The sequence below is a fragment of the Musca domestica genome, unplaced genomic scaffold, assembly GCF_030504385.1.
Source record: "Musca domestica strain aabys unplaced genomic scaffold, Musca_domestica.polishedcontigs.V.1.1 29, whole genome shotgun sequence".
NCBI classification, from domain to species: domain Eukaryota; kingdom Metazoa; phylum Arthropoda; class Insecta; order Diptera; family Muscidae; genus Musca; species Musca domestica.
This window is the reverse complement of record NW_026712296.1, coordinates 726992-1015349: the sequence shown is the minus strand read 5'-3', so window position 1 is coordinate 1015349 and position 288358 is coordinate 726992. Positions and strand designations below refer to the sequence as shown.

The 288358-nt window shown below is 35.6% G+C and overlaps 22 protein-coding genes across 27 annotated transcripts; 14 read left to right on the top strand and 8 right to left on the bottom strand.

Moving 5' to 3' along the window:
* Positions 1-72864: 72864 nt before the first annotated feature.
* LOC101888593 (heat shock protein 27) lies at positions 72865-73547 on the top strand. The gene has a single exon (XM_005184568.4). It carries the CDS (start codon positions 73061-73063, stop codon positions 73523-73525), a length of 465 nt encoding a protein of 154 aa, XP_005184625.1. The 5' UTR covers positions 72865-73060; the 3' UTR covers positions 73526-73547.
* A 15138-nt stretch (positions 73548-88685) lies between these two features.
* LOC101889815 (fibrillin-1) lies at positions 88686-113626 on the top strand. 2 transcript variants are annotated; one of them, XM_059124425.1, is made up of 10 exons: positions 88687-88817; positions 89205-89340; positions 99076-99618; positions 99682-100152; positions 105440-106759; positions 107489-108535; positions 108629-109425; positions 112618-112720; positions 112790-113061; positions 113282-113626. In XM_059124425.1, the coding sequence occupies exons 2-10, from the start codon at positions 89295-89297 to the stop codon at positions 113390-113392; spliced, it is 4710 nt and encodes a 1569-aa protein (XP_058980408.1). In that variant the 5' UTR covers positions 88687-88817; positions 89205-89294; the 3' UTR covers positions 113393-113626. The 2 variants fall into 2 exon arrangements, with proteins under 2 accessions (XP_011292947.1, XP_058980408.1); XM_011294645.3 differs by having other exon boundaries at positions 88686-88817; positions 105440-108535.
* A 23622-nt stretch (positions 113627-137248) lies between these two features.
* Positions 137249-145685, top strand: LOC101888428 (aquaporin AQPcic). Its single transcript, XM_005184567.4, has 3 exons — positions 137249-137650; positions 142905-143451; positions 145382-145685. The coding sequence occupies exons 1-3, from the start codon at positions 137625-137627 to the stop codon at positions 145589-145591; spliced, it is 783 nt and encodes a 260-aa protein (XP_005184624.1). The 5' UTR covers positions 137249-137624; the 3' UTR covers positions 145592-145685.
* Positions 145686-159334: 13649 nt separating this feature from the next.
* On the top strand, positions 159335-172003 carry LOC101888256 (protein henna). The gene is made up of 6 exons (XM_005184566.4): positions 159335-159494; positions 167649-168082; positions 168145-168377; positions 170933-171195; positions 171255-171484; positions 171644-172003. Exons 1-6 carry the CDS (start codon positions 159462-159464, stop codon positions 171804-171806), a joined length of 1356 nt encoding a protein of 451 aa, XP_005184623.1. The 5' UTR covers positions 159335-159461; the 3' UTR covers positions 171807-172003.
* Positions 172004-177714: 5711 nt separating this feature from the next.
* Positions 177715-182122, top strand: LOC101888076 (uncharacterized). Its single transcript, XM_005184565.3, has 2 exons — positions 177715-177857; positions 181682-182122. The coding sequence occupies exons 1-2, from the start codon at positions 177849-177851 to the stop codon at positions 181991-181993; spliced, it is 321 nt and encodes a 106-aa protein (XP_005184622.1). The 5' UTR covers positions 177715-177848; the 3' UTR covers positions 181994-182122.
* A 9993-nt stretch (positions 182123-192115) lies between these two features.
* LOC101887906 (cuticle protein 16.5-like) lies at positions 192116-192731 on the bottom strand. Its single transcript, XM_005184564.4, has 2 exons — positions 192596-192731; positions 192116-192534 (listed from the first exon to the last, which is right to left on the bottom strand). The coding sequence occupies exons 1-2, from the start codon at positions 192605-192607 to the stop codon at positions 192166-192168; spliced, it is 381 nt and encodes a 126-aa protein (XP_005184621.1). The 5' UTR covers positions 192608-192731; the 3' UTR covers positions 192116-192165.
* Positions 192732-196053: 3322 nt separating this feature from the next.
* On the top strand, positions 196054-196569 carry LOC101887743 (larval cuticle protein F1-like). The gene is made up of 2 exons (XM_005184563.3): positions 196054-196065; positions 196127-196569. Exons 1-2 carry the CDS (start codon positions 196054-196056, stop codon positions 196517-196519), a joined length of 405 nt encoding a protein of 134 aa, XP_005184620.1. The 3' UTR covers positions 196520-196569.
* A 1801-nt stretch (positions 196570-198370) lies between these two features.
* LOC101887579 (cuticle protein-like) lies at positions 198371-204140 on the bottom strand. Of its 2 annotated transcripts, XM_059124431.1 has the most exons (3): positions 204129-204140; positions 203976-204062; positions 198371-198776 (listed from the first exon to the last, which is right to left on the bottom strand). In XM_059124431.1, the coding sequence occupies exons 1-3, from the start codon at positions 204138-204140 to the stop codon at positions 198450-198452; spliced, it is 426 nt and encodes a 141-aa protein (XP_058980414.1). In that variant the 3' UTR covers positions 198371-198449. The 2 variants fall into 2 exon arrangements, with proteins under 2 accessions (XP_058980414.1, XP_005184619.1); XM_005184562.4 differs by lacking the exons at positions 203976-204062; positions 204129-204140 and adding an exon at positions 198880-198891 and having other exon boundaries at positions 198371-198818.
* Positions 199625-200090, top strand: LOC101887403 (larval cuticle protein F1). The gene is made up of 2 exons (XM_020037113.2): positions 199625-199636; positions 199698-200090. The coding sequence occupies exons 1-2, from the start codon at positions 199625-199627 to the stop codon at positions 200088-200090; spliced, it is 405 nt and encodes a 134-aa protein (XP_019892672.2).
* A 4642-nt stretch (positions 204141-208782) lies between the features above and the next one.
* On the top strand, positions 208783-209318 carry LOC101901698 (cuticle protein-like). Its single transcript, XM_005184559.3, has 2 exons — positions 208783-208831; positions 208898-209318. Exons 1-2 carry the CDS (start codon positions 208820-208822, stop codon positions 209288-209290), a joined length of 405 nt encoding a protein of 134 aa, XP_005184616.1. The 5' UTR covers positions 208783-208819; the 3' UTR covers positions 209291-209318.
* Positions 209319-212581: 3263 nt separating this feature from the next.
* On the top strand, positions 212582-213061 carry LOC101901530 (cuticle protein 70, isoforms A and B-like). Its single transcript, XM_005184558.4, has 2 exons — positions 212582-212593; positions 212657-213061. Exons 1-2 carry the CDS (start codon positions 212582-212584, stop codon positions 213017-213019), a joined length of 375 nt encoding a protein of 124 aa, XP_005184615.1. The 3' UTR covers positions 213020-213061.
* Positions 213062-216327: 3266 nt separating this feature from the next.
* Positions 216328-216786, bottom strand: LOC101901092 (pupal cuticle protein C1B-like). The gene is made up of 2 exons (XM_059124459.1): positions 216775-216786; positions 216328-216711 (listed from the first exon to the last, which is right to left on the bottom strand). Exons 1-2 carry the CDS (start codon positions 216784-216786, stop codon positions 216349-216351), a joined length of 375 nt encoding a protein of 124 aa, XP_058980442.1. The 3' UTR covers positions 216328-216348.
* A 2744-nt stretch (positions 216787-219530) lies between these two features.
* Positions 219531-219998, bottom strand: LOC131803348 (cuticle protein 70, isoforms A and B-like). Its single transcript, XM_059124503.1, has 2 exons — positions 219987-219998; positions 219531-219920 (listed from the first exon to the last, which is right to left on the bottom strand). Exons 1-2 carry the CDS (start codon positions 219996-219998, stop codon positions 219531-219533), a joined length of 402 nt encoding a protein of 133 aa, XP_058980486.1.
* Positions 219999-223072: 3074 nt separating this feature from the next.
* Positions 223073-223864, top strand: LOC101889480 (larval cuticle protein F1-like). Its single transcript, XM_011294643.3, has 2 exons — positions 223073-223342; positions 223410-223864. Exons 1-2 carry the CDS (start codon positions 223331-223333, stop codon positions 223803-223805), a joined length of 408 nt encoding a protein of 135 aa, XP_011292945.1. The 5' UTR covers positions 223073-223330; the 3' UTR covers positions 223806-223864.
* A 5508-nt stretch (positions 223865-229372) lies between these two features.
* On the bottom strand, positions 229373-235268 carry LOC101889642 (cuticle protein 70, isoforms A and B). 2 transcript variants are annotated; one of them, XM_059124432.1, is made up of 3 exons: positions 235257-235268; positions 235110-235193; positions 229373-229690 (listed from the first exon to the last, which is right to left on the bottom strand). In XM_059124432.1, the coding sequence occupies exons 1-3, from the start codon at positions 235266-235268 to the stop codon at positions 229373-229375; spliced, it is 414 nt and encodes a 137-aa protein (XP_058980415.1). The 2 variants fall into 2 exon arrangements, with proteins under 2 accessions (XP_058980415.1, XP_019892670.2); XM_020037111.2 differs by lacking the exons at positions 235110-235193; positions 235257-235268 and adding an exon at positions 229798-229809 and having other exon boundaries at positions 229373-229732.
* Positions 235269-245904: 10636 nt separating this feature from the next.
* LOC101900912 (cuticle protein 16.5-like) lies at positions 245905-246439 on the bottom strand. The gene is made up of 2 exons (XM_005184554.3): positions 246428-246439; positions 245905-246355 (listed from the first exon to the last, which is right to left on the bottom strand). Exons 1-2 carry the CDS (start codon positions 246437-246439, stop codon positions 245966-245968), a joined length of 402 nt encoding a protein of 133 aa, XP_005184611.3. The 3' UTR covers positions 245905-245965.
* Positions 246440-250803: 4364 nt separating this feature from the next.
* LOC101900734 (cuticle protein 16.5-like) lies at positions 250804-251321 on the top strand. The gene is made up of 2 exons (XM_005184553.4): positions 250804-250877; positions 250950-251321. The coding sequence occupies exons 1-2, from the start codon at positions 250866-250868 to the stop codon at positions 251319-251321; spliced, it is 384 nt and encodes a 127-aa protein (XP_005184610.1). The 5' UTR covers positions 250804-250865.
* A 3733-nt stretch (positions 251322-255054) lies between these two features.
* LOC131803334 (cuticle protein 16.5-like) lies at positions 255055-255420 on the top strand. Its single transcript, XM_059124463.1, has one exon. It carries the CDS (start codon positions 255055-255057, stop codon positions 255418-255420), a length of 366 nt encoding a protein of 121 aa, XP_058980446.1.
* Positions 255421-258637: 3217 nt separating this feature from the next.
* On the bottom strand, positions 258638-259116 carry LOC101900557 (calphotin-like). Its single transcript, XM_005184552.3, has 2 exons — positions 259105-259116; positions 258638-259033 (listed from the first exon to the last, which is right to left on the bottom strand). The coding sequence occupies exons 1-2, from the start codon at positions 259114-259116 to the stop codon at positions 258644-258646; spliced, it is 402 nt and encodes a 133-aa protein (XP_005184609.1). The 3' UTR covers positions 258638-258643.
* A 6010-nt stretch (positions 259117-265126) lies between these two features.
* On the top strand, positions 265127-274605 carry LOC101900091 (cuticle protein-like). 2 transcript variants are annotated; one of them, XM_005184549.3, is made up of 2 exons: positions 265127-265225; positions 274279-274605. In XM_005184549.3, the coding sequence occupies exons 1-2, from the start codon at positions 265127-265129 to the stop codon at positions 274603-274605; spliced, it is 426 nt and encodes a 141-aa protein (XP_005184606.1). The 2 variants fall into 2 exon arrangements, with proteins under 2 accessions (XP_005184606.1, XP_058980444.1); XM_059124461.1 differs by lacking the exon at positions 274279-274605 and having other exon boundaries at positions 265127-265528.
* Positions 274606-279386: 4781 nt separating this feature from the next.
* Positions 279387-279854, bottom strand: LOC101900384 (pupal cuticle protein C1B-like). Of its 2 annotated transcripts, XM_059124462.1 has the most exons (2): positions 279666-279854; positions 279387-279605 (listed from the first exon to the last, which is right to left on the bottom strand). In XM_059124462.1, the coding sequence occupies exons 1-2, from the start codon at positions 279852-279854 to the stop codon at positions 279450-279452; spliced, it is 345 nt and encodes a 114-aa protein (XP_058980445.1). In that variant the 3' UTR covers positions 279387-279449. The 2 variants fall into 2 exon arrangements, with proteins under 2 accessions (XP_058980445.1, XP_005184608.1); XM_005184551.3 differs by having other exon boundaries at positions 279387-279854.
* A 7790-nt stretch (positions 279855-287644) lies between these two features.
* On the top strand, positions 287645-288097 carry LOC101899921 (cuticle protein 70, isoforms A and B-like). The gene is made up of 2 exons (XM_059124502.1): positions 287645-287656; positions 287688-288097. The coding sequence occupies exons 1-2, from the start codon at positions 287645-287647 to the stop codon at positions 288051-288053; spliced, it is 378 nt and encodes a 125-aa protein (XP_058980485.1). The 3' UTR covers positions 288054-288097.
* The last annotated feature ends 261 nt before the right edge of the window (positions 288098-288358 follow it).

Sequence of the window (288358 nt, the reverse complement as noted above, 5' to 3'; positions counted from 1 at the left end):
TCTAGACAGTTAATATTTTGACACTCTTATAATCACAGGCACTGCTAAAGTGCTTGTCCCCTCTGGTTCTCCGTATACGAAGCAATGGCTCTCCTCAGACTTCCTTCGAAACGAAACTTATGACGCTCACTGATTAGTTTTTCTGATTAATGTCTCTCAATGATCGCTAGTCGGATGTCGTCTTAGAGTGCCATCGGAGTCGCTCTCATATGGTTTGCTTTTTCTTTAGACCCGTGGGTTTTGAAACAGACTTTCCGGCATCAGCCTTGAGTTTCACTTTTTTTGCAGAGGGCCGCCCTTCGTCTGTCGATTGTGCACTCTTTACAGACGGCGTCTATAGGTGAGAGGAAGCTCTCGAGGACTATTGTTATTGAACTATATTTTTTGTTTTGCTACATTTAATTTGCTACCGATAATTTGTCTTAGGTTTCTCATTTGCCGTTGACCTAGATGCTGCCCCCGTAATTTTGGCAACTCAGTCCTCGGTGAGGTAGACTTCTACGGTTGACTGTGATGAGTGTTTACTTCTAGAGCAAGCAGTCCTATTTTCCAGAAGGAAAATTCTTTCCACAAGGAGTTTGCGCTTAGATAAGTGAGGGTAAATACTTTCAAACTTCCTTACGAGCCTTTGAATTTGATGCATGAGATTTTCTTCTTTGTGTGCAAGTTTGGATACAAACTAGCATTCTTGTAGAGTTTCGCATCTCTAACTTCTTTGGCGACCGTGCAATTGGTTGCATGGTTCGTCTTTCGACTTTTCATCTTAAACAGCAAATTAACAGCACTGGCCCGTTCCTTACGAAATTGATAATGGAGTTGAGGCTAGGGTCCGAATAGAAGCCTATTATTTTTCCTGATTTTGCAGTTGCTTCACAGGTCGCAATTATAGACCAATCGGTGCAGAATTTAGCATGAGGCTACAGTTTAGGGCTTGTCAGAAGCCTACCTGGCCATCTGATAATATTTAGCAGGTAAAATAGATCGTAACTTTTATGTAAAAAATACGAAAATTTCCACCCGCAAATATTTTTAATCCGGGCGAAATTACAAATGGACGAAAATGTCACTTCTGACTGTCACATTGATGATGATATCCAAGATATCTCATATACAGGATGAGCGAAAAAAGTGCAACAAATTCAGACGCCACAATTTTTACATTTTTTTTGAATTTTATTGAATGAAAGCAAAAAGTGTCGGAAATAGCATCAAATTTTAGACTAAGTTTAGATTTGTCCGAATTGCACGAATTATGGCGTTCAAACGCCCAATGAAACCGTCACGCTGCCCGAATGTTGCTCTGGGGTATTTTGGCCCATTCCCGGCGAAGCGCTTGCTTGAGGTGATCGACACTTTGGTATTTTTTAGTCCAACCTTGCTTTTCAAAATACTCCAGACACAATAGAACCTCATTTTGTAACCATTCTTGGGTGGCGTGTGCTGAGTTCGATGGTGCTGAGTCCTGTTGGAATGTCGAATGTCTGCGGCCAAAATGTTTGCACATACAAGGTTTTAATACATCCTCCAGAATATTTTCGCGATAATATTGGTCGGCGCTTGAGTCCTGGTGGCCAACCGAAGGTGAAAGAAAACCAAATTCGGCAGTTTACCACTTTCGGCCAAGCGAAGAAACTCTTTAGCTCTTTTGAGCCTATTTTCTTTTTGTTGCGGTGTAAGTTATTGCACTTTTTGGAATTACAATGGCTTTACCCGGACCTGTCGAACGAGTGGCTTTGGTCCCAGTTTTTGCATCTCAACCTGTATTCGTTTTCCTCTTAACCAGAAATCTGATATCAACATGTAATTTATCGGAATATATGATTCAATTGTTTGTTAGATTTGTTTTTGAATTTTGCACATACCAATATTTATACCGTACACCACATAGTGGTAAGGGTATTATGTCTTTGTGCATTTGTTTGTAACATTGAGAAGGAAGCTACTTTTGAAGATCTCCATAGAATCACTTTCTGAATTGATTTATGCATGTCAGTCCGTATGTCCATTTATTCTTGTGAACAAAATGCAGGTCGCATTTATTATCCGATTGAGATGAAATTTTCCAAACAACATTTGTTTGGCCCAAGGACGAACCCTATTGAAATGAGATAATCGGTAAAAAATTAGATATAGCTCCCATATATACCTTCGTTCGATTTGCTTTTTATTGTGCACCAAACGTGTAATATCAGCCCGAATAGTATGGAATTTTGCACATATAACCAAATTAGGCCTGAAAATAAGTATGCCAAATTTTATCGAAATCGGAATCGAAATCCTCCGTAGTCGTAACAACAATATTTGGAGAAATATATCAAATGCAGCTCAAAAATACCTTTGCTAAATTTTATCGAGATCGGTTCAGATTTGGATATAGCTCCCATATATAACTTCGTCCGATTTACTTTTATTGTACACCAAACGTCTAATATTTGCCCAAATGGGATGGAATTCGGATATAGCTCCCATATATATCTTTATCTGATTTCAAATTAATTTTGCACCAAATGGGCAATACAAGTCCGAATTTAAAAGAAACAAACGCTTCGGCATATTTAGTCCTTTGAACTTTAAATTACAATTATAATTATAGCGTGTATGATTAAATTCTCCCATTAAATCTTTTAATTATTATGTGGAGCTCTACAAAATTAGCAAAGTGGTGTAGGGTATCTATCTAGGGTATTTACTTGTTTTATCTGCATTAGATGAAGTGGAACATTTCGGTCAGCTATATCTGGCACCTCACTCATATTTCCACATTTTCCAAAAATTTGCACATATGTCATACAAAGTATAGGAAGTAGACGATATAGTGTACTTAGGTCAGATACGAATTGAATAATATTGGCCAACTGCTTCGAAACCTCCCCCATAAAGGGTCAACTGTGTGAATAATCATAACTCAAGGCTGGGGGTATACATCTGTCGGCAAAACCGACTGATACTATTTAACTTGTTTTTTTAATCAATTTTGGCTATATTTTATTTATCGAACTTGAAATAATTTTTCCAAGGTATAAGTTATGTACTTTGAAGCTTAACACTTGGGGAATAACAATTTCACACTGCAATGCTTCTAAACATTTTGCAAAATTTTAAAATGTCAGTTAAACTTAAGCACCCCATTCACAGATTGTGCTCGAATGCAAAACCCAAAATTGACAAATTTCAAGTGCACACCCCCACCCAAATCGTAATTAAAACATTCACTCCAACGAAATTGAAAAGCTTTATTTGCGAAGGACATGTTGTTTCGGTTTTTTTTTTTGTTCGTCCTCTCTTCATTTTGTTTTGTGTGGCCAGCGTTGCAAAGGATCAAGAGCATCAATAAATGAAAACATCAACAAATAACAAACCGACCGACCGAATGGCTGACTAACCTTGTACCATTTTCTGGTTCTGCTTTGGCTGTTTATGGAAAGTGTTTTTTTTTCTTCGTTTTGGTTTTCAATGTTGCAGGGCCAAAGGCTTGCCGCAGAAGAGGAATAAGAGTAAACGTGTAAACAAACATGAAAACAAACATACAAACAAAACCCACACTGGAGAAATGCGAATTAAATAGTAATTCAGCGAATAAGAAACAAGCCAAAGCGCATGAAAACGCAAATACATGAGATGATGTGTACCCAGGTCATGGTGTTTGCAGTAACATTTAATTAATCCAAATCGCCTTTGGCATGTGATGTAAACGCGGAAAATTGATGTCAAAAAAACCTGTTAAAATTGGTTTGATGAAAAAGTTATTGTGGTGTAAATTTGATTATATGAAAATTTAAATGATTGTGATTTTAAATGTTTTATAATTCCTAAAGGTTTGGGGCTTGGACCGTAAAAATACAAAATTGTAGCTTAGTCAAATCGAAGCATTTGGTTAGGAACTTCAAATTGTCCATAAATAAATATTTTAAAATATTTATAATATTTTATAAAATATTATGTTTCTGCTGAATAAGAATTTTAAATAAGAAATAACAGCTACTACGGCAGGACAAGACTTTGAAACCCCCTAAGAAAAGCTAATGACAAAATATGGACCGTAGTAACGCTCAACAAGAAGATAAAATGCAAATAGAACTAAAATAGAACAGTGCAGTATTTCGGCCGGAAGTACATTTAAATAAAACTACCATAATTGTGATGATAAGCGATCTATACCAGAATGAGGTCTATTGTGAAAATGTTCACAACTAATGTAATTAGTAAATACGTCTGAAACCCATGAAATGGCTCAAAATGGGATGCGTCAGTCACTACGCCTGGAATATCTGAATTTGGCCTTAAGATGAGGGACAAAAAGCTTGCATTAAATATTTTTGTAAATATTTCAGTATACAAAAAAGGTGCCTACTAAGAACGTGAAATTTCAAATTTCAATTCATTTGTGTGCAGATTGTGTCAATTGTAAGGAAGCAACATCAAAATAGGTATTAAAGACACCTTTTTAAATGTTCTAAAAATTTTTATAAAATTTTTATAACCAACAACACTATGTGTTGGGGGTATTATAAGTTTGATTGGGCCAAAAGTTATGTAACACCTCGAAATGGTTTCACACATAGGAAAGTATATATGGATCTTTCTATCTCGCCGAGCTGAGTCGATCTACCTATGTATGTCCGTGCGTACGTCAGTCCATCACGCTACAGGTCGTAATTATGGCCCGATCCTCACGAAATTTTGCATGGAGGTGGGGTTATGGTCATAATAGAAGCATAATTAGGGATAATCACACAATTGAAACCAATCGACACGAAATTTTGCATGAGAAGAGAGTTAAGGACGGGGAAGAAGCCTAGTTTTTTTGGTTGACCATGGATTATATTTAGCTGTAAAATGGACCACAACAACTAATAGCACGTAATATTGGGCAAATGGTCCTGGTCAAAAAACTAAAGGTAATATGGGGCATAATTTCAAAAGCGAAATCTTCCAAAATGGCTTTGGACATAGTGGGGCTTCATTTGATACTGTCAAAACGTGCCCAGTCGAAATAACGGTTTTAGATCCTAGGTGTCTTTGGACCAAATCCGTTTCAGGACATTTGGAGTCGATCTAGCGATGCCCGTCCACCCGTCTGGCTGGTGCGCACGATAACTCTCGAAGGGAGTATCCGATTTGATCCAAACTTGGTACATCGTAATATTATTGTCAAACTTAGATTGAGTTCAGAGATGGACCACTTCTTCTCCACAAAATGTTCAAAAAAAAAAAAAAAAAAAAAAATAGAAAGAGAAAGAGAAGAGATAATCCGATTTTGCTCTAACTTTGCATATTCCAATCTTTGCATCAGTGCGAAAATGGACAATATCGCTCGACTCCATTATGTACCTCCCCACAAACGGTCAAATCTGCAATAATATTAACTCTTATAAAATGTGATGTAAGAGTCCGATTGTATTTTTTTTAATCAAAGGTCTGATACCTCCCCCACAAAATATCAAAAAGGAATGAAAGAGAAGCGATAATACGATTTTGCTCCATCTTTGCATAATCCAATCTTTGCATCAGTGCTAGGTTATGTGCGAAAATGGACAATATCGGTCGACTCCATCATGTACCTGCCCACAAACGGTCAAATTTGAATAATATTAACTCTTATAAAATGTGATGCAAGAGTTCGATTTTATTTATTTTTTTTCAATCAAAGGTCTGATACCTCCCCCACAAAATGTCAAAATTTTTAATATCCATAAAGCTCACAAAACACGAAATTAGCATCCGATTCCATTCAGATTTCCCACATCTCAATATTTCCATTAACACAAAATCTTTTATAAAGATGGTATAGATCGAACCATTCCTTCTGATACCTGCCCCACAAAGTGTAAAAATTTTGAATAACCAAAAATATTTTTATTAACCCGAGGTCTGGAGTGATGATGGGATATATCAGTCCACTCCTTCTTGCACCTTCCGATAAAGGGTCAGAATTAGGATATGGAATATGGAATTTGTGATTTCCCATAAAATTGGATATAGATATTCGATTTTCTTTTAGTTTTATCTCTACCAATATTTTTATCTGTATTAGATGATATATGAAAATGGAATACTTCCTTCGACTATATTTGGAACCACACGATTTCCATATCATCTAAATATTATCACATATTACATACAAAATAAAGGAAGTAACCAATAGTAACCTGGCACCCCGCAATAGTTATATCATATTTATTTAGGTCCGATACTAAATAGATAATATTGGCCCACTCCTTCAGAACTTACTCCATAGAGGGTGAATAATTTGAACAATCATAAAATAAATCAAAATATATTTAAATAATCGAACATTGACTGAAGGTATACATCTGTCGGCTCAACCGAGTGATACTTTTTAACTTGTTTTATTTCCAGTTCCAAGTGAAATTTCAAAATTGCATGTAGCGATGCTGTAGTATATTTGGAAAATTTTTAGGAAAATCTGTTCAGCGAGTTTTGAGTCTATAAATTACAAACAAACAATCAAATGTACAAACATTTTCCAATTTAATTCATAGGTTAGTACACCACGTCTTAAGCGTATGGGTGATTTCATAATGTCCACGGTTCAATCGTTCCAACTGGATTGACACAACTCTTAATGCAGGGGATATGCAGTTGTCATTAATTTTGGATACTGGTAATGGCAAATTTTATATATCAATTCAGAAACAGGGTTTTTTTTTTACAGAAATTCCATTTGTCATTGAGTTAATTAAACTTTGCAGTATTGGAAAGTACATTACCATTATGATTATAAGAACTCACATTGTCTCTACTATAGAAACACACTACTAACCCTGCAACCTTTTCACAACAAAATTTCCTGCCTTTTTCTGTTTGGTTATTTCCATTAATTTAGGTGATATTTTCTCGTTTTCTATTTTCTTGTTCACATTTCAAACACTATATTACTTAAGACTTTTTGCATTTTTTTAATTGAATTAAAACAGAAAACTATACATAAGAGCAATTTAATGGTATTCAAAAAATGAGTAATGAAAAAAAAAACAAACAGCTACATAAGAATTAAGAGGTCAAGTAGTGTTCAGGAATTTAGAAGAGAAAATAGTTTAGTGAAATAATGAAGCAAGCAAGTGCATGCATTTAGCAGGCGATTTAATTGTTAATGGAATGACTTTATGTAAAGCGTCGATATAAAATATTATAAAAATAAACAAAAAAGTAACATAAGATGGTGAGGTTATTGTAATAACATTATAGCTGCCTGAATTGAAAATTTGACTTGTTTCAAAATATTTTACTATGGTCTCGAAATTTTTGAAATTTATTTGTCATAATTGTTTAATATTGGGTATATTTTTTTTTCAATTTAATAAATTTCGATTTGGGAACAATTATTGCTCAATTCAGTAAAATTAATCCAAGAATAAGAAATTCAAAAGCATATAATGTTATTACAATACCAACTTACATTTGTTTGTAGTGGTATCCATGATTAGCATAAGAATATTAACTTTTCCAAAGTTAACAATTATTATTAATATATACATATATGTTTTTTTTATAAATATAACACGACTGCATTTTCAAGCAGCGACCACGATTTTTTATATATATCTATATAGCAAATTAGCATAACATTGTTAAAACACATAACAAGGAAATATAAATCAAAGTATATAATTAATAAAGCATATTGTTAATTGATTTTATAATTAAAGCTGATACAATTTTTATATATAAAAAGAATATAACAAATAAAAGGTATAAAAAACAAATAGAAAATCTTGAATTGGATGTTCACAAAATGATTGGTTAATACATATGTATGCAGGATGTTGACAATATTTGATATTGAAAATTATTGTAGACAATATTTGCGGACAGTGAATTGCTGACGAAAACGAAACCACAAGAGTTCTAAAATACTTGAAACAATTATTTTGTGAACACCCGAAATTGTAAAACATGTAATGACCCAATATATATTACAATACTAAAAACTTGCTTTTGGGATGTCGAATAAAACAGAAGAAAAGTGAATTTCACTAATGTGAAGAAAATTAGTTTCAAAACATTTTTGGGGAGAGATTTATTGTAATTTTTATACCCTCCACCATATTATGGAGGGTATATTAATTTTGTCATTCCGTTTGTAACTCCTCGAAATATTCATGTCAGACCCAACAAAGTATATATATTCTTGATCAGCGTAAAATCCTAAGACGATTTAGCCATGTCCGTCTGTCTGTCTGTGTGTCTGTCTGTCTGTCTGTCTGTCTGTCCGTCCGTCTGTCTGTCTGTCTGTTGTAATCACGCTATCTTTCGAACAAATTGAGTTAGAAGGCTAAAATTTTGCACACATGTATTTTTTCCCAGTAGGCAGGTTAAGTTCGTAAATGGGCCATGTAGGTCCAAGTTATCATATAGCCCCCATATAACGGTACCTCCCGATATTCGGTATTTTGATGATTTTAGCGACATTATTCACCGGAATTATTTCAAATTTGGCATTTGAAGTTTGCAATGGATGCTACAGCCTAAGACAGAAAATTATCTGTGCAGGTCCACGTCTTCCTGTAGCCCCCATATAACGGTACCCCCCGATATTCGGTTTTTTGATAATTTTAGCGACATTGTTTACCGGAATCGTTTCAAATTTGGTATTTGAAGTTCGTAATGGATACTTCATCCAAAGTCAACGAATGAGCCATGTAGGTCCACGTCTTCATATAGCCCCCATATAACGGTACCCCCCGATATTCGGTTTTTTGATAATTTTAGCGACATTGTTTACCGGAATCGTTTCAAATTTGGTATTTGAAGTTCGTAATGGATACTTCATCCAAAGTCAACGAATGAGCCATGTAGGTCCACGTCTTCATATAGCCCCCATATAACGGTACCCCCCGATATTCGGTATTTTAATGATTTTAGCGACGTTATTTACAGGGATTGTTTCAAATTTCGTATGTGAAGTTCGTAATGGATACTTCAGCCCATGCCAGAAAATTGTCTGTGCAGGTTCACGTCTTCCTATAGCCCCCATATAACGGTACCCCCCATATTCGGTATTTTGACGATTTTAGCTACATTATAAACAGATTTTTCTTCAAGTTTCGCATTTAAATATTGTAATAATTTATGACAAAAGTTGCCTATGCAGGCCCACGTCGTCGTATAAGCATTCGGTATTTTTAAGATTTTAACAGAATTTTTAACGAGTTTTAGTTTTTGGAAATTGCCAAATTTGTACCAAATGGTGGAGGGTATTAAAAGTTCGGCCCGGCCGAACTTACAGCTTTTTTACTTGTTAATTTATGGGTTTTACCTGATGAGCCGATCATCCAATGCGAACAGCGTTGAATAGTAATGGTGTCTCTGTGCCTTTCCTATTCACTGCAACTTTCAGATCATAAGGCTCGACTGGAAACAGAAGCAAAATCAAATAATGTAATTTCATTCCTAAATTGAATTTTCAATGACGTTTTTCTTTTGCCCAATTTCGGAATTAGTGCTCCCTCCATATGCTCAGTTTTTCAAAGCCAATCGAAAATGAAAACAAGACAGTCCCCCCCAAGAGTCGACTTAAATTAGGTTCCTCTAAATTCATAACTTTTCGTCCACTGCCTTTGCGTATGCCATTCGAAATTCTCTATTGTTTTTATTTTTATTTATTTATTTATTTATTTTTTATTATTCATTTTATTTATTTTTCAAAATATACAACAATTAAAACAAGTTAAAAAGCAGTAAGTTCGGGCTGGCCGAACTTTGAATATCCTCCACCATTTCGAACGAATTTTGAAATTTTCAAAAAAAGAAAATTCGTTAAAAATTATGTTTAAATCTTAAAAATATTGAATATAACCGTTATATTGGGGCCTATACGACATGGATTCAAATTCGAAACTTGAAATAAACGGTGAATAATGTAGCTAAAATAATCAAAATACCGTATATAATTAAGTACCGTTATATCAGAGCTATACGAAGACCTGGACCTGCATAGACAATTTTCTGTCACAGACGGTAGTTCCAATTATGAACTCTAAATACGTAATTTGAAACTACTCCGGTGAATATTGTCGCTAATATTATAAAATTTTCTGAAAGAAGAAAATCAAGTAAAAAAGCAGCTAAGTTCGACCGGGCAAACTTTTTATACCCTCCACCATTTTGAAGGATTTAATTAATTTCAAAAAAGAAAAACCGTCGAAAAATACCACTTAAATGAAACCCGGTATATGGGAAATATACGTAGACGTGGTATGCAGATCCACGTCTTCCTATATCTCCCATAGGCTGTAGTATTGATTCCGAACTTCAAATACGAAATTTAAAATAGTTCCGGCGAATAATGTTACTAAAATCATTAAATTTGAAACAAAAAATAATGCTGCTAATATTATCAAAATACCGGAGGTATCATTGTATGCGGGCTATACGAAGGCGTGGACCTGCATAGAAAATTTTCTAATATAGCTTGTAGTAGCTTCACGAGCTTCATACTTTACATATGAAATTCCGATCTAAAAATGTAGCTAAAATGATCAAAAATACCGAATATCTCGCGTTACCGTTATTTGGGGCCATACGAAAAATCGTGGACCTATATAGACAATACTTTTCCAGGGGGTAAAGTATTCAAAGTGAACCCCTTGTGTGGATTTTGAGAAAATTCAAGTGAAAAATGTGGCTAAAATCATCAAAATACCGAATAGTGGGAGGTACCGTTATATGGGGGCCATACGATATCATGGACCTATGCAGACAAATCTCTTACAGGCAATAAAGTACCCACAATGAACTCCTTGTGTGGAATTTCAGATAATTTCATTGAAAAATATACCAAAAATCATCAAAATACCGAATATCGTGGGTACCGTTATATGGGGGCCATACGATATCATGGACCCATCTTCGAACTTGACCTGTCAGCACACACAGCGGCTTATTTACAAAATTTTAGCTTCCTCTCTTTATAAGTTCGTCTGTAGCGTGATTACAATAGACGGGCAGATGGACAGAGCTAAATCGTTTTAGAATTGTATGCTGATCAAGAATATGCAGGGTGACGCTGCACGAATGTTGCTCTTCGGTATTTTGGCCCATTCCCGGCGAAGCGCTTGCATGAGGTGATCGACATTTTGGTTTTTGTTTTGTGCCAACCTTGCTTTCCAAAATACTCCAGACACAAAAGTCCAACGGATTGGTATCCGAAGATTCTGGTGGTCATTGTGCGCTGGAAATGATGCGAATAACCTCATTTTGTAACCATTCTTGGGTGACGCGTGCTGAGTGCGATGGTGCCGAGTCCTGTTGGAATGTCCAAGGTCTGGGGCCAAAATGTTTGCGTGTTCAAGGCTTTTATTTTCGCGATAATATTCGGCATTTATTCGGATGCTGTTTTCTTTCGTCCACTTCCTTGACGTCGGGCTACGCTACCAGTATCACGGTAACGAGCGATGGTACGAGACACAAAAGATTTATTCACATTTAAATACTGGAGTGCTCTGACGATGGTCGCTTGTGGTTCTCCAGCCAATAACTTTTTTCCTGGAAAATTCTCTCCAAAATGCTTTTGTGCACTTGTAAACAATATAATGTCACTGGAATAATTTTAACAGCTGTCGGACGAGTGGCTTAGAAATGACAGCAGTCTGAAGTTGGTTGCAGTTTTTTCATCTCACCCTGTTTTATAGTGCACATTCCCGAATTGGACTAGATTTTTGCTCTTCAAAAAAAGGTGATATGAAAAATATTTCGACTTTTCCGTTTTTATAAAAATCTATCTATGTCTTGGTGCGAGAGAAAAGATATAAGCATAAATATTCGGAACTCGTCTAATTTAAAAATCATTTTTTCAATGAATTATGTACCCTTGACCGATTTTCTAAATTATTCGACATCCCGAAACAGACTGCTAGTTTTATTATTGCATAGAATTTTGTTGCCAACAACAGAATTAACGAAACGACCTGCCATTAAAAACCAAAAAAAAAAAGAAACCAAAACAAAAACAATTTTCTGATCAAATGAACAAAACATTGTTGTTGTACAATTGAATAGTGGAACTTTTAGGTTTTGTCAGTGTACCAATCAAGAAAATTCTGTGATATTTCAACAAATATATTTATTTTCAATAATTCATTATTAATTTTTTAATAACAAATCAAAGCTAAATATGACAGTAATTTTTTCATTTAGCGGACACACAATTCCCTAGAGAAAACTGCTAAAAGGGCAACTGAAGTAATTGTTCATCTTTGGGACGATATTGATTTCAAATCAATTGAAACCAAAACAAACGCAAAAACTATCTTGGACTACCAAACTCCAAATGAAAATGGGAGTAAATCTCTATTAGAAAATAACAATTTTATATTAACCAAAAAAAAAGAAGAAAAAAAAAACAGCAAACAATGATGATAAACTTAATCATATAATGACTATTAACTAAATAATCAAACTGGCACTTTTTATTAAATAACTAACAACAACAAAGCAAAAATTAATCATTCTTTATGTAAAACGAAAAAAATGCAAAGCATAGCATATGTATATCTATGATAAAAGAAATTAATAATAACATGCGTTGTAATTTCAAACTTTTTTTTAATTTTGAAATATTTTTTAAAAAAAATCTGAAAATCAAGAAAAAAATAATTAAAGACACAAAACCACTGAGCATTATATACTTTAAATAAATATTTGTCTTAACAATAAAGGAATAATAAACCGTTTTTAAACAATTTAAAAAAAAAACAATTGTTGTTTTGATTACGGCTGAGGTATTGGAATTATTTTAAGGTAAGACAAGTTAAAAAGCAGTAAGTTCGGCCGGGCCGAACCTTTAATACCCTCCACCATTTGCAACGAATTTGGAAATTTTCAAAAAATAAAATCCTTAAAAAATTCTGTTCAAATTTTATAAATACCGAATATAGCCGTTATATTGGGGTCTATACGATGTTGACATACATAGGCATTGTTTGTCATAAGCTATTACCATATTCAACTTTCAATTAAATTGAAATAAACGGTGAATAATGTAGCTAAAATCATCAAAATATCGTATATAAGGAGGTGCCGTTAAATTGGAGCTGTGCGAAGACCTGGACCAGCATAGACAATTTTCTGTCACAGGCATCCATTACGAACTTAAAATCCCACATCTCAAACAATTTCGGTGGGTCTTGTACCTAAAATCGTCAAAATACCGAATATAGGGAGGTACTAATATATGGGGCCTATACGAAGACCTGGACCCGCACAGACAATTTTCTGTCACATAATTAACTTCAAATACCAATTTTGAAACAATTCCGGTGAATAATGTCGCTAAAATCATCAAAATACCGAATATAGGGATGTACCCTTATATGGGGGCTATACGAAGACGTGGACCTGCACAGACAATTTTCTGTCTTAGGGTGTAGTATCCATTTTGAACTTCAAGTACGAAATTTTAAACAATTCCCGTGAATAATGTCGTTCAAATCATCAAAATACCGAATATCGGGAGGTACCGTTATATGGGGGCTTATACGAAGACATGGACTTGCACAGACAATTTTCTGTCTTATAGTGTAGAATCCATTTAAAACTTCAAATACCAAATTTTAAATTACTTCCGGGAAAAAGGTCGCTAAAATCATCAAAATACCGAATATAGGGAGGTACCGTTATATGGGGGCTATACGAAGACATGGACTTGCCCAGACAATTTTATATCTTAGGGTGTAGTATCCATTTGGAACTTCAAATACCAAATTTGAAACAATTCCGGTGAATAATGTCGCTAAAATCATCAAAATACCGAATATAGGGAGGTACCGTTATATGGTGGCTATATGAAAACGTGGACCTACATAGCCCATTTACGAACTTAACCTGTCTACTGGAAAAATAAACATGTGTGCAAAATGTTAGCCATCTATCTCAATTCATTCGAAAGATAGCGTGATTACAACAGACAGACGGTCAGACAGACGGACATCGCTAAATCGACTTAGAATTTTACGCTGATATAGAATATATAAACTTTGTTGGGTCTGACATAAGTATTTCGGGGAGTTACAAACCGAATGACAAAGTTAGTATACCCTCCATAGTATGGTGGAGGGTATAAAAACAGAAGGTGTTAAGTCAGAAAATTAAAGTAAATAAAAAAGCAGCTTCGGCCGGGCCGAACTTTTAATACCCTTCTATTAATACTCTATAACTTACACAACTTGTAAAAATCACCGTTTTAATTTTAAAAAATTCAAATGTCAGGTATTGCAGTTATGTGGGGCTGTACGAAAACGTGGACCTCTACAGCCAAATATCTGCCAGTGATGGTGGTGGCCTGTCACGAAATCCATCAAATTCCACATTTCAAATAATTCTGGTAAAACGTCTGATTAAACCATCAAAATGCCGAATGTAGGGAGCTTCCGTTATAAGGGCCCAAGGAAATTTTCTGTCATAGAAGGTAGTATCAAGTACAATCTTTAAATACCAAGTTTAAAACAATTCCGGGAAATATCTGGATGTACAGTTAAATGGAGATAAAACAAAGGCTTAGTCCTATATGGACAATGCTATGCAAAGAACTTTCTTACAGGCAGTTAACAGAAACTGCCAATTTACCGCAAATTCGGGTTAAAATTTTGACTAGAACAACCGAAAGGCCATAAATCTGCCAGTACAGTTAAATGGGAGCTACAACAAAACGTAGACCTATATAGCCCACTTGAAAAAAATACTTAATTTCGTTCGGAAGCTACAGTGATTTCCACAGACGGACGTACATGGCTAAATCAACATAGAATTTTATGCTGACCTCTATACTATGCTGGAGGTTAGAAAAAGGTAAGGGGTGCTATACCAAAATTTCATCCAATATATATACTTTTCTGCTAGAGGTGTTGTTATCTACTGCGAGTGTTAAATACCAAATTTGAAGTAATTCCGTGGAAATAATCGAATTTCCCGATATCGGCAGTTACCGCCATATGAAGGATATTGGAAAACGCAGAGGGATAATATTCTGCCATGGTAGGTAGAATCCATGATTACCTAATTATATTCTGATATAGAAGGTGGAACCAATTTCGATCTTTGAGTCCTTATTATAAACTCATCCATATGATTACAGGGAGTATATATCATTTGATACGGCCAAAATGTGACGCATCGAAATAACAACTTAGATGCTAGGTCTCTTTGGACCAAATCCGCTTCAGGACATTTGGAGTCGATCTAGGGGTGTCCGTCCGTCAGTCTGGCTGACTGCGCACGATAACTCACGAATGGAGTATTCGATTTGGTTCAAACTTGGTACATCGTAATATTGATGCCAAACTTAGATTGAGTTCGGAGAAGAGTTACATCGGTTCATTCCTTCTGGCACCTTCGCAAAAAAAGATCAAAATTTTCACAAAAAATTATTTACCTAGTAGAACAAGATTGCATCATTCATTTTTGCTCAAAAATACAAATATGTTTAGCATATTAGTAAATCCTAATATTTTTAGCAGTCCTCAGTCAGCTCGGGAAAATGGGCAACATCGGTCTACTCCTTCTGATACCTCCCCCACAGAGGGTCAACATTTTGAACAATTATAACTCTTATAAAATGTAAAATATTTTCTACCAACAGAAGATCTGGTGTGAAAAATGCAATATATCGGAACAATCCTTCTGGTACCTACTCCACAATAAGCCATAAAACGCGAAATGAGTATCCTATTATTTTCAAACTAGTCACATCCCAATATTTCTACCAACACAAAATCTGATATGAAGATGATACAGATCGGACCACTCCTTCTGGTGCATCCTCCCACAAGGGGTCAACATTTTGAATACCTATAACCCACACAAAATGCAAAATAAATGTCCGATTATTTTCAAACTTGGCACACCCTAATATTTCTACCAACACAAAAACATCGTACAGATCGGATGGTGTAGATCGGACCACTTCTTCTGATACCTTGCCCACAACTTGTAAACATTTTGAATTCCCATAACCCAAATTAAATAACAGTTCAATATTTCGAGGACCAATATTTCGAGGTATTACATACAGGGCGAGATAAAAAAAACTGTAACAAAGTCAAACGCCATAAGTTTACATTTTTTTTTAATTTTATTGAACGAAAGCAAACAATTTCGGAAATAGCATCAAATTTTAGAATAAGTTTAGATTTGTTCGAAATAGTCCCCTTTTGCACGAATTATGGCATTCACATGCTGCCCGAATGTTGCTCTGCGGTATTTTGGCCCATTCCCGGCGAAGCGATTGCTTGAGGTGATCGACACTTTGGTATTTTTTAGTGCCAACCATGCTTTCAAAAATACTCCAGACACAATAGTCCAACGGATTGGTATCCGGAGATTTTGGTGGCCATTGTGCGCTGGAAATAAAGCGAGGAACCTAATTTTGTAACCATTTTAGGGTGGCGCGTGCTGCGTGCGATGGTGCTAAGTCCTGTTGGAATGTCCAAGGTCTGCGGGAAAAAAGTTTGCGTGCCCAAGGCTTTAAGGCTTCTTTACTTTTCGAACCATTTCTGCTGATGTTGCTGTTTTCTTCCGTCCACTTCCTAGACGTCTGGCTACGCTACCAGTAACGACCGATGATACGAGACACAAATGATTTATTCACATTTAAATGCTGGAGTGCTCTAACTATAGCCACTTGTGGTTTTCCAGCCAAATATAAAAAAAGTCACGTTTGAATTCCATCACAAATAACTTGTTTTCTGGAAAATTTTCACCAAAATGCTATAGTACGCTTGTAAATAATATAATGAGCTGTCACTGGAATAATTTTAACAGCTGTCGGACGAGTGGCTTCGAAATGACAGCAGTCTGAAGTTGGTTGCAGTTTTTTCATCTCACCCAGTAATTGTTGGCCAAATCAAACTTATTATACCCTTAACACGTAAACATAAAAACACCGCCTCAAAAAGGATTTTTCATCGAAGATTTCAGCTCGAGCTAATAGCCCGGTATCCTTCTAAACGCTGAATTACACAAGTATCAAACTTTCCAGTCGGCCTTTGGAACAAACTTTGCAATTGCCATTATACCAAAAATATATGTATAAATGTCGAAATATACACTTTTATATCCACAGTGGCCTTTGGTATATAAACACACACACACACACATTTCCTTGGCTTTGTTCGAGATGTTACTTGAAGCGAAATTTTTGCATTAAAATTTATTAAACTCATTAGACTTTCAGCACGTTCCAAATTTATATTTACATTTTTAGTTGGCCCTCTGAAAAAAATGTGAAGGAAAACTGCAAAGGAAAACAATAACAACAACCATATGAGAGACAAGAACACAAACTCAATGTCGGTCGAATGATGTTGTGTAGGACAACAGTGAAATATATACATACATATGTAAATATGTATATGTGTTTAGCATATGTTTTGTGGTTTAGAGATGTAGAAATCGCAATTGCTAATAATCGGTTAGGTGTTATGATTTTTATTTTTATTTGGATATTGGATTAGAATGCATTGATACTTGGCTGGCTTATGAGGTGACAACCTTTCTTTTTTTATGTGGAGGGTATAAAAAGATGCAAATAGCATGGAGGGTGTATTAAGTTTGTCATTCCGTTTTTAACTCACCGAAATAATAATTTTAGATTTAACTAGAAAAAAAAAAACAGTAAGTTCGTCCGGGCCGAACTTTGAATACCCTCCACCATTTGGAACGAATTTTGGAAATTCTCAAAAAAATAAAATCCATTAAAAAATCTCTTAAAATCTTAAAAATACAGAATATAGCCATTATATTGGGGATCTATACGAAGACGTGGTCCTGCATGGGCAACTTTTGTCATAAGGCATTACAATATTCAAATACGAATGTTGAAAAAATCAGGTGAATTATGTAGATAAAACTATCAAAATACAAAATATCGGGAGTTACTGTTATATACGAAGACCAGGACATGCATAGTCAATTTTCTGTCACAGGCTTAGGAACTTCAAATAAGAAATTTGAAGAAAAGGTGAAAAATGTTTCTAAATTTATCCAAATATTAAATATAGGGAGGTACCGTTATATCGGGGCTATACGAAGACCTGGAACTGCATAGTAGTTTTGCTGTCACAGGTTGTAGTACCTAATAGGAACTTCAAATACGAAATTTCAAAGAATTTCTGTGAATATTGTACCTTAAATCGTAGAAATACTGAATATAGGGAGGTACTGATATGTGGACCTATATGAAGTCCTATACTTGAAAAGACATTTTCCTGTTAAAGTCTGAAGTAGAATAATGTCGTCAAAATCCTAAAAATACCGTATATTGGGAGGCACCGTTATATGGGGGGTATACGAAGATGTGGGCCTCCATACGCAATTTTTTGTCCTAGGCTGTAGTACCTTAAACTTCAATACGAAATTTGAACCAACTCCGGTGAATAATGTCCCTAAAATCCACAAAATATTGAATATCGGGGGGGGGGAGGGGGGGGGGGGCACCTTTGTGTATAGACATCTCTCCAGGGGGAACTACTAAGATGGATTTTTAGATGGGGGCTATACGATATCGTGAACCGATATAGTCCATCTTTGAACTTCACCTGTCTGCAGAAAAAAGACTGATCTGTGCAAAATGTCGTACCCATACAACGGAACCCCCCGGTGGTTTTAGCCACATTTTTCGACAGAATTATCTGAACAAGGCTAACAAGGAGTTCTTCATGAGTACTTTACCCCTGGAAGAGATTTGTCTATAAAGGTCACCGATATCGTTTATACCCTATATAAAGGTACTTCCAGATATTAGGTATTTTGATGATTGTAGACACATTTTTCAATGGAATTGTCGGAAAACCACACATGGAGTTCCTTCGGAGTATTTTATCCCTGGAAGAGAATAGTCTATATGGGTAAACGATATGGCATATCCCCCATTTTTATATTTTGATGATTTTAAAGGCAACCTATGACGGAAAATTTTCAATGCGGTATTTTTCAATAGAATTTTTTTTTCAAATATTAGAAGTTCCTTCCCAATGGTGGAGTAAATTAAAAGTTCGGCCCGGACGAACTTAGGACTTTTTAATTGTTTTTTTTTCGGTTTATGGGCTAAATACTAAAATAGATTTGCGAAAATTTATTTGGAAATGTAGATGTTGTTTATAATATTTGAATACCGAATCGAGTACTCGCTTCTGCTACTCTTCTGTCGTATCTAATAAAATCACAATTGACGTTGCAAATCTGCTGTTTTTTTGTTATTTTCACAATAATGACCGCCAAAAAATACTTGACATCATAAAAGACACTCACTCACATGAATACTGGCAGCTAGAATGTGGTGTCTGATGTCCTTTAACTTTTGTATAAAAAGGCACCTATGTATATGACACATGAAAGAGAAAAAGGCTACACAGACAAACACGCACACACATACATTCACTTACATACTAAGATATACTACAGCCATATATGCTGTTCAATGGCAATACTTACGAAAGGACTTTGAGAAAATATGGGGAGATTGTTTTTCACACGTCAAAATGACTACACATTTGGTTACATATTGATATGTTTACATACAGCAGCAAGAAGTTTAAACTAAAGCAAATTAAAAAGAGCTGTAGTCGTTTGGTTTAAATACTACTGCTTCAAAGGAAACAAGTTAAAAAGTATCAGTCGGTTTTGCCGATGGATGTATACCCTCAGCCAATGTTCGATTATTTAAATATATTTTGACTTCTGTTACGATTATTCAAATTGTTGGCCATCTATGGATTAGGTTACGAAGGAATGGGCCAATATTGTTTATTTCGTGTCGGACCTAAATAAATATGATATAAATAATGCGACGTGCCAGGTTTGGACTATACTGGTTACTTCCTTTACTTTATATGAGATATGTGATACATTTTTTTAAATTTGCGTGAGGTACCAGATATAGTCGACCGAATAACTTCCTACTAAAGGCCTGCACAAGACGAATTGTATGAATTATGCTTTTTTCGACACACTGACTTTGTCTACTCAATCATGCGCTATGTATTTGATAGGCAATGACAACCAACAACATCCCCCATTTTAATTCATGTGTGCCATTGTCTAAGGTTCGATCGTGGCATGGCTGACTCGAATATTTGCATGGTGTTCTCCATAAATGCAGGGTGTCAACGATGACATCGAACCTTGTCATCGTCAAATTGTGTGTCATTTGTGTACGTGTGCTTATATTGAGAGAGTGTGTGTTAAAGGGCTGCAAATGTGACAATTTTCTCTATTTATGCCATAGAGAGAAAACGCTCGTCATGTTGTGCCCTGTTTGATCAAACGCATAACAGTACGTGACATCCAACCAAATGCTCGATGTCTCGTCATGTCGGTTACACTCAAACCCATTGTCATAACATGTAATGACCAATAAAAGGGAATGTTGAATAGTGTGTCATACAAAAATGTTCTATCAAAAAAACAACAACAATTATGAAACAATTGCCAACGAAAAAGACACAAAGGTGATGAAGGCAAAGCGCAATCGCTACCTGGTTTTCCGATATGTGAAAAAATAATTTTTTTGTAATAAAGAATTTCTTGGCGTATACTAAAATATTAAAGGCACTTCTAATTGGTCCACACAAAATTTTCACATTTCGTGGTTATTGACAAAACAATCTAAAATGTTAATCCTTATTACAAAACAATAATCCCCTGAAAACATTTTCTTATTTTGATTATAATTTCATAAATGTTTGCCTCCTGTATTGAGGTGTAAATGAGAATGAGTGCTACTGTAATTCACGTAACAACACTATATACTTCCATCGTTCAATTCGGTGCATATTCTGTTATTGCATGAGAGTCAAATCTCTGCCCACAAACTTTAATTTTAAAAGAACACTTTATGTAGATAGGAAATAGGCAAACAATATTTACCTCTTTTTTATGACCAACATTTTATGATAATCACCAATAAATTGGAATTGTTCAGTATATATTTCATTTTTTTATTCATTTGTTGATGTCTATGCACATTTTGGTATTGAACTCAATTTTATATTAACGTGGTGTTTGTTACTTCAAAATTACAGCACACACAAAAACACGTCCTCAACGTCGAAAATAACACACACACACACTCTCTCAATATAAGCACACGTACACAAATGACACACAATTTGACGATGACAAGGTTCGATGTCATCGTTGACACCCTGCATTTATGGAGAACACCATGCAAATATTCGAGTCAGCCATGCCACGATCGAACCTTAGACAATGGCACACATGAATTAAAATGGGGGATGTTGTTGGTTGTCATTGCCTATCAAATACATAGCGCATGATTGAGTAGACAAAGTCAGTGTGTCGAAAAAAGCATAATTCATACAATTCGTCTTGTGCAGGCCTTTAGTGTGTGTGTGTGTTATTTTCGACGTTGAGGACGTGTTTTTGTGTGTGCTGTAATTTTGAAGTAACAAACACCACGTTAATATAAAATTGAGTTCAATACCAAAATGTGCATAGACATCAACAAATGAATAAAAAAATGAAATATATACTGAACAATTCCAATTTATTGGTGATTATCATAAAATGTTGGTCATAAAAAAGAGGTAAATATTGTTTGCCTATTTCCTATCTACATAAAGTGTTCTTTTAAAATTAAAGTTTGTGGGCAGAGATTTGACTCTCATGCAATAACAGAATATGCACCGAATTGAACGATGGAAGTATATAGTGTTGTTACGTGAATTACAGTAGCACTCATTCTCATTTACACCTCAATACAGGAGGCAAACATTTATGAAATTATAATCAAAATAAGAAAATGTTTTCAGGGGATTATTGTTTTGTAATAAGGATTAACATTTTAGATTGTTTTGTCAATAACCACGAAATGTGAAAATTTTGTGTGGACCAATTAGAAGTGCCTTTAATATTTTAGTATACGCCAAGAAATTCTTTATTACAAAAAAATTATTTTTTCACATATCGGAAAACCAGGTAGCGATTGCGCTTTGCCTTCATCACCTTTGTGTCTTTTTCGTTGGCAATTGTTTCATAATTGTTGTTGTTTTTTTGATAGAACATTTTTGTATGACACACTATTCAACATTCCCTTTTATTGGTCATTACATGTTATGACAATGGGTTTGAGTGTAACCGACATGACGAGACATCGAGCATTTGGTTGGATGTCACGTACTGTTATGCGTTTGATCAAACAGGGCACAACATGACGAGCGTTTTCTCTCTATGGCATAAATAGAGAAAATTGTCACATTTGCAGCCCTTTACTTCCTACTTCATCTAATACAGATACAAATATTGGTATGGGCAAAATTACAAGAAAATCGACCATTTATATCCAATTTTATGCGAAATTAAAAATTCCACATTCATCTCAGGTTTCTAGTTGAGAAAACTATTTAGATATAGAAAGTTGTAAAGAATCACTGACTTCTTTCGCAAGTTCTGATAGATAGGGTTATTGAAAATTGTGACCCTCTGTGGGTGAGGTACCAGAAGGGATTCGCAGATATATATCATCTTACAGATCTTGCGTTGGCAAAAATATTTGGATGTGTGAAATTTGAAGAGAGTTGGATGCTTATTTCGATTCCTTTGAGCGTTGTGTTTTTCTCATCTTGATCCCTATGTGGGGGAGGTACTAGAAGACATGATCCGACCTCTACCATATTTATTACACATCTTGTGTTGATGGAAATATTGAGATTTACCGAGTCTGAATAAAATCTGATGTTAATTTCGCGTTTAATGAGCTTCATGGATATTCAACATTTTTACCATTTGTGGGGGAGGTACCAAAAGGAGTGGACCGACATTTTTCTTCTTCATGCCAGACCATGGTTTAATAAAAATATTGTGATGTGTTTAATTTGAAGGCAATTGGACACTCATATCACATTTTATAAGAGTTATTATTATTCAAAATGTTGACCCTTTAGGGGGGAAGTACTTGACGGAGTGGAACGATATTGTCCATTTTCGCACCTGACCTAGCACTGACACAAATATTAGGATTTGCAAAGTTGAAGCAAAATCAGATCATCCTTCCTCTTTCCGTGCAGTAAAATATTTGAAGGAGTTAAAAATAAGAGTGGACTGATATTGCCCATCTCCGAACTCGATATAAGTTTGATAATAATATTATCAAACGTGCGCACCAGCCAATTAGACAAACTGACGGACGGATGGACATTATCCAAATGTCCTGAAACGGATTTGGTCCAAAGGGACCTAGGGTCTAAAATCATCATTTCATCGAAAGCAAATACCCTCTGTAGTCATATTTCTGAGGGATTTAAAAAATCAAAAAAAAAAAACCTACCACCATTTCGAAGGAACTTGAAAATTTTCAAAAAAAAAAAAAAGCAGCTACGTTCGGCCGGGCCAGACTTTTTATACCCTCCACCATTTGGATTTGGTCCAAAGGGACCTAGGGTCTAAAATCATCATTTCAATGAGGCACGTTTTGGCCGTACCTACCACCATTTCGAAGGAACTTGAAAATTTTCAAAAAAAAAAAAAGCAGCTACGTTTGGCCGGGCCAGACTTTTCATACCCTCAACCATTTGGAAGCCACTTGAAAAATTTCCAAACAATTCTGTCGAAGAAAACCGCTCGAATGAAAACCGCTATATGGAGGCTATACGAAGACGTGGTCCTGCATAAGTAATTTGTGTCATAGGCTGTAGTAACGGTGTCGAACTTTAAATACGAAATTTGAAATAATTCCGGTGAACAATGTCGCAAGAATCATGAAAATGCCGAATATCTGGGAGTACCGTTATATGGGCGCTATACTAAAACGTGGACCTATTTACACAATTCTCTTCTAAAGGGGTAAAGTACTCAGAAGGTGTGGATTTTAAGACAATTCCATTTATAACTTGGCTCAAATCACAAAAATACCGTTATATGGGAGCTATACGATATCGGGGACCGATATAGGTAATTCTCTTCCAGGGGATACTCACAAGGAACTCTTTGTATGAATTTTCAAACAATTCCTTTGAAAATGTGGCTAAAATCATCAAAATACGGAATTTTTGGGGGATATACGATATCGTGGACCTACATAGACAATTTTCTGTTAGACGGTAAAGTACTCACATAGAACACTTTGTGTAGAATTTCAGACAATTCCATTAAAAAATGAGGTCAAAATCATCAAAATACTGAATATCGGGGATACCGTTGTATGGGGGCTATACGATATCGTGGACCTATATAGCCCATATTCGAACGTGACCTGCCTGCAGACAAAAGACTGATTTTTGCAAAAATTTAAGCTTTCTATCGTTTTGACTCTAGCATGATTACAACAGACGGGCGGGCGGACAGGGCTAAATCGTCTTAGTATTATACCCTGATCCAGAATATATACACTTTGTTAGGTCTAAAATTATTATTTTGATGAGTTACAAACGGAATGACGAACCTAATATGCCCTCCATACTATGTATCCATTTTATAACCTCATCTTCCAATACCAAAGGATTAACTAATGTGGCTTCTGTACACAAAATATTTTAAATCGGGATGTACTCGTTTCCCAGAGTCAGTATTGGAAAATAACAGCCACCGCGTTTGGAAATTGTGACATCTATTTGGGTACAACTTCCCATTTCGGCAGACATTTTTATACCCATGGTGGAAAAAAAAATTCTCCACCCATTGTGTCATGAAGGATCTACATGCTATATATTTTTTTTTTTTTTTTGAGATATTTACAAAGTAGCTAACAAACTATGAATACCTTCCATCACCTTGTAAGTGATATTAGAACAACAACACTTCATGAAGACGAATGCCAAAGCAAAAATATTTTCATAGCAAATATGTTATATGTAAACAAAGAAAAAGTAATATAAATGTTCTTTTCACAGTTATTAGATATTCTTAGGTGACGGGGTCAAATATTGTGTCCTAATTGACCTTCTTGGTTACTGTAAACAACAACCTGACGACATATTTTTGATTATTTTGACGTAATCGAAACATGTATTAATTATTTAGTAGTAGTAATGTGTACAAGGCAATATTGTATCTTAATCAAGTGGAGAATAGCGCAAGCTAATGCTATTTACGGAACACATTGTGTGAATAAACGCTGACACACACATTGCCATAAACAGCCTTCATGTGGCAGTGGGTCACCGCAAGAAAGTCCTTGTGTGGTATTTTTTTTTTTTACGAAAATACTTATTTCAGCCAAATTAATGTGGTACAATATTTTGGTTGCAACCAAATTAAGTTGAGGTCGAGCAAACTTTATGTATTTCAATATTTTAATACATGAACATAATAATGCATAACATGGGAAAGGATAAGTAGAAAAATGCGATGGATTAATATCCCTATTTTGTAATTTCATTAATTAATTTTATCGGTGACTGAGGATAAAAATAACGAGAGGTAATCAAAGCCAAGGGAAAGTGAGAGGCAATGAATAAATGGGTCATACCAAAATATAATGGAACATTTAATAAGGGGAAAAAGACAGAATTTGAGACACTAAATTTTAGTACAACCAGGATCGATACTATAAAAATATATGCGAAGACAACAATTCATGGCGGAGTTAAGATTTACTGAATCCCAAGTAAACAAGCTGCAACATTTTTTATTCTGTTAATACCGGCATGGAAATTTGAAATAAAGATAAAGTAAGTTTCGTAGAAACAGGTAAAAAAATATAAACTACGTCCGGGCCGAACTTTTAATACCCTCTTCCATTGGATAAATAAAACAATCTTCTATATCTATAAAAGAGGAAAATGTTTGTATGTTTGTTTGTAATTTATGGACTCGAAAACCGCTGAATAGATTTTCCTGAAAATTTCCATATATACTGCAACATCGCCTGAAAGTAACATAGGCTATATACATTTTTGAATTTCCCCTTGGAACTGGAGATATAGCATCAGAATCGGAGGTACCTCCCAAAAATTTAGATTTTATATGCACATATCTATTGATTGGTTGAAGATACAGTCTCCAAATTTGGAATACGTAACGTAATTACAAATTACAAAAACAAAAATAAGTTTGCCAAATTATATTGTAATCGGTTCAGATTTGGATATAGCTCCCATATATATTTTCAACCGATTTCGTTCATTTGATACCTCAAACACAATATGAATGTTCGATTCCAATGAAATTTGGAATGTGTGACGGGATTTAATCCGAAAATAAATTTGTCAAATTATATTGAAATCGGTTCAGATTTGGATATAGCTCCCATATATATTTTCGGCCGATTTCAAGCATTTGATGCACCAAACACGCTATGTATCCCCAATTTCAATGAAATTTGAAACGTGTGATAGATTTTATCTAAAAAATGATTTCCCAAATCATATTGAAATCGGTTCAGATTTGGATATAGCTCCCATATACATTTTCGGCCGATTTTATGTATTTGGTGGACCAAACACGACATGTACTTCCAATTGTAATGAAATTTAAAATAAGTAACGGAATTGGGAGCCAAAATGAATTTGTCAAATTAAATTGAAATCGGTTCAGATTTGGATATAGCTCTCATATATATTTTCGACCGATTTCATGTATTTGATGCACCAAACACGCTATGTATCTTTAATTTCAATGAAATTTGGAATATGCAGCGGAAATTAAAACAAATATACATTTGTCAAATTATGTTAAAATCGGTTCAGATTTGGATATAGCTCTCATATATATTTTCGACCGATTTCATGTATTTTATGTACCATACACGATATGTATGTTCGATTCCAAAGAAATTTGGAATATGTAACGGGATTTTGATTAGACAATAAATTAGTCAAATTATTTTAAAATCGGTTCAGATTTGGATATAGCTCCCATATATATTTTCCGCCGATTTCACATATTTGATGCACAAAACACGATACGTATTTCCGATTCCAACGAAATTCGGCATGAGTGACTATATTCAAATACGCTCAGATGTGATTATAGCTCCCATATATAAGTTAACGGCTCACCCTAATAAACATCAAACTAAATATGCAAACCAACTAGTAAACATTCCCATCATTATGCTGCGCAAGCAGTCCGACAAATCAACAGGAATATGACACCAGGGCAGTCATCCGCCACAAACACGCGCACTAATACCAGCGCACCGCAAGTGATGACTCAGCGTAATAACGAGCACGACCAGGCTGCAGTATAATATTAGTTTTAAGTTGAAGTAATTCATAATGGTAAATCCAACAAGAGAGGTGCATAGCACCGCAACATAAATGTTAGTAACAAAATAAAGAAACACCATAGCAGTGTGAAATAAACTTTAACTTCTAACATTAACTGGCGCCCAACAACTACAAGGATCAATACATCCTAGAACCCAACAACCACAAGGATTAAAACATCCCAACAGCCGGTACGAGAACCGTTCCTGAGTAGGAGTACGAAAAGGATGTTACGTAAGAACTAGCGGACTACCGGGATATAAGGAAAATGATCAAATTATTATTAGTAAGTTATTATAAATTTAACAAAAGTAAAAAAGAAGAAATGTTAAAATAAAATTAAACAAAATAAGGAATAACACAGAAAGTGAAAGTGTGAAATCTAATTTACAAAAATCATATTTGTGCTAGAATACGTTTAACAAAAATAACAAAGTAAGAAGAAAGAAATGTTAGAGTAAGGTAAAACAAAAAATAAAGTGTGACATCTAAATTTACAAAAAAAATCATATTTGTGCGAAATTAACAAATGTAAGAAATATGAAATGTTAGATTAAGTTAAACAAAAAAATAGAGTGTGGCATCCAAATTTAAAGAGTCATATCCGTGCTGAAATAAGTTTAAAGAAATTTTGATAATAGATTTGTGACGAGAACTAGGATTTGGTGTTTCTTTTTCTCCTTTTTTTCGAGCGGCCAATGCCGGAAGATTTAAACAACTTAATAACAAGGGTCGAAGCTATGAGTGTTTCAGGACAGACATCTTCGCCTTCTGGGGCAGCTCCCGTAAGGTTTAATCCCTTTACGGAAAGTCAGACTAATGAGGTGAAACGAATAATAAGTGAGACGGTGGCAAACCTTCTCAAACAGGGGGAGGATGTTACCGCCACTAAAGATGTCGACATAGAAGGATCTGGGGATATCTCAGAAGGAGAGAGAATACCAGACATAGTGAAGACGTTAAGGGAATTCTCGGGCAAGCCAGGAGAATTTAGTTCGTGGAGGAAAGCTGTTGATAGGATCATGAACATTTATGAGTCACAAAGGGGAACAACCAAATACTTCACAATTCTACACACTGTTAGGCATAAAATTGTTGGTGAGGCCGACACGGCTTTGGAGTCTTATCGGACCCCATTAAATTGGAAAGCGATAAGAAAGTGTTTAGTGCTTCATTTTTCAGATAAGAGAGATATTTCGACCTTAGAGTATCAAATGACCGTCCTATCTCAGGGTGGGCAAACCATAACAGATTTTTACCAGAAGGTTTACCACCATTTGTCTTTGATTCTGGACAAGATTGATTGTCTGGATATAGGGAACGAGGCTTTGGATGTATTGACCCAAACATATAGGGACAAGGCTTTGGACACCTTTATTCGAGGACTTAATGGTAATCTTCCAAGCTTAATGAGTGTTACAAACCCGACAAGTTTGCCTCAGGCTCTAAATGCCTGTTTAAAATTAGGTAATCTAGGTGTGCGTATTCAACACGCTACCGAGAAAGGATCTAGACCAAACAGGATCCCCCAAACTAACCCTCCTAGACATTTTTACCCACAGCTGACGATTGGTGATAGGAATTTTCAAGGTGACCAAAGGTACAGAGGCCCTACTCAATATCGTTATCGGAATTTCCGAAGTGGAGAACAACAATACGGAGGGCCGGCGAACTTTTCGAATCGACCTCCAGTAGTGAATAATTTTGGACACCCCCAATACGGAGGATACAGACCCCCACTTCCTCCTAAACCTGCTGTACCAATGGACGTGGATCAATCAATACAGACTAGGCAGGTAAACTATCAGAATAGGCCACAGTTGAGTAATGCTTTTAACAATGTTCAGCCTAACTTTAAGAGAAATAATTCAGGAAATATTCATCAGCCGCAAAAGCAGCAGAGAATGTTTAATGTTGAGGCCCAAATACGTGAGGATGCAGAGCCGGATGAAATGAATGGTTCTGATGAACAGGAATATGAGGTTTCCTATGACGAAGCGTACGAGGAGGATCTAGACGATCAGTTGGCAATTGTAGATGACGTTAATTTTTTAGACTAGCTTCAACGTTGCCATACCTCCCTTTCAGAATGAAAAATGGCAACGAACTTAAATTTCTTATAGACACCGGTTCGAACAAAAATTATATTAATGGCAAATTTATTAGAAACCCTCTAAAGAACCAGAAACCTTTTCATGTTAAGTCCGTAGGCGGCATAGTTAGTATAGAGACCCATAGTTTTATTGACATTTTTAATTGCGGGATCGGAAAGTTAGAATTTTACATCCTTCCTGGTCTAGAGACCTTTGATGGGATAATAGGGAATGATACCCTGAAATCTTTGAATGCAGTGATTTACACTTGGAGATCCTATCTCACAATTCTGGATGGAAAGAAATTTCCTTTGAAAGAGCTGCAAATTGATGAGATTAATAACATGAATCTACGTTTAAATCATCTAAATCCCGAAGATGAAAAAGAAGTCAGGAATATTTTGGATGACCATCCAAACCTTTTTGCAGATCCCAATAAAAAACTCACTTATTCAACAATCGTACAAGCTGAAATTAATACGAGTAGTGATAGTCCAGTTTATTCAAAATCCTATCCGTATCCAATGGCACTGAAATCCGAAATTGACAAACAGATAGAAGAACTATTAAGGGACGGGATAATTCGCCCTTCCAGGTCCGCATATAATGCTCCAGTTTGGATAGTACCAAAAAAACCAGATGCTTCAGGTGTGAAAAAATACCGCATGGTTATTGACTATAGGAAACTTAATGAGATAACTAGACCTGACAGATACCCCATACCTGAAATTACAGAAATCTTGGCTAACTTAGGCGAACAGAAATACTTTTCCACCATAGATTTAAAGAGCGGATTCCATCAGATTCCACTTAGGGAATCCGATATTGAGAAAACAGCTTTTTCCGTCAAGAATGGAAAGTTCGAGTTCACAAGACTACCATTTGGACTACGTAACGCGTCTGCAATATTCCAAAGAGCTCTAGATGATATTCTTAGAGAGCATATAGGGAAACGGTGCTACGTCTACATTGATGACATTTTGATATTTGGTAGGACTAAAAAGGAACACATTGAAAATTTGAGGATAATATTCCGCACTTTGGAAGACTCTAATCTGAAAGTTCATTTGGACAAGAGTGAATTCTTAAAGGAAGAAATTGACTTCTTAGGGTTCAATGTAAAGGAAGGAGGTTTTTCTGCAAACCCAGACAGACTTAAGGCCATAGTTAATTTCCCTCAACCCAGAACAGTTCATGATTTGCGATCGTTCCTGGGTTTGACCGGACATTATCGGAGATTCATAAGGGGCTATGCTCAAATAGCCAAACCATTAACTTCCATGATGAGAGGCGATATAGGGAAAACCCCGAGAAACCAGTCAAAAAAAATCAGTGTCAATTTGAATTCCGAACAGATTGAAAGTTTCAAACAGCTCAAGAACTGTTTGGTATCGGAGGAAGTCGTTTTGAACTATCCCGACTTTGATAAGCCCTTTGAACTCACTACTGACGCCTCGAAATACGCTTTAGGAGCAGTTTTATCTCAAGGCAATAGACCTATCACATACCTTTCTAGAACTCTCAGTAGGGCAGAAGAGGAATATGCGACAAATGAGAAAGAAATGCTGGCGATAATTTGGGCTTTAAAGGAATTGAATTGTTACTTGTATGGAGCAAGAAGCATAAAGATATTTACCGACCATCAACCTTTGACATTTGCGCTAAGCAACAAGAACACAAATGTGAAGATGAAGAAGTGGAAGGCACAGTTAGAAGAATATAATTACGAGTTAATTTATAAACCAGGTAGCACGAATATAGTCGCGGACACGCTATCGAGACCACCAGTGACAGATGTTAACTCCCTAACGCCCACGGTTCACAGTGCCGAGGACTCATCGGAAGACCTAATTCCTTCCGCTGAGGTGCCAATAAATACCTTCAAAAATCAGATCATTATTGAGGAATCATCAGCTTCCTCATATGAATTTAACATTGTATTTCCCTCCTACCATAGACATATCATTAAAGAAACCAGTCTAGCGGAATCAGATCTGAAAGTCATATTAAAGAGATACCTAAATCCTACAGTAGTCAACGGCATCGAGACCTCAGAGCCAGTTATGCTTATGATTCAAGCACTGTACCCTCATCACTTCAGAAACATTAAAGTACGATTCGCTCGAACAATGGTTGAAGATGTTACTGATGAGGAGAGACAAAAACAAATCATTATTGAGACTCACAACAGAGCACATAGGAATAATGCCGAGAATAGGAGACAAATTTTAGAGAGCTATTACTTCCCTTCCATGACTAGGAAAATAAAGAATGTGATCAATATCTGTAAAGTATGTAAAGAAAATAAGTATGAGCGACATCCGAACGCTCCCAAACTTAATAAGACACCTATGCCAACTTATCCTGGGCATACAATCCACATAGATATCTTCTCTACAGACAAGTTTCGAGTTTTAACCGCAATAGACAAATTTACAAAATTCGCAGTAACCAGAATGATAAATGGCAAAGGCATTGAAGACATTAGGAAACCATTGAGAGAAATAATTTTCTACTTTGGGGTCCCGAAGTCAATTGTATTTGATAACGAGCGATCTTTCAATTCTCAGACCATTCGGTTTATGTTGGAAGACGAACTTGGCATGGAAATTTTTACGACACCGCCTTATAAGAGCGAGGTTAATGGGCAAATAGAGAGATTCCATTCGACCTTATCGGAAATTATGCGTTGCAGTAAGTGTGAGCGACCCGATTACTCTTTTGAGGAGCTATTGCAAGATAGCGTTAACAAGTACAATCACACAATACATTCGTCAATTGGAAAGAAACCCGTAGATCTATTTTTTGGACGACCGACGACCTTTGGACCAGAGGACTACGAAAGGACTCGCCTTAACAACTACGAAAGACTCTTGAGGAAACAGGAAAATGATTTGGCAAATCATAATCGTGTTAGGGAAGAACCAAAAGAATATCAAGAAGGTCAGAAAATATTTGTCAAACAGAACAAGAGATTAGGAACCAAATTATCTAAACGTTTCAAAGAAGAAGTTGTAAAGGAGAATAGGCACTCAACTGTCCTGACTCAATCAGGGAGAATAGTCCATAAGAGTCATATCAGAAACTGACTTACTTATTTACCGGGTTTCCAGTTCTTAATTACAGGTTGCCTAGGGGTCACAGAAATATTGGACTACTCTCAATCAGAAGTGGTTCTTATAGAGAGTGGAATAGGAAAAATACAAACAGGGACATTCAAAATTTTGCATGTTATTAACATCAAGGAATATCATGACACTCTAGAGAGGATCAAGGACGACTTGGCCAAAGGAATTCCAGACAACCACCCACTACTCCCCTTCCTACATAATGACATCACTACCCTATCTCACCTTATAAATCGGCTAATGCCTGAAGAGAGATCTAAAAGATCTCTTGATGAGATTGGAACGGCGTGGAAATGGCTGGCAGGTAGTCCAGACCATGATGACCTTATGCTTTTGAAAAACAAAATCAATGAGTTAACAGACAACAGCAATAACCAGTTAATAATCAACAGAGATCTAATAGAAAGAATGCAGGAGATAACGAATGCGACAAATAGTATTTCAAAAATTTTAAAGACTAGTGAGGACTTCCGTAATACCCTCATATTGCAGGCAAAGTACAAAGTTGAAATTTTAAAGGAGGAAATAACGAATATTAATTCGGCCATTCATTTAACAAAATCCAACATTGTAAACACATTTATTTTATCGGAAATAGAAATTAGAAAAATAGAAGAAATATTTAATCAAGATGAAATCCCGTTTCAAAACATTGAACAAGCTTTAAATTTCGCACGAATAAAAATTGTAAACAATAGTACTAATATAATTTACATTATAAGCATTCCCAAAACTGTAAAAGAAATTTGTAATGTCATAACCATAAGACCTGTAAAAAATCAAAATACTGTTTTAAATCTTGATTATAAGAAAATTGTAAAATGTGAAAGAGCAACATTTGGAATTAAAAGTCCTTGTCAAAAAATAAATGGTATTGAATTATGTCTAGAATCTAATGTAGCCAATATAACAAACAATACATGTATTCCTAAATTAGTAACTAATAGCCCACATAATTGTTCAATAGTAAATGCAGATCACATTAATAATTTAGAGGAAATAGAACCTGGATTAATTTTGATAAATAACATAAAAGAAAATATTGTCATAAATGGAAACGAAAAAAATGTAACAGGAACTTATTTAATAAGATTTAGTAATTCTACAATTAGGATAGGCAACAAAAATTTCACCGTCGAAGAAGCTGCTTACTCCAAACCGTTGCCTGCGCTACTAAAACACTCAGCTAGAAACAACTACACCGAAGAAATACTATCTCTACAACTACTAAAAACGTTGCACGTGAAAAGTAATAAAAGAATCGAGCGTCTAAATACTGAATTCAAGACCAGTTTATGTTTTAACATCAGTCTCATATTAGCATTGGTCATCCTCCTGATGGCAGTAAAAATGAGGCAAAGGCGCAAAACTAGTATGAAAATTATAAAAATGACCCCACATGAAGGAATGTCTAGACCTCAAATAGAAATGACTGTGTCAGAAAGCCAATTGGCAGCCGGCACAACAGAATCTGTTATCAAAACAAAACAACTAGCAAACCACAATATTAACTTGAATCAACGCGGCAGTCTTTATAATCTGCCATATTTCTAAACACATCAATCGAGACGCTTGATAATTCGAGAGGGAGGAGTTAACGGCTCACCCTAATAAACATCAAACTAAATATGCAAACCAACTAGTAAACATTCCCATCATTATGCTGCGCAAGCAGTCCGACAAATCAACAGGAATATGACACCAGGGCAGTCATCCGCCACAAACACGCGCACTAATACCAGCGCACCGCAAGTGATGACTCAGCGTAATAACGAGCACGACCAGGCTGCAGTATAATATTAGTTTTAAGTTGAAGTAATTCATAATGGTAAATCCAACAAGAGAGGTGCATAGCACCGCAACATAAATGTTAGTAACAAAATAAAGAAACACCATAGCAGTGTGAAATAAACTTTAACTTCTAACATTAACTTATATACTCACCCGATTTCACATATTTGATGCACCCAAAGCGAGAGGGACAAAATCTGGCACCAGCAAAAATTGCCAAATTATATTGAAATCAGTTGAGGTTTGGATATAGCTAACATATATATTTCGGACGATTTCATACATATTATGCACCAAACACGATATATATGACCGATTCCAATGAAATTCAGAATGTGTGGCGGAATTTGGTTATAATAATAAATGTGATAAATTAATTGGAAATTAGTTAAGATTTGGATATATATATATATATATATATATATATATATATATATATATATATATATATATATATATATATATATATATATATATATATATATATATATATATATATATATATATATATATATATATATATATATATATATATATATATATATATATATATATATTCAAATGTCAATTTGAATTCCGAACAGATTGAAAGTTTCAAACAGCTCAAGAACTGTTTGGTATCGGAGGAAGTCGTTTTGAACTATCCCGACTTTGATAAGCCCTTTGAACTCACTACTGACGCCTCGAAATACGCTTTAGGAGCAGTTTTATCTCAAGGCAATAGACCTATCACATACCTTTCTAGAACTCTCAGTAGGGCAGAAGAGGAATATGCGACAAATGAGAAAGAAATGCTGGCGATAATTTGGGCTTTAAAGGAATTGAATTGTTACTTGTATGGAGCAAGAAGCATAAAGATATTTACCGACCATCAACCTTTGACATTTGCGCTAAGCAACAAGAACACAAATGTGAAGATGAAGAAGTGGAAGGCACAGTTAGAAGAATATAATTACGAGTTAATTTATAAACCAGGTAGCACGAATATAGTCGCGGACACGCTATCGAGACCACCAGTGACAGATGTTAACTCCCTAACGCCCACGGTTCACAGTGCCGAGGACTCATCGGAAGACCTAATTCCTTCCGCTGAGGTGCCAATAAATACCTTCAAAAATCAGATCATTATTGAGGAATCATCAGCTTCCTCATATGAATTTAACATTGTATTTCCCTCCTACCATAGACATATCATTAAAGAAACCAGTCTAGCGGAATCAGATCTGAAAGTCATATTAAAGAGATACCTAAATCCTACAGTAGTCAACGGCATCGAGACCTCAGAGCCAGTTATGCTTATGATTCAAGCACTGTACCCTCATCACTTCAGAAACATTAAAGTACGATTCGCTCGAACAATGGTTGAAGATGTTACTGATGAGGAGAGACAAAAACAAATCATTATTGAGACTCACAACAGAGCACATAGGAATAATGCCGAGAATAGGAGACAAATTTTAGAGAGCTATTACTTCCCTTCCATGACTAGGAAAATAAAGAATGTGATCAATATCTGTAAAGTATGTAAAGAAAATAAGTATGAGCGACATCCGAACGCTCCCAAACTTAATAAGACACCTATGCCAACTTATCCTGGGCATACAATCCACATAGATATCTTCTCTACAGACAAGTTTCGAGTTTTAACCGCAATAGACAAATTTACAAAATTCGCAGTAACCAGAATGATAAATGGCAAAGGCATTGAAGACATTAGGAAACCATTGAGAGAAATAATTTTCTACTTTGGGGTCCCGAAGTCAATTGTATTTGATAACGAGCGATCTTTCAATTCTCAGACCATTCGGTTTATGTTGGAAGACGAACTTGGCATGGAAATTTTTACGGCACCGCCTTATAAGAGCGAGGTTAATGGGCAAATAGAGAGATTCCATTCGACCTTATCGGAAATTATGCGTTGCAGTAAGTGTGAGCGACCCGATTACTCTTTTGAGGAGCTATTGCAAGATAGCGTTAACAAGTACAATCACACAATACATTCGTCAATTGGAAAGAAACCCGTAGATCTATTTTTTGGACGACCGACGACCTTTGGACCAGAGGACTACGAAAGGACTCGCCTTAACAACTACGAAAGACTCTTGAGGAAACAGGAAAATGATTTGGCAAATCATAATCGTGTTAGGGAAGAACCAAAAGAATATCAAGAAGGTCAGAAAATATTTGTCAAACAGAACAAGAGATTAGGAACCAAATTATCTAAACGTTTCAAAGAAGAAGTTGTAAAGGAGAATAGGCACTCAACTGTCCTGACTCAATCAGGGAGAATAGTCCATAAGAGTCATATCAGAAACTGACTTACTTATTTACCGGGTTTCCAGTTCTTAATTACAGGTTGCCTAGGGGTCACAGAAATATTGGACTACTCTCAATCAGAAGTGGTTCTTATAGAGAGTGGAATAGGAAAAATACAAACAGGGACATTCAAAATTTTGCATGTTATTAACATCAAGGAATATCATGACACTCTAGAGAGGATCAAGGACGACTTGGCCAAAGGAATTCCAGACAACCACCCACTACTCCCCTTCCTACATAATGACATCACTACCCTATCTCACCTTATAAATCGGCTAATGCCTGAAGAGAGATCTAAAAGATCTCTTGATGAGATTGGAACGGCGTGGAAATGGCTGGCAGGTAGTCCAGACCATGATGACCTTATGCTTTTGAAAAACAAAATCAATGAGTTAACAGACAACAGCAATAACCAGTTAATAATCAACAGAGATCTAATAGAAAGAATGCAGGAGATAACGAATGCGACAAATAGTATTTCAAAAATTTTAAAGACTAGTGAGGACTTCCGTAATACCCTCATATTGCAGGCAAAGTACAAAGTTGAAATTTTAAAGGAGGAAATAACGAATATTAATTCGGCCATTCATTTAACAAAATCCAACATTGTAAACACATTTATTTTATCGGAAATAGAAATTAGAAAAATAGAAGAAATATTTAATCAAGATGAAATCCCGTTTCAAAACATTGAACAAGCTTTAAATTTCGCACGAATAAAAATTGTAAACAATAGTACTAATATAATTTACATTATAAGCATTCCCAAAACTGTAAAAGAAATTTGTAATGTCATAACCATAAGACCTGTAAAAAATCAAAATACTGTTTTAAATCTTGATTATAAGAAAATTGTAAAATGTGAAAGAGCAACATTTGGAATTAAAAGTCCTTGTCAAAAAATAAATGGTATTGAATTATGTCTAGAATCTAATGTAGCCAATATAACAAACAATACATGTATTCCTAAATTAGTAACTAATAGCCCACATAATTGTTCAATAGTAAATGCAGATCACATTAATAATTTAGAGGAAATAGAACCTGGATTAATTTTGATAAATAACATAAAAGAAAATATTGTCATAAATGGAAACGAAAAAAATGTAACAGGAACTTATTTAATAAGATTTAGTAATTCTACAATTAGGATAGGCAACAAAAATTTCACCGTCGAAGAAGCTGCTTACTCCAAACCGTTGCCTGCGCTACTAAAACACTCAGCTAGAAACAACTACACCGAAGAAATACTATCTCTACAACTACTAAAAACGTTGCACGTGAAAAGTAATAAAAGAATCGAGCGTCTAAATACTGAATTCAAGACCAGTTTATGTTTTAACATCAGTCTCATATTAGCATTGGTCATCCTCCTGATGGCAGTAAAAATGAGGCAAAGGCGCAAAACTAGTATGAAAATTATAAAAATGACCCCACATGAAGGAATGTCTAGACCTCAAATAGAAATGACTGTGTCAGAAAGCCAATTGGCAGCCGGCACAACAGAATCTGTTATCAAAACAAAACAACTAGCAAACCACAATATTAACTTGAATCAACGCGGCAGTCTTTATAATCTGCCATATTTCTAAACACATCAATCGAGACGCTTGATAATTCGAGAGGGAGGAGTTAACGGCTCACCCTAATAAACATCAAACTAAATATGCAAACCAACTAGTAAACATTCCCATCATTATGCTGCGCAAGCAGTCCGACAAATCAACAGGAATATGACACCAGGGCAGTCATCCGCCACAAACACGCGCACTAATACCAGCGCACCGCAAGTGATGACTCAGCGTAATAACGAGCACGACCAGGCTGCAGTATAATATTAGTTTTAAGTTGAAGTAATTCATAATGGTAAATCCAACAAGAGAGGTGCATAGCACCGCAACATAAATGTTAGTAACAAAATAAAGAAACACCATAGCAGTGTGAAATAAACTTTAACTTCTAACATTAACTTATATACTCACCCGATTTCACATATTTGATGCACCCAAAGCGAGAGGGACAAAATCTGGCACCAGCAAAAATTGCCAAATTATATTGAAATCAGTTGAGGTTTGGATATAGCTAACATATATATTTCGGACGATTTCATACATATTATGCACCAAACACGATATATATGACCGATTCCAATGAAATTCAGAATGTGTGGCGGAATTTGGTTATAATAATAAATGTGATAAATTAATTGGAAATTAGTTAAGATTTGGATATATATATATATATATATATATATATATATATATATATATATATATATATATATATATATATATATATATATATATATATATATATATATATATATATATATATATATATATATATATATATATATATATATATATATATATATATATATATATACACTCGGCCGATTTCACATATTTGACGCACCAATTTCAATGAAATATGAAAGGTGTGGCGGAGTTTGGTGTAAAAGTAATTTTTTTAAAATTATATTTAAATCGGATCAGATTGGGATATGATTTTAATAAGAACCATTGACCCACAACGCCTTAGGCTAACACTAAAAAACAACACAACAATTTATTAGAAATACGCTTATTACGGCGAAGTATGTTGCTATCTCGAATTCACTAATTGCAATAGAAAAACCACTCTACTTAAAAAAATTGCAGTTTCCTGCACGCTTGGTATTTGCTATGAAATAAATAAATCCAAAGGACAAACCCTTCGTGTATGCATGTCATGTTACTGCTTTTGTAATGATTTTGTTTATTAACGCATTAAATTAGTGCAATATTTTTTTTTAATTTTTAAAAATTTTTTCTTTATCCAACATATATTCGTAAATAAAATTTTGAATGCATATAAAATCAAAAGGGGTAGCGAAGCGCACCGGGTTCAGCTAGTTTTATATAAAAGTGTCTGATTTTAAATAAATATGTTTGGATAATGCTGTTGAACTTTTCAGATAACCATAAAGTGGGTGAGGCCGTTTTATCGGGGCCGTACCAAAACGGAAACCTCCATAGACAATTTTATACTTGAGTGTCTTCTTAAATAACAAATTTGAAACAATTTCGTGGGAAAAAATGTGACTAGGATTATCAAAATATCCAATACCGGTGGGTATCGTTATATGTGTGCTATGGGAAAACGTGGACCTATACATACAATGTTCCGCCACATGAGGTAGAACCCATTACGAACTATAAATACCAATTTTTTGAACAAATCCGTGGAAAATTGTGGCAAAATCGGAAGGTACCGTTATATGGGGGCTATACGAAAACGTAGCCCTATATATAGAAAATTTCGTTGGAAAATATGGCTAAAATCGTCAAAATACCGAATATCGGCGGGTACCGTTATATAGCGGCTATACCCACCATCCTAGACACATTACAAATTGTTCTGCCAAATTTTGAAGCTCTACGTCTAATAATGTGGGCTGTATCGTGGTTTCAACCGATAGACAGACGGAAATCGTAAAATCGACTTAGAATTTTATGCTGATGAAGAATATACATTTTGTCAAACTTATATTGAGTTCGGATGTGGACAAAATCTGGTATCTCTCCCACAAAAGGTCAACATTTTCATTGAAAATAATTTACATCATAGAACAAAAAATGCATCATCCAGCTTTGTTCAAACTTTGTAAATTCTAATATTTGTATTGGTGCTAGGTCGGGTACGAGAATGGACAACATTGGTCGACTTCATCAAATACATCCCCCACAAAGGTTCAACATTTTGAATTATTATAATTTTTATAAAATTTGAAATAAACGTCCGATTGTCTTCAAATTTCCGACATCCCAATACCTATACCAAGACAAGATCTAGTGTGATGACGAAATATGTCGGACCACTCCTTTAATTTTGAATAATTATATCTCTCATAAAATGCAAACTAAGCATCCGATTCATTGCAACCATCACACATTTTTTAACTAATACAAGATCCGATGTGAAGATGGTAGATATCGCCCCACTCCTTCCTCCACAAAGGTTTAACATTTTGGCTACTTATAACCCTTATAACAAGTATATCTCAATATTTGACTAAACTTGAGATTTGATATGAATATGAAATTTTTCGGCCCTCTCCTTTTGAGCCTCACACACATGGGGTTAGAATTTTAAAAAGGTTAAGTGTCATGATATTAAGAACCAGTAAGTTCCCGGGCCGAATATTGAATGCCCTCCATCATTTGGAACGCATTTGGAAATTTTCAAAAAAAAAAAAAAAAAAAAAAAAACATCCGTTAGAAATTCTGTTAAAATCTTTAAAATACCGAATATATATAGTTATATTGGGGCTATACAAAGACATGGACCTGCATAGGCGAATTTTGTCATAAGTCATTTCAATATTCAAATACGAAACTTCAAAAAAATCGGTGAATATTGTACCTAAAATCGTCAAAATACCACATATGGGGAGGTACCGATATATGGGGGCTATACGAATACGAAGACCAGGACACGCATAGACAATTTTCTGTTAAAGACTATAGTTCACATTACGAACTCTAAATACCAAATTTGAAACAACTCCGGTGAATAATGTCTCTAAAATCATCAAAATACCGAATATTGGGAGATACCGTTATATGGAGTCTATACGAAGAAGTGGGCCTGCGTACGCAATTTATTGTCATAGGCTGTAGTACCCATTTCGAATTGTAAATACGAAATTTAGAACAACTCAGGGGAATAATGTTCCTCAATCGTCAAAAAATCGAAAATCGGGGGTACGGTTATATGGGGGCTATATGATATTGTGCACCGATATAGCTTCGGTCTTCGAACTTGACCTGCCTGCAGACAAAAGACTGATCTGTGCAAAATATTAGCTTTCTATCTTGTTTCGTTTTGACTCTATCGTGATTACAGCGGACGGACGTACAGGGCTATATATATATTTTCTTATGTCTTAAATTCTTATTTTGATGAGTTACAAACGAAATGACGAGGGTATATGAGGAGCATATAAAAATAATATTAGATGATTCTTCTAACTACCTCCGTCTGCATAAGTTCTAGTTTGAATATGGGATACATCGGCCCATTATTTCAGGTACCGCCTCACAATGGGTATAATAGTATTATTTCTATAAGTATATGGCCACTCTTTGCCAGAACTCCCATATAATGGCCTTGCCCGATATTTTTTGAGAGTATAAAAATTCCCTATAAAATCATGTATGCGAAATAAATCTATTTAGAGTATCGTAATTCTATCGATAAATTATTAAGTTTTTGCTGAAAACTGACATTTTTGAATGTAAAAGCTGTCATTACCAGTTTTGTTCTAAAAATAACTTCAAAAATGCTGAATCAAAGGTTAACGTGCGACACACAAGAATGAAATATTAATGTTTGGTCATGGTTTGAAGCTAATCACCGTTGAACTTTTCATAATTCGCTTAATAATTCTAAAAATAAAAGGACAGTTTTCTATTGTCAATACCGTATGAGGTCCTTTGCAAAATTTATTATTAGGGTGTGTTGAAAAAATTGTATATATTCTAAAACAAAATTTTTTATTCAGGATGTTATCATTATAAGATCATAACATCAAGTTATATGAAGCAAATACTTCTAGCCTCAGCTTAGATCATGAGCAATGGAATAAGCAAAATAATCGTTTCAGTGCGAAATTGTAACTTTTTTTGTTGACACCCCAATATACGCACACGTAGCGTTTGTAGTTTGTGTGTGACAGCATGTGCTTGCTGGCACGTAAAGGTATGTTTGGTTGTAGCCGTTGTTGCCGCAGTATAAATGTTCTATTATTAAGTCTGGAATTTCGTAGCCATTCGATAGAAATAACTAAAATGCCACTCATTCTGTCTGGCGTCAAACAATGTGAAAACGTCTTTCTTCTTTCTTCTATCCATTCCGGAAGGGGCGAAAACTGTGTCTGCGTATTTTTGTGAGATTTGGCGAAAATAAAAGGATTATAAATTGAGTTATATAGAGACTTATTTTTTGTCAAAGAATAAATTTGTTTCGCTAACAGTTTTATAAAGTTAGGATATACGAAACTATCCTCTAAAGTATGAGGACAGTGTGTTAAATGTCCCACTTGTATACCCTCCACCATACATAGTATGGAGGGTATATTAAGTTACTCATTCCGTTTGTAACTCATCGAAATAATAATTTGAGACTTAAGACCTATAGAGACCTATATATATTCTTGATCAGCGTAAACTTTTAAGAAGATTTAGCCATGTTTGTCTGTCTGCCACGCTAGAGTCAAAGCGTATTAAGATAGGAAGCTAAAATTTTGAACAGATAAGACTTTTGTCTGCAGGTAGATCAAGTTCGAAGATGGGCGATATGGACATCGTACAGCCCCCCTATAACGGTACACCCCAATATTCGGTATTTTGATAATTGTAGCCAAATTTTCCAATGAAATTTTCTGAAAATACACAACAGGAGTTCTTTCTCAGCACGTTACTCCCTGTCTATATAGGTCCACGATATCGTATATCCTTCACATAACGATACCCCCTATATTCGGTATTTTGATGATTTTAGCTACATTTTACAATGGAATTGTCTAAAAATGCTTTCTTCTAAGCACTTTACCCTCTGGAGAAGAAATGTCTGTATAGGTCCACGATTCGTGTATCCCACATACAACGGTTCATATTAGGTACTACAGCCTGTGACCGAAAATTGTCTATGCAGGTCCAGGTCTTCGTATAGCACCGACATAACGCTACCTCCCCATATTCTGTATTTTGATTATTCAATGGGGTTTTTTTCAAGTTTCGTATTTGAATATTGTAATGGCTTATGATAAAAGTTGCCTACGCAGGTCCATGTCTTCGTATAGACCCAAATATAACGGCTATATTCGGTATTTTTAAGATTAAAACAGATTTTTTAACGGATTTTATTATTTTTTTTTTTTTGAAAAATTACAAATTCGTCCCAAATTGTGGAGGATATTCACAGTTTAGTCCGGCAGAGTTATTGGGAAATATTTCTCCATATTATGGACACTAAACATCAGAAGAGTGCATATACAGGGTGAGATGTAAAAACTGTAACCAACTTCAGACTGCTGTCATTTCGAAACCACTCGTCCGACAGCTGTTAAAATTATTCCAGTGACAGGTCATTATATTGTTCACAAGCGTACAAAAGCATTTTGGTGATAATATCCCGGAAAAAAAGTTATTCGTGATGGAATTCAAGAGTGATAGTGTGATTTCTTTATATTTGGCTGCAAAAACAACAAGTAGCTACCGTTAGAGCACTCAAGCATTTAAATGTGAATAAATCTTTTGTGTCTCGTCCCATCGCTCGTTACCGTGATACTGGTAGCGTAGCCCGATGTCAAGAAAGTGGACGGAAGAAAACAGCAACATCAGCAGAAATGGTTCGAAAAGTAACGAAGCGACTTGATCGAGATCCGCGTCACAGTGGCCGAAAAATGGGTTGTGAGCTGAACATATCGCAATATTCCATTCGGCAAATATTGAAAAATGAGCTCGGTGTAAAGCAATTGAAATTCTAAAATGTGCATCAACTTACACCGCAACCGAAAGAAAATAGACTCAAAAAGTTAAAGAGTTGCTTTGCTTGGGCGAAAGTGTTGAACTGCCGAATTTGGTTTTCTCCGATGAGAAAACATTCGTTGTCCGGCAGCTTGTAAACAAACAAAATGATCGAGTTTACTTGCCAAGAGGTCAGCTGAAAATGTGCACTTTCGGTTGGCCACCAGAACTCAAGCGCTGGCCATGGTGATGGTGTGGGCCGCCATAACAACCGATGGTCGCTCTCCGCCCGTATTAAACGACCGTGGCATCAGAATAAATATTCTGGAGGGTGTATTAATGCCTTGGGCATGCGAACATTTTGGCAGCCGACTTTGGACATTCCAACAGGACTCAGCACGCACCATCCAAGAATGGTTACAAAATGATGTTCCTCGCTTCATTTCCATCGCACAATGACCACCAAAATCTCCGGATACCAATCCGTTGGACTATTGTGTGTGGAGTATTTTGGAAAGCAAGGTTGGCACTAAAAAACTACCAAAGTGTCGATCACCTCAAGCAAGCGCTTCACCGGGAATGGGCCAAAATTAAGCAGAGCAACATTCGAGTAGCGTGTGACGGTTTCATTGGCCGTTTGAAGGTCATAATTCGTGCCAAAGGTGACCAATTCGAACAAATCTAAACTTATTCTAAAATTTGATGCTATTTCCGACATTTATGGCATTTGACTTTGTCGCAGTTTTTTTCATAACACTCTTCGGGCTGCAGACAAAAAAAATATTTAAGCAAAACCCAAAAATTACGAAATCTAAAACAATTATACAACAATTATGTCTGTCTACTTGTTCGTATGGCCCCATATAACGCTAGCTCTCTTTATTCTGGATTTTGATGATTTTAGCGATATTATTCGCCGGAATTGTTTAAAATTTCGTATTTGAAGATCTTAATGTAGCCCATGACAAGAAATTACTAATGCAAGTTCACGTCTTTGTATAGGCCCCGTGTAAATTTAAGCTGTATTTTTGGATTTTTATGTAATTTTTTTACGTTCCTTTCAAATGGTGGAGTGTATAAAAAGTTCCGTCCGGCCGAACTTAGCTGTTTTTACTTGTTCGATCTGGCACTCGTTCGGTTTCGAGATTCGTTTGCTCGAGCAGTCCAACTCAACTCGTTCACTTCATATGAAACATGCTTCTCCTGTCAGGTTCAGTAAAAAACTATTACCACAATCTGAATATCACAACCCCAATAGCCAGCTATGATCAGGCTGTTTATCAGTCTACTGACCAGCTAGAAATCCTTGATCAACACCATACCCGCGAAATAATATTTTTTTGGGGCATTTTGCTTGAAAATCTCCTTTTTGTCGGTTGGCCAACATATTCCTATATATTTCTCTCGAATCGAATATAGATGATACACAAACAATGCTACGTACATTATGTTGATAATCGATCAAGTTTCCACTAAAATAAGTCCTGTAAATCGATCAGATTATAAGCCTTCCAAAAATACCAGAACAATTATTCTATAGATATGATATTTTGTATGGGATGTTATATTTGTGAGCAAAATATCTCCTTCATATATATAGTGGAAATGGATTGAGATTTAGTTGGAATTCCCATATATTCATTCAATTAAAACCGCTTGACAGACATAATACACATTCAATCGTACTTCCTAGAAATTTATCACGGGTAGCCCTCCATTTTAAATGTAGTTGGTATATATGAGAACTTCTGTCATTATTTTATTCACAATTGTTTATTAGGAATCTCGCTTTCTTTTTACTGGAATCGTTATTGTCGGCTTAACTAATAAGCCTTTAAAAATTAAATGATCCAACGTGTTGGTATCACCCAAATATTTTGTATTTTTTTTTGCCGAATACACACGTATATCTAAAAACGTAATTACGTTTATATATCTGTACATAACACAAATATGTGCATGAAGATGTGGATTGACTATTTGGAAATATTATTTTAGCAGTCAGAATGTCTGCATTGCAGTAATTGTGAGTTGCAACGACCTTTTGTGTGAGTACATTAAAGGATAACGAACGAAAAGACAAAGGATGAATTGAACTGCCTTTTAAATGGGATACAATATGGAATTATGTATGGGCAAGACAATCAAGAGTAACTAACAATATTAAAATCAATGTGTTGTGGCGACAGGTGTGCTAAAATCATATCGACCACTAATCGCAAACGACAAAAAAATCATTAAATATTGCCTACTTTAAGGGTTGAGCAAATGTTTAAAGAAATCATAAAGTAATAGTTATATGGTTACCACTGCAAAGTGATTAAGTCTAAATATTATTTAATCTAATGCTTTAAACATATTATGACCAACTTAAAAAAAATTTTCCAGAAACAAGAAGTACGATCGGTAGGAGAACGATTGGAACCGTTATATGGGGGCCCTACTAAAAAGGGATCCTATATAGACAATTTTATACTACAACGATTTGAATTTATTAAGAGTCTTAAATACACAATTTTACATAATTTCGTGGGTATATGTGACTAGGATAGCTAGGGCCAATATGGGAAATGTATTGATGCTGGTAATAGAACCCATTATGAAGTACTAATACCAATTTTCACACAAATCTCTCAGAAAATGTGGCTTTAATCGTCAAAATACCAAATATCCGATGAAAGCGTTATATGTGCGCTATAGGAAAAAGGTGGACCAAGATATTCAATGCTCTGCCACCTGAGCTATAAGCCATTACGAACGACAAATACCAATTTTTAGACAAATCCATGAAAATCAACATACCGAATATCGGGAGGTACCGTTATATAGGGGCTATACGATAACGTGCACCTATATATAAGTTAGATCCTTACGTGATAAGGTATCAAAAAAAATTTGGATCAACGTGATCCTTACGCGACACTTTTTCAAAAAGGGCTCGCGATTTAATGTTATCCTGTAAGTTGCAATTATCGAAATTGCACTTACCGCTGTCTTTTATTACGCGTCACTTTATCAAAAAGGATCGCGGACTACTTTTGATCCTGTAAGTTGCAATTATCGAAATTGAACTTACTGCAGCTTTTATTATTAAAACCACGATCTTTCTATTTATTAAAATCAACTTTATTGGTTGGCTGCTGATCAAAGAGTGTCTTAAAAACTACATTACAATATTCGAGTAAGAATTAAATTTTAAAATTAATTTGCCTATTTAACAAAATTATTTTCCATGAAATCATGCCACTCTGTTGTTTAAAATTTAGTTGCTGTTACCAAAAACAATTCTTATTAATTTCGTCTACACGCGTAAAGCATTGCATGGGTTGACGAAGTCAACTACCGGAAATGCATTTTTGGGTTCATTAAAATTAATCGGAATTTGATGTTGGGAAAATATTTGGAGCAGACAAACGTCTGCAATGCAGATTCATGAGAATTGATTGCTTTGGAATAATTATTAATAAAAGAAACTATACTTTATTGGATTAACAACTTATTGTGTGTTAACTCCTCCCCCTTTAAAAACGATTGTCCCCAATCGTTAGAAATAAGGTAAGTCATCGACCTTTTGTGGTCCTGGTACCTGCACTGTGTTTCGAGTGACTGGGACCTGTATTAATTCTTGGCTAGGGGTAACTGTATGAACGAATATTTTTTGTTTTTTCTTTGTTAAAAACCCAATTATCAATAAAAATATAGCAAAAATCGAAAATAAAGAAAAAAAGGTAAATTTAGTAACAACTGATTCCGACTTGAGTTCATGGATGAATTTAGTATTATTAATATGCAAATAGTTTAACATTTCCAAAGATAAAAGATTTATGAATTCATCTTCGTCGGGTGTTTGCTGTATTGCTGGTGGACTAATTATTGAAAACGGAGCTTCTAAATTTTCGTAAAATTTGTCATTAATACGCAGCGTGACATTTTGGAATTCTATTAAAAATGTTCCATTTAAAGATTTATTATTTACTGTCCCACTAAAATCATTAAGAAATATAATACCCGGCGAAATAGTTTCTATCTGAGGAATATGATACCCGTGAGTAATTTGACAAGATGAATTCATTCCGTTTAGTAACGGTGGGATACAAGGTATGATTGTGTAAAGTTAAAAAGGTGTGTGTTGCTTTGTGAAGAAGTGTAGTGAAATGTTAATGTTCTGTAAAAGGAAATATATAAAAATGAAGTCAGTTTTTGATGTTGCTTTTATGTACTATTTTTCCTGATTCTGTAAGTATTGTTGTAGTGTTATTTTCTTTTACTATTTCTTTTCTAAATCTTGGAGACAATTTAGTCCCTAAACGCTTATGGATTTTTACATAAATTTCATCACCTGGGTCAAATTGTTTGATTGGTTCTCGTTTTTTATTATGGTTTTTAAGGTCAGTTATCTGTTTGTCTCGTAATCTTTGAATATTATCTTGTCTCGCTTTGTCATACATTTCGGGGTCTATGCTAACTCGTCGTCCGAAAAATACTTCGAGTGGTCTTTGTCCTGTTGTGCTATGTATTGTGTAATTGTATTCATAAATTGCTCTATCTAAAAGTTCTATAAAGGTAGGATATGTCCGTTCAGTTCGAAGGCAACGCATAATTTCAGCTAAGGTGGAGTGAAATCGTTCAACCTGACCGTTCACAACACTCGTATATGGTGGAGCTTTGTAGATTTCTATATTCAATTGGTCTTGTAACATAAAAATTATTGAAGCTGAATTAAAAGATTTCTCATTATCAAAAATTATAATTTTTGGAACACCGAATAAAAATATTAATTCTCGTAAAGGTTCTTTTACATGTTCAATAGCTCTTGACATAATAATTTTGCCCTGTGCGTATTTTGAGAATTTATCCAACGCTGTGAGGACAAGTTTATTTTCCGTTTTAAAAATATCAATATGGAGGATTTCTCCAGGATATGAGGGTATTGGTGTTTCCCTTAGTTCAGGTTTCGGAGGATGCCTGTCATATTTGTTTTCTTTGCAGGTAGTACATTGCTTGACGATTCTGTTAATTTTACTGTTCATACTGGGAAAATAATATTTTTCGAGAATCTGTATTTTATTTTCTCTGGCATTTCTGTGAGCTCTTTTGCGTGTGCTGATAATTATTTCATCCTGTTGGGTATTGTCTTTAATATCTTCTACTTGGAGGCTAGTAAATCTAATACGATATTTTGCAAAGTGTTGTGGAAAAATTTCTTGAATTTTTCCCATTAATGTTTCGGGTGCTTTGATGCCATTTATTACAGAGGGATTTAAGTATTTTTTCAAAATTTGGATTAGCTGTTCAGGGGTATTATCGGTTTCTGGAAGTGTATGCCTGTAGATGGTTGGGAATACAATATCAAATTTATAGGAGTTTGTTGCGTTAGGGTCAAAGATTATTTGGTTTTTAAAAACGTTTATTGGAGCTTCGACACTATAAATAAGATTATGTGAGGAACTATCGTCACTATGCGTCATTTCCGACATAGAATTAACTTGCGACACTTCAGGCACTCTGGAAAGGGCATCTGCCACTACATTACTCTTTCCTGGTTTATAAAAGAGTTCATAGTCATATTCTTCCAATATGGCTTTCCATCGCTTCATTTTGCTATTGTTGTTTTTATTACTTAGAGCATAGGTGAGTGGCTGGTGGTCTGTGTATATTTTCACTTTGGCCGCTCCATATAGAAAATTTCTAAGACTGTTAAGGGCCCATATAATAGCAAGCATCTCCTTTTCATTCGCAGCGTAATGTTCTTCTGCTTTATTCAGAGTTCTTGATATAAATGTAATGGGCTTGTCTCCTTGAGACAAAACTGCTCCGAGAGCATAGTCTGAGGCATCAGTTGTTAGCTCGAAGGGCTTCTCATAATTTGGATAGTATAACAAAATATCTCTTGATATTAAGCAATTTTTTATCTTTGTAAAAGCTTCTACCGCCTCTGCATTAAACTCTATAGAAATTTTAGACGATTGTCTTTTCGATATTCGACCCTCTTCACCTCTCAAAAGTGACGTCAGCGGTTTTGCCAATTTTGCATAATCTTTTATAAAACGGCGATAATATCCGGCAAGGCCTAGGAAGGATCGAAGTTCTTTAATAGTTCTGGGTTGTGGAAAGTTTGCAATAGCTTCCACTTTTTTGGGGTTGGTTTTTATACCTGCTTCGGATATTATAAATCCGAGAAATTCTACCTCTTGTTTAAAGAAATGACATTTGTCCAATTGGACTTTCATATTAGCTTCTTCTAAAGTTTTGAAGACATTATGAATATCCCGAATATGGTCATCTTCAGATTTGCTGTATATAACTATATCATCGATATATACGTAGCATATTCTCCCTATATGTTCGCGGAGAATGTCATCGAGAGCTCGTTGAAATATCGACGGCGCATTTTTTAAACCAAATGGTAAGCGAGTGAACTCGTATTTACCATTATTTATAGAAAATGCAGTTTTTTCTACATCAGAGCTTTTTAATGGAATTTGGTGGAATCCGCTTTTTAAGTCTAAGACAGAAAAGAATTTGCTATTTCCTAATTTTCCTAAAACATCGGATATCTCAGGAATTGGATATCTATCTGAAATTGTAACGGAATTTAGTTTTCTGTAGTCTATGACCATTCTATATTGTTTATTTCCCTGGGAATCAGGTTTTTTATCAACTATCCATACAGGTGAATTGTATGGTGATCTTGATGGTTGTATGATTCCATCGCTTAAAAGTTTTTCTACTTGCATTTCGACTTCTCGTTTTAATGAAGCCGGGTAAGGGTAGAATTTGGTATACACTGGAGAATCATTTGATGTACGGATCTCTCCAACTACTTTGGTTGTGTAAGTTAATTTTTCGTCTGGCTCTGCGAAGAGGTTAGAGAATTTATCTATTAAACAATTCATGACTTTCATTTGCCTGGGGTTCATATGGTCATCTCGTAATTTTATAGTATTTACACTTTGACTGGCATGTTGCTTAAGTTGAACCTTGGTATGCTTGCGAACGATCATGTAATTTTTACTTGTGTAAATAACTGCGTCTAAGGCTTTTAGACTGTCATTACCTAGAATGCCATGGAAGGATTTTAGACTAGGCATTAGATAGAATTTAAGTTTGTCGTCTAGTTTGAAAAGGTTTATGTACGTGTGTGATGTGATTTTTACATCACCTGCAACAGATTTTGCAAAGAATGGAATTTCATTTGGAATTATTTTTTTTACTAAGTCCGGTTGGATGTAGTTTTTACTAGATCCCGTGTCAATCAAGATTCTTAAGATTTTCCCGCTCTTCGTCCGACACTCAAAATATGGAAGCGAAGAGCTTGTCATTCTAAAAAATGAATGTCATCAAGTTCGGAATCTGCTTCATAGTTTGGTATATTATTTTCTAGATAAGAGTCATTGAAATAGTTTTCCGGATCTTGGTCGTAATTTTGTGGTGTATGTTCTTCAGAATAATCTTCGTAATTAATGTTGTCGGGCTCGAATGTATCTCCTGTATCTGTATTTATATGGAATGTTCGTTGGGCTTTCGGTGGACTAACGTTTTGTTTTGACGGTGGATTGGGTGGTCTTTTACCTAAGAATTGGTTTTGATTTGGTCTATTTGCGTAATTGATTTGTTGGGATCGAATACTGCGATCAACATCCATTGGCTCCGCTGGCTTTGGTGCCGTTGGGCGTGGTGGAGGCTGTCTTGGGTGGCCGAAACTTGGAATACCCATATTATAATTATTGTTCATTTTAGGAATATTTTGTGGGTTAGGTATGTAGGCTATGTTTGGATTGAACTGATGTTTGTTCCTTTGAAAATTATATCTTTGAGACGGAGTTGTTTGATAATAGGTTTTTTTAATTGGTTGAATATTTTGATTTTGGGCATGGTTAGTACGGAATTTTTGGTTTTCTAATTTGAGACATAAATGAAGAGCCTGGGGTAAATCCGCTGGTTCTCTCATTCCTAGTAATCTTGGTAGGTCGCCATTTAATCCTCTTATAAACGTATCGAGGGCTTTGCTCCTATAAGTTTGTGTTAGTAGACATAGAGCCTCATTTCCAGCTTCTAAACCTCCTAGTTTGTTCAGTATCAAGGATAGGTGTGAATAAACTGCCTGATAAAATTCCTGTACTGTGGAGTTCCCTTGAATTAGACCTGTCATCTGGTATTCTAATGTGGATACATCTCGTTTGTCGGCGTAGTGTAGAGTAAGGCACTTGGAAATTGCTGGCCAATCTAACGGAGTGTTGTATGACTCCAATGCTATGTCCGCATTACCTACAATTTTATTTCTAATTATGTTCAAAATACCGTAGTACTTTGGAGTACCTTTCAGGTTTTCATATATTTTTAAAATTCTTTCCACGCTGTTTCTCCAAGAGTTAAACTCTCCTGGTTTCCCTGAAAATTCCCTCAGACATTTGACAACATCGGGGATCTTATCTAGGTCACTTATACTGCCTACGTGTTCCGCGTCAATGGTTTGATCGACGGCGTTTGTCTGAATTGCGTTCGGATTTAATGTAGCTTGTAGTACGTGAGGTAACTAACTATTGACTATTTCTAATATAATATTCCTAAGGTCTGTTAAGTTTATCTGTCCTGGTTCAGGTCTGTTAGATTGGTTTGGGGGATGGGAAGGATTTGGTGTAGGTGCGTTTAGAATTGGTGGACGGACTAGGTTGTTAGGATTTGCCATTTTATTTTAAAAATAATTCTATTCAGATGCAATTTAAGAATTATTTATTTTTAAATTTAACTTTTGTATTTTTTACAACGTTTAAACGAATTAAGTTTCTTTTTAACAAGGGTATTGAAATTGTATTTGTATTTAAGTATAAAGTGCTTCTTTTTTTTTAATATAGTTTACAAATATATTGTACGTTTAATGCGGTTATTTTATGTCTATTTATAATTTATTATAAATATAAAAATAACTTACAATAGTAATAGCAGGTTTAAAGATGTCATGTTGGTAGGTTCTTCTATTGTAACGATGTTATTGGTCATCTATTGTGGGGCTCAAAACTTTGTTGATCCTTTTCGTAGCTGCAAGATTTCTTCTTAGATTGGGATGTTTGTGTTGTGGGGTCACAAATAGCACTTTTTAAGTTCTTAGTTTTATAGAACAGTTTTTAATGTATTTTGGAAAATTTTTTTTTTTAATTTTTTTCAACCAATTTTGTAATTTTATTTTGATGTTTTCACCAATTTGCAAATTTCAATTTTTTCCAATTTCCAATTTTTTTTCAACACTCTTCGTATATTTATTTTGGAAATATTTTCATTTTTTTCAAACACTTTGTATTTTGGTTTTTGGTCATTCACAGATTGTGATTTTTTGAGTTCACAAATAAGTTAATTTAGATTTTTTTGTAAATGATTTTTATGGGATTCGTAGTTAACTAAATGTTAATAACTTCACTCATTTTTTTTTACTTTTTAGTATACGTTTTTCCTTTAACAACTTAATAATTACACTTGGTGTTTTGACATTTTATTTGAGTTATCCTTAAAATAAAAACGTATTTTTGTTTTGAATCGGCTTTTTTTAGCTTTAGTAAAACTTTTGTTTTTTTTTTTTTTTTTTTTTAAACACGTTTCGTCTGTCTTCAACAGAATTTTAAAAATTTCACTTGTTGTTTTTTTTTTTTACATATCAATGTATGTTGTCCTTTTAAAAATGTTCTTATTTATTTGTTTATTATTTATCGCGGGTGAAGTGGCTAGCGTGCAACGCGTCCTTTTCCCAATTTGTACTAAGGGGCCGTTTCTTCACTCTTTACGCGACACTGATTCGCTCGGGCGCCAGTGATAAGGTATCAAAAAAAATTTGGATCAACGTGATCCTTACGCGACACTTTTTCAAAAAGGGCTCGCGATTTAATGTTATCCTGTAAGTTGCAATTATCGAAATTGCACTTACCGCTGTCTTTTATTACGCGTCACTTTATCAAAAAGGATCGCGGACTACTTTTGATCCTGTAAGTTGCAATTATCGAAATTGAACTTACTGCAGCTTTTATTATTAAAACCACGATTTTTCTATTTATTAAAATCAACTTTATTGGTTGGCTGCTGATCAAAGAGTGTCTTAAAAACTACATTACAATATTCGAGTAAGAATTAAATTTTAAAATTAATTTGCCTATTTAACAAAATTATTTTCCATGAAATCATGCCACTCTGTTGTTTAAAATTTAGTTGCTGTTACCAAAAACAATTCTTATTAATTTCGTCTACACGCGTAAAGCATTGCATGGGTTGACGAAGTCAACTACCGGAAATGCATTTTTGGGTTCATTAAAATTAATCGGAATTTGATGTTGGGAAAATATTTGGAGCAGACAAACGTCTGCAATGCAGATTCATGAGAATTGATTGCTTTGGAATAATTATTAATAAAAGAAACTATACTTTATTGGATTAACAACTTATTGTGTGTTAACTTATACAATGTTCCTCCATTTGAGGTAAACCTATTACGAACTACACATACCTTTTTTATACCCTCAGCCATATGGCAAGAGAGGGTATATTTTATTTAACGCGACCAAAACGTGCCTCCTCGAAATAACGGTTTTAGACCCTAGGTCTCTTTGCACCAAATCCATATCAGGACATTTGGAGTCGAGCTAGCTATGTCCGTCTGTCTGTTTGGCTGGCTGATGAGCACGTTAACTCTTGAAGGAGATGGGCAACACCGGTTCACTCCTTCTGGTACCTCCCCAACAAAATGTCAAATTTTCAAAGAATTATTTTATTGCACAGAAAGGGAAATGATGATCCGATTTTGGTCCAACTTTGCAAATATTAATATATGCATCAGTGCTAGGTAAGGTGCGAAAATAGACAATATAGTTTCAATCCATCAAGTACCTCCTCCACAAGTGGTCAAAATTTGGAATAATTGTAACTCTTATAAAATGTGGTGTAAGAATCCAATTGCTTTCAAATTTCACAATTCCCAATATTTTTATTACCCCAAGGTCTGATGTTAAGATGGAATATATCGGACCACTCCTTCTGGTAACTCCCCCACAAAGGGTCAAAAATTTTGAATATTCGTGAAGCTCTTAAAACGCGAAATTAACATCCGATTCCAATCAGACTTGGTACATCTCAATATTTGTATCAACACAGGTTCTGTTGTAAATATGGTAGATATCGGACCATTCCTTCTGCCACCTCCCCCATAAAGGGTCAAAGTTTTGAATAACCAAAACTATCATAAAATTCGAAATAAGCATTCGGTTCTCTTTATATTTCATACATTCCATTATTTATACTAACGCAAGATCTGCTCTGAAGATGCGAAATTTCGATCCACTCCTTCTGGTACCTTCACACAAAGGGTCAAAATTTTGAGTATCCATGAAGCTCCTAAGACGCAAAATTAACATCCATTTTCATTAAGTACATCTCAATATTTCTATCAACATAGGATCTGTAGACGGTGGATATCGGACCATTCGTTCAAGGGTCAAAGTTTTGAATAACCACAATTATCATAAAATCCAAAATAAGCATAGGGTTCTTTTTATATTTCACACATCCTATTATTTCTACTAACACAAGATCTGTTGTGAAGATGGGATATATCGGACCACTCCTTTTGGTACCTCCCCCACAAAGGTTCAAAATTTTGAATATCCATGAAGCTCATCTCGAAATCAACATCTGTTTCTATTCCAGATTTGGTATATCTCAATATTTCCATCAACACAAGATCTGGTATGAAGATAGATGGTAGAGATCGAACCATTTTTTTGGTACATGTCCATGATTTTGAAAAACAAAACGTTCAAATAAAGCGAAATAATCATCCAACTCTGTTCGAATTTCACACATGCAAACATTTTTGCTAACACAACAGATGCTAAATATCTGCGAACCCCTTCTAGTACCTCACCCACAAAGGGTCACAATTTTCAATATTTTTATCTGTCATAAATTGCGAATCAACTCAGCGATGCTTTACAACTTTCTATATCTAAATATATGTCTCTCAACCAGAATCCTGAGATGAATATGGAATCTATGATTTCCCATAAATTGGATATACATTTTCGATGTTCTCATTTTTTTGCCATTTCAATATTTTTGTCTGTATTAGACGAAGTATGAAAATGGGATACACCGGCCTAATATATCTGGTAACTTACGCTCATTTTAACACTTTCTAAAAATTAACACATATTTCATATAAAGTGAAGGAAGTAACCAATATATTCCAAATCTGGCACGCCGCAATATTTATATCATATATGTTTAGGTCCGATACGAAATAGACTATATTGGCAAATTCTTTCAAAATCCGCTCCATAGAGGGTCAAGAGTTTGAATAATCATAACAAAAGTCTTTTTTTAATGATGGAACATTGGCTGAGGATATACATCTGTCGGCACAAACGACCGATACTTTTTTACTTGTCCATTTAGACTTGGTACATCTGAATATTTCTATCAGCACGGCATTTGTTGTAGAGATAGTAGATATCGGCTCAAACCCCTCAAAGAAAACGAAATAAGCATCCAACTATCTTAAAATTTCACACACACGCAAATATTTTTGCTAACACAAGATCTGTTGTGAAGATGATATATATCTGCAAACCCCTTCTGGTACCTTACCCAAAAAGGGTCACAATTAAATATTTCTCTCAACCAGAAACCTGAAATGAAAATGGAGGTTATGATTTCGCATAAAAGTGGATATTAATGATCGATTTTCATGTAACTTTGTCCATACCAATATTTTTATCTGTATTAGCTGAAGTACGAAAATTGAATACTTCGGTCGGCTCTATGAGATATTTGGTACAAAATCAAAATCTATCTAATTCTATCGTGCATTTTACGAACTATAGCTATCTCTGAACCGGGTTTCTCCAAATTTGACGTATTAGCTTCTAGACTGAATTCGGTCTTATGTACGAAAATTCATGCCATTTGGACTGATATTGGCCATTTGATGCACAATTAACACGAAATCGCATGAAGATATATATGGGAGGCATATCCAAATCGGAACAGATTTTAATAAAATTAAAATCAACTATTTTTGGGCTTAATCTGATATCTGGTACCAAATATCATTCTCCATCCAAATCTCCAAATTTGTTGTATTTGCTTTAAGGCTAATCTCGGTCACATGTGCCAAAATTCGGGCCATTTGGGCTGATATTGGCCATTTGGTGGTCAATTAACCTGAAATCGGATGAAGATATATATGGGAGCTATATCCAAATCTGAACCGATTTCGATAAAATTTAAAACAGCTATTTCTGTGCTCCATCTAATACCTGGTACCAAATATCACGGTTGTGGTGTGCATAGTAGGAATGTGAGGGACTTAAAGATCAAATCGGATGAAAGATATATATGGGAGCTATATCCAAATCTGAACCGATTTTCTCCAAATTTGATATACTTGCTTCTAGGCCGAACTCGGTTGGGTGTGCCAAAATTCAGGTAATTTGGACTGATAGTGGACATTTGGTGCACATTTAACCCGAAATCGGATGAAGATATATATGGGAGCTATATCTAAATTTGATCCGATTCTCACCAATTTCAATAGGGTTCGTCCTTGGGCCAAAAACATATTGTTTGGAAAATTTCATCTCAATAGGATATTAAATGCGACCTGCATTTTGTTCACAAGAATACATGGACAGACGGACGGGCGGACGGACGGACGGACGGACAGACGGACTGACATGCATAAATCGACTCAGAAAGTGATTCTATGAAGGTTCTCAAAAGTAACTATGGGTCTATCTCGTTTCCTTCTCCATGTTACAAACAAATGCACAACGACATAATACCCTTACCACTATGTGGTGTAGGGTATAAAGATGTTACCAATATAGTCCAACCCTGGCACGACGACTTCATAACAGAAGTCAAAATATTTTTAAATAATCGAATATTGGCTGAGGGTATACATATGTCGGCATAACCGACCGATACTTTTTTACTTGTTATACCCTCCACCATTCTATGGAGGGTATATTAATTTTGTCATTCCGTTTGTAACTCCTCGAAATACTCATGTATATATATTCTTGATCAGCGTAAAATTCTAAGACAATTTAGCGACATCCGTCTGTCTGTCTGCCCGTCTGTCTGTCTGTTATAATCACGCTATCTTTCGAACAAATTGAGATAGAAGGCTAAAATTTTGCATACATGTATATTTTGCCAGTAGGCAGGTTAAGTTCGTAAATGGGCCATGTGGGTCCAAGTTATCATATAGCCCCCATATAACGGTACCTCCCGATATTCGGTATTTTGATGATTTTAGCGACATTATTTAACGCAATCGTTCCAAATGTGGTATTTGAAGTTCGTAATGGATACTACAGCCTAAGACAGAAAATAATCTGTGTAGGTCTACGTCTTCGTTTAGCCCCTATATAACGGTACCCCCCCCCCGATATTCGGTATTTTGATGGTTCCAAATGTGGTATTTGAAGTTCGTAATAGATACTGCAGCATAAAACAGAAAATGGGCCATGTAGGTTCACGTCTTCGTCCGTACCCCCCGATATTCGGTATTTTGATGATTTTAGCGACATTATTTATCGGAATCGTTTCAAAGTTGGCATTTGAAGTTCGTACTAGATGCTGCAGCATAAAACAGAAAATGAGCCATGTAGGTCCACGTCTTCCTATAGCCCCCATATACCGTACCCCCCGATATTCGGTATTTTGATGATTTTAGCGACATTATTTACCTGGATTGTTTCAAATTTCGCATGTGAAGTTCGTAATGGATACTTCAGCCCATGCCAGAAAATTGTCTGTGCAGGTCCACGTCTTCGTATAGCCCCCATATAACGGTACCAACTATATTCGGTGTTTTGATGATTTTAGCTACATTATAAACAGATTTTTCTTCAAGTTTCGCATTAAAATATTGTAATAACTTATGACAAAAGTTGCCTATGCAGGTCCACGTCGTCGTATAGGCATTTGGCATTTTTAAGATTTTAACAGAATTTTTAACGGATTTTATTATTATTGTTTTTTTTTTTTGGAAATTGTCAAATTTGTACCAAATGGTGGAGGGTATTAAAAGTTAGGCCCGGCCGTACTTACAGCTTTTTTACTTGTTTTTCTTTACATTTTGCAAGAAACAGTGTATTCCTAAGATGAACGCATCTTTTCTTTATTCTCAATTCCACAAACATTTAATATTTTTTGACAATCGGCAATCAAGTATAAAATCAGTAGCAGAGAAGAGAAAATTCAAACCAAAAAGAAATAGAAAGGAAATACCCACGGAAAGAAGAAGCAAAAAATTATAATAATTTATTTACGATGAGGCATTTTGACTTCTTGGCAATGCGCCCATTAGCTTCACTGCCGAATAGTGTGATATGCTGCCGCACCATAGTGTCGTTCAAGCAACTTACCCATGCGGAGCATCTCACAACGAGATCAATAGTTTTGGGGAGGGGAACGGAATTAGATTCTCTTCGCCCAACACTTTGCCTTTGCACTAATTTTTTATCGCCGTCTTCTTTGGATTTAGTCTTATTTTTTGTGCGGCTACCATCTATTTATTTATTGGCATAATGAGTAATTTGTGGCGAGTTTTTCCAATAAAAAAACCCACTCAACTATGTGTTTTCAATTTAATTTAAAAAATGAAAATTTTTTTGTCAAATGCCATCATTTTTCGTCAAATGCATAAATTGCCAGGTTTGCAGCCAAAGCTTTCAATCTGACAGGTAGGAATGCACTTGAAATTGGTCTACGATGGCGCCGTTGTGATTTCCCAATGAATTTGTCATGTCAACGAAGCAATGTTTGTCACACGCTTAAGAATGGGATTTATGTATATCTGTATGATTTTCGATTTTAATATCACTTTTGGAAAGCAACTAAGAATATGTTTATGACAAATAAAGATATGTCACTAGGCAAAGATAATGTAATATAAAAGACGACTGCTTGAAACATTTCTTTAATCAGTATTTGTATTGGAACATTTTTGAATTTTTCGATACAATCGGAAATTGTATGGCAAGACATTTTTAAGCCTTTTTTTATTTTGCAAAAAGATTCCAAAATGACAAGTTAATCTGATTTGTTTGAAAATTTGGGGCCGAATTCTTGAAAATTTCGAAAATCTTGAAGTACTGCTATAATGAATACATAATGACATTTTTGTGAAAAATTAATTTTGTTAGGTTTGAAATTTCGAAATGCCGAAAATCAGAAGGTATGAACCCCATGAAAGTGTCTATCCCTTCACCCAATACCAAATATAGTACCAACTAGTTCATTTCGTACATGTCAAACACAGATACCATCAGTAATCAGAATATCACATTTCAGTGTTTCATCTCTACCTTTTCACTGAAATACTCATAATACTCATTTCCAAAACTACCTCCATATCTTTATTACAGACACCAATAATGATATTTCAAGATTTCAGCTCTATTCCATCACCCTATAAACAATTAAGTACCACTAACTGTGAATTTCTTAAACTAACTCCAAATCTCAACGTCTGATACCAATAGTAACATAAATGTCAAATTTCAGAATTTTATCTCTATCCCTACAACCAAGTCCAAATTTAGTACAATTTCTCCATTCCAGATACCAACAAAGGCTTCAATATCAAATTTGAGGATTCCAGCTTTATCCCTTCATCCAATACCAAATTTGTTACTTTCCGTACAAATATATGATATAAAAAAAATCAAAATTCCAGCTTCATCCATTCACATCAAACGAAACTGTTCCACATTATGTACCATTTAGTAAAGTTTGCACACTTAGTAAACATTTCCGAGACCACCCTCATATACTAAACCTACTTTCTAATTTTCAGATCAAATTTCGAGATTCTAGCTCGTTTTTCCAATACAATGAATTCAATTTTAAGTAACAGGGACGTACCCTACGTACGACGCTCCTAGTCCCAATGTAAATCCTTCTGGTACATCCCAACACAAAACGTCGAAATTTTCAAAAAAAAAAAAAAAAAATAATAATAATAATAATAATAATAATAATAATAATAATAATAATAATAATAATAATAATAATAATAATAATAATAATAATAATAATAATAATAATAATAATAATAATAATAATAATAATAATAATAATAATAAATAAATAAAATCTGCACAGAAAGTGTAAAGATATTCCGATTTTGCTCCAATTTTGGAATCCTAATATTTGCATTAGTGCAACGTCAGGCTCGAAAATTGACAATATCGGTTCACTCCATCAAGTACCTTCCCCACAAAGGGTCAACCTTTTGAATGAATATAACTCTTATAAAATGTAATGTAAGTATCCGATTGTCTTCAAATTAAATATTTTTATGAAGCCAAGGTCTGGTGTGAAGATGGAATATATTGGTCAACTCCTTCTGGTACCTCCCCAATAAAGGGTCAACATTTTGAATATCCATGAATCTTATAAAACCATTTAAACTTGACACATCCCAATATTTCCATAAACACAAGACCTGACAGAAATATGGTAGAGACCGGGCCATTGCTTCTGGTTCCTCCCCAACAAGGGGTCAAAGTTTTGAATAATCAAAACAATCATAAAGCCTGAAATAAGGCTCCAGCCATCTTAAAATTACACACATCACAATATTTCTTTTAACCCAAGGTCTGATGTTAAATTGGAATATGTTGGTTTACTCCTTCTGGTACCTCCCCCCTAAAGGGGTCAACATTTTGAATATCCATGAAGCTCATAAAACGCGAAATAAACATTCCGTTTCATTCAGACTTACATCTTAATATTTCCATCAACACAAGATCTGTTATAAAGATGGTACAGATCGGACCATTTCTTCTGGTACCTCCACCGCATAGGGTTTAAGATTTTTGAAAAACAAAACGCTCTCTTCAAATTTCACACATTTTGGCTAACACAAGATCTGTTGTAAAGATGATATATATCTGTGAACCCCTTCTGGTACCTCACCCATAAAGGGGCACAATTTCCAATGCTTTTATCTGTCGTAACTTGCGAAACAAGTCAGCGATTCTTTACAACTAGCTATATCTAAATATTTCTCTCAACCAGATACCTTAGATGAATGTGGAATGTATGATTTCGCATAAAATTGGATATAAATGTTCGATTTTCTTGTAATTTTGCCCATACCAATATTTTTATCTCTATTAGATGAAGTATGAAAATAAAATGCTTCGGCCGGCTATATCTGGTACCTCACGCACATTTTGTCATTTTCTAAAAATTATCACATATCTGATATAAAGTGAAAAAATAACCAATATAGTCCAAACCTGGCACGTCGCAATATTTAAATCATATTGATACAAAATGTCACACTCCTTCGGAACCTTCTCCAAAGAGGGCCAACAATTTTAATAACCATAACAGAAGTCGAAATATATTTAAATAATCAAACATTGGCTTGGATATATATTTGTCGGCAAAACCGAATAATACTATTTAACTAGTTTGTATATTTTTCATGAAATGGTGTTGAAATTGGTTTCTGTGCTCGTGCCTCAATTTGGTTTTGATTTTTATAAAAGTTTTCCAATTACCACACATATATGAAACATTTTTATACCCTACAACACTATGTGTTGGGGGTATTATAAGTTTGATTGGGCCAGAATTTATGTAACACCACGAAATATTGGTTTCCCACATAGGAAAGTATATATGGATCTTCCTAGCTCGCCGAGCTGAGTCGATCTAGCTATGTATGTCCGTCAGTCCATCTGTCTGTCTGTCCATGTTAATTTGTAATCACGCTACAGGTCGCAATTATGGTCCGATCCTTACGAAATTTTGCACGAAGGTGGTGTTAGCAATTATAGACCAATCGACGCGGAATTTCGCATGCAGCTAGAGTTTAGGGCAGGGAAGAAGCCTACCAATTTGGGTGGTCATCGGATAATATTTAGCGGGTAAAATAGACCATATATTTTGTGTTGAAAAAATTCAAAAGTTTTCATTAAACCACAAATATTTTAAATCCCGGCGAAATCACGAAGCTATGACAAGGTTACTTCTGATCTTTACATTGATGTTAACATCCAACAAATCGGATATATAGCAAAATATGTGCGATATATATGTCTATCAAAGAAGGTATGCTTGAAAGATCTTTTATATGTCGAGAACGGCTGAACTGATTTCGACAGTTCTCATTAATTCAGAATGGCCTCTTGGCAGGAAAGAAAAAACATCTAAAAAATCGCATAAAAATATCTCTCTAAAGATGAAAATATTGATTTTGTAAAATTTTCTCATATTTTTTCAATTTTGTCATATTTTTGGCATATTTTCATTTTGATTTAAACATTTGGTAATATTTCTACAGCTAACAAAACTAAGTAGTTAGGATATCAGGATATCATATACAGATCGCATTTATGGCCCGATCCTTACGAAATTCTGCATGGGGATAAGATGAGGGTCAGAATAGAAGCCTACTCTTTTTGGAGATGATCGCCATATATTTAGGGGTTGAAATGGACCAAAAAACTGCAAAATTGTCAGCAGGTCGTAATTATCGCCTGATCCTCACGCACATGTGAATGGGGGTTACCGGACATTGCAAAAGCCAAGCAGTTTTGGATGGCCATCCAAAAATATTCAATGTGTGAAATAGTTTGCCAAGTTTTGTAGACAAAATACGAAAATGTCCATTCCAGTGACTTTTTGGAGAATTCACAAATACAGGAAAGACACACTTCTGACTATGTCGTTAACGCTGATTTCGTTGAAGAATATAGTCAAATGTCTGTATCTCATATAGATGCGTTTCAGTCAAAAACCAATAATAAATGTTAATATTTTTCCACTTCTGAGAGATTATAGGTCTTTGGGAAATATTGGTTCCAGATCTAGAAAGACCATTTACGTGCAACATCTTCCAATAAATTGGAAATGAGCAAATTTGATTAAGTTGCTATTATTCGCAAATTAGAGAACCAAGCCTGATGGTTTTCTTTTATTATTTGTCACAATATCTTGTGGAATTCTTTCGAGTATCTCGCCTATATAAACTGTATCGTTTATTATAGTGTTGTAGGGTATTCAACGATCGGCCCCGCTCGACTGTAGCCTTTGCTTACTTGTTGTTAATTATATGATCTTCACATTAAGAACAATAAAATCAAAATATAGTTACACAATGTGGTTTAAGTCATCAATGTACTTGAAAGAGAAAGCTCTGGGATTTGTCCCATTTTCAAACACACTGGCAATGCTTGAATTTTTGTGATTGCAGAATGTGATTGCAGTACATGCGAAAATAAGAGGGATTTTTGTACAGATATTTTCCGGAATATTGGCATATCTAAACAAATTTTCACAGAAATCGTTTTTACCAATTAATATGTTCTACTGCAATTAATTCTAAACGCACGCCAGTCAAATATATTTGACATTAACACAGCACTTCTATGTAGTAACGATTGTAGGAAATACGGAAGAAGCTACCACTGCTTCAATGAAATGTTGTCAATCAATATTATCGATCATTAGCAGCCAAACCCAGCGCGCATTGAACGATTCTAAAACGCGTTCAAGACGATTTACGATTGCTGTGCAACAGCTATTCAGTCGAGCGATGAGACAAATCCAAATCACTTGGATGTTAACCGACAGAGAGCCAGCAGTGGGTGGATGGATGGATGTTGGTGGAAAACAGAGGCATTGTTTACGGTACGGTAACGAAAATTAATTTGTTTACTTTCTTCCCCCAAACGAGGGGTGCATAAGTAGATGTACAAATTTCTATACACATGTATATCTATTTGTAATTATTGTATTACAAAATCTTGTTTTTCTTCCATCCGCTGACTTGTAATTTATGTAGTTTACAATTAAAATATTTTTTTTTTCACAACCCACATTTGTAGACAAATCTAATTCTGTTATCGAATTTCTATGACCAAGACAACAACAATTTCCGTATTTGCAATCATTGTTGTTGCAATTATAGGTTAGTAATACATATATAAATTGCCCTCAATGATTATTTTATATAAGAAATACAATTGTCTTCCAATAATAATGACAATTTAAATATTAAATGACCTTTTTGAGAATGAATACTTGATTTTCTTATGTCTGTCTAAAAATTGTTTAGAATGCTTTTTTTCACGAATAATTGGAAAGATGATTAGGTTAATCAGTTGGGCGGTAAACGATAACAAGTGAAAAACATTAGATTATGCCGGGCCCACTTTTAATACTCTCCACCTTATTGCAAAGGAAACATTACACAAATTTTCAGACAAATCCGTGAATCGGAAGGTACCGTTATGTGGAGACTATTGCAAAACGTGAACCGATATATCTCATTTTCAAAAACCAACCATCCTAGACAGTACAAATACAAATTGTTGTGCTAAATTTTGACGCTCTACTGTTGAAATGACGATACAGCCCACATTATTTGACCTAGAGATTCAAAATTTTGCAGAAAAAATTGTATTGTGTCTAGGATGGTTTTGAAAATGAGATATATCGGTCCACGCTTTGGTATAGCCTCCATATAACGGTACCTCCCGATGTTCGGTATGTTGATGATTTTCGCTACATATTTGTCTAAAAATTGATATTTATAGTTCTCAATGGGTTCTAGCTACGGTGGCGGAACATTGTATGTATTGGTTCACGTTCTTGTTTAGCCCCCATATAACGGTACCTCCCGATAAACGGTACTTTGAACATTTTCGCTACATTTTTTCACTGATTTGTCTAAAAACTGACATTTTCTGGGTTATAATGGGTACTAGCTCCGGTGGCGAAATATTTTATGTACAGATCGACGTTTTCGTATAGCTCCTATATAACGGCATTTTCATAATTTTTGCGTGTGATAAGGATGTCCGTTCTAAAATGGTGTGAGAAGTACAAAAATGTAATAAAAAATAAATTCTGAAAATTGGAATGAGAGTCACTGAAGGAGTGTATAATGGATGTACCGAAGGGTTTTTGGAGATTCGCAACAAAAGTGTACCAAAAGTACTAAAGTGTGCTACAGTAGGTACCATTTTGTATCATGTGAACGGTTAGAAATAAAAACTTGAAATTTGCAATGGTAATCAAGGTTGAGGAGTAGGATCGATGTAAGGAGGTAGTTTTGGAAGGGTCCACTCATATATACGAAAAGTACTAAAAGGTACTAAATTGGGTACAATTTGAATTTGGAGGAATGAATGGAGCTTGAATCTTAAAATATACATTACTGGCGCAGGGTAGGAATGGAATATGAAGCTATTTTTGGAATTTATACTTATGTGCATGAAAAGTACTAAATTGTACGAAAATTGGTACAATTTCGTTTTGGGTGAACCAGCAGAGCTGAAATGCTGAAATTTGGAAATAAGTTTTCTATTGTAGGACTGAAGTATGTAGGAAGTTTAGGAAATTTCAATTTAGGCGAACTGATAGGGGAGGAATCCTGAAATTTGGGATTGGGATTATTGTGGGAATGTAGGAAGATATCGAAATTCGTGTGTACAAAATTTGCTATTGGGTGAACAAATACTGCTTGAAATCTGAAATTTGTTGTAAGGGTCGCTTTTCATGTTTAGCCTGAACATATTGAGGCGGTTTGGAAATTATGTACTATAATTGTAAGAAAAGTACTGAATGGTACTCTATTTGTTATTGGGTAAAGGAATAGAGATAAAATTCTGAAATTTGATATTTGGATTACTGATGGTATCTGTATTTGAGATTTGGTGGTGTTTTGGAAGTGCGTCTAATATTTGTACAAAAAGTACAAAAATTAGTAAAAAAAAGTTGTTCGAAAATTTGGTATTGCGTAAAGGGATAGAGCTGGAATACTGAAATTTGGTATTAAGGTCTCTGGTATTGAGGTATGGTGTTGGTTTAAAAAAAATAGTTCCAACTGTGGTATTGAGTGAAGGAATAAAGATAAAATACTGGCATCTCATATTAAGGTCACTCTTGGTATCTGGATGGAGAGATGTAGATTGTGTTTGGATATGCGAACTATATGTTACTAAATTTGTATTGCGTGAAGGGTTAGAGCTTTTATTCTGAAATTTATTATTGAAATCATTGTTGGTTTCTATGATTTATATATGGAGACGTCGAAATAGTTTTGGACAGAAAAATTGAATGGGTTAATATCCTCCTCGGCAAACTTTAAAATGAAAGATTTTAAAGGCTTTTTGGTGTAAAAAGTACACATTTTCCTATTACTCACCCCGAAAGAAGAAAAAACTTGAATAATAAATAAAACCTTGAATATTTGAAATCTAAGTGCTATGTATTAAGTTTTGTTTAAAAAATTTTACCATTCGCCACTTGAACACTGATTCTTGTGGAGTCATTGTAGTTCAATGTGAGTTATTTCCTAATTGTGGAAAATACTCGTAGTTTATATTCACTTCATGACGTCCCTCGAATGTGTTCTTCAGTTGTGGGCTCGGTAATTCAATTTTTCTACTATAAATTAAGACGCGTGGTTTTGTACGTATTTATGTTCTCTTGGTTATAGAATCTATTGAAATTCTTTCTATTTCTTTGGTATAAAAGGTGCATTGTCGACATATCTAGTCGAGAGTGGGAGACCAACAAGTGTCGTCACAACATCATAAGTGGGCTGGTCAGGCACAATGTTTGTTCAGCGTCATACGTTACGTTGACAATGAATGTAAACATGATGTCTTACATGTGTATATGCGTATGTATTTTTAAGCTGCTGGCTTTGTTTGCCGACTATTGCCAATATGTGTGACACAACGTCGGCATCGTTTATTTTGTAAACGACAAATATACATTTCAGCCGGAAAAACACTATTTTGTACCACATAATGGACTATTTCAATATTTTGTACTGATTTTTTTTTCAATAATAAATATAAATATTTTGACTTTTCATTTTTTTTACAAACATTATATAGATATACCATTTTGCATTTTAGCTGATCTCATGCTTCTGTTTTATTCACATCAAATGCATGGCTAAAATTGAATTGAGCCAAACAATAGATGGGACAAAATCAAAATCTGATTCAGTAAAGATACCGACAAATGATAAAAACAAAGGACATAACCAAGTTCGATATCCGATAATAGCTAGGCTCTTAAACGAAGGTTATTGACTATTATATTCGAAATACTTGTTGACGATTTATTCGGCGTGTATATATTTTATTGATTATTTTTATGAGCGATGTTAGAATTTATTGGAATTTTAACAATACTTTATATGACTTAATTTATTTAAAAAGTAAAATCTTTAATTCTACTCAGCCCCACAATCTGGGTTAGTGATATTAATGTTTGCTTCAAACGTCTACCATTTGTTTTAAGACAAATATACCAAAGCAATTGGTATGATTCATGGACGGAACATCAAAGAAACACTCTACTGATGTCAGCTAATGATGAGGCGTTTAGAAAAAGGCCCCAGCATGTTTCTGCGTTGAACATAATTAGTTGAGCTTTTATGGTGAATAAATGTCATATTTTATTTCTAATATTTATATGCATAACGTATTCAAAGAAAGAAACATTTGGGTGAATAACTGAAGTATTGATTCATCTGTGACCAGACCAAAATCTTGAAAGAGCTTAAATTACTCTCAGAAATTACTGCTTCGTATAAAGCATATGTCATAAATTTGAATATTTGCTTGTCAAATACCACCAGTAATGCTATTCTGGTAGTAGTTAACGACAATAATCCACAACAAAAATTTTTCAATTGCATATAATTAACTGTTTGAGCAAAATTTTTTCGTTTCGAAGTTACTGATGTTGTCGCTTAAGACAAACCAGTAAAGAAAGTCTTAAAGTCAGGCGGCCCTACACCACTTAGAGAGCGTAGAGCTCCGCATAACAATTGTATTTTATTTTTATGAGAGAATTCAATCATATACCCTATGATTATAATTATAATTATAATTTAAAGTTCAAAGGTCTAAATATGCCCATTGCATTGTATTGCCCATTTGGTTCACAATTAATTTGAAATCGGATGAAGATATATATAGGAGCTATATCCAAATCGGAACCGATCTCGATAAAATTTGGCAAAGATATTTCTGATATTTCCCTGAATATCGTTCTTACGGAGTGCATATTACGGCTGTGGGTAACAAACATAACAAATCGGATCAACAGTATATATGGGAGCTATAGCTATATCTGAACCGATTTCGATCAATTTTGGCATACTTATTTTCAGGCCTTATTTGGGCAGATATTACACGTTTGGTGCACAATAAAAGGTAAATCGGACGAAGTTATATACGGGAGCTATATCCAAATCTGAACCGATCTCGATAAAATTTAGCAAATGTATTTCTGAGCCGTATTTGATATATTTACCCAAATATTGTTGTTACAGGATGCATATTACGGCTGCGGAGGACAAAAATAACAATTCGATGAACAATATATATGGGAACTATGGCTATATCTGAACCGATTTCGATCAATTTTGGCATATTTATTTTCAGGCCTTATTTGGATGTATGTGCAAAATTCTACATTATTCGGGCAGATATTACACGTTTGGTACACAATAAAAGACAAATCGGACGAAGATATGTATGTGAGCTATATCTACATTTAGATCGATTATCTCCAATTTCAATAGGGTTCGTCCTTGGGCCAAATTTCATCTCAATCGGACAATACATGCGACCTTCATTTTGTGCACAAGAATACATGGACAGACGGACTGACATGCATTATGTCTTTGTGCATTTGTTTGTAGCATGGAGAAGGAAGCGAGAAAAATCCATAGTCTTCATAAAATCACTTTCTGAGTCGACATGCATTATGTCAGTCTGTCCGCCTGTTCATGTATTTTTGTGAACAACATTTATTTTTTATCCGATTGAAATGAAATTTTCCAAACAATACTGACCCAAGGACGAACTCTGTTGTAATTGGTGAGAATCGGTTCGAATTTAGATATAGCACACATATATATCTTCAACCGATTTCAGGTTAATTGTGCACAAAATGACCAATATCAGTCCAAATGAGCTGAATTTTGACACATCAGACCAAATTCATTCAAGAAGCAAGTACATAAATTTGGTGAAAACCTAATCAGATATAGCTAAAGCTCCCATATATATGGTTCATTCGATTTTAGGTTTTAAGTTCTTCACATGCATAATATTCACTCCGCAAGAATGATATTTGGTACCATACATCAGATACTGCTCGAAAATACCTCTGTAAAGTTTTATCGAGATCGGTTCAGATTAGGATATAGCTCCCATATATATCTTAATCCGATATCAGGTTTAATGTGCAACTAATGGCTAATATCAGCCCAAATGGACTGATTTTGGCAATTCATACTAGAAACCAGTACTTCAAATTTGATGTACATCGGTTCAGATATAACTTTAGCTCCCGTGTATATGTTTTATCCGATTTGTTGTTTAATCCGACTACAAGAATGGTCTTTGGTACCAGATATCAGATACAGATCTGAAATGGGTATATCAAATGTTGTCAAGATCGGTTCAGATTTGGATATAGCTCCCATATACATATCTTCAACCGATTTTGGGTTAATTATGCACTGATACATGTACGACTGATACTTTCTAATCAGTATTTTTATACCCTCAGCTATATGGCCAAAACGTGCGTAACCGAAATAACGGTTTTAGACACTTTGACCAAATCCATTCCAATACATTTGGAGTCGATTTAGAGATGTCCGTCCGACTGTCTGTCTACCTGGCTGGTGCGCGCTATAACTCTCGAAGGGAGCATCCAATTTGATTCAAATTCGCAATATTATTGTTATACTTAGATCTAGTACGGCGATGGGCACAAAAGGTCAACATTTTTACAGAAAATAATTTTCCGTTTACAACATGAACGGATCATTGAATTTTGTTCAAATTTTGCAAATCTCAATATCTGCATCAGTCCTAGGTCAGGTGCGAAAATAGAAAATATCGGTCCACTCCTTCAAGTACATCTGCCACAAAGGGTAAACATTTTGAATAATTGTCTTATGAAATGTGAAATAAGAGTCCACTTGACTTCAAATTTTACACATCCCAGTATTTCTACTAAAACAGTCTCATCTGGTGTGAAGATGGGATTTATTCTTCTGGTACTTCACCCACAAAGGTAAAAAAAAAATTATACTCATGAAGCTCATAAAACGCAAATTAACATCCGATTCCTTGGCACATTTCAATATTTCTATCAACACAAGAACTGTCATAAAGATGGAAGGTATTGGACCATTCCTTCTCTTCAAAGGTTAAAATTCCCCCACAAAAGGTTAAAATTTAGAATATTCATGAAGCTCATAAAACGCGGAATTAATATTCAATACCATGTAGACTTGTCACATTTTAATATTTCTATTAACACAAGATTTGTTATAAATATGGTAGAGATCGGATGATTTCTTCCGGTAGCTCCCCCACATAATGTTCAAGATTTTTAAAAACAAAACGTTCAAAGAAAGCGAAATAAGCATTAGACTCTCTTCAGATTTCACACATACAAACATTTTTGCTAACGCGAGATCTGTTGTGAAGATGATATATATCTGCGAACCCACAAAGGGTCACAGTTTCCAATACTTATATCTGTCATAACTTGCGAAACAAGTCAGCGATTCTTTACAACTTGCTATATCTAAATATTTCTCTCAACCAGAAACCTGAGATGAATATGAAATTTATGATTTCGCATAAAATTGGATATAAAGGTTCAATTTTATTGTAATGCAATACATCCCAATATTTTTTCCTGCATTAGATGAAGTATGAAGTCTATTTATTATGATATATCTCTTATAAGTGAGGGATGTAGTAATATTTATTTGAGTCCGATACGAAATGGACAATATTGTCCTTCCTTCGAAACCTAATCCATAGAGGGTCAAACATTTGGATAATCATAACAGAAGTCAAAATATATTTAAACAATCGAACATTGGCTGAGGGTATACATTTGCTGGCAAAACTGACTGATACTTATTAACTTGTTTTTTTTTTTTTTTTTTTTTTTTGTAATTTTGAACTGAATTTTTATTTAAGTCTGTTACAGTTTTTACCTCACCCTATAGACTCCAAATATTCTAAAACGTATATGCTATGTTCAAGTTGAAAATTTGACAAATGTTTGACAGTTTTAAATGAAGAATATTCCCTTTAGCTATTAAAAGTTTTAATTTATTTTATGAATTGTCTATTGTCTTTTTCCGCAACATTATACCTTATTTCCGTTGTGAAGAAATAACGACGCAGAAAAGCAAAACAACGAAATTTAATTGAAAACAGAGCAAGTTTCATTTTAGCTGACACTAAGTTGTTTGAAGTGGTTGTAGGTTTGCTCTCGTTGTGACCAAGTTTAGTCAAAATTCTCATGTGGTCAATCAACTAATCTTTGTTTTGATTATTTGTTGTTACCTCCGCGGTAGTGGTGGTGAGCGCTGTCGGTTTACAAGATTTCCTGTGTGGAAGAAAGTCAAATTTGTTATTGTATTTATATTGCAATACAACAACAACAACATTTTTAATAGAATGCCAAGCAAACAAATAATAATAGCATTCTTTATATAGAACAACTGACGCTTGTCAATTGACCATACTGAGCAAGCGAAAAGAACCCACAATCATCGTCAGCCAGAAGTCAAGTCGCTACGTAACGTAAAGCGTTTAACGTAAATCATTTGATTTGTTGGGGTCGCATTTCGCTGCGAGAGCAAGAGATGGCAAAGCCAGTATCTGGGCTTAGATAAAAACTTAAAACACTTTTGGGTTTGGGCGCTGCGCTTTGTTGTGCCCCGCTGCCAATGGCAAATACCTAGGTTCTATAAAAAGCCATTCGACAGCTGGATGCCAGTTTATTTGCAAAAAATCGCGAAACTAGTCAACATATCGGGAGATCACTCAGGCGTGAAATCGTTTCGAAAACGAGTATTGCAGAATTGCGAAGTACAATAACAAAAAAGCACATCAAAGGATTTAATTTAAAAAAACAAACAGTCATACTAATCTGAGGACTTACACTTGTGGATAATGGCCTTGGTACCTTCCAACAACACACTGAGCGAATGGGATTATTGGGATCAGCGTCGTCGTTTGTGGCGCGATTGGGATCTCATCGATTGGGATGTACCCTATTATAGACGTCTAAATCGTGTCGGTTCAGCCCCCGATCTAAGTCGGGTGGTGGTGGGCAAGGATGGTTTTGAGGCCAACATCGATGTGGGACCCTTTAAACCCTACGAGATCACAGTCAAAACGGCCGGAGATACAGTCATAGTGGAGGCCAAACATGAAAAACGCCGAGATGGTGATAGTTTTGTGGGTCGCCATATAGTCAAGCGGTTCATATTGCCACGGGGCTATTATCCCAATGATGTGAGAGCCGAACTTAGTTCCGATGGCATACTCATAGTCAGATGTCCACCATGTTCGACGGCAGAGCGCAGTGTATATGTGCGACAAATGGGTCTGCCCTATTTGAGTTTAAAGCATTAAGTCCAGTTAAAAAGCAACAACACAACAACAAAACTACCAAAAACCATTTTACTGCGAACAAAAAAAAAACAATAAACGAACGAAAAAAAATGAAAAATACAAAAAAAAGACAAATTTACCGTGAAATCATTTCTGATTGCCATTTTGCTTGTTAATTGTGGAAATTTGTCAATTACTTATTTTTAATAACTTTTGTCACTTTTTACCAAATAAGTGTTTAGTTAGTGTTTAAACTTATTTTTTGGCTAAAATCGTGGAAATTATTGTGATTATTAGCCATGACTAACTCAAAGTACACTCCTGTCTTATATTTTATTAACTAAGAATATTCGAATAAAAAAGGATTATAAACTTTAAAATAAGTCTTTTATTGCTGTGAAAAAATATTTGATGAAACCTCTGAGGACCTTGGAAAAATATTTGAAAATTAATGTTTTTATTTGTGTTGGACTCTAAAGATGTCTGTGATAATAGTCCGATGTAGAAGAAAACATAAAATAACCGTGCTGTAATATACCATTTACTTAGTAAATGTCCTGGAGACCTATTTGTATATCCTCCACCATGGAATGGAGGGTATATTAAATTCGCAATTCCGTTCGTAACACCTACAAAAATTCGTCGGACACTCTCTAACGTATAAATACTCGAGATCAGTAGAATTCTAAGTCGATTTAACGATTGGGAAATATTGACCGGACCCTCCCGATAACTTATAAAATGGGGAAATCTTATATAACGGCTGTACTAAAAAATGGTCCTATACATATTCTACATTATATGATTGAAAATGTCACACTTTAGCGAAATTAAATCGAGGACATGGCTAAAACGTAAAATATACTTTAAATAGGAGTTATCCTTACCTGAGGGTTATTCCAAAAAGTGGACCGATATGACCCATTTCTGTTTCAATGATTCCGATATATAGTTCGAACTATAGCGGTCAAATCTAAATAAAAGCCATAACTACGTTTGGGCAAAGTATTCGAAACTTCTTTGGAGTTTAAATCTACAAATGAGTACTATTACACTTTGAATTTTCACAACCTATATTGGCTATTGTACAATTATAAGAAAAATTGCAGCGAAATGGCCGATTACAAAAAGAAAACAAAAACAAGTAAAAAAGCTGTAAGTTCGGCCGAACCGAACTTTGAATACCCTCCACCATTTAGAACGAATTTAGCAATTCTCAAAAACAATAAAATACTGTTCCGTTAAAAATTCTGCTAAAATCTTAAAAATACCGAATACAGTTGTTATATTAGGATGGAAATGGACCTGCATACGTAACATTTGTCATATAATGGCTTATGATATATAATATTCAAATGCGAAAATTAAAAAAAATATCGTTGAATAGCTACATTAAAATCATCAAAATACAGAAAATATGGAGGTATCGTTATATTGGGGCTATACGAAGACGTGGATCGGCACAGACAATCTCCTATCATAGGCTGTAGTATCCATTGCGAACATCAAATACCAAATTTGAAAGAATTCTGGTGAACAATGTCGCTAAAATCAACAAAGTATCGAATATTGGGATGTTCCGCTATATGGGGGCTATACGAAGACGTGGACCAGCACAGACAAACTAATACCAAATTTGAAACAATTCCTATGAATAATGTCGCTTGACGTGAACTTACACAGAAAATTTTCTCTCTTTGACTGTAGTATCCATTACGAGCTTCTAATACCAATTTGAAACAATTCCGGTTAATAATACCGCTAAAACCATCAAAATACCGAATATCGGGAGGTACAGTTGTGATTTCCACAGACGGGAAGACGAATAGACGAACAGACGTTCGTACATCTCTAAATCGACATAGAATTTTATGCTGATCAAGAATATATATACTTTGTGGGGTCTAAAATGTATATTTCGAGGTGTTACAAACGGAATGACTAATTTAATATACCCTCTATACCATGGTGGAGGGTATTAAAAAAAAAAAAACAAGTAAAAAAAGCAGTAAGTTCTGCCAGGCCGAACATTGAATACCCTCCACCATTTGGAACGGAATTTGAAATTTCAAAAAAAAAATAAATAAATAAATAGTAATAAATAAATCAAAACTAGAATCCGTTAAGAATTATTTTAAAATCATCAAAACACATAATTTAGGGATGTACCGATATTTAGGGCCTTACGATGATATAGACCTGCATTTTCTGTCATAGACCCATTAGGAACCCATTTCCGGGAGGTACCGTTTGATGGGGGCTATACGAAGACGCAGACCTGCATAAACAATTTTCAGCCGTATGTTTTAGTACCCATTACCAACTTCAAATACGAAATATGAAACAATTCCAATGAATAATGTGCTAACATTACCCAAATACCGAATATTGGAAGGTACCGTTATATGGGGGCTATACGAAGACTGAAGTACCCATTAGGAACTTCAAATACAAAATTTGAAACAATTCCAGTGAATTTGAAACATTTCTAGTGAATATCTATCTACACGAATCCTATACAAAGACGTGGACCTGCATAGTTAATTTTTTGTCACAGGCTGTAGTACCCATAGCGGACTATCATTACGAAATTTTAAACGATTCAGTTGAATATTGTTGCAAAAATCTTCAAAATACCGAATAAAGGGAGGTACAGTTATATGGGGGCTATAACTAAACGTGGGCCAATACAGGTTGAGATGAAAAAACTGTAACCAACTTCAGACTGCTGTTATTTCTAAGCCACTCGTCCGACAGCTGTTAAAATTATTCCAATAAGAGCTCATTATATTGTTTACAAGCCTATAAAAGCATTTTGGTGAGAATTTTCCAGGAAAAAAGTTAATCGTGATGGAATTCAAACGTGTGTGATTTTATTATATTTGGCTGGAAAATTGAACCGATTTTCATGAAATACTTGTTTCTAGAATGAATTCAGTCGGAATTGTCAAGATTAAGTTAATTTAGGTTGATATTAAAGATTTGCTGCACAATAAATCTGATATCGGATAAGGACATATATATGGGGGCTATATCTAAATCTGATCCGGTCGCGTTTAATTTTGATAGAGGTATTTCTGGGCTGTATCTGATGAATAGTAGCTAATACCATTCTTGTGGAGTGCATATTACGAATTTGAGGGACTTAAGTACTAAATCTGATGAATTATATATATGATGGCTTTAGCTATATCTGAAACGATTTTAACCAAAATTTGATGTTAAAATTAAGTCAATCGGCCTGATGTTGGCCATTTGGTGCACAATTAATCCAAAATCGCTTGAGGATGTATATGCGAGTTGTATCTAAATCTGAACCGATTCTCACCAATTTCAATAGGGTTCGTCCTTTTACCCAGCAAATGAGTTGTGGAAAATTTCATCTCAAACGGATAATAAATGCGAACTTCATTTTGTTCACATGGGCAGATGGACGGGCAGACGGACTGACATGCATAAATCAACTCAGAAAGTGATTCCATTAAGATCCTCAAAAGTCTATCTCGATTGCTTCTTCATGTTAAAAACAAATGCACAAAGACATAAGGTAAGGTAGTGGTAAGGCTACCACTATGTGCGGTGAGGGTATAAAAATGGTAGTTAAATCTACGCTTACTCATATCCATTTGCCACTGTATGGATTTTCGCAGTAGTAATGAGGCAACGTAAATCGTGTTAACAACTAAATAAAAATAGATAACAGCAAATAAATATTGTATGAAAATATTTTGCATATTACCATTTACGATACATCAAACAAACAGCACGCGAACGCCTCCATGTGAAAGTAAAGATGATAAACTGGGCGAAAAGTTAAGTTAAAACTGTTGTTGTTTCACAACAATGTTAATAAACATTATTATTAAATTCCTAACATTTACTATGTGTATATTATTGTCATAATTTGTATATGTGAGTGTTTTCCTAAAAAGGGTAAGAAATGTTTAATTTAGTCTTTTTTTGCGAGGGTTTCAGTTGGTGAGAGACGATATCGCCATAATTTTCATTACTAATTTCGCCTGATAGCTTGAGCAGTTAATTTCACGACTATGTTCTATTTGCGTATAATTAACAAAACAGATAGTTAAATAATAACAGCAGGCCCTCGGATAGCTGGTGTAATTAAAACCAGATAATCGGATTACATGACTTAACTCATGCTCACTTCCATGCCACCGACCGTCATGTTCTGACATAATTGATTTCGATTCGCCAGACAAATAGGTGTGTTCTTTGATTGTTTTTGTTGTGTTATAGAATTTTCGTGACAATTGCGTCACTTTCATTCAGCCATTCATTCGTTCATTGCGGGAAAACAAAATAGTTAACAAATTGTGGGAGTCGGAAAAAGCGCAACAGTCTTTAGTTGTTATCTAATCGGAAAATGCTGATTATTTGGAAAACAAATTGAGTCACACACAAACATTCGACATGAATGTGTTTTTCTTTTTTCAAAGTGGAATGTGGTTTTATTACACATGGGTGTATGAATTTGTATTCTACTCCTGCAGAAGGTTTATTGAATTGACTTTTTTACCGACCGCCAATTATATATTTTCGCTAAATGTTCACAAAATCGATGCACAGTGATTTTCCTGGTCAAAATTCTGTAGCGTCATTTGGTCACAGCAAAACTATATTTGTTGTTAAAAAATGGGACTGGAAAACAGTTAAGTCAGCTTTGGGCATATTTAGCTTTTTCCAACAATATTAGCAAATAATGGTTGTTATACCCTACAACACTTTGTGTTGGGGGTATTATAAGTTTGATTGGGCCAAAAATTATGTAACACCACGAAATATTGATTTCCCACATAGGAAAGTATAAATGGATCTTCTTATATCGCCGAGCTGAGTCGATCTAGCTATGTATGTCCGTCAGTCCGTCCGTCCGTCTGTCCATGTTAATTTGTAATCACTCTACAGGTCGCAATTATGGCCCGATCTTCACGAAATTTAGAATGTAGGTGGGGTTAAGGTCAGAATAGAACCCTATTTCTTTTGAAGATGATCGTATAATATTTATGGGTTGAAATGGACCAAAAACTGAAAAATTTCCTGATTTTGCAGTCGCTCTACAGGTTACAGTTATAGACAAATCGAAGCGAAAGTCAGCATGGGGCTAGAGCTTTGGGCTGGGCAGAAGCCTTCCAATTTTGGTGGTCATCGGGTTATATTTAGTGGGTGAAATAGACAATAACATTTCTGTGAAATAAAAGACAAATTTTATATTAAACCGAGAATATTTTTAATCCCGTCGAAATCACAAATAGGCGAACAGGTCAATTCTGACCGTTACGTAAGTAAATATATCGGATATATATAGCGAAATATATACAATGTATATATACAAGGGAAGGGGATGTTAGCTAGAATGCTTATATCTCCAGAATGGCTGGAGCGATTTTGACAAATTTTGTAAATTTAGAATGCCCTTTTGGCATAAAAATATAAAATCTACAAAAAATCGCATAAAAAGATGCCAATAATGATGTTAATATAGATTTTGTGGTATTTTGTGACATTTTTTATTTTTTCATATTTTTTATCGCATGCGATTTTTTCAATTTGACTTATAATATTGAAGTTTACAGATTGCAATTATCGTTCGATCCTCACGTAATTTTTGACAAAGGTAGGGTTAGGCTCAGAAGAGCTAAGTATATTTTTTTTTCAAAGATTTCCGCAATATATTTAGGGGTTGAAATGGACCAGCAAATTAAAATGTTCCTGATTTTGCATCCGTTATAAAGTTCACAAATAGAAACCAAAGGACACGAAATCTAGCATGAAGTTAGAATTTAAGACAAATACCAACATTACTTACATGCGATATAGAATGGACCATTACTTTTGTGTGAAAAATACCAACATTACTTACAGGCGATATCCGAAATACACAAAAGGCTAACTTCTGGCTTTTTTATGCTGATTTCGTTGACAAATATAGCCAAATATCGTAGACAAAACAATCATATAGATGAGTCTAAATTTGGAGACACAGAGGGGCCTCTTGCTTTTGGAGATGATCGCAAAATATAAGGGGGTTCAAATGAACCAAAAACAGAAAAAAATTCCTGAAGCCAATCGACACGCCTGGAAAGATAATTAAGCACAGGGAAGAATTCTGGCATTTTGGATGACCATTGGGTTAAATTTAGCCGTAAAATGGACCACAAAAATTAACAGCACGACGGAGTGCATAAATATTGGGAAAATGTCCCTGGTCAAAATGCTAAGTGTAATATCGGACAGTGCTCCGTGACATAATTTCAAAAGCGAAATCTTCCAAAATGGATTTGGACATGAGGGGGCTTCACACATATTGTAGTGTTGTAGGATATCACATAGTCGGCCCCGCACGACTATAGCCTTTGCCTGCTTGTTTTTTGATATGTCGAGTATATATATATTTTGTATAACAAGAAATTGAAAGAAAACACTCGTAATAGTCAATATGAAAATAAAATATCATTCAAATATGTATATGTCCAATGAGGGCTGGTCAAAGCAAAATATGGCACCAATATTATTGTTAATTACCGATCGCTATCTTGTGGGCGTGTAAGAATCGATAAACTAATGCACCTCCAATCGTATTTTCATAACTTATCTCGTAGATTGCACATATTTGGTGATTGTGAAAATTATTTTGCAGGTTGATAAATAATATCATTGAAAAGAAGAAAACGAATAGTATATGACCTAACAAATTTGTCAAATGCTTTGCACGACTTATGTAAACGGGGAGAATATTATTAATAAATTAAAGGCTTGTGTCTGTATTCGAAATAAATGCGAAAAACACTATTCCACATAAGTTGTTCAAATATTTGATTTTCTTGAATTAAATCAAAATATTTGAAAAAAACACATTTTGATCAGAGATTGAAGGTTAAATAAGAGTTTTCAGTTTTATGGACTGTGTGTAAAAATATTACATTTTAAGTCTTGCACTGCTGAACGCAATTAAGTTTGTCCGGGTCGAACTTTGAATGCCCTCCACCATTTCGGACAAATTTGGAAATTTTCAAAAAAAAAAATAAATAAATAAATAAATAACCAGTAAAGAAAGTCCTAAAGTCGGGCGGGCCGATTTTATGATACCCTACACCACTTTGCTAATTTAGTTGAGCTCCACTTAATTTTTTTTATGGGAGAATTCAATCATACACGCTATGATTATAATTATAATTTAAAATTCAAAGGACTAAATATGCCGAAGCATTTGTATCTTTTAAATTCGGACTTGTATTGCCCATTTGGTGCGAAATTAATTCTAAATCATATAAAGATATATATGGGAGCTAAATCCAAATCTGAACCGATCTCGATAAAATTTGGCAAAGATATTTCTGAGCTGTATTTTATATATTTCCCTGAATATCGTTGTTACGGAGTGCATATTACGGCTGTGTGTAACAAATACAACAAATCGGATGAACAATATATATGGGAGTTATAGCTATATCTGAACCGATCTTCACCAAATTTTGCATACTACCTTCTAGACTCAATTCGGTCGTAAGTGCCAAATTCCCTCCCATTTGGGCAAATATTAGACGTTTGGTGCACAATAAAAGGTAAATCGGACGAAGTTATATATGGAAACTATATCCAAATCTGAACCGATCTCGATAAAATTTAGCAAATGTATTTCTGAGCTGCATTTGATATATTTCCCCAAATATTGTTGTTACAGAGTGCATATTACGGCTGCGGAGGACAAAAATAACAAATCGGATGAACAATATATATGGGAGCTATAGCTATATCTGAACCGATTTCCATCAAATTTGGCATGCTTATTTTTAGGCCTAATTTGGATGCATGTGCAAAATTCCATACGATTCGGGCTGATATTACACGTTTGGTGCACAATAAAAGGCAAATCGGACGAATCGGATATATGGGAGCTATATCAAAATTTTTACCGATTATCTCCAATTTTAATAGGGTTCGTCCTTGGGCCAAACAAATGTTGTTTGGAAAATTTCATCTCAATCGGATAATAAATGCGACCTGCGCTTTGTTCACAAAAATACATGGACAGACGGACGGACGGACGGACAGACTGACATGCATAAATCAACTCAGAAAGTGATTCTATGCAGATCATCAAGAGGAACTATGGGTCTATCTCGTTTCCTTTTGCCTGTTACAAACAAATGCACAAAGACATAATACCCTGACCACCTTGTGGTGCAGGGTATAAGTAGGATCCGTTAAAAATTCTATTAAAATCATCCAAATACCGTATATATTTAGGGGCCATACGAAGACCTGGACCTGCATAGACAATTTTCTGGCATAGGTAGTAGTACCCATTACCAACTTCAAATAAGAAATTTGAAAGAATCCCGATGAATTATATCGCCAAAATCGTCAGCCAAAACTATAAAAACACAGATTATAGAGGTTTACCGTTATATGAGGGCTTTACGATGACTTGGACTTGCTTCGATAGTTTTCTATCATAGGCTGTGGTACCTATTAGGAACTTCCGATGCGAAATTTGAAACAATCCTGGTATATAATGTCGCTAAAATCATAGTGAATAATGAATGCAAAATACCGAATATAGGGAGGTACCGATATATGGGTTCTATACAAAGTCGTGGTCCTACATAGTCAAGTTTCTTTCACAGGCTGTAGTACCCATTAAGAACTATCACTACGAAATTTTAAACGATTCCGGTGAACAATGTCTCTAAAATCATCAAAATACCAAATATAGAGAGGTCCCGATTTATGGGGGCTATACGAAAACCGAAGACAATTGTCTGTCGTAGACTGAAGTACCCATTACGAAATTTGAAAAGATTTCGGTGAATAATGTTGCTGAAGTCATTAAAATACCGAATAACGGGAGGTACAGTTATATAGGGGATATATGATATCGTGGACCTATCTAGACAATTCTTTTCCAGGAGGGAATGTACTCACAAGGAACTCCGTTGGTGGATTGTAAGATAATTCCATTGAAATCATAAAAATAGCGAATATAGGGAGAAATATAATATGGATGCTATACGATATCGTGAACCTATCAAGACAATTTCCTTCTAGGGGATAAAGTACTCATAGGAAACTCATTGTATACATTTTTAGACAATCCCATTAAAAAATATGGCTAAAATCATCAAAATACCGAATATCGGGGGGTTCCGTTATATGGGGGCTATACAATATGGTGGAATGATGTAGCCCATCTTTGAACTTGACCTGCCGGCAGACAAAGGACTGGTCTGTGCCAAATGTTAGCTTACTATCCTAATTTGCTTCGACTCTAGAGTGATTACAACTGATGGACAAACGGACGGACAGGGCTAGATCGCCTTAGAATTTTACGCTGATGAAGAATACATGAAGTGTATGTGTATGTTGGGTCTAAAATCATAATTTCTTAATATGCCCTCCATACTATGTTTTGTGGAGGATATAAAAATTATATATTTAGCTCTATTCCTACACACCTCACCGAATTTAGTACTTTTCGTACACTATATAGCTCGCAATTCCAATAATTGTCGCAAATGTCATAAGTTCAGCTCTATCTCTATACTTACATCAAATTTACTAGCTTTTAGTACTTTTCGTACACGTTGTAGTACGGTTTTTCACATTCCTTATAATGTACAATTCCATTTTTTTTTCGTACCCTCTATATATAATTTAGTACCATTTAGTACTTTTCGTAAACGTTTCAGTACGTATTTCCAAATCCGCCTCCACATCTAGACGCTCCGCATTTCACATTACAGTTCTATTGTTGCACTATGTGACAAATTATGTTCCATTTAGTACATTTCTGAACACCGCCGCACAAAAAATGAACCCAATCCAAAATTTCAGATTTCACCCAAAACCAAATTTAGTACTTTTCGCATACTTGTTGTTCACTTTTCCAAGAACCCTTTCATTGTTACAAACCTTTCCACCAGAAGTTACCCCAATACCAAATTTCCAGCTCCATCCGCTCCGTTCATCAAAAAGATTACACCAAATTTGGTACCATTTCGTTCAGAGCTTACACTTACAATACATTTCCAAACACACCTCCTTATATTAACTCTTCTTCTTTCAAGTTAATACTTATACCAAATGTGAAGCCAAATGGTACGACATTTAGTACGAAAGTACTAAAAACTTAGTACAAAAAACAAAACTCTTGATAAATTTTCAAAATTCTGTCTCTTTCAAAATTTTATCTCATGTTGACCAATACAATGGAATTTGTTTCTTTATGAGGAACTCTATACTGATTTTAACTGGCTGGCGGAGAGGCACATAAACTTAATTTAATCGTCATAAAATTTTACTCTCATCAAGAATACATAACTTATGGGGTCCCCAACGAATATTTTGAGTTGTAAAAAGTAAAAAAGCAGTAAGTTCGGCCGGGACGAACTTTGAATACCCTCAACCATTTGGAACAAATTGGGAAATTTTCAAAAAAATAAATGAAATCCGTTAAAAATTCTGTTAAAATCTAAAAAATACCAAATGTATCCGTTAAATTTGGTTCTATAGGAAGACGTGAACCTGCATAGGCAACTTTTGTCATAAGCCATTAAAATATTCAAATACGATATTTAAAAAAAAAAAAAAAACTGGTGAATAATGTAGCTAAAATCATCAAAATACCGAATATAGGAGGTACCGCTACATCGGGGCTATACGAAGACCCGGACCTGCAGAGACAATTTTCTGTCATAGTCTTGAGTACTTATTAGGAACTTGAAATACGAAATTTCAAACAATTTCAGTAAATATTGAAAAAAAATCGTCGAAATAACGAATGTTTTGGCATAGACTGTAGTCTCCATTGCGAACCCTTAATACCAAATTTAAACCAACACATTTGGTGAATGATTGCGCTAAAATCATCAAAATATCGAATATCTGGGTGGGTGGGTGGTGCGTCGTATGTGGGCTGTACGATATCGTGGACCCATATAGACATTTCTCTTCCGGGGGGTAAAGTGCTTGAAAAAAAAAACTTCTAGTATGGATTTTTAGACAATTCTATTGAAAAATGCAGCTCAAATGATCATAATACCGAATTTAGGGAAATACTGTAGAGGATAAAGAACTCAAAAGGATCACCTTTTATGGATTTCAGACAATTTCATAAAAAAATTGGCTACAATCATCAAAACACGGAATATCGGAGGATACCGCTGTATTGGGGTTATACGATATCGTGGACCGATGTAGCCAATCTTCGAATTTGACCTGCCTGCAGATAAAAGTCTGATCTGTGTAAAATTTTAGCTTCCTATCCTTATTCGTTTTGACTCTAGCGTGATTACAACAGACGGACAGGGCTAAATCGTCTTAGAATTCAACATAAAGTTTAATACTTTTGAAAGGTTAAAGTTATAAGGTAACAAAATTTGGGAAAAATTAAGAAAATATTACCCTGTCTTTTGATAATTTTACTCAGCAGATTTGGATGAAATACCCATTTTCTGTCGTAGCTTATATGCTAATTTTTATATATTTGCTATTTTCCCATTCCTAAACTTTCTGCCCAGTATATGAATGTACTATAAAGAAATTATTATGGCAAAGGAACAATAACCGAGGATGTTTCAATCTCAAAAAGTCTTTATGTATTGACATTTTGCTGAGATAATTATTGATGAACCTATTAAAACACCCAAACATATATTTGTATTTTCTCATATTTCATTGTTCAGAGATATATGAGTGGTACTAATTGTTCAGCTTGCGGTAGTGATTCATAGCCATGGGGACAACGAAAAGATGGAAAACACTTTCAATTACTCATCACAAACAAAAAGCAAACAAAACTGAAAATTGTGTCTCCCAAACGACGAGGAAAATGTTTGAAGATCATAAAAATCGTCAGCAGTATCATCATCATCATCATGATTATGGTGTGGATATTCGTTGTAACGCTAGCCACACTCAGTACAGATGTTGTTCTTGTGTGCTTGTTGTTGTCACCTAAACTCTGTTGCCGTGACATGATGCCACACTTTAATTTCGATCATCTCTCGACAACAAAGAACAACATTTGTGGAAAATTGAAAACGAAAACGTACACTTGTGGAGGCGTTTCAAGTGAAACGGACAAGAAAATCATCATCATCACCGCCGCATCCAAATGGACCAGCTATGAAACACTTCCTTTATGTTATTTTCTGTGTGTGTTGTTTTTGTGTGTTTTCCATTGGCTCTTTAGGTGTATGCGTGTATGTGTGTGCGTGATTTTTATTTTCTTAGCTGTTTTTCTTTTTATTTTCTTGTTTCAATTTGATTTGCTTTTAGTAGTGTCAAACTTTTCTTTTATAAATAGACATTGTCGCATGGTTATAAACAACAATCGTCGATGTTTCAGATACACGCACGAAAAATAATCAACTAACTCATAAAATTGAAGAAAGGGAAATGAGAAATAAAAACATAACACACCGCCGATTCGATTCGAGCAAACAAAAAAAAAACTTTTTTTTGAGATTTCACCCCTTTATAATGGCTGAACTTTATTTTCTTGAGTATTTAATACAAAAGCCGAATAACGCAGGCAGTGCTTAAAAGGGAGGCAATGATATTGGAGTGATGAAAACTTACAGTTTTAAAAATTGGGACAGATTCCATAATGAGTGTTATAAAAAAAAATAAAATTTTTGGGAATAAGCCAAAAAAAAGACGTTGCAAAAGAATTAACAAAAAAAATTATTAAATATATCTAAAAATCTCATTATACCCTACAGCACATAGTGGAAAGGGTTTTATGTCTTAGTGAATTTGTTTGTAACATGAAGAAGAAAGCGAGATAGAGCCATAGTTACTTTTAGGGATCTTCATAGAATCACTTTCTGAATCGATTTATCCAGTCTGTCAGTCCGTCTGATCCGTTCGCCTGTCCGTGTATTTTTGTGAACAAAATGTCAGACGCATTTATGATCCGATTCCTATTAAAATTGGTGAGAATCAGTTCAAATGACCTGAATTTTGGCACATCCGACCGAACTTTTTCTAGAAGCAAGTACATGAAATTTGGTGAAAATCGGTTAAGATGTAGCTATAGCTCACACATATATATTTCAACCGATTTGGTGTTAAAGTCCCTCACATACGTAATATGCACTCCACAACAATGATATTTGATACCGAGCATCACATACTGCTCGAAAATACCTCTGCCAAATTTTATTGAGATTGGATCAGATTAGGATATAGTACTCATATATATCTTTATCAGATATCAAATTTATTGTACACCAAACGACCAATATCAGTCCAAATGACCTGAATTTTGTCACATCCGACCGAACTTAGTCTAGTAGCAAGTACATCAAATTTGGTAAAAATCCGTTCGGATATCGCTATAGCTCCCATATATATATGTATTTCATGCGATCGTGAAAGTCCCTCACATGCGCAAAATGCACACAATAAGAGTATTTAATACCAGTCATCAGACACATCTCGAAAATACCTCTGCCAAACTTTTTTTTCAGACTGCTGTCATTTCTAAGCTACTCGTCCGACAGCTGTTAAAATTATTTCAGTGACAGCTCATTATATTGTTTACAAGCGTACAAAAGCATTTTGGTGAGAATTTTCCAGAAAATAAATTGTTCGTGATGGAATTCAAGCGTGATAGTCTGATTTCCTTATATTTGGCTGTAAAACCACAAGTGGCTATCGTTAGAGCACTCCAGAATTTAAATGTAAATAAAAAAAGCCATTGAAATTCTAAAAAGTGCAAGAAATTACACCGCAACAGACAAAAATAGACTCAAAATAGCTAAAGAGTTTCTTCGATCTGCCGAATTTGGTTTTCTCCGACGAGAATACATTTGTTGTCCAGCAGTTTTTAAACAAACAAAATGATTGTGTTTACTTTCCAAAGAGGTCAGCTTAAAATGTGGACCTTCGGTTGGCCACCAGAACTCAAGCGCCGGCCTTGGTGATAGTGTGGGTCGCCATAACAGCCGATGGTCGCTCTCCGCTCGTATTAATCGACCGTGGAGGGTGTATTAAAGCCATGGGCACGCAAACATTTTGGCCGCAGACCTTGGACATTCCAACAGGACTCAGCACCATCACACTCAGCACGCGCAACCCAAGAATAGTTACAAAATGAGGCTCCTTGCTTCATTTCCAGTGCACAATGGCCACCGGATACCAATCAGTTAGGCTATTGTGTCTGAAGTATTTTGGAAAGCAAGGTTGACACTAAAAAATATCAAAGTGTAGATCACCTAAAGCAAGCGCTTCGCCGCAGAGCAACATTCGGACAGCGTATGACGGTTTCATTGGCCGTTTGAAGGTAATTATTTATGCCAAAGGTGACCAGTTCGAACAAATCTAAAATTTGATGCCATTTCCGACATTTTTGATTTCATTCAATAAAATTATAAAAGGGTAAAAACAAGTAAAAATGTATTGGTCGGTTTTGCCGACAGATGTATACCTTCAGCCCTCTTCACCCTCTATGGAGTGGGTTTTGAAAGAATGGGTCAATATTGTTCATTTCGTATCGGACCTAAATAAATTTGATATAAATATTATAATAGTGGAATTCGGTCGGATGTGCCAAAAATCAGGTTTGGACTGATATTGGACATTTGGTGCAGAATTAACCCGAAATCGGTTGAAGATATATGTATGGAACTGTGTCTAAATTTGAACCGATTTTTACCAATTTCAATCGGGTTCGTCCAAATACTGTTTGGATAATTTCATCATTTTCATTTCAAATTTCATGGATTTCAACATCTCTTCTCTACTCATATTCATATTTTGGTGTAGTCTCCTTGACCTTAATTTCAAACCTGCAAACCGAACCGATCTTGTGCTAAACTTTGCAATATTGAATATAAAGCTAAATAAAATTAACATTTAATAAATATTGAACTGCAAAGTCAACATTTTTGAAAATTTTGCTCTACTGACCTAAAGTAATAACTTTAATAATGGGCTATTACACCCAAATACAATAGGACCGATACAGAATGTCACGCTATATATTTTTTTATTTCAAAAAATGATTTACAACATTTTTTGTCACACCAAAACATTTACCCTTTATTGAAACAAAAAATAAATACTGTTCATTATTTTGTCACATAAGTTTTTCTCCAGTTTTCATCTTCGATGAATGATTTCCATTTTATTCCACATTTTCGAATGTGTGAAAATGTTCTGTGTGTGTGCCCACCGACCGACTGTGTGGGCCGTATTTGCTCAAAGGGATCCTTAGCATGCTGGGTCTTGGCGAAATGTTCCCCAGTCTTTTTTCTACTTTCGTCCCGTGCGGTTGTGTACTAAGGTAAAAATACTAGCCGAAGCAAAAAATAAACGTCGAGTATGCTGATCTCGAAATCTATGCTCTATATTGGGGCTCGGCGGAGACATGTGACAGTGAAAGATTAAAAGAGTGATGATGCACAGATATATTTAGATTGTCTCCATTAAAGTTGAACGAAAATAGATACCAAAAAGTTGAAAAAGTGATATTCTCAAATGAAAAAAAAGATAAAGGAAAATGTGATTGTCTAAAATTGAGAAAAAGTGATAAATGAAGTAAAATTATTATGTGAAGTCAAATCATATTATCATAGAATTTGTTAGAGAAAATAAAAATTAAATCGAAAAATATCTATCCAAGTAAAAATATATGATATTAAGTGTTAATATCGCTTTTACTTTCTTCTAGCCAAACGGAAATGTTGAAATATTTGTAAAAGTAAATGCAAATAAAGGAGTAAAGAAATCTGTGCGATAACAAATCGAGGTTGCCTTTAAAATGGCACGACTTTTAATATTTTTAGCGGCTGCAGCTCTATTTGGAGGTTAGTATCTGTCGGCAGATTCCAATCATAATATCTCTCTGGAGGATATAAGTGATAAACAAGTAAAAAACATTAAGTTCGGCCGGGCCAAACTTTTAATACCCTCCACCTTAGGGTAAAAGAAACATTAGAAGAAATGTGACAAAAACCATAAAATTACCGAATATCGGGAGGTACCGTTATATGGGGGCTATACCAAAACGTGGACCTATAATTACAATGTTTCGCTACACGAATTAGGACCCATTATGACCCACAAATACCAATTTTTAGACAAATCAATGAAAAAATGTGGCAAAAACCATAAAAATACCGAATATCGGGATGTACCGTTATTTGGGGGCTATATAAAATCATGGACCCATGCATGCAATGTTTCGCCACCGGAGCTGGAACCCATTATGACCCACAAATACCAATTTTTAGACAAATCCGTGAAAAAATGTGGCAAAAAAACTAAAATACCGAATATCGGGAGGTACCTTTATATGGGGGCTATACAACAACGTGGACCTATACATGCAATGTTTTGCCACACGCTCAGGGACCCGTTATGACCTAAAAATACCAATTTCCAGACAAATCCGTGAAAAAATGTGGCATAAATCATCAAAATACCGAATATCGGGAGGTACCGTTATATGGGGACTATACCAGAACGTGGACCGATATTTCTCATTTTCAATACCAACCATCCTAGACACAATGCAAATAGCTCTGCTAAATTTTGGCGCTCTACGTCAAATAATGTGGGCTGTATCGTGATTTCAACAGACAGACGGACAGACAGACAGACGGACATCGTTAAATCGACTTAGAATTTTATGCTGATTATGAATATATATACTTTATGGGGTCTAAGACGAATATTTAAGGATGTTACAAACGGAATGACAAAGTTAATATACCCTCCTTTCCAAGGTGGAGGGTATAAAAATATGTGGAATAAGTAGTATATAAAACGCCAGTAGATGAAAACAGATATAGCAAATTATATTTTAGTTTAAATACTTATTAGAATGCTGTTGTGTTTTAATATTTTTTTATAACCTCCACCATAGTATGGTGAAAAAATATAAAATTTTAGACCCCGCAAAGTATACATATTCTTGATCAGTACGAAATTTCAAAATAAAAAAAATCATGGAATCTTTTAATCCATAAAAAAGACTACTGATGATATAAACATTCTTATGTCTTTGTACATTTGTTTGTAACAGGGAGGTGGAAGCGAGATAGACCCATAGTTACTTTTTGGGAACTACATAGAATCACATTTTGAATCGATCTACGCATGTCAGTTCAGTCCAGGAGTGAATAAAATGTGGATAAAATCGTTTCAGATATAACTATAGCTCTCATATATATGTTTCATCCGATTTGAGGTTTTAAGTCTCTCATATTCGTAATATGCGTTCGACAACGATGATATTTGTTACCAAATGTCAGATATATCCTAGAAATACCTCTGACAAATAGCTCCCATATATATCTTCAATCAATTTCGGGTTAATTGTGTACCAAATGGCCAATATCAGTCCAAATGACCTTAATTTGGCACATCCGACCGAATTTAGTCTAGAAGGAAGTGCATACAATTTGTTGGAAATCAGTTACGATTTGGATGCAGCTCTCATATATTTGTTTCATCCGATTTTGGTGTTTAAGTCCCTCACATTCGTAATATACATTCGACAACAAGAGCTCGGAAATACCTTTGCCAAATTTTATCGAGATCGGCTAAGACTTGGATATAGCTCACATATATATCCTTCCGATTTCAGGTTTATTGTGCAAATAATTGCTAATATCAGCCCAAATGGCGGGAATTCCGGCGTATGTTTCCATTTTGTGGAACTCGGCTCTTATATATATATTTCTTTTATAATACTTCTCGAAGTGATATTATGCACTCTATAGAAATGCTATATGCTGTAAAAGTAAAAAAATGTCTCCGTCAGATTTAGTGAAAATCGATTCAGAATTGCATATGCATCCCATATATTATTTCTCTCTGAAACCAAATTATAACTGCTCTAAAGCCAAATGTTGATAGATGGTATGATCTACTTCAAATAAATTCATTTGTTACGGGAACTCTACTAAATATGCATAGTGGTGTAGGGCATCATATAGTCGGCCACGGCCGACTTTTGACATTTCCTTACTTGTTTTTTTATAATTCTGAGTTGTCATGTTAACAGACGGCCGCACTTTTGAGTTGAAGGTAATTCGTTACAAGTTCTGTTTAGTAGATTTATTCTTGTTGTAATATGCGCTTTTAAACCGCTGTTTGTATATCCTTAGTTTTATGACGACATGAAATGCTCTCAATTTTTCATTTTCAAATGAACACATCACTCATTAAAAGCAAAGGGAGTCATTAATGTCAAGGCAGTATTGGCCAATTGTCCGGATGTCACCCGTCAAAAAGCTCCATATCTCTCATAACTCTCATGAAAACGTCAAAATTTCTGTCAGTGTAAGACCCTTTAAAATTAATAATATAATGAATTTTATAGCAAAATAACACAAAAATAAAACAAACGCCATAATTTTGCCATTTTTTTCATTTAATGTTATAGGAAAATGTCGGAAATAGCATCAAATTTTTGAATAAGTTTAGATTTGTTCGAATTGGTCACATTTGGCACGAATTATGGCCTTCAAACGGCCAATGAAACCGTCACACGCTGCCCGAATGTTGCTCTGTGGTATTTTGGCCCATTCCCGGCGAAGCGCTTGCTTGAGGTGATCGACACTTTGGTATTTTTTAGTGTCAACCTTGCTTTCCAAAATACTCCAGACACAATAGTCCAACGGATTGGTATTCGTAGATTTTGGTGGCCATTGTGCGTTGGAAATGAAGCGAGGAACCTCATTTTGTAACCATTCTTGGGCGATTCAGAGTTGGATATAGTTCCTAAAGTGGGACTACTTTAAAGCCATGATACGCATTAAACTAAGGTTCATAGTTGGACTGATCTACTTCACATAAATGCCCAATATAAACTTATTTGTTACGGGAGCTCTACTAAATGTGCATAGTGGTGTAGGGTATGATACATTCGGGCCCGCACGACAGTATACTTAAAAACGAAAAAAAAAGAAAAAACTTTCATATCATTCTTTTAGAACCTGAAATTTTAATTAAAAAAAAATGTTATCAAAGTGAACAAATTATGTATGTTGAGTACTAAATAGCTTAACACGAATTGTTGAAACGTAAAGCGTAAAATTCTAATTCGTTTTAACAGTGCCCTTTTGTATATATGTGCAAACTAAGATAGATCCCATATTATGTGACGTAGAACGAAATTTGGCAAATTACGATGGTTGTTATATCGGTCCAAGTTTTACCATAAACCCCAAATATCGGTGCCTTGAGATATTCAGATTATTCTAGTTACCTTCTTTCAATGAAATTGTTTTCAACTTTGTTTGTAATGGGTTCTACTTCGCGTGGCATGATATTGCCTATATATACAAGTTTACCTATAGCCCTCAGTATTTGGACGATTTTAGCCGCATTTTACGTGAGGTTTCTTTATAATTTGGTATTTGAAGTTCGTAATCAGAACATTGCCCACATTGATCTGCGGTTTCCAGAAGCTCCCACATAACGGTACCGCCCGATATTCGGCATTTTTATGATTTTAGTCACTTTTTCTATGAAATTGTTTCAAATTCGATTATATGGAATATAAAATATGTATAATGTATTTATAAATGTTTTTTCTATTCCATGCTCAATGATATTAAAGCTCGCCCCGCCGAACTTGAAATTTGTTATTTTAGAAAAAAATTGTTCTTTATTTATTAGGTCTATTTGATTAGAAAACGTAGGAATAATAAGTATAAAAGCTGTTTTTTAATTTGAATACCCTCCACAATTTTGAATGAACTTAAACAATTAAAAAAATCCGTCGCAAAACACAGTTTAATTAAAAAGGTGTATATGCTGTAATTCCCATTACGATCTTCCATTGCTGAATTTGAAACGAAAAATAATATTAGGAGTTATATGGGGGATAAACGAAAACGTGGACCGATACAGGCAAGATACGCATGTGTATCTCAATTCGTTCAAAAGATAGTGTGATTAAAACAGAAGAACAAACAAACAGACGGACGTCTCTAAGGTTCAGCTCCGACACACTAAACCTTTGTGTACTCTGCTTCTGTGCTTGCTACTGTCATTTAAGTAAGATTTGATATATAATTCCCTACACCACTATGCGTATTTAGTTGAGCTTCCGTAACAAAAACAAGTAAAAAAGATGTAAGTTCGGCCGAGCCGAACTTTTAATACCCTCCAGCATTTGGAACGAATAAGGAAATTTTCAAAAGAATAAAATCCATTGAAAATTCTGTTAAAATCTTAAAAATACCGAATATCGGGGGGTGTAGATATATGAGGGATATATGATATTGTGAGCCTATATAGACAATTCTATTTCAGAGTTAAATTACTTACAAAGAACTCCATGTGTAGAATTTCAGAAAATTCCATTGAAAATGTTGGCTAAAATCGTAAAAATACCGACGATTGCAAGGTTCCGTTATATGGGGGCTATACGATATCGTGGATCTATATGAACAATTCTCTTCTGGGGGATAACGTACTCACACATAACTCCTTGTGTGAATTTTCAGACAATTCCGTTAAAAAATGTGGCTAAAATCATCAAAATACCGAATATGGGGGGTACCGTTATATAGGACTGTACGATGTCGTGAACCTATATAGATAATTCTCTTTCAGGGGATAAAGTACTCACAAGAAGCTCCTTGTGTGGATTTTCAGACAATTCCATTCACAAATTTGGCTAAAATCATCAAAATGCCGCATATCGGGGGTACCGTTATATGGGGGCTATACGATATCACGGACCAATACAGTCCATCTTCGAACTTGACCTGCCTGCAGACAAAATACAGATCTGTTCAAAATTTTAGCTTCCCATCCTAATTCGTTTTGACTGTAGCGTGATTACAACAGACGGACGGACAGGGCTAAATCGTCTTAGAATTTTACGCTGATCAAGAATATATATATTTTGTTGGGTCTAAATATGGTGAAGAAAATCATACCAACTATGAACCTTATTTAAATACGTATCATGGTTTTAGATTGTCATCGATTGTCAACAAATTTGACGGATGCTTTTGTACCTCTAGTACCAAATAACATTGGTGTATAGTGCATGATACGACTTCGATAAGAATTATATAAAAACAAGTAAAAAAGCAGTAAGTTCGGCCGGGCTGAACTTTGAATACCCTCCACCATTTGGAACGAATTAGAAAATTTTCAAAAAATAAAATCCATTAAAAATTCTGTTAAAATATCTAATGCCGATATATGGGGGGATATACGATATTGAGGACCCACATAGACAATTACCTTTCAGGGGTTAAAGTGCTCACAAAGAACTCCTTTTGTGGATTTTCAGACAATACCATAGGAAAATATGGCTAAAATCATCAAAATACCGAATATCGGAGGTACCGTTATATTGGGGGATATACGATATGTTAACCTATATAGAGAATTCTCTGTCAGGGGGTAAAGTGCTCACAAAGAACCTCTTGTGTACAATTTCAGACAATTCAGTTGAAAAATGTAACTAAAATCATCAAAATACCGAATATCGGAGGGGGCTATACCGAATATATTATATGGGGGCTATACGATATCGTGGACCTATATAGATAATTTTTTTTCAAAGGATAAAGTACTCATAAGAAACTTCTTGTGTGGGTTTTTAGACCTTTCCATAAGAAAATGTGGCTAAAATCATCAAAAATACCGAATATCGGGGGGTACCGTTATATGGGGGATATACGATATCGTGGACTTATATAGATAATTCTCTTCCCAGGTATGAAGTACCCACAAGGTACTCCTTGTGTGGATTTTCAGACAATTCTGTGGAAAAATGTGGCTAAAATCATCAAAATACCGAAAATCGGAGGGTATCGTTATATGGGGGCTATACGATATCGTGGACCTACATAGATAATTCTCTTCGGAGGTATAAAGTACCCACTAGGGACTCCATGTTTGGAATTTCCGACAATTCCATTGAAAAATGTGGCTAAACATAATCAAAATCGGGGTGTATACGGGACGGACAGGGCTAAATCGTCTTAGAATTTTACGCTGATCAAGAATATATATACTTTGTTGGGTCTAAAATGATTATTTCGATAAGTTACAAATGGAATGACGAACTTCATATATCATACATACTATGTATGGTGGAGGGTATAAAAATACATATCTATTGGAGCCATAGGTATACCGGACCGAGTTTCACCAAATGAAAAAATTCGGTTGAATAGACAATTTGGGTTGACAGTACATATATGGAGGACAATATCCGTAAAATCGGTCGAAGGTATATACAAATCTGGACGGTTCTCGATAAAATTTGGCAGAGGTATTTTCGAGCTTCATCTGATGACCGGTGTCAATATCCTTGTTGTGAAATGCATATTACGCATGTGAGGGACTTTAACACCAAATCGGATGAAACATATATATGCTAGAGCTATAGCTACATCTGAACCGATTTCACCAACATTTGAATTTTTTGCTTCTAGATTGAATTCGGTCAGATGTGCCAAAATTCAGGTCATTTTGACTGATATTCTCCATTTGGTGCACAAATAACCCGAAATCGGTTGAAGATATGTATGGGAGCTATATCTAAATGTGATCGGATCTCGATCAAATTTGACAGAGGTATTTTCGAGCTGCATCTGATGTTCGGCATCAAATATTATTGTTGTGAAATGAAATGCATAACAACAAATCGGATGAAACATCTATATGGGAGCTATGGCTATATCTGAATCGATTTTCCAAACCAAACCAACTTTTATGTACTTGCTTCTAGACTGAATTCGGTCGGATGTGCAACAATTCACTCCATTTGGGCTGATATTAGCCATTTGGGGCACAATAAACCTGAAATCGGATAAAGGTATATATGGGAGCTATATCTAAGTGTGCACAGATTCTCACCAATTTCAATAGGGTTCGTCCTTGAGCCAAACAAATATTGTTTACCAAAAAATTAAACATTTAAGAAAAGTGAGGGCCCCGGGCCACACCCTTTTCTATGCCCTTGTTGGAAAGATTTGAGCGGTTGAAAGTTATAATGTACCACCTCAATAACATTTGTATACCCTACAACACTATGTGTTGGGGGTATTATAAGTTTGATTGGACCAAAAATTATGTAACACCTCGAAATATTGAAAATGGAGGTTGGGTAAGGGTCAGAATAGAACCCTATTTTTTTGGAGATGATCGCATAATATTTAGTGGTTGGAATGGACCAAAAACTGAAAAATTTAATGATTTTGCAGTTGCTCTACAGGTCACAATTATAGACCAATCGACGCCGAATTTAGCACGGGGCGGGGCAGAAGCCTGCTCTCTTGGCCTAAAAGAATAAAATATAAGAAATTCGCATAAAGATACCAATAATGGTGTTAGTATAGATTTTGTAGTATTTTGTGACATTTTTATACCCTCCACCATACTATGGAGGGTATATTAACTTTGTCATTCCGTTTGTAACTCCTCGAAATACTTATGTCAGACACAACAAAGTATATATATTCTTGATCAGCGTAAAATTCTAAGTCGATTTAGCGATGTCCGTCTGTCTGTCTGTTGTAATCACGCTATCTTTCGAACGAATTGAGATATAAGGCTAAAATTTTGCACACAGGTTTATTTTTACAGTTGGCAGGTTAAGTTCGTAAATGGGCCATGTAGGTCCACGTCTTCGTATAGCCCCCATATAACGGTACCTGCCGATATTCGGTATTTCGATGATTTTAGCGACATTATTCGCCGGAAAAGTTTCAAATTTAGTATTTGAGGTTCGAAATAGATACTACAGCCTAAGACAGAAAATTGTCTGTGCAGGTCCACGTCTTCGTATAGCCCCCATATAACTCTACCTCCCGATATTTGGTGTTTTGATGATTTTAGCGACATTATTAATCGGAATTGTTCAAAATTTGGTATTTGAAGTTCGCAATGGATACTACAGCCTAAGACTGAAAATTGTCTGTTCGGGTCCACGTCTTCGTATAGCCCCCATATAACGGTACCTCCCTATATTCGGTATTTTGGTGATTTTAGCGTCTTTATTCACCAAAATTTTTTTTAAATTACGCATTTAGAGTTCGTAATGGAAACTCCAGTCTGTGACAGAAAATTGTCTATGCAGGTCCAGGTCTTCGTATAGGCCCCATATACCAGTACCTCCCTATATTCGGTATTTTGACGAGTTTAGTTACAATACTCACCGAAGTTGTTTGAAATGTCGTATTTGAAGTTCGTAATGGATGCTACTGAATATGACAAAAAATTGTCTACGCAGGTTTAGGTCTTCGCACAGCTCCGATATAACGGTACCTCCCTATATTCTATACTTTGATGATTTTAGCTACATTATTCGCGTTTATTTCAAGTTCCGAATTTGAATTTGGTATTGACCCATGACAAATAATGCCTGAGTGGGTCCACGTCGTATAGGCACCAATATAACGACAATATTCGGTATTTTTAAAATTTTACCAAAATGTTTTCTGGATTTTATTTCCAAATTCGTTCCAAATGGTGGAGGGTATTCAAAGTTCGGCCCGGCCAAACTTACTGCTTATTAACTTGTTTTAAATGTTTTCATATTTTTTATCGCATGCGATTTTTTCAATTTGATTTTTAATATTGAAGTGTATATTTTGTAATATTTTTTCACCTTACAACACAGGTTGGGAGTTATTATATGCAGATTTCAATTATCGTCCGATCCTCACGAACACTTTCACATTTTTAGACCCAGAAGTGCTAGACCTATTGTTTTCAAAGATATTCATAATATATTTAGGGGTTGAAATGGACCAACAAATAAAAATGTTCCTGGTTTTTCAGCCGTTAAAAAGGTCACGAATAGAAACCTAAGGACACGAAATCTCGCATAAAATTAGAGTTTAGGACATCGGGAGGAATGGACCACTACTTTTTTGTTTAAAAAAATACCAACATTACTTACAGGCGATATCCGAAATACACAAAAGGCCAACTTCTGGCTTTTTGATGCTGATTTCGTTGACGAATATAGCCAAATATCTTAGACAAGCAAATCATATAGATGAGTCTAAATTTGAAGATACAGAGGGGCTTCTTACTTTTGGAGATGATCGCAAAATATTTAGGGGTTCAAATGAACCAAAACCAGAAAAAAATTTCCTGATCACACAATTGAAGCCAATCGACACGCCTGAGAAGAGAATAAAGGACAGGGGAGAATTGCATTATATGGCTAGCAGCTTTTGAATATTTAAACTTTAAAAATAGCATTCATGTTTTGATAACAATATCATTTTGATACAAACGAAATACTTATTTAATTTTTTGTCAAAAATATTTGCGTTTATCCATCCACCAACCGCTTAACACATATTGATGGAAGTCTTCTGAAAACAATAACAAAAAGTGTGTCGAAACATCAGCATTGGATATGTCTGGTATGGATTTTTTATTGGCCATAAATAACATATGACATTCACATAGGATCAAAAAGATACCAAAAGTGAGGGGGTGGAGAGGAAAAAACAAAATCTAAACTATTTTTATTAAAATCGAAAAACACACACACATATTTCGAAACAGCAAGAAACTAATTTTGTTTTCTTTCACTTTTTCAGTTGGCGCTGCAGTTCACGAAGACTGCGAAGTTCCACCACCCACTAAATTTGCCACAATTCAAATCAAAAGCGAAGAAGATGTCATTCGGGCGTTTTACACCTGTGAAGGTGGCTACGAACTACAGGGACCCAATGAGCTGGTGTGTGACATAGATACGGATGAGTGGAACACTGATCCGCCACAATGTGTTCAAGTAGCAGTCTCGAATGAGGTAGAAGATAGTGAAACGGAGACGGCACAACAAAAACAACAGCAAAAACAAGCCATACCAGAAGATCGCATGGTGTCTCCAGCTTTGGCCTCAACACTTGACATGAGTTGTGTCCAAGCCAAAGTAAAGGCACCTGAAATTCGTCATGGCATTGTACAGAAATACGAACGTCGTCGCAAGGGAGATCGGGTGTTTTTGGCTGCCCTGTATGCCTGTAATGATAATTTCGATTTTGAAGATCCCGACATGACTACTCTGTACTGTAGCAATCGTGCTTGGGTGGGTGATTTACCCACTTGTATACCATTGTCCGAATACGATGATGAAGAGGGTAGGTTATGATAGATATGGTGGGGGAAAGAATTAAAATATTTTAATTTTTAATTTTATTTAGGACTCTATGAATATGAAGAGGGCGACGAAGAAGATGACGAAGATGTTGCCGAAGAGGAAGACGATGATGAGGAACAACGTCACCACAATTATGTACCACCACCTCCCCCACCTACACGTCCAACTGATCCCCCAACATCTTACAATGAAAATGTTGAACATTTAAGCAATGAAATTACTCCTTTAAATACCCAAAATCCAGCAGAAGAAGATCATCAGCAGCACCACAACGAAGAGGAAGAAGAAGAGAGAACGCATGTTGTCGAACAAGAAGTTACCAATTCCGTTACAGCAGAAGCAACACAGGATCCTTATGAGCCACGGGTTTTAGATGAAAATTGTGGCAGCGATAATGGTGGCTGTGACCAAAAGTGTCAACGTGTCCTGTTTCCCGGAGAGAATGAACCACGAATTCAGTGTGCCTGTGCCGAGGGTTTCAGTTTGGATCCATACGATTATTCGACATGCCATGGTGAGTTGAAGGAAGAAATGAACAATTATAAAAACAATCCAAAGATAATTTTTATATCCTCAGTCATAAGGCTACAGAAGGTATATATCGTTTGATACGGCCAAAACGTGCCTCAACGAAATAATGGTCTTAGGCCCTAGGTCTCTTTAGACCAAATCCGTTTCAGGATATTTGGAGTCGACCTAGAGGTGTCTATCCGTCTGATGTCTGACTGGAATAATTATAACTTCTATAAAATGAGAGATAAGAATCCAACTGTCTTCAAATTTCACAAATTCCAACATTTCTATTAAACAAGTAAAAAAGCTGTAATTTCGGCCGGGCCGAACTTTGAATACCCTCCACCACTTGGAACGAATTCGGCAGTTTTCAAAAAAATGAAATCCCTTAAAAATTCTGGAAAATCTTAAAAATACCGACGTAGACCTGAATAGATAACTTTTGTCACAAGACATTACAAAATTCAAAAGCTATTGCAATATTAAAAAAATCGGATGAATGAATTTTGAATTGGAGGTACAAGACAAGACAAGACGTCTAATATATTATGTCAAACAGATGCAATTATGCTTTAACGACCCTCATGAGAAGAAAATAATAACCTTTTGCCCACCCTATCATCCTCTAGATATTAACGAATGTGAACTGCAAAATGGTGGTTGTGAAGAAATTTGTGAAAATTTGCCTGGATCTTTTAAATGTTCCTGCAAACAGGGTCTTCAAATTGATACTCGTAACGGCAAAACCTGTATTGGTAGGTTTCTGTTTTCTGTGATTTTCACATTTTTCCCACTTGCAGCACCAGCTTATCAATGATTTTTCTTTCTTTGCTCTCTTGTCGGACCTTGTGCAACATTAACACCATGCAACACCACAAACTGTCTTCATTATCACCAATGTCATCGTCATCGTCATCATCATCATTACCGCCACTACCATCGCGAACATTAATTGTTTCGGACTACGGTTTAAAATCCTGTCGTCACATCATCACCCCAACCACCATCATCCTCTCCATCAATTAGACATTGACGAATGCAATTTGCGTAATGGTCACGGTCCCTGCCAGGACACTTGCCACAATCTTTGGCCGGGTTATCGCTGCTCATGCGACAATTTGCCCGGCACTCACTTGTCATCGGATAATCACAGCTGTGTCGATGCCGGTGAATGTGAAATCGGTAATGGCGGTTGTTCACACATCTGCTTGTCTTCGCTAGGCCGGATATTCTGTCTTTGCCCGCCAGGATATCGTCTGACCGGAAATGACAAAACATGCGAAGGTTTGTAAAATGCAATTTAATTCAATAGCAGATGGCTGGGAGAGGGGGAAGAAATAATTGCAATAAATGCCTTTGGAAGTTCTTAAGCAGTTAAATAGACAAATAGCGGGAATTTCCCGGAATTAATTAAATAATGTTGCCATTAGCGGTGAGGGGGATTTTATTATACCCTACAACACTATGTGTTGGGGGTGTTATAAGTTTGATTGGGCCAAAAATTATGTAACACCTCGAAATATTGATTTCCCACATAGGAAAGTATATATGGATCTTCCTATCTCGCCGAGCTGAGTCGATCTAGCTATGTATGTCCGTCTGTCCGTCTGTCCATGTTAATTTCTAACCACTCTACAGGTCGCAATTATGGCCCGATCTTCACGAAATTTAGAATGGAGGTGGGGTTAAGGTCAGAATAGAACCCTATTTCTTTTGGAGATGATCGCATAATGTTTAGGGGTCGAAATGGACCAAAAACTGAAAAATTTCTTGATTTTGCAGTTGCTCTACAGGTCGCAATTATGGACCAATCAAAGCGGAAATTAGCATGGGGCTAGAGGTTCGGGCTGGGCAGAACCTTCCAATTTTTATGGTCATCGGGTAATATTTAGTGGGTGAAAAAGACTATAAATTTGTGTTAAATAAAAGTCAAATTTCCATTAAACCGCGAATATTTTTAGTGCCGGCGAAATCATAAATAGACGAACAGGTCAATTCTGACCGTTACGTAGATGCCGATAGTAAATATATCGGATATATATAGCGAAATATATACAATGTGTATATACAAAGGAAAGGAAAGGAATGTTAGATGGAATGCTTATATCTCAAGAATGGCTGGACCGATTTTGACAAATTTTGCCAATTCAGTACGCGCTCTTGACATAAAAGTAAAAATCTAAAAAAAATCGCATAAAAATTAGTCAAAAATGATGTTAATATAGATTTTGTAGTATTTTGTGACATATTTTAATTTTTTCATATTTTTTATCGCATGCGATTTTTTCAATTTGACTTATAATATTAAGGTATACATTTTGTAATATTTTTCCACTTTACAACACAGATTTGGGATATTATATACAGATTGCAATTATCGTCCGATCCTCACAAAAAGGGTAGGGTTAGGCTCAGAAGGGCTAGGCCTATTGTTTTCAAAGATGGCCGCAATATATTTAGGGGTTAAAATGGACCAACAACTAAAATGTTCCTGATTTTGCAGCCGTTATAAAGGTCACAAATAGAAACTAATGGACGCGAAATCTCGCATGAAGTTAGAGTTTAGGACAGCGAGTAGAATGAACCACTACTTTTGTCTGAAAAATACCAACATTACTTACAGGCGATAGCCGAAATACACAAAATGCGAACTTCTGCCTTTTTTTGGCTGATTTCGTTGACGAATATAGCCAAATATCCTAGACAAGCAAATCATATAGATGAGTATAAATTTAGAAATACAGAGGGACCTCTTGCTTTTGGAGATGATCGCACAATATTCAAAATTTCCTGATCACACAATTAAAGCCAATCGACACTCTTGAGTAGAAAGTTAGGGACAGGGAAGAAGTCTAGCATTATGTATGGCCATTGGATTATATTTAACTGTAAAATGGACCACTACAACTAACACCACGACGAAGTTCGTAAATATTGCTTAAATGTCCCTGGTCAAAATGCTAGTAATATCTGGGCAGTGCTCCGTGACATAATTTCAAAAGCAAAATCTTCCAAAATGGATTTGGGCATAAGGGGGCTTCTAACATATTGTAGTGTTATAGGGTATCACATGGTCGGCCCCGCACGACTATAGCCTTTGCTTACTTGTTTGAAGTTGTACTTCTGAGAGAATATTGAATGTGAAACATTTATATAAATAAAAGAGTAGTGAATTAACTGACCTGCTGAGAATCAACGTCCAGACGATAAGGCTGAAGCTAAAATGTTAAAATTTTGGGCGAGGGTAATTCTTGGTGAAGGGCTATGTTGTGTGTTCTGAAAATTCGACGAAAAGGGTATGAAAAGTACTAAAAATGTAACAGAATGGACTAGAAATCTAAAATGTGGAATGAGAGTCACTGATGGAGTACAGGATATATGTACCAAAGGGTTTTTGGAAATACAAACTTTAAGGTTACGAAAAGTCCTAAAATGGTACTAAACTTCTAAAATGTAACTATTTTGTATTATGCGAACGGATAGAGTTTACAACTTGAAATTTGGTATGAGAATCAATTTTGGAAGGTAAGTTTGATGTGGATTGGACGAAGCTGGTTTAGGGTGAACTTGTGAAGATGGAATTTTCAAAATTTGTATTGGAGCCTCTGTTGGTGGTAGATTTGTAATAAAGAGGTGGTTTTGGAAATTTTTTCTTCAAGTGCACGAATATTACTATATTTGTGTACAATTTGGTATTGGGTAAACAATAAGTGCTTGTAGTTGGCAATTTTTAAAAAGGATTGCTGTTCATGAGTAACCTTGACATATGGAAGTGGTTTTGTAAATGTGTACTATAATTGTACGAAAATTTCTGATTGGTACTATACTTGGTATTGGCTGAAGGGTTAGGGGAAAAGTTCTGACATTTGATATTTAGATTACTAATGGTATCTGTGTTTGAGATTTGGCGGTGGTTTGGAAATGCGTTCTACATTTGTACGAAAAGTACTAAATGGTACTAAATTTAATAGTGGGTGAAGGGATGAGGCTGGAATTCTAAAATTTAATGTTAAGGTCTCTGTTGGTATCTGGAATTGAGTCAACTCTAGTGGGATTCGACGAAGATACAGGGTGAGATAAAAAAACTGCAACAAAGTCTAACGCCATAATTTTTACTTTTTTTTAATTTTATTGAATGAAAGCAAAAAATGTCGGAAATATCATCAAATTTCAGAATAAGTTTAGATTTGTTCGAATTTGTCACCTTTGGTACGAATTCTTCAAACGGCCATGACCATCAGCTGACCTCTTTGGCAAGTAAACACGATCATTTGGTTGTTTACAAGCTACTGGACAACGAATGTTTTCTCATCGGAGATAACCAAATTCGACAGTTCATCACTTTCGACCAAGCGGATCAACTCTTTAGGTCTTTCTAGTCTATTTTCTTTCGATGCGATGTAAGTTCTTGCACTTTTTGGAATTTCTATGGCTTTACCTCGAGCTCATTTTCCAATATTAGCCGAATGGAATACTACGATATGTTCAGCTCACGAGCCATTTTTCGGCTACTGCGGCGTGGGTTTCGATCAAATCGTTTCTTTACTTTTCGAACCATTTCTGTTTTCTTCCATGTTGCTGTTTTCTTCCTGCCGATGTTGCTGAGCTGTCACTGGAATAATTTTAACAGCTGTCGAACGAGTGGCTTAGAAATGACAGCAGTCTGAAGTTGGTTGCAAGTTTTTCATCTCACCCTGTATAGCTGTTATATGTTAGTTTTAACCTAAGTCTAATTTAAATTATTCTAAGGCCAATATGAGCATTTATTTGCTACAGGTTACCCTACTAAATATTCATATCGGTGTTGGGTATCATAAAGTCGGCACCGATCAACTTGTGCTTCCTTTCTGCTTCGAAGTTATAGATTGAAATGGGATCCGTGACTGAAGGCATCCTGAGATCATGAGTCGAATGATCACCCATAGCACAGACAGGCAGACGAAGGGACAGATATGTATTAATCGACTCAGAATGTGCTTTTATGCAGATCATCAAAAGGAACTATGGGTCTATCCCGTTTCTTTTTCCACATTTCAAATGGATATAGAAAGACATATTACCGTGAGCACAGTGTGATGTAGGGTATAAAAATCTGCCATATTCAAAAAGTCTTTTTTGATCCTCCACCATACATTATATGGAGCGAATATTCGAATATTCATAACTCATAGAAATATAAAAATTATTCCTGTCCGCCTGTTGTATATCTCTCTAACTCTTCGTGGATATGAAAATATTGATCGACATTAATCATACACATTGAAATTGTTGGATTCCCGTTCTTTCAGATATCAACGAATGTGAGTTACCCGAGGTAGCCCAAGAATGCCCTCATGGTTGTGAAAATACAGATGGCTCATACCGTTGTTTGACCCAAGAGGTAACCCAGGAAAAGGAAGATATAGCTCCAAATACCGATGATGTTGAAGATCCTCCCAAAAATGAGGTGTCTAGCGAATCGCCACCAGTGGTGCAACAATGTGAACCTGGTTTTCGGTTGGAACATGACCAGTGTGTGGATATTGACGAATGTGCTGAGGGAATCAGTGGTTGTCAGATATGCATCAACACGGAGGGTAGCTATGAGTGCACCTGTCCATCGGGCTATGATTTGGCGGAAGATGAAAAGACTTGCGTCGATATTGATGAGTGTGCCATTGTCTCGGAAGATGAAGAATATGCAGCTGCTTATAGGGTTTGTTCCCATGGCTGTCACAACACTGATGGATCTTTTGTGTGCTTCTGTCCGCCGCTGTATCATTTGAGTGAAGATGGAAGAACCTGTGACGTCGACACCTGTGCTGATTTAGAAAATCCCGCTCTAAACAAATCACGCTGTTCCTATGAGTGTACGGATTTAGCAACTGGTGGCTTCCAGTGCCACTGTCCTGAGGGTTATGCTTTGGCTGATACCTACAATTGTGTACAAAGTCAAACCGCCTGTGAGCTGAACAGTGGTGTTTGTGCTCCTGGTTCCTGCCAAGAAGCAGAAAATGAATTTGGTTTCCAATGTATTTGTCCAGTGGGCTATCGTGAGGAGAACAATCGTTGTGTGGATGTTGATGAGTGTGCGGATGGCAGCCATGAGTGTTCCCATCAATGCGTAAACACTGAGGGAAATTATATCTGCAAGTGCCCCCAGGGATATATTTTGCCCTACGCCACTGCCCACAGCTGTGAAGATGTTAATGAATGCGAACATCAACCTGAAATATGTGGAGAGCTGAAATGTCAGAATTTCCCCGGTTCCTTTACCTGTCTTTGCGAGGATGGTTCTGAACCAAATGCTGAGGGCATTTGCGCCTCAATGGTTGCAAATGTTGATCCTTGTGCTGAGAGTCGATGCTCGCATGAGTGTGTCGCCGAGGGTGATACCTATCGTTGTGGTTGCCCTGCTGGCTGGGATTTGGATGAGTCCCAGCTGACTTGTATCCAATCGGAGGCATGTGATGCGAATAAAAATGGTTGCGATCACATTTGCAATGCCGATGGTTCCTGTTCGTGCCAGGATGGTTTCGCGTTGGGCGCCAATGGTAAAACCTGCTTGGACATCGATGAGTGTCAAGTGAACAATGGTGGTTGCCACCATTTGTGTATCAACGTTGAAGGTGGGTTCACATGTTCATGTCACAAGGGCTTCGAGTTCCTTGATGGTCCCTTGAGGGATTATTGCTTCGACATCGATGAGTGTGCTTTGGGCCTGCACAACTGTGCCCTCGACATGACCTGTGAAAATCTTAATGGCTCATTCACCTGTCTCTGTCCCAAGGGTTATGCCTTGGGCATGTCCATCATCCATCCATTAGCATCCAATGAAGTCATGGCGGAGAACTCATTTGATCATTTGTCCCATTCATCATCTACATCATCGCCATTAGATTCATTAGCTTCCCAGACATGCTTAGACATCGATGAGTGTTCCATTGCCAATGGAGGTTGTAGTCATTTTTGCATGAATCTTCCTGGCTATTATGAGTGTTCATGTCCTCCGGGTCACTTGCTATCGTCGGCTGACAATAAGACCTGTACGCTGGTCGATTTGTGTTTGCGAGAGAATGGGGGTTGTTCCCATGCCTGCCACACCCGCAATGGGCGGGTGGAATGTTCCTGTCCCGAGGGCTTTCATTTGGAGGTGAATGGCCGCACCTGTCTGGACAACGACGAATGTTTCCTTTCGAATGGCGGTTGCGAACACATTTGTGAAAATAACATCGGCAGCTATTCATGTTCATGTCGCCAAGGTTTCACCCTCTCATCCAATGGTCATGCTTGCTTGGACATCGATGAGTGCATCGATGGTGTAGCGAATTGTAGTTTCATTTGTATAAATCTTTTAGGTTCCTATGCCTGTTCGTGTGAGGCCGGCTTCCAGTTGGCCGATGATGAAAAGACCTGCCTGGACATTGATGAGTGTGCCTTGGGTAAACATGACTGCTCGCACGACTGCATCAATGTTGATGGAGGCTACAAATGCTCCTGTCCCCAGGGCTATTACTTGGGTGAGAAGCAATCGGTGTGCGTAGACTTGAACGAGTGCAATGCCGACGATCATGGTTGCAGCCACGATTGCTACAACACGATGGGTTCTTATTTGTGTGCTTGTCCGGATGGTTTCGTTTTGAGCAGCGACGAGAAGACCTGCATCAATTCCATGTGCTTTGAAAACAACGGCGGATGTTCGCACCAATGTGATCCGGATCAGGGCTGTTCCTGTCCACCGGGTATGATTTTGGGTTTGGATGGTAAGACGTGTGAAGATGTCGATGAATGTACGGCCGACAATGGCGGTTGTGCCTTCAAGTGTGTCAACCTGCCGGGTTCGTATGAATGTGTGTGCCCCGATGGTTCCAAGCCAGCCAACCCCTTCGATGCCTGTCCCATCACCTGTCCAGCCGGCTTCACCTTTAGCCGTGACGATCCCAGCAAGTGTGAGGATATCGATGAGTGCAGCCTGCCGGGGGTGTGTCAATATCAGTGCCGCAATACCAACGGCTCCTACGAGTGCTTGTGTCCCAAGGGATATCGCTTGGAAAATGGACGTGACTGCCAAGACATTGATGAATGTGCCGAGAACAATGGAGGCTGCTTGGGTGGCGAATGCATCAACCACAATGGTGGCCATGAGTGTCGCTGTCCATTGGGCCATCGTTTGGCTGCAGATCGCAAGACATGTGAAGTGGTACAGGAATTGCGTGACCAATGTCATCCACTGACAGCTCCCGCCAATGGTGCCATACACTGCACCAAATATCGCCACAAGAAGAGACGTTTCTACAGCACCCGCTGCAAGGTTTGGTGTAATCCTGGTTTCGAGTTGCAAGGACCCACACATCGTCACTGCAATGCCACCGGCCAATGGGATCAACATGACAATTTGTGTTTGCGTAAGTACCAAATGACAATCCGAACCACTCTGTCCCCCGCCGGGATTTGATTGCTCCATTATTTCACTTGATTTCCTTGTCATTCAATTCCAGCCAAAACATGTCCTCCCCTGGCAACACCTCTAAGCGGTGTCATTACACCGCCAGCCTGTCTATTTGGCCAAATCAGTGTGGGTGAGCAGTGCCTCCTGAAATGTAATGCTGGCCATGTGCCAGTTGGAGCATCAGTGGCTGTCTGCACATCGCAGCTGCAATGGTCGTATAATGGCACATTTGACTGTTGGCCAATGCAAACGGAGCCACGTCTGGGTGTCTCAAATGGTTTCACACCTTTGGCGCTGCCAAATGCACCACCACCTCTACCACCCACCTTTACCACGGCGACGACCACAACACTGCACAACACACAGTCAACCTTCGGTGGACGTCCTTTGCCTGGTTTCGATTTTAAGGTAACACCTTTCGGCGGTGGCAGCACTGTTGGTAGCGGTGGGGTTGGTTTACAACGACCCTACATTAAGTGTCCTCGCAATACCACCGTCTATCTGGCACCCTCGGAACGTACGACTCATGTTATTCTACAGAAACCCATAACCAATTTGGATTATCGTTACATCGAATCATCGCCCGCATGGACTAGGGATTTGCAAGCCCATCTGGGACCGGGTACCTATGTGGTAGTGTTCCGTGGTCATGATCCTATTAGCGGCAAGAAAGCACGCTGTAAGACGGTGATTCATGTCAAACATGCCGATGGACCTGTTGTCGAATATTGTACACCATCGTTTGAAGTCTCTCTGGGCGAGAATCAAGTCTTCCGTTCCGTGGTGTGGGAAGAACCAAGATTCAGCAGCAAATATGGGCCCATCAAGAAGTTGTATAAATCCAGGGTAAGTTTAGTATTTGCGTTGTCGATAGGACTGACATTCTTAATTTGTTTACATTTTTTAAAACACTACCAAATGTCCGGTAATGTTTGTTTATTTGGGTAGAACGATGGTAATGTTTTCGAGGAGGCAAAGCAGGGAATACCTGGGTTTTGGAAAGAGCCACCAATCCCCATAAGTTTCCTTGCTTTTTGTCTGGGATATTCTCCCAAGAAGTTATTTTAAAAAAACTCCTATGACAACAAACATTTTTACCCAAGTGACGAAAATTTTTTTGGAAAATCTCCTAAATGTTACAACCGCACTTATAAACACTAATAAACATACGTTGCATCTATAAAAACAACAATAATGGAATTAAACCTAACTATTTTGCAAAAAAAAACTTCTAAATTATTTTAGTTTACCACATAATACATTCCAAGTTAGTTTGTCAACGTTTAGGTCGTTCTATTAAAATATCGTTGATCATGATGTTGGTGGTTCCTGTATGTAAATCTTCCAAATCTGGCATAGTTGCATCATAGAGCTTAAAACCTTTTTTATATAAAAATACGAAATAACGAATATTTTATTTACAATATTTAACTACTGAGTTTCCTAAATTTACGACATTTTCGACCCATTTATGATAAGTTGGATCAAAATTTTCAAAATTTTTGGCAGCCCATCTATGCATTGCACAACGAACTCACATTCAATATTTCTGTCCAAAACTATTTAAACGTCTCCATATGCAAACCCTAGAAACGAACAGTGATCTCAATATCATTCCGAATTTCAGTTATATCATCCAAAATAAAAATTTAGTAACATTTAGTACGCACATCCGCAATAATCTAAATTTTTCAATGCTAGACAAAAACAGTGATCCAAAATTAGCACCATTTAGTACTTTTCGAATAATTACAGTACGCATTTTCAAAACCACCAACGGATGGATTTCAACACCCGACACCAAAAGAGAACTCAATATCAAATTCTGGATTCCAGCTCTATAACTTCATCCAATTCAGTACCGAATTTAGTACCACATTGTACTTTTCGAACTATCACTTCCAAAATCACCTCCATTTCTTAACCACTGACTCCAACAGAATTTCAGTACTATAGCTTCACCAAATACCATATTTTGTAGTATTTTGTACTTTTCGTACAATTAAAGTCCACATTTCAAAAACCACCTCAATTTCTTTACCACTGACTGCAAAAGTGACATCTATATCAAATTTCAGGATTTTAGCAATATTCCTTCATCAAATACCAAATTTAGTACTATTTAGTACTTTACATGCAATTATAGTACACATTTCCAAAACCACTGCCATGTCTCAATTCCAGAGACCAACAGACACTTCAATATCAAATTTGAGTATTTCAGCCCTATACCTTCACCCAATACCAAATTTAGTACCATTTAGTACTTTTCGTACAAAGATAGCAAGCATTTCCAAATCACCATCAAATCTCAAACACAGATACCACCCATCAGTAATTTAAATGTAAAATTTCAGAATTTCATCTCCATCCCTTTACCCAATACCAAATATAGTACCATTTAGTACTTTTCGTACAATTAGAGTATAATTTTCAGAAATCTCCACCATGTGTCAAGGCAACACATGAACATCGACTCTAATTCCAAATTTAAGATTTCAAGCACAATCTGTTCACCCAACAGCAAATTCTGCCAAATAGAGTACTATTTAGTACACATAAGTACAAATATCCATGACAACCTGCATCATACAATCCAATCGAAATCTTATTTCTCAATTTCAGGGTTCCAGCCCTATCGGTTCACCAAAATCCAAATTATACCATTTAGTGCGCATAAATAGGAATTATACCAAATTACATACACATAAATACACATAAATAGGAATTTCCAAAGCTTCCTACAGACCCCAATCCTATACTGACACAGAAATCCCCATTCCAAATTTCATGGATTCCACCTCAAATGGTTCGCCTAAATTCAAACTGTGCCAAGTTTAGTGCCATGTAGTACATATAAGTACGAATTTCCAAAACGTCCTATACAATATCGTATAGCCCCCATATAACGGTACCCCCCGATATTCGGTATTTTGATTATTTTAGTCACATATTTCAATGAACTTGTCTGAAATGTTCCACAAGGATTTCTTTGTGAGTAATTTACCACCTGAAAGTGAATTGTCTATATAGGTCCAGGATATCGTATATACCCCATACTACCGAATATCGGGGGGTAATATTCGGTATTTTGATGATTTTAGCCATATATTTTCTACAGAATTGTCTGAAAACCCACAACAGGAGTTACTTCTGAATACTACACCCCCTGGAGGGGCTTTGTCTCTATGGGTTCACGATATGGTATATATCTCCCCCATATAGCGGTATCTATCGATATTCGGTATTTTAATGATTTTAGCCACATTTTTAAATATAATTGTCTAAAAATCCACACAAGAAGTTCCTTCGGAGTACTTTACCTCCTGAAAGAGAATCGTCTATATAGATCCAAGGTATGGTATATCCCCCCATTAGACGGTACCTCCCTATATTCGGTATGTTGATGGTTATAGCCAAAATTTTCTATAGAATTGTCGGAAAATCCACACAAGGAGTTCCTTTTGAGTAGTTCCTTCTTTATGGGTCCACGATATCGTATATCCCCCATATAATGGTACCTCCAGATGATTTTATCGATATTTTTGACAGGAATTTTTTCAAATTTTGTAGTTAAAGTTTGAAGCTTGTATGATGTTGTATATGCAGGTCCACGTCTTCGTATAGCCCACATATAACGGTACCTCCCTTTATTCCGTATTTGATGGTATTAACAACATTATTCACCGGAATTGTTTCAAATTTAATAATACTAACCATTATTTAACGAAACTGTTTTAAATTTTGTATAACCCCATTTAACGGTTTTCATTTATGCGGGACTTTTCGACGGATTTTTTTTTTTTTTTTGAAAATTTTCAAGATCCTTCAAAATGGTGGAGGGTATTAAAAGTTTGGCCCGTCCGAACTTAGCTTACTTTTTACTTGTTTTCTTTCGTTTTATACTTTCAATAAATCGCAACTGCGATTTAACCGTAGAAAAGTTTTACTCAATTAGGGTATGACTTACTCAATTGCATTAATACCTTTCTTCATTTACCAAAATTTTTATTTTTATTTTTTTATATATATTTTTAGCTTCCCGGCGAGCTATTTGGTGTGGGCGTTCACAGTGTCTACTATGAGGCGACCAATGAAGATGGACTCACAGCCAAATGTGAATTTAAGATTCGTGTGAACTGTAAGTATTAATGACACTATTATGAATTTTCAATATTTTTTCGAAACTCAATATCCATTACTATTCCAGCTGCTGGTGTTTCATCGCAAAGTCACTTGACCTCGAATTCCATTGAATATGGCGGTCATCGGAACAAAGTCCCCAAATTACCCAATTTCCATAGTGTTCCACGTCCCAGTCCCATATTTACATCACCAGTCCTGCAACCACCACCACCACCACCACCACACCTAACGGCTGGTCCCAGACCCAATGCTATGAAGGCGCCACTGTTGGCCGGTCACGAGTCATTTATCATTTGTCCCGGCCGTGATCCCGTCAAAGTGACCAGCTCTCAATCTGTAAGTTATTATTGGCCTCAATGGCTTATACGCATCCATTACAAGCAAACGCATGAGCAACGCTATCCTCATTGAGATGTTTCAATCAAGCATTCCGTCATTAAGTGGATTGATTATGGGAGACTTATTTGCCAGTATCTTTTTTCTCGCTTCAGCCGCTTTTCCGCTCCATAAGCGTTAACCGAAAATTATTCCCCATCATAACTTTTTTGAATTCCAGGTTGAGCTACCACCAAATTGCATTTTGAAAAATGTTCGCATCAATCCCTTCCGTCAGTTTATGTCACAACGTGTCATGCCAAGGCTTTGGGCATCCCATGGTCTGTTTTAAGTGAATGTGTTCAACTACATATATACATAAATATGTCCTCACACTCACACACGTGCAGTTTTAATATTTAAGATTTTTACGATTCTTTTACATTCATTTTGTTGTTTTGTAATTTCCATGTAAGAATATTTGCATTTTGTAAATTTTAGATTTTAATAAAGGAATTAACTTTTGTAATATTTAATTAAATAAAGCAAGCTTTTATATTGGATATATAATTGAACGATAATAAAATTGGCAATTCCAGATTTCTTAGAAATTATAATTTTGTAGTTTCTGCTCTTTTATAAATAATATAATGATATAATAAAATTGGCAATTCGAGACTTCTTAAAAATTATAATTTTGTAGTTTCTGCTCTCTTTATACCAGGGGTAGGCAGAGAAACTCAAAAATTTTTTTGTGATTGTATGTGTTTTGAAACAGGGATAGGCATAGAATTTCAAAATTACTTTGTGATTGTATGTGTTCTCTATACACAGTAAGAAATACTTTGTTGCTTTTTTATTTATATACCGGTTTTAGTATTTTTTGAAGAGTTTTAGAGACGTGGATTTGTAGAGAATATTTGTTGAAGAGCCTTCGAGTCGTGGATTTTTAAAAATAAATGTTTTTTGAAGAGTCTTCAAGACCTTGATTTTTAAAAGAATATTTTTTGAAGAGCCTACAAGACGAGGATTTTTAAAGAATATTTTTTAAAGACCCTACATAACACAGATTTTGAAAGAATATTTCTGGAAGAGAATTTTTTTTTTTTTTGAATTTAGAAGAAACTTCGAAAATTTCTCATTCGCAGAAATTCATATTTTGATAAAAAAAAAAACTCGCTGTTGTATTTAAAAAATTTTATGAACTATAATTTATCTTGACCAGGGGTCATTGACCTTTTCTCTCTCTCCCTCTTCCTCTCCCTCTCCTTCTTTCTCTCCATCTCCCTCTTTCTCTCTCTCTCTCTCTGATTCTTTTCCCAGGTGACCCCAGGTCAAGAGGTCATTGACCCCATGTCAAGGACGCCTGAGGTCATCGCCCCATTACAAGGGGTCATTGGTCCCTTCTATACGCAAAAATTCAGGAATTTCTATGAGATACCAAGGTTTACCTTTTCTCGTGGTCAAATTCCTCGGTTTCTTATACTTCCTTTAAAGGCATCCGTTTTGAAAATTGTAGCTTTTTTAAGATAATATTTTTTAATGTGAATAAGTAAAGGGTAATAGAGGAAGAGGGAGAGAGGGAGTGGGAGAGCCAGAGAAAAGACCCCGGTCAAGAGAGAAAGAGAGGAGAGGGAGATAGAAAAAGAGGGTGGGAAAGAGAGAAAAGGAGAGATAAAAAGGGAGGGGAGAGAGATAGGAAGAGGGATAGAGGTAGAGAGAGGAAGACCGTGATCGAGGGATGGAGAGAGAGAGGGAGAGAGATGAAGAGGGAAGAGGGAGGGATAGAGAGGTAGAGCGAGAGAAAATACCCCAGGTCAAGAGAGAGGAGAGGGAGTGGGAGAGAAAAGAAAAGAGGGAGAGATAAAAGAAATGAGAGAGAGAAAGGGAGAGGTAAAAAGGGAAGGAGAGAGAGATAGGAAGAGGGATGGAGGTAGAGAGTGGAAGACCGCGATCGAGGGATTGAGAGAGAGAGAGGAAGTGAGAGAGAAAGAGACGTAGAGTGAGGAAGAGGAAGGGAGAGAAAGAGAGAGGAAGAGAGAGAGGAAGAGAGAGGAAGAGAAAAGGTCAATGACCCCAGGTAAAGGGGTGTTTCGGGTTAATTGTTAACCAAATAGTCAATATCATTCCAAGTAACCTAAATTTGGAATATCCGACCAAATTTTGCCTAGAAGCTAGTACATTAAATTTGGTCAAAATCGGTTCAGATGTAGCTATAGCTCCCATACATATGATTCATCTGATTTGGTGTTTAAGTTCCTCACATTCGCAATATGCACTCCACAACAAAGATATTTGGTACCAGATATGCCTGTGCCAGAAACACCTGTGCCAAATTTTCGCAAGATCGGTTGAGATTTGCATATAGGTCCCATCCGACTTCGGGTTAATTCTGCACCAAATAGACAATATCAGTCCAGATGACCTGAATTTTGGCACATCCGACCGAACTTAGTCTAGAAGCAAGTACATAACATTTTGTGAAAATCGATTTAGATATAGCATTGCACAACAATGATATTTGGTGCCAAATATCTTATAACGCTTATAAATATTTTTGCCAATTTTTATCGAAAGGGCTTAGATTTGGATACAGTTTTCATATATATCCTTAATCCGATTTCAGGTTTATTGTGCAAATAATGGCTAATATTTTGTGCAACTCGGCTCCTATATATATTTTTTAATATAATCCTCTTCTAAGTGAAATCATGCACTCTATAGCAAACTATAACTGCTCTAAAGTCAAACGTTGATATGTGGTATAATCTACTTGAAATAAATTATTTTGTTACGGGAGCTCTAGTAAATATGCACAATGGTGTAGGGTATCATATAGTCGATCCCGCCCGACTTTTGACTTTTTCTTTTTTTTTTTTTTGCTTCCAGCGGCTGATAATAAATTAACACATGTTACGAACACAAATCGTATCTTAAACAAAATATGATATAAGGTGAGTATAGTTTTGGGCGCATTCTTAAATATCCCTTAAGGTATGAAGCCAATTCAATCATATGGTGTTTATTTTAGAAAACTCACCTTTCGCCGGTATAAGTCACCTCAAGAGAGCAAATATAAACATTTTAAAATACAGTGTAATCCATTTAAATGTTACGAATCCACTACACATATTTAGTAGAGCTCCCGTAATAAAAGGATTTATTTGAAGTAGATCATACCCCCAATTAACATTTTGCTTTAGAGCAGTTATAGTTTGGTTTCAGAGGGAACTAATGTATGGGAGGCATATCCAATTCTGAATCGATCTTCACTAAATTTGACGGAGACATTTCAATATTTTATACCAAATAACATTGCTATAGCGTGCATGAGAGATTATATTAAAAATATATATATCGGATGTCCTCAAAATGGAAACGTATGTCTCAAAATTAATTTGGGCTGGTATTAGCCATTATTTGCACAATGAAACTGAAATCGGATTAAGCATATTTAGGACCTATATTCAAAGCCTTAGTCGATCTCGATAAAATTTGGTAAAGGTATTTCCGAACTCTATAAGATATCTGGTACAAAATATGCATATTATGGGGTGCATATTACGAATGTGTGGGACTTAAACATCAAATCGGATGAAACATATTATGGGAGCTATAGCTATATCTGAAGCGATTTTCACTAAATTTGATGTACTAGTTTCAAATATCCAAATCAAAACTGATCTTGACACAAATTGGCAGATGTATTTCTGGGCTGTATCTGATATCTTATGCCAAACATTATTCTTGTGGGGTGCATATTACGAATGCGAGGAACTTAAACACCAAATCGGATGTAACATATATATAGCTATATCTGAACCGATTTTCCCTAAATTTGATGTTCTTGCTCCTAGACTGAATTCGGTTGGATGTGCTAGAATTCAAGTAATTTGGACTTGTATTGGGTATTTGACAGCTATATCTAAATCTGATCGGATTATCACAAATTTCAATAGGGTTCGTCCTTGGACCAAACAAATACTGTTTGGGCAATTTCATCTCAATCGGATAATAAATGTGACCTGCATTTTGTTTACAAGAATACATAGACGGACGGACTGACATGTATAAATCGACTCAGAAGGTGATTCTATGAAGATCCTTAAAAGAAACTATGGGTCTATCTCGCTTCTTTCTCCATGTTACAAACAAATGTACAAAGACAGAATACCCTGTGGTGTAGGGTATAACAAAATATTCGAATAACTGACAGCATTTTACAGATTTTTGACATTGTCTGCTTATTTCTCTTTGCCCTCTATTTTCTCCCAAAAAGTGTATTATTTCAACAATCAGTATGTTATGTATGCATATTTCCGAAACATCAGTTTTTATGCCCTACAACACTATGTGTTGGGGGTATTATAAGTTTGATAGGGCCAAAAAATTATGTAACACCACGAAATATTGGTTTCCAACATAGGAAAGTATATATGGATCTTCATATCTCGCCGAGCTGAGTCGATCTAGCTATGTATGTCCGTCTGTCCATATTAATTTGTAATCACTATACAGATCGCAATTATGGCCCAATCTTCACGAAATGTAGAATGGAGGAGGGCTAGGATCAGAATAGAACTCTATTTCTTTTGAAGATTATCGCATAATATTTAGGGCTTGAATGGACCAAATATTGAAAAATTTTCGGATTTTGCAGCTGCTCTATAGGTCGCAATTATAGACCTATCAAAGCGGAAGTTAGCATGGGGCTAGAGCTTAGGGCTGGGCAGAAACCTTCCAATTTTGATGTTCATCGGGTAATATTTAGTGGGTGAAATAGGCCACAATATTTGTGTTAAATAAAAGTCAAATTTGCCATTAAACCGCGAATATTTTTAATCCCGGCGAAATCACAAATAGACGAAGAGGACAATTCTGACCGTTACGTAGATGACCGTTACGTAGATGCCGATAGTAAATATATCGGTTACATATAGCGAAATATATTCTATGTGTATATACAAAGGAAGGGAATGTTAGTTAGAATGCTTATATCTCAAGAATGGCTGGAGCGATTTTGACAAATTTTGTCAATTCAGAATGCTCTCCTGACATAAAGGAATAAAATCGCATAAAAGGGTATCACTAATGATGTTAATATAGATTTTGTAGTATTTTGTGATATTTTTTTATTTTTTCATATTTTTTATTGCATGCGATTTTTGCAATTTGACTTACAATATTTTGTAATATTATTTCACCTTACAACACAGGTTGGGGATATTATATAAGTACTGCAAATATCGTCCGATCCTCACGAAAATGTTCACAAGGGTAGGGTTGGGCTCAGAAGGGATAGGCCTATTGTAAACTAAAAATGTTCCTGATTTTGCAGCCGTTATAAAGGTCACAAATAGAAACCAAAGGAAATCTTGCATAAAGTTAGAGTTTAGGACAGCGGGTACAATAGTCCACTAATTTTGTGCGAAAAAAATACCATTTTTCCACTTTACCGAAACGCTGAAAATAACTTACAGGCGAAATCCAAAATACACAAAAGGCGAACTTCTGGCTTTTTTATGCCGATTTCGTTGACGAATATAGCCAAATATAGTAGACAAGCAAATCATATGGGTGAGTCTAAATTTGGAGTTACGGAGGGGCTTTTTGCTTTTGGAGATGATTGCAAAATATTTAGCGGTTCAAATTAACCAAAAACAGAAATGTTTTCCGATCACACAATCTCTTCACACATGTGAAGAGAGTTAAGGACAGGGAAGAATTCTAGCATTTTGGAAGACCATCGGATTGTATTTAGCTGTAAAATGGACTAGAACAACTCACATCCCGACGGAGTGCATAAATATTGGGCAAATGTCCCTGGTCAAAATCCTAATTTCAAAAGCGAAATCTTCCAATTTTGATTTGGACATAAGGGGGCTTCTAACATATTGTAGTGTTGTAGGGTATAACATAGTCGGCCCCGCACGACTATAGCCTTGGCTTACTTGTTGTAGATGATCTTGGCTCTCTAAATTCTCAAATGTCAAATTTTTAAATATATTATCATTTTCACAATGGAGACTATAATAAAAAAAACGTTTATTGCGACCACACACATATTCATGTGCCGTAAACACATTCACATTTCAATAGTCAATATTTTAATGGCCGACTTCCCATTGTTATGGGCGAACTTAATATTACCAAGATCACGTTTTTGTTCAATACGTCAATGTCCAATAATATTTGCATTTGTCAGGTTACACTTTCAATCGTTTATTAATCTAAAACAGCTGAAAAAATAGTTTGTGGTTAAACTGTTGTTGTTAATTTATATTAATAAACTCCATAAATTATACATACTAATGATGGTATCAGACAGGAAATAAATCGATAAGACATTTTCATTGCAGGGGAAATAATTGAAGAATAAATAGTGCTGAAACAAGAAAGAGAAAATTCGAAATGGACATTATACTGCATACGATTTATTAGAACAAGCTAAATATACAGCTAAATTTAGCCGGACCGATCATTTAATACCATTCACCATTTGGAAGGGATTTGAAAAATTTCAAAACAGAATGACCTGTGTAGCCAATAATCTGCCAGAGGAGACGGTACCGATTGCCAAATACTAATTTCGAGATTAGACCGTTAAAAAATATGAAAATTGGAAAAATACTGAATAAAGGAAGGTATAGGCAATTTTCTGTAGGAACCTTGAAAGAATTCCGTCGTAAAATGTGACATCAATTATCAAAATACCGAATATGGTTAATTACAGTAATATGGCTATACGAAAATGTGGACCTGTTTAGACAGAGAAGATAGAACATGTTTCCAACACCCCACATCAACTTTAAAATAATTCCGGGAAATACTGTCATTAAAATCATCAAAAAGCCGAATATAGTGAGGTGACTTTGTATTGGGATGATGTTTTTGCCATAGGAGCTAGTAACCATTACGAACTTCAAATACCAAATTTGAAACAATTTATCAAAATACGGAATATCTGAAGGTACCGTACCAAGTCTCGGACCTATTTGAACAGTTCTCTCATGCAAAATCCGTGTCGATTGATTTTAAATTGTGACCTGTAGACCGACTGCAAAATCAGGACATTTTTAATATTTTTTGGTCTATTTGAACCCCTAAATGTACATCTTCAAAAACAATTGGCTTTAATTCCAACCCTGACCATACACCCATGCAACGTTGAGTGCGGATCGAACGATAATTTCGATCTGTATATTATATCCTCAACATATAGTGTTGCGGGGTGTAAAAAAAACTTAGAAAATGTGCAATACAAAATAGTTATCAGATTAAAAAAATCGCATGCGATGAAAATATGACAAAAATAAATTAAAAAAAACCAGACACTGTAATGGTCAGAGGGTGACCCTTTAATGTTTTTGTGATTTGGCCGGTATAAAAATATTTGCGTTTTAGTGGAAATTTTCGTATTTTTTTGACAAAAAAAGTTATGGTTTATTTTACTCGCTAAATATTATCAGATGACCGTCCAGCTCTAAACTATAACTCCATGCAAAATTCCGCTTCGATTAGCCTATAATTGTGGCCTCTAGAGCAACAACAAAATCAGGAAAACTTTATTTTTTTGATCCTTTTCAGTCCCTTAATATTTTTCGATCATATCCAAAAACAATAGGCTTCTATTCTGATTCTTCTCAATTTCGTGAGGATCAGGCCATAATTGCGACCTGTTGCATGGACAGACCGACACTCAGACTCAGAGCAGCGCTTTCCTGTGTACAGGACCAATATTTCGAGGTGTTACCTAATTTTTGGCCCAATCAAACTTACAATATCCCCAACACAGAGTATTGTAGGGTATAAAAATGTCATCAATTTTTGGTTTGCAAATTTAGCAAAAAATTTTCAAAATTTTCCAGTCTGAACTCATGAAAATTCCAAGTGTATTTAATAGTACTTGGTGTGTAGATCAAGGAAGGAAGGAACTTGAAAAATTCCGTCGAAAAATACCGCTCAAATGAAAACCTTCATATGGGGGTTATATGAAGACGTGGTGCTGGATATGTAATTTTTTGTCATAGGTTGTAGTAACGATTCCGAACTTCAATTTCGAAATTCGAAAAAATTCGAGTGAGTAGTGTTGCCAATATCATAAAAAAATCGAATAAAGGGAGGTACCGTTGTATGGGGGCTATACTAAGACGTGGAAGAGCATACACAATATCCGTCATGGGTTATGGACACTACCCATTACGAAATTCAAATACTAAATTTGACTCAATTCCGGGGAAAAACTTTGCGAAAATCCTGGAAATACCGAATATTCTCGGGGTAACGTTATATGGGTGCTACACTAAAACGAAGACCTATGCAGACAATTTTCTTCCAGGAGGTAAAGTACTCAGGAGGAACTCCTTGTGTAGAACTTCAGACAATGCTATTGAAAAATGTTTTAGTCACATTTTCATCAAAATACAGAATGTCAGGAGTTACAGTTATATGGAGGATATACGATATCGTGGACCTATATAGACAATTATCTTTCAGGGGGTAAAGTACTCAGAGAGAACTTCTTGTGTGGATTTTAAGCCTATTCCATTGAAAAATGGGGGGCTCCGTTATATGGGGGCTATTTAATATATGTTGGACCGATATAGCTAATCTTCGAACATGACCTGCCTCCACTATGTATGGTGGAGGGTATAAAAAATGAGTGAAATTGATTCACTTCTTGCCACAGTCGCCATTTTATGCTTTTGTCATAAGTTTCATTTTCATTTCGTCAAATATTGGTATTTTGGATTATTATATTGTAGAAGTGCTACTATCAAAAATTTTCCACAAAAATCCTCCTGATTTTAGTTATTGCGATTGTTAAATATGATAAATTTTCCAATAAATTTTGTATTTTAGTCTCTTTAAGAGTAGAAATTAGAAATTTCGGAATATCCTCCATATCAGGGTAAGTCTTAAGTTCACGTTCCCAACCTATTTGGAATGGTGGCAACTTCTTAGTCGAGCTGTTGGTATTAGGTTTTCGATTCGCAGATTAATTTTTAAAATTATACCCCTTTATAAGTACAACATTATTTTGGAGGTCTTTATACTATACTTGTATTATTAATCAGGGTTAAGCCTATTATGAAACAACAAAATATCTAGGGTGCATTTACTAGAATACTATTCAAAATATATAGACAAATTTGAGAACAATTACAAACGTTGTTAACCTTTACTTTGTGAAAAATAATATAAATTTTGTGAAATATAACAAATGAAACGTGTTTTTACAAGTAGGGAAGCCCCATCAAAAATAAGATCCAACTCATATGTTAGTTTACGATTGCTAAATAAATTATATGTTAAGAACTTAATCGATTACTTCACAATAGGTGCCTCCATTTAGTAACGATTACCATTAATTATCGCAAAATAAAAATCTCAAATCATAAACAATGACCAATGTTTTGGTTATTTTTATGATTTGATAATCAAATTTTGTGTCATGATTGTTGTTATTGTTATAAAGTTTTCAATTATTGAGATTAGTTTGAACACACACACATGGAATGTGATTATCGGTTGCATATGATAATCAATTGAGTTAAAGGTTAGTAAGTTTATAAATAATGATTGCGAAGCCAATTATCATGGAGGTTGGGTTTTTCGGAAAAAACTAACAACGATTGAAGTGGAACGACCATTTCACTATAATTTATAATTTTTTGAAATTTAAATATCAGATATTTACGCATTGTTACACTGTGCTACAAAATTACATTTTTTCAATAATAACAAGAAAATTCAGCAGATTATGAGAATAGAGCTGAAGAGAGAGGGAGAGAAGTGTAACGAGATTTAGAAATCACAAAGTGACCAAAATAGAGGTATATGACGTCTTCGGCAATCTAAAAAAGTTTTATATGAAATAACTGACTGAGAATCAACGCCCAGATGAAACGACTGAATCTTCAAATTTTGCACGAGGTTCAGTCTAAATGCGTAGGTGTGTGATAAGACTGGGTTTTTGGAAATTCATACTGAAAGGTTACGAAAAGTACTAAAAATTAAAAACTTTTAATTGAACAAACGAAGGAGTCGGGATTCTAAAATTTAGAATGAGATTCACTGATAGAGTCCAATATAGATGTACTCGTAGCAAAGGGTTTTTTGAAATTTAAACTTAAAGGTTACGAAAAGTTCTAAAATTTGTTATTATCTGAACAGATAGAGCTAAAAATTTGAATTTTAGTATTAGAATCCAATTTGGAAAGTAAGTTTGATATATGAAGGTGGTGGGTTGGAAATGTGTACTAAGTGTCCGAATTGACCTAAATGGTACTAAATTTGGAACAGTTTGTTTTAGGGTAAACGGATGAAGTTGGAATTTTGAATTTTTGTACTGGGGTTCCTGTTGGTGGTAGGTTTGCAATAAAGAGGTATGTTTGGAAATGTGTACGACAAGTGCACGAGAAGTACTGTATTTGATACAATTTGCTATTGGGTGAACAAAAACTGCTTGAAATCTGAATTTAGATATTTAGATAACTGACATATGGAGGGTCTTGCAAGTGTGTACTAAAATTATACGAAAAGTACAACATATTATTAAATTCGGTATTAGTATCCAGAATTTAATTATAGACAACTTGAAATAGTTTTGTATAGAAAAAAAATTATGTGCAATGCTCTTATAAATATCCTCCTCGGTAAACTTCAAAATAAAAGATTTTGAAGACTTTTTGGTGTAAAATGTAAACATTTTTCTATTATTCTTTCCGAAAAAGGAAAATAACTTTGGATATTTGTTCGAAATGTGGCCAAAAACTCTTTTAAAACGATATCATACCAAGACAAAACATTTTACACATTTTAATACCCTTCACGTAAGTATGGAGGGTATATTAAATTTGTCATTCCGTTTGTAAGACCTCGAAATGTATATGTTGGACCCCCTAAATTATATATATTCTTGATCAGCATAAAATTCTATGTTTTCCTCTAGCTTCCGAAGGAAATAAAATAGGTTAATAAAATACTACTTAAATGTATATTATGATAAGTGGCCATGTTGGCCCACGCCTTCGTATGGCCCCCATATAATGGTATCTACCTTTTTTCGGTGATTTATTCATCTACATCTGCATAAGTATTTGAAGCATTTGAAGTTCATAATGGATACTAAAGCCTGTGATAGAAAATTGTCTGTGCTGGTCCACGTCTTCGTATAGCCCCTATATAACGGTACCTCCCCATCTTACAGCTTTTTTTACTTACAGTTTTTTAATTTGTTTGTCATAAAATTCTTCTATGCCAGAAGGCATCATAAGTCTAAATCCTACCTACATTTTAAGGTTAGGGCCGAACTTTATCTTAATTTTTAATATTTGTTCGGATTTCAAGGAGATTCCCTCAAATTAAAAAAGAAAACAAATAATTGATAAATAAACCAGTAAAGAAAGTCCTAAAGTCGGGCGGGGCCGATTTTGTGATACCCTACACCACTTTGCTAATTTAGTTGAGCTCCAATTAATAATTAAAAGTTTTTATGGGAGAATTCAATCATACACGCTATGATAATTATAATTTAAAATTCAAAGGACTAAATATGCCGAAGCATTTGTATCTTTTAAATTCGGACTTGTATTGCCCATTTGGTGCGAAATTGATTTGAAATCGGATAAAAATATATATGGGAACTATATCCAAATCTGAACCGATCTCGATAAAATTTGGCAAAGATATTTCTGAGCTGTATTTGATATATTTCCCTGAATATCGTTGTTTTACGGAGTGCATATTACGGCTGTGGGTAACAAATAAAATAAATCGGATGAACAATATATATGGGAGCTATAACTCTATCTGAACCGATCTTCACCAAATTTGGCATACTACCTTCTAGACTGTGCCAAATTCCATCCCATTTGGACAAATATTAGACGTTTGGTGCACAATAAATGGTAAATCGGACGAAGTTATATATGGGAGCTATATCCAAATCTGAACCGATCTCGATAAAATTTAGCAAAGGTATTTCTGAGCTGCATTTTATATATTTCCCTAAATATTGTTGTTACAGAGTGCATATTACGGCTGCGGAGGACAAAAATAACAAATCGGATGAACAATATATATGGAAACTATAGCTATATCTGAACCGATTTCGATAAAATTTGGCATACTTATTTTCAGGCCTAATGTGGTTGTATGTGCAAAATTCCATACTATTCGGGCTGATATTACACGTTTGGTGCACAATAAAAGGCAAATCGGACGAAGATATATATGGGAGCTATATCTAAATTTTTACCGATTATCTCCAATTTCAATAGGCGTCCTTGGGCCAAACAAATGTTGTTTGCAAAATTTCATCTCAATCGGATAATAAATGCGACCTGCATTTTGTTCACAAGAATACATGGACAGACGGACGGACGGACGGACAGACGGACTGACATGCATAAATCAACTCAGAAAGTGATTCTATGCAGATCATCAAAAGGAACTATGGGTCTATCTCGTTTCCTTTTGCCTGTTACAAACAAATGCACAAAGACATAATACCCTGACCACCTTGTGGTGTAGGGTATAAAAAGATTAAGTAAGGAAAGCTCAAAAGTCGGGCGGGGCCGACTATATGATACCCTACACCACTATGCATATTTAGTAGAGCTCTCGTAAAGAGGTTTATACAGGGCATTTCAGAGCTCTATGAGATATTTGGTACAAAATCAAAATCTATCTAATTCTATCGTGCATTTTACGAACTATAGCTATCTCTGAATCGGGTTTCTCCAAATTTGACGTATTAGCTTCTAGACTGAATTCGGACTTATGTACGAAAATTCAGGTGATTTGGGCGATATTGACCATTTAGTGCACATTTAACCCGAAATCTGAACCGATTTCGATAAAATTTAAAACAGCTATCCCTGTGCTCCATCTAATACCTGGTACCAAATATCACGGTTGTAGAGTGAATATTACGAATGTATGGGACTAAAACTCTAAATCGGATGAAACATATATATGATTGCTATATCCATATCTGAACCGATTTTCACTAAATTTGATACACTTGCTTCTAGGCTGAATTTGGTCCGATGTACTAAAATTCAGTCCATTTGGACTTATATTGGCCATTTGGTGCACAATTAACCCGAAATCGGATGAAGATATATATATGGGAGCTATATCCAAATCTGAACCGATTTCGATAAAATTACAAACAGCTATTTCTGGGCTGTATCTTATATCTGGTACCAAATATCATTCTTGTGGAGTGCATATAACGAATGTGAGAGGCTTAAACACCAAATCGGATGAAAGATATATATGGGAGCTATAGCTATATCTGAACCGATTTTCTCCAAATTTGATATACTTGCTTCTAGGCCGAACTCGGTTGGGTGTGCCAAAATTCAGGTAATTTGGACTGATAGTGGACATTTGGTGCACATTTAACCCGAAATCGGATGAAGATATATATGGGAGCTATAGCTGTTTCTGAACCGATTTTCTCCAAATTTGTTGTATTTGCTTTAAGGCTAATCTCGGTCACATGTGCCAAAATTCGGGCCATTTGGGCTGATATTGGCCATTTGGTGGTCAATTAACCCGAAATCGGATGAAGATATATATGGGAGCTATATCCAAATCTGAACCGATTTCGATAAAATTTAAAACAGCTATTCCTGTGCTCCATCTAATACCTGGTACCAAATATCACGGTTGTGGAGTGAATATTACGAAGGTAAGGGACTAAAACACTAAATCGGATGAAAGATATATATGGGAGCTATAGCTATATCTGAACCGATTTTCTCCAAATTTGATATACTTGCTTCTAGGCCGAACTCGGTTGGGTGTGCCAAAATTCAGGTGATTTGGACTGATAGTGGATATTTGGTGCACATTTAACCCGAAATCGGATGAAGATATATATGGGAGCTATATCTAAATTTGATCCGATTCTTACCAATTTCAATAGGGTTCGTCCTTGGGCCAAAAAAATATTGTTTGGAAAATTTCATCTCAATCGGATAATAAATGCGACCTGCATTTTGTTCACAAGAATACATGGACAGACGGACGGACGGACGGACGGACGGACAGACGGACTGACATGCATAAATCGACTCAGAAAGTGATTCTATGAAGGTTCTCAAAAGTAACTATGGGTCTATCTCGTTTCCTTCTCCATGTTACAAACAATGCACAAAGACATAATACCCTTACCACTATGTGGTGTAGGGTATAAAAATGAAATAACAGTGGTTTATAGCATACAACTAGCATCCGATTTGGATGAGTCGCATTGCTATTACATTGTGGAACAAAATCCATGGTAGAATTAAAGAACAAAACAAAATATAATAAAATGTGTCCATCGCACTTGCATCTGAATCGGATGCCTTTGTATTGTTTTGTAAAGTTTTTTTTTTGTGTGTTGTTGTTATTCATTTTTGATGCTTCTTTCTATTTAAATGCAAAATTTTATTCTGTGAAGTGTTTTTGAAAGTGCAAGTTGTGAATATTGAAAAAAAGTTAATAAAATAAAATAAATTAATAAAATAAGAATATAGTAAGTGTTGTGTGTTAAATAAGTTAAATAAAATGTTAGGATTCAGTAGGAGAAATTTAAGACGATCAAAGAAAGTGGAAGCAGACAATTTAAAAAGAAATGCACAATTGAGGACGGACTGTTGGGAAACAATGATATTGTACTAAATGAGCAGATTCCATGCATGCCAAAATTGTAGAAGATTTTGGAAAATATGTAAGAATATTAAAAAATCTCCGTTAGAATCCATTACTAATTTAATTTTTTTCAGGTTAGTATCATAAAAATTATAATTGCACCAGATGGCCTTATTAAAAACTTCGGCAAGATTAATGACATTTGTATAATATTATCTTACAACTATGATGGTACCCGAAATAAAAAGGCGTTTAAGGAATTTAAACTTTTATGAAAAAATGTTCTATATTTTCTATCCTTATTTCAGAAGCTGTCCGATGTGAAGGATTCAATAAACAGGATTACTCCAAAAAATTAGAAATTGTTTCAAATTAAGGCCAGACACTTCCGAACAATGTCCTACAATAAAAAAAAAACAGGAAAAATTTATTTTCTTTCTTTAGTTTAAGCTTTGTTTCCTCCCACGTCTTTTTAATAACTTTTATGAATTTCTTTTTTATGCATTATTTCTAATTATAATAAGAATATTTTATTGTTGAAAAACTGTTCTATAATACGAATATTTTAATAAAAAAACAGCTGAAATTTAAGTTCCACAATCTAAAATGTTGATGGAATTGGACCCATCCAACCTTCGCTTACAATGTTGATAGATTTCGGACCCATCCAACATTCGCTTACATTGTCGGTCGATTTCGGACCCATCCAACATTCGCTTACATTGTCGGTAGATTTCGGACTCGTCTGACGGCCTAGGCCATCGCTGTGTAAATGTAAGTAGAAATTGTATACAGGCTTTGGATGGGTCGCACCTACATTGTCATTGGTCTCAGATGGAAGATGTATGTGCTAAAAAATCCGCTGGGGTTCCACACTTCAGAGTGCAGTTGTTTTTTGTTCTTGTTCTGCATACTCTCTCTCTCAAGTAAAGAGCTAACGCCAACTCAAAATCTTAGTACATTTATCTATTATTATTATTTTTATGTTCTTATTCAAAGATATCGAGAGGAAATTATTATTAGAGAACAATAAATGCCGACAAAATGTTCAAATAAATTGCTTGCAAAGATAAATGTCTGGAAATAAGTTAATTTCCATTCAACTAATTAATATCTAGAAATGTGTTTGGAATTAATTGGGTTTTGGGATATTTTAAATTACGCCGTGCGAAAGGAGTATAATTAAAACAACGCAATGGGCCATATTTATTTGTCTGCATTAAGAAAGGAAATAAAATTTAATAAAAGTTAAAAACACTTGCTTAAATTTAAAAAAGAGAAAATAATTATTAAAAAATATGAAAATATCGTCATTTGTTCATAAATGTAATGTAATTCTAATTTTGTATAGTAAGGCGTTTCAAAGTGTTGTAAATATAATGAAACTAACTAACTTACTATAACTCTGAAAAAAAAAAAAAACTTAAGAAAATGCCATAACTACCGAAGAGAAACCTTACATTCTTCCGAGACTCATTGGATCTGTATTTCAATCCATGTTAAGTTAAGTTAAGATTTTGTATGCACATACCTATTGATCGGTTAGAGATACAGTCTTAAAATTTGGAATAAATAAATTTGTCAAATTATATGGAAACCGATACAAATTTGGATACAGCTTCCATATATATTTTTGGCCAATTTCGAGTATTTGATGCACCAAGCACCCTATGGGTTTTTGTTCTATGAAACATGAAAAATATTTTCTTTATAAAATTTTACATTTGACATGAACTTTTTCATTCCATGTTCCAATATCTTGAGAGATTTGTTTATTCCAGTCAATTTGATTTTAGACCTATATATGCGGTACCATACATTGATGATGTTGTAGGGTATTGGATGATTGGCCCCGCCCGTCTAATTCATTGCTTACTTGTTATACCCTAAACCACATAGTGGTTAGGGTATTATGTCTTTGTGTATTTGTTTGTAACATGGAGAAGGAAGCGAGATAGACTCATAGTTACTTTTGAGGATCTGCATAGAATCACTTTCTGAGTTGATTTATGCATGTCAGTCCGTCCGTCCGTCTGTCCATGTATTCTTGTGAACAAAATGCAGGTCGCATTTATTATCCGATTGAGATGAAATTTTCAAAACAACATTTGTTTGGCCCAAGGACGAACCCTATTGAAATTGGAGATAATCGGTAAAAATTTAGATATAGCTCCCATATATATCTTCGTACGAATTGCCTTTGCGAAATAGTATGGAATTTTGCACGTACGATCAGATTGGACCTGAAAATAAGTATGACAAATTTGATCGATCTCGGTTCAGATATAGCTATAGCTCCCAAATATATTGTTCATCCGATTCGTTATTTTACATTTGCTAAATGTTATCGAGATCGGTTCACAGTTTGATATAGCTCCCATATATATATCTTCGTACGAATTGCCTTTTATTGTTCACCAAACGTGTAATATCAGCCCGAATAGTATGGCATTTTGCACTTACGATCAGATTGGACCTGAAAATAAGTATGTCAAATTTAATCGAAATCGGTTCAGATATAGCTATAGCTCCCATATAGATTGTTTATCCCATTTGTTATATTTGTCCTCCGCAGCCGTAATATGCACTCTATAACAACAATATTTGGGAAAATATATCAAATACAGCTCAGAAATACATTTGCTAAATTTTATCTTTTTGGCACTTACGATCGAATTGAGTATAGAAGCTAGTATATCAAATTTGGTGAAGATCGATTCAGATATAGCTATAGCTCCCATATATACTGTTCATCCGATTTGTCATATTTTTTACCCACAGCCGTAATATGCACTCCGTAACATCGATATTTAGGGAAATATATCAAATATAGCTCAGAAATATCTTTGCTAAATTTTATCGAGATCGCTTCCGATTTGGATATAGCTCCCATATATATTTTTATCCGATTTCAAATTAATTGTGCACCAAATGGGCAATACAAGTCCGAATTTAAAAGATACAAATGCTTCACCATATTTAGTCCTTTGAACTTTAAATAATAATTATAATCATAGCGTGAATGAATAAATTCTCCCATAAAAACTTTTAATTGTTATGCGCAGCTCTACTAAATTAGCGAAGTGGTGTAGGGTATCATAAAGTCGGCCCCGCCCAACTTTAAGACTTTCTTTACTGGTTTTTCTTTATTTTTGTGTTTCAGCTCGAAAAGCTTCAACAAATATTTGGAATAGAACAGAAGCAAAATATAATTAAAGCTGTGTAAATAAGTGTATAAATAAGATGTTAAGTATACGCATCAACTTGCTCAAATACGTCGTACAGTTGATTTCTTAAACAAAGGCAGTCTATTAAAACAAAAACAAATAAGAAACCAACAAAATGCAAAAATGAAATAAATCCATAATTTTCTAAAAAAAATAATATAATTATTTAAGCTCGATAAAGCTACTGGAAGGAATCAGTCGGTTTGCCTATACCAGCATATACCCAGCATAGGTCAAGGCGATTTTCACTAACAAACTAAATTATTTCGTGTCTAAAAATATTTGTTTATCTCCAAATAGGCAAGTCTTAAAACTTCCAAACATTCTGAATTCTGAAATTAATTTTCTGATTTATTTCCCATTACTCTTTACAAATCTTACTCTCTTAGAAAACATCGAACTAGTCAAGTAAGAGTAGTTCAAGCAAATCACGAATTTATTTCCATTCGATTCACACAATGTATGCACAAGTTCAATGATCAAAATATGAATTGCTATATTAGTACGAATGTATATCTGTAGATACATATGTACATACTTGTATGTGTACCTTGTCGGGCAATCCATAATTATTTTATTGTTTATCATAATAAATTTACAGTACTGTGGTTAAAATTGTTTTCCATATCATTTCTTATCGATTTTATTATTAAATGAATAGATGTGATTTCAAATAAACTGCGATTGAAATGTGATTTTAATGAAAATCAGACATATTCTGCGACATACATACAAATTGCATTACAAAATGTGACTCACAATAGTGTTTAACTAATCCATTAAAAAAATATTAGACTTTAGAACATGGTGTCATTGTCTGCAAATCTAATCTATCAACTAATCTTCCAATTATGAAACACATGGTTAAACCAGCAAAGGAAAGGGAAAAAGTCGGTTGGGAGAGACTATGTGATATCCTACACTACTACGACGATTATCGTTTTTGAATGCGTATTACGAATTTAATTTAAACTCCGCAACTTTGATATCAGATGAAACCAATTTATGGGAACTATATATTAATCTGAACAGATTTTCCTTAAATTGGTCGGAGGTATTTTTATGTTCCATGAGACCACTCCAACCAAATAATATTTAAAAAAATTAAATTCGAGTATAATTTACATTCGAATCTGAACTGAATTCGAAAAATGCTGCAAATGAATTTTCAGGCATTCTTATAGGGTAAAACATACCATTTATAAACCCCATATGTCAAATCGGATGTTTTATGAGGGCCAAACAAATGAACTGTGTAGGATTGGTTTCAATTGGACCATAAAATATATGGACATGAACTATAAGTCCTTGTCGTTTCCTTTTCCAAGATACAAACAAATGCACAACTGTCATAGTACCCAGGTAGTACCCATTATGAACTCCAGATTATTAAAAATTAAAACAATTCCGCGAGAAGCTGTGAATAGGGAGAAAATGTGTAATAAGAAATACAAAAATATGAAAATTTGTTTAATTAATTTAATTCAAAATTTTTAAATATTAGGCTAAAATCATAAAAATGCCAAATATTGTGAGAATAAGTTATATGCGGGCAAAAATCTTCTAAATCAACAAAATTTCGAACATCGATCCATAACTATGACCTCTATATGCAGTTCTTTGCAAGGAAGTATTTGTACCCTCCACAATTCTATGGAGGGAATATTAGCTTTGTCATTTCTTTTGTAACTCCTCGTAATATTCATAATAGACCCTACAAAATATAAATATTCTGGATCAGTGTAAAATTCTAAGACGATCTAGCGATGTTCGTCTGCCTGTCTGTAGGTTTTAATCACGCTATCTTTCGAACGAATTGAGATAGAAAGCTAAAATTTTGCATAAATGCATAGTTTAGTAATAGGCAGGTCAAGTTCGTAAATGGGCCGTTTTCATGTAGCCCTCATCTAATGGTACCTTCCGATATTCGGTATTTTCATGATTTTAGCGACATTATTTACCAGAATTATATCAAATTTCATATTTAAAGTTCGTAGTTTGTACTACAGCCTATGACAAAAATTGTCGTATGCAGGTCCACGTCTTCGTGTATCCCCCATATGACGATACCTCCCGATATTCGGTATTTTAATAATTTTAGCGACATTATTCACTGGAACTGTTTAAAATTTCATATTTAAAGTCCGCAATGGGTACTACAGCCTATGACAAAAAAATTCGTATGTAGGTTCACGTTTTCGGAATTTTATTTGAAATTTTCAAGTTCCTTCTAAATGATGGAGGGCCCGGATTTAGCTGCTTTTTTAATTGTTCTATTTTTGGAAAGAATTTTAGGAAAATGTTTATTTTTTACCCTTCACCTAATGGCCAATTTAGTACCACTTAGTACTTTTCGAACAATTATAGAACGCATTTCAAAAACACCACACAAATCTTAAACACAGATACTGATACAGATATCAAATTTCAGAATTTGATCTCTATTCCTTTACCCAATACCAAAATTAGTACCATTTAGTACTTTTCATTCAGTTATTGTAAACATTTCTGAAATCACCTCTATATGTCCGAATTTTAGATTCCAAGCACTATCTGTTCACCCAATACCAAAGTTACCAAAGTCACCAGTGGTACATATTTTCCAAAACCACCTCTTTATTAGAAACTCACCACCAACAGTGACCTAAATATCAAACTTAAAAATTCTATCTTCATCTGTCCACCCTAAAGCAAAGAGTACAGTTCTCCCACTTAGTACACATTTTCAAAACTACCTTCATTTATCAAACATACTTTCCAACCTTGATTGTCATACCAAGTTTTTAGCATCTATCCTGCACTCCATCAGGGATTCCCTTTCCAGATTTCAGAGTTTCACCTCAATCCGTTTGTCCAATGCAAAGTACTACATTTTTAGTACTCTTAGTAAGAATTTCCAAAAACCCAACCTTATCACACGCCTAAGTTCAGTCGTTGCCTCTGGCGGATGATTCTCGGTCAGTCAGTCAGTGATTTATGTCACTACTCTTTTGTATAAATATAGATTTTGGGGTCCATATGAATATTCCGAGGATTTACAAAAATAATGATACATTTAGTATTCCTCCTATAGTATTTTGGGGGTATAAAAACCTACAGGAAACTATTTTCTTGATACTCGCCTTTATAAATTTAAGTGTAGCAATCTAAGGGTTTACCAAAAAATTGTTTACGCTCTCCCCCCTTATCAATGTGATTAGCATTCGAATAGCGTATTGGGGAAACAATTTTTTTGAAACACTGTGCCATCTTCGTTCGCTTTGCATAAAATTAAGATTCTTGAAACGAACAAAAGTATGCCAACTTTTGCACCAATTGAATTTCATTGAAGACGAAAATAGAATCAACAAAAAATGTCAAATAAAATACAACAGCTGCCAAGAAAAGACATTTGGTCGAAGGCGGTACATTGATTCCCCCAAAACAGCAACACATGTACGCACATCTCATCGTAAATACCACCTGTAATGTAAACAAGGCAATTAAAGAGGCGTTACTTGCAATTGAGTCGACTGATATTTACCCCTATACAATAACATTCAAAATTCCATAGTACTTCGTCTCTCAATCTGTCGTAAGTTCGCTTGAGCTAAAAAGGCTTGTGGTAGAAACTAAGATTATGCACAAAGCAGTCGTTTGTTGTTTATAATGAGAAAATAAAGTGTAGTAGGGTATTAAAACTTTTCATTTTCTCTTTCTACAAAATGCCTGATTATTTGGTTAGGTGTGAGACACTTTTTACGTATACCCTAGAAGTGAGATAGACCCACAGTAACTTTTTATCTTCATAGAATCACTTTCCGATTTATGCATGTCAGTAAGTCTGTCCGTATGTCCATCCCTGTATTTTTGTGAACAAAATGCAGGTCGCATTTATTATCAATATTTGTTTGGTCAAAGGACGAACCATATTGAAATTGGTGAGAATCGGTTCAAATATAGATATGGCTACCATACCGTTATCCAATTTAAGGTTCATTTTCCCCAAATGGCTAATATCAGCCCAAATGAACTGAATTGTCCACTTCCGACCGTATTCAGCCTAGAAACAAGTACTTCAGATTTGAAAAATCAGAAAATCAGCTCAAATATAGCTCCTAAATATATTTTTCATCCGATTTGGATGCGTCACATACGTAATATTCACCACCCAACAATGATATTTGGTACCAGATATACCAGATATCGATACAGCTCGAAAATACCTCTGCCAAATTTTGTCAAGATCGGTTCAGATTTGGATCTAGCTCCCATAAATATCTTCAACCGATTTGATGTTTATTGTGCACCAAATGTTCAATATCCTTCTAATAACATGAATTTTGGTACATCCGACCGAATTCAGCCTAGAAGCAAGTGCATCGGTTTGGTGAAAATTTGTTCAGATATAGCTTTAGCTCTCATATGTATGTTTCATCCGATTTGGTCTTTAAGTCCCTCATATTGGTAATACGCATTCGACAATGATATTTGATGCTGGATATATTATAGAGCTCGGATATATCTTTATCAAATTTTATCAAGATCGGCTAAGATTTGAATATAGCTCCCATAAATATACTTAATCCGATTTCCGATTTTATGCAAATAGTGGCTGATATCAGCCCAAATGGTGTGAATTTCGGGACGTACGTTTCCATTTGGTGGAACTCTGATCCGACATATTTTTTAATCTGTTATTTGAAAGAAAAGATCTCCGTCAAATTTAGTGAAAATCGATTTAGAATTAGATATGCCTTCCATATATTAGTTCCCTTGGAAATCAAATTAAAACAGCACTAAAGCCAAAGGTTGATAGGTGGTAGGATCTACTTCAAAATAAATTCTTTTGTTAAGGGAGCTCTACATAATATGCATTTCCGTCACAGCACATTGTCGTGCTCGCCCGACTTTTGACTTTTCCTTACTCGTTTTTGATATCATAAATTGAAGCTCTACAAAATATGCATAGCTGTGTAGGGTATCACATAGTCGGCCCCGCCCGATTTTTGACTTTTCCTTACTGGTTTAATTTACGACAGACTTCTTCAAAAGCATCCCCATTTTATGTAATGTGATATATAAAATCATCTTCGCAAACGATTTTTATGAAAGTTCAATGGTTTGGAACAGTCGTCTTATTATTTTTCTTTAGTTGAAGGCCCTGTCGTATTTTCAACTGCTACGATTTCGTATTCATAGGAGTTACAGGTTTTGGTATATAGTTGATACAACTGTAACCAAAAGTATTAAAGATTTTAAAACCATGTATATTTGCAGAGACAAACTCATAATTCTAAGGCATACTGGTAATGCAGAAGATATAGATGGTGGAGAAAAATAACTAAAGTGGCGCCCAAATGTTTGGTGGAAAGTACAATTGATACCAAAATAGTACTCCTTAAATGTTTTGAATATGTACTTAAGAATAATATTAGATTATGTCATTTAGAAGCACTTAAGTGTTATTGATCATACGTGCACTTTGTTCTAACAGGGTACAAATGGCAGTAAACATAGTTTCGTTGATACCCTTCATGTGACCCATATTTTTGCCTAGTCATGTGCTATTGATATCTTGACAACACTATGCGAATGATGATCTATGTCATTTGCTTATGTTTGTTTATTTTATGGTTGTCATCTGTCAAGTACATGACTCCAAATTTCAATTGGTACTTTTAAGTGCACTTTCTGCATAACTGCATTTCGTTTGACTTGTGACACGCTTCCACAAAGTGATCGATGTTATGCGCACTGTGATTGTTTGGCCCCACCAATTACGTGGGAATCGAAATATTTTGGCTCACTCCAAATGATAGCCTAATCTGGCGCCAATGCTTGTCACCCTATCGTTCTGCTGCGTTGGGAGTGTAATGACATAACAACAATAACAACAGCAGTGGCTGCCGCAGCAGCGACGTCAGGTTTATGACTTTGCTCAAGTACGTACATGCCCCCTTTCGAACGACCACAAAAACAACAAAAAGCACCAAACAAATGAAATAAAAAGTATTCCGTTTTTGTCACACACCAAAGTCGTAAAAACTGCCAAAAATGTGACAAACCATTTTAGTTGGAATTAAACTTGCAAAGATTTTACGTGTGGTGCGGAAAATGTTCACGCAAACGAAATTCAATTAAATAACCGTTACAATTAGTACTCTCGCTCTCTCGATACTCTCCGTTCAAAGGTGTTGTAAAACGATTGATAAGAAACAAATAATTGCTTTAAACAGAAAACAATTGTGCATTAACCAAAAAAAAAGACAACCATAAAATGTATTTTTTTTTTAATTTTTTAAGTGTTTTCAATAAATTTATTATGCAAAGCAAGAAAACAAACTAAATAACAACAAATACCTGCAAAAACTTAATAAACACTAAAGCTCTACACTCAATATCACATCAAAATTGTTCGTTCGTTGTTTCGTTCTTTTGCCGATTGCCGTTGAACAATTCTAGAGACACTCTTGGCCGCTGTTGGTTAAACATCGTTCGGATACAAACGGAAAACTTAAATATTATTCGTCGTGCACTTGAATCCGTAGATATTCGTTCGTTTTATCATCTGTTGGATTAAAACACATCTGACGGGCGCAACAATACATTATTCGAAACGGGCATTTCGTGCGGCACAAAACATGTGTAAAAAATAATTAATTTCTGGCACAACAAAATTAAAGGATAATTAAAAATAAGATAAAAAAAAACACATCGCCAAACATGAAGTTCGCAATTTGTGCTAAAAGGTGAGAATATATGAGCACCAAATTGTTGAAAATGAAATTAAGCGGATATTGAAATCAATAGATATACATGCAATCCTGAAACATGCAATGAAGAAAAATGTGAAATTATGTGAAAAAAATAACAAAATAAAATTATAATACATGGATTGAAAAAGTGAAAATAGTATTAAGTACTCGGAGAAAAAAAATACAAATGGGGGAAAAACCTATTTGTGGACCTCCTTAAAAATAGAATACCAGTGGTCAAATAAACATGTAAAAAAGTATCGGTCGGTTTTGCCGACAGATGTGTACCCTCAGCCAATGTTCGATTATTTTGACTTCTGTTATGATTATTCAAGTGTTTAACCCCTAATGCAGTAGGTTCAGAAGGAATGGGCCAATATTAGCCATTTCGTATCGGACCTAAATAAATATGATATAAATACTGCGACGTGCTAGGTTGGACTGTGTTGTGTTGATGGAAATATTGGGATGTACCGAGTCTTGAATGGAATCGGATGCCAATTCATGAGCTACATGTATATTCAAAATCTTCACAAAGGATCTTTTGTTAGTGGAAATAATGGGATATGTGAATTATAAAGAGAACCTGATGTTTTTTCGGATTTTGTAAACGTTTTGTTTATTCAAAATCTTGACCCTTTTTGGGGGAAGTACCAGAAGGAAATATAGATTGAAATATTCAGATGTATTCAAAATTTCGACCTTTTTTGGGGAGGTGCCAGAAGGAGTGGACCGATATATTCCATCTTAACACCAGACCTTGAAATTTGAAGACAATAGGACTCTGACATCAAATTTTATAAGGGTTGTAATTATTCCAAATTTCGACCCTTTGTGGGGGAGGCACTTGATGGAGTGGATCGATATTGTCCATTTTCACACCAAATCTAGTACTAATACAAATATAAGGATTCGCAAAGTTGGTTTATCGTTTCTCTTTCTGAGCAAAAAAAAATTTTTTTTATTTTATTTTTTTTTTTTTTTTGAAAATTTTGACCATTTGTGGGGGAAGTACCAGAAGGAGTGGACCGATATATTCCAACTTATAAAAAATGGGATGTCTGAAATTTGATTTTATAAAAGTTGTAATTATTCCAAATTTTGACCCTTTGTGATGGAGGTACTTGGTGGAGTGGACCGATATTGTCCATGTTCGCACCTAATCTAGCACTGATGCAAATATTAGGATTCGCAAAGTTGGTGCAAAATTGGCTTATTATTTCTCTTTTTTTTTTTTTGAAAATTTCGAGGTACCAAAAGTAGTGGACCGTAGTGGGGGAGGTACCAGAAGTAGTGGACCGATATTGCCCATCCCCGAACTCGATCTAAGTTTTGCAAAAATATTACGATATACCAAGTTTGGATGAAATCGGATACTCCAGACATCGCTAGATCGACTCCAAATGTTCTGAAACGGATTTGGTCCAAAGAGACCTAGGGTCTAAAACCGTTATTTCGTCTAGGCACGTTGTGACCGTATCAAATGATATATACCCGCTGTAGCCATATGACTGATGGTATAAAAATAGTCAGAGGTCAAAAATAAAATACAGTGGGGTGAAATCATAAAAAACGGGGATTAATTGAACGTCTCTTTAAAAATTAGTGGTGAGGTTAGTTGCCTCACTTTCAACTTTGACTGATGATCCTATTTAAGACAATGAGAGGGAGATTTAAGGGAGGGATTTTTTTTATACCCTCCACCATAGTATGGAGGGTATATTAAGTTTGTCATTCCGTTTGTAACACCACGAAATATACATTTTAGACCCCACAAAGTATATTTATTCATGATCAGAATAAAAAAATTTAGCAATGTCCGTCCGTCTGTCCGTCTGTGGAAATCACTCTAGCTTCCGAACGAAATGAAGTAGGTTGATAACATTTTACTCAAATGTGTATTATGTCTGCAGGACTTTTGGTGTTGAAAATGGGCCATGTAGGTCCACGTCTTCGTATAGCCCCCAATAACAGAACCTCCCGATATGCTGTATTTTGATGATTTAAACGAAATTATTTACCAGAATTGTTTAAAAATTGGTATTTAAAATTCGTAATAGATACTACAGCCTTAGACAGAAAATGGGCCATGTAGGTCCACGTCTTCGTATATCCCCCATATAACGGTACCTCCCGATATTGGGTATTTTGATGATTTTAGCGACATTATTTACCGGAACAATTTCAAATTTGGTATTTGAATTTCGTAATAAATACTACAGCTTAAGACAGAAAATTGTCTGTGCAGGTCCACGTCTCGTATAGCCCCCATATAAGGGAATTCCCGATATTCGGTATTTTGATGATTTTAGCGACATTATTTACCGGAATTATTAAAAATTTTGTATTTGAAGTTCGTAATGGATACTACAGCCTATGCCAGAAAATTGTTTGTGCAGGTCCACGTTTTATAACCCCGATGGTACCTCCCTATATTCGGTATTTTGATGATTTTAGCTACATTATAAACAGATTTACTTCAAGTTTCACATTTGAATATTATAATAGCTTGTGACAAAAGTTGCCTATGCAGGTCCACGTCGTCGTATAGACCCTAATATACGGCTACATTCGGTATTTTTAAAATTTTAACTAAATTTTTAATGGATTTTATTTATTTATTTATTTATTTATTTTTATTTATTTATTTTTTTTGAAAATTGCCGAATTTTGTACCAAATGGTGGAGGGTATTGTTAAATATTGTTAAGGTCTTTTTTGGTCTCTTTCAGAAAGGAATTCTTAATTACCAGTCAATTTTATATATATTTTTTTATTATTTCTTTCTCATAAAAATATGTAGTCTTTTTGTCATCAGATTTAAGAAGTGTTTTCAAATAATAAATTATTGACTTAACCCAATTTTGTTATTTGTTGCTGATATGAAAATTAAAGAAAAACAAGTAAGCAAAGGCTATAGTTGTGCGGGCCGACCATGTGATACCCTACAACACGACAATATGGTAGAAGCCCCTTACGTCCAAATCCATTTTGGAAGATTTCGCTTTTGGAATTATGCCATAGAGCACTGCCCAGATATTACCCTTAGCTTTTTGACCAGGGACATTTACCCAATATTTACGCATTCCGTCGTGCTGTTAGTTATGGTGGTCCATTTTGCAGCTAAATATTTTACCCGCTAAATATTGTCCGAGGGCCGGACAAATTGGTAGTCCCAAACTCTAACTCCATATAAATTTTCGCGTCGACCGTTTCATAATTGTGGCCTATAGAGCAACTGCAATATCAAGAAAAGCTTCTGTTTTTGGTACATTTGAACCCCTAAATATTTTGCAATCATCTCAAAGAACAATACGGTTCTATTCTGACCCTAACCCCACCTCCATTTTTAATTTCGTGTGGATTTGAGACCTGTAACGTGATTAACGTGATGATAGATCGACTTAGCTCGGCGAGATAGGATGTTCTATACATAGGTTTCTATGTGGGGCACCAATATTTCGAGGTGTTACATAATGTTTGGCTCAATCAAACTTATAATACTCCCAACACATAGTGTTGTAGGGTATAAATGAAGGGGAGAATCGAAATGCTTTCTTTGAATTTTTCTCTTATTTTGAGGATCTAACTCCATTGGGCCCTACCGAGACCTACGTTATGGATGGTTTTATATTAGTAATTTTTGTGGTTTTTATACGAATATAAGAACAACAAATAACAACTGAGAAACAAAACTTTGAAAAAAACGCTGTCTGAAACCCTCAAAATACCTAAAATTAGGAAGTATAGGGTCAATATAAAAATGGACTTACCTTCAAAAAATTTTGCAGAGAGATTCTCAAAATACCTACAATTTGGAAATGTTGGCCAATAAATAATAGTGGATTTACCTTCACAAAATTTAAAAGGGAGAGATTTTGTCAGCATAGATCTCAAAATGTCAAGTTACTCATGATTGGGTTTGAAATTGTGGCCAATGCCAAGCTACACATGATTTGGTTTAAAATTGTGATCAACACATTCCAAATACCGAAAATGAGGAAGTATCGCTATATGGGGACCTTACCGAAACGTGGACCGATATGTGGACAGGGGTTAATATAAATATCTAAGCAAAATTTCAAAGCGATAAAATGCTACATCGAATAGAATCACATTCTGAGTCGATTGATGCATGTCAGTCCGTCTGTCCATGTATTTATGTGAACAAAATGGATCATATTACAAATTGGTGAAAATGGTGGATGTGCAAAATTTAAAAATTTCAGGCATATAACCAATTTTTTGGGAAAAATCATAATTTTAATCTCTTTGCGAGAGGTACGATGAGTTATTACAAATCGTGAACATTTGTGGGAAAGATACCAGAAAGGGTATGCCTATATCTATCATTTTGATACCAGAACTTGTGCTAGTAAAAATATTGGGATATGTGAAATTTGAAAAGAATCTGATGTTTATTTCCCATTTTATGAGAGATATAATTATTCAAAATTTTGACTCGTTTCGGGGAAGTATCTTTACATCTGGTTTTGTTGATAGACATTTTGGGATGTGCCAAAATTTAAAAATAATCGGATGTTAATTTCGCGTTTTATGAGCTTTATGGTTACACAAAATTTTAACCCCTTTTTTGTGGAGGTACCGGAAGGCATTGCCCGATATATTCTGTCTTCAGACCAGATCTTTAGTTAGTAAAAATAATGGCATGTATAAAATTTAAAGACAATCGGACTTTTATTTCACATTTTATAAGAGCTATAATTATTCGAAATTATTGCCTCTTTGGGGGAGGTACTTGATGGAGTATGCCGATATTGTCTGTTTTCGCGCCTGACCTAGCCCTGAGAAAAAGTTTGCACAAAATCGGATCATTAGATTTTTCTTTCTATGATGTAAATAATTTTCTTTGAAAATTCTATTTTTTTTTTTTTGGGGAGGTTCGAAAAGGCGTGCTATCCATATCCAAGGTAGATCTAAGTTTAAAGATAATATTTAGTTGTACCAAGTTTGTGCCAAATCGGATACAGATGGATGAACATCTTTAAATCGACTCCAAATATCCTGAAACGTTATTTTGTTAAGGCACGTTTTGGCCGTATCAAATGACATATACCCTCTGCAGCATTATGGCTGAGGGTATAAAAACAATTAAAAGCTACTTTGGTATAGTTTAATATATTTGAATATTGGCACCTATTGTATTTAAATAACAATCTGAAAATATCTTTATACTTATAAACTTTTCACTTTTTAATAATTACCGTCTCCTCCTAATTTCCTTTCAGTCCCAAAGAACGCAAACGCCATGTGGACAATTTGTGTTGGTTTGTGTGCGAGGTGCTCGGTACAGCAATGCTGATGTTTCTCGGCTGTATGGGTTGCATTGAATCGGACATTTTTCCCAGCAACAATCTGACGAGATCCCTCAACTTTGGTCTGGTCGTTCTCATTATCATTCAATGTTTTGGTTGCTGTTCGGGAGCACATCTGAATCCTGCCGTCAGCTTGGCTGCCTATATTTACGATCTAATATCGCTGCCAATGGCTTGTGCCTATGTAATAGCACAAATTGTGGGAGCTTACTGTGGCTATGGCCTTTTGAAATTATTTTTACCCGAAAATCTGGTATTTGTACCGGGCAATGACACAGGCCTGTGTATGACATCCGTTCACAAGGATATCGACAATTGGCAGGCATTGGGTATTGAGTTTTGTATAACTACGACGCTGATATTTGTTTGCTGTGGTGTCTGGGATCCGCGAAACAAGAGTCATCAAGATTCAGTGGCCATACGTTTCGGTTTGGCAGTGGCATGTCTGTCGATAACAGCGGTAAGTAGTCAGTTGTTATCAGTTGTCTCGAGCCGTTGAGACATTAATGTCAAGAGCAATGTTATTGAAACTATCAATTGATATCTTGATAGTCATTCATTATCGTGTATTAAAATGTAACACGGGAGAAATTTATAGCATACTTTTAGGATCGTGAATTTATTTAATTTGGTTTTTGCGGTGACACCTATTACTATGCTTGCATTTTCTAATATCATGGCAATGAGGAGTTAAATTGATTGTTGAAATGTTTTAAAATCTAAAATTCCCATAAGTAAAAAAAAATAATCGCAGTCTCATATTCAAACGAACAAATATTAGATTAGTTTTGCAATTTTTATACCCTACACCATATAGTGGTAAGGGTATTTTGTGCATTTGTTTGTAACATATAGAAGGAAGCGATTTAAACCCATAGTTCCTTTTGATGATCTGTATAGAATCACATTCTGAGTCGATTTATGCATGTCCGACCGTCTGTCCATTCGTCCGTCCGTGAGACTGTTCCCGCATTTTTGTGAATAAAATGCAGGTCGCATTTATTATCCGATTTAGATGAAATTTTCCAAACAATTTTCTTTTGGCCCAAAAACGAACCCAAATTGGTGAGAATCGGTTAAAATTTAGATATAGCTCTCATATATATCTTAAACAGATTTAGGGTTAATTGTGGACCAAATGGCCAATATCATTTCAAATGACCTGCATTTTGGCACATCCGACCGAATTCAGTCTAGAAACAAGTTCATCAAATTTTGTGAAAATCGGTTCAGATATAACTTTAATCCCCATATATATTTTTTAACCGTTTTGGGGTTTTAAGTCCCTCATGCACCATGCACTCCATAAGAACGATATTTGGTACCAGATACCTTATAGAGCTTTGCCAAATTTTCGATATAACTCCCATACATATCTTCGACCGACTTCACGATTATTGTGCACCAGATGGTTAATATCAGTCCAAATGAAGTGAATTTTGGCACATCCGACCGAATTAAGTACATCAAATATGGTGAAAATTGTTTCATATATAGCTATAGCTCTCATTTATATGTTTCATCCGATTTGGTGGCATCCCACAATAATGACATTTGGTACCAAATATCAAATATAACCCAGGAATACTTTTGGCAAATTGTATCAAGATCGGTTCAAATTTTAATATAGCTCCCATATATATCCTCAACTGATTTCGGGTTAATTGTGCATCAAACGGCCAATATCAGTCCAAATGACCTAAATTTTGTCTAGAAGTAAATGCATCAAGTTTGGCGAAAATCGGTTCAGATATAGCTATAGCTCCCATATATTTGTTTCATTCGACATCAATGATATTTGGCACCATATATCTTATACATCTCGGAAATAGATTTGCCAAATTTTATTGAGATCGCCTAAGATTTGGATATACAGCTCTCATTTATGTCCTTAATCCGATTTCAGGTGTATTGTGTAAATAATGGCTAATATCAGCCCAAATGGAGTCTATTTCGGGACTTACGTATTCATTTGGTGGAACTTAATCCTTCTCCTTCTCGAAGTGGTATAATGCACTCTATAGCAATGTTATTTGGTATAAAAGATAGAAATATCTACGAAATTTAGTGAAAATCGATTTAGAATTGGATATGCCTCCCATATATTAGTTCTCTCTTCAAATAAATTCCTTTGTTACGGGAGTTCTACAAAAATCGCATAGGGTATCATATAGTCGGCCTCACCCGACTTTTGACTTTTTCTTACTGGCTTTTGATATCACAAAGGAAAGATCGATTATCGTAGCAAAAAGTTTTACATTCTTGCAGTTCTGAAACAGACTGATGTATGTTTATATCCGAAGAAAAGGAAATTTCTAAGTAGACCATAAAAAAATTTACTTTGATTTCAAATTCTTTTAACTATGGAATTTTTTCTTTATATCCTTTAGGGCCCCATCACCGGCGCCAGCATGAATCCTGCCCGTTCATTGGCTCCCGCATTATGGCACAACGATTTTCGTAATCACTGGGTATACTGGGTTGGACCTCTGGCTGCAGCATTTGTTGCTGCCAATGTCTACAAACTTGTGTTCCGGCGTGAGGTCGAGGAAGAATGTGAAAAAACTCCAGCGAAAATGAATGAGGTTCAATGCTCTTGAACGATGTTGCTAGCCCATCTTATAATAAACGAATGCACGTTTTGAATTTTAATACGGATGTATTTCTTAAGTATTATTGTAAAAAGAAATCAATCTTATAATTGTAAGAAAAAAATCTCATAATTTTTATATCTCCTTTATTAATCTATATTATTGTATTATTCCATTAAATAATGAAAAAAAAAGAAAAAACAGAAGGAAAATGTAAATAACCATGGAAACATGTGGAAAATATATACAAAGTAAAATTATCTACGTAATGCTAGACAATATATATATATATATATATATATTACCAAGCTAAGTTGAGTATACATTAAATATGTATTCGTTATAGAATAAGATAAATATTAAATAAAAAAACAAAAATGATAAATTTAAAAATAACTTGGCTTAAAGTGGATTATTTTTATTGCGAAAAGGTTGCAGATATAGTCACAAGGTTGGCACGAGAATATATTGCCAAGGTTCATAAATTTCATAGATAAGACATCTTGATATGTCGTAATTTTTGTGGGATTTAAGATGAAGATGTCACAAAGAGAGATGCTAAATTAAAAATTCTGCGTGGTAATCTGGCTAGACTTGTGGTAGAAGGTGTAAAGTCATTAAATAATACCAGCGCCGACAGTTTAAACATTTCATACTGATATCTTTGGGTTAAAGTAATTAAGAATTTGTTTTTTTTTTTGTTTGTTTGTGTGTGTGTGTGTGTATGTCGGTCACTTTATTACCCTTGGTGGTATGGGCAAAAGTGCTGAATAGAAGTAAAGGTTTTACATTTCATATTTGTTTTGTTGAAGATTCAATCAGTTGATTATGTCTGGAGTATTCCCCCATTGGCTTAACTTGGTATTACTCTCTACAGAGCGGTAGCAATATCATGATATCATCCCAGTGATGGGAATGGTCAAAAGCAAACTCTGTAAGTGGCGAGTATTCTCAATTAACTATAACAAGTAAAAAAGCTATAAGTTCGGCCGGGCCGAACTTTGAATACCCTCCATCATTTGGAAAGAATTTGGAAATTAAAAAAAAATAAAATCCGTTAAAAATTCTGTTAAAATCTTAAAAATACCGAATATAGCCGTTGTATTGGGGTCTGTACGAGCATGTCTTCGAACTTGACCTGCCTACGGATGAAAGACTGATCTGTGCAAAATGTTAGCTTCCTATCTTTATTCGTTTTGACTCTAGCGTGATTACAACACACGGATAGACGGACGGACAAGGCTAAGTCGTCTTAGAATTTTACGCTGATCAAGAATAAATATATACTTTGTTATGTCTAAAATTATTATTTTGACGAGTTACAGACGGAATAACGAACTTAATATACCCTTTATGTATAGGGTACAAAAACAAGTTAAAAAGTATCAGTCGGTTTAGCCGACAGATGTATGCCCTCAACCAATGTTCGCCAATATTGTTATTGATATATGTAAATATTGCGACCTGACAGGTATAGCCACAATAGTTACTTCCTATGCGAGATATGTGATATTTTTTAGAACATGTTAAAATGTGAGTGAGGTACCGGATATAGTCGACTGAAGTATTCCATATTGAAACTTCATCTAACACAGATATAAATATTGGTATTGGCAAAATTACAAGAAAATCGAACATTTATATCCAAAATTTTTTGAAATCCCTTTTGTGGGGAGATACCAGAAGGGGTTGCAGATATATAATCTTCACAACAGATCATGTGTTAGCAAAAATATTTGTATGTGTGAGATTTCAAGAGATTTGGATGCTTATTTCGCTTTCTTTGAGCGTTTTGTTTTTCAAAATCTTGAGCCCTATAAGGGGGAGGTACCTGAAGAAATGATCCGATCTCTAACATTTTTATAACAAATCTTGTGTTTATGAAAATATTGAGATGTAACAAGTCTGATTCGAATCGCATATTAATTTCGCGTTTTATGAGCTTCATGGATATTTAAAATGTTGACCCTTTGTGGGGGAGGTACCAGAAAGAGTGGACCAATATATTCCATCTTCACACCAGACCATGGCTTAAAGAAATAATGTGATGTGTACAATTTAAAGACAATCGGACTCTTACATCACATTTAATAAATAATTATTCAAAATTTGACCGAGATACTTGATGGAGTGCAAAAATATTGTCCATTTTCGCCCCTGGCCTAGCACCGATGTATAGTATAATCAAAGTTGAAGCAAAATCTTTCTGTGCAGTAAATTATTTTCTTTGGAAATGTTTACCTTTTCTGGGGGAGGACCAAGAAGGCTTGGCCCGATACTGCTCATTTCCGAACTCGATCTAAATTTGATAATAATATTACAATGTTACAAGTTTAGACCAAATCGGATACTCCCTTCGAGAGTTATCATACGGACCAGCTAACCTGAAATAATGGAAATCGTCGTTAGGTCCAGATTCATTTTAGTCAATTTTTTTAAAAATGATGCCATACAGTCCTGCACGAATGTTTGGGGTTTTAACCTACATCTGCGCGCTATATCGTGGTGATAGGTATTCAAAACAATTTAGCACAAAAGTTTTGGTCCATTTTGCACGCCATATATAATCCAATGGTCGTCCGAAATGCTTTACTTCTGTCCTGTCCTAAACCCTAACGTCATGCAAAATTCCATGTCGATTGATTTTTAATTATGACCTGTAGAGGAAATTTTAGTTTTTTGGTTCATCTGAACCCCTAGACAAAAATTTTCAAAAACAATAGGCCTTAACCCAATTGACCCTAACCTTTACATTGTACCTATTTTCCTATATATTCGATATCTTGGCTATCAGCCTCACTGCAACATTCTGAAATGACATTTTAATGCGTTTGTGATTTCGCAAGGATTAAAAATATTCGTGGTTTAGTGGACATTTTTACATAAAAGTTATGGTTTACCCGCTAAATATTTGGCAAATAATAGGTTTTTGCCGAGCCCTAAACTCTAGACCCTTGCTAAATTCCGAGTCAACTGGTTTATAATAGCGACTTGTAGATCAACAGCAAAATCAGGAAATTTTTATGTTTTTGGTCCATTTCAACCTTTAAATATTTTGCCAACATCTCAATAGAAGCAATACGCTTCTATTCTGACCCTAACCCCACCTCCATGCTAAACTTCATGAGGATCGGACAAAAATTGTTACCTTTAAATTTTGCTTAAAGAACTCCAAACTCTTCACCTATAAATATCCGTTCGGCCAGACCATAACCCTGAAATTACCGCATAGTGTTATTAATAAATTTGTTTGTTGTCATTAAAAACATGCATGTGTTTTGTTGTCTCTGTTCGACAAGTTGATGTTGACCCATGCCAACTGGTAACCGGTTTTCTTTTTTGCAACTCTAGTTACACGAAATTCATATTTTGTGCAGCCAATGAACCCATTAAACTGAGAACGTGCAATTAGTTCAAATTACCAACGATAAGTAATGTCAATCTAATGTATAACGTATAAAGAATTAATTAATGCACATTAAACTAGATAAAATTTATCAGTCGCTTTCCTCAATATACAAATATTTTTTTTTTTTTTTTTTTTTGGAATTCATATGGAATTTACAATATTTGAAATGTAGTCATAGTGCAGTAGCTTTTGCCACAATTATATGTTTCATTTTTAATTTTTTTATGATTTCTTAATTTTTAAAAAAAAATCGATATTCTGTTATTTGAACTGACTTTAAAATGATTAGATAAATTAAATTAAAATATCGGAAATGACCTATATCTTAAAACAAGTAAGCAAAGGCTACAGTCGAGCGGGGCCGACCGTTGAATACCCTACAACACTATAATAAATGATACAGTTTATATAGGCCAGATACTCGAAAGAATTCCACAAGATATTGTGACAAATAATAAAAGAAAACCATCAGGTTTCGTTCTGGATGGCCATCCAAAACTATTTGGCTTTTGCAATGTCCGGTAACCTCCATTCAAATGTGCCTGAGGATCGGGCGATAATTACGACTTGCTGACAATTTTGCAGTTTTCTCTTTTCTCCAAAAAGAGTAGGCTTCTATTCTGACCCTCATCTTATCCCCATGCAAAATTTCGTTAGGATCAGGCCATAAATGTGATCTGTATATGATATTCTGATATCCTAACTACTTAGTTTTGTTAGCTGTAGAAATATTACCAAATGTTTAATTCAAAATGAAAATATGCCAAAAATATGACAAAATTGAAAAAATATGAGAAAATGTTACAAAATCAATATTTTCATCTTTAGAGAGATATTTTTATGCAATTTTTAGACGTTTTTTCTTTCCTGCCAAGAGGCCATTCTGAATTAATGAGAACTGTCGAAATCAGTTCAGCCGTTCTCGACATATAAGAGATCTTTCAAGCATATCTTCTTTGATAGGCATATATATCGCACATATTTTGCTATATATCCGATTTGTTGGATGTTAACATCAATGTAAAGGTCAGAAGTAACCTTGTGATGGCTTTGTGATTTCGCCGGGATTTAAAATATTCGCGGTTTAATGAAAAATGTTGAATTTTTTCAACACAAAAGATATGGTCTATTGTACCCGCTAAATATTATCCGATGACCACCCAAATTGGTAGGCTTCCGTCCCGCCCTAAACTCTAGCTACATGCGAAATTCGATTGGTCGATTGGTCTATAATTACGACCTGTAGAGCAACTGCAAAATCAGGAATTTTTTCAGTTTTTGGTCCATTTCAACCCCTAAATATTAAGCGATCATCTCCAAAAGAAATAGGGTTCTATTCTGACCTTAACCCCACCTACATTCTAAATTTCGTGAAGATCGGGCCATAATTGCGACCTGTAGAGTGATTACAAATTAACATGGACAGACGGACAGACGGACGGACGGACATACATAGCTAGATCGACTCAGCTCGGCGAGCTAGGAAGATCCATATATACTTTCCTATATGGAAAACCAATATTTCGAGGTGTTACATAAATTCTGGCCCAATCAAACTTATAATACCCCCAACACATAGTGTTGTAGGGTATAATGACAAAAATACTTAAGTTCGATTGCAACCTTCATAAATTTAATACTTATTTCACATGCAGGATTTTTAAAAATATTCTTCCTAACGGGGGAAGTAGTACAAAGAGTGAGCCAATGCAACTTATTTTTGTCGAAAACTTGGAATGGACAAATCAGAAACTAGTTTTTGTGAGAGTTATGACTTTTTATACCCTCCACCATTCTATGGAGGGTATATTAACTTTGTGATTCCGTTTGTAACTCTTCAAATATTCATAATAGACCCTACAAGATATAAATATTCTGGATCAGCGTAAAATTCTAAGACGATCTAGCGATGTCTCCGTCTGTCTGTCTGTTGTAATCACGCTAACTTTCGAACGAATTGAGGTAGAAGGCTAAAATTTTGCATACATGCATAGTTTACCAGTAGGCAGGTTAGTTCGGGCCATGTAGGTCCACGTATTCATATAGTTCCCATGTCACGGTACCTCCAGATATTCGATATTTATTTTGAATTTAGCGACATTATTTACCGGAATTAATGACAATTTCGTATTTGATGTTCGTAATGGGTACGACAGCCTATAACAAAAATTTTTGTATGCAGGTCCAACTCTTCGTATAGCCTCCATATAACGCTACCTCCCGATATTCGGTATTTTGATGATTTCAGCAACATTATTCACCGGAATCGTTTCAAATTTCATACTGGAAGATACCAATGGGTACTACAGCCTATGGCAAAAATTTGTATATGCAGGTTCAGATCTTCGTATAGCCCCCATATAACGATACCTCCCGATATTCGGTATTTTCATAAATTTAGCGACATTATTTACCGGAATTATTTCGAATTTCGTATTCGAAGTTCGTAACGGGTACTACAGCCTATGACAACAATTTTAATATGCAGGTCCACGTCTTCGTATAGCCCCCATATAACGGTACCTCCCGATAGTCGGTATTTTGACGATTTAAGCAACATCGTTTCAAATTTCGTCATGCAGTTCCACGTCTTCGTATATTCCCGACATAACGGTTTTCATCTAAGTGGTAGTTTTCCGATTTTTTTGAAATTTTTTAATTTCCTTCGAAATGGTGGATGGTATATAACGTTAGGCCCATTCATGGTGTTAGTAGGATTCGATCGCCTTAGTAACGAATTTTCCAAAATTGTACCACAAAATTTGAATCCACATATCCAGTTCTACATTAGCTTGAAAATTGACAGAAAAATTTGTCACTATTCAAAATTGTTAACTTTGTACGGATTGAAGGAGAAACTGTTGATAATAAGATGTTCAAGTTCTTTTGGACCAGAAGAAGTAGAGCGATATATCTTGCTCATCTTCGAACTTGATGTAAGTGTGATAAAAATATTGCTACACATATTTGCAGGCAATGCGAGGAAGATGATGAAACGTTGGAGCATTTTCCCTCTCTAGCGTTTGCAAATATTAAATACAAATTCTTAAGGAACGTCTCCATACCAGATTCCAATCCGATCATGGTAAGTGAAATAAAATAGTCAAGGAATTTTGTTAAGGCAACTTTTTTATACCCTCCACCATGCATAGTATGGAGGATAAATGTATTGAGTTCGTCATTCCGTTTGTAACTCATCGAAATAATAATTTTAGACCCAACAAAGTATATATATTCTTAATCAACGTAAAATTCTAAGACGAGTTAGCCATGTCCATGTCCATGTCTTTGTAATCACACTAGAGTCAAAACGAATAAAGATATCCAGCTGTAATTTTGCGCAAGTCAGTTTTTTGTATGTAGGCAGGCCAAGATCGAAGATGGGCTATATCGGTCCACGATATTGTATAGCCCCCATATTACGGCATCCGCAGATATTCGGTATTTTGATGATTGTAGCCAAATGTCAACGAAATTGTCTGATAATCCAAAAAAGGGGTTCCTTCTGTGTACTTTACCCCCTGGGAGAGTATTGTCTATATAGGTCCACGATATGGAATATTTCCATGTAACGGTACCTCCCATATTAGGTATTTTGATGATTTTAGCTACATTTTTCAATAGAATTGTCTAAAAATCCATACTAGAAGTTCTATCTAAGCACTTTATCCCCTGGAAGGGAAATGTCTATATAGGTCTACGATAGTCTCCATCTAACGGTACTTCCCAATATTCGGTATTTTGATGATTTTAGCGATTCACTGGAGTTGTTTCAAATTTCGTATTTAGATTTCGTAGTCGGAATTACAGTCTATCAAAGACCTAAAATGGTAAAGACTAGACAAAATGCATTCTGTGCAAATGGTTTGTGTCTATACTATCTAGATAACAGCTCATCACAGGACAATGTTAATATAAAAACCACAATTAAAGAAACTGATAACAAATACAAATTTGAAAAATCCAAAATTTTGGTTTCAAAATTCTATTCCATGGACCTTTCCGAAAATTTGCACATTGCCTTAGCGGTTTAAATAAGTTAACATTGGTAACGATGTTGTTATGATATCGTAACAACAGAGGTATTTTCACAGGGTTACCATATCTTGACTCTGCCTTGTCCTATCTTGTATAGCCCCCATATAATAGTACCTCCCTATATTGATGATTTTAACTTCATTATTCACCTTTTTTTTAAGTTTCATATTTGAATATTGTAATGGCTATGCAGGTCCACGTCCTTATATAAGGCTACATTTTTTTAAGATTTAAACAGAATTTTTAACGGATTTTATTTTTTTTTTTTTTTTTTCAAAATTGCCAATTTCATTCCAAATAGTGGAGGGTATTCAAATTTCGGTCCGGAACTTACATCTTTTTTACCTGTTTTTTTTTTTTTTTTTTTTCAAAAATTGCCCAATATTGTCGGCTATCTTAAGTGAATCTCAAACAACTTCAAATACCGGATATTTGTCCAGAGTCTACCATTTATGGGTCATTAATAACTAAATCCATCCCGAACATTAGATGATGAAATATTTTCCAGTTGTTTCACTATCTGCGGTTCTGTTGTTAGTAAATCTCTAGAAAATTGCATCATGTCTGGCGGTGTCAATGCACTTTCACTTCATTCTAATAAAATCGAAATTGAATTTATTTAAAACAGTGTGCAGTGTCTGCTGAGGATCTTCTCACTTTCGTCACTGCATGTGATCTATCATCATTATCGCGAGTAATTATATGTTCATTGAACAACGACGTTGCGGTCAGGGAATTTGATGAAGTGAATACTAAATTATTTGTAAAATCAATTCTCTCTCTCTGCAAAGACATATTACCTGATAAGGAAATAATAAGCTAGAATTAACAAAGGACTCTCCATAACGTCGCATGTATAGAATGCTTATATAAATTTGACATTAACGGATTGCATATTTGAAATTTTCTTTTTGAGCCTATCAAATTTTTCTAAATTTGTAAATTTGTAAATTTGTATTTAAAAATAAACCAAGTTATTATTTTTTTTTTTTTTTTTTGAAAATACATCAATATATCGCCAAGATTACAAATTTGTTTAACCACGCAATAAATTGTTGGGTTTATTTTTATTTTTTTCTAAAATTATATTGCCAAAAATTATATTCTAATAACAATTAGTAATCCTAAATTCCTCTGTTGGCGTACTCGTTTTATTAATTCCCTTTTCTCTTCAATAAATTAAAAAATGACACTGAAATTGTAATCCAATTTGATAATCGCTGATCTCTTGTTATTTATGCAAACGAGGAGGATAATACAATTTAATGTTATTTGTTGTTGAATAATAATATTACGTTTTTTTATAACCAATTACGCATTATTTTATATATTTTTTGGTTTTCAGTGTGCTGGCGAATATAACTATGGGGTTTCCAAAATTGGGAAAATTTTAAATTTCGACCTTTAGAAGATGCGGAAACATTTGCTTTTGATTGCAATACTATGTTATGGTTATGGTCGACCACTATTATTTGAAAAACGTTGTTAGTGTCTGTTTCATAGGTACAAATGTTTGGCTATGTAAATAAAATCAACCATAATCATTGGAAAAGCAACTAATGCATCTAGAAACAAGTGAAATAGCAGTAAGTTTGGTTGGGCCGAACTTTGAATACCCTCCACCATTTGGAACGGATTTGGAAATTTAAAAAAAAAATAAAATCCTTTAAAATTTTTTTCAAAATCTTAAAAATACCGAATATCGCCATTATATTGGAGCCTATAAGAAGACATGGACTTGCATAGGCAACTTTTGTCATAAGCCATTACAATATTCAAATACAAAACTTAAAAAAAAAATCGGGAGAATAATAATAATAAAATCGTCCAAATACCGAATATAAGGAGGTACAAATGTATCGGGACTATACGAAGACCTCGACCTGCATACGCATTTTTTGTCAAAGGCTGTAGTACCCATTACGAATTGTAAATACAAAATTTTAAACAACTCCGGTGAATAATGTCACTAAAATCGTCAAAATATCGAATATCGGGGGGTACAATTGTATGTGGGCTATACGATATCGTGGACTTAAAAAGATATTTCTTTTCCAGGGAATAAAGTGCTTAAAAAAACTTCTAGTATGGATTTTTAGACAATTCCATTGAAAAGATTAGCTAAAATAAACAAAATACCTAATATAGAGAGGTACCGTTATACGATTTCGTGGACCTATATAGATAACACTCTTTCAGGGGGCAAATTACAAATGATCAACAAAACATATAATTATATGGACCCTACTACCAATTCAAAAAAGGATTTCATAAATTTTTCTGAATTGTATGTGTTTTTTTTAACATTTCCTGTGGCTCTTAAAAATTCACCCTTTAGTATGATTTTAGTCACATTTTCAATAGTATATATAAGCACCATTCGATATTCGCAGATTTTATCCATATTATTTAATTTACGATATTTATACCCTACACCACGTAGTGATAAGGGTATTATATATTTGTGCATTTGTTCGTAACATGGAGAAAGAAGCGAGATAGGCCAATAGTTACTTTTCAGGATCTTCATAGAATCACTTTCTGAGTACATTTATGAATGTCAGTCTATCTGTGTAGGTGTTAAGTCAAGAATGATATATGGTACCAGATACCAGATGCAGCCCAGATATACATCTGTTAAATTGTATCAAGATCGGTTCAGATTTGAATATAGCTCCCGTAAATATCTTAAACCGATTTCGGGTTAATTGTTCACCAAATGGATAATATCAGTCCAAATGACCAGAATTTTGGCACATCTGACCGAATTCAGTCTGATGCAAGCACATCAAATTTGGAGAAAATCGGTTTATATACAGGGTGAGATGAAAAATCTGCAACCAATTTTAGACTGTTGTCATTACTAGGCCACTCGTCCGACAGCTGTTAAAATTCTTCCAGTGACAGCACATTATATTCTTTACAAGCGTACAATAGCATTTTGAGATTGAGAAAAAAAATGAGAAAAAAGTTATTCGGGATGGAATTCGAGCGTGATAGTGTGATTTCTTTATATTTGGCTGGAAAACCACAAGTGGCTATCGTTAGAGCACTCCAGCATTTAAATGTGAATAAATCTTTTGTGTCTCAAGGAAGTGGACGGAGGAAAACAGCAAAATCAGCAGAAATGGTTCGAAAAGTAAAGAAGCGACATGATCGAAAGTCGCGTCGAAGTGGCCGAAAAATGGCTCGTGAGCTGAACATATCGCAATATTCCATATGACAAATATTGAAAAAGAGAACGGGGTAAATTCTATTGAAATTCCATAAAGTGCATGAACTTACACCGCAGCAGAAAGAAAATAAACTCAAAAGAGCTAAATAGTTGCTTCGCTTGGCCGAAAGTGGTGATCTGCCGAATTTGGTTTTCTCCGATGAGACAGCACCTTCGATTGGCCACCAGGACTCAAGCGCCGGCCATGGTGATGGTCGCTCTCCGCTCGTATTAATCGACCGTGGCATCAGAATAAATGCAGAATATTATCGCGAAAATATTCTGAAGTGTGTATTAAAGCCTTGGACACGCAAACGTTTTGGCCGCAGACCTTGGACGTTCCAACAGGACTCACCAGCATCGCACTCAGAACGCGCCACCCAAGAATGGTTATAACATGAGGTTCCTTGCTTCATTTCCACCGCACAATGGCCACCAAAATCTCCGGATACCAATCCGTTGGACTATTGTGTCTGGAGTATTTTGGAAAGCAATGTTGGCACTAAAAAATACCAAAGAGTCGATAACCTCAAGCAAGCGCTTCACCGGGAATAGGCCAAAAAGCGCAGAGTAACATTCGGGCAGCGTGTGACGGTTTCATTGGACGTTTGAAGGCCATAATTCGTGCCAAAGGTGACCAATTTGAACAAATCTAAACTTATACTAAAGTTTGATGCTATTTCCGACATTTTTTGCTTTAATTCAATAAAATTAAAAAAAAAAATCTAAAAATTATTGCATTTGACTTTGTTGCAGTTTTTTATCTTGTCCTGTATATATGGGAGCTATAGCTATATCTGAACCGATTTTCTCGAAAGTTGATGTACTTGTTCTATACTACTTAAAATCCAAATATGTCAATTACGACCAAATTTATACTCGTAGTAAGTTTGTTGGATGAAAGTGAAAGTTGGTGAAAGAATACCTTAGGCAAAGTTTGTCGAATTCGTTTCAGATTTGGATGCATCTCCTATATGTATTTACCTCCAATTTTATGAAAATCCCGGTGATTTGATGTAAATTATGCACCAACCATGTGACGTTTGTGCAATTAGATTGAATTTCCGATTATATGATCAAATTCCAACTAGAATAAGGTCTGACAATTTTGGACCGAATCGATTTAAATATAGCTATAGCTTCCATACAAGTATATGTTTTGTCCGATTTTATAATTATTGTCAAATTAGTGTAAATCTCTTCAGATGTAGATATGGCTCCCATGCGAAAAAGCTAAAAAAAATGCATTAACTTTGTAAACAATGTGGTCGTTCTTGTTTTATAACAAGCAAAAAAGTAGTGATTTCGAACTTTGAATACCCTCCACCATTTGGAACGAATTTGGAAATTTTGATAAAAAAAAATAACATTCGCCAAACTTCCAGGGGATGAAGTACTCAAAAGGAAATCCTTATGTGGGTTTTCAGACAATTTTATTGAAAAATTTTGGCCTCAAAATGCCGAATATCGGATATAAATAAATTCTCTTGTGGGGGCTATACGATATCGTGGACCTAAATTAACAATTCTCTTTTAGAGGATAAATTACTCAGAAAGAACTCATTGTGTGAATTTTCAGATAATTCCATTGGAATTATGTGGCTAAAATCATTAAAATACCGAATACCGGGCGGTACCTTTGTATGGAGCCCATCTTCGAATTTTACCTGCTTGCAGACAAAAGACTGATCTCTGCAAAATTTTAGATTCATATCTTTATTCGTTTTGACTCTAGCGTGATTACAACAGACGGAGAGACGAACAGGCCTATATAGTCATAGAATTTTATGCTGATCGAGAATATATATACTATGTTATGTCTAAAATAATTATTTCGATGAGTTACAAACGGAATGAAGAACTTAATATACCCTCCATACAATGTATGATGGAGGGTATAAAAATGCTTGTCTAAGCTCTCCAATTATATTCAACAAATAATACTTATACCCTCCACAACAGTAGCTCAAAATATTCGAAATTAGTTGTGGGGTTTCCCGCAATAGAGTATGTAGCCCCAACTCACCGGGAACCCTAAATGTCAAAAAAGACCAAGGAAAATTACCGAATAATAGTTGGTATCTTATATTATTAATTTTTGTTGTCTTGTTTCTGAGAAAAAATTTCAACCAAATAATTTTTCTCAGAAACAAGAAAACAAAACTGAATAATTTGAGATACCAACTATTATTTGGTAATTTTCCTTGTTTCTGGGAAAATTTCCAAACGAATGAGCTGTTATTTGACATTGAGAGTTCCCAGAGAGCAGAGACTATTATGGAAAACCTCACTGATACGTTCTGATTTATGATTTTCAGAGGTTGTCATGGGCCATAAGGTTATATAATATAAAACAGGCGGCAATATAAACAAATTATTCTATATCTAATATTATTTCGATATCAATAATTTATTATGCCACCAGGTTTTTAAAATCATTAATTTTATTTTTAAACCCATCATCGTGTGTTGAACATTTGATTTAATTTTGTTTTTTTTTTTTTTCTAAGACGAGACTTTTTTTTCTTAATTTTTATGGAGCAGTAAAATTAATTAAATATACAGCAGGCTAAATATTAATAATCATAGCTCGAAAGTAAGCGACAGAACAGGAGGGGCATGGTGACACCGCTAGCTGGACAGAAACGGTAGCAAGACCACGGCAGTGGCTGAGGCAGCATTAACTAACAACAGGTCGCTGTTTGGAAACGAAAACATATTGAGAGATAACCTCTTGGTGTAACTATTCACTGCTGGCGTTGGCTGCTGCGAGTGGATCGATCCATCGAACGTTGAGTGGCGGACGACGGGCCAAACGTTATTATCAATTCTGGTTCAGAACGATCTGTTGATGGGGATGTGAGTATGTGTGAATGCATGTGAGCTGTTTTTTTTCTTCATCTTTCATTCAATATAATCGTACTTTAGAAAGACCAATACTAATTTAAATTTAATTACGTCCAATCTGTCAGAATTCAGTGCAGGCCATGTTTGTTTGTTTTTTTTTTTTTTTATTTTGGTTTTTTCTTTTGAGATTTCTTTGCGTTTTGAATCCCGATCGCCGTGAGTCTATTTAAACATGTGATGGTCTTCAAGTGGGCTTTAGTTATTATTTAACCATTGATCGTTAAAGAGTTCCTTTTGAAACGGGAGTGAAAAACAAGTGAAATAAATCTTCGAAAATCTATACAGTGATTGAGAATTGTTGAGCAGCCAAAATGATGATGCAACGTCAACAATCGTTTGAAAAGGTTGGTGTTAACAAATGATGGCTTTAAAAAGATTCATGGAAAATTTAAAAAGAAAAGTGTTTTGTTTGAAAAAAAAAAAGAAAAATAAATGGCAAATATATATCTTATTCGCATATATAAATATTCGAAGCTAGACTCAAGGCGCCGCATGTCTTCTGAAATAATTCCATTAAATTGCAAATGAAACAAACAAAGTTATAAAAATATAACAATTTGGAACCAGTCCGTTGCTAGATATAAAAAGTTTAAAAATAGCAAGTCCATTTTAAAGAAATTTGAAAATTAGCATCTGCTTAACCGGGCAGAATAATACGAAGATTTCCGGATTTTAATCGAATAATTAATGTATTTTGGTGAAATTTCGAAATAATATTTATGGCATAAGAATTTAATAGCCTACAAGTGGAATTTTTCACACAAATATGAGATAGTGTTTAAGTAATAAATCATGAGTTAGTGGTTAAGTAATGTGGTTTCGTGTTTGGAATTTAATTCTATTTTTTTTAATTTTCTTCAACTGAAATTTATTTTATAAGTTTTATTTTAAATTCCGTATTTTATACCCTATACTATGCTTAAGGACTACTTTCACAATAAAATTTTCATTTTGGTAAAATGGAAACAACGACATAATCAAATAAGGATTTGGAAACTATTTTGGGGACTAAAAGTTTGGAAATAATTCAACATTTAATGTTGACTTAATGTTAACTTTGCCAGTTCGTTGTACGAAGGCACTAAAAAGTTCGAATATTCCAATTGAGACTCTTTTAATTTTTATGCCCTATGATTTATGGCTATACTGTGTACCCTATGATTCTTTGGATACAATCTTTTTCAGGACATTTATATTCGATCTAGTGGATCTGGCTGGTGTTCTCAATAATTCTGCCAGCGGTGGTAAATTTTGTCCAAACTTAGCAAATTACAAAAAACAGCTTCTGAAATATTGGACACTGTTTGTGAACATTTCAAAGGAAATGCCACTGTGCGATAAATACTGTGAAAATCCATTAGATTATGAAGTATCCTTATCCCTTAACCCAATGCCAAATTTTGTAACATTTTTGCGCATGTTCAAAACAATCTACATCTTTCAGACCTAAACACCAGCTGTGATCCAAATTTAGAACTTTTCGTACAGTTTTTCAATACCACTTCCATGTCTCAATACCTGATACCAAAAGAGACCCCAAATTTTCAGATTCCAGTTCTATACATTCACTCAATACCAAATAGTACTTTGGTGTAATATCGTAATTGAAGATTCCAGCCAACCCCTTCATTCAATACAAAATTTGGTACCATTTAGTGCTTTCCGAACAGCCATTGTACCCTAGAAGTTTTGTACTTTACCAAATAGTACTTTTGCTATAATATCGAATTTGAGGATTCCAGTCCCCACTCCCCGTTCATTCAATACGACATTTAGTACTTTCCGAACAACTATTGTACGCATTTCCAAACACAATTCCAAATCTTACTCCCAGATGCCAACGGAGACCTCCACATCAAATTTCAGGGTTTCAGCTTTGTTTCTCCATCTAATACCAAATATAGGTCCCATTAGTACTTTTCGAACAATTATAGTACATAATTCCAAACGCACCTCCGTATCTCAATTCCAGATACTAATATAGATCTCAATATCAAATATAAGGATTCCAGCCCTATCCCTTCACCCAATACGAATTTTAGAATCATTTAGTACTTTTCGTACAAATATAGGGCCCATTTTCAAACCCCTGCCAAATCTCCTATTATAGATTTTTATCGTGCCCAAATTTCAGATTTCAAGCATTATCTGTTCACCCAGTACCAAATTGTACCAAATATAGTAGAATTTAGTAATTTTTGCACTTTATTGAGCATTTTCATAATTACCTCTTTATCACAAACCTATCGACAACAGGGACCACAATGCAAACTTTAAAAATTCCAGCCTTACTCGTTCACACTAAAACATACTGTCTCAAATTTAGTACAATTTAGTACACATTTCCAAAACCACCTTCTTATATCAAAATTACTTTCCAACCGTGATTCCAAACTACAAGTTTTAGCTCTATCTTCTCACATAATACCAAATGGCATCATTTTAGAATTTTAGTACTTTTAGTAAACATAAAGTTCAAATTTCCAAAAAAAACCTTTTAGTACATCTATCCTGCACTCCGTAAGTAACTCTCATTCAAAATTTCAGAATTCTAGCTCATTCCGTTTGTGCAATAAAAATATTTAATTTTTATTAAATCTCAGTACGTACCGTATCCTTTTAGTACCACTTTCCAAATACCCAGTCTTATCCTACACACCACGTCTGACCCTCATGCAATATTTCAAGATTCTAGCTACCGCTGTTATGTTTGGGCGTTGATTTTCAGTCAGTCACTACTACTCTTCTCTATTCTGGGTGAGGGGTGATCCGATTAATATCATCTTAACACCAGATGGTTCGTTGGAAGAAACATTAGGATGTGTGAAATTTGAAGAGAATCGGATGATCATTTTGATGTGTACTTATTTTATGAACGTCGTTATTCAAAATTTTGACTCTTGTAGAACAGGCATGAAAAGGAGTTGTCCGATATATTCACCATATTCACATCCCAACTTTTATTGACAGGAATATTGGAATGTGCCGAGTTTGAAAGATATTGGATGCTCATTTCCACGTGATGTGGGGGAGGTACCAAAACAAGTGTCCATTTTCATCCGTTGTTCATACCAGATCTTGTGTTGGTAGAAATATAAGGATATGCTAAATTTGACGAAATTCGGACTATTTTTTTACATCTTATAAAAGTTCAATTTATTCAAAATGTTTGCCCTTTGTGGGACAGGTACTTGATGGAGTAGGCCGATATTATCTATTTTTCAGACCTCAATTAGGGCTGATAAAAATATTAGGCTCCCAAAGATTGCAGAAAATTGGATGATGCTCTCTTGATGTATAAGATAAATTATTTTTTGTGAAAATGTGACCATTTGTGTGGGAGGTACCAGAAGTAGTGGACCGGTATTTCTCATCTCCGAACTCGATTTAAGTTTGATAATAATATTACGATGTACCAATGTTTGGACCAAATCGAATACTCCCTTCGAGAGTTATTGCACCAGCCAACACGCCAGATATACCGACGGACAGATAGAATCGATTTTGGTCCAAATAAGTTAAATTCACCTCCTTTTCGTTCTTTCTTTTTTTTCGAAATTCATCAAAATAGTTGTATTCATGTTTGAATATAATGGAATTTGATTTTCTTGTATCTGCCAATGCTGCACTTCGTATCTGTCGCAGTAGCACATGGTATAGCTATAAGATTAGAGTAACCTGATATGTTTACATATTTAATATGTAAATTGAACATGTTTATGAGCATTAAAATGTAATATACGATCATTAAAAATCCATAAATTGTCCAACATCCGTAGACGACTGCAAGTATCACGTTCGTTATAATTGTTGATGTCTCGCCCATGTTTCCAAGATCAAGTGTCACGTGCCAGATTTGTCTGTTTCATTGTTTGTGATGCCAATGAATTTCAATAGAAAATGTCTGGGCCCAATTAAAATGAAACGATTAACTTTAATGTCTTTGTTTAATAGTTTACATTACAATGAACTTCGATAATAATGTTAAAACAAGACACTTAATAATTTACCCCCTCTGTTTAGAAAACACAAACATTAGTGGCTAGCTGGTCCACTTAAAGTGGAAAAGTTGTAAGCCATTCAAATCACAGACCCTGACTAAGATCTATAACAGTGAAAACTATCTAACAGTGACTTTTAAGACCCCTCCTTGTTTTTAGGGTTAATATATATTTCTTTCCATATGTAAATTCATGCATTTACTAATGAAAACAATTACTTGTTTTTTAATATAGAAAACATCTGAAAACAATTGTAACTGTCAGCAAATCTTTGTTTCTTTTATTGACATCTATCAACAATAATATTTGTTGACGTTTAAATTTTGCTGATTTAACATAACAATGGCTTTGCGACTTAAATAAATTTAAATTTAAATACGTCTCTTTTTTTAATGAATATCGTGATGAGGAATTAATCTCAAATTGTAGTTGTCTAATAAGGGTTGATAAGAAATTAAATAGAAATTTGAAAAATGAAATATTCCATTGAAAGATTTAAAACATATAGTTGGAAATCCTCAAGGGGGCAGGGGGAAATCTATGTAATAAATAATCTACTCAGTATAGCTTTCGGAATAAAAGTTTGAAGATTTTTTTCACATACCTTCAAAAAAATAGAATCACAATTTTATTATGAGCACTTTATTAACTTACAAAGTGGTTTGGCCTGAATTTGTTGGCCCAAATGAATTTTCTCAGATAGCCAAAAACGCCAAAAGAATCCATTATTTTTATATAGCACTAACGCAGAAGAATCGGTTTCCACCGCCTTTTCTGATAATATGCATCGTAATTTTTATTTCAAATTCTAGTTGTTAGAGTACCTCTATGGCCGGACAAATGCTAGCCCAATGATTTTAATTTAACTTTTGTGACTTCCAGTTGATAGCAAATTAGAAAATTTGTCAATAGTAAGCAATGGGAGTAAAACAAAAAATAGTTTCTGGAAGAGTCATAAGTCCTTATAGTTTCCCATATTTTTTTTTGTTCTGGAATATTAACCCTTATTAAAAAACACCTTTAAAAAATTAATAATTAATAAAAACCAAATTAATAAGTAAATAAATACACAATCAATTAATAAATTATCCAAATAAAGAAATATTGTTTTAACAAATAAATGTAAAAACGGCTCGTACGTTAGCCTCCACCACAAAAAAGCTTTAATTATTTCAAAATCGATGGGAGTTGGTTAAAAAATTTGAATTGAAATTGTGTGTGGGGTATTCAAATAAAAACAGGAGGTAACTTTGTAAGGCCTTTGCTAAAATATGGATCGACGTATAACATTTGTATACCCTTCATTTATGAAATCAAGAAACATCCCATACTATCTGATGTAGAGCTTTGAAATTTTTGTCTAAGATGATTGGTATTGAAAACTAGTTACAAAGTTTCAAATGCTATTGCAACAGATATATACCTTCGGCATTCGAATTTGTCAAATATATATGCAAAAGTTGGTAACATTCTATTTTTCTTCCTTTGTAAAACATAAATATATTTCATATATTTAATAGTTCAATGAGTACAATTAAGTATACAATTAAGTACACTATATAATACGTATTTCAAAAAATTGTACCTTTTCACACACGCAGTATCATAAGTATCATTTATAATTAAGTACTTTTCGTACATTTTACATTATGGGTTTCCGCCTTAGCTAAAGGCTATACCGTCACAGTGATCACTATACCAACATTCATATTTCTAGTTCTTTTCTTGCGCTCTATATAAAATTTAGTACCACTGAGTACCTGTGTACTTAGCACACTTCTTGTACACATTTCCAGTACACTTCTTGTACCATTAAGCACAGTTCTCACATATAATACATTTCCAAAACTACATAGTTATATCAATCCTACGTCCTTAATTATCTTTACTCGAATTTAGTGCATTATTTTTCACACTTATTTTCGAATTTCCATAAAACCTTTAGTTCCTCAATCCTACACAACATCAAAGACCCTCTTACTAAACTTCCGATTTACAACTCTATCTCCTCTCTAATTACCCAATTTAGTAACAGTTAGTACTTTTCACACCTCACAAAAAGTAACCCCAACACCATATTTCAGATTTCCAGATCTATCCCTGCTCATATACCAAATGTTCTACCATTTAGTACTTTTTGATTTTTAGTACATATTTCCAAAACCATCTTCGAAGGAAGTATCCGATTTGGTCTAAATTTGGTACATCGTAATATTATGGTCAAACTTAGATCGAGTTCGGAGATGGGCAAAATCGGTCCACTCTTTCTGGTATCCCACAAAATGCCAACATTATCAAAGAAAATAATTTACTGCACATAAAGAGAAAGGATAATCCGATTTTGCTCTAACTTGGTACATCTCTATATTTTTGCCAGTGCTAAAATTAACAATATTGGTCCACTCCATCAAGTACCTCCACCATAAAGGGTCTAAATGTTTCTCTTAACCAGAAATCTGATATGAATATGTAATTTATCGGTATTTGTGATTTCGCATAAAATTGAATATAAATGTTCGATTTCGTTTAAATTTTGCACAGACCAATATTTTTATCTGCATTACATGAAGTGAAGTACTTCGGTCCCCTATATCTGGTACCTCAGGCATATTTCCACATTTTCCAAAAAAAAATGCACATATCTCGCATAAAGTATAGGAAGTAGTCGATATAGTCCAAATCTGGCACGTTGTAATATTTATATCAGTCATAGGACTGCTTCGGAGCCTCCCCAATAAAGGGTTAACAGTTAGAATAATCATAACTCAAGGCTGGGGTATACATTTGTCGGAGAAACCGAGTTTTTTGGTCGAAAAATCAATATTCCATGAAATAGAATTTTTAAAGAACTGTCTTAATTTGATAAAGATTTTTTTTTATTTTCATTAAATAACAGTTTAAATATTAGCAAATGACCGTCTCAATTTATATTTAAATTTATGTAGGAAATAAAACTATGAAAATGTTGTTGCAAAATGGTCAGGCTTAATCCCTTTATTGTTGTTTTTATAAAAACAACTTTTGTTTATTAGTGGAGAACGATGGTAATGTTTACCAGGGGGTAAGGCAGTGAATATCTAGGTTTCGGAAAGAGCCACCAATTCTTATCAGTTCCATTGTTTTTTGTCTGGGATATCCTACGCAGGATCTTCATCTTTTTCCAAAGTCGACAATTTGAATTATTTTGAAAAACAAATCATATTTTTTTTCAAATTTCTGGAGAAAGAAATGGGCATTACGTGAAAAACTGTAATATGTAGAGGATTTATTGTATTACTTTATTTGATTTTTTTGTTTTTCTGGTCAACAATTTAATATTCCGTGGATTAGTATTATTAAAGAACTGGCTGTGTTTACTAAAGATGTTGTCTTTAATTTTCAATAAATAACAGTTTAAATATTTTAAAATCTCCGTCTCAATTCATATGAATAAATTTACACGAAATTTATATATATTACATAAAATAAAATTATGAACATTTTTATAAGTTAAAATTATGGATACTTCAGTTTATACGATATTAAATCACACAAAAGTCTGAGACGTTTTATAAAAAAACATGAATATTCATTTATTCTATAACCGAAAGTGTTATCTTATCTTATTTTCTCCCGACACCGGCAACAGACATTTCAAATCTTCAACTAATTTCTTCACATAATATTGTTTGTTTTAGAATATGGCGCTAAATTGAAACGTTTTGTATAATTTCCATAAATTGTCGATTAATTAAGCAATTTATATACAAACAGAAGTAAACAATTTTATATATTTTTCTAATATCAAAATTGAAATAACAAGTTTGCAAGTTATTTGTGTTGATTAGAAAAAATTAAATCGAATAATCTAGAAATTCAAAATAGCATGATTAGAAAAAATTGGGGAAAACAATAAAATCTGACAATTATGTCAACAATTGAAAATAAATATAGTATAATAAAAAAATAAAAAAAACAACATTAAATAATATGGTGATTTTTGCAAATTAAAAAAAAAAAACACAAACGAATGTATTATTCTATTTCTAACAATAAAAAATATCAAAATTATGTTATGTGGCAAACAAAAAAAAAATCAGTACATTTCCTGATAATTCTTAAAAATTGATATAGAATTTTGTCCACAACGACTTGACACATACATGCTCATTAAAATATTATCATCCTAACCCTACACCACAATCACGAAATCTTAAAGAGGCGTGTCACTCACTGTAAGACTAAAACCATAAAATTGCCAAAAATAACATTTCTTCTAAATCATCAACTGATAAGACACCCAGAAGAATCTCATGCTGCGAATTAATGCTTTATTTTCTTAATAAAGAAATCTCAATACGTTTATGGATTTATTAAAAGCAAAATAAGCGATATTTTGCTAGCACTGCACAAACAATTGAAACGCAAAAAATCCCTAAGATTTGTGATAAGACATTCCATTCCACTCCCATGCCCCACACTAATGATTTGCTTTCCATTGATTACTTTTTCCCCTAGCCTACCCGCATTGAGGGTACACCCTACATTGCCGAGGGTATGGAGGGCAAGGAGGCCCACAACACATGCCTGGTATTCTCTACGAAAGACCAAAGCAGTGGTTCACTGGCCAAGTCCTTGAAAATCTTCAAGAAACATAATGTCAACTTGGTCCATATTGAATCGCGTTCCTCATTGCGTGTTCCTGGCTATGAATTCTTTGTGGAATGTGATGGCCGTACGGGTGGTTTGGGCAGTGCCATTGAGGAGTTGCGAGAGACCTGTTCATATTTCAACATCATTTCCAGAGATTACAAAGACAATCTGTCGGCTGTACCATGGTTCCCACGCAGAATTCGCGATTTGGATCGTTTTGCCAATCAGATTTTGAGCTATGGTGCTGAATTGGATTCCGATCATCCGGGTTTCACCGATCAAAAATACCGTGAGAGAAGGTAACAATTTTCATATTTTTTTATTATTAAAAACGAGAATTTAAAATTTTCTTTGTCTGTAGGAAATATTTTGCCGATATTGCCTATAACTACAAACATGGCCAACCTTTGCCCCATGTCGATTACACACCAGAGGAGGTGGAAACCTGGGGTATTATGTTCAGACATTTGACAAAGCTGTATAAAACCCATGCCTGCAAGGAATATAATCACGTTTTCCCCTTATTGGTCGATAATTGCGGCTTCCGTGAGGATAACATTCCACAATTGGAAGATGTTTCCAATTTCTTGAAAGGTAAGGTAGCCAAATATTATTAAAATTAAAAAAAAACATATTAAAAAGAATCTGTCGGATTTGAGGAGATGTATAATCTTTGCCAATGTTCGATCAGTTAAATATATTTCGACTTCTGTCATGATTATTCAAATCGTTGACCCTTTTTGTAGTGGGTTCCGAAGCAATGGGCCAATATTGTCTATTTCGTATCGGACCTAAATAAATATGCTATAAATATTGCGACGTGCTGGCTTTAGACTATATTGGACTTTTTATGTTAAAATATGCGTGAGGTACCAGATGTTGCCGACCGAAGCATTTCATTTTCCCACTTCACCTGATATAAATAATGTTATGTGCAAAATTTGAAGGAAACCGAACATTCATATCCACTATAATGCGAAATCATAAATTCCGATAAATCATATATTCATATCAGATTTCAATTGTAAAGACTTGCTTCGCCAGTTATGACAGATATAACCATCGGAAATTGTGACCCTTTGTGGGCGAGGTACCATCATCTTCACAAAAGATCTTGCGTTGGCAAAAATATTTGAATGTGTACAATTTGAAGAAAGCTGGATTAATTTCGCGTTTTATGAGCTCCATGGATACTCAAAATTCTGACGGTCTGGGGGGAGATGCCAGAAAGAGCGGACTGATATATGCCAACATCACACCAGACCTTGGGTTAAAAAAAAAGATTGTGATGTGTGTAATTTGAAGAGAGCCGAATACTTATTTTGGTTTTTATGATCGTTTTGGTTATTCAAAACTTTGTCCCTTTGTGGGGGAGGTACCAGAAGGAATAGTCGAATATCTACATTCTTTATAACAGCATCAAATTTTAGAATAAGTTTAGATTTGTTCGAATTGGTCACCTTTGGCACGAATTATGGTCTTCAAACGGCCAATGAAACCGTCACACGCTGCCCGAATGTTGCTCTGCTTTATTTTGGCCCATTCTCGGCCAAGCGCTTGCATGAGGTGATCGACACTTTGGTATTTTTTAGTGCCAACATTGCATTCCAAAATACTCCAGACACAATAGTCCAACGGATTGGTATCCGGAGATTTTGGTAGCCATTGTGCGCTGGAAATGATGCGAGGAACCCCATTTTGTAACCATTCTTCGGTGGCGCGTGCTGAGTCCTGTTGGAATGTCCAAGTAATGCGGCCAAATTGTTTGCGTGCCCAAGGCTTTAATACAACCTCCACAATATTTTCGTGATAATATTCGGTATTTATTCTGATGTCTCGGTCGATTAATAGGAGCGGAGAGAGACTGTTATGGCGGCCCACACCATCACCATTGCCGGCGCTTGAGTTCTGGTGGCCAACCGAAGGTGCACATTTTCAGCTGACCGCTTTAGCAAGTTTGTTTGTTTACAAACTGCTGGACAATGAATGTTTTCTCATCGGAGAAAACCAAATTCGACAGTTCACCACTTTCGGCCAAGCGAAGCAACTCTTTAACTCTTTTGAGTCCATTTTCTTTTAGTTGCGGTAAGTTCTAGCATTTTTGGAATTTTAATGGCTTTACACCATGCTCATTTTTCAATATTTTGCGAATGGAATGTTGCAGTCTGAATTTGGTTTAATTTTTTTCATCTCACCATGTATTGTGATGTGTGTAATTTAAAGGCAAGCGGACACTTACATCACATTTTATTAAAGTTATAAGGTACTTGATGGAGTGCACCGGTATTGTCCATTTTGTCACATGACCTAGCACTGATGCAAATATTAGAATTCGCAAAGTTGGAGCAAAATCGGATTATCCCTTGTCTTTCTGTGTAGTAAATTATTTTCTTTGAAAATTTTCAAATTTTGTTGGGAAGGTACCCGAGGGAGTGGACCGATATTCCCCAACTCCGAATTCGATGGAATATTAAAATTTGAATGGAATATTAAAATTTGATATGTTACGAAAATATGTTGAGCGCCAAAATTATGGATTAGGACTATTGTGCGATATTGTCCATTTTGGCACCTAACCTAGCACTGACAAAAAAATTGGGATTTTCAAAGATTGTACAAAATTAAATAATTCTTTTCTTTTCTTTCCCCCTCTCTATGATTTTGAGCGCCAGAAAATGAAAATTTTTATTTTTTGTGGGATAGGAACCAGAAGGAGTGGGCCGATGTTGACCATCTGCGTACTCGATCTAAGTTTGTCAATAATATTACGATTTGTCAAGTTTGGACCAATTCGGATATTTCCTTCGAGAGTTATCGTGCGCACCATCAGCCAGCCAGGCAGACAGACAAACGGATCGACACCCCTAGACTCAAAATGTCCTGAAATAAATGTGGTCCAATAGACCTAGGGCCTAAAAGCGTTATTTCGATAAGGCACGTTTTGGCCGTATCAAGTAATATATACCCCCTCTAACCGGGGATTCGACCATAACAAACAATCCGCTTCCTAATTTTTTTTATATGTTTTATTATTTTGCAATGATATCTTATGTTGTTAAGACGCGTATAGCCCTATCATTTACTGTTACTGGCTTTACTTTCTGTAATTATAATACACAATAAAAAAATAATTTTATTTTTTCCTGCAGATTGTACCGGTTTCACCTTACGTCCCGTGGCTGGTCTTTTGTCGTCGCGTGATTTCCTTGCTGGTCTTGCTTTCCGCGTTTTCCACTCCACTCAGTATATTCGTCATCCCAGCAAACCCATGTACACACCAGAACCAGATGTTTGTCACGAGCTGATGGGTCATGTGCCACTATTTGCCGATCCTGATTTTGCACAATTCTGTCAAGAAATTGGTCTTGCCTCCCTGGGCGCTCCCGATGATTACATTGAAAAATTGGCCACCGTAAGTGACAAATAGATTTTAAGGATCTACTATCTATAACATTTACATATGCATTTCAGATCTTTTGGTTTACCGTTGAATTTGGTCTGTGTCGTCAAGATGGTGAACTGAAGGCGTATGGCGCTGGTTTGCTCTCCTCCTACGGCGAATTGCAATACTGTTTGAGTGACAAACCTAAATTGAAGGATTTCGAACCTGAAATTACCGGCACAACCAAATATCCCATTACACAATTCCAAGAAGTCTACTATGTGGCCGAAAGTTTTGAAAATGCCAAGGAGAAGACTATGTAAGTTACATACAAAAATGTTTTTTTTTTTCAGAACTGTAAGAATGTAAAACTTTATTAGTACAACAACCAATTCCCTTTATGATGTCGAAAAAAAAACAGTTCTGAAACAGAGCAAAAATTTAGGATTTCAATTTTACACATTTTTTTCATTTGCAGTAAATTTGCCAATTCCATTCCCCGTCCATTTGGTGTGCGCTACAACGCCTACACCCAGAGCATTGAAGTGTTGGATTCCAAACATCAAATATCGGAACTGATGAACAACATCAATTCCGAATTCCAAATATTGCAGAATGCTGTACAAAAATTGAAAATCTAATACCAAGGAATAAAAAACAACATTGATGTTGTTGCATTTTGTAGCATTTAAAAGATTGTTTAATTGTTAAGCATTTATAATTTGATTTAAATAATATTTACCCACAAAAAACAATACTTAGATTAGTTCCTTTTATACTCTCGCACATCTTTATGTAGATACTGAAAAAAATATATATATTTATGTTTGTAAAAATATATTGACTTTTTTGATTTTTGTATGAATATGATCACTGAAAGAGCAAAATGAAATCGGTTTGATTAAGAACAAGTAGAAAAGAAGCTCGGCCGGACCGAACTTTCTATACCCTCCACCATTCCAGATTTAGTATAGATTTCTAAAACCAAAAACCCCAATACGAAGACGTGGTCCTTCATTAGTAATTGTTGGTCATAGGCTGTAGCACTGATTCTAAACTTAAAATTTGAAACAATTCCGGTGAATAATGCCTCGAAAATCATCAAAATTCCGAATATCGGCAGGCATTATTATATAGGGGTTCCACCATTTGGAAAAAAAAATCCGTCGAAAAATACAGCACAAATGAAAACCATTATATGGGGGCTATACGAAAACGAGGTTTTGTATAAGTTAATTGTGTCATAGGCTGTAGTAACGGTTCCGAACAATTCCGGTGAAGAATGTCACAAGAATCATGACAATAACGAATATCTGTGGTTACCGCTATATGGCCGCTATACTTAAATGTGAACCTATTTTGACAATTCTTCTTAGAAGGAACCTCTTGTGTGAAATTTAGGAAAATTCCATTAACATATTTGGCTGAAATAATCAAAATACAGAATTTCGGGAGGTACCGTTATATGGGGGATATACTATATCGTGGACCTATATAGACAATTCTCCTTAAAAGGATAAAGTATTCACAAGGAACTTCTTGGATGGATTTTCAAACAATTCCATTGAAAAATATGGCTAAAATCATCAAAATACCGATTATCGGGAGGGTACCGTAATATCGGGTATCGTGGAACTGTATAGAAAATTCTTTTTCAGGGGGTAAAATACTCACAAATAATTCCTTGTGTAGAATTTCAGATGTGGCTAAATCATTAAAAAACCGAATTTCGGGGGTACCATTATATGGGGGATATACTATATCGTGGACCAATATTGCTCATCTTCGAACTTAACCTGCCTGACGAATGACAGATCTGTATAATTTTTAGCTTCCTATCTTAATTTGTTTTGACTGTAACGTGATTACAATAGACGGACGGACAGGGCTAAATCGTCATAGAATTTTACGCTGATCAAGAATATATGTACTTTGTTGGGTCTAAATGAGTTACAAACGGAATGACGAACTTAATACACCCTCCATACAATTTATGGTGGAGGGTATAAAAATAAGTTAGATAGTTTTAGTGGGGGCTCTGACAAGTACATACCCTCAATATTTGATCACTTATTTATCTATACTCTTTTTGGGAGACGAACCAGAAAGATTGGACCGGACCTATTCCAACTTCATGCTATACCTAATATTAGTATAAATATTGCTATTTGTGAACTGATAATTAATTTAGAGTTTTATGCAAGTTATCATTATTAATTTTTTTAGTTTTTGTGAAAATGTGGGAGTGAAACGACAAATCACGCCTTCATGCCAGATCTAGCGCAATCTAATTACCATATGCAAAGTTTTAAGAAATCGAAAATTGATTTTACAATTTACGAGATTTATTAAAAAATCGTCCTCTTTGGACGAGTTGGGGTAAAACTTTATACATCGTTCTAAATTTTTTGACTTTTAATGTTTTATATATTTTTCAAGTTTGCCCGTTTTTAGACTGAATAATTGGAAATGCTTCTCTTTTTAATAAAAAAAAAACAAATAAGCAAAGGCTACAGTCGAGCGGGGCCGACCGTTGAATACCCTACAACACTATAATAATTTTATATAGGCGAGATACTCGAAAGAATTCCACAAGATATTGTGACAAATAATAAAAGAAAATCATCGTGTTTCGTTATTGGTTTTTGACTGAAACGCATCTATATGAGATACAGACATTTGACTATATTCTTCAACGAAATCAGCGTTAACGAAATAGTCAGAAGTGCGTCTTTCCTGCATTTGTGAATTCTCCAAAAAGTCACTGGAATGGACATTTTCGTATTTAGTCTACAAAAGTTGGCAAACTATTTCACACATTGAATATTTTTGGATGGCCATCCGAAACTGCTTGGCTTTTGCAATGTGCGGTAACCCCCATTCAAATGTGCGTGAGGATCGGGCGATAATTAAGACCTGCTGACAATTTTGCAGTTTTTTGGTCCATTTCAACCCCTAAATATATAACGATCATCTCCAAAAAGAGTAGGCATCTATTCTGACCCTCATCTTATCCCCATGCAAAATTTCGTAAGGATCGGGCCATAAATGCGATCTGTATATGATATCCTGATATCTTAACTACTTAGTTTTGTTAGCTGTAGAAATATTAACAAATGTTTAATTCAAAATTAAAATATGCCAAAAATATGACAAAATTGAAAAAATATGAGAAAATATTACAAATCCAATATTTTCATCTTTAGAGAGATAGTTTTATGCGATTTTTTAGACGTTTTTTCTTTCCTAACAAGAGGGCATTCTGAATTAATGAGAACTGTCGAAATCATTTCAGCCGTTCTCGACATATAAGATATCTTTCAAGCATATCTTCTTTGATAGACATATATATCGAACATATTTTGTTATAAATCCGATTTGTTGGATGTTAACATCAATGTAAAGGTCAGAAGTAACCTTGTCATGGCTTTGTGATTTCGACAGGATTTAAAATATCCACGGTTTAATGAAAAATTTTGAATTTTCTCAACACAAAAGATATGGTCTATTTTACCCGCTAAATATTATCCGATGACCACCCAAATTGGTAGGCTTCTTCCCCGCCCTAAACTCTAGCTACATGCGAAATTCCGCGTCGATTGGTCTATAATTGCGACCTGTATAGCTACTGCAAAATCCGACATTTTTTCAGTATTTGGTCCATCTCCAAAAGAAATAGGCTTCTATTCTGACCCTAACCCCACCTTCGTGCAAAATTTCGTAAGGATCGGGCCATAATTGCGACCTGTAGCGTGATTACAAATTAACATGGACAGACGGACGGACGGACATACATAGCTAGATCGACTCAGCTCGGCGAGCTAGGAAGATCCATATATACTTTCCTATATGGGAAACCAATATTTCGAGGTGTTACATAAATTCTGGCCCAATCAAACTTATAATACCCCCAACACATAGTGTTGTAGGGTATAAAAAAATTTAATATTCATTTTCCATTACATATCAAACTGCTTTCGTGGGAGAGGTACAAAAATGAGTGGACCAATATTGTCCATTTTCACACCTGAAATTAGTTTCATTCGTTAATAAAAAATGTTATCATATAAAAATTACAAAAACAACCAAAAAAAATAATTTTTCGAGTGACATCTGTTAAAAACCAGAAATAACAAAATTACACATGTCATGGCTAATCATCGCAGACTTAAACCAGAGCTTTTCATACAAACTTATATTTCATCAAGAGATGGCGTGAAGTATCATCAATTTTGGTAAAAATGTTACCATGTAGGTCCATGCTTTCCTATAACAATACCTCCTCCTGACTGACTTAACGATTCATCAACGCCCAGACGAAACGGCTGAAGCTAGAATCTTAAAATTTTAGGTGAGGCCACTTTTGGTCCGAAGGATTCAGATAAGCCTGGATTTTTGGAAATTCGTACTGGAACGGCAAGAAAAGTACTAAAAGGTACTAAATATGGTAACCTTTCTGTTTGAGGAAGAAGTAGAGCTAGAACTCTTAAATTTGCAATAATGACCATTGATGGAGTGTATGATGGAAGTACAAAAGGGCTTTTGGAAATTCGCACTACGAAAATTACAAAAATTTTCTAAATTTGGTACCGTTTCGTATCATGTGAACGGTTAGAGCTAAAAACTTAAATTAAGAATGGGAATCAAGGTTGAAGAGTAGAGTCGATGTAAGGATGTAGTTTTGGAAGTGTGTACTCATGTATACGAAAAGTACTAAATGGTACTAAATTTAGTTAGATTTGAATTTGGAGGAATGGCTGGAGGTAGCTGGAATCCTGATCATGTAGGATTAGGATATAGAAGTAGTTTTCAAAATGTGTACTAAATGGCACTAAATTTGGTACAATTTCGATTTGAGTGAACCCATAGCGCCGGAATTCTGAAATTTAGAAATAAGAATTCTATTGCATTCTAGGACTGAGGAATGTAGTTGGTTTAGGAAATTCGTACTTATGTGTATTAACTGGTACTAAATTTGATACAATTTAAATTTTGAGAGGACCAGAATATGTATTTGGACTATTCAACAGGAAAAACTCGTACCTGTGTGTACCAAATGGTTTGGACGGAATCTGATACTCCTTCGAGAGTTATCGGGTACTCTAGTCAGTTAGCCAACGAAGCAGATGGACAGTGCTAGATCGTCTGCTGAAACGGATTTCGTTCGATAAAGCACGTTTTGGCCTATTAAATGATATATAACCTCTGTAGCCATATGGCTGGAGGTATAAAAAATATGTTGGAAGGTGTCCGCAGACCTTGGACATTCCAACAGGAATCAGCACCATCGCACTCAACACGCGCAACCCAAGAATGGTTACAAAATGAAGTTCCCCGCTTCATTTCTAGCGCACAATGGCCACCAAAATCTCCGGATACCAATCCGTTGTTTTTGGAGTATTTTGGAAAGCAAAGTTGGCACTAAAAATATCAAAGTGTCGATCACCTCAAGCAAACGCTTCGCCGGGAATGGGCCATAATACCGCAGAGCAACATACCAAGCGTTTAACGGTTTCATTGGCCGTTTGAAGGCCATAATTCGTGCTAAAAGTGACCAATTCGAACAAATCTAAACTTATTCTAAAATGTGAGGATATTTCCGAAATTTTTTTCTTTGATTCAATAAAACTAAAAAACAAAAAAAAAATTAGAATTATGGCGTTTGATTTTGTTGCAGTTTTTTTAGATACTGATTTGATATATTATAAGAGTTACAATTAATCCAAAATTTTAAATTTTCGTGGGAGAGGTACGGGAAGAGTTGTTATTGCCCATTTTCGCATATGAGCCCACGTTTTACTATATCGTGGACAAGAATTAGCTTGCCGTTATAGTATGTCTTCAGAATATTAAGATGAGCCGTAATTTTCCAAATCGTATTCTCCCTAGATAGAAGATATAAAACCGTTATTTAGATGAGGTACATTTTGGACCATATCAAATCATATATACCCTCTGCAGGCGTAAAGGTAATAGTATCAAAATTGATAATAAATCTTTTAGAGGCCCTGGTAGGTGGTCCACACCTCTTTTATACGTCTCTGGTAAATGCATATTTTTCCATGGCATATTCTTTTACACAATATTTCACAGCACAATTTTTACAAGTTCATATTAACATTGTATTATTCTAATTAATTTAGCCATAATGGAACTGATTTTGTTAGACAAACTAATGCACTGTCGTGTCCAGTAGCCGATTGCCCAAGAAACTGAAAACTGCATGCAAGGCACATACAAATTATGACATCCAAAAGCTGCAGCTGCTCGTTCCGTTGCAAGCAAAATGATCGATAGCGATCAAATCAACCAAAGGCGTTCAAAAAATGCACAACATATCAACATTCAAATGAACGGCATTTGTTTGTAACGCTTTAAAGAGACAATTAGGCAAGATTTGCGCGAAGCCTAACCTATTAGGGAATTTGTGTCTAATGCAAATGGGTTGTGATGCATTCGAATGGAATTGCAATGCATAAATGCTTGGAATTGCAATGTATCTATGTGGAGGTGGGTGGAATAGGCATGGGAGGAAGGAAAAATTGGAATTTATGAATCGCGATTCATCGTCCGGGCGACATATTTATACCTGTGTTCATATAAAACGTATTGTTGTCACTAATTGGTGCGTGTAGACCATTCATCACTTATCGCCGAAGCTGTTGAAAATATCGGATAACGCCATGAAATTGGTGAGAAAATAATAATATTTGTGTGTTAGTGGTAAAAGTGCAAGAATCAGAGAATCAAATAAAATTGTATTCGTGTTCTGAACAAAAACTTATGAGGAAATATAGTGAATGTAATTAATAATTAAAAATTAATAATTTCAAGTTTTAAAAAAAAGTTCCTGCAATTTAAGTGCTGTCGCGTTTTCTCAGCCATATGGCTACAGAGGATATATATCATTTGATACGGCCAAAACATGCCTCTTTGGATCAAATCCTTTTCAGGAAATTTGGAGTCGACCTAGTGGTATCCGTCGGTCTGTCTGTCTGACTTGTGCGCACGATAACTCTCCGATTTGATCCCAGCTTGGTACATAGTAATATTATTATAAAACTTGATCGAGTTCAGAGATGGACAATATAGGTGCACTCCTTCTGGTACTTTCCCTAGAAAAGGTCAACATTTTCCCAGCATATAATTTGCAGTATAAAGCAAGAAATGATCCTCAGTTTTCTATAAACTTTGCAAATTCCAATATTTTTATCAGTGCTACGAAATCGTACAATATCAACCCACCCCATCATGTACCTCCCCAAGAAAGGTTCTACATTTTGAAGAAATAAGCATCTCTTCACATTTTACACATCCTAATATTTCTACCAACACAAAATCTGGTGTGATTAAAGTAGATTTCGACCCACTCCCTCTGGTATTTCCCCAAAAAAGAGTTATGTTTTATATACAGGATGAGATAAAAAAACTGCAAGAAAGTCAAACGCGATAATTTTTACATTTTTTTTAATTTTTATTGAATGTTAGCAAAAAATGTCGGAAATAGCATCAAATTTTGCAATAAGCTTAGATTTGTTCTAATGAAACCGTCACACGCTGCCCGAATGTTGCTTTGAGGTATTTTGGCCCCTTACCGGCGAGGCGCTTGCTTGAGGTGATCGACACTTTGGTATTTTGTAATGCCAACCTTGCATTCCAAAATACTCCAGACACAATAGTCCAATGGATTAGTATCCGGACATTTTCGTGGCCATTGTGCGTAGGATATGAAGCGAGGAACCTCATTTTGTAACCATTCTAGGGTGGCGCGTGCTGAGTCCTGTTGGAATGTCTAAGGTCTGCGGCCAAAATGTTTACTTGCACCCTCCAGAATATTTTCTCGATAATATTCGGCATTTATTCTGATGCCACGTTTGATTAATACGAGCGGAGAGCGACCATCGGCTGTTATGGCGGCCCACACCATCACCATGGCCGGCGCTTGAGTTCTGGTGGCCAACCGAAGGAGCACATTTTCAGCTGACCTCTTTGGCAAGTAACCACGATCATTTTGTTTGTTTACAAACTGCTGGACAATTCTAAGACGATTTAGCCCTGTCCGTCCGTCTGTCCGTCTGTTGTAATCACGCTACTGTCTAAACGAATTAAGATAGGAAGCTAAAATTTTGCACAGATCTCTCTTTTGTCTGCAGGCAGGTCAAGTTTATCGGCAGGTCAAGTATATCGGTCCACGATATCGTATAGCCCCCATATAACGGTACCCCCATATTCGGTATTTTGATGATTTTAGCCACATTTTTCAACGGAATTGTCAGAAAATCCACACAAGTAATTCCTTGTGGGTACTTTATACCTCGGCAGAGAATTATCTATATAGGTCCACGATATCATATATCCCCCATATAACGGTACCCCCGATATTTGGTTTTTTGATGATTATATCCACATTTTTCAATGGAATTGTCTGAAATTCCACACAAGGGGTTCTTTGTGAGCACTTCACCCCCTGACATAGAGTTCTCTATATAGGTTAACGATATCGTATTGCCCCATATAACGGTACCCCCGTTATTCGGTATTTTGATGATGTTAGCCATATTTTTCAATGGAATTGTCTTAAAATCCACACAAGGAGTTCCTTGTGAGTACTTTACCTCCTGAGAGAGAATTGTCTATACAGGTCCACGATATCGTATATCCCCCATATAACGGTACCCCCGATATTCGGTATTTTGATGATTTTACCCACATTTTTCAACGGAATTGTCTGAAAATCCACACAAGTAGTTCCTTGTGGGTACTTTATACCTCGGCAGAGAATTATCTATATAGGTCCACGATATCATATATCCCCCATATAACGGTACCCTCTGATATTCGGTATTTTGATGATTTCAGGCACATTTTTCAACGGAATTGTCTGAAATTCCACACAAGGGGTTCTTTGTGAGCACTTCACCCCCTGACATAGAGTTCTCTATATAGGTTAACGATATCGTATAGCCCCATATAACGGTACCCCCGTTATTCGGTATTTTGATGATTTTAGCTATATATTCCAATGGTATTCTCTGAAAATCCACACAAGGATTTCTTTGTGATCACTTTAACCCCTGAAAGGTATTTGTCTTTATAGGTCCACAATATCGTATATCCCCCATATAACGGTACCCCCGATATTCGGGATTTTGATGATTTTAGTCACATTTCCCAATTTAATTATATGAAAATCCACACAAGGAGTTCCTTGTGAGTACTTTACCCCCTAGACATAGATTTGTCTATATAGGTCCACAATAGCGTATATCCCCCCATATATCGGCACCTTCCGATATTAGGTAATTTAAAGATTTTAACAGAATTTTCAATTGATTTTATTTTTTTGAAAATTTTCTAATTCGTTCCAAATGGTGGAGGGTATTTTCTTTCTGTTGTGGTGTAAGTTCTTGCTCTTTTTGGAATTTCAATGACTTAACTCCGAGCTCATTTTTCAATATTTGCCAAATGGAATATTGCGATATGTTCAGCTCACGAGACATTTTTCGGCCGCGGCGATTCGTGTTTCGATCAAGTCGCTTCGTTTCCTTTCGAACCATTTCTGCAAATGTTGCTGTTTTCTTCCGTCCACTTCCTTGACGTCGGGCTACGCTACCAGTATCACGGTAACGAGCGATGTTACGAGACACAAAAGATTTATTCACATTTATATGCTGGAGTGCTCTAACGATAGCCACTTTTGGTTTTCCAGCCAAATATAAAGAAATCACACTATTACGCTTGAATTTCATCGCGAATAACATTTTTTCTGGAAAATTCTCACCAAAATGCTTTTCTACGCTTGTAAACAATAAAATGAACTGTCACTGGAATAGTTTTGAAGTTGGTTGCAGTCTTTTCATCTCACCCTGTATATTAGGTAAATTTTATAAACACGAGTGTTAGGTAAAGATTATTAGGGTGGGTAGACGAATAACGAGTAACCAAAGGAGTCAACATTAAAATAACCATAAAACTCATAACTCGGCACAGCCTAATATTTCCATTAAGGCTCGATCTGATGTTAAGATGTTATGTATCGGACCACAATTTCCGGTATCTCCTCCACAACGGGGCAACATTTTTAATAATAAATCATAAAATGTGAAATAAATATCAGACACTATTCGAGTTTCACACATCCAATCACAAGATCTGGTGTGAAGATGGGATATATTGTTCCACTACATCTGGTACTTCCCCCACAAAGGGATCAACATTTTCAACACATACATATATCTCTCATCACTTGGGAAACAAGCCAGCAATTATCTTCAAACTAGGTATATCTCAATATTCCTCTCAACAATGATGTGACTGTGGAATTTATTGGCGAACTCCTTCACGTCACCTCAACCACAAGAGATTATAATTTTGATTAAAATTTTTTCGCATAAAATATAGAAATTAAATTAAACATTAAACTTTTCGAAATTGTAAACTCGTTTATTTCAATCCACTTAAATAAAACAATAATAATTCAAACTAACTGATATACCGACATATATATTATTTTCAGATAATTTTCCTAGTGTTGGCCATCTGCTATTATGTCAGAGCTAGTGTAATACCGGTGCACACCTTGCCCACAACGTATGCAGTGACTGCTGGTACACCGGTGGTAACCGCACACAGTCATCAAGTGGTTGCCCGCCAATTTAACCGAGTCTATGTACCGACTGTACCCACTGTGTCCACCGTTCCAACGGTTGCCTATCCTGGATATTCTGCCACTTGGTCTACATATCCCTATATACATCGTTATGGTTACGGTTATGGATATGGATATCCATACAGCTACACTTATCCTTATTCGACGACTGTATGGTAAAATTTATAGTGAAATTGTAAACATATAAAACGAACATGAATATATTAATATGTAGACGAGATTTTATAGAAAAATACATTCACTTATTATAGACAAAATAAAATCGACTATTTAACCAAAGATACAGAATTAACCAGTAAGGAAAGCTCAAAAGTCGGGCGGGGCCGACTATATGATACCCCACACCACTATGCATATTTAGTAGAGCTCTCGTAAAAAGGTTTATACAGGGCATTTCAGAGCTCTATGAGATATTTGGTACAAAATCAAAATCTATATAATTCTATCGTGCATTTTACGAACCGGGTTTCTCCAAATTTTACGTATTCTTCTTCTTCTTCTAGACTGGTGATTTGGGCTGATATTGACCATTTTGTGCACATTTAACCCGAAATCGGATGAAGATATATATGAGAGCTATATCCAAATCTGAACCGATTTCGATAAAATTTAAAACAGCTATTCCTGTGCTCCATCTAATACCTGGTACCAAATATCACGGTTGTGGAGTGAATATTACGAATGTATGGGACTAAAATTCTAAATCGGATGAAACATATATATGGTTGCTATATTTATATCTGAACCGATTTTCACTAAATTTGATATACTTGCTTCTAGGCCGAACTCGGTTGGGTGTGCCAAAATTCAGGTAATTTGGACTGATAGTGGACATTTGGTGCACATTTAACCCGAAATCGGATGAAGATATATATGGGAGCTATAGCTGTTTCTGAACCGATTTTCTCCAAATTTGTTGTGTTTGCTTTAAGGCTAATCTCGGTCACATGTGACAAAATTCGGGCCATTTGGGCTGATATTGGTCATTTGGTGGTCAATTAACCCGAAATCGGATGAAGATATATATGGGAGCTATATCCAAATCTGAACCGATTTCAATAAAATTCAAAACAGCTATTTCTGTGCTCCATCTAATACGTGGTACCAAATATCACGGTTGTGGAGTGCATAGTAGGAATGTGAGGAACTTAAAGATCAAATCGGATGAACAATATATATGGGAGCTATAGCTATATCTGAACCGATTTTCTCCAAATTTGATATACTTGCTTCTAGGCCGAACTCGGTTGGGTGTGCCAAAATTCAGGTAATTTGGACTGATAGTGGATATTTGGTGCACATTTAACCCGAAATCGGATGAAGATATATATGGGAGCTATATCTAAATTTGATCCGATTCTCACCAATTTCAATAGGATTCGTCCTTGGGCCAAAAAAATATTGTTTGGAAAATTTCATCTCAATCGGATAATAAATGCGACCTGCATTTTGTTCACAAGAATACATGGACAGACGGACGGACGGACGGACAGACGGACGGACAGACGGACGGACATGCATAAATCGACTCAGAAAGTGATTCTATGAAGGTTCTCAAAAGTGACTATGGGTCTATCTCGTTTCCTTCTCCATGTTACAAACAAATGCACAAAGACATAATACCCTTACCACTATGTGGTGTAGGGTATAAAAACGAGTTCGTTTGAGTTAAATAAACATTATTTACATTATGAAATAAAAACAAGTAAAAAATCTGTATGTTCGACATGGCCGACTTTAAATACCCTCCACCATTTGGAACGAATTTGGCAAATTTTCAAAAACAATAAAATCCGTTAAAAATTCTGTTAAAATCTTAAAAAAAACCGAATGTAGCTGTTACACAAGGGTCTACACGACGACATGGACCTGCATAGGTAACTTTTGTCATAAGCCACTACATTATTAAAATGCGAAACTTAAAAAAAAAATCGGTGAAAATTGTTGCTAAAATCATCAAAATACCGAATATCGGGAGGTACCGTTATATGGGGGCTATACGAAGACGTGGACCTGTACAGACAATTTTCTGTCATAGGCTGTAATATTCCTTACGAACTTCAAATATCAAATTTAAAACAATTCTGGAGAATAAATTCGCTAAAATTATCAAAATACCGAATATCGTTATATGGGGGGCTATAGGACGTGGGTCTATACGACGACATGAACATGCGTAGGTAACATTTGTCATAAGCCATTACAATATTCAAATGCGAAACTTAAAAAAATCGGTTATAATGTCGATAAAGTCAAAATTCCGAATATCGGAAGGTACTGTTATATGTGGGCCATACGAGGACGTGGACCTGCACAGACAACTTTCTGCCGTACGCTGTAGTATCCATTACGAACTTCAAATATCAAATTTGATACGATTCTGGTGAATAAATTCGCTAAAGTCATCAAAATAGAGAATATTAGGAGGTACCGTAATATGGGGGCTGTACCAAAACGTGGACCATTTTCAATACCAAAAGTTCTGCAGACATAACATACATTTTAGCAAAATTTTATCAATCTACTTCAATTCGATCGGTAGCTAGAGCGATTTCCACAGACGGACAGAAGGACGGACATCGCTAAATCGACATAGAATTTTATGCTGATCAAGACTATATATACTTTGTGGGGTCTAAAATGTGTATTTCGAGGTGTTACAAAGGGAATGACAAACTTAATATACCCTCCATACTATGGTAGAGGGTATAAAAATTATTCTTGATGCAATTCAAGCGTGATTTCTTTATATTTGGCTGGAAAACAACAAGTGGCTATCGTTAGAGCACTCCAACATTTAAAAGTGAATAACTTTTTTGTGTCTCGTACCATCGCTCGTTACCGTGATACTGGTAGCGTAGCCCGACGTCAAGGAAGTGCCATCATTTTCAAATATAATAATTTGGTGCACAGAAAGAGAAAGGATAATCCAATTTTACTCTAACTTTGCAAATCCTAATATTTGCATCAGTGCTAGGTCAGATGCGAAAATGGACAATATCGGTCCAGTTCATCAAGTACTTCCCCCCAAAAGAATCATAATTTTGAACAATTTTAATTCTTATAAAATGTGATGTAAGTGTCCGATTGTCTTCAAGGAATTGTGTGAAGATGGGGTATATCGGTTCACTCCCTCTGGTACCTCCCCCACAAAAGGTCAAAATTTTGAATATCCATGAAGCTCATAAAACAAGAAATTAACATTCGATTGCATTCAGACCTTACACATCTCAATATTTCCATAAACACAAGATCTGTTTAAAGATGGTGGAGATCAAACCATTCCTTCTGGTACCTCCCGCACAAAGGGTCAAAGTTTTGAATAAACAAAACGATTATAAAATCCGAAATAAGCATCCGGTTCTCTTCAAATTACACACATCACAATATTTTTATTAACCCAAGGTATAGTGTAAAAATGGGATATATCGGTCCACTCCTTCTGGTACCACCCCCTCAAAGGGTCCAAATTTTGAATATCTATGAAACTCATAAAACGCGAAAGTAACATCCGATTCCATTTAGACTTTACACATGTCAATATTTCCATAAACACAAGATCTTTTATAAAGATGGTACAGATCGGACCATTTCTTCTGAAACCTCCCCGACATAGGGTTCAAGTATTTTGAAAAACAAGCATCCAACTCCCTTCAAACTTCAGACATCCAAATGTTTTTGCTTACGCCAGATCTGTTGTAAAGGTGGTAGATATCTGCCAACCACTTTTGGTACCTCACCCACAAAGGGTCACAATTTCCAATACTTACAATCTGAAGATATTTGACAGTTATACAAAACATGAAACGTGCATGAGCTTTTTAAACAGGTGTTGCCAAAAATCGTCCTTTATTACCGATGAGAGACGAATTGTCGTAAATATTTTATATCCGATCATTAATTACAACTTATCAATTTATATATTGAATTTCCGAGTAGCTCCGAAGTTAATTCGCCAACCTATATAATATATTCATAGTGTCATATTCCAACACGGGTAGCTTGCAATTTCGTATTAAAATCAATAAATTAATTTACAAACAGCAAAAAAATTATCTCCTATACATTTACCTGTTAAACATTCGAAATTATTCCTCCCTTCTAATTTAAACACTTTTTATTCTATTTACCTCCTTATTCTTGTGCATTTTATTAGCTTACATAACCTTGGCATGATTTTCATTTCAATTGTCCACTGTGGCACTCACAATCTGAAGACACCACAACCTACATAAAAACCAAAATAAACAAACCATCCATCGAACCATCCCGCCAAAGAAACTCCCGTCCTAGTACGTGTGTCACGTTCTTGCCGGACGGCATTGGCTACTGTACAAATCCAAGCCAAATACAGCGTCATTTGTTGGTCAGTCGTTGACAGACAGACGGCAGCAGCGTCACACCAGTGGCTACTTCTGGCTTTGCTTGCCATTAATTGGTTATTATTCATTTTAGATTCGTTTTTGTTTTATTTTGTCTGTCGATCGGTTGGTCTGTCTGTTGTTGGCGAACACTTGAAGTTGTTAACGTGCCATGTTTTAAAATAGTTGTTATTAAATTTGGGTACTGCGTTTTTTTGGGTTTGTGCTATAAATCACTTTTTATGGAATTCGTTGTCAACGTTTTGGAAGTGTGAACAATTAGTGCTCCAAATGTCACATTTAAGGGAAAATAGGGGATTTTTATGAATTCCGTTGAGGAATTTACATGAGTGTAGCGATAGTCTACATTAAAATAATTTGGATGTGATTTGATAAGTTTTTTTATATTCAGATCGTATAAATGCTTGCAGGAATAAGATTGTTTTTGAGACCATTCATTATTACCTGTAATCTGATGGCTAGGGTCAACATTTTCCTTATGATTGTATTTTAGATTATGTGAATAACTATAGTCTTCGTGTTTAATGCATATTTTTATACCCTTCAACACTATGTGTTGGGGGAATTATAAGTTTGATTGGGCCAAAAATTATGTAACACCTCGAAATATTGGTTTCCCACATAGGGGACTCGCCGAGCTGAGTCGATCTAGCTATGTATGTCCCTCCGTCCGTCTGTCCATGTTAATTTGTAATCACTCTACAGGTCGAAATTATGGCCCGATCTTCACGAAATTTAGAATGTAGGTCGGGCTTGGACCAGAATAGAACCCTATTGTTTTGGAGATGATCGCAATTATAGACCAATCAAAGCGGAAGTTAGCATGGGGCTAGAGCTTAGGGCTGGGCAGAAGCCTTCCAATTTTGATTGTCGTCGGGTAATATTTAGTGGGTGAAATAGGCCACAACATTTGTGTTAAATAAAAGTCAAATTTTCCATTAAACCGCGAATATTTTTAATCCCGGCGAAATCACAAATATAAGAAAAGGTCAATTCTGACGGTTATGTAGATGCCGATAGTAAATATATCGGTTATATAGCGAAATATATACAATGTGTATATACAAAGGAAGGGGGATGTTAGTTAGAATGCTTATATCTTAAGAATGGCTGGACCGATTTTGACGAATTTTGTCAATCCAGAATGCCCTCTTGACATAAAAGTATAAAATCTAAAAAAATCGCAAAAAAATATGCCAGTAATGATGTTAATATAGATTTTGTAGTATTTTGTGACATATTTTTATTTTTCCATATTTTTTATCGCATGCGATTTTTTCAATTTGACTTATAATATTTTGTAATATTATTTCACCTTACAACACAGGTTGGGGATATTATATAAGTATTGCAATTATCGTCCGATCCTCACGAAAATTTTCACAGGGGTAGGGTTGGGCTCAGAAGGGCTAGGGCCTATTGTTTTTAAAGATGTCCGAAATATATTAGGGGGTTGAAATGGACCAACAACTAACATTTTCCTGATTTTGCAGCCGTTATAAATGTCACAAATAGAAACTAAAGGACACGAAATCTCGCATAAAGTTAGAGTTTAGGACAGCGGGTACAATGAACCACTAATTTTGTGGAAAATTCCAGTGAATGTGATAGTTTTCGGTAAGTAGATCAAAATCCCAAACAGTTCACATGCCAAATCTTTTTAGGGTCCATCATATGTATACAGGGTGAGATGAAAAAACTGCAACCAACTTCAGACTGCTGTCATTTATAAGTCACTCGTCCGACAGTTGTTAAAATTATTTCAGTGATTATTTACAAAAGCATTTTGGTGAGAATTTTCCAGAAAAAAAATTATTCGTGATGGAATTCAAGCGTGATTTCTTTATATTTGGCTGAAAAACAACAAGTGGCTATCGTTAGATCACTCCAGCATTTAAATGTGAATAAATGTTTTGTGCCACGTACCATCACTCGTTACCGTGGTACTGGTAGCGTAGCTCTACGTCAAGGAAGTGGACGGAAGAAAACAGCAACATCAGCAGAAAGTAAAGAAGCGACCTGATCGAAACCCGCGTCGCAGTGGCCGAAAAATGGTTCGTGAGCTAAACATATCGCAATATTCATTTGGCAAATATTAAAAAATGAGCTCGGGGTAAAGCCGTTGAAATTCCAAAAACTTCAAGAACTTACATCGCAACAGAAAGAAAATGGACTCAAAAGAGTTGCTTCGCTTGGGCGAAAGTGGTGAACTGGCGAATTTGTTATTCTCCGATGAGAAAACATTCGTTGTCCAGCAGTTTGTAAACAAACAAAATGATCGAGTTTACTTGGAGAAGAGGTCAGCTGAAAATATGCACCTTCGGTTGGCCACAAGAACTCAAGCGCCGGCCATGATGATGGTGTGGGCCGCCATAACAGCCGATGGTCGCTATCCGCTCGTATTAATCGACCGTGGCATCAGAAGGGCGTATTAAGGCCTTGAACATGCAAACAATTGGCCGCAGACCTTGGACATTCCAACAGGACTCAGCACCATCGCACTCAGCACGCGCCCCCCAAGAATGTTTACAAAATGAGGTTCCTCGCTTTAGTTGCAGTGCACAATGGCCACCAAAATCTCCGGATACCAATCCGTTGGACTATTGTATCTGGAGTATTTTGGAAAGGAAGGTTGGAACTTAAAATTACCAAAGTGTCGATCACCTCAAGCAAGCGCTTCGTCGGAAATGGGCCAAAATACCGCAGAGCAACATCCGGGCAGCGTGTGACGGTTTCATTGGCCATTTGAAGCCCATAATTCGTGCCAAAGGTGACCAATTGGAACAAATCTAAACTTATTCTAAAATTTGATGCCATTTCCGATGTCGGTCTACGTTTTGGTATAGCTCCCATATAAGAGTATACCCAGATTTCAATTTTTTATATTTTAGCCATATTTGTATACCCTTTTTTATACCCATAGCATACCTGAAATATACATTTTAGTCTCCACACAGTATACGTGTTCTTGATTAGCATAGAATTCTATGTTGATTTAACGATATCCGTCCGTAGTTTGATAAGATTTGACTCAAATGTATGATTGGTCTGCAGGACTTTTGGTATTGAACATGAGCTATAATGTCCATGTTTTGATATAGCCCCCATATTCAGATTTTGATAATTTGATTTTAATTTGATGATCCCAATGGATGCTATAACCTATGGACCTATGCATGTACAGGTCTTCGTCTGCGTATAGACCTAAATATAACGGTAAGTCATTATATTCGGTATTTTTAAGATTTTAACAGGAGTTTTTTTTTGAACACTTCCTAATTCGTTCCAAATGGTGGAAGGTTTTAAAAATTCGGCCTTGGACGAACTGAGCTACCTTTTTACTTGTTCATATTATTTTCGGCAAATTTTGTTTAATTAAGTTCTGAGTAAGAAGAAAACGTTCTTATCAAAAATTATCAATATAGGCCCACGTTTTTGTAAAACCCTCATATGGGGGTATCCCCAGGATTTCAGCTGTTCCATGGGGGTCATGGCTAGGTTTTCAATTGACTTGGCCCTTATTTGGTATCTTGGTTTCTAAGGGGGTAGAAAACATCTTCGCAGAAAATTGTCAATGTATATCAATGTTTCGGATTAGCGCCCATTAAAAGATACACCCTAAATTTTCCTATTTCAAGGGAAACATCTACCATTTAGTACTTTTTGTACTTTTTTAGTACACATTTCCTAAAATATCTCCAAATGTCAATCATACACACTAAGGTCAACCAAAATACAGAATTTAGAGATCTCAAGCACTAACCGTTCACCGAAATGTAATAAAAGTACAATTTAGTAATTTTCATATACTTGTAGTACGCATTTCCAAAACCATATTTTTATTTTGAACCTACTCACCAAACAGTGACCCCAATTCAAATATTCCAAATTTCCAGCTCCTTCCATTCACCTAAAATAAAATTGTACCAAACAGTACAGTTCTTAAATTTAAGACACATTTTTAAAACCTCCTTCTTATATCAGCTCTACTTCCCAAACATAATTCTTATTCCAAATGCCTCCTAGTACAAAATGTTCATATAATTCCAAATGTTATTAGATTTGTAACTTTTTAGTACTTTTTCGTTCAATTGTCCAAAAAAATATCGAATTTCAAAAACCCAGCGTCTCTACACACCAACACTGACCCACATGAAAGTCCTACGTTTCTTGCTTCAGCCGTTTTGCATGGGAGTCGCAGACAGAAATATTTTCAAAATCTATATTTCGAAATGAATGCACTAAAATGTCTCTGTCAATACACATACCTATGAACCTTGGTATTGACGTCACCTTTCATGTAATGTTTGCAGAAACAAAATCGATAGGTTTATAGGTTTTCGAAGTTTTGGTATTGAAATCCCTGTTGTTGGTATGTTTGTGTATTAATATAATCGTACTATGTTTGGAACTGCTAGGTTTTGCGTAAATGGATCAAATTGTTAATTTGTATTGGTATTAGATTTGTGATCAAGAGGTGGTTTTGGAAATGTGTACTATAATTGTATATGTATATTTGGTGTTGGGTGAGAGAATAGAACCGAAATCCTTAAAGTCCTGGAATCTTCAAATTAGATTACTGCTTGTACCTGGGATTGAGATTTGGCCGAGCATTGGAAATATGTCAATCATCTATACGAAAAATAGTCAACAGCACTAAATTTGGTATTGGTAGAGGGTAAAGGACTGAAATCCTCAAATTTGATGTTGAAGTCTCTGTTGGTACATGGTGTTAAGGTCCGGTGGTGGTTTTGGAAATACGTACTATAATTTTCCAAAAAGTACTAGTTGTGTCTCACTTTTGGTGAGATGTAGATTGTTTTGGATATGTGTACTAAATGTTACCAAATTTGGTATTGGTTTAAGGGATAGGGCTGAAATCCTGAAAGTTTCTCTGATTTGTAGGGTTAACATATGGAGACGTTGAAATAGTTTTGGACAAAATACTAGGATTTGGGTCAATTGTGCAACGGGTTCACTAATTTTCTCCTCGATAAATTTCAAAATAAAATATGTTGAACATTTTTTTTTTGGCGAAAAGGAGATATTCTCCCTTTTCCTCCCTTTTTGGAAATATCCAATATTCTTTCCAAAAAGGGAGAACTTGAAAATATATAAAACCTTGAAAGTCCGAAAATTTATTACGATTTAGATGAAGTTTTGATTACAATGTTGGTCAAACTGAACAAATTGTACATTGTACATATGTGTGCTAACAAGTAAAAAAGTAGCAAGGTCAGCCAGGTTCCATCTGCCATTTTATATACAAAGTCAAAATAAAGACCTAAATTAAAAAGTTTTTTGTAAGTCAATTAGTCACCCATCAGAAACTTCAAATACAAAATTTCAGACAAATTATTTTCAGACAAAATTTCGGACAATTTTGTTGTCTATACCATCAGAATACTAAATATAGGGCGATACCATTATATGGGAAATATCCCGCAATGGGGACCTTTCATTAACTGTTTTGGTTAGGAACCGAATTCCAGATAATTCCGTTGAAAAATGTGGCGAAAGTAGTCGAAATGCTTTAAATAGGAGGATACCGTTATATGAGGACTCTATGAAAAAGTTGGCCGAAGGTGATCTAAGTTCAAACCCAAAACGTATATGTCCAAATTTTAGCACTCTATATTAATTCAATCGAAAGATAGTGTGAATGCAATAGACGGACAGATATAGCTAAATCGGATTAGTTTGGTTGGTTGGTCCACTTCATCCCCTTAACATTTCACACAACAATAGGCATCTATTCTGACAACAATTCAATGCAAAATTTGACTAATTGCTTACAAACAATATAAATGAATTTGCCGTATCATAATATAACAATCTTTCCGTATTAATGTATTGTGATCCACAGTTATAACAAAACACTATTTTGAATAGATTTAAATAAGTCGTTTATTTCCTACATATGGCAAATCGAAAGAAGTCTCAAAGTTTTTACAACAAAACTGGAGCTGGAGCAGCAGCATAGGTCAAGGGGGCAGAGTATGCGAAAGGAGCAGCATAGGTAGCGGCGTATTTGGCAACAACTGGAGCAGAGTAGGCAGCGGCAACTGGGGCAGCGAAAGTCTTGGCAACAAGGGGAGCAGCAAAAGTTTTGGCTACAACAGGGGCGGCAACGGGAGCAACAAGTGGAGCTGTGGCAATGCCATTGTAGTTACGGGCAACGTATTGGCTGCTGGTGGCAGTGACAAATGGAGCTGGGGCAGCAGCAACAACAGCAGCGGGAGCGGTGTAGGCCAAAGGAGCACCAACCAAACCAGGCTTGGCAGCAGCGCAGGCAATGATGGCGAAAATAACAACGGCCTGCAAAAGTACAAAATTTATATTAGTCTTCTGTCTAGTTATTCTTTATATCGGAACTTACAAATTTGAACATGTTGATTAGTTTTGGTTTCTTGTGTTTACTTTGGAAGTAAATGAGTGTCTGATACCAATTTCGGAATTGACCTAATCTATTTATAGTTAAGAATTTAATATTGAATAAGTACTGCTATGTTCACTTCAAACTGTTGATTTATTATTTTGTACACAGAAATTGAAATTTCGAGCAGAAATTCAATTAACTACGTATCTGCATTAATATTCAAATCACAAATTTCGGGGATTTCGGTCTAGTAGCAGTTCACAACATGTAGTAATGTCGTAGTTTATGAAATTTAATATGATTCATGGGCTTATAACGACAATGTAGTTTAACTCACACACATTCCATCACATGTATATGACCAACAGTAATCGCCATTCCGAATTTCAGAATATTAACTTTAACCTTTCGCCAAATACCACGACACAGCATTCAGTGATTTTAATTTTGATTTTCAAAATTTTGAGCGTTTGTGGGGGAGGTACCAGATGGAGTGGACCGATATATTCCGTCTTACTGCCAGATCTTGGGTCATAAAAATATTAGGCTGTGTATAATTTGAAGACAATCGGACTTTTGCATCATATTTTTAAGAGCTATAATTATAAAAAATTTTGACCATTTGTGAGGGAGGTATTTGATGGAGTGGACAAATATTTTCCATTTTGGCACGAGACTTAAAACTGACGCAAATATTAGGATTTGCAAAATTAGAGCAACATTAGATTATTCTTTTCTTTCTGTGCAGAAAATATTTTTTTTTTATACCCTCAGCCATATGGCTACAGAGGGTATATATCATTTGATACGGCCAAAACGTGCCTAGTCGAAATAACGGTTTTAGACCCTAGGTCTCTTTGGACCAAATCCGTTTCAGAACATTTGGAGTCGATCTAGAGATGTCCGTCCGTCCGTCCGTCCGTCCGTCTGTCTGTCTGTCTGTCTGTCTGGCTGGCTGGTGCGCACGATAACTCTCGAAGGGAGTATCCAATTTGGTCCAAACTTGGTACATCGTAATATTTTTGTCAAACTTAGATCGAGTTCGGAGATGGGCAATATCGGTCCACTCCTTCTGGTACCTCCCCCACAAAAGTTCAAAATTTTCAAAAAATTTAATTTTTGCACAGAAAGAGAAATTATAGTCCGATTTTGCTCCAACTTTGCAAATCTTAATATTTGCGTCAGTGTGAGGTCGGGTGTGAAAATGGAAAATATTGGCCCACTCCATCAAGTACCTCCCCCACAAATGGTAAAAATTTTGAATAATTACAACTCTCATAAAATGTGATGTAAGAGTCTGATTGTCTTGAAATTTCACACATCCCAATATTTATATTAACCCAAGATCTGAAGTTTGGAGATGGGCAATATCGGTCCACTCCTTCTGGTACCTCCCCCACAAAAGGTCGAAATTTTCAAAAAAAAAATATTTTTTTTTTGCACAGAAAGAGAAAGAATAATTCGATTATTCTGCTACTTTGCAAATCCTAATATTTGCATCATTGCTAGGTCTGGTGCGAAAATGGAGAATATCGGTCCACTCCTTCTGGTACCTCCCCCACAAAGGGTCAAAACTTTAAATAATCACAACTCTCATAAAATGTGATGTAAGAGTCTGATTGTCTTGAAATTTCACACATCCCAATATTTATATTAACCCAAGATCTGATGTTAAGATGGAATATATCGGTCCACTCCTTCTGGTACCTCCCCCACAAAAGGTCGAAATTTGCAAAAAATATATTTTTTGCACAAAAAGAGAAAGGATAATCCGATTTTGCTCTCCTAATATTTGCATCAGTTCTACGTTAGGTGTAAAAATGGACAATATCGGTTCACTCCTTCAAGTACCTCCCCCACAAATGGTCAAAATTTTGAATAATTACAACTCTCATAAAATGTGATGTATGAGTCCGATTGTCTTCGAATGGCGCACATCCCAATATTTATATTAACCCAAGCTCTGGTGTTAAGATGAAGTATATCGGTCCACATCTTATGGTACCTCCCCCACAAATGGTCGAAAATTTGAGATATATATTTTCTGCACAGAAAGGAAGCAATAATCTAATTTTGAAAAACATAACGCTCAAAGAAAGCGAAATAAGGATTCAACTCTTTTCAAATTTCACACATACAAATTATTTTTGCTAACACCAGATCTGTTTTGAAGATGATCCTATATATCTGCGAACACCTTCTGGTACCTCACCCACAAAGAGACACATTTTTCAATATTTTTATCTGTCATAAATTGCGAAACAACTCAGTGATTCTTTACAATTGCTATATCCATCTGCTATAATAATATTTATATCATATTTATGTAGGTCCGATACGAAATTGACAATATTGACCCATTCTTTAAAAACCCACTCCATAGAGGGTGAAGAGGGCTGAGGGTATACATCTGTCGGCAAAGCCGACCGATACTTTTTTACTTGTTTTTTGCAAATTTCGACCATTTGTGGGGGAGGTACCAGAAGGAGTGGTCCGATATTGCCCATCTCCAAACTCGATCTAAGTTTGACAAAAATATTACGATGTACCCAGTTTGAACCAAATCGGATACTCCCTTCGAGAGTTATCGTGCGCACCAGCCACACAGATAGACAGACAGGCGGACGTTCTGAAACGGATTTGGTCCAAAGAGACCTATGGTCTAAAACAGTTATTTCAACTAGGCACGTTTTGAATTATCAAATTGTGTATACCCTCTGTAGCCATATGGCTGAGGGTATAATTAATTAAATAAAATTAATTATTTAATTATTTAATACAATTATTGGGTAATTGAATAGAGATAAAATTCTGAAATTTGATATTTATATTACTGATGGTATCTGCGTTTAATATATGCCTACATGGTACTAAATTTGGTAATGGATGAATGGATAGGACTGGAATCCTCAAATTTGGTATTGTGTTCTCTGTTGGTTTCTAGGAATTTGATGTGGTGGTGGCCGATTTTTATGAAAGTTGATAAAAAGAAAGAAAGACAGAGAAAGAGGAAGATTTTTTGTACCAAAAGTAAGCATTTTTCGATTTTCGTTTATCATTGAATATGAATAAAGTTTCATCGAACTTGTGCAATATTCTGAAATTCGGAATGGCGATTACTGTTGGTCATATACATGTGATGGAATGTGTGTGAGTTAAACTACACTGTCGTTATAAGCTACGACAAACTACGACATTACTACATGTTGTGAACTGCTACTAGACCGAAATCCCCGAAATTTGTGATTTGAATATTAATGCAGATACGTATTTAAATTAATTTCTGCTCGAAATTTCAATTTCTGTGTACAAAATAATAAATCAACAGTTTGAAGTGAACATAGCAGTACTTATTCAATATTAAATTCTGAACTATAAATAGATTAGGTCAATTCCGAAATTGGTATCAGACACTCATTTACTTCCAAAGTAAACACAAGAAACCAAAACTAATCAACATGTTCAAATTTGTAAGTTTCGATATAAAGAATAACTAGACAGGAGACTAATATAAATTTTGTACTTTTGTAGGCCGTTGTTATTTTCTCCATCATTGCCTGCGCTGCTGCCAAGCCAGGTTTGGTTGGTGCTCCTTTGGCCTACACCGCTCCCGCTGCTGTTGTAGCTGCTGCCCCAGCTCCATTTGTCACTGCTACCAGCAGCCAATATGTTGCCCGTAACTACAATGGCATTGCCACCGCTCCAGTTGTTGCTCCTGTTGCCGCCCCTGTTGTAGCCCAAACTTTTGCTGCTCCCCTTGTTGCTAAGACTTTCGCTGCCCCAGTTGCCGCCGCTTACGCTGCCCCAGTTGCCGCTGCCTACTCTGCCCCAGTTGTTGCCAAATACGCCGCTACCTATGCTGCTCCTTTCGCATACTCTGCCCCCTTGACCTATGCTGCTGCTCCAGCTCCAGTTTTGTTGTAAAAACTTTGAGACTTCTTTCGATTTGCCATATGTAGGAAATAAACGACTTATTTAAATCTAGTAAAATAATGTTTTGTTATAAATGTGGATAACTATACATTACTACGGAAAGATTGTTATATTATGATATTGCAAATTCATTTATATTGTTTGTAAGCAATTAGTCAAATTTTGCATTGAATTGTTGTCAGAATATATGCCTATTGTTGTGTGAAATGTTAAGGGGATGAAGTAGACCAACCAACCAAACTAATCCGATTTAGCTATATCTGTCCGCCTATTGTATTCACGCTATCTTCCGATTGAATTAAGATAGAGTGCTAAAATTTTGACATATACGTTTTGGGTTTGAACTTAGATCACCTTCGGCCCACTTTTTCATAGAGTCCTCATATAACGGTATCCTCCTATTTAAAGCATTTCGACTACTTTCGCCACATTTTTCAAGGGAATTATCTGGAATTCGGTTCCTAACCAAAACAGTTAATGAAAGGTCCCCATTGTGGGATATTTCCCATATAATGGTATCGCCCTATATTTAGTATTCTGATGGTATAGACAACAAAATTGTCCGAAATTTTGTCTGAAATTTTGTATTTGAAGTTTCTGATGGATGACTAATTGCCTTACAAAAAACTTTTTAATCTAGTTCTTTATTTTTACTTTGTGTATAAAATGGCAGAGCGAATCAAAAGTGCGGCTCGGCTGACCTTACTACTTTTTTACTTGTTAGTACACATATGTACAATGTACAATTTGTTCAGTTTGACCAACATTGTAATCAAAACTTCATCTAAATCGTAATAAATTTTCGGAATTTCAAGGTTTTATATATTTTTCAAGTTCTCCCTTTTTGGAAAGAATATTGGGGAAATGTTTCTCCTTTTCGCCAAAAAAAAATGTTCAACATATTTCATTTTGAAGTTTGCCGAGGAGAAAATTAGTAAACCCGTTGCACAACTGACCTTAATCCTAGTATTCTGTCCAAAACTATTTCAACGCCTCCATATGTAAACCCTGGAAACCAACAGAAAATGTCAGGATTTCAGGCCTATCTCTTAAACCAATACCAAACTTGGTAACATTTAGTACACATATCCAAAACAATCTCCATCTCACCAAAAGTGAAACACAACTAGTACTTTTTGGAAAATTATAGTACGTATTTCCAAAAACACTATACAGGGTTGCCCATATTCGACGGACCTTTGGGCCCATTCCAATCGACGAGGCTTGTCCGCAGGCAACATTCTTTGCGTCAATTGAATTTTGTACGGGAACAAATGCAAATCAATGCGAATAATCCGTTGTAAAGTGGACCGAGCCATGCCCAACTGCTGAGAACGGCGTTTTTGGGATGTTCTTGGGGATCTCTCAACTCTGGCTCGTACGGCAGCGATATTCTCTGCCGATCGCCTTGGTCGACTTTTATATGGCCCCTTCGGATTAGAATAAGCCTTACCAGTCGAAAATTTTTCGTATAAACGCTTAATGGTGTTCTTAGCTGGCGCACTTCTCACATTTTTTAATGTTTTAAAAGCACGTTGAATTTTCACAATTGACTTCTTGTAAATTTCAACTATTTCAGAGCGTTCGCGTGGCGTGTATTGGTTCATGGTAAAAATCTGCTTGGACTGACGCTTCAAACGCGGTATGTCATTAAGCGATGTGACATCTCTGTCAAAAGTTATGGCGTTGCCAGATGGGTCCGTCGAATATGGGCAACCCTGTACAAATTAGGATTTATGTCGTATATTATTAAACTCTTGTTCCTCCGATTAGAACTTAAAAATGTCACCTACATTTTCCTTGTTCTATCATAATAAAAACTTATTTCCTTGTCATTTATATTAATAAACTCTGTTTTTATAAGATTTAAATAAGTCGTTTATTTCCTACATATGGCAAATCGAAAGAAGTCTCAAAGTTTTTACAACAAAACTGGAGCTGGAGCAGCAGCATAGGTCAAGGGGGCAGAGTATGCGAAAGGAGCAGCATAGGTGGCGGCGTATTTGGCAACAACAGGGGCAGAGTAGGCAGCGGCAACTGGAGCAGCGAAAGTCTTGGCAACAAGGGGAGCAGCGAATGTCTTGGATACAACAGGGGCGGCAACAGGAGCAACAACTGGAGCGGTGGCAATGCCGTTGTAGTTACGGGCAACGTATTGGCTGCTGGTGGCAGTGACAAATGGAGCTGGGGCAGCAGCAACAACAGCAGCGGGAGCGGTGTAGGCCAAAGGAGCACCAACCAAACCAGGCTTGGCAGCAGCGCAGGCAATGATGGCGAAAATAACAACGGCCTGCAAAAGTACAAAATTTATATTAGTCTCCTGTCTATTTATTCTTTATATCGAAACTTACAAATTTGAACATGTTGATTAGTTTTGGTTGCTTGTGTTTACTTTGGAAGTAAATGAGTGTCTGATACCAATCTCGGAATTGACCTAATCTATTTATTGTTGAGAATTTAATATTGTATTAGTACTGCTATATTTGTTTCAAACTGTTAGTTTATTATTTGTTTGTACACAATAACAATCAGTGTCGTACATAGAGTTAAGCATACATTGGAATTTCGAAAATAGGCATCTGCATTAAAATTCAAATCACAAGCTGTGGGATTTTAGATTTAGTTGTAGTAAATTATTGATAGTACCTGTCACAGTTTGTGAAATACAGTATGATTCATATGATTAATTCACAAGTAATTCGCTGTATGTATGACCATCTGTAACTCCATTCCGAATTTCAAAAATCAAACTCCACCAGCGTGTAATACGTTTGGGGGTGAGAGGTCAATAAATGATTACATATTTAATCGGCTTTAGGTGTGAAACAAGTAAATTAAACTACAACTAAACTTAAAATTCCACAGTTTGTGATTCGAATTTTAATGCAGATGCATATTTAAATGAAATTCTGCTCGAAATTCCAACGTATGCTTAACTCTATGTACGATACTGAGTGTTTTTGCTTACAAAGTAATAAATTAACAGTTTGAAATAATATTAAATTCTCAACTATAAAAAGATTAGGTCAATTCCAAAATTGGTATCAGACACTCAATTACTTCCAAAGTAAACACAAGAAACCAAAACTAATCAACATGTTCAAATTTGTAAGTTTCGATATATCGAATAACTAGACAGTAGACTAATATAAAGTTTGTACTTTTGCAGGCCGTTGTTATTTTCGCCGTCATTGCCTGCGCCGCTGCCAAGCCTGGTTTGGTTGGTGCTCCTTTAGCTTACACCGCTCCCGCTGCTGTTGTTGCTGCTGCCCCAGCCCCATTTGTCACTGCCACCAGCAGCCAATATGTTGCCCGTAACTACAATGGCATTGCCACCGCTCCAGTTGTTGCTCCCGTTGCCGCCACTGTTGTAGCCAAGGCTTTCGCTGCTCCCCTTGTTGCCAAGACTTTCGCTGCTCCAGTTGCCGCTGCTTACACTGCCCCTGTTGCCGCTGCCTACTCTGCCCCTGTTGTTGCCAAATACGCCGCCACCTATGCTGCTCCTTTCGCATACTCTGCCCCCTTGACCTATGCTGCTGCTCCAGCTCCAGTTTTGTTGTAAAAACTTTGAAACTTATTTCGATTTGAGATACGTAGGAAATAAACGACTTATTTAAATCTTTTAAAAACAAAGTTTATTAATATAAATAACAAGGAAACGATATTTTATTATGATAGAATAGGAAAAATGTAAATGACATTTTTAAGTTCCCATCGGAGGAACAATAAACCTCCATCAAGAGTTTAGTACTTCTACTTTGAACAGAATAGTATTTAACTGTGATACCTGAACTGAGTGATCCCCTCCTCAGCCTCCAGAATAACCGGATAGCATTACGACCTTAAATTCTTCATATCTCTCATATACTCAAAGAGAATTTAAAATTCAAGGAGCAAAAGCTTCTTTACTTGGAGTTTGACATGCATCAACAAAACAGTATATTGAGTTTGTGAAACATTTTAGTACTGCAAACCAACATGCCCAACGATAAGACAAAAATCTAGAAAAGTTGTATGGGGGTCGGTCTTGGTGCGTAGGCGTGTGAAAAGACTGGGCTTTGGAATTTGTTCTAAAAGTGTACGAGAAGAACTGAAAATGTATTACTTTGTATTGGTCAAACAGAATGAAATAGAATTGAAATATGTAGTACAGGAAAGATGTACCAAAGGGTTTTTATATATTCGAACTTTAAAGTTACGAAAAGTTCTAAAATGGTACTAAACTTCTAAAATTATACCACTTGGTATTATAGATAGGGCTTAAAGAGTGAACGGATAGGGTTAGAATTTCGAAGTGTTGGTATTGAAATCCCTGTTGTTGGTTTAGGTTTGAGTATTAATATAATTAATTAATATTATCGTACTATGTTTGGAACAGTTTGATTTAGACGATTGGCAAACGGATGAAATTGAAATTTTGATTTTTGATTGAAATTGTATTGGTTGTAGGCTTGTGATAAAGATCTGGTTTTGGATATGTGTACTACAAGTTCACGAAAAGTACTAGATAGTACTATATAAAACAATTCGATATTGGGTGAACAGATAGTACTTGAAATCTTAAATTTGGTATTAGGGTCGCTGTTCATGTGTAGCCTGAACAAATTGAGGTGGTTCTGGAAATGTGTACAATAATTGTACGAAATGTACTAATTGGTACTATATTTGGTATTGGGTGAAGGAATAGAACTTAAATTCCTGAAATCCTTAAACTAGATTACTAATTGTATCTGTGATTGAGATTTAGCTGAAGTTTCGATATGCCTCCTTTATTTATATGAAAAGTACTAAATGGTTCTACATTTGGTATTCGTAGGGGGTTATGGCTGGAATCCTCAAATTTGATGTTGAGGTCTTTGTTGGTAAGGTCTGGTGGTTTTGGAAATACGTACTATAATTGTCCAAAAAGTACTAATTGTGGATCGCTGTTGGCGAGATGTAGATTGTTTTGGATATGCGAACTAAATGTTATTAAATTTGGTATTGGTTTAAATAATAGGGCTGAAATCCTGAAATTTTCTGTTTGTTTCTGGGAGTATACATATGGAGACGTTGAAATAGTTTTGGACATAATAATTGGATGTGGGTCCATTTTGCAATGTGTTTACCAATTTTCTCCTCGGTAAACTATAAAACGAAAGAAGTTGAAGACTTTTAGAAGGAAAGCATTTTCCTATTATTCTTCCCGAAAAAAGGAAAACCCAAATAATGTAAAAAACCTTGAAAGTCCGAAAATTTAGCACGATTTAGATATAATGAAGTTTTGATTAAAAATGTTTGTCAAACTGAACAAATTGTTCATTTAAAGTACTGACAAGTAATACAGTAGTAAGTTCAGCCGGGCCGAACTTTTGATTCGTTCGACCATGATATATACAAAGTCAACATGAAGACATACCTCAAAAAATTTTTTGGAAGTCAATTAGTCACTAATCAGAAATTTCAAATACAAAACTTTCTTGGGGGAAGCCATCAGAATACCAAATAAAGATATCCCACAACGTGGCCCTGTTAAGTTGGAGGATAGATCATTTCAAAAATGTTCATATGGCTCGTCTAAATGTAACATGTCTTTTGCCTGCACAAATACAGGAATAAACGGATGGACTCAGAAGACATTCAAAACGAGCTATATGATTCCTTTTTGATTGTTACCAACAAATGTATGAAAATATACTACTATTCTCCAACTTCCTGTAGGCCATGGCGGTTTTTTGGTCATAACTCCCATAATGAAAAATTGGTTATAATTTCCAGAAATTAGAGGACATGCAAAACGATTGCGGACACAAAAATACCAATTAGGTATTTTTAACCTGATTATGGCAAGTATTTTCACGGTTATTCGACCCGGTAGACTAATCCTGGTTTTATTCGGTTCTAAAAAATTGATATGTACAAAACCATTTGTACATATATCATTTGAAAGCGTATGTAAATACCTATCAAACAAGTGAGTTGTTTGAACCGGTTCCAGATCAATTTACAGCATAATTAGTAACTTTGAACCAGAACGTCTTTTAAAAAATCCCAAAAAATTGACCCCATTATGGGTTATTAAAATGGTGTTGAATGCTGTACTGATATCTCTTGTGGTTTCAAAGATATTAGTGATAAAAATCATGACATTGAGATTTGTTTCACTTATTTGTATCTAACCTTTATAGCTTTTTTTATGCAGCCGCAATTCGGCCGGGACTTGAGATTTTCTCCTCTGGGGTAAGTCCAACATCGGCTACGCTATCCATCGTTTTTCTACAAGATATATCAACACATAAAGTTTTGTAAGACCAGATAAAAACCGGATTTTGTACCCGAACTTTCGAGGCGAATAACCAGGTGCCCGGGTATTTCCCCCACGAAAAAATTGATTTACCGTAATCAGGTAAAAAATACCTACCTATGATAAACATTTCGGGCCAATCCGAGCATAACCTCTAAACTGAACTTAAGCCTTGTTTTCTTACTGGGGAATATCGTCGAAATTTTTTCTGGCATAATCGCCACAGTAAGCGACCATACTCCTCATGGGGATATGTACAGTTTTTATTTTTTTAAATACCCGGACATAATCCCCATAATTGCAATGGGAACTATGTCCAGGCACCAAACCCACCACCTCTACATTACTAATAGATTCAAAACCAAATGTTCGTAGTTTTAAAATTAACCTTTTTTATAATTACTAAAAACTGAATAGCCCTGGCATAGAGCATGTGTGTCCGGCCATATAATTGGAATCGACAAGAAAACAGTAAATTAAGCCAATTAAGAAGAGCTCTTGATGTAGGTTCGAAATTTTGAACAACCCTTAATGTTCGTAACCAGGGTCTACTGCTTAGTTTCAAATCAAGTCATAGGATTTTAAGTAGAACAAACTCTTTTCTAACTTATATGTTGAATTCTATTAGAAAAAGTCTCGCTTTCCAATTCGTGTGACATATCCTGGTAAAAATAATGTTTTAATGGGTAGATTTCTAAGCAGTTGTGACTGGCCAAAATTTGTTAGGAATCTCATTGACTGATGATTTTTTTTTGTGCTATGTACAGTCAAACGGTTAAGTCGGTGTAAGAACAAAGCGGGTAAATAAAATTAAACAATCATGATTTAAATGGTGTTATAAGTGATTTATTTCCTTAATCGTTACTAAGGCAGACTCGAAAGTTTTTACAACAAAACTGGAGCTGGAGCAGCAGCATAGGTCAAAGAAGCAGAGTAGGCGAAAGGAGCAGCATAGGTGGCAGCGTATTTGGCAACAACAGGGGCGGAGTAGGCAGCAGCAACGGGAGCAGTATAAGCGGCGGCTACTGGAGCGGCGAAAGTCTTGGCTACTACAGGAGCGGCAACGGGAGCAACAACTGGAGCGGTGGCAATCCCATTGTAGTTACGGGCAACATATTGGCTGCTGGTGGCAGTGACAAATGGAGCTGGGGCGGCAGCAACAACAGCAGCGGGGGCGGTGTAAGCCAAAGGAGCACCAATTAAACCGGGCTTGGCAGCGGCGCAAGCAATGATGGCGAAAATTACAACGACCTACAAAATTCAAGGAGATATGTTAGAAATTTTAACAAGGACTATTTAGCAAATCTTAAAACTTACAAATTTGAACATGTTGCTAGATTTTGGATTGTTGTCAATGCTGTGAGAACACAAGAATATCTGATGCCATATTTGGAAATTAGCTAAGCTTTTATACTGAAGAAATGTTGGCGGCATGAATGCCGTTATTAGCAAATTGTTTTACTTTTTATTCTGCTGTGTGTGCATTGACCAATCATGACGTTCATATAAAATACGTTTAATACAGTTTGATATTTTCGTACTTGAAGCTTTAAATTCATATCACACAATTTGTGGTATACAGTATATACGCTATTGAAAACGTATATGTCTTCTTAGTTGGTAGACTGTAATTCGGATTTAAATGTTGCATTCGAATAGGCGTTATGTCGAGAAAAACTCGGAGCAATATTTAAAATTTTAAATTGTATTTTTTATAATTACATATACCCTATGTAATACCTAGTAGTATAACCTATGCCATACCAAACCCTTTATCAGAGCATTGTCTGTATAGGTCCACGTTATGTAAAGCCCCTATACAAAGGTTAAATGATATATTCGATATTGTGAACATTAAAAGGGAGAATGCAAAACTTAATTATTTAAGGTATGTGTTGAAAAAGTATAAGTTCGAAACTCCGGCAAAAAGTTGTTAGGAATCGCATTGTCAAATGAGTTGTTTAGTATCTGCAATAAAATTCATTTCGGTCGGTAACGAATAACGAAACGGTATTTTGAGATTTTATAATTATTTTACAAGCCCCCAATTTATGAATTCTCTCATGTAGAAGTCATTCGGAATGTGTGCATGTGTAGTTACATGTGCCATCTCTTACTAAATATTGGTAGATTTGGAGAACGGCTGTGGCGTAACACTAACATTAAATAAAGGATCTATGTATCAATTTGAAAAGATTTAAATTAAGTTTACAGATTTGTTTCTAGAATGTATAAAAGGAGAGGTACTTATATTTGTAATATTAAGTAGGCAGAACTATTTAGGGGTATTATAGCTATCTCCTAACTTTATGCATATTTGGCATACTAAATGGTGTCAATAATATCATTGTTATCGGTTGAGTGTTATATCTTTAATGTAGGTTAGATTAGGTTGAAAAGAGGAAAACGCCACATTTCCCGGTGGACATACACCTAAGCCAGTATAGGCCTGAAGTGCTCTCTAGACTAAAGTTATTGAATGAAGACAGGCAGTTTACAGTTTATTATATCAGCAATTCAGTTTCCTTAACAAAATTCCTTAACTGTTTTATTTCCTTTACCATGATCGGATTAAAGTCTGGTATGGAGTCGTTCCTTTCTTACCTAATAATAAAAGCTTCTTCACTTTCACCTTATTGGGGTCTCTTCACACGATTTTTGTGGTTTTCCCTACGTCTTCATTGTTCTACACCTTGAAAAGGTAGTAAATATTCGTCTAAGACCCCATAAAGTATATATATTCATAATCAGCATAAAATTTTAAGTCGACTTAACGTTGTCCGCCTGCCTGTTCGTCTGTCTGCTTAAATCACGATACAGCTCACATTATTTGACGTAGAGCTTAACAATTTTTGCAGAACAATTTGAATTGTATCTAGAAGGGATGGTATTGCAAATGAGATACATCGGTCCACGTTTTGGTATAGCCGTCATATAACTGTACCTCCCGATATTCGATATTTTGATGATTTTCGCTACATTTTTATAACGGATTTGCCTAAAATTTGTTTTTGTAGGTCATAATGGGCTGTAGTTCCTGTTTCTCAACATTGTATGTATAGGTCCACGTTTTTGTATAGTCCTCATACAACGGTACCTCCCGATATTCGGTATTTTGACGATTTTTGCCACTTGTTTCCATGGATTTTTCTAAAAATTTGGTAATTAAAAGTCATTATGGGTTCTAGCTCCGGCGGTAAAACATTGAACATTTAGTTCCACGTTTTTCGATAGCGCACATAAAAAGATACCCACCGAAATTCAGAATTCTGATAATCCTAGTCACATTTACCCACGAAAATTTTTCAAATTTGGTATTAAAGAAGATTTGGTAAGTCACAATCCTAGAGATATATAATTGTCTATGGCGGTTCCCGTTTTGGTATTACCCCCATATAACGACCTCACCCACTTTATGGTTTTTTGAATAGTTTTACAGATTTATCCAAACGGTCTTACTGGTATTTGTATATGATACATTTTTGTTTAAAATTTGTTTCTTTACCCAAAGGTGGAATGTATTAAAAGTTTAGCTCGGCAGAACTTAGTATTTCTTTTTTACTCTTATTTTGTTAACTATAGATGTGGCGCATTTGGGGATTTGGATTTTTTAAGTCTACTGTTGCTAATTTCCTGCCTCTTTTGCAAGTTACTCTGCATGACCTGGTACAAATATAATGTGTAATGAACCGTGTAGGGACTAGTTGTTGATTGAATTCATACATTCCAATTCAGTTTCTGATTTTACTGTTTTGGATGATATAGCTTCTATTTATACCCTACAACACTCTGTGTTGGGGGTATTATAAGTTTGATTGGGCCAGAAATTATGTAACACCTCGAAATATTGGTTTCCCATATAGGAAAGTATATATGGATCTTCCTAGCTCGCCGAGCTGAGTCGATCTAGCTATGTATGTCCGGCCGTCCGTCTGTCCGTCTGTCCATGTTAATTTGTAATCACGCTACAGGTCGCAATTATGGCCCGATCCTTACGAAATTTTGCACGAAGGTGGAGTTAGGGTCAGAATAGAAGCCTATTTCTTTTGGAGATGATCCCCAAATGTTTAGGGGTTGAAATGGACCAAATACTGAAAAAATGTCGGATTTTGCAGTAGCTATATAGGTCGCAATTATAGACCAATCGACGCGGAATTTCGCATGTACCTAGAGTTTAGGGGAAGAAGCCTACCAATTTGGGTGGTCATCGGATAATATTTAGCGGGTAAAATAGACCATATCTTTTGTGTTGAAAAAATTCAACATTTTTCATTAAACCGCGAATACTTTAAATCCCGGCGAAATCACAAAGCCATGACAAGGTTACTTCTGATCTTTACATTGATGTTAACATCCTTTAAATCGGATATATAGCAAAATATGTGCGATATATATGTCTATCAAAGAAGATATGCTTGAAAGATCTCTTATATGTCGAGAACGACTGAACTTATTTCGACAGTTCTCATTAATTCAGAATGGCCTCTCGGCAGGAAAGAAAAAACGTCTAAAAAAATCGCATAAAAATATCTCTCTAAAGATGAAAATATTGATTTTGTAATATTTTCTCATATTTTTTCAATTTTGTCATATTTTTGGCATATTTTCATTTTGAATTAAACATTTGGTAATATTTCTACAGCTAACAAAACTAAGTAGTTAGGATATCAGGATATCATATACAGATCGCATTTATGGCCCGATCCTTACGAAATTTTGCATGGGCATAAGATGAGGGTCAGAATAGAAGCCTACTCTTTTTGAAGATAATCGCCATATATTTAGGGGTTGAAATGAACAAAAAAACTGAAAAATTGCAAGTCGTAATTATCGCCCGATCCACACGCGCATTTGAATGGAGGTTAACGGACATTGCAAAAGCCAAATAGTTTTGGATGGCCATCCAAAAATATTCAATGTGTGAAGGAGTTTGCCAACTTTTGTAGACAAAATACGAAAATGTCCATTCCTGTGACTCTTTGGAGAATTCACAAAATACAGGAAAGACGCACTTCTGACTATTTCGTTAAGGCTGATTTCGTTGAAGGATATAGTCAAATGTCTGTATCTCACATAGATGCGTTTCAGTCAAAAACCAATAATAAATGTTAATCTTTTGCCACTTCTGAGAGATTATGGGTCTCTGGGAAATATTGGTTCCAGATCTAGGAAGACCATTTACGTGCAACATCTACCAATAAATTGGAAATGAGCAAATTAGTTTAAGTTGCTATTATTCGAAAATTAGAGAACGAAACCTGATGGTTTTCTTTTATTATTTGTCACAATATCTTGTTGAATTCTGTTGAGTATTTCGCCTATATAAACTGTATGGTTTATTATAGTGTTGTAGGGTATTCAACGGTCGGCCCCGCTCGACTGTAGCCTTTACTTACTTGTTTTGATATAAAATCGATAAAAGAGCTGTAACTATTACGACCGATTTGAACCAGTATGGACAGAGTTTTTCGAAGCCAATATGTTCTTTTCAATTGTTCCAAGTGACATAGATTACGCATTACTTACATTAAAACGGGGGGGAATTACATGTGGTAGCTATATATTAATTTCCCCTATGATTTCCACCAAAAATTAATTAGCTACGTAGCTGGAAAAAATAATGTATTAATCTCGATGTATTATCTCGATAATTGTCTTTTGCAGATTTTTTAAACCATATTCCAGTTTAAAGTTTTACATTAGCGACTATGCATCATCTTCAAACTTCGAACACCTACACGTTTCGATACTCTTTACCACAAACTATGTGCTATGAATTTTAATATTCCAGCAAACATACGAAATAATCACACTGTATTAAATGTATTTTATATGAACGCCAAGAATCGTCAATGCACACACAATGCTTGATAAAATTAAATCAATTTACACATAACGGTATTCATTCCGTCCACACTTCTTTAGTATAAAAGCTTAGCTGATTTCCAAATATAGCATCAGATATTCTAAAGTTCTCAAAGTATTGACAACAATCCAAACCCATCAACATGTTCAAATTTGTAAGTTTTAAGATTTTGCATAGCGTATTGTTCAAATTACTAAAATATTTCCTCCAAACTTTGTAGGTCGTTGTTATTTTCGCCATCATTGCCTGCGCCGCCGCCAAGCCTGGCTTGATTGGTGCTCCTTTGGCTTATACCGCTCCAGCTGCTGTTGTTGCTGCTGCCCCTGCACCATTTGTCACTGCCACCAGCAGCCAATATGTTGCCCGTAACTACAATGGCATTGCCACCGCTCCAGTTGTTGCTCCCGTTGCCGCCCCTGTTGTAGCCAAGACTTTCGCTGCTCCCCTTGTTGCTAAGACTTTCGCTGCTCCAGTAGCCGCCGCTTACACTGCCCCCGTTGCTGCTGCCTACACCGCCCCTGTTGTTGCCAAATACGCCGCCACCTATGCTGCACCTTTCGCCTACTCTGCTCCCTTGACCTATGCTGCTGCCCCAGCTCCAGTTTTGTTGTAAAAACTTTCGAGTCTGACCTAGTAACGATAAAAAAATAAACTTCTCATAATATAATTTAAAACATTATTGTTTTATTTGAATTTTGCTTAGGCAACATACAGTTCTTAGATAATAGTTCCGCCATTTCATCGCCGGTATTCCTACTAACCTATTAATTTTACCAGGGCATGTCATATAAATTCAGAAGCTATATTGTTACTACGAGATTTAAACGGATAAGTTAAAGATGTCTTTTTTTATGCCCTACAAGACTATGTGTTGGGGGTATTATAAGTTTGGTTGGGCCAAAAATTATGTAACACCTCGAAATATTGGTTTCCCACATAGGAAAGTATGTATGGATCATCCTATCTCGCCGAGCTGAGTCGATCTAGCTATGTATATCCTATGCCCATGTTAGTTTGTAATCATGCCCATGTTAGTTTGTAATCACTCTACAGGTCGCAATTATGGCCCAATCTTCACAAAATTGCTTTTGGATCGCATAATATTTAGGGGTTGAAATGGACCAAAAATTTAAAATTTCCTGAATTTTTAGTTGCTCTACAGGTTGCAATTATAACCCGATCGAAGAGGCAGTTAGTATGTGGCTAGAGCTTAGGGCTGGGCAGAAGCCTTCCAATTTTGATGGTCATCGGGTAATATTTAGTGGGTGAAAAAGACCATAACATTTGTGTAAAATAAAAGTCGAATTTTACATTAAACCGCGAATATTTTTAATCCCGGCGAAATCACAAATAGACGATCAGGTCAATTAAACTGTATATATATATGAGGGAAAGGGACGTTAGGTATAATGTTCATATCTCAACAATGGCTGGATATGACAAATTTTGTCAATTCAGAATGCCCTCTTGGCATAAAAGAATAAGAACTAAAAAAATAGATAGATTTTGTAGTATTTTGTGACATGTTTTTATATTTTACATATTGGATTTTTATACCCTACACCACTTAGTGGTAAGGGTATTATGTCTTTTTATGCCCTACACCACTTAGTGGTAAGGGTATTATGTCTTTATGCATTTGTTTGTAACATGGAGAAGGAAGCGAGATAGACCCATAGTTACTTTTGAGGATCTCCATAGAATCACTTTCTGAGTTGATTTAAGCATGTCAGTCCGTCCGTCTGTCCATGTATTCTTGTGAACAAAATGCAGGTCGCATTTATTATCCGATTGAGATGAAATTTTCCAAACAACATTTGTCTGGCTCAAGGATGAACCCTATTGAAATTGGAGATAATCCGTAAAAATTTAGATATAGCTCACATATATATTTCCGTCCGATTTGCCTTTTATTGTACACCAAACGTGTAATATAAGCCCGAATAGTATGGGATTTCGCACATACAACTAAATTAGGCCTGAAAATAAGTATGCCAAATTTGATCGAAATCGGTTCAGATATAGCTATAGCTCCCATATATATTGTTCATCCTATTTGTTATTTTTTGTCTCCGCAGCCGTAATATGCACTCTGTAACAACAATATTTGTGGAAGTATATCAAATACAGCTCAGAAATACCTTTGCTAAATTTTATCGAAATCGGTTCAGAGTTGGATATAGCTCCCATATATAACTTCGTTCGATTTATTTTTATTGTGCACCAAACGTCTAACATTTCCCCAAATGGGATGGAATTTGGTACATATGGCCCAATTGAGTCTAGAAGGTAGTATGCCAAATTTGGTTCAGATATAGCTATAGCTGCCATATATATTGTTCATCCTATTTGTTGGTTTTATAACCCACAGCCGTAATATGCACTCGGTAACAACGATATTCAGGGAAATATATCAAATACAGCTCGGAAATACCTTTGCTAAATTTTATCGAGACCGGTTCAGATTTGGATATAGCTCCCATATATATCTTTATCTGATTTTAAATTAATTTTGCACCAATTCCGAATTTAAAAGATACAAATGCTTCGGCATATTTAGTCCTTTGAATTTTAAATTATAATTATAATCATAGGGTGTATGATTGAATTCTCCGATAAAAACTTTTAATTGTTATGTGTACCTCAACTAAATTAGCAAAGTGGTGTAGGGTATCATAAAATCGGCCCCGCCCGACTTCAGGACTTTCTTTACAGGGTTTTTTACTTGTTAATACTTTTATCTGTCATAACATGGAAACATGTCAGCGATATGTTCGATTTTCTTTAATTTTGCCCATACGAAAACTTTTAACTGTATCAGATGGAGTGTGAAAATGGAATACTTCGGTCACGCACATTTTAATATTTTCTAAAAATTATCAAGTATCACTCTCAAGTGAAGGATGTAACCTACATAGTCCAATCCTGACACGTCTCAATATTTACATCATATTTACTTAGGTCCGATACGAAATGGACAATATTGACCCATTCATTCGGAACCTACACCATAGAGGGTCAACAATTGGAATAATCATAACAGAAGCAAAAATATATTTAAATAATCGAACATTGGTTAAGGCGATGAATCTGGCGGTAACAACGCAGTGTACGGTCGGCTGCCCCCCATCATCACCAACACTGTTTTATTGTGTCCCACTTCAACAACCACAAGGACACTTCACGATTGTGCAATAAAGGCTAAGCAGCTTGGCACCCTGTCATGGCAAATTTGGATCTCAGAGCCGCACTTAAATCCTGCGGTCGTTTCCCTTATAATTTGACAATAATACGCCATGCCATGATGCTAAGCTACATTTATATCATCACATTAAATCTCTACTTTGAAACTATTCTCCCCTATGATTACTGGAGGATTTCTTGAGACTATTCAACAGAGCTTCTATGGCCAATGCATGATCTGATAATTTTTGCTAAGGAAGTTTCCTAACCATCAAACTATCAAATCGAACAAAACGGAAAATATTTTCAATAGGGAAGAATTACTAGGTATCAGTGGCTTCACATTTCGAACTCTTCAACATACAAACAAGATTACTAATTCATTTGTTGGTTAGCATATATTTGGTGAATCACAACACCCAACATATTGGTGTAGGTCGTGCATCGAACTTATTATATATGCCGATCACAAAAGCTTCATTTACGTGGACTGTGGATAGCAACAACTTCAACGACAAACTCATAAAAGTAAATTGGAATTGGATTGTACTGAAATTAAATATTGACCATTAACATTTCTCAAGAACATTTGTGTACCCTTCGGGAAAAAATTGTACTGACTTTAAAAAATTGTACTATAAATAAGAAACCTACAGTCGATTGTATCATCAGTTGTCAACGTCTTGAGGACTTAAACAAATCAAAACCAAAAATTAACAAAATGTTCAAATTTGTAAGTTTTAAATTGATTAATTTTGAAAGGGAAAATATATTAATTATTTCTTCCTTCCCATAGGCTGTTGTCATTTTCGCCATCATTGCCTGCGTTGCTGCCAAGCCTGGTTTGGTTGCTCCTTTGGCTTACACCGCTCCTGCCGCCGTTGTTGCCGCTGCCCCAGCTCCATTTGTCACTGCCACCAGCAGTCAATATGTTGCCCGTAACTACAATGGCATTGCCACCGCTCCAGTGGTTGCTCCCGTTGCTGCCCCTGTTGTGGCCAAGACTTTCGCCGCTCCAGTAGCCGCCGCTTATACCGCTCCCGTTGCTGCTGCCTACTCCGCCCCTGTAGTTGCCAAATATGCCGCCACCTATGCTGCTCCTTTCGCCTACTCTGCTCCTTTGACATATGCCGCTGCTCCAGCTCCAGTTTTGTTGTAAAGATGTTGACTGAAACATGCTGATCTAATCCGAAATAAACTATTAAATTATGAAACCTAGAATTTGTTGTTTAAATGTTGGCATATTTATACCCTACACCACATATTGGTAAGGGTATAATGAAATTATACATTCGTTTGTAACATGGAGAAGGAAGCGAGATAGACCCATAGTTACTTTTGAGGATCTTCATAGAATCATATTCTGCATCGATCTACGCATGTCCGTCCGTCTGTCCATGTATTTTTGTGAACAAAATGAAGATAACATTTATTATCCAAATGAGATGAAATTTTCCAAAGATTTTGAGAATAGGTTCAAATTTCGGGCCTGATACCCTACACCGCTTTACAAATATAGTAGAGCTTCACATAACAAATAACAGTCTTTATGGGGAATTTGTAAGAATTAAATCATACCAACTATGATTATAGTAATAATTTATAGTCCAAAGAAGCTAATATATGAGAGGAATATCTTCCTCTGAATAAATTTTCACTAAATTTGCCGAGACATTTTTGCCTTCTTAATTAGGGTTTATATTACCCATGCGGTGCACAATTAACTTGAAATTGAATACATATATATGTGGGAGACATATATAAATCTGAAACGATCTCAATAAAATTTGGCAAAGGTATTTTTGAGCTGTATTTGATATATTTCCACGAATAACGTTAATACGGAGTGCATATTATTGCATTCAATTCAACGAATCGGATGAACAATATAACAATATATATGGGAGCTGTGGCTATATCTGAACCGATTTTCTCCAATTTTAACATACTTGTTTCTTAACTCAATTCGGTCGTAAGTCCCAAATTCCATTTTATTTGGGCTAATATTACACGTTTCGGGCACAAAAAGCGCAATTCGGACGAAGATATAGATTGGAGATATATCCAAATCTGAACCGATTTCCATAAAATTCTGGAAAGGTATTGCTGAGCTGTATTTGATACATTTCCCCAAATATAGTAGTTACAGAGTGCATATTACGGCTGCGGAGGACAAAAATAGCAAATCGGATGAACAATATATATGGGAGCTATAGCTATATCTGTACCGATCAAATTTGGCATACTTATTTCAGGTTGTATGTATATAAATCGTCTCATCAAAAGGAAAGGAAACAAATGCACAAAGGCATAATATCCTCACCACCTTGTGGTGTAGGGTACAATAAGTACTTCAAATTTGGTGAAAATTGCTTTAGATATAGCTTTAATTTTAAAGTGCCTCATATGCGCAATATGGACTCCGCAACAATAGTCTTTGGTACCAGATATCAGATGCAGTTCAGATATAAGTGCCCAAAATTTGGTAAAAATCAGTTCAGATTTGGATATAGCTCCCACATATCATTATCCGATAACAGGTTTATTGTGCACCAAATGTCCAATATCAGTTCAAATGACCTAAATTTTGGCACATCCGACCGAAATCAGTCTAGAAGTAAGTGCTTTAAATTTTGGTGAAAATCTGTTAAAATATAGCTATAGCTCCCATATACATATTTCATCCGATTTGAAGTTAAAGTCCCTCACATGCGTAATATGCACCCTACAACAATGATATTTGATACCGGGCATCAGATACTGCTCGAAAATACTTTGTCAAAGTTTGTCGAGATCGGTTCAGATTTTTATATAGCTTCGATATACATCTTAATCCGATTTTACGGTTATTGAATAGATTTTTTCACATTCAACCGAATTTTACCATTTTTATATTCCTTATCGAAGTAGAGATGTCAAAAATCGGGCTGAGCCGACTATATTATACCCTACACCACGATGCATATTTAGTAGAGTTCCGTAACAAAAAAATTTATTTAAAGTAGATCATATCACCTATCAACATTTGGCTTTAGAGCATTTAATTTGGTGAACATATATATGGGAGGCGTGTCCAATTCTGAATCGATATTCACTAAATTTGACGGAGACATAACTTATCATTTGTACCAAATAGCATTGCCATAGGGTGCTTGATATCACTTCGAGAAAGATTATATTAAAAGGATTTATATCGGAGCTGAGTTCCACCAAATGGAAACGTACGTCCCGAAATTTACTCCATTTGGGTTGATATTAGCCCTAATTTGCACAATAAACTTGAAATTGGATTAGAACTATATCCAAATCTGAGCAGATCTCAATAAAATTTGGTATTTCCGAGCTCCATAAGATATCTGATACGAAACATCATTGTTGTCGAATGCATATTGCGAATGTGAGGGACTTAAAGACCAAATCGGATGAAACATGTGTATGGAGCTATAGCTATATCTGAACCGCTTTTCACCAAATTTGATGTACTTGATTTTAGACTGAATTCGGACGGATATGTTAAAATTCAGGTCATTTGGACTGATATTGGCAATTTGGTGCACAATTAACCCGTAATCGATTGAAGATATATATATAGGAGCTATATCCTAATCTGAACCAATCTAGATAAAATTTGGCAAAAGTATTTTCGAGCTCTATAAGATTCCTGGTACCAATATAATTGTTGTGGAGTGAATATTACGAATGTGAGGGACTTAAACACTAAATCGGATGAAATATATATATGGAAGCTATAGCTATATACGAACCGCTTTTCACCAAATTTTTTGCACTTGATTCTAGACTGAATTCGGTCGGATGTGCCAAAATTAAGGTCATTTGGACTGATATTGGCCATTTGGTACACAATTAACTCGAAATTGATTGAAGATGTATATGGGAGCTATTTGTCAGAGGTATTTCTAGGATGTATCTGACATTTGGTAACAAATATCATCGTTGTCGAACGCACATATATATGGGAGCTATAGCTATATCTGAAACGATTTTATCCACATTTTATTCACTTCTGGACTGAATTCGTTTAGATTTACAAAAATTCAGGGCATTAGGACTTATATTGGCCATTTGCTGCACAATTTACCCGAAATCGGTTGAATATATATCTAAATCTGATCCGATTATCACAAATTTCAATAGGAATCGTCCTTGGGCCAAACAAATATTGTTTGGAAAATTTTATCTCGATCGGATAATAAATGCGACTTGAATTTTGTTCACAAAAATACATGGACAGTCAGACGAACTGACATGCGTAGATCGATTCAAAATGTGATTCTATGAAGATCCCCAAAAGTAACTATGGGTCTATCTCGTTTCCTTTTGTCTGTTACAAACAAATGCACAAAGACATAATACACTTATCACTATGTGGTGTAGGGTATAAATATGCCAACATTTAAACAACAAATTCTAGGTTTCATAAATTAATAGTTTATTTCGAATCAGATCAGCATGTTTCAGTCAACATCTTTACAACAAAACTGGAGCTGGAGCAGCGGCATAAGTCAAGTGAGCAGAGTAGGCGAAAGGAGCAGCATAGGTGGCAGCGTATTTGGCAACAACAGGGGCAGAGTAGGCAGCAGCAACGGGGGCGGTGTAAGCGGCGGCTACTGGAGCGGCGAAAGTCTTGGCCACAACAGGGGCAGCAACGGGAGCAACAACTGGAGCGGTGGCAATGCCATTGTAGTTACGGGCAACATATTGGCTGCTGGTGGCAGTGACAAATGGAGCTGGGGCAGCGGCAACAACGGCGGCAGGAGCGGTGTAAGCCAAAGGAGCAACCAAACCAGGTTTGGCAGCGGCGCAGGCAATGACGGCGAAAATGACAACAGCCTATGGAAGGGACAAAATAATTAATATATTTTCCCTTTCAAAATTAATCAATTTAAAACTTACGAATTTGAACATTTTGTTAATTTTTGGTTTTGATTTATTTAAGTCCTCAAGACGTTGACAACTGATGATACAATGGGCTGTAGGTTTCTTATTTATAGTACAATTTTTTAAAGTCAGTACAATTTTTTCCCGAAGGGTACACAAATGTTCTTGAAAAATGTTAATGGTCAATATTTAATTTCAATACAATCAAATTGCGATTTACTTTTATGTTCGTTGAAGTTGTTGCTATCCACAGACAACATAAATGAAGCTATTGTGATTGGCATACATAATAAGTTCGGTGCATGACCTACACCAATTAGTTTGGTGTTGTGATCCACCAAATTTATGCTACCCAATAAGTAAATTAGTAATATATGCTGTGTATTGAATCGTACGTGGCCAGTTTGAAGTCATACAGGTACCTAATAAAACCCCTTCGCTATTGAAAATATTTTACAGATTTTAAGTTTCGTGTTCCCATTGATTTATTAGTTTGTGGGGTAATAAACTTCCTTGCCAAAAATTGTCAGATCTGTAGTTGGATTTTCTAACTGATTTTTGATGTTACCGGCAAATATCGGTAAAATTAAAAGGCAAAATTATGAATGAAAAGTTCAATTTATAGTTTCACCACTGTTGCTTTTGGTAGAACTTAGAGAATACCTTATTTTGGTCACAAACTATTCGAAAATGTCAAAACATTTTTTATGGAATCGTAATACAGAATTTAAGTGCGGCTCTGAGAAGGGGACTGATGATCACTTGTCGAAACGGACTTATGTGGGTGTGGGTTGAACAAGGTCTGGAAGTACATTTTGACGGAATACTGTTACTATTAAGTGCACCGTACCCTGTCAAAATGCATGGCATCAAAGTCGTGTACGTGTGCATGAAGACAATGTCGATAACGGACGATACAGTTATGGCCATTTTGGACGTGTGCTCAAAAAGGAAAGATAATGAATACAGTGTCATTATTCATCGGAAATATTTTAAATTTGATATTTGAAGTTCGTAATGAATGCTACAGCCTATTACAGAAAATTGTCCCTGCAGGTCCATGTCTTCGTATAGCCCCCATATACCGGTACCTCCCTATATTCGGTATTTTGATGATTTAATTTACATTATTCATAGATTTTTTTCCAGGTTCGCATTTCAATATTGTAATGGCTTATGACAAAAGTTGCCTATGTAGGTCCACGTATTCATATAGACCCTAATATAACGGCTACATTCGGTATTTTTAAAATTTTAGCAGAATTTCTAACGGATTTTATTTTTTTGAAAATTGCAAAATTCGATCCATTTGGTGGAGGGTATTCAAAGTTCAGCCCGGACGAACTTACAGTTTTTTACTTGTTATACCCTCCGCCCTCAAAAGGAGGGTATATTAGGTTTTCAATCCGTTTGTAACAGCCATAAATTAAATTCTAAGTCGATTAAACGATGCCGGTCTGTCCGTCTGTCTGTCTGTTGAAATCACGATACATCCCATATTATTTGACGTAGAGATTCAAAATTTAGCAGAACAATTTCAAGGTTGGTATTGAAAATGGTGTAGCCGCCATATAATGGTATATCCCCATATTCGGTATTTCGATGATTTTAGGGACATTATTCACCAGAATTGTTTCAAATTTGGTATTCGAAGTTCGTAACGGATACTACAGCCTGTGACAGAAAATTGTCTGTGTAGGTCCACATATCTGTATAGCACCCATATAACGTTACCTCCAGATATTCGGTATTTTGATTATTTTAGGGACATTATTCACCGGAATTGTTTCAAATTTGGTATTTGAAGTTCGTAATAATACTGCAGCCTATGACATAAAATTGTCTATACAAGTACACGTCTTCGTATAGCCCCCATATAACGGTGCCTCCCGATATTCGGTATTTTGATTATTATAGGGAAATTATTCACCGGAATTGTTTCAAATGTAGTATTAGAAGTTAGTCATGGATACTACAGCCTATGATAGAAAATTGTCTGTGCAAGTCCAAGTTTTGGTATGGTCCCCATACAATGGTACCTCCCTATATCCGGTATTTTAACGATTTCAGCTACATTTTTCACCGATTTTTTTCAAGTTTCGCATTTGAATATTATGATAAAAGTCGCCTATGCAGGTCCACGTATTTTTAACTGTTTTTATTATTTGAAAATTGCCAAATTCGATTCAAATGGTGGACGATATTCACTATTCGGCCTGATTTTTATGTAATGTTGCTGATAATGAATCGCAAAGCAATTGGAGGAAGATCAGAACTAAGTCCAAGTATTGCATATCATTGCAATTATCAGTCCTCCCTCATCCACAGTTGGTTCAAATTATGAACAATTATTAGTATGTTTATATACCAATAAGTAGATCGTGTGTTCACGACTTGCGGTTGTCAAATCTATATATTAAACAAAAATACACCCCAGCTGTTCCATACGGAGAACAAATTCTTCTTCGACTTATGTATTTAATACTAGTGGAAAATGTATTGCTACCTTATAGCCCGGTAAAAATATTAACTTAGTAGGGTGATATGTAAGCAGTTGCGACTGTCAAAATTAGTTAGTAAACTCATTGACTGATCAATTTTACTACCTATAGTCGAATCAATTTTAAAGGTGGTTAAGGCGGTGAAATTACTGTACTGCTATCTAAGCAGGCCAGCATGCCAAAGCAAATATGAATTAAAACAATAATGATTTAAATAGTATTATAAGTCGTTCATTTCTTTTATTGTCGCTAGGTCAGACTCGAAAGTTTTTACAACAAAACTGAAGCTGGGGCAGCAGCATAGGTCAAGGAAGCAGAGTAGGCGAAAGGAGCAGCATAGGTGGCGGCGTATTTGGCAACAACAGGGGCAGAGTAGGCAGCAGCAACGGGGGCGGTGTAAGCGGCTGCTACTGGAGCGGCGAAAGTCTTGGCAACAAGGGGAGCAGCGAACGTCTTGGCTACAACAGGGGCGGCAACGGGAGCAACAACTGGAGCAGTGGCAATGCCATTGTAGTTACGGGCAACATATTGGCTGCTGGTGGCAGTGACAAATGGAGCTGGGGCAGCAGCAACAACAGCAGCGGGAGCGGTGTAAGCCAAGGGAGCGACCAAACCAGGCTTGGCAGCGGCGCAGGCAATGATGGCGAAAATAACAACGACCTGCAAAATTCAAAGGTAACTTTTTAGTAAATTAAACCGTACCCTATGCCAAATTTTAAAACTTACAAATTTGAACATGTTAATAGGTTTTTGGGTTGTTGTCAATGCTGTGAGAACACAAGAATATCTGATGCCATATTTGGAAATCAGCTAAGCCTTTATACTAAAGAAGTGTGGGCGGAATGAATGCCGTTATTTGCAAATTATTTAACTTTTTATCATGCTGTGTGTGCATTGACCAATCATGACGTTCATATAAAATACGTTGCGTATGTTTGCTGGAAAATTAAAATTCATAGCACAAAATGTGCGGTGTACAGAATTGAAACAAATGGTTGCTCGAGGTATAATATAGGGGAGTATCGTAATATGGGGGCTATACGATATTGTGAACCTATATAGATGATTCTCTGCCGAGGTATAAAGTACCCACAAGGAACTCCTTGTGTGGATTTTCAGACAATTCCGTTGAACAATGTGGGTAAAATCATTAAAATACCGAATATCGGGGGGTACCGTTATATGGGGGCTATACGATATTGGGGACCTATACAGATAATTCTCTGCCGAGGTATAAAGTGCCCACAAGGAACTCCTTGTGTAGATTTTTAGACAATTCGGTTGAAAAATGTGGGTAAAATCATCAAAATACCGAATATCGGGGGGTACCGTTATATGGGGGATATACGATATCGTGGACCTATATACACAATTATTTTTGAGGAAGTAAAATGCCCACAAGGGACTCCTTTTGTGGAATTTCAGACAATTCCATTGAAAAATGTGGCAAAAATCATCAAAATACCAAATACCGTGGGGGTACCGTTACATGGGGGCTATACGATATCGTGGACCTATATGGACAATTCTCTGACGAGGTATAAAGTACCCACAAGGAACTCCTTGTGTGGATTTTAAGACAATTCCGTTGAAAAATGTGGGTGAAATCATCAAAATACCGAATATCGGGGGTACCGTTACATGGGGGCTATACGATATTGTGGACCTATATAGATAATTCTCTGCCGAGGTATAAAGTACCCACACGGTACTCCTTGTGTGGATTTTCAGACAATTCCGTTGAAAAATGTGGGTAAAATCATCAAAATACCGAATATCGGGGGGTACCGTTATATGGGGGATGTACGATATCGTGGACCTGTACAGAAAATTCTCTCTCAGGGGGTAAATTACTCGCAAGGAACTACTTGTGTGGATTTTAAGACAATTTCATTAAAAAATGTGGCTAAAATCATCGAATACCGGGGGGTACCGTTATATGGAGGCTATACGATATTGTGGACCTATATAGATAATTCTCTGCCGAGGTATAAAGTACCCACAAGGAACTACTTGTGTGGATTTTCAGACAATTCCATTGAAAAATGTGGCTAACATCATCAAAATACCGAATATAGGGGGTACCGTTGTATGGGGGCTATACGATATCGTAGACCGATATAGCCCATCTTCGAACTTGACCTGCCTGCAGACAAAAGAGAGATCTGTGCAAAATTTTAGCTTCCTATCTAATTCGTTTAGACTGTAGCGTGATTACAACAGACGAACGGACAGGGCTAAATCGTCTTAGAATTTTACGCTGATCAAGAATATATATATTTTGTTGGGTCTAAAATGATTATTTCGATGAGTTACAAACGGAATGACGAACTTAATATACCCTCCATACTTTTTTTGGTGGAGGGTATAAAAAGTTACTCGTGATGGGATTCAAGTGTGATAGTGTGATTTCTTTATATTTGGCTGGAAAACCACAAGTGGCTATCGTTAGAGTATTCCAGCATTTAAATATGAATACTCCTTTGTGTCTCGTACCTCCCTTGTTACGGTGATACTGGTAGCGTAGCCCGATGTCTAGGATGTGGACGGAAGAAAACAGGAACATTTGCAGAAATGGAAACATATCGCAATATTTCATTCGGCAAATATTGAAAAATGAGCTCGGGGTACAGCCAAAAAGTGCAAGAACTTACACCGCAAAAAAAAGAAAATAGACTCAAAAGAGCTAAAGAATTGCTTCGATTGGCCGAAAGTTGTGAAGTGCCGAATTTGGTTTTCTCCGTCTCCGATGAGAAAACATTCGTTGTCCAGCAGTTTGTAAACAAACAAAATGATCGTGTTTACTTGCCAAAGAGGTCAACTGAAAATGTGCACTTTCGTTTGACCACCAGAACTCAAGCGCCGGACATGGTTATGCCGATATAATAACCAGAATAAATGCCGATTATTATCGCGAAAATATTCTTGAGGGTGTATTAAAGCCGTGGGCACGCAAACATTTTGGCCACAGACCTTGGACATTCCAACAGGACTCAGCACCATGACACTTAGCACGCGCCACCCAAGAATGATTACAAAATGAGGTTCCTCGCTTCATTTCCAGCGCACAATGGCCACCAAAATCTCCGAATACCAATCCGTTGGACTATTGAGTCTAGATTATTTTGGAAAGCAAGGTTGGCACTAAAAAATACCAAAGTGTCGATCACCTCAAGCAAGCGCTTCGCCGGGAATGGGCCAAAATACCACAGAGCAACATTAAGGCAGTGTGTGACGGCTTCATTGGCCGTTTTAAGGTCATAATTCGTGCCAAAGGTGACCAATTCGAAGAAATCTAAACATATTCTAAAAGTTGATGCTATTTCCGAAATGTTTTGCTTTCATTCAATAAAATTTAAAAAAAAAAATTAAAAATTATTGCGTTTGACTTTGTTGCTGTTTTTTATCTCTCCCTGTATACCCATGAATTTCGAAATCGATATAAAATTTGAGAAAATTTTCACTTGTGCCAAGTTTTGGCGAAAGTTAACAGGCAGACGGACATAGCTAGACCGACTCCAAAATCAAAAAAAAAAAAAAACATGGAATTAAAAACAAATTGTATAGCCACAGCAGCCATAAGGTAGAGGGTATAATCATCTGTAAATTTTAAGTTTTTCCCTAATGTTTGCCTTTAAATTACCGTTTTATGATTTCCTAAATCAATGTGAAAAACATTGCTTTGTGCCTATATTTTTGATGGTAAAGCCTCCTTGGCTCAACATAGGGACTCACAACACATTTTCAATTGACGTAGGTCTTAAACAGACAGAATATTAAATTAATCGAAATTATTTCGAATGCAGCACACAACCGCTTTTTGTTTACATTTTTTTAAAGGCCACCTAACCGTTTTACCAACAGTTATGATAACAAAAATGAAGTATTTCGAATTAACTGATCACTAACAAAAGACAAATTCAAGAACAATTTTGAAGGGCAGCCTTAAAAGACATGGACACAATTTTGGTAAGCTTCACAACGAGTATAAATATGAAAGAAGCAATTGTGATTATTATCAGTTATCAATAACTTGAAGTCTCACTCAAATCAAACATATCAAAAACAAAATGTTCAAAATCGTAAGTTTAAATTGAAATTTGTGTTAGAGGAAATGCAGGAATTAACTTTAAATTTATTCGATTACAGGCTGTTGTTATTTTTGCCGTCATTGCCTGTGCTGCTGCCAAGCCTGGTTTGATTGGTGCTCCTTTGGCCTACACCGCTCCTGCAGCTGTTGTTGCTGCTGCTCCTGCTCCATTTGTCACTGCCACCAGCAGCCAATATGTTGCCCGTAACTACAATGGCATTGCCACTGCTCCAGTTGTTGCTCCCGTTGCCGCCCCTGTTGTAGCCAAGACTCTTGCTGCTCCCCTTGTTGCCAAGACTTTCGCCGCTCCAGTAGCCGCCGCTTACACAGCTCCCGTTGCTGCCGCATATTCGGCTCCAGTAGTTGCTAAATACGCAGCTACCTATGCTGCTCCTTTCGCCTACTCCGCTCCTTTGACTTATGCCGCCGCCGCCCCTGCACCAGTCTTGTTGTAAATACTCTCGACGAAAATTTCCCTGATATGATTCGAAATAAACTATTAATTTATTAAATCTAAAAATTTAAGTTGTTGTTTTCCATTAACAAAATATGTGGTGTAGAGTATTTAAACATATGGTTGTTCGAGGTATGTAACCCTTTAAACTAGAATCGGCATATAAAATTTTACAATAGAATTGGGGTTAGGACAAGAATGGCTTTGAGAAATTATCGAGATATTTCTTCTAAGGTAGTTATAATATGATATAAATTCTAGTTTCTAGCATTATAATTTCATGTCCTACAACGTGCTGTAATAAGCACATTAAGTTTATGTGTTCAACGTGAAGAAGGAAGCAAGACAGACTTATAAGTAATTTTTATTATTTGCCTACAGTCACTTTTTGAAGCGTTCCTCTATCAATGTATTTTCCCAAATAATGATATGATTCGAAATAAACTATTAATTTATTAAATCTAAAAATTTAAGTTGTTGTTTTCCATTAAATTTGTCATTCCGTTTGTTACACCTCGAAATATACATTTTAGACCACACATAGTACATATAACGGCACTTCCCGATATTCGGCATTTTGATGATTTTAGCTATATTATTCACCGATTCTTTTTTTGAAGTTTCGCATTTGAATATTCTAATGGCTTATGACAAAAGTTGCCTATGTAGGTCCACGTCGTCATATAGACCCTAATATAACGGCTATATTCGGTATTTTGAAGATTTTAAAGGATTTTATTTTTTGAATATTTTCAAATTCGTTCCAAATGGTGCAGGGTATTAAATGTTCGGCCCGGCCGAACTTACAGATTTTTACTTGTTAATATATGTGATATATCCATTACGTTTCTAAGTATCGCATTAAAACACTTAAAATAGACCATTAAGTTACTCGTAGCATGAAGATGACAGATATCGACACATTCGTTCTGGTACCTCCCAATAGAGTGTCGCAATTTTTTTAATATTTATATCTCTCAAAATATGCGAAATAAGTCAGCAATTCTCGTCAAACTGGATTTTTGGTCCAGCATATCTGATACATCTCACACATTTCAACATTTACCAAAAATTATATATTTCATACAAAGCGAAGGAGGTAGTTTATTTAGTTCAAATTTAGATTGTTGTAATATTTATATTTAGCTCAGTTCAAATACGAAATGGACAATATTGGCCAACTCCTTCGGAATCACCCTCATAGGGTCGTCAGATTGTATAATCACAACACAAGTCAAATAGATTTAAATAAATGGACATTGGCTGAAGATATACACAGGTCGGAAAAAAACTGTTTAATTTGTTATGTTTTCAATAAGTAAAAAAAAAACATTAAGTTCGACCGAGCCGAACTTTTTTATACCCTCCGCTATGGGGTAAAGAAAATACTTTTATATATAAATATCCGAATTAAAATGTATTCCACTTCAAACAAGAAACACCAGTAAGACCGTTTTAATAATGCTGTTAGACTTTTCAAGAAACCATAAAGTGGGTTAGGCCATTATAATGGGGGTCAATCCAAAACGAGAAACTTTATAGACAATTTTATACTTCAGAGATTGTCATCAACCATATATACGAAGTTTGAAACAATTTCGTCGGTAAATGAGAATAGGATTATCAAAATACCGAATATCTGTGGGTATCATTATATGTGCGCTATAGGAAAACGGGGACCTAATTTTTCCACCTCTGGAGCTAGAAACCATTTCGAACTACAAATACCAATTTTTTGTCAAATCCTTGGGAAAATGTGGTAAAAATTATAAAAATACTAAATATCCGGAGGTACCATTATGTGGGGCCTATACGAAAGTGAGGACCTATACATAATATGTTCCGCAGCAGGAGTTGGAAACCCTTCTGACCTACAAATACCAATTTTTAGACAAATCCGTGAAACATCCGAATATCGTTAGGCACCGTTATATGACGATTATACCAAAATGTGAACCTATACATACAATGCTTCGCCACCGGGGCAAGAACCCATTATGACCTACAAATACCAATTTTAAGATAAATCTGTGGAAAAAAAATCATTAAAATACCGAATATCGAGAGGTACCGTTATATGGGTCTATACAAAAACGTGGACCTATATGTACAATGTTTCTCATTATACCCTACAAATAAAAATTTTTAGACAAAATCATCAAAATACCGAATATCCGGATGCACCGTTATAACGTAGACCTATATATTTCATTTTCAATACAAACCATCCTAGACGCAATACAAATTGTTCTGCCAAATTTTGATTATACCCTACAACACTATGTGTTGGGGGTATTATAAGTTTGATTGGGTCAAAATTATGTAACACCTCGAAATATTGATTTCCTACATAGGAAAGCCGAGATGAGTCGATCTAACTATGTATGTCAGTCCGTCCGTCTGTCCGTCTGTCAGTCTGTCCATGTTAATTTGTAATCAAGCTACAGGTCGCAATTATGAACCGATCCTCGCGAAATTGAAAATGAAGGTGGGGTTAAGGTCAGAATAGAACCCTATTTCTTTTGGAGAAGATCGCACGATATTTAGGGGTTAAAATGGACCAAAAACTGAAAAATTTCCTGATTTTGCAGTTGCTCTATAGGCCACAATTATGAACCAAACGACGCGGGAATTTACATGGAGTTAGAGGTTAGACCTGGGCAGGAGCCTACCAATTTGGGCGACCATCGGACAATATTAAGCGAGTAAAATAGACCCTAAATTTCCATTAAACCGCGAATATTTTTAACCCCAGCCAAATCACAACTACATTAAAAGGTCACTCCTGACCATTAAAGCGATGCTGTTAGCCAAGAAATCGGATATATAACAAAATAGGAACAATATATATGTAAAAGAAAGAGATCTTATTTATTCTGCTCATAAGTCAAGAACCGCTGGGTCGATTTTCACAATTCCCCTCAATTCTGAATGGCAAGAAAAGGATAAAATCTAAGAAAATCGCGGAAAAACATACCAATAAATGAGTAAATATCTTTTGTTCCATTTTTTTCAATTTATTTCATATTTTTTATCGCATGCGATTTTTTTCAATTTAACTTAAATTTTGAATTGAAAATTTTCTAAATTTTTACACTCCTCAACACTACGCTCTAAGGGTATTATATGTATATTGCAATTATCGTCCGATCCTTACGAAATTTTGCATGGGGATAGCGTTAGGGTCGGAATTAAAGCCTAGTGTTCTTCTATAGGGGTTCAAATGGACTAAAAAAATTAAATTTTTCTAATTTGTAGTCGCCACAAATTGAAAACTAATCGACACGGAATTTTGCATCAGAAGAGAGTTAAGGACAGGGAAGAAGTCTAGCATGTTGAATGATCATTTCGTGTGAAATTGTTTTGAATAAAACAAGACGGAGTAAATGAATATTGGCCAAATTCAACGAGTCTGGGCAGAGCTCCTTGACATTATTTCAAAACGAAACCTTCAAAAATGGATTTGGAAATAAGGAAACGTGGAACATATTGTGTGTTGTAGGGTATCACATCGTCGGCCCCGCACGACTATAGCCTTTGCTTACTTGTTTGGGTTGTATCGTGATGTGAACAGTCAGACAAACGGACAGACAGAGAGACGGACATCGTTTAATCGACTTAGAATTTTATGCTGATCGTGAACACATATACTTTATGGGTCTACTGCGAATATTTAGGGATGTTACAAACATAATGACAAAGTGAGGTCTTTAAACCGAATAGAATTAAACACATGTATGCGGGATATAGCTATATCTGAACCAATTTTCGCGAAATTTGATAATTTGCTTTTAAGCTAAAAATTCGGTCAAATATGCCAAAATATTATTTGGGCTAGTATTATACAATAAAATTAAAATCGGACGAAGAAATTATTATCACCAATTTCAAAAGGGTTCGTCCTTGGGCCAAAAAAAAAAAAAAAAAATATGATTTGTGGAATATTTCATCTCAATCGAACAACAAATGTGACCTGTACTTTGCTTACAAAAATACATGGACAGACGATCATAAAAAAACTGTGTGTATATCTCGTTTCCTTTTGCGTGTTACAAAAAATGGACAAAGACATAATCTCCTGTGCCACAGTGTGGTGTCGGGTGCAAATGTATAAAAGGAGCCTTTCTTATTATTTATCTGTACCCAATGAAAACTGTCCTTGCAAGAGGGTAAGCCGACTCTTTTGTTTTAATACGTGTGTGTCTCAAGATAAAAGTGGTGATTTTTTGGCACTAAAAGCCCTTATAATTATACCCTACACCACAAGGTGGTCAGGGTATTATGTCTTTGTGCATTTGTTTGTAACAGGCAGAAGGAAACGAGATAGACCCATAGTTCATTTTGATGATCTGCATAGAATCACATTCTGAGTCGATTTATGCATGTCCGTCCGTTCGTCTGTCCGTCCGTCCGTCTGTCCGTCTGTCCATGTATTTTTGTAAACAAAGTACAGGTCGCATTTATTGCCCGATCCAGATGAAATTTTGCACAGATCATTTGTTTGGCCCAAGGACGAACCCTATTGAAATTGGAAATAATCGGTCAAAATTTAGATATAGCTCCCATATATATCTTCGTCCGATTTGCCTTGTATTGTGCACCAAACGTGTAATATCAGCCCGAATTGTATGGAATTTTGCATATTCACCCAAATTAGGTCTGAAAATATGTATGCCAAATTTGATCGAAATCGGTTCAGATATAGCTATAGCTCCCATATATATTGTTCATCCGATTTGTTATTTTTGCCCACCGCCGCCGTAATATGCACTCTGCAACAACAATATTTGGGGAAATATATCAAATGCACCTCAGAAATACATTTGCTAAATTTTATCGAGATCGGTTCAGATTTCGATATAGCTCCCATATATAACTTCGTCCGATTTACCTTTTATTGTGCACCAAACGTCTAATATTTGTCCAAATGGGATGGAATTTGGCACTTACGACCGAATTGAGTCTAGAAGCTAGTATGTCAAATTTGGTGACGATCGGTTCAGATATAGCTATAGCTTCCATATATATTATTTATCCGATTTGTTATATTTGTTACCCACAACCGTAATATGCACTCCGTAACAACGATATTCAGGGAAATATATCAAATACAGCTCAGAAATATCTTTGCCAAATTTTATCGAGATCGGTTCAGATTTGGATATAGCTCCCATATATATCTTTATCCGATTTCAAATTAATTGTGCACCAACTGGACAATACAATTCCGAATTTAAAAGATACAAATGCTTCGGCATATTTAGTCCTTTGAACTTTAAGTTATAATTATAATCATAGCGTGTATGATTTAATTCTCCCATAAAAACTTTTAATTGTTATGTGGAGCTCTACTAAATTAGCAAAGTGGTGTAGGGTATCATAAAGTCGGCTCCGCCCGACTTTAAGACTTTCTTTACTTGTTTTACTATCGAATTTAGGTAAAAAAATAAAATCGAGTCAGTGTGTAATTTTTTGTCGTTTCTTCCCATATAGCACATTGAAGCTAATATATATTTAATTTCCTAAAGCAAATCGTTTATTTATCTATGGCAATAATTTAATTATTGTTTACAACAAAACTGGAGCTGGAGCAGCATAGGTCAAGGGAGCAGAGTAGGCGAATGGAGCAGCATAGGTGGCGGCGTATTTGGCAACAACAGGGGTAGAGTAGGCAGCTGCAACAGGAGCAGTGTAAGCGGCAGCTACTGGAGCGGCGAGTGTCTTGGCAACAACAGGGGCGGCAACGGGCGCAACAACTGGGGCTGTGGCAATGCCATTGTAGTTACGGGCAACATATTGGCTGCTGGTGGCGGTGACAAATGGAGCTGGGGCAGCGGCAACAACAGCAGCGGGTGCGGTGTAAGCCAGGGGAGCAACCAAACCAGGCTTGGCGGCAACGCAAGCAATGATGGCGAAAAGGACAGCAGCCTTTTAAGAAATTAAAAAAGAAACATTAATTTTACTCCCTACATTTTTGAAATTTTTAAACTTACGAATTTGAACATTTTGTTTTGTTTAGTTTGTGATTACTCGGCAAAGTCGAATAGTTCTGATACAGTTTTGAAAGTAAACTACGTAATTTATAGTTGAGCGGCAGTGATAAGCAGATTTAGACATTTTTTTCCTTTTCTTAAATTTTCTCATGTCCAAAAACATAAAACAAGTGTTTGTTGTTTTATTTGAATTCGTAACACGTCTTTATGTAGTGGTAAATTTGTATAATTATTCCATTGAAGTTAGTGGTCATGAAATTGAATATACAATTTTGGCTACCACATATTCGTACACACATTTATAAATAACACATGTCAATTAAGTAGTGTGAAAGGTCGGAAATGGGCTCACGCTATCCCCGCGAAGTATTCGTCCATGATATGGTTTAACTATATTCCTGTTCAATTTACATTTGGAAATTGATTTATAAACTGGGAAAATGGACTTGGGGGGTTCCGTTATGTGAGAGCTATATCAAAATGCAGACCTATTTTGACATTTTATGTAGGATTGTTCTCTACCCGCAAAGTAACCTAAATACACATTTTTAGCAAAATCGTGGTGGAAAATGTGGTAAAATCAGGAGGTATCTCTATATGGACTGTACCCGAACCATTGACCTACATTGAAAATTTTCTGGGAATAGGTTTTTAACCTCTTAGAAACCAAGATGCCAAATAAAGGCCAAATCAATTGAAAAATGTGGTCAAGACCCCGGTAATTCCTAGAATCAAGGGATACCTTCACGTGGGGGTTATACCAAAAACATGGGGGTATATTGATAATTTTTCGTAAGTTTGGTTTCTTCTTACCTAGAACTCAAATGATCAAAATTTGCCGAAATTAATATGAACAAATAAAAACAAGTAAGCAAAGGCTATAGTCGTGCGGGGCCGACCATGTGATACCCTACAACACTACAATAAGTTAGAAGCCCCCTTATTTCCAAATCCATATTGGAAGATTTCGCTTTTGAAATTAGGATTTTGACTACGGACATTTGCCCAACATTTATGCACTCCGTCGGGCTGTTAGTTGTTGTAGTCCATTTTACAGATAAATATAATCCAATGGTCATCCAAAATGCTAGAATTCTTCCCTATCCTTAACTCTCTTCACAGGCGTGTCGATTGGCTTCAATTGTGTGATCGGGACAACATTTCTGTTTTTGATTAATTTGAACCCCTAAATATTTTGCAATCATCTCCAAAAGCAAGAAGCCCCTCTGTGTCTCCAAATTTAGACTCATCTATATGATTTGCTTGTCTACGATATTTGGCTATATTCGTCAACGAAATCAGCATAAAAAAGCCAGAAATTCGCCTTTTGTGTATTTCGGATATTCCCTGTACATAATGCTGGTATTTTTCACACAAAATTAGTGGTCCATTGTACCCGCTGTCCTAACTCTAACTTTATGCGAGATTTCGTGTCCTTTGGTTTCTATTTGTGACCTTTATAACGGCTGCAAAATCAGGAAAATTTTTAGTTGTTGGTCCAATTCAACCCTCTAATATATTGCGGACATCTTTGAAAACAATAGGCCTAGCCCTTCTGAACCCAAACCTACCATTGTGAAAATTTTCGTGAGGATCGGACGATATTTGCAATACTTATATAATATCCCCAACCTGTGTTGTAAGGTGAAAAATTATTACAAAATATTATAAGTAAAATTGAAAAAATCGCATGCGATAAAAAATTTGAAAAAAATAAAAATATGTCACAAAATACTACAAAATCTATATTAACATCTTTATTGGCATATTTTTCTGCGATTTTTTTAGATTTTATACTTTTATGTCAAGAGGGCATTCTGAATTGACAAAAGTTGTCAAAATCGGCCCAACCATTCTTGAGATAGAAGCATACCAACTAACTTCCCCTTCCTTTGTATATACACATTATATATATTTTGCTATATATAACCGATATATTTACTATCGGCATCTACGTAACGGTCAGAATTGACCTGTTCGTCTACTTGCGATTTCGCCGGGATTAAAAATAATCGCGGTTTAATGGAAATTTTGACTTTTATTTAACACAAATGTTATGGTCTATTTCACCCACTAAATATTATCCGATGACCACCAAAATTGGAAGACTTCTGCCCAGCCCTAAGCTCTAGTCCCATGCTTAATTCATCCATTGGTCTATAATTGCGACTTGTAGAACAACTGCAAAATTAGGAAATTTGTCAGTTTTTGGTCAATTTAAACCCCTAAATATTATGCGATCATCTCCAAAAGAAATAGGGTTCTATTCTGGCCTCAGAACCACCTCCATTCTAAATTTTGTGAAGATCGGGTCATAATTGCGACCTGTAGAGTGATTACAAATTAACATGGACAGACGGACGGACGGACATACATAGCTAGATTGACTCAGCTCGGCGAGATAGGAAGATCCATATATACTTTCCTATGTGGGAAACCAATATTTCGAAGTGTTACATAATTTTTGGCCCAATCAAACTTATAATACCCCCAACACATAGTGTTGTAGGGTATAAAAATTAAGTTCGGCCGGGTCAAGGCGTGTGTTGTAATCGTGCTATATTTCCAACGGATTGAGGTAGAAGACAAAAATTGTATATGCACATGTATGTATGTATTTTGTCAGAAGGCAGGCTATACTGGTTCAAGCTTTCGTATAGCCCCCATATTACAGTACCTTCCAATATTCGAAATTCTGATGATTTCAGCAACATTTTCTAACGGAATTGTTTAAGATGTTGGTATCTAGAGTTTGTAATGAGTTCTGCCTTCTGTGGCCGAAGACTGTTGGAAGCAATATCTCCTTATATTTTAACAAATTTTTTTCAAATTTGATATTTTAATCTCAATATTTAACAACCACCTTAGCAGGAAATCGGTAGCATCGACTTTACGGTATTTTGAAGACCTTTTACTGACCGATTCTTTTATTTTCAAAGATTTTCTTTACCTGGCGCCATGCCGAACTTTTAATACCCTCAACATTTAAAGTTTTAAGCGCGTTTTACTTGTCATACCTTCAGCTATTAAAATGGAGCATATTTAATTTTATCATTCTGGGTGCAGGACCTAGAAACATTCACAGAAGACTCCATACCGTACATATATTGGTGATCAGCATAAAAATCTTGGCTTATTTACCTGATTTGTTGAAATTAGTGTAGAACTTAAAATTTTCATAATAAATGAACGAAATTAGACTGAGATGTTTGGTATTGGAAATGGACTATAATGGGTACCCATTTAGTAATTACCCATAATAACAGTTTCCGTGATACTCGATATTTAGAAAGATTTGGTCTCAATATCCAATCCGCTTCAATTTTATATTTCAGGTTCTCATTAGGTATTTCAGCTCCTTGCAAAAAAAAAAATCGAATGTAGGTCCAGTCTTTGGTGCTGACATATGAGGTCTTGGGTGAAAATGGTGATCTATGATCCCAAAACTGTTGTAATGAGGATTTCTATACACAGCCAACTCAGAACACGGGAAATATGACAATATCCATTATAAATGTAGCTATAACTTGCAAGGAAAAGTCAAAAGTCAAGCGGGCTGACTATATGGTACCCTACACCACTATGCGTATCTAGTAGTTCTCCCTTAACAAAAAAAGTTTTTATTTGGGAATTAAAGCGAAGAAGATCATGCCAGCTATGAACCTTATTTGAATGGCATGGCTATAAAGTAGTCACAATTTGGAAACTCTATTCAACTCTGAATCGATTTTTGTACCTCTAGTACCATTGCTGTATAGTGCATGATATGCAGAACTATATTAAACAAGTAATAAAGCTGTAAGTTCGGCCAGCCTTTGAATATCCTCCACCATTTGGAACAAACTTGGCAATTTTCAAAAAATCCGTTAAAAATTCTGTTTAAATATTAAAAATACTGAATACATAGGCAACTTTTGTCATAAGCCATAACAATATTCAAATTAAAAGCTTGAAAAAATCGGTGAATAATTTAGCAAAATCATCAAAATACCGAATATCGGTAAATACCTTTATATTGGGGTCTATACGAAGACGTGGACCTGCACTGACAATTTTCTGTCATAGGCTGTAGTATCCGTTACGAACTTCAAATACCAAATTTGAAACATTTCCGGTGAATAATGTTACTAAAATCATCAAAATACCGAATATCGGTAGGAACCGTTATATTAGGGCTATACGAAGGCGTGGACCTGAACCGAAAATTTCCTGTCTTAGGCTATAGTATCCATTACGAACTTCAAATACCAAATTTGAAACATTTCCGGTGAATAATGTCGCTTAAATCACCAAAATACTAAAAAAAAGGTTGGTACCATTATATGGGGTCTGTACCATTAATCTCGATAAAATTTGGCAGAGATATTTTCGAGCTATATCTTATGTCCGGTATCAAATATCCTTGTTGTGCAAATCGGGTGAAACATATATATGGGAGCTATAGCTATATCCGAACCGATTTTCACCAAATTTGATGTACTTACTTCTAGGCTATACTTACTTCGGTCGGTTGTGCCAAAATTCAGGTCATTAGGACGGATATTGTCCATTTCATTTGATGCACAGTTAACCCGAAAACCTTTGAATATATCTAAATTTCACCCGATTCTCACCAATATCTATCGGGTTCGTCCTTGGGCCAAAAAAATTAACTTTATCATTCTGTGTTTGGAAAATTTAATTTCAATCGTATAAAAAATACGACCTGAGTTTTTTTCAGACGGACTCACGGACGGAAAGACAGACGGCTTCAATTAAGATCCTCAAAAGTAACTATGGGTCCATCTCGCTTCCTTCTCCATTTTACAAAGAAATGCACAATGATATAATACACCTACCACTATTTGATGTAGGGTATAAAAAAAACTTTTAACAGACAAAAGTATATTAAATAATCATAACTATTGGAACATATGAAATGAGTTTCCGATTTTCTTAAAACTTCAAATACCCAAATTCGTTAAAATAAACAATAATCATAACTTATATTAAATTAAAACAGCAAATTCTACGTTTCATTATTTAAGAGTTTATTTCGGATCAGCATATTTCAATTAACCACTTTACAACAAAACTGGAGCAGCGCCATAAGTCAAGGGAGCGGAGTAAGCGAAAGGAGCAGCATAGGTGGCGGCGTATTTGGCAACGACTGGGGCAGAGTAGGCAGCGGCTACTGGAGCAGCGAAAGTCTTAGCTACAACAGGGGCGGCAACAGGGGCGACAACTGGAGCGGTGGCAATGCCATTGTAGTTACGGGCAACATATTGGCTGCTGGTGGCAGTGACAAATGGTGCTGGAGCAGCAGCAACAACGGCGGCAGGAGCAGTGTAAGCCAAGGGAGCAACCAAACCAGGCTTGGCAGCAGCACAGGCAATGATGGCGAAAATGACAACGGCCTACGAAAAGGACGAAATAAATAATATAATTTCTATTATAAAATCGATCTACTTGAAACTTACGAATTTGAACATTTTGTGGGTTTTTTGGTTTTGTTTTGTTTAAGTCTTCAAAATTGGTTGATAACTGATAATACTATGGTCTGTAGGTTTCTTATTTATACTACAATTGTCTAGCGTTAAATTAATTCTTTTTTCCCGAAGGGCATACAAATGTTCTTGAAAAATGGTAATGGTCAATTTCAATAATTTCAATACAATCCAATTCTGATTTACTTTTATGTTCGTTGAAGTTGTTGCTATTCATACGCGACGTAAATAAAACTATTGTGATCTGCATACATAATAAGTTCGGTACACGACCTACACCAATTGGTTTGGTGTTGTGATCCACCTAATATGTGCTACCAAGTAAATGAATTATTAAAACACATTTTACCATTAAACATTTTTAACTCAATTACCCATCGCTTTAGTGGTTTGGGGGTTAGTAAACTTTCTACTAAAAATTGTCTGATCAGAAGATGGTGTTCGATGCTCTCTTGATTGCTCTCGCGACGTCGTTCAACATTCATACTCCCTTATTTTAGTCATTTCGAGAATCTTGGCCGTAAGATTAAGGCTTTTAATGTATTCTGGGAACCATAGAAGGTTCACAAACAATTTTGTGCAAAGGTTGTTATTAACCAACAAGTAAGCAAAGGCTACAGTCGAGCGGGGCCGACCGTTGAATACCCTACAACACTACAATAAACGATACAGTTTATATAGGCGAGATACTCGAAAGAATTCCACAAAATATTGTGACAAATAATAGAAGAAAAACGTTCTCTAATTTTCGAATAATAGCAACTTAAACTAATTTGCTCATTTCCAATTTATTGGTAGATGTTGCACTTAAATGGTCTTCCTAGATCTGGAACCAATATTTCCCAAAGCCCTATAATCTCTCAGAAGTGGCAAAAGATTAACATTTATTATTGGTTTTTGACTGAAACGCATCTATATGAGATACAGACATTTGACTATATTCTTCAACGATATCAGCGTTAACGAAATAGTCAGAAGTGCGTCTTTCCTGTATTTGTGAATTCTCCAAAAAGTCACTGGAATGGACATTTTCGTATTTTGTCTACAAAAGTTTGCAAACTCCTTTGCAAACTCCTTGAATATTTTTGGATGGCCATCCAAAACTGCTTGGCTTTTGCAATGTCCGGTAACCCCCATTCAAATGTGCGTGAGGACCGGGCGATAATTACGACCTGCTGACAATTTTGCAGTTTTTTTTTGGTCCATTTCAACCCCTAAATATATGGCGATCATCTCCAAAAAGAGTAGGCTTCTATTCTGACCCTCATCTTATCCCCATGCAAAATTTCGTAAGGTTCGGGCCATAAATGCGATCTGTATATGATATCCTGATATCCTAACTACTTAGTTTTGTTAGCTGTACAAATATTACCAAATGTTTAATTCAAAATGAAAATATGCCAAAAATATGACAAAATTGAAAAAATATGAGAAAATTTTACAAAATCAATATTTTCATCTTTAGAGAGACATTTTTATGCGATTTTTTTAGAAGTTTTTTCTTTCCTGCCAAGAGGCCATTCTGAATTAATGAGAACAGTCGAAATCAGTTCAGCCGTTCTCGACATATATGAGATCTTTCAAGCATATCTTCTTTGATAGACATATATATCGCAAATATTTTTCTATATATCCGATTTGTTGGATCTTAATATCAATGTGAAGATCAGAAGTAACCTTGTCATGGCTTTGGATTTCGCCGGGATTTAAAATATTCGCGGTTTAATGAAAAATTTTGAATTTTTTCAACAAAAAAGATATGGTATATTTTACCCGCTAAATATTATCCGATGACCACCCAAATTGGTAGGCCTCTTCCCCGCCCTAAACTAGCTACCTGCGAAATTCTGCGTCGATTGGTCTGTAATTGCGACCTGTATAGCTACTGCAAAATCCGACATTTTTTCAGTATTTGGTCCATTTCAACACCTAAACATTTGACGATCATCTCCAAAAGTAATAGGCTTCTATTCTGACCCTAACCACACCTTCGTGCAAATCGGATCGGGCCATAATTGCGACCTGTAGAGTGATTACAAATTAACATGGACAGACGGACAGACGGACGGACGGGCATACATAGCTAGATCGACTCAGCTCGGCGAGCTAGGAAGATCCATATATACTTTCCTATGTGGGAAATCAATATTTCGTGGTGTTACATAATTTTTGGCCCAATCAAACTTATAATACCCCCAACACATAGTGTTGTAGGGTATAAAAATACGAAGAGTTTGCCAATGCACATATACAGGATGAGATAAAAAAAACTGCAACAAAGTCAAACGCCATAATTTTTACATTAAAAAAAAAAATATGAATGAAAGCAACGAATGGCGAAAATATCATCACATTTTAGAAAACAATTAGATTTGTTCGAATTGGTCACCCTTGGCACGAATTATGACCTTCAAACAGCTAATAAAACGTCACACGCTGCCCAAATGTTGCTCGGAGGCCAATTCCCGGCGAAGCGCTTGCTTGAGGTGATCGACACTTTGGTATTTTTTAGTGTCAACCTTGCTTTCCAAAATACTCCAGACCCAATAGTCCATTAGTATCCGGAGATTTTGATGACTATTGTGCGCTGGAAATGAAGCGAGGAACCTAATTTTGTAACCATTCTTGGGTGGCGCGTGCTGAGTCCTGTTGGAATGTGGCCAAAATGTATGCGTGCCCAAGGCCTCCAGAATATTTTCGAGTAATAATCGGCATTTAATATGAGCGGAGAGCGACCAACGGCTGTTATGGCGGCCCACACCATCACCATGGTCGACGCTTGAGTTCTGGTGGTCAACTGAAGTTGCACATTTTCACGATCATTTTGTTTGATTGCAAACTGCTGGACAACGAATGTTTTATCATCGGAGAAAACCAAATTCGGCAGTTTACCACTTTCGGCCATGAGAAACAACTCTTTAGCCAACGATAGCCACTTGTGGTTTTCCAGCCAAATATAAAGAAATCACACTATCACCCTTGAATTCCATCACGAATAAATTTTTTTCTGGAAAATTCTCACCAAAATGATTTTGTACGCTTGTAAACAATGTAATGAGCTGTCATGGAATAATTAACACTGAAATATTTACAGCTGTCGGACGAGTGGCCTAGAAATGACACCAGTCTGAAGTTGGTTGCAGTTTTTTCTTCCCACCCGTAATTTAGCTTTACTTTAAAAATCTGTTGCATTTTTATAGCCTTTACCATACAATGGAGGGTATATTCAATTTAACGCTCCATTTGCAACACCACGAAATATTCATCGAAAACCACAAAAATTATATATATATATATATTCCTGATCAGAAAAAAGTGATAAGGCGATTTAGCTATGTTCGTCTGTCTGTCCATATATCTCTCTGTCCCTATATCTGCCTGTTAAAATGTAGAGTTTTGAAATTCTTTACAAATACATTACAGGCTGATAGAAAAAATCGACAAACAGCGACGAAAGGTAAAATTAAACAAGTAAGCAAAGGCAAACACTACAATATATTAGAAGCCCCCTTATGTCCAAATCCATTGTGGAAGATTTCGCTTTTGACCAGGAATATTTGCCCAATATTTACGCACTTCATCGTGCTCTTAGTTGTTGTGGTCTATTTTACAGCTAAATATAATCAAATGGTCATCCAAAATGCTAGACTTCTTCCCTGTCCTTAACTCTCTTCTCAGACGTGTTTATTGGCCTCAATTGTTTGATCAGGAAATTTTTTCTATTTTTGGTTTATTTGAACCCCTAAATATTTTGCGACCATCTCCAAAAGTAAGAGTCCTCTCTGTATTCCAAATTTAGACTCATCTATATGATTTGCTTGTCTACGATATTTGGCTATATTCGTCAACGAAATCAGCATAAAAAGGCATAAAAGTTCGGATTTTGTGTACTTCGGATATCGCCTGTAAGTAATGTTGGTATTTTTTCACACAAAAATAGTGGTCGATTCCACCCGCCGTCCTAAACTCTAACTTCATGCAAGATTTCATGTCCTTTGGTTTCCCTTTGTGACCTTTATCATGATCATTTTTAGTTGTTGGTCCATTTCAAACCCTAAATATATTGCGGGCATCTTTGAAAACAATAGGCCTAGCCCTTTTGAGCCTTACCCTACCCCTGTGAAAATTTTCGTGATAATCGGACGATAATTGCAATCTGTATATAATAGCCCCAACCTGTGTTGTAAGGTGAGAAAATATTGCAAAATGTACACTTCAATATAATAAGTCAAATTAAAAAAATCGCATGCGATAAAAAATATGAAAAAATTAAAAAATGTCACAAAATACTACAAAATCTATATTAACATCATTATTGGCATCTTTTAATGCGACTTTTTTAGATTTTATACTTTTATGCCAAAAGGGTATTCTAATTTTACAAAATTTGTCAAAATCGCTCCAGCCATTCTGGAGATATAAGCATTCTAGCTAACATCCCCTTCCTTTGTATATATACATTGTATATATTTCGCTATATATATCCGATATTTTAATTATCGTCATCTACGTAACGGTCAGAATTGACCTGTTCGTCTATTTGGGATTTCGCCGGCATTAAAAATGTTCGCGTTTTAATGGAAAATTTGACTTTTATTTATCACAAATGCTATGGTCTATTTCAACCACTAAATGTTACCCGATGACCATCAAAATTGGAAGGCTTCTGCCCAGCCCAAAGCTAGACCTCCTTGCTAACTTCGCTTCGATTTGCCTATAATAGCGACCTGTAGAGCAGCTGCAAAAACAGGAAAATTTTTTGATTTTTTTGATCCATTTCAACCCCTAAATATTATGCGATCATCTTCAAAAGAAATAGGGTTCTATTCTGACCTTAACCCCACCTCTATTTTCAATTTCATGAGGATTGGCCCATCATTGCAACATGTAGAGTGATTACAAATTAACATGGACAGACGGACGGACGGACGGACGGACATACATAGCTAAATCGACTCAGCTCGACTGGATCAGGAAGATCCATATATACTTTTCTATGTGGGAAACCAATATTTCGAGGTGTTACATAATTTTTGGCCCAATCAAACTTATAATACCCCCAACACATAGTGTTGTAGGGTATAAAAATGTCCATTTAATGTAATTATTACAAAGTTGGAACATCCAAAAATTACTTTCTGGTCAAAATGAAGGATATAAATTAATTTAATTTAGTTAATTTTAAGAAAATAATTATATGTCGAGTTATATATTATATGTTGTACAAAATATGTAATAATAAATAATTATTTATTTGGTCGGATATATTATTAATAATAGCACAATTGGGACTTTTTTTTAAAGTAGAACATTCCATCATGAAGGATCCATGCAAATAAACAATAAAATTAATTACATAATTATTTTCTTAACACTGACTGATCCGAATCCACTAAGCGGTATATTCGAAACGCCTCCGAACCATTACACTGTGTTACAAAAATAATACATATAAAACATTATTTTGTACAAATAAAAATTAAACGTTTTTAGTTTCATTAAAATTGCAACAAAACGATTTTATCCATTAATTATAATGAATGCGCAACTAATAGTTATATTGTAATACACAAATCGCATTTTATCTAGATGCGGCAAAACAAAACTCAAAAGCTTATTTACAGGGCTACATCCAGCATTGTGTAAGCATTTGTTGAAAATCCGTCAAAGTTGCAATGATTGCAAATATTTCAAAATTGTTTTTGTACGTTAACGCTTTCATCTGTGGTGCTGCAGCCGTAAGTTGCTAAAAACCAAAAGCAAAAATATTTATATTTTATTTATTATTTAAATATTTTCCAAGTACACCATGGAATTTGTGGACATTAACGCCACGTCGACCACACCTGATATTTTGGATATTTCCCTCAGAAAAGTACGCATTTCCCGTGGCGTGTTTGGTTTTAGTGGATACTTTGCTGTAAAAGAAGACATCGACACCGATGTGCAACTGTACGGTGTAACGGTCTATTACAGTTCAAATGGTCAATCGTATGCCCTTTCACCGCTGCGCATTGCCCCGACGCCGCTGACAACTGTCATGAACAATGAGTATAATAAGCTGTAATAATACGTACCAATACGACCGATTTGTATCACCAATGACAGTGCGGAATGTTACATGTGAAAATTGTCAATTTTCTGCAAAGAACTATCCCACCGTGTTGCGACCTGGGTATTATAAGATGGTACTTTACATTTTTGAAAAGCCAAATGTTACTATTGTTGTATTGTTGAAAATAGATTTGTGAATTTAAATTAAGTCATAGTTCCATCAATAAAATAAAGATTGTCAAGTCCTGCTGCCGAAAAGCCAACCTCATACCATAATTGTATCCGTACCATGTTTAATATTAGCAGACGCACTTAGTAAATGCCGTTGTGGCAAAGAATATCACAAAATGTAACAAAGACCAGTAAAGAAAATCTTAAAGTCGGGCGGGGCAGACTTAATGATACCCTACACCACTTTACTAATTTAGAAGAGCTGTGCACAACAATTAAAAGTTTTTATGGGAGAATTCAATCATACACGCTATGATTATAATTTAAAGTTCAAAGGACTAAATATGCCGAAGCATTTGTATCTTTTAAATTGTATCTATATCCAAATCGGAACCGATCTCGATAAAATTTAGCAAATGTATTTCTGAGCTGTATTTGATATATTTCCTCAAATATTGTTGTTACAGAGTCCATATTACGGCTGCGGAGGACAAAAATAACAAATCCGATGAAAAATATACATGGGAGCTATAGCTATATCTGAACCGATTTCGATCAAATTTGGCATACTTATTTTCAGGTCCAATCTGTTCTTACGTGCAAAATGTCATACTATTCAGACTGATATTACACGTTTGGTGCACAATAAAAGGCAAATCGGACGAAGATATATATGGGAGCTATATCTAAATTTTGACCGATTATTTCCATAGGGTTCGTCCTTGGGCCAAACAAATGAATTGTGCAAAATTTCATCTGGAAAGGGCAATAAATGCGAATTGTACTTTGTTTACAAAAATACATGGACAGACGGACGGACGGACGGACATGAATGAATCGGCTTAGAATGTGATTCTATGCAGATCATCAAAAGGAACTATGGGTCTATCTTGTTTCCTTTTGCCTGTTACAAACAAATGCACAAATACATAATACCCTGACCGCCTTGTGGTGTAGGGTATAAAAAGTAAAAAATCAGTAAATTCAAACGGGCCGAACTTTGAATACCCTCCAGCATTTGAACGAATTTGGAAATTTCAAAAAAAAAAATAAATAAAATCCGTTAAAAATTCTGTTAAGATCTTAAAAATACCTAGGCAACTTTTGTCATAACCCAATGCAATATTCAAATACGAAACTACGAAAAATCGGTGAAAAATAATCAAAATAACGAATATAGGGAGGTACCGTTATATCGGGGCTATACGAAGACCTGCACTTGCAGAGATAATTTTCTGTCACAGGCTGTAGTGGCTATAAGGAAATTCAAATACGAAATGTCAAAAAATTTCGGTAAATACTGTATCTAAAATCGTCAAAATACCGAATTTTGAGAGGTACTGTAATATGGAGGCTATATGAAGACGTGGGCCTCCATACACAATTTTTTGTAATAGGCTGTAGTACCCATTACATATTCTAAATACGAAATGTGAAACGGCTCCCGTGAATAATGTCCCTAAAATCATTATGATATCGAATATCGGGGTGTATCGTTTTATGTGGGCTATACGGTATTCTGGACCTAATATAGCCTATATCGTCTATAGCGATATAGCTCATTTCCGAAGTTGACCTGCCTGCAGACAAAAAACTGATCTGTGCAACATTTTAGCTTCCTTTCTCTATTTGTTTTGACTCAGCGTGATTACAACAAACGGACAGATGGACGGACGGACAGGGATAAATTGTCTCGAATTTTACGCTGATCAAGAAGATATATATTTGTTGTGTCTAAAATTATTATTTCGAAGAGTTACAAACGGAATGACGAAATTAATATACCCTCCATACGATGTATGGTGGATGGTATACAAATAAAAGGGCACATGTGACCTTTACATTGATGCTGATATTGTAAGCTGATATAGTCTGAATTCGGAGATATAGCAAAATATACATATAAATATGAATTTTCAGACGTTGAGAATGTTTCGAATTCCCATAAGCACGACAGAGGGAGTAAATTGAAGTTAATTACAGAGTGAAGTAATAACGACAAGAATGACATGACATCGAAACAGCAATTTCCTACATTATTTGTAACTCCTTAAGAACCAACCTGATGGTTGGAATGAGATTTTAAGTAGCCCAAAGAGATTCAGATTTACAAAAATTTTACTTTAAATTATAGTATTATAGGGCATCTACTGGTTGGCCCCACCCGACTGTAGATTTGGTTACTTGTTTTATGTTTGCAGAAATATTGCACCAGAGACGTGCGCAGGGTGGGGCCAGTTCAAAAATGGTTATTTTTCTGAAATTTTATTTAAATTTTACATTGAAAAATTATTTTTCGGTGTACGTTACTGCAGCGCAGTATAAATGTAATAAAATTTTCACAATTTAAGAGACTTATGATTTTCATGTTGCCTGGCTTATATAAATATTTCCACGGACTAAATTTGGTCTCTGTAAATTACTGCCTTCACTGAATGTGAGATGTTTATTTGTTTTGCTAAATTTTTGGACTATTGTGTAGGAGGTGCCATAAAAGAGTAGACTCATATTTTCAGTCTTCACAAGTTCTTTGATGTAGGCAACAATGTTGCGATGTAATTAGTTTGTTCAATGTTGGATACTTATTTCAATATAGGGCCACTTTTTGTTATAGATGGGCTATATAAATGTACCCCTTTGACTTCGATCACGATTTGGAAACAAATCAGCATTTAGTAGACATTTGAGTTCCCGCAAAAAAAAAATCAATGTAGTTTAACTTTTTGGAAAACACCCTTAAAACAGTAACTATTGATTATGGGTATTTTGAAAGTTATGGTCGCAGGTGCCACCAAATCAGATGTCATTTGACAGATTAACATTTCTAAAGAATATTCAATATACGTATAGTCCTCATATATTAGAACTGGGAATTTTAGGGATTTAGAGGATTTCGTTGTGGACTCAAGTACAAGGAGCTATATTATAAAAAGTAAAAAACCAGTAAGTTCGGCCGGGCCGAACTTTGAATACCCTCCACCATTTGGAACGAATTAGAAAATTAAAAAAAAAAAAAATCAAATCCATTAAAAATTCTTTTAAAATCTTTAAAATATCTAATATAGGAAGGTGCCGATATGGGGGGATATATGATATTGTGGACCTATAAAGACAAATCTATGTCTGCGTGTAAAGTACTCACAAGGAACTCCTTGTGTGGATTTTCAAAATACCGAATATCGCGGGGTATCGTTATATGGGAGCTATACGTTATCGTTCACCTATATAGAGAATTCTCTGTCGGGGGGTAAAGTGCTCACAAAGAACCGCTTGTGTACAAAGAATCCCTTGTGACCATTCCGTTGAAAAATATGGCTAAACACTTCAAAATACCAAATATCGGGGGTACCGTTATATGAGGGCTATACAATATCGGGGACTTATATAGATAATTCTCTGCCGAGGTATAAAGTACCCACAAGGAACTCCTTGTGTGGACAATTCCATTGAAAAGTGTGGCTAACATCATCAAAATACCGAATATCGAGGGGTACCGTTATATGGGGGATATACGATATCGTGGACCTATATAGACAATTCTTTTTGAGGGGGTAAAATGTGCACAAGGGACTCCTTTTGTGGAATTTCAGACAATTCCATTAAAAAATGTGGATAAAATCATCAAAATACCAAATATCGGGGGTACCGTTATATGGGCGTTATACGATATGGTGGACCTATATGGATAATTCTATGCCGAGGTATAAAGTACCCACAAGGAACTTCTTGTGTGGATTTTCAGACAATTCCGATGAAAAATGTGGGTAAAATCATCAAAATACCGAATATCGGGGGGTACAGTTATATGGGGGATATACGATATCGTGGACCTATATAGACAATTCTTTTTGAGGGGGTAAAATGTGCACAAGGGACTCCTTTTGTGGAATTTCAGACAATTCCATTTAAAAATGTGGCTAAAATCATCAAAATACCGAATACCGTGGGGGCTATACGATATTGTGGACCTCTCTGCCGAGGTATAAAGTACTCACAAGGAACTACTTGTGTGGATTTTCAGACAATTCTATTGAAAAATATGGGCAAAATCATCAAAATACCGAATATCGGGGGTACCGTTATATGGATGCTATACGATATCGTGGACCGATATAGCCCATCTTCGTACTTGACCTGCCTGCAGACAAAAGACAGATCTGTGCAAAATTTTAGCTTCCTATCTAAATTCGTTTAGACTGTAGCGTGATTACAACAGACGGACAGACGGACGGACAGGGCTAAATCGTCTTAGAATTTTACGCTGATCAAGAATATATATACTCTGTTGGGTCTAAAATGATTATTTCGATGAGTTACAAACGGAATGACGAACTTAATATACCCTCCATACCTTTTTTGGTGGAGGGTATAAAAAGAATGAACCATTTGAATGTTTTTCTTAATAAAGTAACATTTCTTTATTTTCCCTATATCGTTTTAAATTCATGTTTAACTTTTTACAACAAAACTGGAGCAGCGCCATAAGTCAAGGGAGCAGAGTAAGCGAAAGGAGCAGCATATGTAGCAGCGTATTTGGCAACGACTGGGGCAGAGTAGGCAGCAGCAGCAACAGGAGCAGTGTAAGCGGCGGCTACGGGAGCAGCAAAAGTTTTGGCAACGAGGGGAGCAGCAAAAGTCTTGGCTACAACAGGGGCAGCAACGGGTGCAACAACTGGAGCGGTGGCAATGCCATTGTAGTTACGGGCAACATATTGGCTGCTGGTGGCAGTGACAAATGGAGCAGGAGCAGCAGCAACAACGGCAGCCGGAGCGGTGTAAGCCAAAGGAGCACCAACCAAACCAGGCTTGGCAGCGGCACAGGCAATGATGGCGAAAAGAACAACGGCCTAGAATATATATAAAACATATTTTTAATTAATATTGTCAATATTCCTTAAAGCATAACTGCTAATACTTACGAATTTGAACATGTTGATTAAATTTAGTGATGTATTTGTTCGGAACTGTAAACAAATTTTGATATAGTTTTGTAAAATAGTTTATCTATTTATATAGTAAAATATAATCCATATAATATGTACCGTTGTTTTCTTAAAATTGTTGGTATACTGATATTAAAACAAATAGCTTAAATAAATTATTTAAAATGCGCAATACGTAGCTTACATTTTATGTAGGCATCTACCATGTGTATTGTATATATTTCGATGTGGGTATCAATTAATTTGAAATGGTATTTGAATCATGTCTTTTTAGGTGTTCTTGAAGAGTTGAAGAATATATATAATACAAAGGGAAAATAATGGACTTATATGCTAGCGTGGAATTTGCTATACAAATATTCAATAATAGTGTAATTTTACACAAGGTCATAGTTCGGGGATACTAAGTGTGCAGACACAGGCTAAAAAGAAAACCAGTGAGGAAAGGTCAAAAGTCAGACGGGGCTGACTATATGATACACTACACAACTAGGCGTATTAAGTAGACCTCCCGCCACAAAGAAAGTTTATATTGGGAAATTATGTGAAGTATATCATACCAACTATGAACCTTATTTGAATGTGTATCATGGCTTTAAAATAGTAACAATTTGAGATATATCCAACTCTGAATCGATTTTCAACAAAATTTGACGTAGGCTTTTGCACCTCTAGTACCAAATAACATTGCTCTACAGTGCATAATATGACTTCGATAAGAATTATATTAAAAACGTTTATTGGAGCAGTAGTTATACCGAGCCGAGTTTCACCAAATTAAAAAATTCGGTTGAAAATGAAAACATCTATCCAATATTACATGTATGGTGGACAATAACCGTAAAATCGGATGACGATGTATATCGAATATATACAACAACAAAAAACAGTAAAGAAAGTCCTAAAGTCGGGCGGGGCCGATTTTATGATACCCTACACCACTTTGCTAATTTAGTTGAGCTCCACAAAACAATTAAAAGTTTTTATGGGAGAATTCAATCATACACCCTATGATGATAATTATAATTTAAAATTCAAAGGACTAAATATGCCGAAGCATTTGTATCTTTTAAATTCGGAATTGTATTGCCCATTTGGTTCAAACTTAATTTGAAATCAGATAAAGATATATATGGGATCTCGATAAAATTTGGCAAAGATATTTCTGAGCTGTATTTGATATATTTCCCTGAATATCGTTGTTACGGAGTGCATATTACATCTGTGGGTAGCAAATACAACAAATCTGATGAACAATATATATGGGAGCTATAGCTATATCTGAACCGTTCTTCACCAAATTTGGCATACTACCTTTTAGACTCAATTCGGTCGTATATGCCAAATTCCATCCCATTTGGGCAAATATTAGACGTTTGGTGCACAATAAAAGGTAAATCGGACGAAGTTATATATGGGAGCTATATCCAAATCTGAACCGATCTCGATAAAATTTAGCAAAGGTATTTCTGGGCTGCATCAATATAACAATTTCCCCAAATATTGTTGTTACAGAGTGCATATTACGGTTGCGGAGGACAAAAATAACAAATCGGATGAACAATATATATGGGAGCTATAGCTATATCTGAACCGATTTCGATCAAATTTGGTATACTTATTTTCAGGCCTAATTTGGTTGTATGTGCAAAATTCCATACTATTCGGGCTGATATTACACGTTTGGTGCGCAATAAAAGACAAATCGGACGAAAATATATATGGGAGCTATATCTAAATTTTTACCGATTATCTCCAATTTCAATAGGGCTCGTCCCTGGGCCAAACAATTGTTGTTTGGAAAATTTCATCTCAATCGGATAATAAATGCGACCTGCAATTTTTTACAAGAATACATGGACAGACGGACGGACTGACATGCATAAATCAACTCAGAAAGTGATTCTATGCCGATCATCAAGAGGAACTATGGGTCTATCTCGTTTCCTTTTGCCTGTTACAAGCATATGCACAAAAACATAATACCCTGACCACCTTGTGGTGTAGGGTATAAAAATTAAACCGATCTCGATTAAATGTTGCAGAGGTATTTTCGAGCTGTATCTGATGTCCGGCATAAAATATCATTGTTGTGAAAATCCCAAATCGGATGAAACATATATATGGGAGCTATAGCTATATTTGAATCGATTTTCACCAAATTTAATGTAATGCTTCTGGACAAAATTCGGTCACATGTGCCAAAATGCAATCCATTTGGGCTGATATTAGCCAATTGATGCACAAGAAACTTAATATCTGATAAAGATATATATGGGAGCTATATCCAAATCTAAACCGATTTTTTTCTAATTTGCAGAGGTATTTCTGGCCTGTATCTGATATCTGGTACCGAATATAATTCATGTGGAGTGCATATTACGCATGTGAGGGACTTCAACACAAAATCGGATGAAACATATATATGGGAGCTATAGCTATATCTGAACCGATTTTCATCAAATTTGGTGTACTTGCTTCTAGTCTGAATTCGGTCGAATATTGGCCATTTGGTGTACAATTAACCTGGAATCGGTTTATGATATGGTTCAATAGGGTTTGTCCTTAGGCCAAAAATAATTTGTTTTGAAAATTTCATCTCAATCGTATAATAAATGATAATATCCAGCTCTGAATGGATTAGCACAAAATTTTGACGGAGGCATTGGTACATTTCTTGCCTAGTAACATTGCTATAGAGTGCACGATATGACTTCGAAGAAGGATTTTATTAAAACAAATAAGCAAAAGCTATAGTCGGGAGGGACCGACCATTTAATACCCTACAAGACTACAATTGGCAGCAAAGTTTCTGCAGAAGTGAAACCATTTTGATTCATATTCCCATATTTAGCAGTTAAAAAAAGCAAACCTTGAACCTAGTTGATCCTCTTTTCAAATAATCATCATATATCAGGAAACCGTATTTGCCAACCTTGAACCTAGTTGATTCTCTTTTCAAATAATCATCATATATCAGGAAACCGTATTTTCCAACAACATAAGATCTGTAAGATGTTGAAAAGCGGTAAATTCGGCCGGATTGAATACCCTCCACCATTTGTAACGAATTCGTTAATTTTCAAAAAAAAAAAAAAAAACTAATTAATAACTAAATAAAAAGTATAATCCTTTAAAAATTCTGTAAAAAGCTTAAAAACGCCGAATATAAGGAGTTACCTTTATTTTGGGGTCGTAAATCTACAAAGGCAATTTTCTGTCACATTCTGTAGTACCCATTACAAAGTTCAAATACGAAATATGATGCAATTCCGGTGAATAATAAAGCTAAAATCGTTAAAATACTGAATATATTAATGTACTGACATTTAGGGGTTATACGAAGACGAGGATTTGCATAGACAATTTTCTGTTGTAGGCTGTAGTACCCCTTAGGAGCTTCAAGTACAAAATTCGAAACAATTACTTTAAATAATGTCGCTGAAATCAGCAAAATACCGAATATAGGGAGGTACTGTTATGTGGGGGCTCTACCTAAACGTAGACCTATATAGCTAATTTTCAATTCCAAAAATCCTGCAGACGAGACCCACATTTGAGTAATATTTTATCAACCTACTTTAATTCATTCGGAAGCTAGAGTGATTTCCACAGACGGACAGACAGACAGACGGCCATCGTTAAATAGACATAGAATTTTATGCTGATCAAGAATATATATATATACCTTGTTGGGTCTAAAATGTATATTTCGAGGAGTTACAAACAGAATGTAACACTTAATATACCCTCCATACTCTGGTGGAGGGTATAAAAAGGCATCGGTATTTTACGAAGTAAACCTTCCTACTATATTAAATACCAAAACCGTTCTTTCTGAAAGAACAGAAATTTCACATTAATTTAGTTGTAATTTCGCTAATTTTAGTATTTTTTTTTTCAAACAAATGTATGGACCATTTCACTAGCTAAATATTATCCATCCATAACGCTAGGCTTCAGAGCTGTCCCAAAACTCTAACCTCTTAAAAAAATTCCATGTCTATTGGTCTTTAGAGGGGAATTGTAGGACGGCTGCAAAATCTACACCATTTTCAGGTTTTTGATCATATTTAAACTTCAATCATCTTCCAAAGCAATGGGCATCTATTCAGGTAGTAAACCTACCTTACCTACTCCAAAAAAGACTTGACTTGACTCATTTAAAGGTAGCTGATATTATGCATGCATTACATATACATAACCACTGTAGCATATTGCGGGTACGAATTGCGCATTTTAAATACATTACCGGAGTGAATTGTATTTTGAATTCAATATACGAACAAATTTAATAAAGTAACGGTCTATGTGATATGGGTGATATTTTACTATAAATACATAAACTATTTCACAAAACAATATCAAAAGTTCTTTACAAATCCGAACAAACACATCACCAACTTAAATCACCATGTTCAAATTCGTAAGTATTTGCAGTTGTGCTTCAAAGAATATTGACAGCATTAATAAATAATATTTCTTATTTATCTCTTAGGCCGTTGTCCTTTTCGCCATCATTGCCTGTGCTGCTGCCAAGCCTGGTTTGGTTGGTGCTCCTTTGGCTTACACCGCTCCCGCTGCTGTTGTTGCTGCTGCTCCAGCCCCCTTTGTCACTGCCACCAGCAGCCAATATGTTGCCCGTAACTACAATGGTATTGCCACTGCTCCAGTTGTTGCTCCCGTTGCCGCCCCTGTAGTAGCCAAGTCTTTCGCCGCTCCCGTAGCCGCCGCTTACACTGCTCCTGTTGCCGCTGCCTACTCTGCCCCAGTCGTTGCTAAATACGCTGCTACTTATGCTGCTCCTTATGCTGCTCCTTTCGCTTACTCTGCTCCCTTGACATATGGCGCTGCTCCAGTTTTGTTGTAAAATTATTGACTGAAACATGCTGATCTAATTCGAAATAAACTATTAAATAATGAGTTCTAGTATGTGGTGTTATAATTTTTATTAAAGTTTTTTATTAAAGAACTGGAAATGAAGCGAGGAACAATATTTGCCCAATGGAATATTGCGATATGTTTAGCTCACGAGCCATTTTTCGGCCACAGAGACGCGGGGTTCGATCAAGTCGCTTCTTTAAATGCTGGAGTGCTCTAACGATAGCCACTTGTGGTTTTCCAAATATAAAGAAATCACACTATCACGCTTGAATTTCATCACGAATAACTTTTTTTCTAGGAAATTTTCACCAAAATGCTTTTGTACGCTTGTAAACAATATAATGAGCTGTCACTGGAATAATTTTAACAGCTGTCGAACGAGTGCCTTAGACGTGACAGTAGTCTGAAATTGGTTGCAGTTTTTTCATATCAACCTGCATGGAGCTGTAAGATATCGTGGAAAATATTATCTACCTGGCGGTAAAGTACGCAAAGGGAACTTCTTGTGTGGATTCAGACGATTCCATTAAAAATTTGTGACTAAAATCATCAAAATACCGAATATCGGGGCTACCGTTATATGTGGGATATACGATATTGAAGACTGATATAGCCCATCTTTGCACTTGACCTGCTTGCAGACAAAAAACTGATCTGTTCAAAATTTTAGCTTCCTATCTTAATTCGTCTCGAATCTAGCGGAATTACAAAAGACGGACGGACAGGTAACTTGTAAACTTTCGAACGCCGGCACCCGTGTATTCTATTTATAGCTCTACCTGGATAATCTGCTGGATTTTTCATGTTATTCACTGTCTGGGCAGCATAGTGTCAGTCAATTTATTGGAAATTTTATCTTGTCAAATAATAAAGATAGTGTAGAAGCATTCTGAAATTCTGCCGGCGTTTTTCTTAGTAATTTGGCTTAGATAAAGGACAAAATGTTATTTCGTTTTACCTTTACTATACCCTCAGCCATATGGCTAAAGATGGTGTATGTGTTACGGCCAAAACGTGCTTCACCGAAATAATGGTTTTAGATCCTAGGTCTCTTTGGACCAAATCCGTTTCAGAACATTTGGAGTCGATCTAGGGGTACGCTCGGTAACTCTCGAAGGGGGTATCCGATTTGGTCGAAACATAGTACATCTTAATATTATTGTCAAACTTAGATCAAATTAGGGAATGGACAATATCAGTTCACCACTTCTGGCACATCCCCACAAAAGGTCAACATTTTCAAAAACAACATTTTTTGCTTCATTAAAGGGGATTTCTTTCGATTTTGTGCCAACTTTGCAAATCCTAATATATTTGCCAGTGCTAGGTCAGGTGCGAAAATGGATGGTATCGTTCCACTCCATCAAATACCTCTCCCATAAAGGGTCAAAATTTTGCAATATTTATAACTATTTTAAAATGAGAAACTAGAGCTTGATTGTCTTCATTTCACACATCATAATTTATATACCCTCCACAATTCTATGGAGGGTATATTAACTTTGTCATTCCATTTATAACTTCTCAAAATACTCATGAGAGACCCTACAAAGTATAAAGTATTCTGGATCAGCGTAAAATTCTAAGACGATTTAGCAATGTCCGTCTGTCTCTTGAAATCTTTTGAACGAATTGGGATAGAAGGCTAACATTTTGCGCTCGTGTGTATTTTGCCAGTTCGTGAATGGGTCATGTGAGTCCGCATTTTCGTATAGCCCTCATATAACGGTTTCTCCCGATATTCGGTATTTTGATAATATTAGCGATATTATTTACCAGACTTGTTTTGTATTGAAGATCTTAATGGGTATTACTGCCTCTATTACAAAAAATTACATATTCGTATAACTCCCATATAACGGTTTTAATTTAAGCGGCCTTTTTCGAAAATTTTGGAAAATTTTAAAGTTCGGCTCGGCGGACCTTAGCTGCTTTTTTCTTGCTTTTATGTGGTGTGACCGTGGGATATATCGGTTCACTCTTTCTTTGAATTGCCACGAAGTTTCAATGTTGCCATCAACACAAGATCTTTTGTGAATATGGTAGATATCGGCCCACTTTTTTTTTTGTACGACTCCCACAGCATGTTTAAATTTGGATTAACCCCAATTCTCATAAAATGCGAAATAAACATCCGATTCATTCTAAGCTTCACATATTCCAATATTTTCACGAAAGCAAGAAGGAATATATCGGTTCAAGTGAGATGGGAAGATAAATGCATGGGTTCACACCCTCTGGTACCTTCCAAGGTTGAAATGTTTGATTATATCACTCAAAACATGCGAAACAAGTAAGCTTTTCTTTTTATACCCTCCACCATAGCATGGAGGGTATATTAAGTTTGTCATTCCGTTTTCAACACCTCGAAATATACATTTTAGACCCCACAAAGTATATATGCAGGACTTTTGGTATTGAAAATGGTCTATGTATGTCCACGTCTTCGTATAACCCCCATCCATATTCGGTATTTTGTTTCAAATCTGGTATTTGAGGTTCGCAATGGATACTAAAGCCTCAGCCAGAAAATGAGCCACGTGGGTCCACGTTTTCGTATAGCCCCCATATAACGGTACCATCCGATATTAGGTATTTTGATGATTTTAGCGACATTATTTGCCGGAATTGTTTCAAATTTGGTATTTGAAGTTTATAATGGATACTACAGCCTAAGACAGAAAATGAGCCATGTGGGTCCACGTCTTCGTAAAGTCCCCATATAACGGTAGCCCCGATTTTAGCGACATTATTTACCGGAATTGTTTGAAATTTGGTATTTGAAAATCGTAATGGATACTACAGCATATGACAGGAGATTGTCTATGCAGATTCACGTCTTCGTTTAGCCCCCATATAACGGTACCTTCCGATACTCGGTACTTTGGTGATTTTAGCGACATTATTTTTCGGAATTGTTTCAAAATTGGTATTTGAAATCCGTAATGGATACTACAGCCTATGACAGAAAATTGTTTGTGCAGGTCCATGTCTTAGTATTGCGCCCATATAACGGTACCCCCGATATTCGGTATTTTGATGATTTTATCGGCATTATTTACCGGAATTATTTTAAATTTGGTATTTGAAGTTCGTAATGGGTACTATATCCTAAGACAGAAAATAAGCCATGTAGGTCTACGTCTTCTTATAGCTCCAATATAACGGAATCCCCGATATTCGGTATTTTGATGATTTTAGCGACAATATTAACCGGAATTGTTTCAAATTTGGTATTTGAAGTTCGCAATTGATACCACAGCCTAAGACAGAAAATGAGCCATGTAGGTCCACTTCTTCGTATAGGCCTCATATAACTATAGATGTTACATAATTTTTGGCCCAACACATAGTGTTGTAGGGTATGAAGACACAACACCAAACATTATTAGAACCAAAATGTTCGAACTTTTGTAATTTTCAAAAATAATACTGAATTTCTATTTGTTTAAACTAACTATTCCATTTTCGTATATGTGCTCCAACATAAACATATAAGTGTGTATGTTAAACATTTTGATTAGCCTTAAAGGTGGGAATTTCGCATTAGAGCAAATTAGCTGTTATGACACGTACCAAATACATAACACGAACATTTTATGTTTCAGAGTAATTGATTAACTATTTTCCACTATAAATAGTTTCCCATATTTGGAATTCAGTATCAGAAGTTTTTTACTTGTCCGAGTAAACATATTCGGCAAATAAAACAAACCAAAATGTTCAAATTCGCCGTTGTCATTTTCGCTTTCATTGCCTGCGCTGCTGCCAAGCCCGGTTTGATTGGTGCCCCTTTGGCCTATACCGCACCCGCTGCTGTTGTTGCTGCTGCTCCTGCTCCATTTGTCACTGCCACCAGCAGCCAATATGTTGCCCGTAACTACAATGGTATTGCCACCGCTCCAGTTGTTGCTCCCGTTGCTGCCCCTGTTGTTGCCAAGACTTTCGCCGCTCCAGTAGCCGCCGCTTACACTACACCTGTTGCCGCTGCCTACTCTGCCCCTGTTGTGGCCAAATACGCTGCTCCCTTGGCCTACTCCTCCCCCTTGACTTATGCTGCTGCTCCTGCCCCAGTTTTCTTGTAAAATTATGAGGCTGATTGTAAAATGAAAAATAAACGAAGTACCTGAAAAAATTGATTTATTGCTTTTATTCTATTGGGCATTGTGTTTTTAAAAAAATTCACAAAAAGAAATTATTTCTTGAACAGACCAAAAAAAAATTCTGGGGCTTTTGAGAACTAAAGAAAAATTTTCTGAGAGAAGGTGCCTTCCAAAAAAGAATTTTTTTCACGACTCGCACTCTAGAATGTGCTTTGAAAAAATAAAAGTTTTTTGAATATGTGATCCTTATCGAACTATTATAGATCAATTTGAAAGTTGTTGATGACAAATTCTCTGCACTTATTTGAGAGAGGTGGCATAAGAATTAAACCTATATTATTTCTTTTTCGCACAAAATCTAAAAAAAATGTGCGAAAAAGAATTTTGGTGGCTTTATGTTTCTATTTCTTTAAACTGTATGTCATAATGATTTATATACAGGGTGGGATAAAAACAACTGCAAAAAAGTCAAACGGTTTTATTTTACCATTTTCTGTTTTTTTTTTTATTAAATAAAAGCAAAAAATGTCGGAAATAGCATCAAATTTTAGAATAAGTTTAGATTTGTTCGAATTGATAACCTTTGAACCTTTGATTGCAGGATATATATGCTAAAGGATTTATGAAAATTCGAACATTAAGGTTACGAAAAGTTCTAAAATGGTAACATTTGGTATTGTACGAACAGATAGAGCTAAACACTTAAAAATTTGGTATGAGAATCAAGGTTGGAAAGGAAGTTTGATATATGGTAAGTGATTTTGAAGATTTGTACTAAGTGTACGAACTGTACTTAATTGTACTAAATTTAGAACAGTTTGGTTCAGGGTGAACGGATAAAGCTGGAATTCTGAAATTTTGTATTGGGGTCCCGGATGTAAGTTTGTGATAAAGAGGTGGTTTCGGAAATGTGTACAACAAGTGCAGTAAAAGTACTAAATAGTACTATATTTTGGTCCCATTTTGGATTAGGTGAAGAGAAAGGTGTTTGAAATCTTAAATTTGATATTATGTCGCTGTACATGTACGTGGTACTAAATGGTACTATATTTGGTATTGGTATAAAATTCTGAAATTTGATATTAGGTAACTGATGATATTTGTGCTTGAGATGTGGCATTGGTTTGGAAATGCGTCCTATATTTGTACGAAAAGAACTAAATGGTACGAAATTTGGTAATGTATGAAAGGATAGGGCTGGAATCTTCGAACTTGACATTGAGGTTTCTATTGGTATCAGGGTTTGAGCGATATGGAGGTGGTTTTGGAAATATGTACTTTAATTGTACGAAAAACTAAATGGTACTAAATTTGATATAGGGTGAATGGACAGGCCTGGAAACCTCAAATTTTATAATGAGGTCTCTGTTGGTATATATCTGGAATTTAGATACGGAAATTGCTTTGAAAATGTGTACTATAATTTGACGATTAGAACTAGACGGTATTTATTATTCATCACTATTCGCATTTAGGATACATATGAAGGTTGTTTTGGATATGAGTACAAAAGCGTACAAAATATAGAGCTGAAATTCTGAAATTTGATATTGAGGTCACTCTTGGTTTCAGGGGTTTACACATGGAGACCTTGAAATGGTTTTGGACAGACACATTGCATGAGGGTCTACTGAACAATGGTTTCACTAATATCCTCCTCTGTAAACTTGAAATGATGACATTTTGGATTGAAAGATAAATATTTTTCTATTATTTTTTTAAGTAAAAATTTGAAAAGTTTTGATTAAAAAATGTTGGCAAACTTAAAAAATTATGGATTTTGAGTACTAACGAGTAAAAAAACATTAAGTTCGGCCGGGCCAAACTTTTAATACCCTTCACCTTAGGGTAAAAGAAACATTAGAAGAAATGTGTCAAAAACCATTAAAATGCCGAATATCGGGAGGTACCGTTATATGGGGGCTACACCAAAACATGGACCTATAATTACAATGTTTCGCCACACGAACTAGGACCCATTATGACCCACAAATACCACTTTTTAGACAAATCAGTGAAAAAATGTGGCAAAAACCATCAAAATACCGAATATCGGGAGGAACCGTAATATGGGGACTATATCAAATCATGGACCCATGCATGCATTGTTTCGCCACCGAAGCTGGAACCCATTATGACCAACAAATACCAATTTTCAGACAAATCCGTGAAAAAATGTTGCAAAACTCATCAAATTACCGAATATCGGGAGGTACCGTTATATGGGGGCTATACCAAATCATGGACCCATACATGCAATGTTTCGCCACCGGAGCTGAAAACCATTATGACCCACAAATACCAATTTTTAGACAAATCCGTGAAAAAATGTGGCAAAAAAAAACTAAAATACCGAATATCGGGAGGTATATTTATATGGGGGCTATACCACAACGTGGACTTATACATACAATGTTTTGCCACACGCTCAGGGACCCGTTATGACCTACAAATACCGATTTCCAGACAAATCCGTGAAAAAATGTGGCATAAATCATCAAAATACCGAATATCGGGAGGTACCGTTATATGGGGACTATACCAGAACGTGAACCGATATATCTCATTTTCAATACCAACCATCCTAGACACAATGCAAATAGCTCTGCTAAATTTTGTCGCTCTACGTTAAATAATGTGGGCTGTATCGTGATTTCAACAGACAGGCGGACAGACAGACAGACGGACATCGTTAAATCGAATTTTATGCTGATTATGAATATATATACTTTATGCGGTCTAAGACGAATTTTTTAAGGATGTTACAAACGGAATGACAATGTTAATATACCCTCCTTTCCAAGGTGGAGGGTATAAAAAGACCAAACACGTACTGTTGGAACTAATCTGAAATTTTAAGCTAGACTTTTTTGAGAATTTTTATGGGAATATATTTTTAATTTATTTTTTTTTTTATATTCAGGGAAAATAAATATTTCTTATCATTTGTAACTTAAAGTGAAATTAAATGAGGAATATTATAGTCCCGTACGCCATCATTCTAAAATTATGCCTGGTGGGAGATTTTTGCATAAACATAAGCATAATAAAGCACTGCTTAACCCTAAAATATATTTTTTTGTATACGAACTCCTGACGTTTATGATTACTGATTTTAAATGCAAAAAACTCAATGTTAATGTTTAAATTATTATAATACTTTATTTTTCATTTCGTTAATATCGTGACTTATCGGAAACAGTTTTTACAACAAAACTGGAGCTGGAACAGCAGCATAGGTCAAGGGGGCGGAGTATGCAAAAGGAGCAGCATAGGTGGCAGCGTATTTGGCAACAACGGGGGCGGAGTAAGCAGCAGCAACAGGAGCAGTGTAAGCGGTGGCTACTGGAGCGGCGAAAGTCTTGGCAACAAGAGGAGCAGCAAAGGTCTTCGCTACAACAGGGGCGGCAACAGGGGCAACAACTGGAGCGGTAGCAATGCCATTGTAGTTACGGGCAACGTATTGGCTACTGGTGGCAGTGACAAATGGAGCTGGGGCAGCGGCAACAACAGCAGCGGGAGCGGTGTAAGCTAAAGGAGCAACTAATCCGGGCTTGGCAGCAGCACAAGCGATAACAGCGAAAATGACAACGGCCTAGAGTATTGCAAAGACAAACAAGTTTAACTCTTAGTACCTTACACAAATTTTTGAATTAGCTTACTTACGAATTTGAACATTTTGTTTTTTTTAGTTAGATTTGAAATGTGATTACTCCGATTAAAAGAGAACAACTGATATTGAATTTAGAATGAATTCGGTTTTATATATCCATCCATCGCCCACTGTCATTGAATAACATCACAGTGCTTGTCAGCTGGAGAATTGTATGCGACTAACATAAACATTGTTTGCTCTAATTAAAATTCATGGCACATTAAAGTGGTCTTGAATATAAACATAGGATTTAAAATGTACTATTATTACCCATAGAGTAATCGGACCAAGAGAAAACCTCTAACTGTTTTATAGGAGACTGTCTATTTTATTGTCTATGTATTTGTTCTATAAGGACTGCAACTGAAAAATGCAAACTTCTACAATAAAAAAGAAAAGAAATGACAAAGAAAAAAACAATTAAAAAAATTAAGTTCGGACGGGCCAAACTTTTAATACCCTCAACCTTGGGGTAAAGGAAACATTAGAAGAAACGTGGCAAAAACCATTAAAATGCCGAATATCGGGAGATACCATTATATGGGGGCTATACCAAATCGTGTACCTACACATGCAATGTTTCGCCAACGGAGCTAGAACCCATTATGACCTATATATACTAATTTTCAGACAAAATGTGGCAAAAATCATTAAATTACCAAATATCGGGAGGTACCGTTATATGGCAGCTATACCAAAACGTGGACCTATAATTACAATGACTCGCCACACGAACTGGGACCCATTATGATCTACAACTACCAATTTTCATAGAAATTCGTGAAAAAATGTGTCAAAAATCATTAAAATACCGATTATTGGGAGGTACCGTTATATGGGGACTATACCAAAACGTGGACCCATACAGGCAATGTTTCGCTACCGGAGCTGGAACCCATTATAACCTACAAATACCAATTTTTAGACAAATCCGTGAAAAAATGTGGCAAAAATAATCAAAATACCGAATATCGGGAGGTACCGTTATATGGGGGCTATACCAAATCGTGGACCCATACAGGCAATGTTTTGCCGTACACGTACAGGGACCTGTTATGACTTACAAATACCAATATTCAGACAAATCCGTGAAAAAATGTGGCAATAACCATCAAAATACCGAATATAGGGAGGTACCGTTATATGGGGACTATACCAGAACGTGGGCCGATATATCTCATTTTCAATTCCAGCCATCCTGGACACAATATAAATTGCTCTGCTAAATTTTGGCGCTCTACATCAAATAATGTGGGCTGTATCGTGATTTCAACAGACAGACAGACAGACGGACATCGTTAAATCGACTTAGAATTTTAAATATATGATCAAATAAATATCCTGCAAACTATGTCGCTCATGCCTCTCAATAGAGAACATTTGCGCGAATTACTTTTCCCCATTGAGAAAATATCAAATAAATAGTGAACTGCATTCCTCAATTAATTTAACTCACACAATTTCCGAGCGTCGTCACGAACCTACCCCAATTTTCAAATAATCATCGAAGTGGACTGTGTGAAACGTTTATCAGTTTTGTTGAATAGATCACTTCCAGCAAGGTTTCCGAATTACTGTATATTTTATTGCTAGCGTATTAAACGGATTTCAATATACTTTAATTTTAATTACAATAAAGAAATGTTGTTTTAATTGTTTTTATACCCTACAACACTATGTGTTGGGGGTATTATAAGTTTGATTGGGCCAACAATTATGTAACACCTCGAAATATAGGTTTCCCACATAGGAAAGTATATATGGATCTTCCTATCTCGCCGAGCTGAGTCGTTCTAGCTATGTATGTCCGTCCGTCCGTCCGTCCGTCCGTCCGTCCGTCTGTCCGTCTGTCCATGTTAATTTGAAATCAAGCTACAGGTCGCAATTATGAGCCGATCCTCCCGAAATTGAAAATAGAGGTGGGGTTATGGTCAGAATAGAACCCTATGGATTTTGGAGATGATTGCACTATATTTAGGGGTTGAAATGGACCAACCCCTCTATTGCTCTATAGGCCACTAATATGAACCAATCGACGCGAAAATTTACATGGAGCTAGAGTTTAGGAGTGGGCAGAAAAATACCAATTTGGACAACAATTAGTGGGTAAAATAGAGCCTAACTTTTATGTAAGAAAATAAGAAAATGTCCACTAAACCGCGAATATTTTCAATCTCAGCCAAATAACATTGATCAGCAAAGAGCCAAGAAATCGGATATATAGCAGAATAGATACAATATATATACAAAAGAATTGATCTTATTTATTCTGCTAAAAAATCAAGAACCGCTAAAAATTCTCATCAATTCGAAATGGTCTCTTGCCACAAAACGATAAAATCTAAGAAAATCGCGGAAAAATATGCCAATAAAAAAGTGAACATCATTTGTAGATTTTTTTTTCAATTTTTGTCATATTTGTTATCGCATGCGATTTTTTCGATTTGACTTAAAATTTTGAATTGTAAATTCTCTAAATTTTTACAAAAATTTTTAAAAAATTATTTTTTTCTAATTTTGTAGTCGCTCTATGGGCCAAAATTGAAAACTAATCGACACGGAATTTCGCATCGGAAGTGAGTTAAGCACAAGGAAGAAGTCTAGCATTTTGGATGACCATTGAATTATATTTAGCTGAAATTGTTTTGAAGGATTAACAACACTACAGAGTGCGCAAATATTGGCCAAATTCTCAGGGTCAAAAAACTAAGGGCAACCTCAGGGCGGGGCTATTATTATGACATTATTTCAAACACCAAATTTTCCAAAATCGATTTCAATGTAAGGGGACTTCAAACATATTGTAGTGTTGTAGGGTATCACATGGTCGGTCCCGCACGACTATAGCATTTGCTTACTTGTTTTTTATACCCTACACCACAAGGTGGTCAGGGTATTATGTCTTTGTGCATTTGTTTGTAACAGGCAGAAGGAAACGAGATAGACCCATAGTTCCTTTTGATGATCTGCATAGAATCACATTCTGAGTCGATTTATGCATGTCCGTCCGTCCGTCTGTCCATGTATTTTTGTAAACAAAGTACAGGTAGCATTTGTTGTCCGATCCAGATGAAATTTTGCAAAGATCTTTTGTTTGGCCCAAGGACGAACCCTATTGAAATTGGATAATCGGTCAAAATTTTGATATAGCTCCCATATATATCTTCGTCCGATTTGCCCTTGTATATCTTCGTCCGATTCGGGCTGATATTACACGTTTGGTGCACAATACCAAACGTGTAATATCAGCCCGAATTGTATGGAATTTTGCATATACACCCAAATTAGGCCTGAAAATATGTATGCCAAATTTGATCGAAATCGGTTCAGATATAGCTATAGCTCCCATATATATTGTTCATCCGATTTATTATTATTTTTGTCCACGGTCGCCGTAATATGCACTATGCAACAACAATATTTGGGGAAATATATCAAATACAGCTCAGAAATACATTTGCTAAATTTTATCGAGATCGGTTCAGATTTGGATATAGCTCTCATATATAATTTCGTCCGATTTACCTTTGATTGTGCACCAAACGTCTAATATTTGGCCAAATTGAATGAAATTTGGCACTTACGACCGAATTGAGTCTAGAAGCTAGCATGTCAAATTTGGTGAAGATCGGTTCAGATATAGCTATAGCTTCCATATATATTATTCATCCGATTTGTTATATTTGTTACCCACAACCGTAATATGCACTCCGTAACAACGATATTCAGGGAAATATATCAAATACAGCTCAGAAATATCTTTGCCAAATTTTATCGAGATCGGTTCAGATTCAGATATAGCTCCCATATATATCTTTATCCGATTTCAAATTAATTGTGCACCAAATGGGCAATACAATTCCGAATTTAAAAGATACCAATGCTTCGGCATATTTAGTCCTTTGAACGTTAAATTATAATTATAATCATAGCGTGTAAGATTGAATTCTCCCATAAAAACTTTTAATTGTTATGTGGAGCTCTACTTAATTAGCAAAGTGGTGTAGGGTATCATAAAGTCGGCCCCGCCCGACTTTAAGACTTTCTTTACTGGTTAATATATATGTACATTTTTATACCCTACAACATTATGCATTGGGGTTATTATAATTTTGATCGGACCAAAAATTATGTAACACCTCGAAAGATTGGTCCTCGGCATAGGAAACTATATATGGATCATCATATCTCGCCGAGCTGAGTCGATCTAGCAATGTATGCCCGTCTGTCCATGTTAATTTGTAATCACGCTACAGGTCGCATTTATTGCCCGATCCTCACGAACTTAAAAATGGAGGTGGGGTTAGGGTCAGAACTGAAGCCCATAGCTTTTTGGAGATGATCGCAAAATACTTAATGGTTGAAATTTGCCAAAAACAGACAAATAACCTGAATTTGCTGTTGCTCTGGCCACAATTTTGCATGGAGTTAGAGTTCAAGGCTGAGCTGGGCAGAAGCCTGCCAATTTGGACGGCCATCGGACAATATTTAGCGGGTAAAATAAATCATAACTTTTATGTAAAAAAATACGAAAATTACGAAATAAAAGAAATCGATCTTAGTTATTCGGCTTATAAGTCAAGAACCGCTGGACTGATTTTCACAATTCTCATCAATTCTGGCTGGTCTCTTGTCAGAAAAGGATAAAATCTAGCAAAATGGCTTAAAAATTTGACACTAAAACGTAAATATTTTTTTGTAATATTTTTTAAATGTTAGTCATATTTTTTATCGCGTGTGATTTTGAATTCCAATTCTGAATTTACATTTCCTGAAGTTTTTCTACACCCTGCAACACTATGTGTTGAGGGTATTATATACAGGTCGCAATTATCTCCGATCCTTACGAAATTGTGCAAGGGGATAGGGTTAGGGTCAGAATTAAATTCTTTTTGAATATGTGCATTAAGGACTTCAAATGGACAAAAGAACTACCTACCTTACAGGTCACAATTGAAAACCAATCGACATACAATTTCGCATAAGAAGAGAGTTAAGGAGAGGGAAGAAGTCTAGCATTTTGGCTGACCATTGCATTTATCTGTAAATTGTTTTGAATACCTAACATCACAACGGAGTTAGTAAATATTGGGCAAATTTCCCCGGTCAAAAACCTATGGGCAACATTTGGCCAGTGCTCTATGACATAATTTCAAGAACGAAATCTTCCAAATGGATTTGTTTATAAGGGGGCTTTCAACATATTGTAGAGTTGTAGGGTATCATATGATCGGCCCCACACGTCTATAGCCTTTGATTACTTCTTTGAAATAAGGGTAATAAGGGTATTAAAAATGTTGTTTAAAAACATAAAATTATTATTTTATTTATTTTAATTGATAGACCGTTTCATTTGAAAATTATTTCATGAATATTTCGTACATTCTCACACCTGGCATTTTACTGATAAAAATAATAATAGGAGCCTCGTGTTATTTCCCGTTGAAAAAAATTGATGATGCTGTCTATTTTTATGAGCTAAATTATTTTCTTTAAAAATGATGACCTTTTGTGGGGGAGGTAACAGAAAGAGTGGGTCTTCCCATCTGCTAACCCGATCTAAGTATGATAATATCATTACGAAATAACAAGTTTGGTCAATATTGGATAGTTTCTTCGAAAGTTAAATTGCCCACAAGACATACAAATGGACAGACGGACACCGCTAGATGTATGTCAAATGTCTTCAAGCCGATTTCTTTAAAAAAGGACCTATTGTATCACCATATCAAATATCCATAAATAAGTCTGAAGGTAGAAAAAACCATGCGGCATCACCTATAGCAATTTGATATACACACACACAGGTATAACGACATAAGCTAATATATCGAAAAATAAATGCTGTTCGGAATTAACAAACACGTTCAACTATTATTTCTCTCACGTACAACCAATTATGTGTAGGTATTTATGAAGATTGTTTAACTAAATAATCATTCATGCTATAAATACTTTACTATTTCCCATCTTGTGTATCAAACTTTTTTTACTTATCGGAGTAATCACATTTATCGATTAAACTCAATCAACATGTTCAAATTTGCCGTTGTCCTTTTCGCTATTATTGCCTGTGCCGCTGCTAAGCCTGGTTTGGTTGGTGCTTCTTTGGCTTACACCGCTCCTGCTGCTGTTGTTGCTGCTGCCCCAGCTCCATTTGTCACCGCCGCCAGTAGCCAATATGTAGCCCGTAACTACAATGGCATTGCCACCGCTCCAGTTGTTGCTCCCGTTGCCGCTCCTGTTGTAGCCAAGACTTTTGCTGCTCCTCTTGTTGCTAAGACTTTCGCTGCTCCAGTAGCCGCCGCTTACACTGCTCCTGTTGCCGCTACTTACTCTGCCCCAGTTGTTGCCAAATACGCTGCCACCTATGCTGCTCCATTCACCTACTCTGCACCCTTGACCTATGCTGCCCCAGCTCCCGTTTTGCTGTAAACAAACAAAAAATCCTATTGGTATCGATGTGATAGAAATAAATATATAAATTACTAGCTGGCCCGGTCCGCGTTGCCGGCCCGTAGTTTTTGTCTATTATACATATTTGTCAAAGCATAATTATTCAAAGATATGAATGTTATAAATGTTCACGTACTGGTCGATTAGTTTTTAATGTTTAGTCAAATGAGCAGTAATTTGGAATTTACTGTACTTTGTACATCTCATAATTGAGGGCTAATTGATTTAAGAATATCCAAAGTTAATTACTTTTTTAAACCTCACCTTAGTCCTCATAAGTCCCCCTAACCATGTCGGCCTGTTTGTCCGCCAAAAGGTGGACTTGAGGGGGTACTATTACATGGAGAAAATTCTAAAATTTGTAGATATGTTGAAATTTTTATGTAAGATTTTCACCCCCCAAATATACATTTTTAGCCAAATCCTTTGAAATATGGTAAATTGCGAAACATCGACCTACATTGAAAACTTTCTTTACCCCTTATAATCCAAGATGACAAATAGAGGCCAAATCGAAAATATAGCAGAACAACATAGCATGTCAAACTGAAAAAAAATCACGTGATTTAAATAAGTAAAAATAGGTTTATCCACCTCATAATTGAGGTCGGACTAATTTCAGAATAGTCAAATATAATTACTATTTTACACCCATTACCGTAATATGGAAACTAATTTTATTTGTCATTTAAATTGTAAATTGGAGTCCCCATAAAGTCCATATTTTTCATCATAGTATAATTCAATGACGATTCAACAAATATTCGGTCCCGTGCTACTTTCTTATATTTGTAATTTGTTCATGCTTTTACAATTTTTTTTCATATAGATGTATATCCCAAATTTACGTTCCCAACCAATATTCTCTTGGGGGTTACAAATTCAATAGAATACAAATTTTTCTTTTCTGACCACACATTAGATGTGAAAGTGGACTTGGGGATACTCCAATGTGGAGACTTTACATGAATAAATTTCTATGTGGCAATTATCTGTACGATGGTTCCTTACCCCAGGGTAGCATAAATACAATTTTTTAGTGGTCAAGACCAATATGGGCCCTACTCCGAAAATTTTATGCGAAGAGGTTCTCTACCCCCTTAGAAACAAAGATGCCAAATAAGGGCCAAAAATAGAAGAAAGTGGCGAAGACTCCAAAAATGGCTTAAATCATACGATGGTTATTTATGATCGATATCATGACCTGCAAAAGCGATTTAAGGTATCTTAAATGTTCAGGAAGAATTTTTGGAAGGATAGAAATCTTTTTCTTACTAAAAGTCCCATTTGCTCTATTTATATTTGGTATTTTACTGATTATACTCCCAAAATTTTTTGCATTTTGAGCTCTCATTGGACGGATTATTGTCACATGAAAGAAGTAGGGCCACGCTTTGATATAAGCCCCATTAGTATTTTTCGGTCATTTTTGTTTGTTTAAATGTCTGCGCATCTTCCAGCTGAAGCACGATGTAGGCCCTGGAGTTGAAAGGTAGATGTTAGTTACCATCGTATTTCGCACTTATTTCATTTTGTTGGTGAAAAATTTTATATAGTGAAAAATAATTCTTTATTTTGTTTACAAAAAATCCACTGAATTCAATATGGTATTACAAATTGAAAAAATCGACAAAAGAAGAATAACAAATAGAAAAAATCTTCAACTTGTTCGCTGATTTTTTACAGCAACTGTTTAAAGATCCTTACAAAGTTCGTCAATAGAATGTACTTTTATTTTAAAATTCAATTCCATTGGAAATTTTTTTTCGATATTTTCCCGTTTTGAGAATTGTTGCAATGAGATATCTTTTTCCGTGATTTTTTTTAGCGATTTTGAAAACGTAATTATCTTTTAACTTTGGTGTGACCGCATTAAATTATTTCGGTATCATCTATTCCGTTTCGCCACCACATAATTCGGTACTACACTTCCATGTAACCCGCCATCAATTTCAGTTCTCAAGAAATCAAGTCATTAATATTCGAATTCAAAAATCTATATATATAAATGTAAGTTGTGTTAGTTACTACGCTTATAACTCAAGATCCGCTGATCCGATTTTAACGATTCATACAAATTCGGAATTGTCTCTTTTCCGAAAAGGATAATATTCAAAAAAAATCGCGTAAAAATGTGATATATTAACATTTTCATTTTGACTTTTGAAATGTACAATAGTAATGTTTTATTTTGCATGATTTTTTTTCCATTTTGACTTACTTTTTTCTAATGTACATTTGTAGTGTTTTTTTTTATATTTTTTTTTAATTCGAATATTAATACCAATTTATTTAATTGACTTGATTTCTTGAGAACTGAAATTGATGGCGGGTTGCATGGAAGTCAGTCAAATGAAATAGTGGAGCAAATTGAAAATTTGGAAAGAAAAGGATACATTTCCTCGGAAAATTCTTCCGAAACCTTAAAAGTAACCTTAACTCCCATGAAACGTTATACGGTGACTATGCGCTATCATCAGTAGTCAGTTTGGTTGGTACATAACAATCCCAAAAAGGGGGGATCAAACGTTTTTAGGGTCCATTTTATATAGTTTAACCAAACACAAAGGGCCTCAAATATTTTGCTCTATACTTCGCAAAAGTTACCATAGAGTTTTAAATTTTTCCTAGGGGTTTCATGAATAATCAGTTGTTCAAAATATATATCAGATGTATATCAAATGTTGGTAATTTGAGATTTTAAGAAGAACAACACATTTTTTCAAATAATTATAAGAATAGGACCATGCTTTGGTATAACCCTTATATGTGGACCTATTTCTTTCATATTACAATAATCCGCCCAATGAGAACTCAAAATGCAATTCATTGGAATTGCAATCAGTGAAATACTGAATATAAAGGGTGCAAAATGGTAGAGCGAATTGGACATTTAGGAAAAAAAAAAACTTTCAAGATATCTTAAATCGCTTTTGCAGGTCACGATATATGACCCCCGGATAAGGGTACACTCCTTTTTCAAGTATAGTTTACATTTTAACCATATTTTACTCATACGCATTTTAGCAAAAGTTGGTAATTTGAGAAGAAACCATCCTCGCAAAAAATGATCACGTTTTGGTATAACCATTATATAATTTAAGCTATATTCGGGGTTTTCGACATTTTTCTTTCATTTTTCAGGCCTTTATTTGGCATCTTTGTTTCTACGGGTGTAAAAAACCTCTTCTCATAATATTTTGACTTTTGGAGTAGAGTCCATCTTGGTCTTGATCACATTCATCAATTGATTTGGCTAAAAAAACTGGGATAGAGAATCGTCTTACAGATAATTGTCCACATAGGCATTTATTTGAGTATAGTTCCCACATTAGTGTACCCGCAAATCCACCTTCCTAACCAATGTTTGGTCAGAAAAAAAATTTGGTATACTATTGAATTTTTAACTCTCAAGAGAATATTGGCTGGGAACGTAGATATGGGATGTACGTCTACATGCTTTGATCTCCGAAATATCAAATTGAGGCAGAAACATGAAAAAATCACGAATATTATTTTTTGGATCGTTATTGAATTATACTATGAAGAAAAATATGGACTTTATGGGTTTTCCAACACACAATTTAAATGACAAAAATAAATTAATTCCTATCTTAAGGTAATGGGTGTAAAAGACCAATTATCATGGACTATTTTGAAATCATTCAGATCAGTGTTCTATAATGCCTTAAAAAATATGCATTAAAAACTAAAAGTAGGGGCCGGCAACGCGGACCGGGCCAGCTAGTAAAATATAAAAAACACTACAAATGTACATTAGAAAAAAGTATGTCAAAATGGAAAAAAATCATGCAAAATAAAACATTACTATTGTACATTTCAAAAGTCAAAATGAAAATATTAACATATAACATTTTTACGCGATTTTTTTCGATATTATCCTTTTCAGATAAGAGACAATTCCGAATTTGTATGAATCATTAAAATCAGTTCAGCGGTTCTTAAGTTATAAGCGTAGTAACTAACACAACTTTCATTTATATATATAGATTAAGTATTTAAAAATGAAAAACGTGATTTTCAATGTAAATTAAAATCAATTTGTTATGTTGTAGAATTTAAACAAGAAGCGTCTCATTAAGGTTTTAGAATTCCTACTTAAAATTGTGTGACGAGTTATCAGTATAACCATATCCGTCCGTCTGTCCGTTTGTAGAAATTACTTTAAAGCAGACCGGAAGCAGGTTGATAAAAATGTAATTAAATATATATTAGAAATTTCTTGATTGTAGGATCAAAAACGTTTGAAAAAAAAACCAGAAAATGCATCGAACGAATATGGACTTTATGGATTTTTTAGAAGTAAGTTGCAATAACTCTCCACCAGAATTTAGCTTTATAGAAATGTGGGTAATGTGTCACTATTTTTGTAATTTTTTTTCTGGAATGTGTAATCTATTTCTCAAAAGTCTTGTCGCCCTAACTTCAATTTAAAAACAAGTAAGCAAAGGCTATAGTCGTGCAGGGCCGACCATGTGATACCCTACAACACTACAATATGGTAGAAGTCCCCTTATCTCCAAATCCATTTTGGAAGATTTCGCTTTTAAAATTGAGTTATAGAGCTCTGACCATAGCACTTTGACAGGGACATTTGCCCAATATTTAAGTTATTACTTTACTATATTTACTCCGTTGTGCTGTCACTTACAGCTAAATATAATCCAATGATCATCGAAAATGCTAGACTTCTTTCCTGTCCTTAACTCTCTTCTTAGGCAAAGTTCCGTGTCGATTGATTTCAATTATATGATCAGGAAAATTTTTTGTTTTTGGTTCATTTGATCCCCTAAATATTTTCCAATCATCTCCAAATGCAAAAGGTAACTACAAAAATAGTGGCCCATAAACTGGTCCTAAACTCTAACTTCAGGCAAGATTTCGTGTCATTTGGTTTCTATTTGTGACCTTTGCAAAATCAGGAACATTTTTAGTTGTTGGTCCATTTCAACACCTAAATAAATTGCGGACATCTTTGAAAACAAGCCCTTCTAAACCTAACCCTAGCCTAGTGAAAATTTTCGTAAGTATCGGACGATAATTGCAATATGTATATAATAACCCTAACCTGTGTTGAAAGGTGAAAAAATATTACAAAATGTATACTTCAATATTATAAGTCAAATTGAAAACATCGCATGCGATAAAAATATGAAAAAACAAGTAAGCAAAGGCTACAGTCGAGCGGGGCCGACCGTTGAATACCCTACAACACTATAATAAATGATACATTTTATATAGGCAAGATACTCGAAAGAATTCCACAAGATATAGTGGCAAATAATATAAGAAAAATATCAGGTTTCGTTCTCTAATTTTCGAATAATAGCAACTTACACTAATTTCCTCATTTCCAATTTATTGGTAAATGGTCTTCCTAGATCTGGAACCAATATTTCCCAAAGACCTATAATCTCTCAGAAGTGGGAAAAAATTAACATTTATTATTTTTTTTTTTTGACTGAAACGCATCTATATGAGATACAGACATTTGACTATATTCTTCAACGATATCAGCGTTAACGAAATAGTCAGAAGTGCGTCTTTCCTGTATTTGTGAATTCTCCAAAAAGCCACTGGAATGGACATTTTCGTATTTTGTCTACAAAAGTAGGCAAACTCCTTCACACATTGAATATTTTTGGATGGCCATCCAAAACTGCTTGGCTTTTGCAATGTCCGGTAACCCCCATTCAAATGTGCGTGAGGACCGGGCGATAATTACGACCTGCTGACAATTTTGCAGTTTTTGGTCCATTTCAACCCCTAAATATATGGCGATCATCTCCAAAAAGAGTAGGCTTCTATTCTGACCCTCATCTTATCCCCATGCAAAATTTCGTAAGGTTCGGGCCATAAATGCGATCTGTATATGATATCCTGATATCCTAACTACTTAGTTTTGTTAGCTGTACAAATATTACCAAATGTTTAATTCAAAATGAAAATATGCCAAAAATATGACAAAATTGAAAAAATATGAGAAAATTTTACAAAATCAATATTTTCATCTTTAGAGAGACATTTTTATGCGATTTTTTTAGAAGTTTTTTCTTTCCTGCCAAGAGGCCATTCTGAATTAATGAGAACAGTCGAAATCAGTTCAGCCGTTCTCGACATATATGAGATCTTTCAAGCATATCTTCTTTGATAGACATATATATCGCAAATATTTTTCTATATATCCGATTTGTTGGATCTTAATATCAATGTGAAGATCAGAAGTAACCTTGTCATGGCTTTGGATTTCGCCGGGATTTAAAATATTCGCGGTTTAATGAAAAATTTTGAATTTTTTCAACAAAAAAGATATGGTCTATTTTACCCGCTAAATATTATCCGATGACCACCCAAATTGGTAGGCTTCTTCCCCGCCCTAAACTCTAGCCACATGCGAAATTCCGTCGATTGGTCTATAATTGCGACCTGTATAGCTACTGCAAAATCCGACATTTTTTCAGTATTTGGTCCATTTCAACCCCTAAATATTATGCGATCATCTTCAAAAGAAATAGGGTTCTATTCTGACCTTAACCCCACCGCCATTCTAAATTTCGTGAAGATCGGGCCATAATTGCGACCTGTAGAGTGATTACAAATTAACATGGACAGACGGACAGACGGACGGACGGACATACATAGCTAGATCGACTCAGCTCGGCGAGCTAGGAAGATCCATATATACTTTCCTATATGGGAAACCAAAATTTCGAGGTATTACATAAATTCTGGCCCAATCAAACTTATAATACCCCCAACACATAGTGTTGTAGGGTATAATAAAAAAAGGTCACAAAATCAATATTAACATCATTATTGACATCTTTTTACGCGATTTTTTTTTTTTGATTTTATATTTTTATGCCAAGAGGGCATTCTGAATTGACAAAATTTGTCAAAATCGGCCCAGCCATTCTTAGGATATAAGCATTCTAGCTAACATCCCTTTCCTTTGTATATACACATTGTATAAATTTCGCTATATATATCCGATATATTTACTATCGGCATCGACGTAACGGTCAGAATTGACCTATTCATCTGTTTGTGATTTCGTCGGGATTAAAAATTTTCGCGGTTTAATGGAAAATATGACTTGCATTTAACACAAATGTTATGGTCTATTTCACCCACTAAATATTACCCCATGACCACCAAAATTGGAAGGCTTCTGCCTAAATATTATGCGATCATCTCCAAAAGAAATAGGGTTCTATTCTGATCATAACCCCACCACCATTTTCAATTTCGTGAGGATCGGACTATCATTGCGACCTGTAGAGTGATTACAAATTAACATGGACAGACGGACAGACGAACGGTCGGACATACATAGCTAGATCGACTCAGCTCGGCGGGATAGGAAGATCCATATATACTTTCCTATGTGGGAAATCAATATTTCGAGGTGTTACATAATTGTTGGCCCAATCAAACTTATAATACCCCTAACACATAGTGTTGTAGGGTATAAATACAATATCCACCATAGAATAAACAGTATATTATATTTGCAAGTCCTTCTAAACACTTAATAAAAACATTTCACAAGAATGAGATTCGTATGGACCACAATTTTTTTATACCCTACACCATATGTCTTTGTGCATTAGTTTGTAACATGGAGAAGGAAGCGAGATGGATCCATAGTTACTTTCTGAGTCGATTTATGCGTATCGGCACATCCGGCAATATTCAGTCTAGAAGAAAGTACATCAAATTTGGTGAAAGTCGGTTCAGATATGGCTATAGCTCCCATATATACGTTTCATCTGATTTTGGGTTTTAAGTCCATCACATGCGTAATATGCACCCACAAGACTGATATTTGGTGCCAGGCATCAGATGTTGCTCGAAAATACGTTTCCAAATTTTATCTAAATCAGTTCATATAAGGATATAGCTCCCACACATGTCTTTATCCAATATTAGGTTTATTGTGCACCAAATGGCTAATATCAGCCGAAATGGACTGAATGTTGGCATATCCGACCAAATTCAGTGTAGAAGCAAGTACATTAAATTAGGTGAAAATCGGTTCCGATATACATACCTATAGCTCCCATATATATGCTTTATCCGATTTGGGGTTAAAGTCCCTCACAAGCGTAATATGCACTCCACAAGAATCATATTTGTTACCAAATAACTTATGGACCCCAAAAATACCTCTGTCAAACTAAACACGCATGGTGGCATATAGTTGGCTCCATCCTACTTTTGACCTTTCCTTACTGTTTAATATTTTTACAGTTACGACATCTAATAGCCAATACACCCCTTTTTATTGCAACATTGGTCTGTTTACAACTGTATTTTTGAAGAAAAAAACCACAAACGGATAAATTAAGGATTTAAATTTGTTTTTGAAAATATCAAAACACAAACAAACGCGTCAGTATTAATACACGTTTGTTATTCGAAATTCACGCATGCCAACATGTGTGCGTGTTGGGCATTTAAATTATGTCAGTAGAGTGTAAACCAAATATGACAACAAAACAGTTACCACAGCACACATACATCTCGGTTTAACTATAGTTGATAAGCTGATCAATATAACTTACTATAAATAGCTACCTCAAGTTAGATTTTTGTATCAAAAGTTCTTCACCTATTTGAATAGCTGCATTCACCAATTTAACTAAAACAAAATGTTCAAATTCGCCGTAGTCCTCTTCGCCGTTATTGCCTGTGCCGCTGCCAAGCCCGGTTTGGTTGGTGCTCCTTTGGCATACACTGCTCCTGCCGCCGTAGTTGCTGCTGCTCCAGCTCCATTTGTCACAGCCACCAGTAGCCAATACGTTGCCCGTAATTACAATGGTATTGCCACCGCTCCAGTTGTTGCTCCCGTTGCCGCCCCTGTTGTCGCCAAGACTTTTGCTGCTCCCCTTGTGGCCAAGACTTTCGCCGCTCCAGTAGCTGCCGCTTACACTGCCCCTGTTATTGCCAAATATGCCGCTACCTATGCTGCTCCATTCGCCTACTCTGCACCCTTGACCTATGCTGCTGCTCCAGCTCCTGTTTTGTTGTAAACGAACCAATAATCCAATTGTCTGCGATGTGATAGAAATAAATACATAAATTATTAAAACAAATTTGCAAAAGTATTTTTTTATGTAAATCAAATGGAATTTATGGAATTTTATATTATTATAGCAAAATGATATATTTGGTCTGTTGGGACATTCATATACATAAATAGATAAATACGACTTTTCGATGAATAGCCTTATTAAGTCACCGAATGTATCCAATACGCCACTTAACCGAAACATGTAGGAGAAAGTGGATATGTGGTACACAATATATTCGGAGACTATTGTTTCTGAAATAGAGGCCTCCAAAAATATAAAATTTTTGGTACGAAATTCGATTTTTCTTTTACAAAATGAATATATTCTGGCAAGTTCTGGAACATAGAATATTTGTTTATGGTCTCGAGTGTTCATTTTTAATTTTCTAGACAAACTCTCCTTAAATAATCAGCTGGGGTTTATATTTGGTATTTAGTTTGTAGATTAATACACCAAAATTGAGTGGGTTCTCAAAACAAACTTTTTAGGGTCATTTTCCAAAAAAAAAACAGTAAAGAAAGTCTTAAAGTCGGGCGGGGCCGACTTTATGATACCCTACACCACTTTGCTAATTTAGTAGAGCTCCACCTAACAATTAAAAGTTTTTATGGGAGAATTCAATCATATACGCTATAAATATGCCGAAGCATTTGTATCTTTTAAATTCGGAATTGTATTGCCCATTTGGTGCACAATTAATTTAAAATCGGTTAAAAATATATATGGGAGCTATATCCAAATCTGAACCGATCTGGATAAAATTTGGCAAAGATATTTCTGAGCTGTATTTGATATATTTCCCTGAATATCGTTGTTACGGAGTGCATATTACTGTTGTGGGTAACAAATATAACAAATCGGATGAAAAATATATATGGAAGCTATAGCTATATCTGAACCTATCTTCACCAAATTTGACATACTAGCTTCTAGACTCAATTCGGTCGTAAGTACCGAATTCCATCCCATTTGGACAAATATTAGACGTTTGGTGCACAATAAAAGGTAAATCGGACGAAGTTATATATGGGAGCTATATCCAAATCTGAACCGATCTCGATAAAATTTAGCAAATGTATTTCTGAGCTGTATTTGATATATTTCCCCAAATATTGTTGTTGCAGAGTGCATATTACGGCGGTGGAGGACAAAAATAACAAATCGGATGAACAATATATATGGGAGCTATAGCTATATTCGAACCGATTTCGATCAAATTTGGCATACTTATTTTCAGGCCTAATTTGGGTGTATATGCAAAATTCCACACAATTCGGGCTGATAATACACGTTTGGTGCACAATAAAAGGCAAATCGAAAATTGACTGATTATCTCCAATTTCAATAGGTTTCGTCCTTGGACCAAACAAATGATCTGTGCAAAATTTCATCTGGATCGGGCAATAAATGCGACCTGTACTTTGTTTACAAAAATACATGGACAGACGGACAGACGGACGGACAGACGGACGGACGGACATGCATAAATCGACTCAGAATGTGATTCTATGCAGATCATCAAAAGGAACTATGGGTCTATCTCGTTTCCTTTTGCCTGTTACAAACAAATGCACAAAGACATAATACCCTGACCACCTTGTGGTGTAGGGTATAAAAAATAATAAAATATAGGAAGTGTGTTCGTGATTCTTTTTTTGGCACATTAATGAAAACATTTTCCTAATATATAATGGGAATCGAGATTTTTATACCTCCACCATAGTATGGAATGTATATTTAGTTTGTCATTCCGTTTGTAACACCTCGAAATATACATTTTAGACCCCACAAAGTATATATATCCTTGATCAGCATAAAATTCCATGTCGACATGGCGATGTCCGTCCGTCTGTCCGTCTATCCGTCTGTGGAAATCACTCTAGTTTTCGAACGAATTGGAGTAGATTGATAAAATTTTACTCAAATTTATATTATGTCTTCAGGACTTTTGGTATTGAAAATATAACGGTAACTCCGTATTTTGATGATATTTGCGACAATATTCATCGGAATTGTTTCAAATTTGGTATTTGAAGTTCGAAATAGATGCTACAGCCAGAAAATTGTCTGTGCAGGTCCTTGCCTTCGTAAAGCCCTCATATAACGGTACCTCCGGATATTCGGTTCTTTGTTGATTTTAACGACATTGTTCACCGGAATTGTTTCAAATTTGGTATTTGAAGTTTGAAATGAATACTACAGCCTATGACAGACAATTGTCTGTGAAGGTCCACGTCTTCGTATAGCCCCTATATAAAGGTACCCCCCGATATTCGGTATTTTGATGATTTTAGCGATGTTATTCACCGGAATTGTTTCAAATTTCATATTTGAAGTTCGTAATGGATACTACAGCCTAAGACAGAAAATTGTCTGTGCAGGTTCACGCCTTCGTATAGCCCCCATATAACTGTACCTCCGGATATTCGGTATTTTGATGATTTTAGCTACATTATTCACCGATTTTCTTTAAGTTTCGCATTTGAATAATGGCATTACAGGTCCATGTCGTCGTATAGACCCTAATGTAACAGCTACATTCGGTATTTTTAAGATTTTTTTTATTATACCCTACAACACTTTGTGTTGGGGGTATTATAAGTTTGATTGGGCCAAAAATTATGTAACACCTCGAAATATTGATTTCCCACATAGGAAAGTATATATGGATCTTCCTAGCTCGCCGAGCTGAGTCGATCTAGCTATGTATGTCCGTCCGTCCGTCTGTCCGTCTGTCCATGTTAATTTGTAATCACTCTACAGGTCGCAATTATGGCCCGATCTTCACGAAATTTAGAATGGCGGTGGGGTTAAGGTCAGAATAGAACTCTATTTCTTTGGGAGATGATCGCACAATATTTAGGTGTCGAAATGGACCCAAAACTGAAAAATTTCCTGATTTTGCAGTTGCTCTACAAGTCGTAATTATGGACCAATCGACGCGGAAATTAGCAAGGGGCTAAAGCTTCGGGCTGGGCAGAAGCCTTCCGATTTTGATGGTCAACGGATAATATTTAGTGGGTGAAAAAGACTATAACATTTGTGTTAAATAAAAGTCAAATTTCCATTATACCGCGAATGTTTTTAGTCCCGGCGAAATCATAAATAGACGAACAGGTCAATTCTGACCGTTACGTAGATGCCGATAGTAAATATATCGGATATATATAGCGAAATATATACAATGTGTATATGCAAAGGAAAGGAATGTTAGATGGAATGCTTATATCTCAAGAATGGCTGGACCGATTTTGACAAATTTTGTCAATTCAGAATGCTCTCTTGACATAAAAGTATAAAATCTAAAAAAATCGCATAAAAATAAGTCAAAATTGATCTTAATAAAGATTTTTTAGTATTTTGTGACATTTTTTTATTTTTTCATATTTTTATCGCATGCGATTTTTTCAATTTGACTTATAATATTAAGGTGTAATATTTTTCCACCTTACAACACAGGTTTGGGATATTATATACAGATTGGTATTATTGTCCGATGCTCACGAAAAGGGTAGGGTTAGGCTCAGAAGGGCTAGGCCTATTGTTTTCAAAGATGTCCGCAATATATTTAGGGGTTGAAATGGACCAACAACTAAAAATGTTCCTGATTTTGCAGCCGTTATAAAGGTCATAAATAGAAACCAAAGGACACGAAATCTCGCATGAATTTAGAGTTTAGGACAGCGGGTAGAATGGACCACTACTTTTGTCTGAAAAATACCAACATTACTTACAGGCGATAGCCGAAATACACAAAGTGCGAACTTCTGCCTTTTTTGCTGATTTCGTTGACGAATATAGCCTAATATCGTAGACAAGAAGATCGTATAGAAGAGTCTAAATTTGGAGATACAGAGGGGCCTCCTGCTTTTGGAAATGATCGCAAAATACGACGGAGTGCGTAAATATAGGGTAAATGTCCCTGGTCAAAATGCTAAGGGTAATATCTGGGCAGTGCTCCGTCACATAATTTCAAAAGCGAAATCTTCCAAAATGGATTTGGACATAAGGGGGTTTTGAACATATTGTAGTGTTGTAGGGTATCACATGGTCGACCCCGCACGACTATAGCCTTTGCTTACTTGTTTTTATTTATTGTTTTTGAGAATTGCCAAATTCTTTCCAAATGGTGGAGGCTATTCAAAGTTCGGCCCATTCGAACTTACATTCTTTTTACTTGTTTGATTTATTTATGTGCCCTACACCACACTGCGGTAATGGCATAATGTCTTGGTATATTTGTTTGTAAAATGGAGAAGGAAGCGAGATTTTGATGATCTGCATAGGATTACATTCTGAGTCGATGTATGCATATCTGTCTGTCCAAGTATATTTGTAAACAAAGCACAGGACGTATTTATTGTCCGAGAGAGATGAAATTTTGCAAAAATCATTTGTTTGGCCCAAAGAGGAACCCTTTTGAAATTGGAGGAAATCAGTCAAAATTTAGATATAGGTTTCATATATATCTTCGTTAGATTTGCTTTTTATTGTGCAGCAAAAGTGTAATGCAAGTTCAAATTGGATGGATTTTGGATTCATACATCCAAATTTCGTAAAAATACGTATGGAAATCTGTTCGAAGGCTATTCATCGGTAAGTCGTATTTAAATTCCAAGTGATAATTGATAAAGCATCAGTGTAATTAATGTCCCAAAAGACCAAACATATTATATTGTTATAATAAGATAAAGTTCCTTAAATTCTACTTGATTTTACGTAAAATATACTCTTGAAAATTTGTTTTAATAATTTATGTATTTATTTCTATCACATCTATGACAATTGGATTATTGGTTCGTTTACAACAAAACAGGAGCTGGGGCAGCAGCATAGGTCAAGGGTGCAGAGTAGGCGAATGGAGCAGCATAGGTGGCGGCATATTTGGCAACAACAGGGGCAGAGTAGGCGGCAGCAACAGGAGCAGTGTAAGCGGCGGCAACTGGGGCAGCGAAAGTCTTGGCAACAAGGGGAGCAGCAAAAGTTTTGGCTACAACAGGGGCGGCAACGGGAGCAACAACTGGAGCGGTGGCAATGCCATTGTAGTTACGGGCAACGTATTGGCTGCTGGTAGCAGTGACAAATGGAGCTGGGGCAGCAGCAACAACAGCAGCGGGAGCGGTGTAGGCCAAAGGAACACCAACCAAACCGGGCTTGGCAGCGGCGCAGGCAATAACGGCGAAAAGGACAACAACAAATTTGAACATTTTGATTGAGTTTATTTGGCGAATGCTTCTATTCAGATATGTGAAGAACTTCTGATACTGAAATCAGAATTAAGTTAGCTATTTATAGTTTGTTATATTGATAAGCTTAGACATATATGTGTGTGTACTTGGATTCCCTGATAACTGTTTTGTTGTTACATTTCGTTTACACTCCATTGACTTAATTTAAATGCCCAACACACACATGTTGGAATGCATGTATTTCGAATAACAAACGGGTGCTAATAGTTAAGCATTTGTATAGGTTTTAATGTTTTCAAAAGCAAATTATTTTAACCGATTGTAGCTAATAATTTTCTTCAAATTAGTTTAGTTTATATTCTCCAACACTACGTCACATTGTAAATTTGACGTCGGGAACAAAAATATTCTCTATCAACTTGACTAAGATATATTTGTATTAAGTTTGGCAAAAGCGAGTATTCAGTTAATTATACCCTACAACACTTTGTGTTGGGGGTATTATAAGTTTGATTGGGCCAAAAATTATGTAACACCACGAAATATTGATTTCCCACATAGGAAAGTATGTATGGATATTCCTATCTCGCAGAGCTGGGTCGATCTAGCTATGTATGTCCGTCCGTCCGTCTGTCCGTCTGTCCATGTTAATTTGTAATCACTCTACAGGTCGCAATTATGGCCCGATCTTCACGAAATTTAAAATGTAGGTGGGGTTACGATCAGAATAGAACCCTTTTTTCATCTTTTGAAGATGATCGCATAATATTTAAGGGTCGAAATGGACCAAAAACTGAAAAAAATCCTGATTTTGCAGTTACTCTACAGGTCGTAATTATGGACCAATCGACGCGGAAATTAACATGGGGCTAGAGCTTAAGGCTGGACAGAAGCCTTCCAATTTTGATGGTCATCGGGTAATATTTAGTGGGTGAAAAAGACTTGAACATTTGTGTTACATAAAAGTCAAATTTCCATTAAACCGCGAATATTTTAGTCCCAGCGAAATCATAAATAAATGAACAGGTCAATTCGGACCGTTACGTAGATGCCGATAGTAAATATAACGGATATATATAGCGAAATATATACAATGTGTATAAACAAAGGAAGGGGATGTTAGCTAAAATGCTTATATCTCAAGAATGGCTGTATTGTTTTGACAATTTTTTTCAATTCTGAATGCCCTCCTGTCATAAAAGAATAAAATCTAAAAAAATCTTATAAAAAGATGCCAATAATGATGTTAATATAGATTTTGTATTATTTGTGATATTTTTTTTTATTTTTTTCATATTTTTTATCGCATGCGATTTTTTCAATTTGACTTATAATATTGAGGTGTATATTTTGTAATTTTTTTTTCACCTTACAACACAGGTTGGGTTTATTATATAAAGATTGCAATTATCGTCCGATTATCACGAAAATGTTAACAAGGATAGGGTAAGGCTCAGAAGGGCTAGACCTATTGTTTTCAAAGATGCCCGCAATATATTTAGGGGTTGAAATGGACCAAAACTAAAAATGTTCCTGAGTTTGCATCCGTTATAAAGGTCACAAATGCAAACCAAAGGACACGAAATCTCGCATGAAGTTCGAGTTTAGGACGGCGTGAGGAGAGAGTTAAGGACAGGGAAGAAGTCTACAACAACTAACAGCACGATGAAGTGCGTAAATATTGGGCAAATATTCCTGGTCAAAATGCTTAGGGTAATATGTGCTTCTTGACATAATTTCAAAAGCTAAATCTTCCAAAATGGATTTGGACATAAGGGGGCTTCTAATATATTGTAGTGTTGTAGGGTATCATATGGTCGGCCCCGCACGTATATAGCCTTTGCTTACTTGTTTTTTTATAAGTCTAGGGTAAACTAAATATATATATGTAACACTTTATGCATTCTCAATTTGTGTCAAAATCTCTCCTAATATTTATTATGTCATATAGCAACAGAGGGTATCAATCATTTGATATGGACAAAACGTGCCTCATGCTAATAGCGGTTTAGACCTTGGGTGTTATATGACCAAATCCGTTGTAGGACATTTAGTGTCGATCTAATTGCGGTCTGGTTTGTGTGCACCATATACTATCGGAAAATGTTACCAATTTTATTCTAACCTGTTACATCGTAATATTATTATCAAACTGCGATGGAGTTCGGAGATGGACACTATTGCTCCACCCCTTCTGGTACATCCTCCAAAAATAGTCAAAATTATCGCAGAAAATAATTTACATCATAGAACAAGAAAGGATCATCCGATTTTTTCAGACTTTGTAAATTCTAGGTGCTAGGGAAAGTGGTATCTCTCCCACAAAGGATCTTTAAAACTGTGAAATAAGAGCCCGATTGTCTTGAGATTTTACACACCCCAATATTTTTATCAACAAAAGATTTTGTGTCAATACGGGATATAGCGGACCACTCCTTTTGGTACAAATGCACCAGCAAATAACAAGATCTGGCGAGTTCTTATTTGAGATCATAAACCGTCACACGCTGCCCGAATGTTGCTCTGTGGTATTTTGGCACATTCCCGCGAAGCGCTTGCTTTAGATGATCGACACTTTGGTATTTTTTAGTGCCAACCTTGCTTTCCAAAATACTCCGGACATAATAGTCCAACGGATTGGTATCCGGAGATTTTGGTAGCCATTGAGCGCTGGAAATGAAGCAAGGAACCTAATTTTTTAACCATTCTTTGGTGGCGCGTGCTGAGTGCGGCCAAAATGTTTGCGTGCCCAAGGCTTTAATACAACCTCTAGAATATATTCGCGATAATATTCGGCATTTATTCTGATGCCACGGTTGATTAATACGAGCGGCGAGCGACCATCGGCTGTTATGGCGGTCCACACCATCACAATGGCCGGCGCTTGAGTTCTGGAGGCCAACCGAAGGTGCACATTTTCAGCTGACCTCTTTTGCAAGAAAACACGATCATTTTGTTTGTTTACAAACTGCTGGACAACGAATGTTTTCTCATCGGAGAAAACCTAATTCGGCAGTTCACCACTTTCGGCCCAGCGAAGCAACTCTTTAGCTCTTTTGAGTCTATTTTCTTTCTGTTGCGGTGTAAGTTCCTGCACTTTTTGAAATTTTAATGGGGTAATGCTCATTTTTCAATATTTGCCGAATGGAATATTGCGATATGTTCAGCTCACGAGCCATTTATCTGTCACTGCGTTACGGGTTTCGATCAAGTCGCTTCTTTAATTTTCGAACCAATTCTGCTGATGTTGCTGTTTTCTTCCGTCCACTCCCTTGATGTCGGTTATGCTACCAGTATCACGGTAACGAGCGATGGTACGAGACACTAAATATTTATTAACATTTAAATGCTGGAGTGCTCTAACGATAGCCACTTGTGGTTTTCTAGCCAAATATAAAGAAATCAAACTATCACGCTTGAATTCCATCACGAATAACTTTTTTTCTGTAATGTAATTGTAATGAGCTGTCTCTGAAATATTTTAGACGGCTATAGGGCGAGAGGCTTTGAAATGACAGCTGTCTGAAGTTGGTTGCAGTTTTTTCATCTCACCCTGTATATATATGGAGATCGGTTCAGATTTGTGTACAGCTCCCATACATATTTTTTTATCCGATTTTACGGTTTTGTGCAAAAAATATTAATATCAGCTCAAATATTTTGGATTTGGTGAAAATTGGATCAGATATAGCTCCGAAATAGATGTTTTAATTTAAGCGTTCTCCAAATGCATTAAGTGAAAAATCCCACATATTAGTTATTTTTGTTTTCAAATTATAACAGATCTAAATCTAATACGCATCCAATAATGATTATTTTTCGTATGATCTACTTCACATAAATTCCCAATATAAACGTTTATATGTTACGGGTAGCTATACTAAATATAGTGGTGTGAGGTATCATAAAGTCGGCCACGCCCGATTTTCGATCTTCCTTTACTGGTTTTAGTAAATCATAATACACTTAATACCTTGTTATTTATTTATTGGTGTTACTATTTACAATTAAAAGAAATGTTGTAGCTATTAATTACAAACACTTTTCGAAATAAATAAATAAATCACATTGTTCGACTACCGAACCATAAAATTAAAACCTGACAGTCGGTACAACATAATGTGCTGGCCTACCTAGACGACAAAATGCCGATCACGTCTCGGCTACACACGTATTTCGGAATGTTAATTGTAAATTCATTCGCTATTTGGAGTATTATTTCCAGTTATGCTTCGGTATGTGTGTTTGTTTTGTTAACTATTCGAATCATCATCTTCTTTCCCTTCTTTCTGATGACGACATAAACAATTACAATTTCGTCAAGTATTACGAAATTCAAGAACGTCGAAAGTCAAGGACGAAGTAACATTAATTTGTATGAAGGGTAAGGCATTGAACACACGAAGTGTACTACGACAATGTATCGGTACAGTTAAGAGACACAGAACGTGAACTGGAAATTGAAACGAGTTAAGGTGGTGGTATTTAGAGGGTTATGATTTTATTCACTTTGTCAAGGATAACTTTAGAGGGCTTTATGTTTTTAAATTGCGTCTTAATTTAAAACTGCTGTTTTTTTTATCCAATTCCAATTTAATTCTACCGAAAAGGTTGTAACACCACAAAATAATGGTTCTAAGACCCACCAACACAAAAAAACGAAGAACTTTGAATTTTGTATTTTACAATAGTTTAAAAACACTTATTCCAAAAAAATTTATTTTTTACTTTTAAATTTAAATTTGATTAATTTTTCAATTAGTCTCCGTCTTGGTGATTTCAACCCCTCTGTGCGGCGTATAGTATTTAACTTGTTCTGTCAATAAAGAATTAAAGTACCGCTTTCTACATTATGTAGTGGTCTTTCGTATATCTGGCAAGAACTGAGCTTACAACAGTCCCTGGCTGGGCCGTATGCAGGATGGCGGTTATGGCTACCCCTAAAATGGCTTCTTTTCTGTCATTATGCCCCCAGCCATATGGCTAGAGATAGTATGCATCATTTGATACGGCTAAAACGTGCCCTATCGAAATAATGGGTTAGACCTTAGGTCTCTTTGGACCAAATCCGTTTCAGGGCATTTTGAGTTGATTTAGTGATGACCGTCCTTAAGTCCGTCTGTCTGTCTGCTGGCTGGTGTGCACGATAACTCTCGAAAGGAGTATCCGATTTGGTCCAAACTTGGTACATCGTAATATTATTATAAAACTTAGATTGAGTTCGGATATGGGCAATATCGGTCCACTTCTTCTGCTACCTATTCCACAAAAAGTCACATTTTCAAAATGTTCTTTACTGAGGATAGAGTGAGGATAAGTGGATTTTACTTTACAACTTTGCAAATCTTAATATTTGCATCGGTGCTAGGTCAGGTGCGAAAATGGACAATATCGGCCTACTCCATGAAGTACCTCCCCCACAAAGGGTAAAACATCTTCAATAATTATATCTCCAATAAAGTGTGATGTAAGAGTCTGGTTGTCTTCAAATTATATTCTTATTAACCCAAAGTCCGGTGTGAACATGGAATGTATCGGTCCACTCCTTCTGGGACCTCCCCCACAATGTGTCAAAATGTTGATTATACATGAAACTCATAAAACGGAATTTAACATCCGATTCCATTCAGACTTGACACATCTTAATATTACTATTAACGCGAGATTTGTTGTAAAGAGATCTGTAGAGATTAGACCATTCCTTCTGGTTCCTCCCCCATAAAGGGGCAAAGTTTTGAATGACCAAAACGATCATAAAATCGGAAATAAGCATCCGGTACTCTTCATATTTCACACATCCCATTATTTCTACTAACACAAGATCTGCTGTGAAGATGGGATGTATCGGTTCACTACTTTTAGTACCTTCCCCACAAAGGGTCAAAATTTGGAATATTCATGAACCTCCTAAAACCCGAAATTAATATCCAATTCCATGCAGACTTGGTACATCTCCATATTTCTATCAACACAATATCTGTTACAAATATGAAAGATATCGGCTCACTCCTTCTGGTACATCCCACACGAAGGGTCAACATTTGGATAATTAAAAATATTGGTATCGAATTCAGCATCCAATTCTCTTCAAATTTCACACATTCCAATATTTCTCATAAAACGCGAAATTAACATCCGATTACATTCAGACTGTACCAAGTCTCAATATTTTCATTAACATAAGATCTGTTATAATGATGGTAGCGATCGGACCATTTCTTCTGGTACCTCCCCCACAAAGGGTCAAAATTTGGAATATTCATGAAGCTCATAAAACGCGAAATTAATATCCGATGCCTTTCAAACTTGACACATCTCAATATTTCTATCAACACAATATCTGTTACAAATATGAAAGATATCGGCTCACTCCTACATCCCACATAAAGGGTCAACATTTTGGATAATTAAAACTATTGGTATCGAATTCAGCATCCAATTCTCTTCAAATTTCAAACATTCCAATATTTCTCATAAAACGCGAAATTAACATCCGATTACATTCAGACTGTACCAAGTCTCAATATTTCAATTAACACAAGATCTGTTATAAAGACGGTAGAGATCGGACCATTTCTTATGGTACCTTCCCCACAGAGGGTTCATGATTTTTGAAAAAAAAAGAAACGCTTAAAGATAGCGAAATAAGCATAAAAATCTCTTCAAATTTCACACATACATACATTTGTGCTTACACAAGATCTGTTGTACCTTCTGGTACCTCACCAACAAAGGGTCACAATTTTTTTCAATACTTTTATCTGTCATAATTTGCGAAACAAGTCAGCGATTCTTTACAACTTGCTACATCTAAATATACCTCTTTTTGCCAGAAATCTCAGATGGATATGGAATTTATGATTTCGCATAAAATTGGATATAACTGTTCGATTTTCTTGTAATTTTGCCTATACTAATATTTTAATTTGTATTAGATGAAGTATGAAAATGGAATTCTTCGATCGACTACATCTGGTACATTACGCATTTCACATATTTCATATAAAGTGAAGAACAATATTGGCCCATTCATTCGGAACCTACACCATAGTCGGTCAACAATTAGAATAATCATAACAGAAGTTAAAATATACATAAATAATCGAACATTGGCTGAAGGTATACATCAGTCCGCGAAACTTACTGATACCTTTTAACTGTTTTTTTCTATATTTGATACTGAAAATTCACAGCTGATCTAGATACAACTATCAGAGCATAGGACAAATATATTTCCAAGATTTTGTATAAAATCCCATTTTAGAACTCTCAATTTGATACACAAATTTTAAACTAATACACACACGCCATATTTTGAAAACTACCGATCGATTAACATTTCAGGAGTACAACTGACAGAATTCCAAAAATACTTGTACTCAGTACGAACATTGTTTAGTGTCACTGAAAACATTTGTTTGAGTAATTTTAAACATGGATGGGTGATATAAACAGACAGCAGACTTAATGTCGAAAACGAAACATAAAACTAATTACAAATTCCTTCCACACACATGCACGGCAGTTGCCTAAACTAGCATTTTTTTTTTTTCATTTAATAATTAAGAAGTTAAGTATGTTTATGGAATTTTTCGTCTGCCTTCTGAAGGCAAATTCAACTAAAACCAAATTTCAAGAACACCCTAAAGCGACATTGAAAATATGACATTCAGTCTGTCAAAGTCTTTTATCAATTAGTGAAGCATTTTTTGGTGGAAATATAAATTTGAGCTTCCACAACGCCCAGATTATCAGTTATCAATTTGTTGAGCTAGAAATCGACACAAAAATTTCCTAACTTTTCCACCATGTTCAAATTTGTAAGTTTGTCATATCAGAAGTTAAAATAAGGACTTTTTTAATAAAATAATAATATCCCTGCAGGCCGTTGTCGTCTTTGCCGTTATTGCTTGTGCTGCTGCCAAGCCTGGTTTGATTGGTGCTCCCTTGGCCTACACTGCCCCAGCTGCTGTTGTCGCTGCCGCTCCAGCTCCTGTCGTCACTGCCACCAGTAGCCAATATGTTGCCCGTAACTACAATGGTATTGCCACCGCTCCAGTTGTTGCTCCCGTTGCCACCCCCGTGGTAGCCAAAACTGTTGCTGCTCCTCTCGTTGCCAAGACTTTTGCTGCCCCTGTCGCTGCCGCCTATGCCGCTCCATTGGCTTACAGCGCTCCCTTGACTTATGCCGCAGCTCCTGCCCCAGTTTTGTTGTAAATGACATGGATTATCTCACTGAAAATGGCTAATTTGAATTTGAACAATAAACAACAAAAAATAATTTATTAAAAGAAAAATAGAACAGTGTTGCTTGTTTGTTCGGGATACCGTAGTATTTTGTTGTTGCAAAATGGTCAGGCTTTATCCCTTTATTGTTGTTTTTATAAAAACAACGTTTGTTTATTAAAGAAAAATGTTTCTTTTAGGGTCTAGTACCAATTACTTTCCTGTTAGTTTCTAATTTAAATTAATATGTATTCTAGATAAACCCTCAAAAAAAAAGAGTTTTATCGAGATCGGTC

Excerpts from the sequence above, each read along its gene's own strand:
- LOC101889642 (XM_059124432.1), bottom strand. Across the intron at positions 229,691-235,109 it reads CTTACACTGCTCCTGCCGCC|CCTGGTTTGGTTGCTCCCCT; the intron begins GTTGTTGCTGCT and ends GTTGCCGCCAAG.
- LOC101888256 (XM_005184566.4), top strand. The coding sequence starts at position 159,462 with ATGATGATGCAACGTCAACAATCGTTTGAAAAG. Across the intron at positions 159,495-167,648 it reads GTCAACAATCGTTTGAAAAG|CCTACCCGCATTGAGGGTAC; the intron begins GTTGGTGTTAAC and ends TTTTTCCCCTAG. Across the intron at positions 168,378-170,932 it reads TGTTTCCAATTTCTTGAAAG|ATTGTACCGGTTTCACCTTA; the intron begins GTAAGGTAGCCA and ends TTTTTCCTGCAG.
- LOC101888593 (XM_005184568.4), top strand. The coding sequence starts at position 73,061 with ATGGCCTTGGTACCTTCCAACAACACACTGAGCGAATGGGATTATTGG.
- LOC131803334 (XM_059124463.1), top strand. The coding sequence starts at position 255,055 with ATGTTCAAATTCGCCGTTGTCATTTTCGCTTTCATTGCCTGCGCTGCT.
- LOC101900091 (XM_005184549.3), top strand. The coding sequence starts at position 265,127 with ATGTTCAAATTTGCCGTTGTCCTTTTCGCTATTATTGCCTGTGCCGCT. Across the intron at positions 265,226-274,278 it reads CTTACACCGCTCCTGCTGCT|CCCGGTTTGGTTGGTGCTCC; the intron begins GTTGTTGCTGCT and ends GCCGCTGCCAAG.
- LOC101887579 (XM_059124431.1), bottom strand. Across the intron at positions 198,777-203,975 it reads CTTACACCGCCCCCGCTGCT|CCTGGTTTGGTTGGTGCTCC; the intron begins GTTGTTGCTGCC and ends GCTGCTGCCAAG.
- LOC101889815 (XM_011294645.3), top strand. The coding sequence starts at position 89,295 with ATGGCACGACTTTTAATATTTTTAGCGGCTGCAGCTCTATTTGGAG. Across the intron at positions 89,341-99,075 it reads GGCTGCAGCTCTATTTGGAG|TTGGCGCTGCAGTTCACGAA; the intron begins GTTAGTATCTGT and ends TCACTTTTTCAG. Across the intron at positions 109,426-112,617 it reads AGAAGTTGTATAAATCCAGG|CTTCCCGGCGAGCTATTTGG; the intron begins GTAAGTTTAGTA and ends ATATATTTTTAG.
- LOC101888428 (XM_005184567.4), top strand. The coding sequence starts at position 137,625 with ATGAAGTTCGCAATTTGTGCTAAAAG. Across the intron at positions 137,651-142,904 it reads TTCGCAATTTGTGCTAAAAG|TCCCAAAGAACGCAAACGCC; the intron begins GTGAGAATATAT and ends ATTTCCTTTCAG. Across the intron at positions 143,452-145,381 it reads CATGTCTGTCGATAACAGCG|GGCCCCATCACCGGCGCCAG; the intron begins GTAAGTAGTCAG and ends TATATCCTTTAG.
- LOC101900384 (XM_005184551.3), bottom strand. The coding sequence starts at position 279,854 with ATGTTCAAATTTGTTGTTGTCCTTTTCGCCGTTATTGCCTGCGCCGCT.